The sequence below is a fragment of the Rutilus rutilus genome (genome assembly GCF_951802725.1).
Source record: "Rutilus rutilus genome assembly, chromosome: 4".
Taxonomy (NCBI): Eukaryota; Metazoa; Chordata; class Actinopteri; order Cypriniformes; family Leuciscidae; genus Rutilus; species Rutilus rutilus.
This window is the reverse complement of record NC_140212.1, coordinates 17430643-17674435: the sequence shown is the minus strand read 5'-3', so window position 1 is coordinate 17674435 and position 243793 is coordinate 17430643. Positions and strand designations below refer to the sequence as shown.

Below are 243793 nucleotides of genomic sequence, written 5' to 3'. Positions count from 1 at the left end.
GATATTCTTAGGACTCGGAAAACATCAAACTTCAGCAAACTGAATGACTGGCAGAAGGAAATGACTTTCATGCAAAATACGAGGAGAAAATGGATTGTGAATCGTCTTTCGCTACCAACGTACGCCTGCATGCAATTTCCAGCGTTGATTCCTTCAGTGTTTTTCAGCCAATCCTTTCTTCCTGGTCTGTGAGGGCCTGGTCGTTTCAAAAAGAACAGGGAAATGAAAGCTCTTTTTTTTTCCGGTTCTCAGAGTCCAGAGTAGGTTTTCAGGTTTTTTTTTATTTTTTTATTTCACTTATATCTCCCCACGTCACTGGCCATGAGTTTTCATGCTAATAAAGCACTCCATGCTTAATGTTGTGTTAACCGTCAGGAGCTTTTCGCAGCCATCGGTAAAACTGCTGCTGGAACAGGATGTGCCACTTTACATTAGCTTGAACGATCTCAACGGCTCGAGCGAACGCAGGTGCCGACTCTCCACCGCTGGTCAGGATGAACTCTTTCAGCTGAGGAGAAGATAAACAGTTTTCATTAACATGATAATCGTATTGTGTCTGATGGATCAGATATAGAGAGTTTTGTGAGTAAGTGGCACCTTCATCTCTGATAGTTAAACAGCGTCCGAATATACGACGCATTTACATGCAAATGCCTGACATGCAATTTAGCAGATAACAGTGATGTTTATGATAATGAGGAGTGGGAATGGATTTGAAGTAAACAGAATTATCTGTGTTGTTTTTGTGGAAGAGAAAGACACTTGGGTGTCTGTAAAAAAAAAAAAAGCCTCTAACATCAGTTACAAACATGAAAATCTCATTAAAAATCTCCATTTACCAAATAACACGTTACGAAAACGATTCCCAGGTCCTGAGGTCATGAGATCGACATGAACGAACATGCGCTGGGATTCAGTATTTAACCCGCTACTTTGGTCTTGAATAATTTCAAAATTGCTGTTCGTTGAAAAGAAACAAAACAATCAATTGAAACCTACAGCGTTCAAAGTATCACTGATCTAATGGTGAATCTGTGGATGAAGTGCTCTGACAGCAGCTGATTGTCAATGACAGTATGCTAATGCTCTGTTTAAGAAAACACTGAGGGGGTTCGTATTATCGCTGTGTGAATGATAAAATGTGGAAGGCGCAGTCAGCTGGATGAGAAAGTGCTGCGCTGCAGTGAGAAGCATCAGCAGTCTGTGTCCTCTGGGACTGAAGCTGAATGAATTTGAATAAGTGAATATACGTTCCATTTCCTGTAATATGGTTAAGCAGTTACATTGAGGAAATAACCCAACGAAACAGACCAGAGCACATTTCTGCAGGCTTCAAAGTTTACTTTTACTCATTTTCTCCATCTCAAGAATTTTGCTGACCAACGTTTCTTGTAAGTATTAATGTTCCACGAAGATTGGTCAATAGTTCATTAGTGCTTTAGATTGAATGGAGGTGTATAAGACTCAGGATGGTGTATAAATCCAGACTCACCTCATTCAACTCGGCCTCAGTGTTGAGAAACTCTGTCACGCCGCTGATTAATTTTGAGTTCATAAATAAAGCTTCTCCATACCTGCGAATGAGAGACATGGAGTTCAAGCTCTGTCATTAAAAACACTGGAGCACCATTTTAATGAGCTCAGTAGCAAACAAACACCAGCTGATATTTCCCATAATGCTCTCTGGTCCTCCAACCACAAACAAGAAATAACATTCACTAGTAAATATCTTATGAGCGTGCGAATGTAAAATTCATTTCAGGGACTGAGAGGAAGGTTAAAGTCACTGATAAACAGAGATGAATGAAGCTACATTCACCTGGAATTCAATATGTCCCACTTCTCACGGAAATATCTCCATGCTAAATGTCTTCCCAGCGGATTGCGGCCCACGTGTATGATGACATCGATCACGTCCTGATCCGGCACCAGGTCAGAGGTGAGGGACAGATTCAGGAGCCTGTGGACAACACAATAAACGAAAGACAATAAGTGAGGAATAATTGACAAGGCTGAATTATTTAAAATTAACATGTAATGTGGCCATGGTGTGGACTGTAAAACTTCATTAAGTGATTTTAAATCTTTATTAAACTAAATGTTTAGCACTTCATAAGCCCCATGGAGATTGCACTCTAATTAATTCCTGTGACACATACAAAACCCCGAAGTGGGCGGAGCTTAGCAGACGGTTACTTTGAAAAGAATGTGGTGAAGTGATATACAGTAACAGTGGATACAGAAAATAATTAACAATGAATGTGAATGTGTTTTGACCAAAATGATAATGCTCGGAAAAAATTGCGCTCTTATGCTAGGAAGGACTTGGCTCCAAAATATAATACTTGCCTTATTAATGGCTGCTATTTGACAAATACAGCTATTATCATGAACATTATCGTGTCTTTTCTAATTAAGTCATTCTAATCAATTTTGCTATCATTTCTATGCTAGTTTTAAGCTCGGGTAAATCTGAGATACAAAACACATTATTCTTCCCCGTTTTCATTAAAGACAGCCACTGACAGGCCTGGCGAAACACAATTATTCAAATATGTTCTCAATACTGTGAGTCAGCATCTTCAAAAAGTAATTAACCTGAGAAGCCCAAATCAAATGCAGATAGACCCATTCGATTGAAATTGGTGCAAAATGTCAAGTAGATGAAAAAGGAAGAAATAGGAAATGAGGTGTTACACATAAAGACGCTTCTACGGTGCACAAGTTTTCAATTTGCAATAACAAGTGGGGTAATTGCTTCATGTGGTTTGGTCTCTTATTTCAGTTCAACTGCTCTTTTGGGCTTTTGACTTTCTTTCTTTCGTCGAGTCATTTGTGGCACCTTTTCACAAACACCCTGGAGATTATCGCCACGGTGACAAACACATCTGTGTGCGGACGGCAGCTTCACAGCTCGCAAACGTGACATTCTGCTTCCTCTGTGGACAAGTGTGAACGCTTTCAGAAGAGTTTCTTTGCTGTGCTAATTCTACAATCACTTTTATAAGTTCAGATCAGCATGTTTATTTTAGCATACTACTGTCTTGAGTATACAGTATGTACACTGTGCACAGTATGAACATTTTCTATATGTGAAGGATACCTACATTTACCGAAATACAGTATACAACCAGAGCACACTATGTGTAATACTGTATCCCACAATGCAATGAGCTTGAACTGACCATCCATTCCTAGTGTTTATACGTCTTTGTTGATCCTGGAACAACATTCCAATCAACCAATCAGATTTGAGGGACAAGTTTACAGTTTGTCAAGTTCAGGCTTACAACCAGGGTGACATGTAGGTGCTTCTACATCAGTGTTATTCACCTGTCAGATCCCTTTCCCTCTGATTTTAGGGATAACTTATGCGTAGGCTTAGGTTTAGGGGTGAGGATATGGTTAGGATTTAATTTTCAAACAGGAATGTTGTTCCAGGATGAACTGAATATGTTGACCCAGGAACAAGCCTAACTCTGCAAAATTAGGACGTGCCATAATTTACAATATTTTACATAAAAAAAAAAAAAAAAAAGTATACTGTAGACAGTTCACAGTATTCAGTAGGGGTGGCACGGTACATGAAAAAACATCCGAACCGTTCGGTTCGCTTGTCTCGGTTCGGTGCGTGTGTGCGTCGCACGGTTCGACTTCGACGCATGTGCAATGTAGCCTCGTGCCCGTGCTAATACAATGCTAAATCATAAATCAGATGTATGTAGAATAACATTATGATGTCCAGCAATCGATTTAAATAGTACACTGGGTTTACTTAGACATTTAATGAGATCTACTCCACTATGTTGTTTTTTCACGTGAATAAATACATAGTTCGACTGTTTCACAAATGTAGCCTACTTCAATGGTCCAGTGGCAGAACTCTTGCCAAGCGTGTCATAGGTTCATCAAAACCGATTATGTTTATCAGTGGTTGTATATCAAGCAGGGACAGATTTGTGTGAATTTTGCTTTGTGATTTCACCGGAACGAATAGAGTCTCCTCAACGGATTGAAGCGCGCGTCCGAGTGAAGACTGTTATAAAAAATAACAACAAGAACCGTACAGAACCGAAAACCGTGACCCTAAAACCGCGATACGAACCGAACCGTGGGTTTTGTGAACCGTGCCACCCCTAGTATTCAATAAGCAGTACGCTACGTTATTTTCATTCAGTCTCTAAGGCTGCACAACATCTCTAGTTTAGCAGTCAGAGCAGAGGTGAGATCAGCAAACACACACACACACGCACACACACAAATTCCAGTAGCGGAGAGAAATTGTATTCAGCCCACTAGATCACAAAAAACTAATATTGGAGGAGGGGGATACAATTTACTTCATGCCATAGAAATCAATACTAAACACAGAGTCCATACACCCCATCCTTCAGACTCAGTGATTGAAGCACGTTTACTAGCTCACTCCAAACACAGACCAGTTTTCTCTGCGGTAGATTAAATATCAAAAACACACACACTCTCACACACAGCTCATCTGGGACGAGGGGCTTTGCTTGTGCATGCTGTGTGAAATTTAAGTGCGTCTAAAATCAGTGAACTGCTGCTAGAGGTCCTGTCGTTTAAGTCCAACACTAGAGCAAAGGTGGCCGTCTGAATGCTGCAGTAGTCATGAAATATTTTAAATATCTTACGTGACACTAAAACAAATATCAGAAATGAGAGATATTTGAAGCACATAAACAACTATGCAACGATGACTAATAGTGCGCTACATGCACAGAGATGGTAAAAACCTCCAAAAAAGTTCCAAAATTCTCAGAGGACAGTCAAGAGCTGCTGTTTTTTTCTGTGAGATGATATAAATTCAGCTACAGGTTCTTCACACATCATGCTAACACCATGCAGTGTAGCAATAGGTGCCAGTTTCTAATTAGCATGTGAGTGTTGCTAGCGCCTGCTTTTTTTCTAGCAATGATGTCTGGCACTTTCAACACCATCACATCACTATTGCTGCTCTCACCCCACATCATTTGCTAATATTCAGAATATTTTCTAGTTTTCTTGGCCTTTTCTTTGCAGTTTTCTCAAAAAAGCTTCTACCATTTGTGTTTTTGGAAAATGGGAAACCACCTTAAGCAGATGCAAACTACCAGCCAAGATGGTCTAGCAAAGGGATTCTACACTCTGACCGTCAGTGAAATTAAATGAAAATTATAATTCCAGTCCTAATCAAACACACTTGATCAAAGTGATCAAGGTCTTCAGGATTACTGGAAAGTTCCAGGCATGTGGGTTTGATCAAGGTTGGAGCTAAAGTCTGCAGGAAAGTGGACCTCGAAGGCCAGACTTGACAATCCCTGGTCTAGCAGCTCTAGTTATCTGTTATCTGTGTGTTTAGTTTAGTTTTTGGACTTTTGCCCTGCGTCTCAATGTCCATACTATCCATCCTAACGTATGTGAGATTAAAATAAGTGTGTCCCAAAGCATAGTATGGTCTACTATTTCCGGTGGATTTTCGAAGTGTGGATCCGTGCTCACTATAAAGGTTAATATTACCCACAACTCATTGGGCTTTGGAGGAGGAACTACAAACATGAGTAAAAAGTGTTCAAAACTACAAAACATGGCGGATATGCGCGACCGACGGTGAGAGGTTTAGATAAAGGTTTGAGTGACTAATCAAAGTTTAACCTCATAAAAAAATATTTCTTTAATGTTATCCGTGTTATATTTCCAGAGGTGTAAAGTTCAGGTTCAGAAAGTAAAAGTCCTCTACAGTATTTTGTTCCAGTCACCTGGATTTGCTAATTAGCACAATTTTTCAGCCAGGAGATAGAACTAATTAGTGAAATCTGGGTGAATTCATTGGTGCAATAAACATATGGCAGGACTTCTACTTTCTGACCCCTGGACTTTACACCTCAATATATTTCATCTGCAACAACAATGTGGACTTTTATAAACATCCGTTTGGCCATTTGCTTTTAAATGCATCATTATGCATTAATATGAGGAGAGTTCTCTGCATGAAAGACTGCGACTGCAGATCAACCAATGCATTCTCATCCTAGGGCGTCATATACTGACACTTTTGACATTTCGTCTACATCCAACGCACATGGCACCCTTTAGCGTCAATATGACACGCACAGAGCTTTGTTCGGTTATGGGTAGGTTTAGGTCTGGGGTAGGGTTAGGGTTAGACCGCTAGGAGGCGCCTTCTGGCCCATATCTATCTGCGTCTCATATTGACGCTAAAGGGTGCCATGTGCGTTGGATGTAGACGAAATGTCAAAAGTGTCAGTATATGACGCCTTGGGATGAGATCGGGCTGGATCAACGTGTGATTTTATGATGATTGAAGATCATGATTGACAGGCTAGTTTACTGTGACAGGATGCGACACAGAGCAACCGTTAAAGACGCAATCGTATGACGTGATAGTACGTTCCAAAGCTTGTCTACTCTCCTGCTATACACTCAAAAGTATATACTTTTTCTTCACAAAAAGAGTACATACTTTTAGGGTGTAGTATAAGTAAGCGAATTGAGACGCAGCAGTAGTTTCCATTCACTAGTTCCTGTTTTCCTTTGTTCAGTTTTCCCGCTTCTCCTTGGTTGTCATGGTAACTAATATGATTTGCCATCACATTCAGCTGTGTCGTCGTTGATCACCTCGTTTGCCTGTGTATTTAAGTTCCTGTGATTCAGTTAAATTTGTCTGGTCTTGTCTGTGTTATGCTGAAGCTACCCTATGTTTGAATTACCTGTGTATTGAATTTAAGCCTTTTGGAATCGTCATCTTTGTGCGTTTATACTGTATACTGTGACAGTAGGAGAGGAAGAATGGTCTAAACTTGCTAAATCATCCAAATTAGACCCTATACTGACTAAGCTATTGAAAGGAATGCTGCCAGAAGTTGTAGATCCTCTTCTTAATATTAATTATTTATTCATCTTGTCATTAGGATATGTCCCAAAAACGTTCAAGCTGGCTGTAATTAAGCATCTTATTAAAAGAATATAGCCGCAAGCAGTAATTAACAGGGTTCAAGCGTTTTAAGACCTTTATGCCATCTGTGCTGTTAGGGTTTATGTCGACCTGAAATATAGGGCTGACACCATCAAATATGCACAAAAAAGAATATGCTAAAATGCACATACAGAAAAGAAAGGCTTGAACAATAATACTTGATACACAAAGCATGCTTAAACACACACATACACGTGCACACATATTTTGTTGTAGATACAGATATTTGGAATAAATAATGGCTAAAAAATGTATACTGCAAGTCCTGTTTGTATAACACCATTTTCAGGTTTCACATTACTCAAAGTGTAGCACTATTGTCAAAACTGAGAGCTCAATACAAATGAAGTGATAAACTTTGACAAAATGTGATTGGGTTATAATAGTGATTTTATAATGTCTTAATATGAATACAAAATCAAAACCTGTGAAAAGAACTAAATTAGTGAGTACAATGGCAAAATTACGATTATAACCAGCAGATGGCAGCAGAGGACCACTCATTGGCTCACTTTAATTTTAAAAGGGGTTTGTTTCCAACAGTAATCTCCACTAAAACAAGGCAATTTTCCATGTTAACTCCATTAAGCATGCTTACACACACACACACACACACACACACACACACACACACACACAAAGACAAATATGTTTTCAATGTTATTGGGCAAATGGCCTATGAGGAGTATGAAAAAGTAGATTTTTTTGAAAATCCAAGATGGCAAATGTGCATACCGGAAATGAAATCGAAGATATATGTTTTGATCATCTTGAGCCAAAGATTCCAATGGCATAAGGCTCAGTATTAGTTTAGAGTTTAACCAATAGCAGTGCTATTGTCAAGCCTAGCTCATTAGAGTTTGATTAAAGGCCAAGACAAGAAGAGGGTCGACCATAGAAATTGCGGCCATAGTTGGCTTTGGGAAATGCAACCCTGGTCTCAACTACAACTCAACTACAAATCAGAAGGAAGGGTGCATTATATTTCAAGCTTCAACATCAACCCTTAGTCAATCTCTAACATCTAAACGGAACCCATCAATCACACTGGTTGAAAGGAATGTTGATCCAGAAACACATACAATACTACTTGATAAGTTACCATCAGAAGCACGTGGCCTTCAAGAGTTTGTATTGTAGGAGAATGCTGGAGGTTCCTGCAGAGGATTTTGTATTCATGGTTCAGCTGCCTGACTTTTAGATGTTGTATCTAGGTGTACTGTGTATGACACCCGAGTCATGGATCACTGAGAGCTTGTAATGCTCATTGATTTTAGCTTCAAGGAATGAAATTAGCACAATACAAAAAAAATAAAAAGGTTCCCTGCTGACCGTAATTTGATAAGAAGTATTTTAACAGGAAGATGCCTGGATGTAATGAATGGAAATGTGTGCTTGTTAAGTGTGGCACTATTTATATTCTTCCTCTAGCAAGGTCAACCACATCCCTTTAACAGACTCATGCTGAAGATTCCCACGGAAATTAACCTGTTGAGTGCTGAACACTCACTGCAGAGAGGGGTCAGGGTGGGTCTCTTTATATGGGCAAGTTTCTTTCTCTCATATCATCTATAAAACAATGACCAAATGCAACTGAATAAATGGAGATGTCAAACCCACAGTGAATCCGAAGAGAACTGCTTCAAAATATGTGTGGGCTGTGAGATCCTCGTCTGGGCTGGACAGGGTGTAATCCGTCACCGTCCTCATCCAACTATTGAGTCGGGAGAGGATTTAAGGCACCATGGAGACTTGTGGGAAAAGCCCCTATGGCAGCCATTGTTTTTACAGCCCTGTCAGAGGAGTGAGTGCAGCTCTGCTGGTGTGAGCGACATGATGTGGTGGAAGGGATTGAATCGGATTACTTCATGAGGTACAGCAGACTACAAACAGAGTTATAGTCAGAGGAGTGTCGTACATCCTCCAGAGACTTACAGATACTTCTTGCTATCAATAGAATGGCAATTTGGAAGATTTGTTTTAGATGCTAAACCTTCCCGCTAAGACTGATTGAACAATGTGTTATGCTCCGGTAACTTGTTATTTGAATTTCTTTGCTTCATCATGTTATTGTCAATGAGTTGGTAAGAGTGTCGATTGACCTGTTGAGCAAGAAGATGTTGTCACTGCAGGTCAAGGCCTCCAGAAGAACCTTCTTCTCAGAGATGGCTGTAGAAGAATGAAACTTCATCCAGATAAACTCCCACACGTCCTCATCCATCAGAGACACGCCTGTGCAGTACACAATGTCCCGCACATTAGGTGGAATCCTGTGGGACAGAAGATTGAAATATCTGATTGAAGTCACAAGCTGAATTCACATTCATGTTTGGATATTTTGAGGTAAACATTCACAGCTAGTAAATGATATCATTAGCATTTAAATACATGTAACATGTACAACTGTATTGATGGGGTCAAAAACTTTAAAGGGGGGTGAAACACTCAGTTTCAGTCAATCTCATGTTAATCTTGAATACCTATAGAGTAGTATTGCATCCTTCATATCTCCAAAAAGTCTTTAGTTTTATGATATTTATAAAAGAAAGATAGGCTGTACCGAGTCTTTCCGGAAAAAACCGAGCGGCTGGAGGCGTGCCGTGTGGGCTGGAGCTAAAGAATCCTGACGCGCCGTTAGCTAACAACACACTGACATTTGAAGCAGTTTTACTCACCGCCTGCGGTTCCAACGCACGACCGTGAACCTTTATCGTTGGGACTGCTCCATCCTTAAGCATTAGACGATCTGCAAATGCAGCCCAGCCAATGACTTCCCTAAAGCCGAGCACAGCGCTTTGATGGGCGTACTGCTTTCGCTCTCTCGCTCTGGTCTACAGGTGCGCGCGCGCCCTTCCGGGAGAAGTGCCCTTAGGACCCGTATAAGGAAATTCCGCCGCATCTGACGTCACACACGCCCATACTCGAAAAAAACTTTCCGAAACTTGTGACAAACCGGAAGGAGTATTTTTGGCACAGAAATACTCCATCAAACGTACAACTTAATTTTTTAAACTTTGTCCATGTTTAGCATGGGAATCCAACTCTTTAACAGTGTAAAAAACTCAGTATGCATGAAATAGCATTTCACCCCCCCCTTTAATAGAAAACAAAAATTTACTTTTAAAGTCCAGAGAAAATAGTGACAGATTGCGATACATTGATTGGAATATATGCACACTCAATGGTGCTTGCTTGTTCATTAAACATTCACTGATGTTTACATTAGATTCACATGGCAGATCACATTGTGCACACACCTAATTCTTGTTCTAATTCCTGATAAATACATTTTCCCGAAGAGAGATTTTTTCTAAAACAGCAACAATTTGTTTAGTCCTCATGGTTGTTCAAAGATAACAGGTCACAAGTCAATGTTTCACCTCAGAATCAATGAAAAACAGTGTGAGTGTATTTTTGCATGTTTTTATTTGTACGCTTATGTGAGAATTTGAGGTGTCTTTTGCGGTTTCTTCTTTCCGCTCAAATTGTCTGTTGTCTATAATTTTAAATAAAAGATTTAAGATTTCAAATGGACCACTTTGGCTCAAGTGGTCTTCTGCTATCTGCAATCACAGCAAGAAATGTTCATAATAACACACCAGCTGATCTAATTTGATGATATTTTCTAAAGTTAATCATTTAAGTGGGTAAGATTGGACCCAAATCATCCCAGCAGGCCTCCCAAAGTGAGTCACAATGCAATATATATATAGTCTAGAGATATACAGGTCATAAATAACCCCTGAATGGGCCCATAATATCATCTGGTTATATATCTCAGAAAAGAATAACAGTCTACAGTAGAAGAACTCAGAAAGAAAAGTCTCTCAGGCTGTGAGACGATGCATGTAATATTCGTACAGAAAGAAGAAATAATATTAAACCTCTGGAGGAGCTGTGGCGATACAGTGACTGAACTTTTGATTTGCTCAAACAAAGCGCAATAAAGACCTGCTGATTCTGGATGAGCCGTCGGAGCCTCTGGGAGTTTTCAATGTAGCAATACAGAGAACGGCACATTCAGTAAGATATAAAATCATGTCACATCCAATTGGAGCGTATAGACTGAAATTTCCGCACCTGTGAAGGTGATGTCTTGTTTATGACTGCCACTGACAGGAAGTCTAAGCGAATTCAGAAACGCAGTTAAACAATAATATTTGTGCCGTTCCGTTAGCTGCCTTTATATCTGGAAAATTCATGACTTATTCAATATTTTCAGAATGAAAATGGTAGAGAACACAATCCATCAATCTAGTTTTTACTTCTGATATTATAACATGAATATAATGGTTTTCTGTATAATGTGGCTGTTTGGAGGCAACACATTTATAATATAAGACCTTATTTGTCTGTGAGACACTTGTGTTCTTGAAACAATGTACAAAGTTTGTGTATTTTACAATGTTTGAGACTTTATTGTTTCAAATAGAGACTAAATAGCATCTATATGAAGTACTATAAAAAAAAATAAAAAAAAAACATAGCTGCTTCAGTTTCCCTCGACAGAAGCGTCTGACTTTATTTTCAGCCCCGTCTTCTTTTCTCAGTCTGTGGTATCTTGTTTTTAATCAATAAAGCACATGAGGAGGTTTTGTCAGAGTTTGTCTTTGGCTTCGCAGTGATCTGAAGCCTTTCTTTGCAGCTCATAAACTCTGCTGGGTCATTCCTGTGACATTATCATCACCTAAACCATAAAAAGACATAAAGGTCAACGCATTCCTCTTTTATGTGCTGCTTATCCCTGAATATCAAACTGAACAGATTCTTTGTATTATCCCAGCAGGACTAGAGGTCATTTTTGAAGAAAGGACAATGAAGGACACATCTGGCAGATCCAAACGTCTGCTGTCAGGTTAGATGAAAACGGCACAATTTGAAAGACAATTAAGAACAGTTAAGGCACATTAAATAAAATACTAAATTAGTCAAAATTATAATAGTATCAAAAGTATGCTAAAACTAATAACATAAAACAGTCGAGAAGAAAGGCAGCAACTCTAGCAGATGCATTTCAGAAATAATTTCTTTTCATCTGTTGACTTGACAGTCGTACATGAGAAACTAAAGCATTTTAGGTGCCTTTCATGAACTCTAACTCTCTGTCAGAGAATTAAACTAAGCTGTCCACATGATGATACGTCTATCAGGAGGGATTGTTCAGTACAGAGACTTCCTGTCAGTTCAGACACGATCAGAAACCTCACACTAGACTCCACGGGGTAATAATTACAGAGCCACTGCCAGAGCAATTGAGCCGTTTCAGGGCAAAAGAGTGGAAAATCTTTGACTGAGCAGGTCAAACACTGGCTGAATACAACTGTGTGTGTATTTCACATGTTGAAAGCAAGAATATAGACAAAAAAGCTCTTAAACAGAGCAATCTGCTGCTATCAGAGAAGCTCGTGTCATGTAAGAGACCTCAACAAGTCATTAAAAGCACATTATGTGAAGTCAAGGTCAATATGTGACACATTATATGTGTAATAAAGCATCCGTGTGTGTATTTAAGGTCTATCTGTCAATTTAAAGGCACAGTTGTGAAGTCAGCAAGCAAATATCCAATGTATTTGAGGTTGCTAATGTGTGATGAACTGTGTGTGTGGTCTTCTTTCATGTGTTTGTAGGCGTGCGGCCAACTCTTTGGCTCAAGAACAAAAAAAGTTTTCTTAAAAACTGGGCAAACACAATATCTTGTGCATGGTAAAACCATTTCTTCAGACACACAAACACAATCCTGTTTATTCTCCATTGTGGCCATTAGTGCCTGCCGGAGGGCTGGTGTGTTTGACAGTGTGATACTGCATACATGCATGTGAACATTGCTGTGGGCAGCAGGGAAAACAAATCAGACTGTGTGTTTCCATGGACACTTGGAATAAAGCTCCTACTGTATGAATGTTGGCAGGGTTGAGGAGCAGGACATATTGATCAGACCTCAAAGTGTCCACACACACCACACTCCTTCCAGCACTGTGCCTCAATATTATTGCAGAAATGTAATGTGCGTTTGACCAAATCGAAAAGGACAACTGTGGCTGTCACTGTTTCTCAATGATCTTTTTTTTTTTTGTTCATGTACTTTTTCTTAAGTTGAAAAGCAAATGCTAATTTGAGGCAACACCAGGTTTCCTGCAGGACTATGTTTATGCAGCGGTGCACCAAATCACAAAAAAAGGCCAAATAACATGCTAAATATACTATTTTTTTCTTATTATTTTTTACATTTAAATGGTATTTTTAAAACAAGTCAAGTTGTTAACTGTTAGTATGTTGGGCTAATTCAGTGAATCTGAGTTATCTGATTTAATCTATGGTTTACACCAGGGTTTCTCAAACTCGGTCCTGGAGGGCCACTGTCCTGCACAGTTTAGCTCCAACCCTGATCAAACACACCTGAGCAAGCTAATCAATGTCTTCAGGATCACTAGACACTCACAGCTAGGTGTGTTTGATCAGGGTTGGAGCTAAACTGTGCAGGACAGTGGCCCTCCAGGACCGAGTTTAAGAAACCCTGGTTTACACTAACTAATTTGAGAAAAAGTTTACAGAAGAGCTACCTCAAAACAGGAATTAATTGAAACCTTGAACTTCATTATCGCGTTTAGCTATACGTTTGGATTTGTGTCAAGAAGGGAATCACTGGACTTGAATAAAAGCTGTTATGGTACAGTATGTGTTTGTCACACTGTGAATTTGCTCACCTGTTCTTGTTGCTGGAAATCCAGTCTGAAATGAGAGTCACAGCCTGGCGGTGACAGTGTTTGCTTCCAAAACTGCAGGCCAGCATGATCACCTCTCTCTGCAACTCTCTGAGGAGGAAAGAGGGAAGGATACCAGCAGGGAAGAACAGCAGCAGGAAGTTAAAGATGGAGGAAAGGGAAAAATGAAAAATTAAATACATGTCATTCTCATCTCTGAGGTGGAAAATGTCTGACTTAAAATGTCGGTGTCCTTACTTAGACTACATATAAGTTTATAACTGTAATACATAATTCAAGAAAGATGAAACTCAAGACTCACTCGGCCTGATAAGCCGCCTGCATGAAGGAGCCGTCAGGGGAAGTGCTTGGCCAGCCCAGCTTGTGATACTTTGGTTCCACCTGTCTTAGAACATAGTCCTGATGAACAAAACAAAAAGTAAAGCACAGGGAGTTATTAAAGCAAAACAATACAACAAAAAATCAAACCAAGAAATATAATAAAACACAAGTTAAGCAAAATCCAAACAGTGGGTCAGTGGTTGCCATGTTGAGACCAGGATTTAAATTTCCCTTGAAATAACAGTATGTTGTACTCATATTTGTACTTTGTAAATGTATAAAACTCACTCCCGAATACATCCAGACCATTTATGAAAACTAAGCAGCAAAAAATGGGTCATTCAGAAATGTTTTATGAACTAGCTTTCAGCTTTAAAAAATATTAGAATATTTACATAATTAACTGTCTGGCCAAATAATTGTACAACATTTGACTAACAGAAGCTGCTGAGTCCTTGTTAAAAGAGAACGAGAGAGAATGTTGATTCAAACTGAATATATTGTGTTGTTTTGTAATGTTTATACAGTTCATACACGGTGTGTGTGTGTGTGTGTGTGTGTGCATGAGGGAAATGTAACAGCAGGTGATGTCATGGCTAATTTAGCATGACTTCTCTCCTTCATGCCCTCTTACTGAGATGAGTGAATGATCACAATTAGACCCTGCTATGCTGCAATTCAATTCTTAACACACACACACTTACACGGATAAAAGCACATACAGTAAAACACTGGGACAGCGGTAGAGGACATTGTTTTCCATAATGTGGTGAACCGTACAAATGATCAGGTGTGTTTGTCAAGCTGTAACTACAAACATTGAGTGATGTGTTATAGTTTTGCCAAAAGAGTAATCTCAGTTTGACAATTAGTGACGCAGCACGCACGCGCACACACACACACACACACACACACACACACACACACACACACACACACACACACACACACACACACACACACACACACACACACACACACACACACACACACACACTGGTTTGGACTGACGGATGAGACACCTGGTCACATGATTTGAAGGCACCCGACTAATTTGCTCCAGCTGTTTCCTGTCTTGCATTACATGCTAAACATCTGCTCTGTCTCACAGTAAACACAATAAATGAGAGTTACAGAGAGAAGACACTATTAAATTCATCACACACTCATTGCAGACACAAAAGGGTCGTCCATTACAGAGGAGGGGCAGAAATGACTCATGCGCACTGAGGGATTGTGGGTAGGCGTGTGAATGCTACTCTGAATAACAAAGTGATAAATGAATATGAAAGCAAGAGGACAAGTAAGACAGAAGAAACAGAGAGACTGTCTCACTCTGTCATCATGATGTTCAGAATGAAATACTAGCATACTGCACATTATACACTGCATATTATTTATAAAAACAGAATTTGTTTTATATATTGTGCTTATTCTGTAAAAATTTACATTTCTCATTCTGATCAAATAACGTATCTAGGAGAAGCAGATAAAAATGACAGTTGATATTGTGCAGGTTTCATTCGTCACACGGGAAATGGAAGATTGAGTCAAGTGCACTGCATTGTGGGAAACAGTATTCAGTACACAGTGCCCTCATTATATACTTGCAGAAGCTCATCTGGGAATTCCACACACATGCGCTCTATTGCACACTATTCACAACATGCATATGGTTTACTGAAGAATAGGATGATATGGTAGTACGTTATTCTCAACATATAGCCATTAAAACACAACCTATGGTGGAAATCTCCCTGTTTTTCACACCAGTTTCTAAAACAGGCATTGTGCCTGAAACATTGCGGCCTGTTGTGGAATAATGATCAGAGGAAGTCTTAAGTTCGATCTGTCGAGTCATCTGAGACGTGCTGCTAGATATCAGCTGTGTCTTTCCTATTGCACTAGTCAAGGTTAAAATCCAACACACACCAAAGATCAGACTCACGCTGAACAGGCTGTGGTCTTCAGTGCGGTCCAGGAGTTTGTCCAGCTGGTAAAGAGCTCGACTAGCAGCGTGCCAGGGCAGAAACTCGCTCTCCTGAGACAAATATGAGATCATCTGCAGGGGGACGTTTTGGGGCAAATACCCCGCTCTAGAGAGGAGAAAGAGAGTAGGAGGATAAGACACTAGCAACACATTTAAAGAATATTTCCCCTTTGGTAGGCACATCGTTAACATTTGATTACAAACAGTTCATTTTGTTCATCATCATTCGTTTAGAATACCTGCCAGGCATTGTGCTCTGCGTGGGGAGTCATAATGTGCTGTAACCCCCCCCCCAAAAAAAACCCCAGCTTCTCCTGTTCGGCTACAGTCGTGTTCAATTTGCATAAATCCATAAAACATAAGATCTCTTTTAAAATATTCAAATGTCTTCTTTTTTCCCTTCGGTCCTTTCAGAAATGCCTATAACCCTCCTATGAGAGCAGAAAAACAGAGAGGTGGCCAATATCCTCAGACCAAAAACACAAGAAAGACGAGACTTTCCATGAGTCTTTGAATCTAAAGAATGTTTGCTAGCAAGCATAGTGTCACTATTATATTAAGTTACTGCCTAGAACACACAAGCAACCACATAACAAGGTTTGGAACAGGCCGGCATTGTCGCTAGCATCTTTTTCAGGTTCATAATAATGCGTACTTTGTGTGTGCTATATAGTGTTATGTTTATTTGAGTGTTTTGCTGTTAGCTTAGCAACAGCAAAACAGCTAATGGTAAACTCAATTGTCAGTCGTATCTGAGTGCACTTCACATGAGTAGTGCTAATTTGCATGCCACATGAAAAGAGCATTTGAAATCAGTTGAGTATGAGGGACTATTTCCAACCCAGGTTCATTGGAAAAACGTGCCTGTGCAAAATGACATTACATTGTTTCTTGTGCATTTCACCACACTTTCAAAGTGAAATGTCAAGTGAGTGGCGCTAAAATCACATTTAGCTTGATCAAAAAACATACGAAAGCATTTTATTACGTATCTCGGCAGTTTGGAAATGAAGGGCCAGATTGACTAAACAGGGCAAATTAGCGTGAGAGCATAATTCCAAAAAAAGCGAGTTCAACGAATGATCTACTGACGACATGCAAATTAAAGAACACAGCCAGCCAGACCATTTCCATAATGACCAACGCAATCTACTAAGAGCAGCGCAAATTAGCGCCAAATACCAGTAAATTGACTAGCACAAACCTCAGTAAATCACCTTACATGATTCATTTAAATTCTCTCCTCCCATTAATTTTGTGTCTGAAAGGGAAACTCCAACAAATGCATATTCAATAAGTTCAGCCCTGTCCATGCCTTTTCCGCGCTAATTTTTCACTGCATGACTTTAGTAAATCCTGACAGTAGTTTTTTAACGGCAAATGAGGGTTTGCACTTATGATGCAGGTTCAAAATGTATTAGTTTACACATCATGCTGTATGGTAAAAGCGTTTTGAGGTCCTAATTATTGCGCATGTCTTTATTAATCGAAAATCTGCCACCGTAATAATTTGTGTGAAAAGGATTTTTTTTTTTACTGCCAATAGTCTTCCTTTCTACAGTGAATTGTATGTATATGTACTATTTTTAAGTTTTGCAAATGTCAAATTTGTTTTATAATAATAATAATAGGCAAAATCACCTTTTTTCCCAATGAGCCTGGGTTGTCTTTTTCAGTTTCTCATTATTTTATGCAGAGCATAAGCGCTGTGAATCAGAGGTCAGGCGAAAAAGGAAGTGATCAGACTTGTAAACTGACTCATTAAATTCCAGAGGACAGATTCACCCAACACACATTTAATTGGGACATTAATCACAGTTACTCAGACACCCACTGTTAACCAAGGAGGTCTTTAAGATTTGCAATAACATAAGCAGGAGACAATTGAGGATGTGAAAAATGTGAAACTATTTCAAAGCAGTAAATGTGTTTATAGTATCAAGCAAAGGTGAATTTATTTGTGTCTAAGATCAGGAACTGTTCTTGTTATTTCGAACAGCCTGTTAATATATTAGAGAAGGACGGAGAGTTTTTATCTGCCTTTAATATTTGAAGTTCAGGAATTAATGGTCCTTAAAGTTTCAATATGAAGTCAAACGTTCATATGATACATGGTTATGGAAAAGTACTGAAACATTGTTGCTCAATTTATTTAAAAATGACCAAAATATTCCAAAAATAAGAGCTCAGAAATGCTTTATTTGACTGACACTAACATTTCTGTTAGTCTTACAGATTGATTGCAGTCAGGCGCAATTGACTCTATACACTGTTGAATTATTTACAGTTAATGCAACTGGCTTAAGGATTGCAGTGGCTTTTACACCTCAGGCATGTATTAATTTCCAATAATTCAACAGTCTGGAGTCAATAATGCTATTTATCTGCAAACATTTTCTAAATGCTGTGTCTAAAGCATGAGTAAATGACTTCTGCACAGCATTGGTTGTGTATATTGCTTAGAAACCAGCTCAACAGACCTGGAACTACTTCACATCTGTGCAGTTTTAGAAAATGAATCAAAACCACTGTGTCAACCAAACAGAATAAAGCATTAAACTGTGGTCTAATGAGCAATAATTGTATTAAAATAAACGATTAATCAGTCTATAATGATGCCAATGCACTTGAAACTCTCATCGGCTGTCTGTTATTCTTTCACACTGATTACATGGAAATATTAAATTTATATTGTCAGGATAGATGTGCACACAAGACATGAAGGATGCAGTCAAGAGCTTAACAACATGTGCATTAATTATGTTTTGTTTCTCATTAAGCTTATGCGCTTAGAGACACTGTAGCACATAAATTATTGCAAAGTGTTCACCGGTCAAGTCATATTAAAGGTGAAGTGAATGATGGCCAGTGGACGGCACAAATCACATCTTGCTTGGTCACATTGACCTCTAGAGAGTTAAACACCGGTAATTAATAGACTAAATGAACATACAGTCTGTAATGGTTGATCATTATAAATATACAAACTATTTTTTATCTCATATACTCATATTTTAAAGGGATAGTTCACTTTGAAATTAATTTTTGATATGTTTTAGCTTACCTCAAGGGCATCCAAGATGTAGGTGTCTTTGTTTACGCAGTAGTTTCAATTTTGATATTTTTAGGTCAAACCGTTCTTGTCTGTCAGTCATATAATGCAGGTCGATGGTCACTGGCTCAAAACACAAGCACAGAGTCCAAATGAAAACAATTCCCCACGTCCAAATGAAACAATTCCCCATCATAAGTACACATTGATGGCCTAAGACACGAAACGAGCGGTTTGTGTGAGAAAACGAACAGTATTTATATCGTTGTTATCTCTTGAAAACAGCACACGTCCAAATGATCTGACGGCGCGGGCGGGTATAGATATATACATAGATGTCGTCTTGGCTACGGTTTCGTTCCAATGAACTGCAGTAGCGAAGGCGACTTCTAGTGTATACATCTATACCCGCCAGCGGACGGGTATAGATATATACACTAGATGTCGCTTGGCTACGGTTTCGTTCCAATGAACTGCAGTAGCCAAGGCGACATCTATGTATACATCTATACCCGCCCGCGCCGTCAGATCATTTGGACGTGTGCTGTTTTCAAGAGATAACAACGATATAAATACTGTTCGTTTTCTCACACAAACCGCTCGTTTCGTGTCTTAGGCCATCAATGTGTACTTATGATGGGGAATTGTTTCATTTGGACGATGGGGAATTGTTTTAATTTGGACTCTGTGCTTGTGTTTTGAGCCAGTGACCATAGACCTGCATTATATGACTGACAGACAAGAACGGTTTGACCTAAAAATATCAAAATTGAAACTACTGCGGAAACAAAGACACCTACATCTTGGATGCCCTTGAGGTAAGCTAAAACATATCAAAAATTAATTTCAAAGTGAACTATCCCTTTAATGCTCATTAGACTATTAAAGTTAAAGTGTTTCTTTATATTTTTTTCTTAAAATGGTAATTCTTTAGAGGGAAAATAACTACGTAATATAAAAATATTTTATAATGGCTATCATTTATATTTAGAGACGCTTCCATTATTGCCACATGCAAAACAGCAGCGACTGGAGGCCATTCAGTTTCTCCGTTTCATAAAACTTTGCTTTCTTCCTTGTATTTTTGAATTATTCAGCTTTCTGATCGAAGGTCGGAGGGAAAATGTTCATTAAATATGAACAGAACATTACCATAAAAGTGTCATGAGGCATTGAAGTTTCCCTGCTGTTTGTGAGCACAGTAATGAAAGAGCTGATCACTCTCATGCTTCAGGAATGTGCCAATACACACATACACACACAGCCTCAGAGAAACGTGCTACATTGCATGAAGGCCATTTATCATTGATAATAGCACTCCAGAAGAACAGCAAGGTAAAAATAAGAGTGTGCTGCTCTTTCAAATTGCCTGCCATCCTTCATTTTCAATGAGAGCTGGTGATGTCTGGCAACATGATCGTCAGCGACCATTGGAGAATTGAAAGAAAGTTTTTTTAATTAATGAGAATATAAAGAGTAAAATAACAGTCTCCTAAATAAGTAATTGACTTTTAAATTAGCCTGTAATTGTAGCTCATTTAGACGAAAATTAAGAAGCTCCATCACAAAATATAAAAAAATATTGTGCAAAGGAAAAGAATATGGAAAAGTAACCAAAATATTCTCCTGGCACTGCTGTTTAATTCTTTCTGGCAGTTTTATTAGATGGCAGAATTGTCGACAGGTGTTGTGATGTTTCACGAGCGTCGCAAACAAAACAACCCTCTTTATGTCTTTATGTCTTTATGGCAACAACCTGCTGATGCTAATGTCGGGTTAAGAACAGATCAGCGTTTTTATGGAGGTTCAAGTAGCTGGTGATCAGAATGACTGTTGACAGCAACTGTTAATTGCTTAAAAATCTAGATGAAAATTACTATGTTTGCAGTCTGACACTATTTTCATGATTCTTAAGCACATACTATTATAGTGTCATGCATTTCTTATTTGTGTTCCGTGTGCTTTTATTTTGTAGTCTTTTAGTTTTAGTTTGTAGTGGGTTGGTCACATGACAGTAACAACATGGTGGATGTAGTACATCTGAATTTCATTCATACCATATTCATAGAACATACTTGCATAATATAAGCATAGGCTGAAATATGACCCAAACATTTTTGACTGTTCAATCCAAAACCTCAGCATAGCTGTTGCTCCAGAGAATATTTAAATAACTCTGTGTTTTAAAGATACTTTTATGGAAGATGCTTGCTTGCTTATGAAATAAAAGCTATGCAATTAACCCAATTATTATGCACATGAAATGTGATATTCAGTCTCCAACTAGTCTTCACTAACACTAGCTTTCTTCTTCTCAATTGATCCAGTAATTCATAATCACAATAAAGTCTTTGTGAGTCAGTATTGATCTGAGTGAATGACTCCCATGAGCACCAGGGGCATTTAATTAGGTAACATCCCTCGAGGCATTCAGTTTCCTCAGTCATATGAACACTCTTTATCATCCCAGTAATTTACAGAGAAATTAGACATTTTACACACTGTGATTAACGATGATGCTGTTTTTAATATGCAGGTTGGCATTTTCGCTTCTCGAGAACGTAAGGGCCAATATAACCATCTCCACAGATCTGAGCCTGAGGATGAATGAGACATGCTGTTAACATCCGCTCGTTTTTATTAAGAGTAGCTGCAAACTAAAGCAGAGACAAAAAGACATGTACAAACCAGACTGAAATCAGGAACAAAAGGATTTGCCTTCAGTCCTGTTAACTTTCAATTATCAAGCTCTTCGGTAAACAAGGCCGAGCCGAATAAACAGGCTAAATGAACATGACGTACTACAACACAGGAACAGGTTTCCTTTCTGGGCTCAATATGACACAATAAACACAAGTTTCTCTGTGGGTTTGTCGTCAGTTGACTGAACCTTCGTGGTTAGGAAACATCTTTGGTCAAAAGCACAACTCTCCACATGCCTGTTAAAGCCCCGTCTATCTCAACATGAGCCGCACAGCGCCGGCACACGAGCCTGTCGTTTCAGTTTGAAGAACAGCGCAGCTAATGCTAGCAGAGAATCTGACAGCTTCCTCGTTTAGTTTGGTGGAAGAATAAAAATGACTGTCCAAAGTGAATAAATTTCACAATCTGTATAAAGCAGCACCTAAATTCAATGTCTAAGAAAGTCCACCAGTGAAACTCAAACAGTGATTTGGCTTGTTGTTTTGTAGCATCAAGAGCAGCCGCCAGTGACTGAATATTTCCTTCATTAAGCAGAATGAGCGAGTCCTTGTATCAAACAGAGAGGACCTTAGGGAGAGCAGTCGTTGCTGAAGGAACTAATGGCAGCTTGGCAGCCTGTGGCACAATAAACTCTGTTCTTTCTATCTACCTTTACCGTTCTGTCTTTCCTCCTCTCACATGTGAGTTTCCAGCTAATGATGAAGCTCTGAAGGATCGACACAATGAGACCGCAGTGGAAAAGAGGGGAAACAGAGGTTTTCCCTCGCTTTCTTATTATCCGCTATCGCAGTAACGGCTCAGTGGTCTCACCGCAGGTCTCATCCTGATGAGCTAAAGGCTTTTTCTTCACTAACACCTTCGAGCTAAAAGAGAAAAGAAGATCAAGAGTACAGTACAGAACGAGAGCTGTATCTGTCAGTAATGAAGGTCCAGCTGGAGTTCACTGGATCTGACTCTTCTTTCTATTGTGATGGACGGCTTTATCAAGATCCTTTCAGGCTGACCAGAAGAAAATGGGTGTTAACTTTGAAATGTAGGTCTTTCCAAATGCTTGGTGCCAAATGTCTGTCTTTCTCTAAAAGACAAAGAAATCAAGTATTTGCAAATGTCATATTTAATAATAATATGCTTCATTTTTGAATGGCAGCAAGTGGATGAATTGGTATTTTCAGAACATCAGTTACCCTCAAAGAGCTTTTTCATAATAATAGGAACATTTTCATAAATGTCTGGCTAATTGTTTCTGATTGAGTAGGTTGAACTGCAAAACGTAATACATGCCCCTAAAGATAAATATTTTGCGTTCTATGAATTTCTACAGCTTTTATCATGTAAAATGTGATTCTTCTGGAATCAGCAGATCATATAGAATATGTCTGGTGATGCTATTTTAATCAGCTTGGAGAATGTTATGGATGCGAAATTACAGTTTTAAACAGTTTTGCAACACTTTCACTTCCATACAGACCTGTTAATCATGATGTAACCTTCTGAAACTTTTGGTAAAAATGGGTATAATACGTTTTAAACAATAATTATTGTGTTTTCATGGAATTATAAAATAAATTGGTGCATTTAATTATGAATTTATTTTTTTATTTTACTTAATTTCACCATACCGAAGGTCAAATACATTTATTTTTTTTAATCTTGATGTTTTTGTGCTGAAAGCCTTTATACTCCAAGAATTTTTCCTCACCATTGTCACTTTACACTTTCTCACTGGTAGGTGCACGACCTCCTGAAATAATGTGACAGTTACTGTGAGAATAAAAAGCAGGACACAATAAGCCTGAATAGTCTAGGGGTTTCTGCAGGGGTGTGAAGGCTGTTAGATGGATCTCAGGTCTCAGACTCTCTGAATGATTCTGCATGTAACAAACTGAACCCACCTCGCCAGGTTGAAGACGTCATCGATCAGACCGGCCCTGTTGCCCACGGAGATGATCTGCCGCGAGAGAACAGCACAGACATTTACAATACAGTAGAAAGTGATGAGGAGAATAAGGAAGAATCATGACAGAAGGGGAGGAAGAAACACTTTGGATAAAACGGGAGGAGTCAGAAAGACTGACAGATGTGGAAGAAAGGAATACCTTTGGGTTGCTCATCAGCTGTTGAATGAGAAGTCTCCAGTTGTGGAGGTCGTAGTTCACTCGGAAGTATCCCGTTTGATTGATGTTGCCCAGCAACCACGTCTCGCCGTCCATGTGACCCACTCTGTGCGTCTCTATTAATACAGCAGTAAAAAAAGCAACATGAAACAAACGTTTAATGACACTTCTGACAGTCACTGTAGCTCAACTCACAAGCAGAAACATGTGGCGCTAAATGATGCCTAGACGCTCAATGACAGATAATATATTCCGATAACAGGAAGTTCATTACAAACAAAATGTATATAAAGCAATTAAACTGACTGCATTTCTAATGAAATATAAACCAGTCACTATATAGTTCATATGGACTGATGTATTCTACCTGACAGTGAACTTGCAAAGCTTTTTATGCATATCAAATTGTGAGCACATTTATCATCTTTGAATTGAACTCAGACCTGCACAGAAATATACATGAAAAGACGATGCATTCAGCATTTTGTATGTACAACATCTGTAATCTATTGTGTTTGCCACGTTCTCAACCTGTAATATTCCAGCCAGACCTTGTGCTTTTTCATGGCTAACAAATTCACTGGTTAAGTGCTTTCGAGCGCTCATGGACTCAATGGATTTGCTGTGTATCGTGATCCAGGAAGCATCCAACCGTCAGCGGCCAGATTTCAAGAGTCATGCGGTGAGTTAATGCATATAAATGGGGTCTCTATGTTACAGTGTGTGTTTCTTTCAAGACTCATTGTCTCCGGCTCGGTGTCATCTGCATTGTAGGCCTGGTGAGGGCAGTTGTTCATGGAAGGTGAGCAGAAAATGGAGGCTGTTAAATGGTCTCATAATCTGGGGAAATTTCAGCTCTGAGCCACATGGATCGCTCGCAGAGCAAATTCAATTCCGGCTCTTGGAATTTGACTCGCTGTGGCTTCGGCCAAAGAAAATCTGCCTCAATCTCCCAAAGGAGAGGAATGTAATGGAATAGGATTGAATGTAATGATGGTGGACGTGTGGGTGCTGCAACAGTGTGGGAATCACAGAAGAACAGCATTGAAGTGTTTAGTAAAAAGGAATATACGAACATAAATGTCTTGAGAGATGAATTCATCAAATTTTACGAGGAAATCAAATGTAAAAAAATGGTATCTGTCACTGGCTGATAGGGATTTCATGGGTCAAGGACATGACACAAAAATGTTTATCAGGTCTAAAAATGTATTTAAAAAAATCAATTAGCTCATACATACAATGACTTGAATACACCTTTTTTATGATGAGCACATTTTTAATTTCTTCTCATTAATACAAATTTTGACATTTTTGGGCAGTCAAAAATGTCAGGGTGATATTAAACTGTCCTGACATCATAATTAAGAAAAATCCTCATTAGAATAATGTGACTGTCTTGTGTCCATATGCTAATAAAAGCACTTCGTATAACTGTACCTGTTTTATTGGCGACCCACATGATGGTCTCTGTTGATATGTGACTGGAGTTTCCCACTGCGAACGTCAGCGGTATTTGCCACTGGAAGCTGAAATGAGACAAAGAGAGAAATAGCAGATGAAACGCTTCTGTTTGATCTCAGGAGTTTAAATGTCACCGTATGACTCGTATAATCTGACACAAATGGACGCCCACGATTTAATGGGATTGTGGGATACATTTGTGTATCCCTCTAGCAGGCAGAGTGACAAAATCAGGAGTATCAGATGATTGTGAAGCTCAGAGAAAACCCAGCAGTGTCAAAGCTCAAAGAAATCAGCTTTCATTCTTTCCCAGAGTGCTTTGCTTTCTATCTCTCTCTGTCACACACACACACACAGCTGTGTATCACTCATCACCCGATCGCTGTCATGTTCTGTGTCGCCACCTCATTTTGATGTCGATTCATCTGTGACTCTATAGCTTTCATGTGCTATTGTGTGTGTATGAACATCTCTAGGTATGAGAGCCTCTCCAGTCAAACTCTGTCTGACAGCTGTCACACTGGATGGCCGTCCCTCTTTCAGTCTGTCAAAATGTCTGACACACACGTGGACGAGTTCTGCTGTCTGCCAGCGTAAATTACCCCAGACAACAAGAGTGCAGCTGAGCTGATCCAAAGCAATAAATACTGTATGAGATCTAATGTAAGACTGAATCATTTGAACACGCTCCAAACAAATATTTCAACTTTATTTAACAATTTCCCCCCTTCCTCAGCTTTTTTTATAGGTTCACTGGGAAATTCGGATCATCACGGACAACAACAGTCAGTTCTGTGCAATAGGTTTAATGTTCTATTGCTATTTAATGTGTTTTCAAATGTTACAGAATTATGTGAAAAATGGCCATATGTACTTGAAGTTGAATGTCTAGTTAATGATCTTCAATTAAAAGTAGTTAAATCAACAGATTGTTAATAACTAAAGAATATGTAAGTATGGTATTTAGGGTAAAACGTCCCTTCTGTAGAGGCTAAAGGCACAATAATTGACATTAAATAGTAGGCTGGCTTTTTCATTTGTTGACAAGACATGGTTGATATGATTTTATATACTTTTTTAATATGGTACAATCTTTTGTTATATTCAAATGGTCAATATCATTATCAAGTTGGGTGTCTACCATATTTAAAAATGCACATTTTACTTAAAGCCCATGTTGCAGGTTAACCACCACTGTTGATTAATGGGTACATAAATCACTCAAGATATGTATATATTTTTTAAAATGTCTCAAAAATGGTCTTAAAGACCAGTTTTTTACGTTTTTGGTATTAACGTTTTTTTTCCCCGCAATTCGGTGATGACGTCACGTTGGGGAGAAGTGGAGGAAAGGTAGCCTCAGCCTAGTATTATGGTGCGTTCAAGCCATCTCGTATAGATCGTATTTACGAGTTGAACGCATTTGAACGCCACCACAATGTCGTAAATACTTAGTAATTAAATGCATGGTGAAATTAAATGCATTAAATGCATGGCAGTGGAGAGTTGGTGAAGTGTCCTGGTGAGTTGCAATCATTTAGCAACACAGCAATGAGCACTGGAGCTAGTCTACGAGCAGCAGTGCACAATAACGACACATATATTATTTTTTTTACTGTCTTTGAATAGCACCGAGTGAAAAATCAACGTTTTCTTTATATCTAAGCAGTGATCATGACGTAAGTTCAGATAAGTACCGGTAACCTTTGTCATAGTGTCGTAGTACTGGTAAACTTTGTCTTTGTCATCTAGAAATAGAAGGCAACGTAAACGAAGGAACGTATCCGCCGCGTGTCTGTCGCTGTGTTTGGCAGGTGCTTGTGTGGGCGCCGGCGGTGCCGTCCCATGGAAACTGCGTTAAATTCTCTCCCCAACGTGATGTAATGCAATGCATTGTGGGGGAAAGGAGAGTCGTTGCAAACCGCTGTAAGATAGTACCTACTTTTGCGTATTATATTCCGTTTTGTGATACCCAACAACATAAAATACAATGGATAACAGTTTAAATGTTTATTACCAACAAGTAAATTAAACAAATTCGTTGAAAAATTAACCCTGCAACACGGCCTTTAAGGTGTGCCTTTCGCAGCATTGTACTTTATTCAGTGCCTGATAACTTGATAAGAAATGACAGAACAATTTAATGCTTAATGGTGTTTTCATGCTTAATCATGAAAATGTCTTTTAAATTACACATCATTTTATCAAAGCTAGTGTTTAAAAACACCATCCCTTCCTTTGGTTAGCATGTTAGCATCTTAGCTATATTAGCATGCCCCTAACTTCCTAAGAAAAGCTCTTTTCATTGGCTAGAACAACATATCATGATAAGCCGTCTTTTATCTTGAGGCAACATGCTAAAAAACACTCTGACAAACACATAGCAACACCCAGGCAACCGTCACAGCAGCCTAGCACTGTGGCAGTGAACTTTACACAGGCACGCACCACATATTCCTCATAAATGTCAACATTTAGTGATTAAATATGAGAAGAGCCGTCTGGATTATTTCATGATATCAGTCTTGGCTGTGGGGAAAGGGTTGGATCATTAAGGATTTGTGTTAGTTGGAAAACTGACAGGAACGGACAAAAATCCTTTTCAGGCTGCATGGTGACTCACCTCCATTCATTCAGGAAAGACGATTTATGTTATTTAATGTGTCTTAATTATGTCTGAACACGCCTCAATTAGGGTTTTGTGGAAAGACAGACCGACATCTCTGTTATAAAACAATATGGGAACTCTTTACTTAAAGCCTTTATGTATAATGCATTATAAAGGAATTCATAATGTACGTTGTAATGCAGTGTCTGCAGTCTTTTCATAAATATTTTTAGATAGTTCACCTGTAATTGGTTGTTTGTCTTGTGTTTTAATGCATTATACTTTCTAAATGCGTAACATAATTATTACAATGTATTTGGTTACAATTATTCATAAGTCCATACAATGCATTGTAAGGAACATTACAAGGCATAATCAATGCATTAAAGATACTTTTATAATGCATTATTAAAAAAGGTTTAATTAAAGTGTCACCAACCAGATTTTTAAAGGCAGCAGAAACGGCTGTAAACAGCAGACACTGGAGATGCTGGGATGAAAGTTTATATCGCAGAGGATATAACTATAACACAGTTGAGAAGACATTATGCATAAGCTGAGGCTATATGAAGCCTGCTGGGAAACTGTATTTAAACGCATATGTTTATAAGGAGACTATAGAGAGAGATCCTGTGGTAGATGAGCGCTGATAACAATACTTATGAATTTCAGAGATAATAGAAGCATCTGTGTGTGTGTTCAAATGAAATCACACAGATACATTTACATAAAACTGTGTTCATCAGTGGGATTGAACAAGAGAAGAAAGCGAAAGAAAATTAAAGTTCTCCACAGGCTGGTAATTTGGTGGCTCATGTTTGTTCATTTATGGAAGCTTCTGTTATCATCATCGTTATTTACATCCCTCAGGAACTTTGTGTTATGGCCCAGAGCTTTAGCTAAAGCACGAATGAAGAGTTCAGTCTCTGCAGCAGACGGGTAAAGTGTGTGAGAGATGAGACATGTGGGCATCATTTAATGTTTATGGAACAAACCCGTGTTTGTTTTCTGCAGTTGTAGATATCATTCACTTGCTCTTAATGGACAATATTATATTAAATGAAAGCAACATGAGAGGCAGTGCATTACAGTGATTTTACCATGGTCAGGAAGAGTTGTTATGCACACACGTGAAACGGAGACCCTTATAAGATGGCAGAAACAGAATTTAAAAAGGGGCCCAAATAATAATAATAAAATAAATAATAATAATAATAATAATATTTCGGACTTTTTGACATTTTATGAAGAAAATATGTAATGCTAAACATTTAATGCCACCATGATTGGGTGCTATATGGTTGTTCCAAGGTTTTTGTTTTTGTTAAACATAAAAAAATAAAAAAATCAGGCAAATTATAATTAGCAATATATGACCGAGAAATGAGCCTTCAACACTATATCACCACTGTAAAAGAGTAACAGATGGTCTCTGGATGTGTCTACATTTAAAATTCACTGTGATCAACCACTATCCTCTCTCTGCTCATGGGTTTTGAGGTCTCAGTCTCACTGTCTCTCTGTGCGGGTGTGATAATATCTCAGGCTCTCTTCAGGGACAGCTGACTTTTTCAATCCATAATGAGTCACTTGGGGCTTTTTGTGGCTCAACATGTGTGATACTGTAAATCCTAAAAACACTTTTATCCAACATCAGCAGCACTGAAGAGAAGAGAAGAGAAGAGAAGAAAAAATACAAGTGTCTCCATTTGAAACCTTCTGTGGATGTCCACACAGGCTGGAGTTTGTGTTGAGCTTGAGCTGTTGTGTTCATTTATGTTTTGTAGACTTTCAATCAATCACCCAGCAGCGGTTTAAAACCACTGGGACCGTGAGGAACTGGAAAGAAGAAGATGAGATATGACATTGTTAATATGCATTGGCGGACTAGCTCTGCTACTCTGCTGTTGGTTATTGCTGCTTCTGCACAATAGAATACATGGATTACCAGTAGCAGATCTATACAGGTGGAGCTGGGGAAGGTGGAGGGTTTCTAAAGGCACGCTGGAAACTGCGATAGCAGACGCTAACCAAGTATTTCAATGTTGAGCAGCGAGCTCATTGGGTACTGAAACAGCAAGAAACAATCAGGTGTGTCCTAGAGAGAACAATGTAATTGAAAACAGATTAAGTGCAATGTCAGAAGGACATATCAGCCTGCCTGTGTCATGACAGAACATTTCATTTGCACAGAACACATTTTTTTTTCTTAAGTCATTAAATAGCACAGAATAATCTTTATTTATTTTTTTTTTTTTACTTTATTAATGTGCCCAGTAGCGTACTAGCTGTTAGTATTGAGTTATTTCAGCAATGCAAATTTCCCCCTCAAGGATCACTGAAGTATCTAACTTGAGCAATAAGTTTTACGAAATAAGTTTTACAAAGTTATACACCAACCTCACGTAGACCTACACATACCTGCACACTATAAGACTATATAAGGCTCAGATCCACCTTGGGACTGTAAATAATTCACATGATTAACTGCACGTATCCAACACAGTCAAGTCTGCAATGGGAAAATTAATTTGTGCCTTCAAGCACTAATAAGTTGTTTATATTCTCTATGACATCACCTCAGCACAAAATCTGTGCTGTGAAAATCTGAACAGAAGTCAGGTAAGATAGGAGTGTAAAGGTGTTAATAAAGCAACGTTTCAGCTCCAGACTTTTTACACTTGTGAAAATGACAACAGGACGTGTCAAACGGTCCTTTCATGATTTCAGATTTCAGGTGTGTTGAAGTACAGCGTCATCATTTAAGGTATGAAATCACTTCTCTCTAATGAATCAACTTTCTAAGGACTTATTCAATCTATACTAACTTAATACTGAGGTTATATAATTAAGAAGAAAACTGTGGCCTTTAAGCTAACTGCTATTATGCTAACAAGCTGAAGTAAACAATCAGATTAGCTGTAGCTGTGACAATTTCAAATAAATATTTAGCATTAAATACAAATTACAAGATCTTACAAAACCCTAACTTTGTAAAAACAAGCGAAATTTTTTAAAATGCTAGCATGCTAGGCTTCCACTGTAAATGCATTCATATGTAAATGCATTACTATAAACATGTTTTCATTCTTTTTACAAACTGAAGGACTAGTCAAAATTAATTACTGGGTAATAAATAACAGACCAAATATGATGTAAATACAGCTGCTGTTGTATTTAACCCAAAAATATTCCTTTAATGCACGTTTGAAAAAAGAGGTGGATTAGATGTGGATTAGCGAGCTCTTTGCTAGCTGGATTATGAAGCTGCTTCAAGAGAATATCAAAGTGTAGCATAAAAGCCAGCATGTGTTTCAAGTACAACGGTGTGGAAGAAATATATTTTTTCTGTTGAGTTTGGACATCTCCAGACAGACTCTGGACCCTCTATGAACTTTAATGAGATGGCAGTGGACATGAAACACACAGAAGGAGTGTGAAATACATTCACTGACCTTCTCTGTTTTCCTTTTGTTGCTGCCAATGTTTCTGTCAGCACATTTTGCTAGGCTGGCTTAAAGCCTCAAGTGAGGTGTTACACTGCATTTACAAAGGTGCCAAATCCCCCTGCATTCTAGCAGGTTGTCTGGTACTCAGCTGAAAACCCGCCTGAGGGGCAAAACAGGAAAGAGACGCCCCCTACTCGCAACACAGCGTTGCTATTGATTCCTGGAGCAGCTCTGCTTCTGAACGCCTCCGCAGAAGACCGCAGCGCTCAGAAAACAAGTTCATGTAGGAGGAGACGTTCAAAGGAAGGTGGCTTTGTCTGCTCTGAACAAATGAACTCAGGAAAGAGGCGGACAAACAAATTTCTACCTGTATGTTTCATATTTATGACATTAGATGGCTAGCTATAGAGAGCTAGCCTAGCCGTGCAGAATGAAGAAAAATGCTTTTATGATGCCAGAAATTATGCTTTTATCTCACTAGAGTTATTATTATCTCCTATTTCTAACTAATGGATTCAACTTCTAACCACCTTTAGTCAAAAAGCAACCACAATAATATATCCAATAGATTACAAGCTAAGACATGTTTTATCATGTCCTGAAATGGCAGGTGTTTGACATTGATATTGTTCTCACCTTGAGAAACGTTATTATCTAAATGGCAATACTGCTTAACATCCCTCACCACACACACTGAAACTGACAGTTCAGCAATAAAGTTCAATTCTTGAGTCAATTCTTGTGCTGCTAACAGTGTCTGATTCAAAATAAACGGAGAATTTCTAAAACGGATCAGAGGCGGTATTGAATTAATCATCTCACTTTTAACGAAGAATTCAACTAATTTATCTGCCAGTGACACATGCAGTTTTCTGTGACAACGCAGACGGGTGCCAAACATCATGTGGCGGTCATGGGTTAGCATAAATCGCTAATAATAAATGAAATGCTCAGTTAATAGCAGCTAGATATTTTGTGCGTGAGCATGATGTGAGATCTAATTCATACAGACAGTGTTGTGTTACTCTTTCTTGTCCTGCTGAAGAAAAAACAAAAACTGTCTAAAATATTTAACAGGTGTTGGTTGACTATAGCCAGTGAAAACTTTCAAACCATTGTAGGCTGGTTTAAGCTGTTTCTTTTAGTAGGAGTGATAAAAGGCAGACAAGATGTGCAAAGCTGTTCGCATCCTTTGGATAAGTGAGGAAATCCTCTGGGTTTTCATGCTCTTGTGGGGCGCTAGGCTAGTCTTTATCTGTCTAGCTCTGCTTATAATCTCCATATGGTCTATTCTTCTGTATTTCTTCCAAAATATCTTAAAGTTTAATCTCATTTGGAATCAAAATGGTTTCTTCTCTTTAGCTGCAGAACAACTCTAGGATCCTATTCTCTCTGAGCTTGATCTGATCACAGGAAACTATCAGAGCATCACTGTGTGGGATTTTTACATTATTCAGCATTGCAGTGTTCAGCAAACATACAGGACTCTGCGTATTATGGTGGATTTTCTGCACTGATTTATGAGCTCATGGAGAATCAGAGGTTAGTTGACTGATGGTGTTTCATTTTCATGCAACAACCTATCGCATTCGACAAATAGCCCATTTGAGATATAGCACACTACCTTTTGTTGAACAGCTCAGGATTCTGGATCTTGGCGTCTGTGTCATAGACAAAGTGCTCTTGGGAGATGGTGACACTGTTGTCAAGACTGTCGTTCTTGCTGATGGTGACGACAGGATAGCCCATCTGCAGGGTCCAGCGGTCCATGACCTGCGTGACGTTGATGTCCTTTCCCTCCCGCTGCATGGCCTGTGACACAAAATATCATACATCAAAACACATCATACACATACACGGATCACCGTGTGGGGCATCTAACAGCTCAGAGTAGAATACATTGTGTCTGACAGTATCAGTTAAGTGGAAGTGAGTTGTGTTGGTGGGCTTTATTGGTTTAGGGACCACCAAATGAAATTAGGTGGACCTAATGATTAATTCAGATTTGATGGCTTTAATGGGTTCTTATGCATATATTTGGACTGATTAAGGTTTTCTTTGTCTTGCAAAACTAAAACCCATCCAGGACTTTTAATTAAAAACTCTGTGAATAGAAAGGTGATTAAAATTCACTGTTCTTTTACACCGCACACAGAGGAACATTACGAGGAAATTTCTAGTTATCTAACCTCTCTATACAAGAGAGATGCTTGTAAAGGAGCAGAATTAGATTTATAGGTCTGATTTCTTCAGAGGAAGCTTCTCCTCCTATTTTATACAAGTAAAACATAAAATTGGATCTCATGGCTCATTAATGAGGAAAGCTTGTAATGTGACTGTTTTGTCCATGGGGGAAATATACTGGGTATAATTTGAAAAAAAAAAATGCTGCAATAAATGGCTCAGCATAGTGGACAACTGGCAGGTTTCTGTATGAATTGATATGGAAGTTTCCTGTATGAATCGGCAGTCATCGGTCCGGGCCCCGCTTGGAACAGGCCAAGTGGGACCAGTTACATTGGTGCCGTGACCCGGATGGGACCGAGGTTTAGAGGGGTGAGTCTATCCAGCTAGTAAGAGCTGTGCAAGTAAACTTCACTACCCTGGTCAAAAGAGTTTTGCTCAAAGCTGCTGTCTTTAATGTCCTTGTTATCATATTCCAGATGGTAACTACCTTTGTTGAATTTCTTGGAACAGTGCAAGTAGAACCATTCATATTGGTAGCGTGACCTAGATTCAAATGAGGTTCAGGGGAGTAATACGAGCGGATAATAAGGTGTAACGGATAATAACAGCTATGCAAGTAAACCTCACTCCCTTGACCTAGCGACTGATGCTAAGTCTGTGGGCTTTAGCATTGTTAACCTTGTTAACAAACCCACCTCCTGTACTGACAATTGCTGATTCGAGCCCCGCTCTGAGCGGGCCGAGCAGAACCGGATGCACTAAAGTTAAACTCTACTGGAATCAACCAAGTTGAGTTTCCCATGTGCTCTATATGAAGAGTACTTGTGTATCACTTCCAATGTAAAGTCAGTATTTTGAGGTTTTATTTCAGTCCTGATGCAGCTGTCTGTATCAATCAATCAATCAAACTTTTATTACAGACTCCAATGTAAAAAAAAAAAGACATTGAACAACATATACAACCCATACAATCCATCACAACCCATACAATTTTGTAATCATAGAGTTACAAAATACACCAGTACCAGTGTCTCCACAGCTTTGACTGATACCGTGTAGTACTAACCCTTATATTGGATAAACCCACAATAATTTCATTTTTAGAAGCATTAAGCCGGCAGATAAATCTATACATAAGATTACGTAACAGTGCTTTAAAAGTGATTACTCTTACACTCACAAACATTTCACTTGCACTATGCCATCTACATGTAGGTCTCCTTAGTAAGATTCTCATAGCATTGTTATAAGCTACTTGCAGCTTCTGTAAACTAGATGTTCTGTAGTTACACGACAAATGAGCAGTATAAAATGTTGTACAATATGCTTTAAAAAGTGACACCTTCACCTCATCTGAACATAAACTAAACTTACGCAACAGTATATTTGCCCGCATATACATCATGCGGCGTTGCCTTTCAATATCCTCATCATCTGTCATGTGCTCAGTGATAATATGTCCAAGGTAAATCCAAGGTATCCACAGTAGACAGTGAGGCACCTTGCTAGGTTTTGGATCAGAGCGAATGTCATTGGCTCTACATATATTTCTAATCATTTCCAATCACGACATCCTAAAGAGGTGCAGCATTTCATACTTACTGGAGCCAATCAGTAATTTTGTATGAAATTGGTTGTAACCGTTGGAGAGCTACAGTGTTTCTGCAGCAGTACTGAGTCAGTGTGTTGTGGAGACCCATGGGACTGGAAGAGAAATGTGGCGGCAGAAACAAAGTGCTCTGTCAGGCTCTCTTGCATTCTGCAAACTTCAGCTTGACTAGATCAGTCGAGCATGTGAACTTCCATTCTCCAGTGTAACTGGGACCCTCTTGCTTATAGCAATTGATTATGACCATTGTGAGTGTTAAAATATATCTTTATGTCAAGGATATAAAAAATGTTAAGTGAAACCGGACAACTTCTCACATCTGTCGATGACTCACAGTTTGTTAACCATGTGAAGAAGAGGCTCTGCAGAGGCTGATGACGGCAGCTGATGTTCCTACATTAAGAATAATTTCCTGTAGGACGCTTTCAGGAAGCTACTGTACCTTTGCCCTGGTGAAAATAATTAAAGGAAGTGTAGGCCGGTCCGGCATGGTTCCTGACTCCTGAGCTTGACAAAGGGCTTTGTGGGCGCTTAGGACTGCCAGATTATTGCAGCAAATTGGATTTCATGAATAGCTAATGAACACAACGCATATCAGTATTCATTAGATGATGGGCTGTCACGGACTGTTAATGTAGCTAAATTCGTCAGTGCCTCACAAACACGGTCACTGAGAGGAGACCAGGGTCCTGGTGACATGAATTCACCTTTAAATCCTTTCTGTTCTGAAAGAGAAAATGAAGAAGCGGGCGCCCATCAGCAGACGCTTAGGAGAGTGATGTGAATGACAAAACGCTTCATACGATGCTGATAGCTGCTAAATGTCCTGCTGTTCCATTACAAACTATAATAACTTTGAGATTATGCTTGAAAGTAATCTCATTAAAGTCATGACACTTTGTGAGATGAGCACTGAGAGGACTTGCTGAGAGTCGTATGACTTTAAAAGCACATCTCTGTGCTGATGACTTGAACCCAACTCTCACCTTCACTGTGATTATAGATGGCCAGCAGTTTCACTACCTCTTACTCAGTGTCTTAAGCTTTTTTATGTCCTCATCTTTTTCTTAAAATGGTTCAATCTTACATATAAGATAATTAAGGTTTTATATTAAGTTGGTATTATTTACAACTGCTCTGGGGTGCGTTTCCCGTACAACAACATAACTCGCTGGTTCACTACCATAGTACAATGCATCGTTGAAGAAACCAACTAGCTAGTCACGACTGTTTCCCAAAACCGTACAGTCGCAAATTGGTCGTTCAACCACGTTGGTTAATGATGTCACGCAGTAATAGCTAAATAGGAGTAATAACTCCTTTTAATGAATCTGTTTGAGATTGAATTCATGCTAGATGTTTTGCTATAAATTACGGATATGGCATCTGAGGACTATCTCTTATTTTTCTCCATTATTTAGCTTTATTTCCAGATTCAATCATAGGCTCGTTCTTACGTACTAGCGCACGTTCGCACATGCACACTCTTCAAAATCGGTGCTTAAAATCTCTTGACAAACTAAAAGACATAAATGAAATTTGTATGTACTCTAAATAAAAGATATAGATTGTACTGAATGTCAGATTGCTTATTTGGCTAAAAATAAGGGGGTATTAAGTCCACATGTCTTGCAAACAAGAAACTATGCTTCTAACCACACGAAACGATGGTTTCGGGAAACACCAACTTGTTGAACTATGCTGATAACGACGGAACTTGCGACCATAGGTGGCTAACAATGCTTTTGGGAAACGCACCCCTGCACAGGTGTGTTAGCATATTAGCATTATGTAGCGTCACACCTCCAGCCTTAATTCATTTAGTTATCTTAGCAATTACATCTGAAGCATCTATCTATAACCGTGTAGCCCAAGACTGGTTGCCCACTGAAGTTAAGCAGGGTTGAGTCTGGTCAGTATACCTGGATGGGACACCTCCTGGGAAAACCTGGTTGATGCTGGAGGAGGTGTTAGTGAGGCCAGCATGGGGTGCTCACCCTTTGGTCTGTGTGGCTCCTAATACCCCAGTATAGTGATGGGGACACTATAGTGTAAAAACAAGCGCCGTCCTTTGGATGAGATGCTAAACCGAGGTTCTGACTCTCTGTGGTCATAAAAAAATCCCAGGATGTCCTTCGGAAAAAAAAAAGAGTAGGGATGTTACCCGGGATCCTGGCCAAATTTGCCCACTGGCATCTTCATGGCCCTCTAATCACTAATCATCCCCATATAGACTGATTGGCTTCATCACTGTCTCCTCTCCACCAATAAGCTGGTGTGTGCTGGGCGTTCTGGCGCAATATGGATGCCGTCGCATCATCCAGGTGGATGCTGCACATTGATGGTGGTTGTAAAGCACTTTAAGTGTTTATTAGATGTTTATTAGATTATTAAATGTGGGATAGTCTCACTTGATACTTCCATCCATGAAGGCGTATGAGGCATATGGAAATGCCATATAAAGAAACAAAATGCCAATACTAGCACTTGCTTGTATGTGTGTGATAAAAACGTTAATGTTAACATTAAATGTCATTTAATGTAGAAGCTGTGCATTACCATTATTATTGCAGCATTAGTTGTCCCGGTAATTAAACTGAAGGAATTATTGTCAATGGAGTCCGACAGTAATGGTTGCTAAAAAAAAGTACTAAAAAATATGGAGAAATTAAAGCAGCGAATCTCAGAAAACATGCTTGTCAGTGTTTTTGTCAGGAGGGGGACAGTCATGCCAAACCCAATAAATACTGTATTTTTGAGTCCTGAGTGACGCACCTAAATAGGTCAACTTTCTTTCAACGATGGATCATTTTTAGATTTTCCTTGGGTTATTCTTGGCTACACCTGAGCTGAAGGGCAGATGCTCATGTTTAATCTGAGAGACTCATCAGGCTTGTCAGCAATTATGTGACACTTCACTAATCTGGTCTGATAAGATTCGAGTAATTTATAAGTTAATTAAAACCACCAGAATCAGCAGCAGCAAGACTTCATAATCAGTATCTGTGAACATTTGCATTTAGCAGGTTACAGCGATCAGATTTCTGGATCAGTATGTGACCCTCCCATGTGGACCTGTGGAAAACGTTTTCATATTAAGTGAAACCTCAAGTTTAAAAGCAAGACTATCAAACACAACCCAGCCTGCGCATCGAACTCCTTCCAGTGTGGCATTTCCATAAAACCCTTATTTGTTGATGTGAGTAGGTGGTGTATTGGCATGAATTGTGAGCCACTGATGATGTGCAGTTATATAATGGCCTCTGCCCTACATGTCTATGCAGCGCATGAATCTCTGAACACCTGCCTGCAGGAGACGTACTGGGTGAATTTAAGTAGGCTGAACACATACAATTTCACTCGTCAGCTCGCCGCTCACTGACCCCATCGATGATTCCCACTCGTGGATGGAGGTCTCACACCCAGAAGATGCTTAAGATCTTACCTCTGAGAATTTGTTCCACAAGTCATCTCGCGCCGCGTTCCCATACATGTGCGTCATCAAGTAATCCTGCAAACAGACAGAGACGGAGATCAATATTGGAAGATAAATAAATTGTACTTGGACAGGAACGGTGAACTTGGGAAATGAAAAAAGCCCAAACAATAACATTGCTAATCCGCCCAATTCAAACTGAACATATGCAAATTAGCAGCAGATGTTTGGGTGTGATTGGCTGTCAGATCAAGGAGGACCATAAGGAGGCCAATTAGAGGCTGATTATGTTGTTCAAGTCGATGCTGCATCAGCGTGTCACAGAATGAGTAACATACAAATCAGCAACACAATTTTACAGGAGTTTCTTTCAAGACAATGCTAAAGTTATCCATATTAAAATAAACACCCTGGGTTGTGAAAAAATAATGGGGGAAAATCATTAATTCATACTTTTACAAAGTAGTACTTTGACGATATCTGATAATCATATTCACATAACAAACTGTCAATGTATTTACATGATACATGATGTACAACGTGCTATGACCTAAATTTAGTAAACATGGTACTTTTTAAGTGAACATTTATAAATGTTTTACATTTATAAAAGTAAAAAGTGAGCTTCGTGAAGAAAATAAACACCTCACCATAAGTATGCTGACAAGTACTTCAACATCAATCACAGACAAATGTGCAAAGTGGATGTAATGTCTGTAATGTTGTATATTACTGAAGCTAAGACACTGGTGGGTGTTCATTTCTCTGCTAAAAGACTTTAATCTGTTAAACAGCTTGTGCCAAACGCTACATTATCAGTGTGTCTGTCATACAGGTGGTGGGCGACATGAAGGAGTCTGATCCTAGAGAGCACATTTACATTCATCTGATAAGAACATCTGGTGGGAAGCCTTTTCCCTGCTGTACGAGATTCATCGATAACTCTCGAGTGACCGTGAGCGATAAACCCGTCAACTGTAATCCTCTTCCTGTTGCGGAAGTCAAGAGCACATGCTGACATAAAATAGCATGTTCTCTGTTAATTCTGGGGTATGTGACATACAATGGACTGATTTCGAACTCCCTTTATACTGTTTTAAAGGGATAATTCTCTCATTGTGTTATGAAGTCATAAGAGCGCTTTGTGCGATGAAAAGAACAAAACAAGTCAGATTTCCACAGTTAAATGCCAGCACTCAACACCATTAAATGCTCTCACTATTGGCTTTGTGTATTGTGAAGCACCAGGTTTGAAAGATTCAATGAGATCTTATAGAAGAGACGGTTTAAAGTGGATAATGAAAGACTATAAATATGGATTTGGAATGACATGAGCGTAAGCAGATGATGGCAGGTTTTTTATTTTAGGGTGAACTTGTCCTTTAATAAGGTAATTATTTCATGAATCAGGGTTAGGCACTTGTTGAAATGTAGACAGGTGTCATGCTGAGAGGTTTGAGCAAATTGCATTGGGATCCTGAAAGCGTGACCCAGTCCAGCTGGCCTCCATCACTCTACATGCTCTGCTGAGCTCTCAGAGAGTCTGGGATTTGAGTCTGGAGCAGAACCAGATTCATGTTACCATCCTGACGAATCTGTTTTAAACCAGTGCAATTCCTCTTTCTCTCTCTCTCTCTCTGTCTCTTCCATCACTGACCTGAAGAGAAGTGACCATGTGGCCCAATCTCTCCTCTGATAGGGCCATCAATGTGACATCATTATTTTGACACTGATTTGTGTTCTGCTGACGGCCACAGCTAGAGGACAGACGAGTAAAAAATAAATCTAATTGCCACATCAGTTAGTCAGAGTAATTTGTGTGTGTGTGTGTGTGTGTGTGTGTGTGTGTATATATACTCTAAATATCTCTAATAAATTATACAGAAGCCAGCTTGAATTTATTGATTTGAAATAATAAAATGCATGGAAAACTGCACCACTTGTTAGTGATGGGGACGAGACCGCCTATGCCGAGTCCGAGTCAAGACCGAGTCTTTGAAGGGTCGAGTCCGAGTCGAGACCGAGTCCGTTGGTTTTCAAATTCAGTCGAGTCCGAGTCAAGACCGAGTCTTTGAAGGTTCGAGTCCGAGTCGAGACCGAGTCCGTTGGTTAACATGGGAGGATTTGAACTTGAAACACGGAGTGTACTGACGCCTTTCCGTGGTTAAAACAACATTGCTTCTTATGTTTGTTCATGTTTATTTGAGGCTATAAATTAACTAGAAGGAAGAGATGATCGGTTCACGAGCAGCTTTAACTGATGCTCTACAGCGATCTGTCACTACACATTTAAGAGCCACAAAATGGTATTTATTGTTTAAATTTCTTTTAAAAAATGACCAAGTTTGAAAGGCGAGACTTTGTTTAATATGTTTGATATCAAAAGTAACCGAAAAGTAACCTGGTCTGTCCTGTCTGTCAGCGTGTTGTCAGTCTCCTCTCTGCTCCGTGATGTATTTTTCACTGCGTGAGAACATGGTGTGGCGTGAGAACGGTGTAGCTTGTCGGACATAGCGACAGTAACTAAGGGGGGCGGGTCTTTGCGAACAGTCTATTAAAATTTTCTAGTGGTATGTATTCTAGTGGACTAGTGATGGGACGAGACCGCCTATGCCGAGTCCGAGTCAAGACCGAGTCTTTGAAGGGTCGAGTCCGAGTCAAGACCGAGTCTTTGTAAGAACAAGTCCGAGTCGAGTCCAAGAAAGCAGAAATCGGTCTCGAGACCGGACTCGAGTCCGAGACCGGACTCGAGTACTACATCACTACCACTTGTTGAAGAAACTTTTGTTTCATAACTTGAAACAAAATAACGCAACTACATAAATATGTATTACTACATAACTACATAAACATAAATCATATTTTTATTTTAAATATAACTTTTTGGCATTCAAAATTAACACAATTATAATGAAATATGTACATAATCTATATGGTTTTATAATATGAGAATTTTTTGTGCCTTAAATGTGTCTTTTTGTGATTGTATAAAGATGCTAAATTGTATATTTGACCGTTGTCCCTGCATCCGGCAGGAATAAATTGGCTGCTGAATGAAATTTTTGCAGTATGAAATACCCATTCTGCTCATTTGCATACATTTGCATAGCAGCGAGGGACCAACCAGAGCCATTTTATGTTTGCGATGACATCAGTCTGCTTGGCCTAAAAATTTGTATTTTAATGACTGTGTTGCTGTTTAGTGACACCACTGTTTAGTGACAGAAAAACACACATACAGTGTTCCTCATGCATGAGAGTTGACTAGCACTAACCATCTATCAACGACAGAGACTGGTGTTGCTATAAGCTAAGCTAATGTGACACTGTAATGAGAATAAACAAAACATATCACAGACAAATAATGGGGATTTTTAATTTGGAGACAGTATTTGATAAATATATATTTATAATTATTCCATTCTACATCTTTGTAGAATTTTATTCAATGTTTCAAAGCACTATGGGGCTGTTTTAGCAAAACTATGCTATTTTAGTAGCGGGCATAAAAAGCCTGTACTATACTTACATGTTGTACTTGTGATGCCGAAAAGTCCGTCTAGTTAGACAGCTAGGATCAGATCTAAAGACACACTTTATAACTCGACAGATTCCAGTGAGATGGTTGTGTGTATAATTAACTTAATGTAATTAGCAAAGGCTAGTTACTCTTCTGACAATCTTCAGGACAGAATAATATCCTGAACGTCCCTTCATCAGATATTATAACCACATTCAGTTATGGTTCCCCCATTTTGCAAAGCCAAATTACTTACCAAGGGAGACAAAAGATTGATCGCTTTCGATATGTAAATCCCCCGGAGCTAAAACACAAGTTTTCTGTGAGAGCCTTCATCACAACAGTCAAAGCAGATCATAAATAATTCATTATTCATCCTTCTAAATGAGTTCCCTCAAAAAGTAAAACAAGAAGAAATATGTCTACAATTTTCCTGCATATGAAAGTAATTTTGAGGCAATGGAGGTAGATTGTTTGGTGAGGTGTTCCTGTTTACCTGTTCTTCCCATCAATCACACAGAGACAGACAGAGATACTTTAAGTTCCCATAAGAGAGAGAGACAGAAAACAGCAATAATGAGGCGGAACAGCCAAGCCAGAAGGGGCTGCTGGGAAAAGAAGAGGAATATGGGAAAAACAGATCCTCTCTGTGTTTAAGAATGTTGGGAAATTGAATCGAGGAGTATCTGGCTATTTCATCTGTGTTCAGAAAGAATTATTAGCCCACAATATCCGCAGGGATCTGATGGACTGTCATTCTCCAAGTTAGGATCCCGTTGAGAGCGAAAAACAGGACTATGAAGCACTGAATCCAGGGAAGAAGCTTCCCGCTGTTCCAAATCACATCCAGAGGATGAAGATGGACTGTAACATGCTGAAGTTTATTTCTCCAGGGCAGTAGCGCACTTGTCCTCTGCTATTCATAGGTCAAGCATTTCACATTTCCAGCCGGAATGAATATTTCCTACATCCCATAACATGATCCATCTGAAAGTGGCTTTAAAAGTGATGGGCAGTGTGTGTAAATGAGACGGGAACGCTTCATCACTCCAGCAGCTGTATGAGCCTGAGAACCATTCAGACTTCATTTATGACTCCCACTTTTCCTTTATAAGAGACATTCATCCGCCCGCCTCACCAGCCCATCCACCATTACCAATAAAGACGCCCTCATCCTCACAGTTGGAGAGAGAGAGAGAGAGAGAGAGAGAGAGAGAGAGAGAGAGAGAGAGAGAGAGAGAGAGAGAGAGAGAGAGAGATGGTTAATGGTGGTCCGGGTGGGACTTCAGCCCGTCTGCTGCTTCTGAACTGTTCAGCATTCACGTTTGTCTGCTGCTTCAATTATGCAGAGACAGGAGGAGGAGAAGAAATGCCACACAGAAGACAGACACTGAAATAATGAAATGAGCTTCAGTGAACAGAGAAACACAGATAGCAGATGAGAGAGGAGAGATGGATCCTGGGAGAAGTGTAATGTTGTCTTTCTCCTCTTAAATACACAGACTTACAGCTCTAGAGGGGTTTAAGAGTTCATCAGGTAGAAACATTGCTTAATACAACAAAAAGTTTAGACAAATGAATGAATGAATGAATGAATGTTACAGTGTAATTATACATTTAAGAACTGAGTAATAATAATTAACTACATGTACTTACAATAGGGTTTGGATTAATGTGTGTTTTAGGGTTAGATGGATGTAATTATGGAATTTATAGTAATTAACTAGTGATCGACCGATATATCAGGCCGATATTTGTCGTGTATCGGCATCGGCATCGGCTGCTGCGTTCGCCGATAGTTTTTTCCCGGCATTATTTACAGACAGGCGTCCATGCACTACCCCTCCCACACTTGCAGAGTGCTGGAAGCCTCTTCAAGACAACGGCCAGTTTAAACCTTTCAAAGCATCTTTTAACTGTTTGACTTAGCTGAAATATTGCCATACACTTTGAAAGTGGAAACACGTTGCTCTATATGTGCGTGCAACTATAGCTAAGCAAGTTTGTGGGTCCAAATGGAAAACGCGAATGCCGAATGCCTCATCTATAAAAACTGCTTGTCATTGTATTTAGGGAGCTGCAAATAGCTAAGTTTGAGGCTATCCAAATGCATACGGAAGCTGTTACGAACACTGGTAGGATTAAATAATGCCGACGTTGTTCCGTGATTCCGTGATATTTGTGGGAGTTTTATTCAGCGACCACCTGGCTGAGGTTTGGACGTGTGCTCATAAAAGAAGCGACGCGGTTGCGACACGCATGCGATGCAGCACGCTCATTTGTCCAGGCGCTCCTATGCCGTGGTGAGATGAAAACATCTTAACTTTTCAGAATGCCGCAAGCGCACGCAGGTCATGTGACAAAAAACAACTGACCTTTCCATGACGACATCGAAAGCTCGGCCGAACAGCTGATCATAGCTGGACAGGGCGGGTTTTTATTTCTCATCTCCATAAATATGTGTAGTCGTAAAGGGCTAGAAATAAATGAATCCTTACTTCCTCGTCATCATGGAGAGCGCAATTCATGGTTGCATAGCAACGACAGAGCGCAAGCGCTTGTAGAAAGGAGAAAGCGGCGCGGCCGTGCTTTCCACACGTTTTTACACGCGATATGTGAACAGTCCCTAATTCATAATAAACTGAGAATCTATTTGGTTTAAAATGTGTTTAAAATGGAGGAAAAGCCATTTGCTCTACAAAAGTGCACTACAATTTAGGCCTAAGCATTAAATGACTAGGTTGTAAACAGTTGGTTACTTTTAGTATAAGTATAGTACAGTTTGCACTTTATTATGCTGCTTGCTTGTTGCTACTGTGTGCAATAGTGCAATTATTTTATTTATGCTTAAATATTTATTTTCAGAATTTATTTTCAGAATTTGAATTATGCTTAAATATTTATTTTCAGTATTTTCAGCACTGAACATTTTTTTTTTTGTTCTACCTCACGTTTTTAATATTTGTCAATTTTTTTTTTTTTTAAGTTCAATAAATGTTCCTTTTTTAAATTGAGACTTGTAACATTTGTTATCATATTTGTGTCATTTTTATGATGTAAATTGAGTGAGCAAAAGCAGTATCGGCTCCAAATATCGGCCCAAGAAAATCGGCAGTCCGACGTCATGACGACAGCAAAGGATTTTTTTTCTGAATGAGAGCGGCTGACGCTCATAATTCATATTAAAGGTATCGACTCAACACAAATTAAGGCATAACTGTCACTATAAGTTTCTCAGAATACAATAGTGGTCAAATACTGAAATTTGAGTCTTATATCTTTTTAATGATGTATAGTTTGTCAAGGTAATCACATTCATTCTGATAGTAACTTTGAACTATAAAAAAAAAAAAAAAAATGCTTCTGTGCGCCGGCGCACTGGCAAAGGTTAACAGGTTAATATCTACCAACACTTTTCAATGGTCCCCAACAGACATTCTAAGTAACTTTTCAATTACAAAATATTCTACAAACCCGAACCCCAACACTATCAGTCTAGTCTTCTAATACTCTAATGAGAGTTAGTTATATTTAAGTTATATTTTTAGTAGAATGTATAGTATGATGTATAGAATGCTATAGTAGATACTGGACAAAAGCAAACACAGTAATTACATTTATAGCCAGTCCAAGATATGTGAACACGTGTGCATTAGACACATCAGTCTACTGGTCAGACGTGTGTTTGTGCTGCGATATAAAGCTTGTATGTGCAGCTGTTACATCTGTAAATGAAGCATTAAATCTGCTCTGCAGAAAACATGACCTGATTGTGCTTCCAGCAACTAAGAGCAACAATAAACCACAACGTCAAAAATAACCCAGAAAGAAGCTCTGAAACTGACAGCATCTCAGTCATACACAAATGAAATGAGAAGTTACTGATGTTTTGAAAAGTGATTTCTTTGGATCTAGAAGGTGAGGAATCTAAATGTGAGTTACCTCTGGAAGTGTGTTAACTCACATGACAAAGGAAGAGGGTTTTACATTTAACACTCATTCATTCGTTTACAGATTTACTCTCACTGGATTCAAACCTGCAGCCTGTTTGTTCACGGCCAAATCCTTTAAACCACATTTCAGGATGTAGTTTCGTGTAGAAGCCATATGGTGTCCAAAACAACAATTAATACTGTCTAATAATACATCAAGAGATATGCTGTTCACTCCTGAGGGGCCTGAACTGGAAGACAGGACGCAGAAAGAGCTTTACAGAAGATGAACATGTGACTATAAACAAACAGCAGAACAAAAGCCTGGTGCTGATACTCTGTTCACCAACATCGACACAATACCAGACACTTGTGCTTTAACACAACTGATGTGTTTCATCAGATCTTGATGAAGCCATGACTGTAAACCGGTTTAACACAGAGAATGATTCTGAAACTTCTGATTGTGAAAATTTCAGAAATGAAATTAATTTCTGGCACGAACATGTTTAATCGTTTGCCTGATTATGTCACTTTCACCTCAAGCTTGATGGAAGCGCGTGACACAAAAACAAGCTGTTGTAGCTCTAAAGATAAGAAGCGCATGTAAACCGACACGGTTGAATAATCTCACAAACGCTTGTAGCAAAAATACGTAACACTCAGAAGACCCGAAGAGGCTTGAGAAATGAACATTTGTTGTGATAGTTTTAAATGGTGAGAATTTGAAAAATGAATTGAAAAGTTTTGGATTTATGCCACAATCCTTTTATGATTCTGTATGTACAAAGAGCCTCATAAACATATTCACAAGACACATTAGGAGTAAAAACACAAATGAGTGTGAAATTGTTTGTGACCACAAAGAGAGAAGATGAAAGAAAAACGACTGACTTACATTGAGGCCTCTCTGGAATAGCGTCTGTCCCATGACGTTCGCCAGCATCCGGATAAGAGCGGCTCCCTGCGGACACACAGTAAACACACGTTCAATAAAGACTGCTTATTTACACATGCATACAGTAAAAAACAACAACAAAATATACATCGTTTTGAGCGTTTTGAACAGCATATCTGACATGCCGTCGATTACTACAGAAAATGTACATGAATCCACTTATTATGGAAGTCAATGGGGCAAAATATTCTGTAGGGTTTAAATGCAGAAATGTGTTATTTGAACAGGAAAGTTGTCAAAATCATAATTCTAGTGGAGTGACTGTTCAAGGAGGATGAACTTCTGCTTATGTACATCGCAGAAAAAGTTTAATATTATTTAAAAACAGTTATTATGGCACTGTTCAATTTCTAGCAGGTCTGGTTCATCTAAACAAGGACTCCATGTGGTGGTGCTGCTGTTTTATGCTGTTTTATGAGTCTGTATCTTTTTCGATTTTGAGTGGCTTTGACATGCTCATTTGACAGCATCTAATTCCCATCCCTCCACAATCTGTGTGATGAGTGTCACTTCCTGTTAGCGCTGGGGACTCATGGGATGTTGTGGGATTTCAGAGTCCTTAGAGTGCGAGGAGGAAGTGATGAGGGACGGCCTTGTGTCAGTGTGACTGACAGAGTTCATAACCCAACAGAACCTGTGGGGAAACAGGGGGAGGGGCTTGAGGAAGCGCAAGAGCCAATCACAAACCGGCCTTGAGCTGATTGACAGCTGGAGGGAGAGTTGACACAGAAACTCAAATCTTCAGTGGACGGAAGATTCTGTCTGTGTCTGAACTCTGATAGAGGACACAGATATTTTTTTCCTTCTCTTTGTGTCTTTAATGGCTTTCAAATGAGAGGATGAGAGGATATATTTGGGCGCTGGAGTTTTTTTCAGTAAAGTGTGTTTCAGTGAGAAAGAGGTAATTAAATAGATGTTGTCTGGTCTGAGAAATGTTTAATGTGCCACTAAAGTCCCCAGAGCACACAAAAACTCTGTGTAACAGTTTCTGTCCTCGACTTACTAAAAAACACGCTTTTAATTAATTTCTTGTGTATGTGAAGAGGCTTATAACAGTGCGACTCCATTTACAATTCACAAAGATAAACTGAGATTTCTTTAGCTGGGAGAAAAATAACAAGCAAACTGAAGTGTTTACTGGACTCAATAAAAGATCAAGTCTATTGATGAAGTCCGCACATAAACAAATGACTGATTTAGACCGACGGTACTGTTGTTTTACAAAGTCATTGCTCCTCTTCTACTGTCTTGCCGAATAAAAAAAATTGTAAATTAATTTAATGTTGTATAGTATAAATCAGTTTTGAATTCAGTTCAGCTCAATATTAAAGGTTTCTAATCATTTCAATCATGCAAATGAAGTCTGTAGGATTTTATGAGAGATTCTCTTGCCTTCTTATATGCGATCCAGTCAAACACTCGGTCGATGTCTGTGGCTTCAAACACTTCCTGAGAGATCGGATGAGAGCTGGCCAAACCGTCCAATAACATCACCTCATGAAGAACATCAGTCAGAAACCTCTGCTTCTCCTGTGGATGAGAGACTTTACTCGTTTTTTACAGTATCAAACACATAAACATGTCTCATGAAAGCTTCTGTTTTATTTTCAAAAGTAAAAATAACTTTGAGCTGCTCTATAAATGCAATTAGAAAATGGTTGTGAGAAAATCCAGCTCTCTATCTCTCATGACTGAAGACTTTATTCCTGCAGAAGCTTCTATAATTCATTCTGATGAACCTTCACTGTTGCCACACGAGCGCCAACACGACACACTTGAGCTACAATACACTCAGTGTGTGTGTGTGTGTGTGTGTTGTACAGGGCTCTTGCTGTCTCTCTACTCTGATCAAATGTCTCCCTGTAGGATTCACTATAAAGACAGGTAGAAGTTTTGGGTCAGATGAAAAAGACCCTCATCATTCACTGTTGTCTGTGGATCTGTGGAGAGTCACGATCTCAAATGCAGTGAGTTGTTCAGCAGCAATTGAGGAAGATGTTTCTCTGATCACAGGTTATTTCCTTTTTAAGGAAGTCTAATTTTTAACTGCTTAAAAAGTAACAAAATGAGAAATTACATCACAATGAGGCAATTAAACTGAGGAAAAATGCCATTGTACTGCCATGCTTTTCTTTGAATTACCTTGACAAATCATGTAAATATACAAATACAACATATTATATTACAATAAGTACAGATGCCTAATGTTCATATTAAATGTTTGAATAAACTAATAATCACTTGCTCCAGTTTTGTAGATCATCTTCTACTTTCAAAAGATGTTCAGCTAAAATAAACACAGTATGAATGTAAAACCACAAACATTTCAGTAAAATGTGACTATTTTCCTGTTACTCATTTAAAAGTGGCGGTTTGCCAGTTACTGTACATTAAAATGAATTAAATATGAATCGCATGAAATATATATGTAAGCATTACACTGCAGGTTCATATTCTAAACATCTTCATAATGGGCCCTCTGGCAATGTACTAAGATATCCACTGGAGGCAAGTTGAGAGAACCCAAGTGCAGTTTTTTATAACAAAAGCAAACATGAAACAAAAGCATGGCAAGACATGAAAAATGTGAACCTACAAGCAGTGGTTACAGCTAACAACACTACACAAAGACACATGGCAAACATGAGGGCTTAAATACACACAAGACTAAATGACTACAAGGGACACCTATGAACAATGAAACAATGAACCAATGACAACATGACACAGACAAGGGAACACATGGCAGGATCACATGACTTACAAGGGATCACATGACAGACAAGGAAACATGACGTGAAAAAACCCAAAAACAAAACCGTGACAGGCAAAATCTCTTCACTGACTGTCTGACCAAATTCAAAACTAAGCTAAATTAAGATTTTATTATTTTATTATCTTCTCATATGTATTTTTTAAATGTGATTGACCAAGAGAAAGTCAGCAAACTATCAGCTGTTATAAACACATCTTGTTTTGATACTCTGAATGTTTTATTACACCTTTATTCATTGTCATTATGAATAACTCTTGGCCATTAAAGCTTTTGGCAGCTTGATTAAAAATCATGCTGAAGACATTAATCCAAGAAAGCAGGATATTTCAAACAAGGGATTTGAGATACAACAAACAACGTACGGAAATAAGTCCAGAAACAAATGTTCATCAAAACCCTTCATAGTTTTATGTCAAAATAATGAGGCATATTCTATTAACCCAGTGATTCCTGGTTTCATGTAATGTGTTCAAACCACAATCACAATCTCATATTCTGATGTTCTGCTAAAAGCAGATTAATGAAATGACACGAGACATACAGACAATCAATACAGAGAATATTTATCTGAGCGCCAAACTAAGATTAATGTGTGATTGTTGGGTGACTTTTTATAATATTTGTAGATTTTATAAGTCATGAGCAGCTAATGAAGGGAGAAATTTCCTACAATAGAATTACATCTGAGGTATAATTATCTTTAGATGTTCGTGCCATAAAAAAATGAAACATGCTTTGCTTAATGGACTGCTGTAATAATTTATCCTTCATTTTTAACTTCAGAGAGAAGATCTTAGAGGAAGTGCGACTTTTTAAAATCAGTGTCCTAATTTCTCAGGCTATTTATATCATCACTTAAGTGGTCTTGTAGAAGAGAACAGCGTGCCTTTACTTTCAGTATTTCCTGATGGATTGGACAGTCACTTTAAAGTCTAGATTAATATAAGCTTCACAGGGCAATATAAATACTGTATATAGACAGAATCAATATATGCAAATGGGCCCTTCATGTTAATTCACAACATACATTATGGTGAATGTGAATACACAGAAACAGAGAAAGAGAGAGAACAGCTGGTGATGTGGAGCTAATTTTATGTGAGTCACGTAGTGGGCAATATAAAATGAGTGCAATGAGAAGAGCTTCCATCTGGCCCATATGCGCTCCCAACAGGGTGTTTACGTCCAATGATACTTCATTTAGATGCTGCTTATTAACGTCTCAACATCATCACCTGAAGTTTCTCACTGATCAACCACTTAAGGCCAGAGATCAACAGTGATGCCAGACGTTAAGGTCAGCAGCTTTGGAGCAATGCATGATGGGTAACTAAATCTCGCTGAGAGCTTCTCTAGCATGACAGATGTGAGAAAAAGGAAGAAAGCCAACAGTCCAGTAGTTGTGAGCAGGTTAAGGGACCGATAGGCTGTTTTAATGACCTATTAAGGACTCTTGTCAAATCCATTCCCACATTTCTCAGTGCATTTGTGAGTTTTCAGTTCTGGTTTACACTCTTTCCTCTTGAAATGTGTAATATTATCCAAATTGTGGTAGGGAAATTCTTACAGTCATCCTATCAGGGCGCTGAAGTGTTTCCATCTAAACTTATCGGACGAGAAAGAACCAATTGCTCCCTGAAATGATGTTCCCAAATGATCTCTCTGCTTGGCTGATGCTCCATAACCAAGGTTGAGCAGAGAGGTATGAAATACTGGGACAGATGGGATGGGAAGGTCATTATGTGAACAAGAATGTGTGTATGAGCAGAAATCACACAAGTATTAAACAAGGGTGCTATACTGACATATATCTTACTCAAATTAGATAAATATATTAAAACATTTGATAAAAAAAACGAATGTAATAAACATTTGGTATTAAATGTCAACAGGAGCTAAATATATTGCTTTAGACTGCCTTCAGCACTTACTCTTAGCATTTACCACTCTTAGTGCACACTATGTCCAGTCCAGTCTAAGACATGTCAGGTCTTGTGACGAACACACAATAATCTTCACACTAGCTCATAATAAAACTGAACACAGTCAGTGAATCATAATGAGCAGAAGATCCAAACTTATTTAATCAGAACGACTGCTAATTCACAGTAACGAATTCCCCAACGTTCTGGCAATTTTCTTTCAAAGTTATGAACAAACATTCTTCCAGTAAGGTTAACTTTAATAATGTCCTCAAAACGTTATCACAAAACATTATCTATACATTGTTCATGCAGTTCAAGTGCATCACAATAGCAGCATTACAGACCACTGATCATAGATACACCTAAAATATACTAATATCTAGATCCCAATGAAGAAAAGGGCCTTCAGAAGAACTGCAGGATTGTATCATTCTTCAAAAAGAAGGGGTTTTTAGGGGAAGAAGGTGGAAGTCCTGTTCGTAACCCGAGAAATTCTCATAAAAGATTAATAATGTTCAGATATAGTGGCTGAAGAAGTCTTTGAAGGTGTTTGACTTCCTCCTGGTGTTCACAAACACTCCTGGATTTATTTATCATCCTATAATACAGGAATATCATGATATGATTGTGTGTTGGGACGCACCTGGTCTGGAAAAATAGCCTCATAATTCTTGGCTGTTATACAACAATTCAGAGCATCACTGAGCCTATTGACTCCTGTGAGACGGTGAGCATTGTCAACTGAAGCCATGCTTTGTCTTTCTCCGAACGTGAACCCATCTGGATGGGGGAAATGGATGTGGACGAATCATTAGACCATGAAACTTTTTTGACATTGCACTTATTTATAGGGTTTTGGATTTGCTCTAGTTTATGTATGCCGGCCTTAAAAGTTTTTTTTTTTTTTTTTTCTTCAATGGCAGCTTTGGCACAAATTCCAGCTCTGTGAAGCTCCACTGTGAATTAGCAGTTTTTATTCAGACTGACACAGAGGTGTGGCACTAATGTAGTTCCCTTTCGAGAGAACTCGCGCTGCGTCTGATGAAGCTTGGGGAACGCCCCTGCACGATTGCGTCTGAAGCACTTGTGTCAACTAGTCCAATGGCAAATGAGAGTGAGCGTCACGGGCGGGTGACGTCACGACCAGGAAATGATAAAAGCACATCCGGTCTGACCGGCGTTAGCTTCTGTGCCACAGCAAGTGCTCTGTGTTCATACTGTCTGACTATTTTATTGCTGTCTGTCACTATATCAGTCACAAGCAAAGATATTATGGCGAACAAACAAACCTAAGATCATGTGTTCCTCCCTGCCCTCTTTTATTTACAACACGATTTATGTGTGATTTATGCATTGCGAGTTACTATCGCTTTGCATGCTCCGTTCCCGCTTGTCACTCTTTAAGGAGGGTGTTCAGGCTTTCGTTCCTCGCAGTACTGGCCCTGTTGTTGCCGAGGCATGTTAACTTGTCTGGTTGATCTTTTGCTGTTTAATTCTGAGGAATTAAATAAGTGGGCTGCATTTAATTTTGAGGAATTAAATGATAAATGCTTATCTGACTTTCATTAGTTAGATTCATGTATAAGATTAGCCTTTCATCCAGACCATGTTAACTTTTCTGGTTGATCTTTTTCTGCGTATAATTTAGGGGAATTAAATGTATGCTTATCTGACTTTCATAGTTAGATTAATTTATAAGTTCAGCCTTTCATCCAGACTGTTTTTGACTCTGGTTGATCTTTAACTGCATTTATTTTGAGTACTTAAATAAGTTGGATACATTTAATTTTGACGTCAGCTGCAGCTGTCCACCTCCGAGGAGATGGATGTGGTGAGCATCGAGTTAAGGGAATTGAAGATGTGCCATCTCAATCCCCTGCGTACAAGGAGTTTTTAGAGTTTATAGAGTTTATACTTCCATTTTTGGCCTTCCAGTTTTTCCCGATTTCCACTAATAAAATTCGAGATCCCGGATCAAACCCTTTCAGCTCGGTTTTTCAGTTCTCAAAATATATGTTTAATAAAGGGAGCTGAAAGAGCTTGGGTATAGGCCGATGCCAAAGGAAGACCAGACGCTTGCGAGCTATCAGTCCTGTCACGGTTTAAGGCACCTCTTAAGGCTCGGCATTACCATCCAGGGCAGTTAGAACTACTATGGCGCTGGTGGGTAAGGCGTAAATGGGGGGCTGCTGGGCGGAGTAGACCCAGCCATTGATAAACTCCTTGTACAGGATAGAGTGTTGTTTTCTGTGCCCCCCCTCAGAAAGATTGGGGACCGGGATGGCATTCTCAACCGAAGCCTTTGAAGCAGAAGATGGATCTGAGGACCGTTGTTCCTGCGAAAAAGGCTTCAGCCAAAGAAAGGTCCTGACGCCACTGGTGTCAGACCTCCGAGGGCAGCCCCGACCGGGCTGGAGCGGTGTACACCTCAGTATATGGTGCCCAACCCACCTCGGTGCCCTCAGGGGGCCGTTCTGCCAACCCCGCCACCCTTGGTGCCTCGGGGCGCATTGGTCTCCAGCGAGCACACGGCTCAGTGTCACCACAGCGCTGCGTAAGAACTCGCACCCTCTGAAGGGGGTTCAAAAACAGTCAGGGCTGAGTTTCCCGATAACGATGTATCTTAGCTCTTAAGAGCGCTCTCTACGTGCAAGGTTACGAACGCTCGCCGCAATTCCACGCGCGTTTCCCAAAAATGCTCTTAACATGAACGCGCGAGAACGCGTTCTACGTGCTACTTAAGAGTCGCTGTCCATTTGTCAAGTGCTGAAATGTCACCTTGTAGAATGGCTCGTAATTGTAGCACACGCTTGTATTTTGCAATGTTTAAACTAATTGTTTTTAACTGATGTGCATTTTCTACGAGGCCAATAATCTACAAAAGCACAAACCTACAAGTGTTTACCAGCAAACCTACACCAGCAAAATGGCTGAACCAAAAAAATCAAAGAAATACTTTTTTTTTTTAAAGAGGAGATGTCATTTTAGAGCTATACAAACATTATTTTCAGCAGGTTTAGGGGAAGTCATACAAATAAACAAAAACTGAAAATCTGGGATTTTGCTGGAAAACTGACTGCAACTAGTGGCATTAGAAGATCAGGGAAGGAGGTCAGGAAGAAGTGGCAACACTTTGCCAGCCTTGCTAAAAGGAAAAGGGCACTGCAGAGGACAACATTTAATAAAACAGGTGGTGCCCAATGAGTCCTCCCTTCTCACAGCAGAGGAAGAAAAGGCCTTGTCAATGCTTGGCACAAGTGCTTCAGATGGCATTTGTGGTGGTATTGACATCCATGGAGGAGTAGGGGTAACACAGCTTGAGCCTGAGTCAGGTCCTTCACCAGTTTCATCTGCCATCTCCCAGCACCTACCATCTCCTAGTCCTCCAAACAACCCTCCCAGGCCTCAGCCTCCATTTTCTGTTGTCCAGACTGCAGCCACAACACCTCAGCAGTTTGAGAATGTTTGTAGTTGTTGTCAGGGCATATGAGAGTGTCCTTACTTAACAGGGAGGAATACGATGAAGAGGTGGTGGAGGACTAGGAGGACAAAGATGGCATGGGACCACATGATGGCCAACCAAGAAATGCCCAATACATGGCTGGTTTTCGTGCATATCAGCAAGTCATTGTCAGATTTTTTCCTGTTTTCCCCAGTCTTTGAAGCATATCACATCTTTTATTTATTTTTTGGTTCATTCGTTTAATTTTTATTAAAATTATTAGATTAAATTATTTCTATTTTTTGTTTTGTTTTCTGACCTTTTTAATTATTTTATTTATACATTCATTTAACAAAAAAATTATAATAATAAAGTAATAAAGTGTACAATAAAGTACAATCAAAACCTTATATTATAATCACATTGCATTTGAATAAAGTTAAAGGTGTAATCTGCCGGTTGTCCTGCAGGTGACCTCATAACTCTGTCTTCTTACGACGCACTTAGGGATTTACGATTACTCCAGAGCACTCATAGATCTACGATGGTTTTCAAGTGCTACTTAAGTTACGATGTTTTTGGGAAACAGACCGTAATATTAAGATCAGTCGCACTATCGTTTTTACGATCTACTTAGGCTTACGATGCTTTTGGGAAACGCAGCCCAGTTCGGTTGTTTCCTGCCAGTATGCTTCAGGCCACCGAAGTGGCTGTTCCAATTACACCAGAGGCCAGTCTCGAGAGGCTGGTGCCCTTAGTAGACTATCTGACAGAATGGAAGAATCTGCCAAATATATCTCATTGGCTCCTGCAGATCATAGAGAAAGGCTACAGAATCCAGTTTGGTTCTCGTCCGCCACACTACAATGGGGTGTTGCTCACGTTAGTGCATCCCGAGCAGACTCTGGTAATGGAGCAAGAAGTGGAAACTCTGTTAGCGAAGGAAGCTATAGAGCAGGTGTATTCACCCGACAGAAAATCGAGTTTTTACAGCCATTGTAAGGTGTCAGTCAAACTGGCTGACTGACTTTCAAAAAAGATGAAGTCAAACTCAAACTGCACTCATAATATCCATTTAAACAGCTGGAACAATATGTTCTTTACAAGCTCATAATGAACCAGTCCACGCATGCCTCCATTTGGCCTGCTAATTCACTATTGACTGTAAGATCGAATACACCCTGGCATCTATATGTCTGTATACATCTATTTCTATATCAATATTCTGACTCTCTTGGTCAAATTCAATGAGAACAAACAATACTAGCTTTTTTAGAGTGATGATGCTGGTCATGTGACACTGACCAGGCAGCAGTGATACAATTACATTCAAACAGTTGACTGACCCAACACTGAGAAATCACTGGACAGAGCAAACACAACCCACAGAGAGACCAAAAAGAAAAAGAGAATCTGTACCTGCTCAGAAATTGCATTCTGATCTTTTATTTTATATGAATCAGATTAAACAAGAAGTAAACGTCCATAAAATGTGAGATTTATTGGTCTTGAGAGGCTGTTATCAACATTTAACTGGCAAAATTGAGCAGTCAAAATATCTATAGCACTCAAATGCACTGCAAAAAGTTTTCTGCTGAATCTTGGCACAAGAAGAAATGCTTAAGATCATGTGTATGTGAAAAGCATTGAAAATTTGCACTTATTTTAGGACACTGAATAGCATGAAAACCATCAAAACTCCCTCTGTAAGTATGTATATACAGTATAATCTATTGTTTCATATTAACTGAATTTTACAGTTCTCACATCTGAGCAACAACTCACCATGTTCCACTTGGGAAAGAGGAAATCAGTCCCGATGTACTCGAAGTAATGAGCGAATCCCTCTTTTAGCCAAACGTCCTCCCACCAAACCGGTGTGACTAGATCGCCAAACCACTAGAAGAGAAGAAATGAACCATCAATCATCAACTGAGAAACACAGGGACCATTACAAAAATCCATTTCATGTTCACCGGCAAACAATTATGACAAACTTTTGTACAAGAAAAGTGTTCAAGGGTAAACTGAAACCAAACTTTATTTGGACAAAGCATCAGGAAAATATACACTCTCCTCTTCATCCAATATCAACAAAAGCATATTTCATCTAGTGGCAAACACGTTTTATTAGAAAACTCCAATACCGCAGAAAAACAACTCTCTTCCTTTAGAAATAGAAGTACAAACAAACACTTCTAATAAACATTTGCACTCTGGTTCAACAGAAAAGTTGTTCACAAACGGCTTCACAGAACATTGAGAACCCGGCAGAGCTTTTGAACTATGATTAATAGTGGCCTAAACAATCAATTACCTACAGTTACACAATTAAAAACGCATTTTTCTGTTTCACAGCATTCATACCTGGGCGCTCCGCCAAGGACACCTTAAATGAACAGAAGAGAGAAAAATAAGGATTCGATTATGAAACGTCCCATCTGGAAGGTAGAACCTATTCAAGTGATCCCTGCCATTGTGTGCAGTTGACAGTGTGCAAAACAGGGCTATTGACTGGAAAAGATGCAACATTGCAGTTGTGAATGAGCTGGATATTTTCCACAGGCTCTGAGACTCAAGCAGATGTGCTACTGAACGCCGGATCTCATTGTGCAGCAAACAAACCTCTAGAAGTCAGGCCTTTTTCATCTGAACATGACATGTTCTCAAAAGCCTCTCCAAGCGCCTGACGTTCATCTGTGACTCAGACACATGGACTGATAGAAGAGCCGCAGCGTGGAGAGGAACAGCTGTTATCCTGCTCTCAAGTAGCTTCCCAAAGGTCTAGTGACTTTTTCTGCCCTCTTCTGATGCTAATGTAGCCGATGGTAGTAATTTCATTTGCAGATTGATGGGGCGTGCCTTATTTCAAGTGTTTTATTTGGCCTATAAAGGCAGCTTTAGGTGTCTTAGGAATGTGCATCTCACAGTCATGGGTAACGTTATCTATTTCCGGCGTGGCGTGGGAGTGTTTGTATGGTAAGGGGCGGCAGGTTGTGGCTGTACTACTGAATGCTTGTATCGACTGGGGTTTTTATCTACTCATTTGGCTCATCTCTCTCTAGTGTGGACTGAGGAATCCTGTGGAACATTGTTGCAACGCGTGTTGTATTGGATTGTTTTAATGTCCTGGAGTTTAAATCCCCTGCAGCCAAACCATTAGGCTTCAAACTGGTAGGTTGTTTTAACTATTGCTTGTTGCACTTGTTGCACTAAGGGGCTGGATTGGTCATTCTAAGTCTCTTGTCCTTATCTTTTTTTTTAGTTAAAAGACATATAGAGGGAGATACGTTGCAGTGGGCTTCTCATCTGGGCTTTGCCGAATGTATTCTCGTATGCTGACGCTCACATTACTGATTCTCATTCAACATTGGGCTGCAGACTGTCTCGTTATGCGGCGCTGCGCTGCCCAGACTGCCAGATTGTATGTGTAGAATCCGTGAACTATATTAGCGTGCTACTGTGTTGTACTTGCTTAATACTATGTGCGTTTATTTCGGCGCTGGACACTTTGAATATCAGCTGAATGGTAGCCTGGTGTGCCGCAGATTCAGCACTGTGTGGCCTACTCTCTCTCCGAGGCCTCGAATGGTTTGAATGGCCACTCAACAGTCACCATCGTGATCAGTTTTTTTTTTGTGTCTTAACGCTTTATAAATTGAATTGGTTTATTTGCTTATTTAATTGTTTGTGTTTTTTTTTTTTGCTTTGCTCATGTGAACCTCTATTTTTCTACCACTAATAGGAAAGTCTATTTTTCTTTTGTTGTAGCTCATATTCTGTGAATTTATTATTATTATTATTATTATTATTATTATCATTATTTCTTGTTAACCAAGTTTTTGTGAATCTGTTGCTACTTAAAATCCTAATTTCTCTTTTGATCAGTTTTTGTGAATTCGTTATTTACTATTCCCCCCCTCCTCCCCCCCGATTGTTATTTACGATTGTATGGTATATATTTTTTTTTGTTTTCAATTTATTGATTATCAAATTTTATAAGGATACGTGTGTATGTTCCGCGTGCAGTGTTCCACATTTGGGGGTGAAGTGTGAGTTCACGTGTGTATGCTGTGTTTTTCAGAGAGTAGGCGAGCAGGCCCCAGCCCTGGAGTGGAGGCAGAACTGTGTGTGTATTATATCTTTAGATCTGGATTTTCGTACATGTGATTTAATGGTTTCCAATAAAACTGTTTTCTGTATTTCACCCCTGTTTCGAGTCCTGACTCAGCCGTAATCGAACCTGTGTGCTTTAGTGATTCTTATAAAAGGTGATTCCCTGGTAAATTAGCCTCCGGGGTGGCGTAGTCGGGTGTCTTAGAGGTGTACATTTTTAAGTCTGCCCTCTGGGGGTGGATTGCCGGTATATGCAATTCTTTCCCTGGTTTAAACTTTCAATTGTTCTTGTTAAACCCTGAGAGTAACCACCACGTTGCCACACTAATGACAATGAGCCAGGACTAGATAGATAGATAGATAGATAGATAGAAGATAGATAGATAGATAGATAGATAGATAGATAGATAGATAGATAGATAGATAGATAGATAGATAGATAGATAGATAGATAGATAGATAGATAGATAGATAGATAGATAGATAGATAGATAGATAGATAGATAGATAGATAGAAGAATCTACAGTATATTTTTACTGCTCACGTCGTTATGTTGCTATTATACTCTGACAGCACATGAACCATGATGGCGGCGTGTAAAAAAAAGTTATAATAGATCAGTCTGGATTTCTGACAGTTTTGTGTTTGTGCCTGATTAAGCAGTTCAACAACACAAGAATGTCAATGAACAGTACGAACCGTGAGACCCTCGCTCAATTACGCCTTCAACAATGTCTGTGAGAAGAAAGCTGAAACAGAGGGATTCTGCAGCCCTCCTGCTTCATTAACAGATACGCTGACGGGATTCATGCAGGGAAGAGTTCACTCTGTACCTCTACTGCAGCATATACTGTACATTTGAAGCAGGAGAAAACCTGCAACGGCATAATTAAAAAAAAAAAAAACCTTAAGACATGAAACACACCAAAGCAGCCGAGAATCACTCTGAAGATTCATACTGACATGAAGCCTTCAGCCAAACGAGCAGTCGTGTACTTGCAGTAAAAGCCTGAATATTTGAGTTTAAATGTCCTTCATTGACATTTAACAAGGAGGTTCAGACAAGGTGTCTCTGCTGGATCAGGTTTGCGACTGCAGGGCAAAGGTCATTGCTTTCTCAACTGAAAAACCACAAGAAGAAGTCCTGAAGCTGTTATACACGTTCAAATGTTATACGGACATGCATCTCCTGCACAAGCATCATTGTTTACAAAAAAAGGAAGTATGCTTCAAGTTCGTTTTAAGTAGCTTATATTTTGCAAGTATATATTAATGAAGTAATCACACTAATGTGATTACTAACTCCTCTCACCCAGCCCACAGACTGTTTTCTCTCCTGCCCTCCGGCAGGCGTTTCAGGTGCCTCCGGACCAGGACCAGCAGACTAAAGAACAGTTTTTTCCCCAGAGCTGTCTCTTTATTAAACTCTAACCCTCATTGATCCCACTCCCCTTATATACTGATTGACTCTCCTCTCCCTCCTCACACCTGCCTCCATTTTGTATTTGCAATACTATAATGTTCATTTGCACTACTGACTGTTATTACAGTAACAACTGTTTACATATGCATCTTGCACTACTACCTTGACTGGAATATGCTCAATTTGCACTGCCGACTGTTTATTTACAGTACCGACTGTTTATATATACATTGCAATATCGTACCTTAACTGTAATATGCAATTACTTTCCACTGCACTTTCACTCGGATAGCTTCTGTCCAACTTTATTTGCACTACTTTAAATCCATTGTTATACTGCTCATTAGCCTAACTTATACATATATCTATTTGTTAAATTCTGTTTATAGTAATAGCCATCTGTATATTATGCTCACATTCTGTTTATAGTAACAGCCATCTGTATATATATTCATAGTACATATCTATCTGTAAAATTCTGTTTATAGTAATAGCCATCTGTATATTATTATATTCAGTACATATCTAGCTGTAAACTCTGTTCACAGTAATAGTTATCTGTATATTATATTCATAGGACAATCTATCTGTAAATTTTTGTTTATAATAGTATTCAACTCTATATTTATTCAGTACATATCCATGTTCTGCACTTATGAACCACTGTATATCCTGCACTTGCTGCTAAGTTACACCTGTACTTGTGTAATGACAATAAAGTTGAATCTAATCTAATCTAATCTAATATTAATGTTCTATTAGTACAGTTGTAAGTGAACCATTTAAATATTTTCTGGAGAAAAATTGGCTTTTAAGTGTACTTAAACTGTTGATTATAAACATACCATTCAATACTGAAAAGTATATATAAAAATAAGTATTTTACCTACTATTTGAGTGAAGATATTTTTTGTACAGTGTTTTATTTTTTGCTTAATATGTATAAGGGCAATTCAATTAAAGTTCCAAGAGGCCCAGTCTTGGACCAGCCCGTATTACCTTCCCAGCAGATGTCCAGACAATACTTTTTTGGAACAGTTATACATTTCAATCAGGGCAGCAGTAATACTTTATAATAATAATAAAAAATAGTCATCAAAAATGAGAATCTTGGAGAATCTTGGTGCCAATCTAGCACTGATGTGGCACTTAACATCTGCAACACACACGGAGCGGAAAGAGCTTGAATGGAGTGTGTTTGGCTCTAAAAATATTAGAGGATGTAGAACCAAAAGATCATTACTGTAAATGACCCTGTGCACTTGTGGTGTGAACCATACTTTAATCTGTAGAAACAATAAAATTGCGCAATTATGTCCCCGCAGTCCTGATGGAACCAAGCTAGCCAGGGTCCAGAACCAGATCGCCATATGAATTCTCATGCTCTTTACCTTAAGGCGAGACACTACAGGTGAATAGGGTAAAATTTTTAACTAGCAGATATCACCATGAAACTTTCCCAGTTGATTACCTACATTAAGATGAGAAAAAAATGTATTACAAGTTTTCTGTAATTTAATGTTTAAATATGCAAATTAGGCAATATCTAATTAAATATGCGCTAATTTGCATATATTTAAAAAAAAATCTGAGTATTGGATAAAGCCAGGTTAAAAATTATTTTTTCATTCTGTTCACATATTAGATGGGAAAAAAAATACAGAGGGATTTATGGATATCTACTTTTGTTATCCTGTAAATCAGAAAATACTGTCAATAGCCTTAAAAAAATGATTTTCGCCATGTTTTTTGGAATAAAATGTTATATAAATCAGGCTAGGAATAATATATTTACAAATCCCTCGGTAAATGTCTTCATAATATAACTAGGTACAAGACTGGAAAGTTTGGTGTATATTGGTGCTACTGAAGTGGAGATTTCGGACTTGGAGTATGAGAGTAAAGTCATTTTGAGAAAACGGGCTTTAAATATTTATCATCAGCCAATGAGATCGCGCATTCAGCCCTTTTACTTTCACGATTGGTTGCCGATAAAAAGGAAATGACCATATTTGGATCCGACAGCATTGTGCAGGAGAGAGAGCTTCCTAACGGTGCATGTGATCATGATGAGAGGGTGACGGCAGAGATTGCGGAGAAGTATGTTGATTAAGAACGCAAACTTTTGTTGAATTTATGAGAAATCTACAAACGCAAACAGACTAAGTGTAGTAAAATAAAGACCTAAATGTGTATTTCGGACTTTTTTTCACCACAAGTCTGAAAGAAGACATTTTATTGAAGACAAATATCCAAAAATCTCAAAATTGACCAGTAAAAAAAAAACTATGTTTTTGCCTGCCGTGTCTCGCCTTAACTGAGTTAAAAGTGCAGTATGTTATTTCTCAAAGTCGTTGCTGAACATTGTTGATATTTGAAATCAACCCAAACACACCCCTCTCTTCATTGCTCTGCCTCCAAAGCTCACCCTCCAATCCTAACCGCCCTGCTGGTCCTGTCGGTCTCGAACCCCGATCGCTGGCATGCGAGGCTGGTGCACTAACAAGGACGCTAAACAGTAAACACTGCATTCTTTAGCAGTCATCAGCCTGCACAACTCTCACCAGCTGGCCTCCATTACACACGCAATGCAAGAGTGGATGTCTATTAATCGTAGCAGAAGCACAGCAAAATAATGCTTCACGAAAAATAAAGCGATGATGAACGAATGACAAGGAAGCAAAAAAATTAGCATACATACACAAGAGTAAATCCAAACAAGAGTTCGTTGTTAGTTGCCAACAGAACAGCAGCTCCAAATAAACAATGACACTCAAAAGAATCTGTAAATTTGAATCTCTGTAAACCTGAACTGGAACTGGAAATTGCTCCATTTCACAATAAGAGAATTTAAAACCATCTGTTTTAGTGACAAAATTCATTTATTAGTCAGAATTCAGAGTGAGAGGTCTGACAAATAAATTTTAAATTAGTGTGAAATTAGTTTACGGATGCTGTCTTTTATAAATGAGCACAGAATAAAACACCAGCCAACAGACATGAGTCATTTAGACAAGACTCACTTCCACTGACAGACTCAGCCATTTATCCTCATATTTAATATCTAAATGTGTTTTTATTTGAAAGCAACTGTGACGTATGAGAACTGAAGCCTCACTCTCCAAACATATTCATATCCAGAGGGCAGAATGTCACCTCTCCAATTTGTAGGAAAATAAGAAAACTCAACATCAGCTGCATCGGCCTCTATTAGGCTTGTTTATTGGCTGAATAACTGCATATGAAGGACTGTGGCAGCTTCATTTAATTCTGAGAGGCTGAAATGAGATAAGAAATTAACAGTGATTGAGCGTCTGTGACATATAAACCCCATCGCTGGCAGCCGCAAATCTATTAACAATCCGCTGCTACAGTATCTGACATTAAAATGAGGCCAGGAGAGTCCACAGGATAAACCTATACAATAGAAAACAGCGTCTATCATCTACTAATCAATTCTCTACTGGCAGTCCGCGAGAGCGACGAGATACAAATGTGATTTATCAGAAGCCGGCACTTTGTTCGTGTTATTAGTGCTTGCTCAGACAGACTTTTTAATGTATGACAGAATATGTGCTGGATGAGGACTGATCTAATACTTTCAAAATAAAGGAGCCAATCAATATGTCAGATAAGCAAAAGCCCCGCCCACTCCGACGCTCTGAGCTCAGTCAAGGTAATTTACAGTGGAAAATAATTAGCAGTGTGCTATTTAACTCTATATGAGAATGATGGGCATGAGACTGAAGCAGAGAAAAAGTTTGAATAGAAAAACGGCATCTTAATTAAAAACATAAAGATGAGCAGAAGCTCCAGAGAGCTGCGACACAACAGGGTGAAACAGCCTGAGGTGAATTCAATACGCGTGACGGCTAATCTGTTTTTTACTCTCTCTGTCTCTCCACCTTTCTCTTATTTATACGCACACTTACTCACACATGCACACTTGTGTTTAAAAATTATTTCAACAAACTACATGGTTTAAGTTAGCATCAACACGCTTTCATGGGAATTCGTAACTATTTTACTGAGGTGTCCCAATTTGCATACTTATGCACTATTAAGCCGTTTTGTAGTATAAATAGTACGAGTAGTGTGTTCATAAAAATTCCAAAAAAGAAAAAGTACACTTTAAATCCCCAGATTTAAACCAAACTTTGATGTTGAATGACAAAATAACCTTATAAAATTGTTACACTACACAATTTAGTACAAAGTGCATAAGTACATAAGTTGCATCCCAAATAATTCACTATACACTATGCACTTATGTACTCAACTGTGTAGTGTATGAATTTTATAAGGTTATTTTGTCATTCAACATTGGAGTCTGATAGCCCCTCCCCTTCCGCTACGTAATTAAAGTTGCGACAGTTGAGTGCACGAGGTGTCCAACATTCCACACTTCATTTTTTTCTGTTAATTTAATGTATCATCCAGGTATTTAAAGTGCACTTTTTCTTTTTGTAATTTTCAGTGTGATCACACTGCTCCCACTATACTACAAAACGTCATAGAACAGTTCATAAGTTCGCGAACTGTATACATGCATAGTGTATAGTGCATCATTTGAGAACCTTAACTACCCATTTTTTTGGTTAATTCACTATAAACTAGGACTGGACTATCTGTTTGAACAACCAATGTTGATACTCCATTGCTAATAAAATAAGATTTGTCCTTGACTTTGTACTGCATACTACATCAGTTTATATTGCATACTATTTTTATGAAATAGTGTACAATTCAGTAAACAACACATATACATAAATAAACTAGCTAACACTTTACTTTGATGGTGCACTTTAGACATTCTAGTAGCCTACTGACTATAAATAACTTTGCAAGTACATGTCAACTTTTTATACAAACCCGAACCCTAACCTAACAGTCTATACAGTCTACTTACACTCTAATGAGAGTTAGTTGACATGTAGTTACAAAGTTAGTAGTCTTAAGTAGACCATCAAAATAAAGTGTAACCATAAACTACAATAAAATGTAGTCAAATGACCTAAAATCTACTGGAATCTACAATAATGATTGGTATTTTTTTAAACGAATGGGAACTAACATTCTATTGTGGCAAATATTACTCAAACTGAGCTCTGACTGTAAATTCTAGTGTATTCAATTGACACTTCAGTACACATAATGCACATATGCACAGTATATACTGCATCCATCTTTTGAATATAGTGTCAATCATATAACAGTACACTATTTCAAACATATAGAGTTTGAATTCAAAGATAAAGATACTCTTTTCTATTGTTTCACAGCTTTTTTAATCCGTAGGGTGCAGAACAATGCTGTATGTTAAGATCTATAATATTTCTGAAGCACAAACACTTTTACAGCGTGTTGTACGCATAGATAAATGTGAATTCAATGGGAATGCCTACTGCAGGACATTGGACATACTTCAGTTTTCTATCTGTAAACATCATCACTGGACAAGATTATAGTTCCAGCCTCCACTGCTGCTTCTTTTCAATTATTCTTGATCATAAAACAGGGCTTTATGTGCAGAGAACAGCCTGATCTGGGTAACTCTCATGAATTCCAGCTCTAAAACTATCACATATGCACATCATTGCTGTTTCTGAAATAATATCATGATTTCATGCTCCCTGTGAGAGTGTTTTACTGTACAAGGTTCAGACTGAGTTCAGACAGAGCTGAATTATCTGTGCAGAAATGAGAGATGAGGGGATTGTTTTCTTTTATTTCCTTCTCCCTAAAAATAAAACAAAACAAAAAAACAAAAAAACAAAGAAGGAAAGAACTGCAGACATGCTGTATCATCTTTGAGCTAGACCACAATGCAGAGCTGCGATTCAGCAGTATATAAGGAAGACTATTCAAGAGATGAATCCAGAACAATACTGAGAACGCAGAACATCTCCAACACGCTCATCAATAATCCGCCATAACAAAAGGCACTAAAATCCAAGGTTCTCAGCAACATAAGAGCTGCAAACAAAGGATGGTGAAAAATGAGCACATGCAATGAATAATTCCAACGCTTCCTTTACAATTCATGCCGATGATGCATTTGTGGGCTTAAAGTCCCTTACTGAACATTATTTTAATGGCAAAAGAAAAAAAATAATCACTTTTAACCCAGACTGCTTGTTTCTGCAATGATGCAAAGACACAGAAAATAGGTTATTTAACACAAGAAAGGCTTGTGCATGCGCAAAACACTGTAGATAGAGAGAGAGAGAAACAGAAAGAAAGAGGGATGGAGAAAGGAAATCTTTACTTTCACGATCCCAATGGAGGTGATGCGTAAAGCTCTTTTTATAAGAGCTGTGCATCAAATTCTCCAGATGTCCAATTACATCTGTTGCTGTTCTGCCCTTTAACTCAACAACTGACCATCTTCACACTCTATGTTACTCTCTGACTCCCGGAGCTTTTCTCTTTCTGCCTTTCTTTCTCTGTCTTCTGCAATTAGATAATGAAAAGATGTCTGAGAGTTGATAAATTTGATATGCTGGGGCAATTCAGGCAGTCATGGCCTAATGGTTAGTGAGTTGGACATGTAACCCGAAGGTTGCTGGTTCGATTCTCAATACCATCAGGAAATGACTGAGGGTATTGAGAATACCCTTGAGCAGGGCACCTAACCCCCAATCGCTCCCTCGCTGCCATTGCAAATGACTGCCCCGGGGGGGTGTGTGTCCATGTTTTGCAGAGTGTGTGTTCACTACTCCTACTGTGAATGCACTAACTTGGATGGGTTAAATGCAGGGGACAAATTCCGAGAATGGATTACCATACGTGGACTTCAAAATGTTATATAACTATGAATCTTCACTCTTAGAAGAAAAGGTTATACCTAAAGAGTTCAGTTAGGCGCTTCATATAATGAACCTTTTAGGGGTTCCTATCATGGGATCATTTGATGGATTTAGTTTGAATTCGTTCCTTTTGTTTGAATTCATTTTATTTTAATTACATTTTATGAATTAAACAGCAAGTAAACATACTTTATTAGTAGTAACAAAAACGTTTCTGCAATACTTTAAGTCATTTCTCTTTATATAGAACCTTTTTGATATAAGGGGCCCTATTTTAACGATCTGAAACGCAAGTGTCAAAGCGCAAAGCGCAAGTAACTTTGTGGGCGGGTCTCGGCGCTGTTGCTATTTTCCCGGCGGGATAAATGACTCTTGCGCCCGGCGCAAATCTAAAAGGGGTTGGTCTGAAGTAGCTTCATTATTCATAGGTGTGGTTTGGGCGTAACGTGAAATAAACCAATCAGAGCGTCATCTCACATTCCCTTTAAGAGCAGGCGCTCTTGTTCTAAAGCGGATTCCTATTATAACGGCGGATTTGCCAGGCGCACGACAGGAGTGGTTCAAGGCCGAGGAGACCGACGTTCTCGTCAGGGACGTTGGGGATGGAGAAACACACCCAAATTAACTTCGGTTAAACAGGCGTATGATAATTTGGGTAAATGTGTAAAGATGTATGCTTTTATAATAAAATGTCTATCTATCTATCTATCTATCTATCTATCTATCGTAATAATGTATGATTTCTTAGTTAACCGACGTGCATCTGTGGAGGGAAAAGTCCGCTTTGCGCGGGTGCAAAATAGGAATGATACATGCGTCGGTGTACAAAGTCAATTGCGCTGGGTGCAAGATAGGGCCCAACGCGTTCTTTAAAATTGAGTTTCCTATTGTTCCACATAGAACCCCACTTTATTTTTAAGAGTAACAGATGCTTTATGTTTCTCAGAGCACACTAAACAGCATTGACGGGACATGCTGAATCAAGACAGGAAATATTTTAGTGTGTGATGGTTAAACAGGAGCTGTATCATGTTTTAAAAAATCTGAATCACTGCTGGAACAAGTGCAGATGAGACGACTCAAACAGAATGGGTAATTTTCAGGCCTGATTCAAGTTGGAGGTGCAGCACTTTGACAGTCATGAAATGAAAACACCAGATATCAGAAAAGTGACCCTGACTGATCTGCTGATATGACTGGACTAAATTAGTCCATTTTGATGTATTATTAACAGATCTAATATTGTTACCGCTGCTATACATATTATTATTATTATTATTATTATGATTATATAGTCTTGACTTGTTCAAACCAGCAAGTTTGACTGTGACTGTGAAACCACACAGCAGATCACATGTTCTTGTTACTCCAATAAGTGTGTTTTACCTGATGGCAGATCTCGTGCACCACCACCATGGTGAGCTCCATCTGATAGGAGAAGGAGGAGACGTCGGGATCCAACAAGATCTTCTGCTCCACAAACACACTCAGGCCCCAGTTCTCCATGGCTGCATACGGATGCTTCGGCACCGCCAGGAGATCTGCACACAGTGACGAAGATTCAAGCTCAATGATGGGAAAACAGGATTGTAAAACAATTTACAAGAAAAGGTGTAAATTTGTTAAGCATATGCACTACCGGTCAAAAGTTTGGAATAGCCTACTTAGAATTTTGTAATTGAAAGGAGCCTCTTGTGCTCACCAAGGCTACATTTATTTGATCAAAAACACAGTAAAAACAGAAAAATTGTAACATAATATTACAATTTAAAATAGCTGTTTTCTATTTTAAATATATTTTAAAATATAATGTATTCCTGTGACACAAAGCTGAATTTTCAGCATATATTACTCCAGTCTGAATGAACTAATGCGTTTAAAGGTGCATTCAGAAGTTCTTACAGTATGTAGCCTACATAAGCTCTAATCCAAGATGATGTGGATTAGCCTTCAATCAAAGTTTTTATCATCTAAAATGCTACAATCAAAGATCATTGAATTTTAAACTCAAATGCAGACAAAGCAAAGCAACAATATACTCTATAATCATATTTCTCCCCAAACACATTTAAAATAGCTCATTTACTCAAGTCAGTGTATCAGTGAAACAGCAGACAGAGAATCAGCTGTTTTAAACGCCTCCACCTCCATCAGCCCGTCTCAGGAACGATTCATATGCCAATGAGAAGCGGTTAAACCTCTGGCGCTGTTAAATCCACGTCGTATAATCAGCCACAGAGGAAGAGGAAATGTTGAAAGCTGTAACATGATTATCCGCCGGGCTGGTGTGTGTGTGTGTGTGTGTGTGTGTGTGTGTTTGCCTTATTCGCATCAGTCGCATGTTTCATGAATTCGACTGAATGAAAGCAGCTGCTGAGTTTTGTAGAGAAGCTGCAATCGTCATGACGACAGATACTACTGTGGCGGGAAAAGAAGACGTTAAAGGCGTTAAAAGTGAACAGCTTTCAAACGCTTCCCTGATAATGACGAGTGAGTCCAAATTAGGAATGTACGTTCACACACGATTAATACTTCACTTTTAGTTTTAAATAGAGACGATGGAGCGCGAGCTAATTGAAGAGGCAAAGAACAATGAAAACAGCAACGCAAAGGTGAGAGACTGAAAGAGCTGCTCTATTAAACGACTTCAGCAAGTAAATCAGAATAAGACCGTGCAGGTTTAACTGGGCATTGTTAATGTTCTTCATGGGTGAAAGACCTGATGCTATTTTAATTGGGCTTTTACACAGACTCATACAGCAATTGCACAACTGGGGCTCTTGAATAGAGAGAAAAAGTACCATAATCAGAGATGTAGTTCAACTCAACCTTCCGTCAGGACTTTCAAGATACAACGATACCAGAATACCACCGAGACACCTCAAGGCAGAACCAGTAAGTAATATTAATCCTTATCAAAGTAGGCTACATTACGTTAATGAAACAAAAGGATTTTGAGCTAAGGGACACATATTAATCACTACTTTAACTTGTAAGTAGTCATAACGACGAGGTATACATAGCCTATGGTATATATGACCTTTTGTACATATAATGGTAGGCTACATTTAAATACCACAGTATATTGTTTGTTTTCTGAATAACAATATTCGGGAAAAACATCACGGAAGCAAGTGTTATTGCAAAGTTCAGCAAACGTGATTGAGAAACTCACATTGTAGATGCAATATTGTTGTCTGTTTTTGCTACATTGAGGAAAAAAATTTCCCCCCAAAAAACAGCAGAACGTCGCCTCTCCTTTAGTAACATACTTTAGTGGCATTCCTGAATGAATCTGCATTTTAAACAAATCAGTGGACTGAATGATTCAATGACTCACTCATATTTAATTTGTCCTGAATGAATCCATTGCTGCGTCCCAATTCGCCTACTTATACTACGCCCTAAAAGTATGTACTCTTTTTGTGAAAAAAAAGTACTTTTGAGTGTGTAGCAAAAGAGTAGGCAAGCTTTGGGACATACTACTTAACGGACAGATCTGTTGCGTGCATCCTGTCACCGCAAACTGCCCTGTCAATCATCTTGTCACAGTTAAAATCCTCCATTCAATCTAATTAAATTTCCTACCGTTTCGGAGAGAAATGTATTTGCACGTTTATCTGCCAGTCGTGGGTCTTTCATGCGGAGACTCTCCTCATGTGCTTGCAATATGAATATAATGATGCATTTAAAAGTTAATGGCTAAACGTATCTTTACAAAAGTTCACAATGCATCTGCAGATGCAATATAATAAAGACAACATTGAATAAATACATTTTCGTCAGGTTAGATACTGATAATTAATCACTCAAACCCCTTTATATAAACCTCTCTACATAACCGCCAGACTCGCGCGTCCTCCTAGTTTTTTAACACTTTTCACTCGTGTTTGTAGTTCTAACCGAATCCTCGTCCAACGCGCGATGAGTTGTGGGCAATATTAGCCGTTAGAGTGTGCATCGATCTGCACTTCGGATTCTGACCGGAAATAGTAGACCATCCGGGTGTCTTTGGAACACTCATTTTAACATACTACGATTTGGGACATACTAATTCTATTTTCGAATGCTATTTAGGACGGATAGTATGCGAATTGGGACGCACCAAGTGTTTTCAAATCATTTGGGTGAATGAGTCATTGACTCATTCATCCTTGATTCGTTCCTAAATGAATCAGTGTTTTAAACAATTCAGTTGAGTGAATGATTCATTGACTATGATTCATAGACTATGATTCATAGGCTACTTGATTCGTTCCTGAATAAATCAGTGTTTTGGAACGAATCAGTTGGATAAATGAATCTCACTCATGAAGACAGACACTTACTGCCACCCATTGGCATAACGCATAACCATGTAACCTGCAGAAAATGTCCCAGTGCTGTTGGGATACTTTAACAGCACTTATGCAACGACTCTCTCCCAAATCGGATTTGAGCACCAAAACGATATGGTTATCATTTTGTACCACAATATTACCACCTGATAGCAGCATTGGACTGTGGTATCTCCACATTCTTTGTATTTTCTTAGCGGAGAGTTACTTACGTTCACTGAGCCTGTCATTATAAGCAGGTGTATGACCTGTAGTTGATATATAAAGCTCTACACTGTTCCTGTGTTGGATTGAACAGGTTATTTTTGGTAGAGTGCTGTAACATTACAGAAATCATGATGATGATGCAAAGTTGGAGAAATTCTATCTCTCCCTGTCATTCACTGTCTCACATTTGCTATTAAAAGAGGCTGGAGGAATCCGTGAGGGGAAGATGAAGAGACAAAACAGGTGGGTCTTTGTAGACCGGGGCACAGTGAATGGCGGGAGACAGAAATAAGAGCATCTGTAAAAACAGCAAGATCAAAATAAACAAACAGCTTGTGTTTTCAGAGAGCAGAACCTCCACTAGCTCCACTACAGCAATTATTCATCACGTTCCTCACACCTCAGTCTGTTTCACATGTTAACTGCATAAAGATCAGATAAGACACGTCTGTTTATAAAGATCTATCTATCTATCTATCTATCTATCTATCTATCTATCTATCTATCTATCTATCTATCTATCTATCTATCTATCTATCTATCTATCTATCTATCTATCTATCTATCTATCATTAATAATTTCCTATATCTCAGAGCATTTTTTTTTCTCTGATAGTTTAGAAAAGTAATAGCACACATCTCCTCAAGAAGACATAAAATGAGGCATTACTTATGTACAAATAGTTCAGGAAGAGATCCAATTCAATACACTGATTCTGTTCCGATCAATAAAAAGTAGGCTTTTGTTTCTTAACTGAAAATACTGCCATATAGGACACAATCTGTTCACACAACACCTTGTTAACAAATATCACCTTGAATCTAGAGCGCAGCTCTCCCCTCGGACGAAAACATTTCCATACTGTAGTTATTGTAAACGTCGCCTGATGTAATTATGACTCCATTAATAATTCCACAATTACACTGTATTTGTCTCTGAGGAACCTGAGCTCTAAGAGGAAGAAACGCTAAATCCCAAACCACTGAAAAGACTTAATAAAGTTTCTTCATTAGATTGCTACACTTAATGACCATCAAGGCGTCTGTGTTTGAAGTAGTTGTACATGAACATGAGCAGCGCTGATTCTTTTCTTGATGCTAGTTCTGTGAGTGAGGGGTTGTGAGGGCTTTTCATTATAGCAACCTGCTTATTCACCATCAATACACTGAGAAATGGAAACACACGAGCCTGTTTACTCTGTTTACCCTGATTTACTTCATCTGAACCAGCTGCTGTGGTACAGACACGTTCAGTGAGGATCATGGTAACAAGGCTCTTTTAGATTCACCGCACTATATAGCCATAATATCCTTATTAGGTCTTAAAAATCTTTGTATCTTTAGAAGCATCTGGCTTCACCATCTGAATTTTGTTTTGCCCAATAGTTTGATCGCAATCTATCAGTTGATCGTAAAGGCAATGCTGGTAGATTGCTCAAAATTTAAATATGCTTTCGTTAAATAAATAAATAAATAAATATAGCAATATTCTGCCTGCATTTGACCAGGCAAGAACTAGGTAGCCTACTTCACGCCTTCCAAGAGCTCCATCTAAGCTACAGTGCCACAAATTCGGGAACTTCCTAAACTTTGCATCTGAACTGCATAAGCCAGGAAAGGAGTTTGCATAACTTGACAGTGAACGCTACATTGAACAAATCGAAAAGGTTAGGACAGACTTTGACTTTGCTTTACTTGTGCCATTCGCTCCATCATGTGCTTTCCATTTAGAGATGAGTATGAGGTTGATTCCCTGGCCTCAGACATGTTTCAGATGAACCTAGCAGCATTAGAAGAGATTTTAGCACTGCAGACTGAAATTCAGGTGAAGGCGAGGACACAGTCTTCAAACCTTCTTGCAGAAGAAAAGTATCCAAATATCAGAAAATGTGCCACCTCTTTGACTGCAATGTTTGGCTCAACTTGCTTGTTTAAATCAGCCTTTTCTCACATGAAGATTGTTAAATCAAAACACCATTCCACCATGACTAATGGCAATTTGGAGGCCTGTTTGATACTATACCAGAAGCTTATTATGCAAAACTGTCAGTGCAAGTCACAAGAACAAGGAAACCTAAATGCCCTGGTTATGGTAGTGTTCTGGAGGTGTTTGAGCAGTGGTTAAATTGGGCCGGGGCTCTCCGGGGCTCAGCCCCGGCACATAAGCCTGCTCGTTTGCAGTCAGTTGCCTATAGGAAATTATGTCACATAAAATTTGATAAAAGTGATGCTTTTGAAAACATATTTCTGATTATAAATGAAAGATTTTGAAATGGCATGTCTATTTTGTCTCGGCGGAGCTGAGATGAGAACAATCGGAACACGGCCGTGCCCGTACTCTTGTTCAGCTGCTTAATCTCGTTGTCAGTCGACCATGATCGCGCACCGCTCGCGCATGCCATGCGCATCTAGGTAGGCTCAGAACTCCGACATGGATAAATGTACGCAGCAATAATGAATGTTCCTGGGAGATCCGTAGTTGCGCGGGATGTGGAAGCGCGCAAAAGTTCCAGAACCTTCTACTGCCTTGAAAAAAAAAAAAAAAAAAAAAAACCCGAGCTGCTGGCCGCCGCTGCAGCAACAGATCAGTTTTGTCAAGTTCAGCACAACGTTGGTTGTACAAAAAGTGCCCTGGCCTTGAATAACAAGGTAAGGAAAAAATGTTTGGCACATTGTATGGGTCACTATATCATAACAAGGTAATACAATGTGTAATCAAGCGTTTTATATTTAATATGAGGGAAATAGGCTACACATGCCGTGGACGTGACACAAAAAATCTTTAACTTTTAGGTGGCAAAATATTTTTTTGTAATTCTGTGAATTACACTGCAAACCAAAGTACTACCCACCGGATGAAGAAGGGTTGGCTCTCCACAGAACATAACATATTCATTTTATTTTATTTTTCATGTTCGCATTTATGAGGAAAAAAACATGTTACGGACGGGACCGCTCTGAATGTGGCACTAAAAGACTGTTTGAAACTTTCACTGAGACCTCAAACAGAAAGCACAAAGCCTTTCTTTAAAATTAATTTCGTTTTGTATTAATTGTATCTTAATTTTAATCAATGTTTCATTTCAAAAATAAGAAGTAAATATAGTATATAGACAATAGATAGGCTAATCACGACACGGACGCGCCGGCGAGTGAACTGGACTCTCGTCTCATAAATGAACCGAAACTCAGCGTATAAGGGAGCCTACTTGCCTGACAGACCTGATAAATATATCTATAGAAAGCTTGGAAGGTCTTCTTTTCAAAACGAAAGAAAACAGACCGCTGCTTGTGTAGCCTAATCCGTATGAAATGTGCATTTCTCTCTGGCGAGTTTACTACTGCGAAGATTGCATCGTCAACTTCATCTATGCAGGGCACTGACACAGAAAACACTTGTTTATTAATAAACAATTAAAATGTCTCCTTGCTATATTTTACATATTCATAATCATTACTTTTGATGGTTCTTTGTGACAGCTTTTAGGTGCTTTATTGGCAGCGCCACCCTTACATGAACGCGTCACCACCGCATCAGCACCGAAAACAGGACATTTTTTTCAATCCCTGTTTTGGCAGGGGGAAAACTGATCAGAAAATGTAACGAAACGTTGTAGAAATGTAGTGGAGTAGAAAGTATAATAATTGCTGCAAAATGTAACGAAGTAAAAGTCAAACGTATGCACTATTGATTCTACTTAAGTAAAGCCTACAGAAACGAAGTATTTGTACTTCGTTACATTCCACCACTGCTGATTAACAGTAATGTAAATGCTAAATGTCCTAATACCTGTTGATACTACAACAATGCAAATATGCTCTTAACCTTGCAGTTTTTCACATATCATGTAAGACTCAATTTCTCCATTTCTTTGCACAAAACTCTCCAGAAAATGCCATTTAATAGTTTATTTTTTTTTTAAAAATTCCGGGGGGGCATACCCCCGGACCCCCCTAGGGAGAGCCCCCCCACATAATAAATCCCAATTTAACCCCTGTGTTTGAGTTTAATGAATTCAGAATTGAGAAGATGAATTCAGAGATATATGCAGTAGTAACAAGCATTTGTAATGTATTTTTATTTTTAAATTAAACTCTTTCATTTTATTTTATTTTTTTAGTTGGTAGATCTAATTGAGTTGGTCAATTAATAGTAGATCATCACACAAAAAAAAAGTGTGGCCACCCCTGCTTTCTACCTATATGGCTGACAGAATAGCATCTCTCCTATTAAACCAGCTAAAAAGTGCTCAATAGCCCAGAAACAGCATTAGAAAACATTCAATCCAGCATTAGCGCGGTCAACGCTTTAGGCTGTAAACACATCTGCTGTTAATGCTATAAGCGCTGTCTTGTTTCTTCTGTTTTATATCTCAGATAAGAGTTAAACTGGCCTGACTGCAGTGCTGGGCTCTTTTAGTGTGAGTCTGTTTAGCATGTTGAACTGATGTGACGTGATGAAGGTCTGTAGGAACGACTGACAGAGCAGCTGTTCACTTTCACACACTCTATCGTCATATAAGTCTAGTTTCACCTTCAACAGCATAACAGGATTACAGTATTGACAGAACATTCATCAACGGATTAAACCGATTAGGAAATAGATCTACATGAAAGTACCCTAAACTGAGTATATTAAGTGTTTAAAGTGTGTTCTCTTGCTATGTGACATTTTGATGTTTCAATCCTGTCGTGTACAATTCCCACAGATCTTTCCTTTGATTTTCAAGATCTTTCTGCGTTTTTTTCAACATCCAGCTTTCAATTGTGGTTTTCAAATCTGTACTTAATTTAGAATTCCATTTCAGTGTTTCTGACTATAATTAAACATTTGTTATATTTTCTTTATGTTCTTAACTGGACATTTTGTCAGTTGCATGGTTTCTATTTCTGTAGCCCCTACTGTGAAGTCTTGTTGGACCAAAATCACAATCCACATAGCTTGTATGTGCTGATTGGCTTGGGAACAGATACTGTAAGATACTATTTAGGACTGCAAGATATTAAAGATAAATGCAATACGCAATTAAAGCTGCAAGCAGCATTTATCGGGGTTCAAGCAGTTAAGGCCTTTAAGCACAAAAGCATAAAAAGTTATTAAGTTTTATTTAGCAAGCATGTAACCACTGACATAATAGATGAAAAAGACCATTTCTCACAGGGATCTAAGAGTTATGAGCGATTTTGTACTTTTGGTTGCTGTAGCGCCACCTATGGGCTAATCGGGGTCATACTCTGATAGGTTGTCCTCAAATTGAGGCCTACCATCTGGCCAGGTTTCAAGTCTCTAGGCCTTACGGTTTGGCCTGCACGATCAGTTTTACAAATCCTTACAATTACAATAGGGTTTCAGCATTTCATGCTTGAACCCCTAATAAGAATGAAAGCTTTTTGCCAGTTATAGTGCCACCTATGGTCCGATCTCCATGAAACTCTGCATGCTTCCTCACCACATTATGACACATATGCTCATCGGTTTTTGTGAAGTTCTGAGTTTTCCTTTAGGATTTATAGGCTTTTGAGTGCATTTTGCCACGCCCCTTTTCTAAATGACCCTGTTACAGCCATCCAAATGCAAAAGTTCAACTTTTTTTCGATAACTTTTGATCTAGAGAGTCCAGAGAATTGTCCTAGACTGGTCTGGTTCCGATCGGGCCAAAAACTAGGGACTAGTTCGCAAAAGTAGGTTTTGGACAAAATGCGACATAGCAGAGCATTAGCATTTTGTCCGTCTTGAGCCAGGGATCACAGTGGTGTAAGACACTTGAGTCTGGGACAAACGGTCTAAGAGTTATGAGCGATTTTGTACTTTTTGTTTCTGTAGCGCCACCTATGGGCCAATCGGGGTCATACTCTGATAGGTTGTCCCCAAATTGAGGCCTACCATCTGGCCAGGTTTCAAGTCTCTAGGCCTTACGGTTTGGCCTGCACGATCAGTTTTACAAATCCTTACAATTACAATAGGGTTTCAGCATTTCATGCTTGAACCCCTAATAAGTAGGGTGACCACCTGCTTATGTCTCTGTTGTAGGATGTAGATGAGATTTTGCAGGACAAGTGTGAGAGAGATTTACCGGCTCTGTGACTGGTACTCAATTTGCCCAGGTTGACAATTTAATTTACTCTACAGGACCTATTTAGTCTGCTAAATATGTATAATGAACTGAGTAACATGCTATTTGGTAAAAATCACATTTTATACTAAAATAAATTTCCTTAAAGGGTTAAGGAACCCGTAAGACATTTGTTCATCAAATGAACACAAATTAAGATCTTTTTAATGAAATCTGAGAGCTTTCATTCTGCCCCTCCATTGACAGCCTACGCAACTACCACTTTCAAGCCTCAGGAAGGTATAGTGAAGACATCATAAAAGGGTTACACTTTATTTTAAGGTGTCATTGTTACAGTGTAATTACATATTTAAGTACTGAGTAATATTAATTAACAACATGCACTTACTACAGGGTTTGGTTGAGGTTTAGTTGCATGTAATTATGCATAAAGTACATGTAAAATATGTAACAAGGACACTGTAAAATAAAGTGTGACCCATAAAGAAATCCATGTGACTCCAGTGGTTTAACCTCAATTTTATAAAGCGGCGCGAGTACTTTGTTTGAGCAAAAACAAACAAACAAACAAACAAAAAAATTACATTTACAAAATATCAATCTCCAATGTGCGTTCACAGGAGTACACAAGAGCAGATGTTGTTCTGTGAAAGCGTGTTTGTAAATAAAGTGGTAAATCATGTTTTTTGCTCAAACAAAGCACTCGTGTCACATCACAAAATTGAGGTTAAACCACTGGAGTCACATTTATTATGACCGCCGCTGGCTTAGTTAGCGAAAGCGGTCATATAGGGATTGTCAAAGTTTTTTTTTTTTTTTTTTTTTGTCATCTACTGAATTTTTCGTCAATGATACCAGGGACACCGAAACACCGGGAACATGAAATTTGGTGGGCATGTAGCCCCACTAGACTTTTACGGAAAAATTTCGCCCCTTCCCATAAAAAATGAAAATGCAATATTATTCTGCTTTAATCGCCCCTATCTTCAGTTGAGATGTTCAGAACTGCACCATATTTCATGTGTATGATTAACTTGACATCCTCTGGAGGTATGCTAAGTTTCGTAGAATTTCATCCATGGGGGGGTATAAAATAAATTAATTTATGTGCACATTTAGTGACTGTACACTCATCGGCCTGTAGATGGTGCTGTTGAGCGAAGGGTTGCTGGTTTAGGATGATACTGTCACACACACACATGCAGGAATACAAACAAACGCAAGCATGCACACACACTGACATCCACACGCACAGACACACACACACAAACACACACGCGCACACACATGTACGCACACATACATACACACACGCACAGACACACACAGACACACACAGACACACACATACACAAACACACACACACACACACACAGACAGACATGCACATACTACTACTTTTTTTAGGTATCAGCCATATACCCGATTTACCAATACCCAATGTGTTATGCTTGGGCAGTATACTAATGAGGTGGGTGGGACATGTTTCATGCCATGTTAGATCACATCCTGAGAGTCTACGCTTTCAGAAAATATATAGTTTATATTATTATTTATTTGTTCTTCCCTTTTATTATACAACAGTTTCAACATTATGCATGTGACAGTTAGACTTATATTGGTAGATACAATGCCTTAAACATAGATAAAATTAGTATCAGTGAATTAATTTACATAACTTTTAATGTAACCTCTGTCCTCTGATTCTTGCAAAATCCTCACATTTCATATAATATTTTACATCCTATGAATACATTTTAGCAGCGTTATGGACATAACATGAAATACACACACTTTACAAGTGTCCTACAAACTCTGTAAATTATTAAACAAACTACCAATGTAGCATGAAAAAGACTTGCTTGAACACAATAAGTGTGTTTTTGAAACTCATTTTTATAATACATTATGTAGGGAAAACCACTGTTATGAATGTGACATTTTCACATTACGGATGTTAAGTGTCTAAACTAATGACTTTTGATATAAAACTTAAATAGTAATAGCAAATAATTACAAAACTCTAAATGATCCATGATCCACAGGAATACTCCAGACAGTCTTTTAAAATATACAACTTATATACATAAACACGCAATACAGCCAAATTGCTCCACGTCATTTATTTTTGTGGAAAGCCAGTGCAGGCCTGAGCGGCGGTCATATTTTGTACCGCCATGCGGTACTTTTTTGTCATTTATCACATTTATCACATTTATTTTAATGATGTCTTTACTCTCTTTCTGGGACTCGAAGGTGGTAGTTGTGTAGGCTGCCAATGGAGGGACAGAAAGTTCTCAGATTTCATTTGTGTTCCAAAGATGAACGAAAGTCTTACAGGTTTGAAACGACATAAGGGTGAGAAATTAATATTAATTTTCATTTTTGGTTGAACTAACCCTCTTAGTAGCAACTAGTAACTTTATTAGACTATGCAATATTAAATGCGTTTTACTTGTTTCAGTGCATCTTGAACATGAAGAACTTGAATGTTCTTATCCAGTATGTGTCTAGATTAAGTCCTGGCTGGTGTAGCTGTATTTAAAGGGCACCTATTATGGAATTTTGAAATTTACCTTTCATGTAGTGTGTAACATAGATCTAAGTGAACAAAAACATCCTGCAAAGTTTGAAATATGAAAGTGCACCGTATATAAAGTTATTGTCTTTCAAAAGTAAGAGTCGACTCTGAGTCATTTTTATGAATCGTTAGAAGACCGAAGCTTTTTCTCTGACTAGATGACGTCAACTTGTCAAGTTATTTGAATACGATACGCCCACTTATTGCGCTCCAAGGCCAGGGAAAACTTGAAAACAATGTTGAAAACAATGTTGAAAACATCACGGCGACGAGACGCTGTGTTCTGAAGCATTTGAAGACTATCAGTGGCTACAATTCATATATGCAACTATACCACAGTAGTATAGTCCGAGCCTTGTGCTTTGTTCGCGCCATTTTGAAGACGATTGCTTTACCAACTTAAATGCAATCAAACTTGGATTCGCGAGCCGGCTGATATTGAAGGAAGGTTCAGTTCTAAGTGTATTTGCATCAGCTTCCTCCTCCGTATCACAACCTGTAAGTGTTATTAATAAGTGTTGCTTTTATGTTTTATGTAGCATGCTTAATAATTATTTGGTTTGTTGTGTAAGCACCGTGTAGCTTCTAGGTCTTCAATGACAATTGTATTGAGATATGTGAAGTGTTTGTCGTTGTTTTCGGAGTTGTCTTAAAGAATAGAGTAATACCTCGTAACTGGAATTATTATTTTTTTTTTTTAAACGTTATGTTTATGCCTCGGACTAACGCAAACAAAGACTGATTGTGCTTTTACAATATGAACTCTGGGCTATGCTCGCTAACATAACATTAAATTCCTTATCTCATTTTAAATGTTTTACTACAAACTACAAAGCAGTGGACTATAATCATTATTATAACACAATTTAATTGATAAAAGCATCATTGTACTCCGTGTTAAACAATAAGTATTATCTCTGTAAACACTGCTAACATCATCGGACCAATCACCACAGATTAGCGTCACGTAAAGGCGGGGTTTTGAAAAGTGATTCACTAAACGAATCATTTGAGAATCGCGGTCAAAACAGGTAAAAATAAATGCATATTATAAGAAAACTAAAGTCTTTTTTGTCATTGCATGCATGCAAAACTGTTGTTGGGGACTTCTAAAACAATATTAGGAACATTTTAAATGCCATAATAGGTGCTCTTTAAAGACTTTCAATGAGGCCCACACTGATTCCTTTGCCCTGTCCAGTCCTCCTCAGCGGAGTCCTCTCTATGATTACATTGGTTATTTTCCCTGCTCTAGCTAGAACACATTGCAAATGGATTTTTAAACACCAGTCACAATTTTTTTAATAACATTTCTTGTGGTATTTTAATTTCAGGGACAAAAAAAAACCAGTACAGACATAATTTGAATGCGGGACATTCTGCTTATGTCTTGCACAATGCAGGACAAAGCTCCTATTTTGGGATGTGGTCACCCTAACAATAAGTTGTTAAAGGATTAGTTCACCCAAAAATGAAAATTCTGTCATTAATTACTCACCCACATGTCGTTCCAAAGCCGTAAGACATTCTAAGACAAATTAAGATATTTTTGATGAAATCCGAGAGGTTTCTGAACCACCCATTGGCAGCAACGTCATTGCAGCTGTCAAGGCCCGGAAAGGTAGTAAAGACATCGTTAAAATAGTCCATGTGACTTCAGTGGTTCAATCTTAATATTATGAAGCGATGAAATACTTTTTGTGTGCAACCCCCCCAAAATAACAACTTTATTCAACAATATGTTTCACGTCATTCACACAAAAAGTATTCTCGTCGCTTCTTAACATTAAGGTTGAACTACTGTAGTAACTACTTGTGCGTTGTCTTACTAACAATCACTTAGTAAGCCATTGCAATACATATCATGATATGTACATTTACAATATTTTTATTATTTTTATATATTTTGTACAGCCCAATTACTATCAAACCATGTTAGGACACAGAATTGTGCTTTATTCGTCAGTGGAGCTGGTGTGAATCTGGTCTGCATTTAGAACAGGATCAGAGAGTTTTATCAGCAGCTAATGAATAATTTTACAGCAACACAGTCTTGTTGAGGGGAGCAAATGTTCTCTCATGTTTAGATGTTCCTTTGGTTTCTACTGAGGTAAATATACGCCTATAGGCGTGATCTGAAATGTTTCCAGACCTTAAAGTCAATCACCTGGATATTACATTTCAGAATGATCTGCCCAATTTGCATTGATTTTTTTTTAGATGCTTCTGCATGTGGAGACTGAGTTTGCAGTTTGTATTAATTGGTGTGGTTTTGTTGGCTAATTGGGCCACAAATTTCAGTTCAATACGAAGCTGTTTGACTGAATCACGCTGTTAGATAAATTGCAACAGACCTAAAATTACTGTTTTTATTTCAGACCGATGAAAATATGTGCTCTTGTGGCTTTTTCTCCTATTAAAGACACGCTGTGTCTTCCTGATGAAATCTTGATGAGGTTTAGGTGGGTTTGTTGTGTTGATTTGGGCTCATTTTGTGCTTCCTACATTCACCTGGACTCAATATTCCTCACATATTCTTCTTTAATATCTTGCAGTCTCACTCTTCTTCCTGTTCTTACTTCCTGCACCTCCCAATGCAGCATAGAGAAGTCAATATGGGGTCACGACTCCTGATTGTCAGTTTCTTAGTCGTCAAAGACACACTCAAACTAGGTGTTTGGTGTTTTAAGCCCCCAACGGCGCCTTCCAGGCAGCGAGGGGATGGGTAGGTTTAAGGTTGAGGGTTGGGTTAGCTGCCTCTAAGGAGCCATTGGGGGCTTAAAACACCATCGAGCCTCAAACTACACAGAAACCAACAAAAATGATCTTTTAAAAATATCCTCAAAATAGTGAACAGCAGAATGTCGACCCTCATTCACCACGAGCTTCATTAAGCTCAGGAGCACATGAGGCTGAATATGAGGAGAGAGGGAAGCGTTTGGGTCTGTGTGTGTGTGTGTGTGTGTGTGGTCATGGTAAAGTGGAGAGACTCGTTCTCGGTCCACAGCACCCCTGACGCCCTGCGGTCTGCTCTCACATCTGAGCTCTTAACACAGGCAGCGGGGCAGAAGAGAGCGGCCCTTCATGGAGCTACAGTGGTGCCTGAGGAGAAAAGCCTCCAGAGAGGGTCAAACAGATGCTCTCAGCTCATCTCATTATCACACAGTTCACTCCACCTCTCATCTCACACATTCACCTCCGCTTTCTCAAACTATCTGAACTGCATCTGAGCATTTGCCACAATTTTATGGCTCAGAGTTGCTCGTTTATTGCTCAGTCGTCCTAATGAAGTACTAGATCTGTTCTATTTGGACTAGTCTCAATTGCTAGACCTAAAAATGAAAACAAATGAGACAATGAGACAAAGAGTATAGAACTATTAAAAGTATGTGGACAGCAGCTCCGATCCTTATCTTATTTAATGAGAAATGTTTCAGTTCATATTGAGATCTTTGACTTTTGAGTGCAGACTGGCACTATATATGGGCAAATCTAAGCACAGATTGAGACATTGCTGATTTCTTTTCTGAAACTTGAGAAGAGCAGGCAACTTAAGGAAACTGAAGAAAACCCACGTTATCTGTAAGGATGTCTTCTCTCAGTGACTGAGGTGTGTTATCATGTAACATAATGTCCTGTCCGTTTAATAACCCTTTTTTATTTAGTGCCCACGTCATTCACAGACTCACACCTGTAAGCGTTCCTCTCACTAACATTCCCGGTCTTTCTCCTCACAGTGCATCAAACCCACTGTGTTCCCGTTCTTAACCTGATAACACAATCAATCGCAATTTCAGCCAGTGTGAGCCACTATAAGCGCTATTACGGCTCCAGCTGGAGCGTCCCGCTAGTATCAGCTCTCTCTAATGATTTCTGCGGCCCATTCTGCTCTTCCACAAATCACAGCTGTTGAAATGGAGAGAAGTCTTTAGAGGCGAGAGGCAATAACTGTGAGAAGTGGTCAAATTCAGGTGCTCACTACAAATCAGAGCGGCACCCGAGCACAACGGAGGGACACAAACATTTTTTCTTCTCGACTCTCTTGAGAGAGTGTTCAGGACCCGTGCGACGGGTCGGGTGGAATTATTATAACACAGATCAGTGAGCTTCAGACATCGTCCTGAAACACTCCAGCAGTTTTCTGCTCTCCGTTTGCTATTCGTCTTTATCAGTAATTGGAAGAGGAGGAAAGGCGAAGCTGCTTGTTATTGGATTTTTTGTCTCTCTGCTGACGTCGGGATGGAAAGTGTACGAGCGACAGAAATAGAAAAATATTCAAAACCGTGAACTTGCACTTTAATATGTGTGACTGTGAAATTATCAGCAGAGACAGCTGGGAAGACACAGCATATGTAGCAAAGCGCCAAGGGGTTGTTGAACGGAAAGTAAAAGAGTTGAGTGACTCTGAGAAAATTCCCTCAGTTCCAGTAACTATAAAACTGCATCGTCAGGCGCTTCCACAGCAGCGTGTTCAGAAAACACACAACGGGCCTCAGGAAATGTATTGTAGGGATAATTAATAGTTGCTTTTCTTTTGGTACTTCCTGAAAAAGTCCATGAAAACAGTGTGCTGTTTTTGAAGCAACATATTGTTTGTTTGGCTGCTTCATTTTTCTCTTCCTCATGGCAGAATGTTCCTTTCTTCTTTTATTCCTGCCAAACTTGATCTTGAGATCTTGAATAAATTGTGTTTTTTGGCTCTTTAATGTGTCCTGACAGATTGCTGTAGCGCCTCAGTTCATGTGGCGTGTAAACCGATCATCTCTTCATACTAGTTATAGCACAAAGCAAGCATGAATGAACACCCGAAGGTATGTTATTTCAACCATGGAAAGATGTCAATACACACCGACGTTAATCTACTAACTATTCTGCCTGGTTTGTTTGTGGGACAAAATGGTGGTTTCGGTGTTATGTTTGGTCAGATAACGTGTCAATCAAACTCCCAGCGACTGGTGAATCAAGCCTAAAACATTCATAAACCCAAAACATTCCCACATCAAAATAAATGTAGCAAGTGTAGAGGACAATAGGTGGGCTTCCTGATTGCTATTTTGCTATGAACATTCATTAAAAAACTCAAACCAGAGCCAAATAAACATTTTGACCATCACAAGACACAATACATTTAGATTTTTACATTTTCAAGAAAAATTTGTGGTATTTGCCTTAGTTAAATTTGTTGCTAAGATGCTAATGATAGTTTCTAAATGTCTTGAATGGTTAGAATGCTGCAGTGTGGTTACTAAGGTGTTCTGAGTGTTTGCTATCATTTTGCTCTGCATTTGCTAAATAATTTGCTAGCATATTTCTATGTAGTGTAACACTCTTATGTTTGTTTTGAAGGTGAGAGGATGTTTCCAGGGATTTCAACACCCTAAATTTTGGCTGACAAATTTCGGCCACAACAACACATTCTGTACACCTCATTAGCACTCAGTGGGTAACTAGTGATTCCCTTTAAAGTTTCCACCCTAACCTCACTGTTGACCTTTGGCTAAATGTCAGTGTTGATAGTAGAGGAAACAACATACAGTAACAACTACAGAAGCATATAATATATCTTGTTTATTCTGGAGAAACCAGATCAGATTTGTTTCTGGAAATGATTGCTGATTCAACTTCACATTTAATCCTGCTTGAAAGTCAAGTGAAATGTTGGATGTAACCTGCAGAGTGTGAGTGTGTCAATGGCGATTCTCCACTTAAGAGCAGGTCTGAGATCAGATCCGTCATTATAGAGACTCTCAAACCCACAACACTTCAGTAAAGATGAGCACTCGACTATAAGAGCTGAACTAAAGAGGTGAAAGTGTCTTCATCTCGTAAGAGTGAACAATATGTTAAATATATTAAATCAAAAATACTTTAGATTCTAAACATTTTTAATGTGGTAAAACAAGATAATTGATAGTAAACTGCTCATGGATGAGATTTTCAAGATTTTGCTTACATACAGTATTAGCAGTTCTTTACGTAAGGGATATTTTCTGCACTTTTTTAGCATTTTGTTTTGTTGAAGTCTATGAAGTCCTAATGATGTCATTTTCCACTGTAGCCCTTATATATAAACAACATATTCTTGCTACTGTACCTTTCTGAATTATGATGTTAATGACATGGGTTATGATTGGCTAGACTCCACGTACCACCATAATTCACTTTTATTAGAGCAAATACAGTGTGGGTGTAGATATGTAAATGTGGACATTCATATACTAATGAGTTCATCTTATAGTGCCATAACGATGATCATAACGATTGATTTTGAGGTTCAATACTGAGGAAGGAGTATTATTGTCATTAACCCAACACTCATATTTCATATCAGCAAAAATGTGTCTTTTTTATATATTTTAATAGCATGATGTCTTTTTGTCAAATGTTCAGAATATCAGAATCTAGCAGTGGAGATTCTCACTGTATCTGAAGTGTCTCCGAGATGCTGAAATCTTCCCTCTGTTTTGATTTTGTACATGTGGAAGCAGATTCAATACATGTGGCTGTGTGTGTGTGTGTGTGTGTGTGTGTGTGTGTGTGTGTGTGTGTGTGTGTTTTGAGTTAACATCATGACTTCAGAGACCCTCCTCTCTTCTCAACAAAGTTTTCCTCCCTTTCCCGAGACTGTTTGATGATGAACTTAAACTGTCACTTTTTAACGTCAAAGAAAAAAAGAGTGAGAAAGATTTCTCTTGCTTTAACTCTTTTCTCTCTCTCAAATAGAAAATGTCGAAGTTTAGGGGAATTCTAAGTAGCTCTGTGTGTTTTATTCGTACATGAGTTGTTGATTTTTTTACGTTTCTTCATTAAATGCAGTCACTAGTCAGTGCTGATCTGTTTGTCTTCAGATCTACAATCTCAGGGGAAGTTTTGACGTGACCTCAGCCAGTCGAGAGCTGTCATTTTCCAGACCGGTTAGTCATTGGGCTCTGGTTTCCTTGTTTTGTCACGTCTTTCAGAAATGTCACATTTTTAAAAATAGAATGAAAAGAAAAATGCAGCACTGAGATGCTTTTCCTAACACATTCAGCACCGAGAGCAGAAAGTGAAAGCAAAGAGAAAACATCACTTCACTAAACTGTATCTGAATGTAAACTCTGCAGCATCCTGATTTAATCAACTAAAACTTCAGAGAAATGCCAGCTGGCAGAAATCCTAAAGGTTGATTCATGCTTCTAGTTTCCCACATGGACACTTCGATTAGATGAGGACAAAATACAGTGAACATACTGTTGTGTTGTTCAGTTATCTGTCTGTCCAAATACATTAAAGTTGTAGTCAAGTCATCAAAAATAAACAATGAACTATTTTTCTCAAACCCAAAATGTTAACAAGGGAGCAGTGAACTGGACATTTAACTTTGGGTTTAAAAAATAATAGATAAATAAATACATATTAAAAAATATGACTGAATCTGAAGTTGATGGCAGACTCAAAGATATTTGTTATGTATTTATTAATGGCAAATTTAGCAATATGCTTATAATAAGCAATATAATTCATTTAATGGTGACAGTTGTCCGGTCATCATCTAGAGATTTTAATGGCTTAAACTCAAGATCTCATTCACCCACTTTTTAATTTTATTATACATGTTATATTGTAAACTGCCTTTGATCATGTAATTTTAGAGAAGTTTCGTGAACCGTCTAATGAAACAAATTGGGCCTGATGTTCCTACTGAGAATCAACTGCATAATATTGTTGGAAAATGGTCCTTGATTCACATGAGAGGTTGAAGTTGTTAATAAACACAAAGTTATTGTGTTCGTCCTGTCTGAGCTGAAGTGGTTTTGTCTTTCAGATGGACAGGAATGTGAATATGAGAGCCTTCGTGTGTACGAGGTCCATTTAACACTCCAGTTTCAATTATTTATTACAGTTATATATAGTTATATAATACATATAAGTGACAGATGTAATCTTATATACCCATAAGTGTATACTCAGTGCTGAAATTCCATTTACACCACAATATATAAATATATAATGTACATACTATATTTTATGGCATAAGAAAAACAATATTCTAACAACAACCGTACAAGTAAAAGCCAGAATGACACAAAAAGAGGATGAATAAACCATCTTTTTACAAAGTCGGTGCACAAAAATGGCCATTACAGGCAAATTTTAAGCGAGATACAAAGAAAAGGGTCTTGAGCTGTTTTTGTGAAGCTTTTTTATGAATGTTTCTTGGCAAATTTCTAATGGCAAGTTTCAGGCTTTGGTGTCTTTGTTCTGTTTTGTTGGGCGAAATTCAAAAGCACATGAAAAGAAACTGCCAGCATTAGATAAAGACTGAAGCACAAACACACTCACATTATCAGGGTGTATAAAAGGCTTCGGCCAATCAGGGACTTTTCAGTTTCATTCAGTTTGAAGGCAAGTAAACAAAAAACGTTTAGAAAAAGAATTTAGAGGTGAACGCAAGTGCAGTAATGTGACAGACATTTTCTCTTTGAGCTGCTGTTTTTTTTAGGACTTTCAAAGGTTTCTCAAAAATATCTAATCTGGACACGTAAACACACACATTGAGTGACATCGGATCTTCACTCTCCGACTTCAGCAGAACAAATGCTTGATAAACAAACCATCCAATCAATATCCTCCATTTATGACACATCTTTTTTTCTCCTCGTATCCTCGTGCTCAGTAAAGCAATCTGTCTTTTGTTTACAGCCTTCATACGGCAGACGCTTCAGACGGTCGATGGTATTGGCAGACGCTCTAATTTGTTCACGCGGGTCGGGCGAGAGGCGTTTCAGACGTGAACAAACGCCTTATTGTTGAATTCTTAAACTTGATGAGTGTCAGTTGGATAAAGACACATTCAAACGCACTTAGTGAGTTTATATAATATTTCTGTTAAATGCTGTCGCTGTTGGATCTGTGTCTATGCGGGATCTTCTAATCTGTCACTGAATCTGAATGCACAGATCACAGAGGGTAATTCGCAGCAGGTCCGTCACGGCTCAGAGCCGAATGAGCTTCTCCGTGGCCTAAAACACAAGAACGTTCATTTGGACGGAGACGGCACAGTCAGCAGAGGATCTGCAGCACAATGAGAGTGAAGTGAATACTGATCAGCCGAAATCTTCATCAGTCACACACATGCTGCTTTCAGATCAGCTGCCGTGAGATTGAAGCTTTGGCTGGACGAGCTGGAGATGGAGATGGGAAACTGGGGTTTGTTTCACAGAGGTATTTTTCTCAGTGTTCACAGCTTGAATGATGTATCTGTGAATTGAATCTGATTCATATTGCTCTCTCATTGGCTGTTTCTCTCTGAGTGCCATGGAAATACTGATGACTCTCTGATCTGGACGGATCTCTGCTAATTGACTGGGATGTGAGCAGGATTTGGTGGCTACCTGCGGCTCTCCCACTGTGCATGTAGCATTTCTTAAAAAGCATCTCTTACATTGCCTTACAAATTCCCACAGGGTCTTAAAATTGCACTATTTATTGCACTATTTTTTCCTTTTTCCAGTGCGGCTACATTTTGTTAGAGGTCATGTGCCACCACCAAGTTGCCCAACTAATAAGAGCAGCCATTTCTGTTAAATATAAGAAACATCAAACGGCAAACTAAATGAAAGTGAAACGAAACTGCACTACTTGTTTGAGCTGTGCAGCACCACCCGTTTAATAGCTCGGACCAATAATAAACAGTGCACCACGAGCTGAAAAGTGCTTCACACTTTTTCCGGCACTTCAAAGCTTTAAAGGTGGGGTATGTGATTCTCTTTTTTGGCCATTTTTTCTAAATCACTTGAAATCCTATTCCTAACCCACTTACTGAGTTAGAAGCACTGAAATGAAAATTAAGCAATTTAATCATCTGTGGAACGGGCAGGACTCGAAAAACTCCAGCCAATCATTTCCAAGACCACCTAGAATCATTGGACAGTAAGTGCGTCAATCAAACGATCGTACCATACCCCCCTCCCCCCATCCCCCTCGCGCCATGAGTCGTGTGCGTCCATGTTCTTCGAATGGGTGGAGTCAAAGTCTGCCGGCCGTTTTGCAAATCACATACCCCACCTTTAAATATTATCTAATTTTAACGTTATTTTTAATGTATTGATTTGTAAAAAAAAAAAAGTTTAAAGATGTTAGCAGGGCTCCAGACTAACTTTTCCACTGGTTGCACTGGTGCTACCAACTTTCTCAGTTGGTTGCACCAGCACATGATTTGGTCGGACCAAATAGTTTTTTTTACAACATGGAATTAATCAATGCATGCTGATGAATAGTTGTCCTAATCTACGTACCCTAGTTTTGCACTGATGTAAAAAGACTGACAGTGACACAAGACCTCATGTTGGCAAAATGTTTTAATCTTTTAAATGAAAACCATTAAAAATAATTATCAAAAAAACACCACATGTTTTTTAATGTTTGATTGTATTTTATTTAGTACTGATTAAAACAATTAATAATATTATAATTTGTTTGTAAAACAAACAAAATCAAACGAAGATTACAACAGAAATGCAAATTAACACATATTTGCAAAAAGAAAAGTAATATGTTCTGCAATAATATTGGCATGTTATGCAATTCATCCTCATAACACATCTGTAGCTTGTCAGATGCAATCAAATGGATGGTAATAAAATGCCATGATGCCATCACAATGCGCTAGACGCTTTTTTGCATCGACTTTGATGTCCGACTAGCCTGGGTGCCAGCCCGAACCCCGCCCACAACATTTTTTGGTCGGGAAGTTCGGTCTGGACTCGCTCCGTTGAGGAGCTATTATGCCCGAACAAAAATTGTTCGGACCAATCAAATTGTCAGGGCGGGCTTTATACGATGATGGACAGATGAGCAACGGTAACGTAATCATCCACGTCACCAAAGAGCGCTTGATTTGAATTAGTTTACAACAAAGACGACTGCTGCTGGAGAATTGAGATTTCACGAGCTCACATTTACAAATAAGTCAGATAGAATAAATGCGTATATAAGAGTTCACACAAATAAGTCGATAGAATAAATGCGTATATGACGTGCTGTCCGAGGAGAGGGCTGTGGGCTCGGTAGCCATACTCCCCCGTATTCCTGGTTGTGAGAGAACAAGACAAGAGTGAGGATTCGGGGTGGTGGAGGGATGCTGAAAAACTGTCAAGGAGTGTTAGGTAAGTTGACAGAGTGAATATGCTTCCTCATGCTGATAGATAGGGTAACGTTAGACATGGTATTGTTTGATGACAAGTTGATATTGGATTGATTATTTGTACGTGCTCCTCCCGAACTTTGTTTATGAAACATCATGTGTAGATTCCGCCATCGCGTCTGTTATAGAAGATATCGAAGATATAAGATTACATTCTTATCAAGAACTGATAAGAATGTAAATGTGTTAGTCGCTTTGGATAAAAGCGTCTGCCAAATGCATAAATGTAAATGTAAATGTAAATATCGGCAGCGCATTCATTTTAAAAGAGGAACAGAGAGCCGCGACATTTTTTATTTTTTATTTTATTTTATTTTTTATTAAATGCTTGTAGAAGCCGCGACATTTTGTTGGTTGAAAATATGAATGAAGAACATGCGTCATTTACTCCGTTGCTCTGATTGGTTGTAGGTCTATCCAATTGAGTGCAGAGTTTTTTTTTTTCCTGGTTCAGTTGAGACACACCCCATAATCAAATCTCTATGGAGCAGTCTCAGACTCACATTCTGACTAGAATCTGAGTATGACGACGTCAGGCTAATGTCCGACCATTTCTTTTTAATTTCGGCCACGGTCCGAGGTTGTGAGGCTGCAGCATTAACGGCGTCTGCAACCTTTTGCCACTCAAGTGCCTTTTTGACATTAGTAATGCCCACACTGTGCCCCCCAAACAACATTTTACTCCTCTTTTCCACCTCGCCAACGATAATTTCTACTTCACATTGAGTGAAGTTACGTTTCTTGGTTTTCCTCTCTGTGTTTGCCATGATTTCACAATAGATGAATATTAACTTGTGGGCATTTCACGGACTATTTATGGCCAACTATGGGCGTGACATGAAGCCGCAAAATCTGCGCTACATTTAGAATTGATTGTGATTTATTAAGGGAAAACTGCGTAAGATGTGCGTGCGCACGGTTTTATAAATCCGAATATTTCTGTGCGTACGCACGTCCTATGTTTCATCCGTACGCCACTTCTGACGCAAATCCTATCCAAAGTTTTATAAATGAGGCCCCAGGGGAGGACCAGCGTCCCACGGGGGCGTGCTCTGGCAGGGGTCTGGCGACAGAGGGGGATGAGAGGGGCGTGGCCCGTGGGCGGTGCATACTGTCATCCGAGAACTCTGTGACAGAGGAGGACGATAGTGGCGGGACCCGTGGGCGGCGCGCACTATAGTCCGAGAACTCTGTGTGCTCAGGGTTGGGGGAACCAGTTCTTTCTTTAACCACATTAGGGTACTGCTCGTCGTTGGACGAGCAGCGGGGAGTGGAGAACAAAAGATTCTCCCCCGGCCCTCCACCGGGGGAAGGAGTGGCCCTGCTACCATCTCCTGTGAAAAACTGGTTGCCAACCCTGAGCAGCCCACCTCAGGGGTGCCGCTTAGCCTGGCGTTTAGCGGGGTGCGGGGCCGTCCTGCGGCTTCCTCCGCGACGCGGCCCGGGTGGAGGCTGCTGCTGGGGCCGTGCGGGAGCCGCAGGAGGGCATCCTTGGCGGCGAGCAGGCTGAGGACTCTGTGCCGACGGCTGGGTGGAGGCAGCAGCGGGCCATCGGGGCAGAATATGCTTTATAGCCTCAGTCTGCTCTGAGCGGTCGAGAACTGTTGGGCAAAGACCTTGACCGCACCGCCGAAGAGGCCGGCCTGGGATATGGGGGTGTCAAGCAGACGAGTCCGCTCGGCCTCCCGCATATCAGCCAGGTTCAGCCAGAGATGTCTCTCCTGGACCACAGCTGTGGACATCACCTGGCCCAGGGAGCGTGCGGTCACCTTAGTCGCTCGGAGAGCGAGGTCGGTGGCGGCACGCAACTCATCAAAGAGCCCTGGGTCAGTCCTGGGTCAGCCCTCGTGCATGTCCTTGAGCACCTGGGCCTGGTAGACCTGCAGGATGGCCATGGCATGCAAAGAGGCGGCTGCCTGTCCCGCCGCTGTGTAAAACTTCGCAACCAAGGTAGACGAAAATCTACAGGCTTTGGATGGGTGCTTAGGGTCACCACGAGAGGAAGCACTCGCCGGACACAGCTGCATCGCGACAGAGCGTTCCACCGGGGGAACCCCAGTGTACCCACGGGCAGCGGCCTCATGGAGGGGAGGAAAGGCGGAGGAAGTCGACGAACAATCACGGGAAGACAATGGTGTCTTCCAGGACCTCGTGACTTCCTCATGCACGTCTGGGAAGAATGGTATTGGGGTAGGACGCCGACGGGAGTCAGCGGCCGCGCCCAAAAACCAATCATCCAGCCGCGAGCGCACAGGGTTGGGTGGCGGAGACCACTCGAGCCCAATGGCCGCGGCTGCCCGGGAAAGCATGGCCGTCATCTCGGGATCTGACTGGCAATGCTGGAACACCCGAAGGTGGCAGCACAGCCGAGTCTTCACTTCCCGAGGACTCCTGCCCACCTTGTGATGCAGTGATCGACATTGCATCCTCTTCTGGAGCGCCGAAAGAGACACGCGGAGCCTCCGAAGAGGGTCCAGCGGTCTCAATCTGAACGCTTGCGGGTACCAACGCTGGAGAGTGGGGGGTGTGGACCAGCGCTACCAAATGAGGTGCTGACCCCACCATCTGTAGAACAAGCACCGGTGTTTTCATAGTAGAACTTTTGGTGTGGACATCAGAGTTCAGCTTGGCTGTCTGGTTTGAAAGCTGTTTCCAAAGTCTGCTTGAAAAAGTATTTTTTTTAATAATATATATAAATTATTTTAGATTATTTTCGTTTTTTTTCTAAAACTCAAACAATACCCAACCTTACTTATAATATATATATATATATATATATATATATACTTAAAAAAATAGAGAGCCTCAAACCGATAGTGAATGACGTTAAAGGGAAAAAATAAAATAAAAAAATCTTAAAATTGAATATATTAAAAATTTTGAGTAAATTTATAAATATAAGTAGTTTAAATACAAAATTTACATAACAAATTCACAATAAAACCTAAGCCACCTAACCCAAATACAATAATTTAACACTAAATAACACTACAGTAGCCTACTAATAACAGCAAAGTAGTCTGTATTCTTGGTATGCTACAAACCAGCTTTAAATTTCAGAAATTCTTTTCACATTTTTTTTGCCTTCTCTTGCCAAATACGATACCTCTCCTGACTTATTGCATGTCCTGCAAAAGGTGAGCGTTATTTATGGCGAAACCCATCGTGGAAAAAGAACGCTGTCAACTGACAATGAGCGCTCAGGATCAACTGAAGGCTGGATTTTCAAAAGTACGTGAGGTTCACGGCTCTATTGTTGCAGTAAACTTGCACAACGTTCTTGAATGAATCGTTTATTAGATGTACGCCGGTCTGTTATTGTATGGACATCGACTTTACATTTTCACACTAAACGTGACGAAACAAACAACGAACTGTGATTGGTTGCGTTATGTCAGTCAGTACTTGGCTGATATTTTTATTCTTAAATACATGTAAGTTAATGTGTTTTGTCATTTAAGTAACCTTTATAATGATCATGATTCATGTTAGTTAATCTATAAAGCACAATGGGCGCCATACGCACCACAGTTCAGAGAATTGTATCTGTCAGGCTACAACACGTCAATTCATCCACTTCTCCCGAAATAAATTAAAGTAAGTGGCTGGTGAAGTGTAGGAAGAATAGAGTCAATTTTATAGTTACCTACACAATGTGTATCTAAACACGTCATCAATTTATTGTTATTGCCGCTTCCATAGACATCAGTGTGTATTTTACAAACTATAGGCCTAAATGTTGTTTTGCTAGTACTTATGTGTATTTAAATGTCTGAAACCTAAAATAAACCTAAACCTAAACCTAAAATCCGCGAACGCAGATTTGAATTTAGAAGTTGATGATCACGCGATCTGAACATTAAGCACACCAGTGTGAACGATCGTACACACTCGTTTGTACACACATTGATCGTTCAAAGGGTTAACTAGCGATCACATGCGGTGATGATGTTTCTTATGTCCGTTTTGGAGAACCAGAGGGCAGATATTTCAACCGACAACTGAGGCATTTAAGTGCCACCGAAATCTGTGTTTTGATTCGGTCCGGTTACATACCGGTTACTTGAGTTCGGTTCCAGTACCCAACCCTAAGTCAGGTTTAGAATGACATGAGGGTGAGTAGATGTTTTATTTTTAGGTGAATTATCTCTTTAACACTTTTGCTTTGCAAACCCTGGTATTTCCTTCAGAAAATGCAAATGTAGTTGAACTCATTGCTGCTTGTCTCTGCAGAAATTGACTTTGGCCAGCAGCTCACATTCTTCACACCTCTTGAAACCTCCTCAGGAGACTGAAGCAATTGTCATTCTGTGCTTGTTACGTTTCAGTACTAAAACAAAAAGAACAAAATCATGAGTAAAAAGTGTAGTGCAACATTTTTGGCATCTTTTCTTTCTGAGTAGCTCCTGAGCTCCAGTGCTAAACAGCTAATGCTAGCCCTCACTGTGACATTCCGTTTGATGACACAAACATACTGCAGTTCAAACAAAGTAATACAATGTGAAAACAGATTGAAGAGAATGAAGAAATCGAAACAAGGGTAAAAAGGGCCTTATATTGATGCTACATGTATACTTACTGAGACTGAATGAACAAACTCCATCTCTGTCTGTCCCAAGCCGTGGGTTTGAAACTCTTTTCTTTGACTTGTTTGGATGTGTCATTCTGTCATCGGCAGAAATCTGTTTGCTTTTAGCGGCACACTGCAACAGCTCCTCTCCGACTTCACATTGACAAGAGGAGGATCAATCTTCTGCTCTGCGCTGCGACAAACCCACCGACACTGACAAAGACAGACTATCACCATGAAACTTCAGCTGTGCTTGTGCAGAATCTGATAAAAAGGGTCCTCGACTCACAACTAAAAACACATCAACAGTGTCATGAAAAGAGAAGTGCATGTTTCAAACTAAAACATAAAAAAAAGAGAATTTGCCCTTTGTGAAACATTGACAAGTTCAAACACTTCAGCAACGTTAACAGATTGACGCCATCTGGTTAAAATATATAACAGAAGTGAAAGAAACTGATTTATAGAAAAAAATACATTTTTGTTCAAATTGCTTACACGCTAAAAGTGGAACTTGAGGCCCACTCTCAAAACTACAAACACATTGAAAAACAAACTTTTTGAAAAACAAACTTTTTGCAAAACTCTAAACACAGTTCTCTACATTACACACATCATTCAAAACTAACAGCTCTTTTGTTTCATTTGGGAAACACTGCCATTTAAATGCCACACTCATATACTGATGGCCTACACCCAATGATCATGTGTGAATTTTTTTTTACATAAAGTGATCACTTAGAAATCAAAACTCAGTTCCCTTTCGAGGGAACTCGTGATGCGTCAATGACGCTTTGAATCGTTCAGTCAAGAAGTTGAAATTCAAAATGCTGACGTTGAAGCAGATCGTGACTCAAATCAGATCCGAGGACTGGTTTGTTACGATAGATCTGAAAGATGCATACTTCCATGTCTCCATCCTTCCACAACACAGGAAGTTCCTAAGGTCCGCTTTTGGGGGCAAAGCCTACCAGTATCGAGTTCTTCCGTTTGGTCTAGCTCTATCACCCCGCACGTTAACAAAATGCGTAGATGCAGCTCTAGCTCCGCTATTCTGAACTATATAGACGACTGGCTTATCCTAGCGGGATCGGAACTTCTGCCGGTTCGGCATCGAGATTTCGTTCTCGTGCATATGAAGAAATTGGGGTTGAGATTGAATGCCAAGAAAAGTGTACTTTCTCCAGCACAGAGGACCACCTTTCTTGGTGTCGTGTGGGATTCAGTGACAATGAGGGCCATGCTCTCGCCTGCTTGTGTCGCTTCGATCCTCACAGTTGTAAAAGAGATAAAGCTAGGCTAGTCACTTCAAAGGCTGTTGGGTTTGATGGCAGCCGTGTCCAACATTATACCGTTCGGCCTGCTGTACATCAGGCCCCTACAGTGGTGGCTCAAGACCAAGGTGTTTTCCCCGAGGGGGAACCCACTCCGTATGATCAAGATAACACGGCAGTGTCTCCGTGTTTTGGTTTTATGGAGGAAACCTTTTTTCCTATCCCAGGGTCCAGTGTTAGCAGTAGGGCTGAAACGATTCACTCGATTACAAAAATTCCTCGAGGCAAAAACTCTGCCTCGAAGCCTCGTTAAATTCCTATGACGCACACTATACGCGCAGGGATCAGATTCACACGGACCGTTGTTCAATGTTCAGGAAGCACACCATAGCGCGTGATACATTTTGAATTTAGTTGGCGCGATGGCGGAGAGTAAAGATGTCCATAAACGGCAGAGAATGTCTAAAGTTTGGGATCATTACATTCTTAAAAAGGAAGAGAACAAGGTGCAATGTGTCTACTGCAAAGTAGACCTGGGATTCCACAGCAGTACGACTTCAATGATTCAGCATCTGAACCGAAAACATCCACTCCATGCTGTTTCACCAAGCGTCGCTGAAACAAGGTAACGTAGCCTAAGCCTATACATTGATGTTCGCTGATTTTAATCCCATACTGTATTTGTAGTGATGTCGTGATGCGGTTTGGCTAGATATGATGTTTAGCTTTGATGTTTTTAAGTAGTAAACGTATTCACGTTCAATTGCAAGAGAGTATTGCCCCTTCATACACACACACATGCACCCTCGTCTCTCTCACGCACCAGTCAGACCAATCGCGGCAATGCATCACATATGCTTAAACTTTTATGAAGCCACGCAACAATAATTTCAGCATGCATTCACTGTATACACCGGGACGATTTTTCGAACGGATGCTTCACCTAAAATGCACTGCAATGCAAGTGATGCAAGCCAAATGCAGTGTTCTATTGAAAATGAATGTATGTATTTCTGCCGTACCAAACTGCAATGAAGCAACTGGTCTGACTGGGTCTGACCGTCACTCTTCCTCACGCTCGGCACGCGTGCACACACAAACACACACACACACACACACACACACACAGGTTGCTAGGTTACCATAGCTAATAGGCTCACCCCAGAAATTATATATTATTTGTTAGTAGCCTAATGGTAAATGCTGCAGGTGTAGAAATCTACATAAAACAGATATTTACTTTGATGGCAGGGCTAGATTACAGCATGAAACCTATTGTGCATATTAATAAATTAAATTGCTTTTTCTCCATCAGCACTTCACAACGGAGTATGGACAGCTTTGTTCGCCCAGCTCAGTCATGCACTGTTCAAGAGGCTGCAATTTTTTACAGAGAGCATTTTGAACATGCTCGTGACCGATACGAGGCCACTGTCCATGGTGGAGGACAAGGGATTTACAGACATGATCTCAACTTTCAATCCTAAATACAACCTGCCATCAAGAACATATTTCACACAACTGATGGAGAAGAAACACAGAGACATCACAGAGAAATTGAAAGCTGTCCTAAAGCAAACAGAGTGTGTTGCCCTGACAACAGACATTTGGACCAGTGTGGCAACAGAGGCCTACCTGGGGGTGACATGCCACTTCTTGGGGGAAGATTGGGAGATGAAGTCCCTCTCCCTAACCACAATGCCCCTAGAAGAGAGACACACTGCAGCCAACATTGCAGACTGGCTAGATGAGACGACTGCCAAATTTGAGATTCCACTTGAAAAGGTAAAGGCAGTTGTCCATGACACTAATTCTTAGAGAGAGGCATGGGTGGGCTTCTGTGAGATGTGCAGGGCATACTTTAAATTTAGTTGTGCAGAGCACACTCAAAAACAAAAGAATTGCTAGTTGTGTGGGTTCTGCTAGGTGCCTAGTGGAACACTTCAAAAAGAGTGAACTGGCCTGCACTAAGCTCAAAGAAAAACAACAGCAGATGGGAAAGCCACCACTCATGTTGATACAGGATGTCAGTACCCGGTGGAACAGTACGTATTACATGTTATCAAGACTCCTGGAGCAGCGATGGCCTGTGACTGCAGCTCTCTCCGATCCAGCAGTCAATCCGAAAGGTAAACACCACTACCTGGATCTAAAGCCAGAGCAGTGGCAGATCAGTGAGGAGTTGACACAGGTCCTTGGACCATTTTAAGGAGCTACAGAGTTTCTTAGTGGAGAACAGTATGTCTCTGCCCTTCCACAGCTGGTCCAAAACCTTAAAAAGTCCACACTGACTGCAGTACCTGAAACTGCACCAGTGAAGGCATTTCAGGCTTCTGCTGCAGAGCAGATCACAGAGAGGTGGCAAGGGCTGTATGAATTTCTACCTGATGCTCCCAACCCTGTCCTTCTGGCTGCTGCTTTGGACCCCAGGTTTAGAAAACTGAAGTTCTTGCCTGCTGAAGAGGTGTTGAAGGTCCAAACTAGTATTCAATCAATGGCACTAGCTGCCAGAAAGGACTCAAAACAGACACATGTAAGGGTAGAGGAAGCCACTGCCACCACATCAGCTACACACACTACAGGTAGATCACATCAGAAAAGTATTCTGGGATCATCATCAGAGGATGAGGATGAAGGAGAGGATGAGGATGAGCAGATGAGCAGAGCGGTGCAGAGGGAGGTCTTGGAGTATTTTGGTGAACAGCCTATTTCCACTGCCATGGTGGAGAATAAATCAAGCAAGATATCCAACCTTGGCACAGCTGGCAAAGTCTTTCTTGGGGATCCCAGCAACATCAACACCCTCAGAGCGCTTGTTCTCTGCTGCTGGGAACATTGCCTCAAACGTAGGGCAAGCCTAAGTGCTGAGCATGTGGATATGTTGACGTTCCTCCATTGCAACTATAAGCTGTTGTAGAATCTGAAATCTCTCTCTCTCTCTCTCACATACACACACACACTCACTCACTCTCACACACACACACACACACACACACACACACATTACACACACACACACACACACACACTCTCACTCACTCACTCACTCTCTACCTCATCTAGGTACATTTTGATGTTTGTTTTGAGATTACAGCTGAAAAAGTCTGATTCTTATTTATAATTGTTTTATTTACATTTATTTTTTTAAATAAATTGTATCCATTGTGTACCTGTTTGGCTTGATATTTTATATTCATTTATTTTTGTTCTCAGGTGGGTAATTTTCAGAAGGTGCAATCCTTTTTTTGTAATGTTGTATTAAGAAGACAAAACTAAGGCCAAATGGCCTTTACTATTTAAGTTTGTATTCATAGTTTTACATGTTATACATGTTTTACAGTAAGTTGACTTAACTGTATTGTTATATAATTGTTGGCACTGGCACTTATAAACACTAAATGGGTAAAAATTGCAATAAATAGGCTTAGTTTTGGAGCCAAATGTTGGAGTTGGAATAAATACCTCTGTTTTTTTTGAGAAATAAAAGCCAAATGCTTGATCATTTTACAGCTACATCATTTTCGTTATGCATTATTTGTTTTGGTTGTTTAAAAACACACGACAATTTTTTTATCCGATTAATCGATCGATTAAGTGCTAGATTAATCGATTACAAAAAGAATCGATAGCTGTAGCCCTAGTTAGCAGCTCTTTGCCATCGAGTTTCTCGCCATCGACAGACGCTTCTTTCATGGGCTGGGGAGTGGTAATGGAAGGCCGCTCAGCTCTAGGTCTGTGGAGGAGTCATCATCTTTCTTGGCACATAAACTGCCTGGAGATAATGGCGGCCTTCAATGTGTTGAGATATTTCCTTCCAGACCTGAGAGGCCATCACGTGCTTGTTCGCACAGACAACACGTCGGTGGTCTCCTATATAAATCATCAAGGGGGTCTGTGTTCATGTCCACTATGCAAACTGGCGCACCAGATTCTCTTGTGGTGCCAAGGGAAGTTACTCTCCCTGAGACCAGTTTGTATTCCGGGACATCAGAATATAGGAGCAGACATCCTGTCGAGACAGGGGCTGAGGCCCGGGGAATGGAGGCTCCACACCAAGGTGGTGGAGCACATTTGGGGAGTTTATGGCCAGGCACTGGTGGATCTGTTCGCGTCTCTTGGGTTTTCTTTGGTTTTCTCTCACGCATCCAGCCCCACTGGGTCTGGACGCCATGGTGCAGACGTGGCCGAGGCTGCCATGGTGCTTTTTCCCCCAATCGCTCTGCTCCCAGGAGTTCTGGAGAAGGTCTGCCAGGACGGAGTGAGTGTACTGTTAGTAGCTCCATACTGGCCAAGCCGAGTGTGGTTCTCGAACCTAATATCCCTTCTCGACGGCTCTCCCCTGGAGCTGCTGGTCAGGAGGGACCTTTTATCTCAGGCGGGGAGAGCAATCCTCCATCCTCGCCCAGAAACATTCAACCTGTGGGTCTGGCCTCTCATACTAAACTCCAGAGCTCCGTCCACGAGGAAGCTTTACGCCCTAAAATGGAGAGTTTTTACCTCTTGGTGTAATTCACGACAATGGGATCCAGTTAATTGCACTGTGGGTTCAATACTTGTTTCAGGGTTATCTCCTTCCACACTGAAGGTCTATGTTGCGGCTATTGCTGCTTACCATGCCCCCTTGGGGGGTTTATCTATTGGAAGAGATCCTCTAATTATACATTTCCTTCGTGGCACCCTGAGGCTGAGGCCTGCCGTTCGTACCAGAATTCCAGTTCTAGAAGGTCTATCTGTCATTCCCTTTGAGCCTCTCGAGTAGAAAAAGAAACATTTCTGACCCTCAAAATTGTGTTCCTTCTAGCTGTTTCTTCAGTAAAAAGAGAAGGAGATCTCCAGGCCCTGTCGGTATCTCCTTCATGCCTTGAGTTTGCACCCGGGATGGTCAAAGCGTTCCTCTATCCTAAACCCGGTTATGTACCTAAGGTTCCAACCAATATACCACGGCCTATCGTACTGCAGGTGTTCTGTCCTCCTCTCTTCAAGGACTTAGACCAGGAGAACCTGAACCTCATCTGTCCAGTCAGAGCACCGGATACCTACGTCCACAGATCTGCCCAGTGAAGAAAGTCTGATCAATTATTGGTATGCTTTGGGCCCCCTAAAAAAAGGCCTTCCTGCATCCAAGCAGACGGTTAGTAAGTGGATAGTCGAGGCTATCTCTCTTGCATATGAGGTTCTGGGCCATCCTTCACCTTTGGCCATTAGAGCCCATTCTACAAGGGGTATGGCGGCCTCCAAGGCCCTAATTTCTGGGGTGTCCATTCATATTTATCCATATTGATATGAGCATATATATATATATATATATATATATATATATATATATACACTCACCTAAAGGATTATTAGGAACACCATACTAATACTGTGTTTGACCCCCTTTCGCCTTCAGAACTGCCTTAATTCTACGTGGCATTGATTCAACAAGGTGCTGAAAGCATTCTTTAGAAATGTTGGCCCATATTGATAGGATAGCATCTTGCAGTTGATGGAGATTTGTGGGATGCACATCCAGGGCATGAAGCTCCCGTTCCACCACATCCCAAAGATGCTCTATTGGGTTGAGATCTGGTGACTGTGGAGGCCATTTTAGTACAGTGAACTCATTGTCATGTTCAAGAAACCAATTTGAAATGATTCGAGCTTTGTGACATGGTGCATTATCCTGCTGGAAGTAGCCATCAGAGGATGGGTACATGGTGGTCATAAAGGGATGGACATGGTCAGAAACAATGCTCAGGTAGGCCGTGGCATTTAAACGATGCCCAATTGGCACTAAGGGGCCTAAAGTGTGCCAAGAAAACATCCCCCACACCATTACACCACCACCACCAGCCTGCACAGTGGTAACAAGGCATGATGGATCCATGTTCTCATTCTGTTTACGCCAAATTCTGACTCTACCATCTGAATGTCTCAACAGAAATCGAGACTCATCAGACCAGGCAACATTTTTCCATTCTTCAACTGTCCAATTTTGGTGAGCTTGTGCAAATTGTAGCCTCTTTTTCCTATTTGTAGTGGAGATGATTGGTACCCGGTGGGGTCTTCTGCTGTTGTAGCCCATCCGCCTCAAGGTTGTGCGTGTTGTGGCTTCACAAATGCTTTGCTGCATACCTCGGTTGTAACGAGTGGTTATTTCAGTCAAAGTTGCTCTTCTATCAGCTTGAATCAGTCGGCCCATTCTCCTCTGACCTCTAGCATTAACAAGGCATTTTCGCCCACAGGACTGCCGCATACTGGATGTTTTTCCCTTTTCACACCATTCTTTGTAAACCCTAGACATGGTTGTGCGTGAAAATCCCAGTAACTGAGCAGATTGTGAAATACTCAGACCGGCCCGTCTGGCACCAACAACCATGCCACGCTCAAAATGGCTTAAATCACCTTTCTTTCCCATTCTGACATTCAGTTTGTTCAGGAGATTGTCTTGACCAGGACCACACCCCTAAATGCATTGAAGCAACTGCCATGTGATTGGTTGATTAGATAATTGCATTAATGAGAAATTGAACAGGTGTTCCTAATAATCCTTTAGGTGAGTGTATATATATATACATACACACACGCACACACACACACACACACATAGCGCTTTAGAAATAAAGTTGACTTTCTGACTTGGCTTGTATGCATATTCAGTGTGTGTATGTATGTGTATATATATATATACTGAATATACATACAAGCTACAATATAGAAATTGCCTGAGAAGCAGCTCCAACAAGCCAATCGTGTCAATACAGTATTCAGCTCAAGTCACTTCAGTGTTGATTCAGTTCAGTTCAATAACTGTAACATTCATTAATTGTGCATACATACTGTATACAGTGTATTTGTTCACATACATATACGTGTGCACTCCACTGCACACTGAACAAGTAAAAGACACAAGATAGTAGTGTTTTACATTTTTCACATCTGTGTGTAGTTTGGTGTGTATGTGGCTAAACATTGTATGTTTGTGTGTAGAATTACTACGCAAAAACACCATTTTTGGAAGAGTTAAAATAGTTTTAAATTATGTGTTTGCTTTTGCAAGAGATGTATGGCGTTTTGCATGTTGTGTGCATGTTTTGTGGTTTTGTGTGTAGAGTTTCAAGAAATTGAGCCATAGTTTCAGAAATTGTGTGTAAGCAGTTTGAAAAAAACTGTAATGAAAAAAGGATAGAGAGAGAGAGAGAGAAAGAGAATATGTGGATGGATGGATGGATGGATGGATGGATGGAAACATCACTGAGCACCTGTGCACCCATCATGCTTGAGCACTTTCAGGCCGTGAGGGATTGTGGGTCCAGAAGGCTGCTGACAGAGTGAGTGAGGAAACTAGCGTGAAATGGAGCAAGAGTCTGGAAGAAAAGGTAAAAAAATGAAAAGGACAAAAACCGGCCGGTTCAGTGTATGTCAAGCTGGTGAAATTCAGGCTCCTTGTTAAATATGTATGAGAGTTTTGAGGGAAAGAAGCTATTTTAGCTGTTTGACTTCTAGAGCAGGGGTTCTTAACCTTTTTGATGTCGGGGCCCAAATTTTACAGTACAAAGTGGCCCAGGGCCCATTCAGATATTAGCACTGTATTGGTTTATTGATCTCACCCTTGGTTTGATTTGTATTCAATAACTAAATGAAATCCACTTGCAGTTTAACAGTTTATTATTCATGTGTATGTAAACCTGCACATACAATTATTCATGGAACAAATCAATCTGCATCAAGAACAAATTTAAAGGCTCAAGTCAGGCATATTAAAGGGGTGGTAAAATGCCCTTTTCACAAGATGTAAAATATATCTATGATGTCCCCAGAGTGTGTGTGTTAAGTTTTAATGCAAAACACCCCACAGATATTTTTATATGGCAAGTTAAAGTTGTCACTTTTTGAGGCTTTGCAAAAACGCACCGTTTTGTGCCTGGCCCTTTAAATGCAAATGAGCTGCTGCAGAGGGCGGGGTTTCAAGAGCTCCTGTTTGTTAGCAGCTCACGCAGACACACTAAAATGTCAGAAACTGTTCTGCCTTTAATGTTAAAACGGAGTCAGACAAAGATGGAGAGACTCAAGATGAAGTGACAACATGTAGAATGCAACAGGACGTCTCTGAATGGTTAGTTGATGAATTTATGTTGCTGATGTGGAGTTAACTATCTTCAATTAAGATATTCTGTCATGATAAATCTATAAATCGCTCATATAGGAACTGTTGTGAGATGCACACAGAGTGACTTTCTATTGCATGTGAAAAGATGGATGCTAAAGTTTGAGCTGACTCACATACAACAACTTTTCCTCTTCTCAACATGGACTGCATGTTCCTGGGGGCGGGGTTTATGTAAATTCTAGGGTTAGTGATGTCACTAACCCGGGAGGAATGTCGTGTAGTCCCAACCAGCCGTTTGTTGTAGTCCTTTTCTTTAAAAGCAAATATCTTCCTTTGCTTTGAACTTTGAGTATTGTAACTTTGCAGATGTTGTTTATGCTCAAACAGCAACATTACACACTAACTAAAGTTAGAAAAGTGAAATCATAATCAACCACCCCTTTAAGACAAAAATCAGTTAGATTTTACAAATTTTACTTACAAAAAAAATTGAAAATGTATATAAATAAAATAAAAACAATAAAATGTGTTGCTAAAATAAATAAATTCAAAATAATATTTTTCAAATTAAATAAATAAGTTGTAAATGAAAATTGAATTAAAGTGCAAAAAAAAAAAATAGCTTTATAATCTACAAAATAATTTGATAATTGTTTCAGCAGTTAAAATTTTTTCATGGCAGAACCTGAAGTTGCTCTTCATATCTGTTATAAATGAACAATAACAGTCACAACAGTACAATTTGAACAAGCTACAACTCCCTATTTATGTTCCCCTCCGCACATATTCGCAGCGGCAGGTAAAACCAACTCCTCCGCTATTGTGAATGCTTAGGCCCCGATCACACCTGACGCGTTTTTTGCAGTGAGAGGCGCCTATTTTCAATTGGTTTCCTATGGCAGCGAGCGTTCTGCGCGCTGTTTATGCGCCTCGCGTTTTTGCAGTTGAAAAAAAAGCAACTCCGAGCGGAAAAAGCGTCTGACGTCATCGCGTTTTCTTCCACTGTCCAATCGCATGAATGGAGAGGCGGGCCTTCCGTTTTAGTGATGAAAGCTACAGTTGCTTGAATGCCCGGAGAGTGCGATGATGGAGGATAAACTTGTGGTGCTCTCGCGGGTTACCAGGAGCTTAACGACTTCACGAACCGTAACTACCACAATGTTAACAGAAAGTAAATAAAGTTAATAAAAGGCTGATTTGACGTTTACTTGACTGACAGGACAGCTGTTACAGTGGTCGCCTAGCAACATAAAAAACGCAGCGCACTGCTCGTTCTGTGTAATGGTAGTGCTGTGCACCTCGCGTTTTCGAACCTGAAAAACGCGTTAGGTGTGATCGGCCCCTAACTGAGACATTAACTTACTGCCACTAGTGGTGGGATGGTGTACTGTAACTGTCTCATGGATAACAGTGGTCATTCTGGTGTCTTCAATTGATAACTTGTTTGGTCCCGCGGCCCACGGGTGAAAAACGTAAAGTTTTTTGCTTGGGCTGCGGCCCTATGGTTAAGAATAGGTGTTCTAGAGCGACTCCAATGCCACGATTCACACTGAATGACTTTGACATGGACCTGCTGTTAGTCTGAAACACTGAATCCAGCACATCAAATTCAACTTACAATTTCATCTTTATATAAGTGGTGTGTGTGTGTGAGCGTGCGTGCGTGCGTGCGTGCGTGCGTGCGCGCGTGTGTGTTTGTGTGTGTGTTGTATTTCCATGTGTTTGTGCGTGATGAACTGAGCTTTGAAACTGCTAACAATCTACAAACTACTCCTGATTTACATTTTACTACAGTCATGCTGTTCAGTTATAGTTGTTCTCTTACTAACAAAAATAAGCAACTTGAAGCTATTTATAGGAATCAATATCTATTTAGTACAATTGTCAGAGTTTAAAATGTATTTAATGCACAAAAGCATTAGCCTGTTTACCCAGCACAAAAACAATCTCAGTGTGGATGATAGCATCAAACGTAAACGCATGAAAAATGTGAAATATAAAAATGACTTTCTGCAGAACACAAAATATTACATTTTGAAGAATGCTGGTTACCAAGCAGTTTAGGTTACTATTGACTTCCACTGAATGGACATAAATTATGTAAATGTGAGTAAATGATAAAAGAATTGTACATTTTGGGTAAATTATCCCTGAATCATGAATAATAATAATAATTTACCAATAAATAATAACCATTACTAATATGAACTTTTACTCAATGATGTTATTTATCACAAAAGATGAGGTTTATGCATATTATGATAAGGCTTGCTATTGCTGCGTAACTGCGTTCCCAGTCATTTTAGGGAATTTACAGCAGCAATCGCTTACAAGTGTGAATCCTGAAATGTTTTGTTCATTCAGGAGATTAAAGTAGCTGCTTGAATATGTTCAGTCAGATGATCAAACAGCTGAAGTCACAACCGCATTCTAACTAACCATAATGACAATATCAAACATGGTCTTACAACGATAAAGTGCATTATTAAATAAATGAGTCCAATTGAGTGGTGAGTTCATTCGTTAGATATTTTAAATAACCAACAACAGCATTAAATGCTTAGTAACTGGTTGCATGAGAGTATGTTTGAGCCATGCATCTCGCACGCACGGCAGCTCATAAAAAATTCACTGTAATAGTCCAAATACTTATGCTGCCGTCTCGTCGTTTTGAAGCAGGAGATCCCCAGAATGCTTTCTTTCAGAAGCTCTTGCATAGAAGTTGTGCTGTTGCCATTTCAGTTTTACAGAGCGTGCTCCAGACATTAGATCGGACTAGATTTGTATGTAGTAGTGGCTGGTTTTCAGCATGCCATCATTGTGGAACATAAACAGCGTGACGAAGCAATGCATTCCACGTAAATCGATTAATTTACGTAATCTATTACTTCGACGAATCGTTCCAGCCCTAGGCTGTGATCTACCAGCTCCATCTAGCTAGGCCAAGATGGTCTGCCAGGTCAAAACCAGGTCCAATAGCTATTAACCAAGCTGATCAACCAAACCAATCAAAAAAAAAAAAAAAAAAAGAACACAGTTATAAAACCAGTTACCACCTTAAGCTGGTTTTAACTGGACCTTCCAGCTGAGAAAAAAAAAAAAAGAAATGGTGGCATCAGGTCTAGTTGGTAATGACTTGTGATTTGAGTCATTGCAAGCAACATAAACCAGAGCAGATTTCCCCATCAGGACATTTGACATATCAACTAATAACGAAAACCTAGACCTAGTTTAATCTGACAAACCTGCGATATCATGTCTTAATTTAATGATGACAGAAAATCTCAGATGCCTCAACGTGAACTCACAAAGACAGAAATGAAACTTGGAGTCGGAGGATAAATATTTGGAGTGGCTCTTGAGACAAACGCTGAGTGAGGAGGGCGACGAGACTCATCGCCAGGGTGAGACAGAACCCTGTTTTCAGAGCACGTATTTGACAATCCCCCGGAGTGAAGAGCGATCTGGAGAGGTCTATTATTCTTGTAGAGGAGTGGGAAAACACGAACAACACTCGTTCACATCCATGAAAAAGATTAGACGACACACACACACATATGCAGGAACGAGAGTTTCCTTTGAATCAGTGTCTTTGTCTTCAAGTGAGGACGAGACACAAGCCTAAACATGCAGAACCAAAGCGTTTATGTGCGCTGACCGCAGTAGAGCTGTCAAAAGCCACGGGAGCGAGACGGAGGTGTGACCCTGTCGACCTCCAGAGACCCTCAGTGACCCTGAGCCTGGAAACGGACAGGCGGAGAAATCCACAGTGAAGTCCACAAAACTTTCTGCTCTGTAACTCAACAGCCGCTCTCCTCAGAGAACAGAGGCCAGGTCACATCGCTCGCAAAGACAAGAGGACTTGACAAGCGAGATGGAGATGAAAACAGACAAAAAACTGATTCAGGAAAAGAGGAGAGGGAAGAGATGAGGAGCACTCGAGAGTGAGAAGGACAAGAGCTCTTGAGAGGGACATGCTAATGAGAGACGGGGACACGGAGAGGGAAGAGGGGCAAAAGTGAGAGAGAGAAACATATGGACGAGAGTCTCACAGATGGTGGAGACATGAGACACAGAGAAGCCAGATTGATCTGCTCACGTGTGTGTGTTTCAGTAATAATCAGGCCACACACTACAATAAAATACTAATGAAACACCTCTTGAAGATGGTTAAGAGGTGTTACTTCAACTTCTGCCAGTTTTATGTTTGTGTTTCTCTTTTACCTTAAAAAATGGTATCATGTCTTCATTATTTATGTTTGCCAGTTTTCATTTGAGTGTTATTCTTAGATATTATTGTTTTACTGTTATCCCAGTCAAGGACTTTCAGGCTTAAACTATGAAACATCTAGCCTAGAAATCTAATGGTGTGTTCCCAGACCCAACATCTTGATGTGGCTATGAAACATCATTATACAAATAAAAATATGAATTACTGCATGTTGTAAAACTGTGATTACATTTTAATATGTGTTTAGACATAGCCTGGATAACGTCAGACCTCATCTCATTGAGTCGTGGTCTGGGAACCACATGTTCATTTTCTCGTATTTGAGGCGTGGTTTACGAATGCCCAGAGCCGTTTATTGGGCGCTACGAATGTCTATCAAATGTGCCTGTACGTAGCTCATAGCCAATCGTTTCAATTATACCAGATGACGTATGTAGAGCGACAGAAATTCGACGAGGAAGAAGACGAAATAAACTTGCGTTCTAAACTACTTAGAACACTATCTAAGGCTGCATTGAAAGGTAACTTCGCGTCTGCTGCCATGTTGGATCCATAGATATAAACAAACTGCTTCGGTGTGTCGCATAGACGTCGTCATCGTCTTGCTGCTCCCTCCCCGTTCTGTGATTGGTTCCCTTTTTCAGGGGAAAATCTGGTCCATGGTGTCCAGGCTGCCTAGCAGCGGGAATAAAATTCCCCATGCTGCCTTGGCTAATTTAGACAGTTATATGTCATTATTATTTAGACAATTTATATTTATTCTATTTTTAAGGGATTGTCCTTCAGTTGTGACATCATTTCCATAATAAAGTGTTTTTTAGTTTTTTTTTTTAGTTAAGGTACCTCTTTAGCAAGGAGACAATAGTGTTAGTAAAGAACTTGAGATAAAATATGCGATGTGTGAAGGAAGACGGAATTTGAAATTTGCAAATCTGACGTCTTCTAAATGACACGTCGAGATTTGATTTTAAGGGAAAAGGTCAGTGAGGACACAGACGGAGATCAGAGAAACTGAGTCAGAATTAACACAAAACTAGCAATTAACTCCCAGAATAATGTCACAGCGCTCTGAGTGTCAGTTTATGAGACAGACAGAGAGAAAAGAGGGTGAGACTGATATATAGCCCTGTAAGCGAGAATTTTGAAGAACTACAGACACTTAATATGATCTCAGAGAAGATGATAATAGGAATATTGTAGCCCAAGGCAACAGTCAAGCTAAGCAAGTATGAAATAGTTCATTAGAGTCAAAACAAAAGACCCTCGAGGAGAACGACCACAACGCCACGTGTGAATTCATCGTTTGAGACAAGAACTGCAGAGGTCAAGTGTTATTTGGGCTAATCTGAGAGAAGACTATCTCTGTTCATATCTTAATGATGATCTTTATATAAAATGATGCAGTCTATGAGTGTTTAATATTGGATCTGAGATTTAAACCCCAGACAGAACTGAATTGGCAATGATAAAAGACACTTATTTAGTCAAAACCTATTTGTGAAACCAGTTCAGAGTCAATTAATGTTCACTTCAGACTGCTTTTGTCTTTGTAAAATTGTCTGTGATCAACTGAAGCCAAATATTGATTTATACTCAATTTCTAATTCATTAGACTGAATAATTATTCTTGTTCAAGGACACATTTAGAAGAAAAAGGGAAAGCATAACAAGCCACTAATAAGACAACTTTATTTGAAACCGTGTTCAGCATCTCAAACCTTTCTCAGAGTATATTAGGAAAAACTCCCCTTCAGTGTTTTAGTAACACATCTTTAAATGTTATTTTCCTTGTACTCAGTTCAGTTTGTGCTTTGATCTGCAGAAGTGTTCAATTATGTCTATATTTATCACAGTTTCTGAGGTATTTTGGAGCTGTTTCGAAAAGCACGACGACTCATGAAATTGTTTCGGTACAGAAGCACACCAGTTTATTTTGACTTCCAGGACGCTTGTTCTAATAACACACGGCACATGAAATGATTAATATATACTCTCGAATCTAACTAGCCTGATTATTTAACTTCCTGAGTGATTCAATTATTTTCTGCAGCGCTTTCAACATATATGTGCTGACACTTCGGCCCTTAAGGTCTTTCGTTTGACTTCGTTTGGTTTCAAACTCTCACAGATCTCTGCTAGTAGTGTCAGTGATATTGTGACGGACTGTACAGTACAGGCCAAAAGTTTGGAAACATTACTATTTTTAATGTTTTTGAAAGAAGGTTCTTCTGCTCATCAAGCCTGCATTTATTTGATCACATTTTTTTTTTCATATTGTGATATATTATTAGAATTTAAAATAATTGGTTTTCAATTTATTATACTTTAAATTAACATTTATTTCTGTGATGCAAAGCTGAATTTTCAGGATCATTTGATTTTGTGTACTATATAGTAATTGACTTCATGTTAAGGGAGTTTTGGATTGAGTTTCTATCCATTATTAACCTCAGATTCTTCATTTTATGCTCAGATTGGCCATGATTGTTTCTTGATGAGTGAAATCAATGAGCTGTTTGGTGTATAAATCACAAAACACAAGCTAAAGAGCTAATTATTCATAGCCTGTTAAGAGTTTAATGTGCTGTGCTGGAGTCGTGGTGATATTTTCATGAACCACATGCTTTTGATCCATCTTTTAAGTGATCTTCACTGTTATCAACTATGAATTTCCGACTTTCTATATGAAAAAGTTTTTTTTTTTTGGTAAAACCAAAATGATGCCATGGATCCCCAAATATCACATAAGCTCTTTTGCTTGAGGTTTATTTTATCAAACATTTTTAAATATTATTGCAATTTATACTAACCATTTTCTATTTTAATATATTTTTAAGTGGAATTTATTCTTGTGATGGCAAAGCTAAATTTTCAGCAGCTACACTTGTAGATGAATATCAAGTTCAAACCAACATCCTTTATTTGAAATAGAAATCTTTTGTAACAACTTGTAAATGTTACTTTTGATCAATTTAATGCGTTCTTAATGAAAAATACTAATTCTTTAAAAAAAATAAAAATTCTTTACCCTAAACTTTTGAATGGTATCTAGACCCATTCCTGAGCGATTCAACAAATAACTGTTGACACTTCGGCCCAAGTGTCTTCCTTTTTGCTTTTCAGCAGAATAAATCAATGAGCTGTTTGGTGAATAAATCACAAAACACAAGCTAAAGGGCTAATTATTCATAGCCTGTTAAGAGTTTAATGTGCTGGAGTCATTGTGATGATTTTCATAAATCACATGCTATTGATCTGTCTTCACTGTTATCAGCTCTGAATTTGCATGTCAGGGATCCCCAGATATCACACAAGCTCAAGGCTGCATTTATTTCATAAAAAATATTAAATATTATTAAAATTTAAAATAATTGATTTATGTTTTAATAATATTCTTATCATGGCAAAGCAGAATTTTCAGCAGTTGAACTGAATAGTTGCTGATGAAAAGATAACTTTTACAAACCCAAAACTGCAGCATTCAATTTAAAGCAGCCGAGAGCAAATTTCATTATATATAACACTACACAGAGTGCAAAAAATTAATTAAAAAATCACCTGTACTGCTTGCTCATTGGCTAATTAAGTCCAACCACACAGCCAATTAGACACAGGTGCTCGTTCACACATTAACAAAGCATTCATTTTAGCAGAAACAGTTTTTGAGTTGATGACGGTGCGGTCAGCATTGCTCTCTCATTGTTTCATCAGGGTTTGGTGTGTGTGATGTGCTTTTTATAGCAGTGTGTTATAGATTTAGCTGCTGTAGCTTCAGGCCGCAGCCACTGGCTGACAGAACGCTGTGATTGGTCAGAGCCGGCCGTTTGCCCTCTCAGGGTCGAGACAATTAAAACCATCCTTGCTCACCAGACCAGAGCTCATTCACTCCATCCACACCAGCTTTCACCTTCAGTCCATCCAAACATTCCCGCTCTTTTCCCCTCCATCTTTCATCATCCTGCACGATTGTCTCTCTCTCCATCTTTCTCCCGATGGCGCTGTGACATCACCACCAGCACCACCATCAACTGACTGACACTGCTGTGGGAATAAACCTCAGTGACTCTGTTTACATGCACAACTTTAGTTTCAATTGGCCTGAATTCATTCCAAATGATGAATCCGAACGTAGTGTTTACATGAACGCTAAACAAAGTGATAAGGTTGATGTGCGCGTTTATGTCACAAGCTTCAAATCGGAATAAATTTTTTGACATGTGCACACTGCACTAATATACAGTTTCCCACTGTTTGCGCATAATAACCATTCTCTTACGTTGGTTCTTTTTTTGTTTTAAACAGCAGACTTAATATCTGTTTCTGGTCATTTGGAGACAATGAGTATATTAACTGTTTTTCCGTGCCCAAAACCAGTCATCTGTGGATGAAAATCTGAAACAAGGACTGGTGGGACGTTGCTCCACTTCACAGACCCTGAGTGAAAGGAGAATCCGTTGGTCATTACGCGATTTCAATGTCATTGCACATGCGCAGTCCTTTCAGTTTCGGTTTAAAGTGTTTACATGTCCTCTCGATCGGATTAGAAAAGGAATAAACTATCCCTTTCAATCTGATCGAAATTTCATTCGGATCGATTTCAGTCGGATCGATTAAGGTGTTTAATCCTAAAGTCCCAACCCTAACCCAGAGCCGTCAATCCGATTACTAATGGATTATTTGGTTGCATGTAAACGTAGCCAATGATTCTGCTCACAAGCACACACACACACTGCACAAACACATGCACACACACAAAATAAATGCTTGTAATTACACAGGCATGCGGCGTTCTGTGTCCACAAAACACACACATGCACAGGGGTGATGGGAAGGACACGACTTCAGGCCAGATCTATTTTTGTTTGTGTTTTTATTTCTGTCTCTTTCATTAAATGTAGCCACAATATTAACAGTGAATTGTAGCAGCAGCACTGTGGATGAATTTGTTTGATATTTAATGGCCATAATGTACCTAAAGTACTGTATGTATACTCAGCAAAACAAAAACAAACTTTAAACCTCTTTTTTCCACAGCAAATTTCTTATTATGTGTAAATATTTGTATGAACATAAAAAGATTCAATAACTGAGACATAAACAGATTTCACAGACATTTGACGAACAGAAATGGAATAATGAGTCCCTGCAGAGTCAGGGTTCAATATCAAAAGTAGCAGTCAGTATGTAGTAGACTTGTAGTCAAGACCGCCTAAACCGAGACCAAGACACTACCAAGACCAGAGGGTATCGAGACCAAGACAAGACCAAGACCAAGACCAAGACAGACCAAGTCAAGACCAAGACCAAGTCGAGACCAAGACCGAGACCAAGTCGAGACCGGAGGGGAAAAAAAACAGACTAGTGTTGAAACTAAGCAATAACTTGAATGAATTCAAGAACAGCAGCATACTAGGGTTCAGCCGCAGTTTACATTCAATACATATTAGACGGTATTACTTCAACTACACAGGCAGAACAATACAGAGACAGACCATGTCATGTGTGTGACTGTGAGCTCACTGTATATGTTTTTGCAGACTGGGTGAGATCAACTATGTGTAGCAATTGCATGACGGCTGTTACTGCACTATTAGAGGATTGAAACTCCCTTAACTTTTGTGTACTGTTGAGGACTGACATGACTGGTACTGACTGGTTCATCTGACAAAACATCAAACACCTCCAACACCATCTTGCTCCTCCAACAACTGTCTAAAGAATGAGAAATATGTAACCAATTGAAATTATACTTAATGTGTAGATGAAATCGTAACATCAAATTAAAGATACACAATTATAAACTTTAATGTTTAGTCAACACAACGGAGATATGCAGATGATATTTAAAAGACCATTTATTTAGTCTAACACCATCTTAAATACAATACTGTAATCAAACAACACACACACACACACACACACACACACAGATATCAAAGACACAAATTCATCTAAGCAAATGCCTGCCTATCTCTGCCGATTTCGGAGTCTCCAAATGAATCCATTCTGCAACTTTTAAATACATAATTACATTTTTAAAAACGAAATTATAGGCTTAAGTGCAGGATCCGAAAGTTGGTCGTTTTGTCGCTATGGTTACACACACACACACACCATTGGCGGTCCGCTCAAAGTCATCTGTCAGTTGTGCAGTTACCCAAAATCTCCTGAATGAAGTTAAAACCCATCATGTCACTGATATGTGTTTTTTAAATCAAGTGATCAGAGTGCTCGTTGCCGCTGCGATCAGTGGCGCGGATAAAGTGTTTTCTCGTGTGGCTTGCGCACACGCCGCACTGTCTTCACTCGGACGCGCGCTTCAATCCGTTCCGTTGCGGATAATAATGTTGCATTATCGAACGTTGTGTCGTCGTGGATATTGTGGTATTGTAATGCTAAATCCCCTGACCACTATGTCGGTCTGAGACAGCGAGACCTAGACAAGACCGAGAGGTCAGAGACCAAGACAAGACCAAGACCAAAGACCGTCAAGGCCGTGACAAGACCTTCTCGAGACCAAGATCGGTCTCGAGACATACATCACTAGTATGTAGTGTGTCCACCAGCTGCTTTAAGTCCTACAGTTCATCTGATCTGGATGGACTGCAGTTGATCTGGCAGCTTTTGCTCTGAGATGTTACTCCACTCTTCCACCAAGACACTTGCAAGCTCTCAAACACATTTTGGGTGACACATGGTTACATGTGGTTTGGCACTGCAAGGATGATCAGCTGTCCTTCCTGTCTCCCTGTAACACTGTCTGTTCACATCTGCAGGCCTCATGCCTCCTGCAGCAGGACTATGGCATCATGTTCACTCAGATGATCAGGAACCTTGGACATCTTTCTCCTGGTGTTCTTCAGAGTCAGTAGGAAGGTCTCTTTAATGTTCTAAGTTTACATTTACATTTACATTTACATTTATTCATTTAGCTGACGCTTTTATCCAAAGCGACTTACAATTGCTATATATGTCAGAGGTCGCACTCCTCTGGAGCAATTAGGGGTTAAGTGTCTTGCTCAGGGACACATTGGTGTCTCACAGTGGATTCGAACCCGGGTCTCTCACACCAAAGGCATTTGTCTTATCCATTGCGCCACACCACCCCCTAAGTTAAGTTATTGGAACTGTGACATTAATTGTCTTTCGCCTGTAAACTGTTAGTGTCATAAGGATTTTTCAAAATGTGCAAAAATGGTTCATTTTATGCGCATGAAAAAGCTTATTTGGATTTTACAAAATTATCTTTAAAATACTGCATCTTAAAAAAGGGGTGTTTCTTTGTATATAAATAAGTTTAAATTGCCAGGGTCACAATGTTTCCCTGTGTTTTTGTTCATGTTCCTGTGTTTCCTTTCAGTTTAGTTCTTGTCTCCTTAGTTACTAATTCCTCGTTTGTTACCTAGGTTACTGATTAATCCCACCTGTGTCTAGTTGTACTCTGTGTGAGTACTCCTTGTTTTGTTCAGTTCACTGTTGGTTATCATCTGTGTTGTATGTGTGTATTGTTAGTTATTCAAATATCCTGAGTGTCCCGAATATCTTCTCTATTCATGTAAACCAGCACAAAAGCATCAATCATGACGCCCTATACAGACTGAATAAAACAACATGTTCAGCATAAACCAGCATCTAATCAAGCGATCCATCAAAAATAAACCAGACTCAACGGTCAGTTGAGAGTTCAGTCTAAAAATACTGGATATTCAACTAATGCACAACACTCATAAACCAGCCCGATCTCATCCCAAGGCGTCATATACGGACGCTTTTGACATTTCGTCTACATCGAACGCACATGGCACTCTTTAGCGTCAATATGAGACGCAGATAGATATGGGCCAGAAGGCGCCTCCTAGCGGTCTAACCCTAACCCTACCCCAGACCTAAACCTACCCATAACCGAACAAAGCTCTGTTGCGTGTCATATTGACGCTAAAGGGTGCCATGTGCGTTGGATGTAGACGAAATGTCAAAAGTGTCAGTATATGACGCCCTAGGATGAGAATGCGTTGCATAAACCCTATTAGGGCAGAAAGTGTTCGATCAATAACACTGGAGGTGACTTGCACATACAGTGAGCGACTGTAGTAAGAGACCCTGCTATTTTTTAATCATTTTATAAAAGAATCGACCAATACACCCCGAGGAAAAAGCCCAAGGAACAAACTCTGCGGGGAGGAACTTTGTTTAAACAGAAAAGTGCTTTGTACAGAAAAAACATCACTAAACGCTCTCTCAGTTGAAAATGTTCACCTAAAACTGCTTGTTTGAAGAATGTGAGCTTTCATGAAGTTTTAATCAGCGGGCAAATAAAACCAGCCAAGACGAGACAGAAGAGCTGATTGTGTTGTTGCTCAAACTCTCATTTCATGGCATATTTGCAGTAAATGAGACGTGATTGAAATCAGTAACTTCACTGCAGATCCAATGAGACTCCAACCCACCTCAGATCTGAGGGGAACACTACAGAATATGAACAGAGAAGAGTGTGAAAATTACTCTCAAAGCCAGACTAATTAAGAGCAGTTGCTGATGTAGTTCATCTCTAAAGCACTGAACATTAAACTCACATCAGCACGTCTGAAACTCTGGAGTATTTCAGTACATGTTCCACCTGTCAATCAGTTTCAGATGATATTAAGCTGATGTGTGTTGTGTGAAGAGGAGAACAATCTTAGACAACAGAGTGAATCATTGCTTTAAAAATGGGTGGACACCTTCAGTCAAACATCTTACTGGTGCGTTACTTGAAACTGTTGCTGGGTAAATGACATTTAAATAAAACATTGCAATTTATACATAAGCATGTTTTTAATTTCTGAATTATAATTAATTTTAATATTTAAAAAAATAATAATTTGAAAAGAAAATGGAAAATATATTATTTGGCTACACCACATGGCATTTTTATAATGATTAAATGTAATCTTTTCAAAACTAACATTTCTAAAGTAGATTTTTAAAAGACTTAACTCTCTTATTTGTCATTGGCCCATCAACATGAACAATGATGAATTCACTTTTGCATCTGTTTGGTGAATGTTGGTGGTCAGATTCAACAAATTGAAGTATTAGGTTAATATAAAATAGTCATTTAGTTTAGTGACATTGTGAGAACAGCAATATGTGCGTGTGTGTGTTGTGTTTGCGTGCTCCTACAGTGTGACGGCCGGCGTGTCATTTGGCCTCTCTGTCATAATCAATCCAATTACAGGATTACATCACACTTTATTGAACAGTCCTCTGAGAGCCAGTTTGTCCAGATCTAATGCGCATTATAAAATCAGACGCCTTCTGCTATTTGTGAGTGGATGGATTCTTGAGTTTTTCACTTTGCTCAGCTCACTGAGCCCCAAAATCCCCTCTTCAGCAGCATCCCGTCCGTCTGAGGGGCTTTATCCGAAAAACCATTTAAAGAGACCATAAATACTTAAATACCATCATCTTCCATCATTTCCATAGAGCTTCATATATCAGCACAAACAGACAGATGGCCATTAAACTACAGATTTTTATGATGGGTAGATGTGTGGATAAATGAAGGATTTAAAAAGGCACAGCTCTGTATTTTATATATTTTTCTCTCTTTCTCTTAATAGTTGATCCTGAATGTCCAATCAGCACGAGGTGCTCGCTGTCCTACAGGTGATGAATGAGTCTCCAGTGCAACTCTGACTGAACCAGTGACAGCGTTTCTTTCTCAGACAAATGACTCTGATCTACGGCACAAACTGAGGCTGAATTAAACCTGTAATAGGAATGAAGACGAGATTCTGCAATCAAACGCAAAAGTGAGTGAAACTCCAAACACATTGACCACCACATACACAATATAAAACTGATTACAGTGGCAGAAGTCTGGAGTGACGGCAGAACCGTGAGCCTTGACAGCGTTGTTTTTAACAGAGAGGTCAAAATCATTTACACTCACTCAGTAGGGTGTTTGCTCTTTAGTGTGCAGTTAACACAGCTCATTTTCTTCACTCCTTCTTTCCCTGAAGTTTCTGTGTCAGTACAATGTACAGATAAAAATAATACCACCATCGAACTACAATAAGTCATATTTATATGGTGCTGAATGATTACCATATACCAGGGGTTTTCAAACTAAATTTTAAAGAAATTATTATTTAATAATTTAAATATAAAATTATTTACTTTTGTAAAGAAAATGTTGTCTTTATAATATTACGCTTACACAATATTAATGTGTTTTTATACATGAAAATGCCTTTGAATTGTAGGAAGAAGATCCCTCACAACAGGTAATCCCCAATCATATTTGGGGATCCTTAGCATTAAAAAGATTACAAATATATACCAAATATCATGATATTTGCATGGTCCTTCAAAAAAAATTCATTTTTTTTTTTTTTTTACTGCTACTTTTCAGTTAGTGTGAAAAGACCAGCAATAGATCACCAGCATTTGTTGTATTTGTACGGGGGCAGTCGTGCCCTGATGGTTAGAGAGTCCGACTGGTAACCCAGTAATGTGTCAGACATTTATAGACAGTCACTTATTTTGGATGCTGGTGTTCACCCAGCAAGAATTTATTGACTGGACGGACCAGACCAGCACTAACCAGCATAAACCAGTCTGAACTAGCTGGTCTATGGCCTGTTCAGGAGGGTAAGAACTTGATCTTGATCTCGACTTGAAGGTGAGTCAAACAGCAAGTGATGAGCAGCTACAGCACACCTGCAGCACAGACAGAATATATCAGTCATAATCATAGATGAGGATTATGGGAAAGACGCTCACACTGGAGAAAAGATTACACAAACTCAACTGACATCACAAGCTGCCAGAAACATCACAGTCGTGTTCTCCTGCTGTATGTTTTCAGTATGATCTGATGTCTGGATCTCTCAACCATCAGCAAACTTCCTTTTTAATCTTTTTAAAGGAAACAGCCGAGTTCCTCCTTGCTGTTCTGAATCTCCTTCTCGGCTTCAGCTTCAGCTTTCAGTCTCAGCAGGAGGCGAACAAAAACGATGTGCAGAATCGATAGAGACCAGAAGGCTGTAGATTTCAGAAAGCAGCTGATAGATGAAGAGACACGAGGCCCGTGACATCGCCCTCAGCCTTCAAACAAAGCAAGGACCAAACTCAGCAGAAAGAGCAAGAAACACGGCTCTAGCTTTCATCACGCCGAACACACACACACACACACACAGCTGTGATTAAACACACTAAAGGTCACTGTGTTTCTCTGAATACAGTCACACTGCTGCTCCTAGAGTTCTGAAAGCAGAAAATGAAAAACTCAATGCAAGAAATGACAAGTGAGAAAAATTACAACATTCCAAGGTTGTGGAAACGTTGGATCACTTCATACGGCGCTGTTTTCACGACAACCAAAGTAAATTCATTCTTGAAGATTTTGACATTAGTATATTGCTAAGAACATCATGCACTAACAAGCTTTAACAATACGCAAATATTGACAAAAATAGTCCATTTTAATTAGTAAGTATATATTCACAGTCTTGAGCAGGGTCATTATAGTAACTACTGTAACTAAAACCATAAAAAAAAAACATTTTTGTTACTTGAAATAAAATAAAATACAACTAGAAAATTATTCCAGCTAGTTACCAAGGCAGCATTTAATTTAGTTTAACCGCATATACTGAAATAACTATAACTAAGACTGAAATAAAAATACTGCGCTGTTTTCACGACAACCAAACAAGAGAAACGAGAGTCAATTAATCAATTAAATAATAATTCAATACACTATAGCAACATTAGCATGTTGCAAAGGATATGCACTTAAGCTTTACACAAATATTGACAAAATAGTCTATTTTAATAAATAAGTATATTCACAGTCAACATTTCTCTTGATATGGTAGTTATTATAGAAACTATAACTAAAACAAACAAACAAAAGCTTATTTTATTCCAGCTAGAAACCAAAGCACCATTTAATTTAGTAAATGTACTGAAATGACTAAAACTAAAAAAGTATATAAAATCATAATAAAAAAAAGTATAAAATGACCAAAAAAACCCATTAAATTAATGAAACTTTTAACTGACATTAAAATGAAAACTGAAATAAACAAAAAATATTCAAATTAATTTCAAATATTTATAAAACACTTCAAAATATTAATTATGAAAACTGTAACGGAGGCTGTTGCAATGCGTTTTAGGATTCTTTTTTTTTTTTTTGTAAAGGGTAAATAAAAAATTCTAAAAATAATATAAGTTGCCAAACTTTCCTTTAATGACATATTTTCACACTTGTGTTTTTGGATAACAACTGCTCTCTCTGTTATATGTAGATGATGAAGGCTTCTAGCTCTTACTGAAATGCAAAGCAAAGCTCATGTAATATTAATAGAGAAGCTGCAGACACCTGTAGGTCTATTAGCACCATCCAAAAAATGAATGTGACAGCTCATGTGTCAAGACGTCTCCTTTGATCATGTGACCTTGTGTGATCTAATAACTTTCTATGATAAACAGCAACATAAAACAGACCTCGTCTCACACACACTTATCGTATTAGTGCATTGTGAATGAGCTCTCGCTTTGAGAGGCTGGTAATGGAAAAAACATAAAGCTCTCAGTCAGTGCTGGGAAATTATTCATTCAAATGTGAGGAAAAGAAAGCTAATAATGGTTGGATTTTTTATTTCATACCAGACGAATCGAGAAATGGAGATTTCTGTTTCTTGTGATGAGGATTATGATTTTGTGCTCTAATAAGGAACGATCTATGATCAAAATGAGCTCATAAAACATAATGGCACATTTTAAAATAACGGAAATGCTGTTAAAATAAATGAATTTGAACCTCCTTCTCTTGAAAAGCACAATAGTAAGCATATAGAAGTCAAAGGTCAGGTTTGAGAAACACTTGGCAAATACGTTGTTTCTCAGTAAAAGAAGAGGGATGGAGAGCATCACTCTGTTAACATTCATCAGACATACGGCTGCTTTGTGATTTTTTAATAATGTGCCTCATTTTTCATCTCTAGTGAAATACCCTTCAGTTTTATGACCGTCACTTTCACATTGATGGTGCGGGCGCTTTCAAAACGCCCCTCGTCCGACCTTGATGATTAGCTTTAATGAATTCTAGAAGAGATTACTATTATCCTTGGGATTTTTTGTATTAAGGGCCCGAGCCAGAACAATCACACAGAGATAGCGATCGAGACAAAAAAATAGGTATTTAAGTGTAGCTTATGCTTCAGTTTTTTTGTGTTCCAGGATTGAGGGAGGAAAGACACTGAAAGAGCGAGCAAGAAAGAAATGAAAGAGCGAGATGAAGCAAACTAAAAGAGAAATGGCAGTGTCACAGTTGTATTGATAATAAATAATGCTGGTTAGAATAGAGCAGTGAAAGATGTCCTTGCAGAGGACATGAACTGCAAAAATGAGCGAAGAAATGAACTCATTCAAAACAAGGAAATAAAAAACAGTCTCATCCTCCTCAAAGTCACTCACTCACCTCAGAAAACACTGTATCTGAAAGATGCTCAGACGTCTTGCTGTCAGTCTTTAATGTCTCATTCTCTCAGATTAATTCATATAGTTTGATCTCTCCAGCTCTGGCACAGTTACCGATCTCCCATGACATGAAATTACCCAGAATGCTCTCTTTTCACTGTAATCTCATAAAGTGGAGGGGTGAGTGGGATGGGGGGCAAAGGTGATTGTGATAAATGTCATCTTTCCCATCATGCAGTAGGTTTAAATAAATCTGAAGGTCACATGTGTGATTCTGAGCTGGATCTGATCTCTAGGCTTTACGAGATTCAGCCAAGAGGAACTTGTTCCTGGATCAACATGCAGGAAGTTCAAAAGGAATAACAGCCAATGAATGATACTGGGATTTGATTGGTCTGATTAGTTGCGATGGACTGGATCTCTTCCAACACACACACACACACACACACGCACTGCTGATCCTTCTGTGGTTTTAACAGCAAAGGAAAATGAACCCGTCCACATTTGTCACGCATTGGATTTCCTTTTGCATTCATCCGTATCTGTCACTCAGATTCTGCTGTCAGACTTAAGAAGAGTCTGGAGCGACTCGGCCTCTTCTTGATAGATCATTGATCTCTCTCTGAGAAGCACTTACTGTATATCAATGTCTAAGAAAGATCGCGTCCCTCTCAAAGGACGTGCTAAATGCTACTTCAACCGCTCACAATGTCTCTTTATTCTGACAAACAGATGATGTGCTCCATTAGTCTTCAACTTTTCATATCGACTGTAGACTCAAACAGCTGTCAAGTCAGAGTTTAAATAATAAATAAATTTGACAGTGAAGCATGTTTTTATTAAATAAAGTGTAACGTTCTAAATAGCGTACTGAATACTGAAACTATGGAATACATTGTTGTTCCCCACAATGCAATGTACTTTACCTTCTATTTCCAGTATCTTGAATGAACTTCACTCATTTGATCTGTATTGACTGATTTGCAGTTGCTTGATTAGTAATACTAGAATAAATATTAAAATTATTTTTAAAATAGTAACTGAATGTGACTAATTTATGTGTACTGTGCAGTATGCAATAATCAATAGACAAATGTTCTGTTAAAAATGTTATTTTGCTCACTCAAATGGCTATTTTGACCCCCATTTGAGACCATTTTATCATCTCTGAGCAGCATTTCATTTGATATACAAACTGACTCGCTGAAATCTGATGCAAATGCTCACTTATGACAGATTTGATTATTTCTCTGTTCACTGGGACCTAAAGAGCGTCCTCACAACAACTCCCAGAAGCATCCGACAGTTTGATTCTTGCAGCTGAAGACACTTGTTGATGTAATGAAAGCTAAATGGATGCGGACACACTCCGCTCTGATTCTTCATCTTATTATCATTCTGCATGTGACTCCTCACTGATGAGGAAGCTTCTGGAAGCTTTTTTGTCAAAGGCATGAAACCGGTTTCTGATCATCATATGAAAGTATTAACTGCTACCCGACAACAAAGTCCATTTTCTCCCCTGGTTTGCATCATTCTTTGAATCCTTTTACTGTCATTCAGTTTTTCGCCCTCTTTAAAAGAGAGAGTGAATGAAAGAGAGGAACAGAGAAAGAGAGAAAGTGTCTCTTTGTCTCTTATTTGCCAGTCACAGTAAATGGCAGCTCTGATTAAGTTGCTCTAATTGGACTCTGCTTCAGATTCGGCGGGCGAACAATGGGCCACTTTGATGAATGGGTCGTGTTGCGGTTTGTGTCGTTGTTTCTTCTGAAAGAAATCGTTATGCCATTAGCGACGAATCACATGCCAGGAGCCGCGGATACAAAGAACTTTAGTCTTTAAGTCAAAGAAGGAACAAAACAAATGGCCTAAAATCTCTCAGACTACATAAACCTTAAAAACCGAAGTGTTAGGAAGCTTTAAACAGATGTAACAAGCTTTTAAAACACATCTGTGTGAGGTGCTTCAAGGACTTGAATGTGATCTGCTCCTAGCGTGCCGTCTTTAACCTGTACGCTCTGATTTCATTTCTCTGTATTTTTCTCGTTTGCATGAGCAGAAAGACAGAATGTCCCTGTTTGGAGACCAGAGGGGCTGCAACTGCTCCAACACTCAACACACAGATGGTGTCTTTACGTAACGGACGCATTCATTACGTCCACATCATTTCTCAGATGAAGCCGCACTTCACGCTGAAACCATCTCACCCCCCAGTTTAGTAGTGACAAGCAACATTAATGCGAACATGTCAAAAGTATCTTAAGGTCGCCAACTGAGTTGAAAACAAACTGTTTCTTTGCAAAAGCAGCGTCTTTGATGTGACATTTTAACAGCCAGACGTGACCATCTTTTTAGCAGGTGACAAAATCTCCAGCCTCATTAAAGGGTTCAGCATGTTTAAAAAGATTCAGAGAAATTATCCTGCAGGACGTAAATCAATAGAGCAACAGTAATTAAACTGCACAAAACTTACAGCTGAGGCCAGAGGCTATTGAGCCACTGTCATATTCTGTTAACTATTGTGAAAGACCTACTATCTCGCATACTTTAAAATAATATACTTTAAAATAATTTACAGTACTTAAGTGCAAACTGAATGTAATGTTTTTAACACTTGATTGCATATTATTTACAATTAAAAGAAAATATATCATAGCTTAAATTTATATTAAAGGGATAGTTAACCCAAAAACGAAATCTCTGTCATCATTTACTCACCCTCAAGTTGCTCGAAACCTGGATTATTTTTTTTCTTTTTCTGCTGAACACAAAAGAAGATATTTTGAAGAATATGGGTAACCAAACAGTTGATGGGCGCCAGTGACTTCTATAGTGACTTCTATTTTTCCATACTATGGAAGGCAATTTGGTTTCCCATATTCTTCAAAATATCTTCTTTTGCATTCAGCAGAAGCAATAGCAAACCGTAACAATCCAAAGATTCAGTCAATTCCTGAAGGACAAAATCAAGCCCCCTTCTTTTTTTCTTGTTTGAGAAGCCGTTTTGAAAAAAAAGAAAGAAAATCACAACTTCCATTTCATGATGATTTTAAGTACACTTCTTTTTCACAAGGTAATACATGCTAACATTAGCAAGAGTGCTACATTTTCCTTATCACCGCTAAATATTTAGGATTTAATTGCAGATTTAGTTACAGATTTAAAGTCCTAGAAACCTCTGCTGGAAAAGCTTAAGCTGGTCGCTGTGTTTTAGAAACATATTAGCTGGTCTAGGATGACTGGATGGCTGCTGCAAACTAGCAGACCGACTGCCATGTTCCCGAACACAGCTAATAGCTTACGCTGGATTTACTAGAAGGTGAAAATGAGAATGAAAGAAATTCAAAGAGAAAATCATTGAGATGTAGTCTGTGTGTGAATACTGAGAGGGTCTTAACCCTATTAGCAAGCAGAGCAAATGCTTCCCAGAGAGCGTTTAAGAGAGGAACATGATTAATATTACATGTGCACTGAAATACACAGCCTACATGAAACACACACATTTAGAGAGGAAGAGAGCAGGCGGGGGAAGAGAGTGACGGACAGACGCCTAGAGAGATTGATGGCTATATTCAAATGAAGTCAGAGAACTGACAGGAACCCAATGGAGCGAGACACAGTCTGATGTGAGCCAGTCCACCACAACCACACTCACACTTAAAACTACACACACTTTAACACCACACGCATGGTGTGTGTGCTCTAATTCCCAACACCAAACACAACCGCAAACAGCCTAGAATGCTTTTGGGATCAATAAATGCAAGAACTGAGTTGCTATTGAGACTCCTTCACCTCTTCACACGAACACAAAACAGGAAGTCACACAGAACCGACTGGCAGTACAAATGAAGCAATGAAAAATCCCTCGCTTTCCCATGAGAAGAACATTTATTGCCGTTTCACTGAAGCCAGACAAAGCTGAAGACATTTCACCGCCGGTCTTACCTAATTTCGGGAGGGAATATTTGACTTTGAAGTAATCCTGGTAAAACTGCAGGAGTCTCTTGGTGATGTGCAGAGCGTAGTCTCCCGATCCGCTCTGGATGGCGTCAGGCCTGGCGTACAGCCGGATCTACACCAACACAACATGGGAAGAGAGGGAGAACAAAAGTCAAATTGTGTCAGGTGCTGAATGTACTCTTCTACGGCTCTGGGTTTAGTCCTAACCTGAATTCCCTCAAGGATAACTTGAAAGAGTAATCCTTGGTGAAAATATCCGCCAAATGCTTCATCTGGCTTGTGAATTTTGCATTTGTCTTTCAAGTGCACTTTTTGCCACCCCTCAAAAGTGTGTGAGGCATTAAAAAGTATTACTGTCACATAATCCACATGTAAAAAAAACCTTTTATTTTCTGTAGATAGCAGGCAGATGAGCTTATATTCAGTATTTTTAATTACACAACTTTTGCATATTGAAGAGTCCACACATTTAACTTTAAACATATTTTTTAGTTTTTATATTTATAATGAATATTTTGTACCATTTTTGTTTTCTGATTCGATTTAGTAATTTGCAGTGCTTCATGGGATGAGTAGTTCATTCACTCATAAAATAAGTAGTCTTGTTCTTTCCAGTTTTCATAAACTTGTTTTGTTTAAATCAAAGTTTGTAATTTTTGTGATTTACCTTAGAACTTTGATACATGGCTTAATCTTTTATCTTTTAATTTGTCTGTTCTATTTGAGTTATGGCGAACAAATGAATTGTTTAGGCTACATTTTCATAAGCCATAATGTTATTAGACTAGCTGATGAAAAACTCCTCCATGTATTTAAAAATGTAAACATCTTTGCTCATTTCCATCAATTTTAAAGCTGTAGTTTATTAAAATAGCATTTTAGACATTTATCTTTGGAAACAAATTAGATTTCCAGGAAAAAGCAAAGACAAAGCATTTGCATTATTGCAAGATCCTTTATTCTGTATTTACGATTATATGTGTGAGAGGGAAGGGAACAAGTGTAAAAGATAATGTGTGAGGTGTGGCTCTGTGGGAAATGTATTCTCACAGTAAAAATGATCTTGGTCTCTTTTAGCCGAAGGCTGATGCACAGCACAGCTTTCTGAACGGGCATCCATCCAGTCAGAATGAATGTCCTCCTACACTAACAGAGTTACCGTGCAAAACAAGCCTTTGTTTCAGAGCCTGGCAGCAATGCACATTGAATTATGTGTTGTTTACATCACATGTTGCTACCGTATCGATCAGCTCTATGTCTGATATAAAGATGAATGGACGGCTGTGGAAATGATTCAAAGCTCAATCAAATCTATGTGATTTTAAATCAACCTGTAATTAGACAAAGTGCTCAAGTTGACAATCAAGAGAAGCTTCATTAATCAGCCATTGTGGAGATTGTTCAATCTGACTCTAGTGCTGACTGCTTCATTTGTTTGGTTTTGTTGAAGGCAGCTTGACAGACTTAAATGGGGTTAATTGAACTTTAAAGGCCCACTGAAGTGCATTGAAACACGCAGCATACAATGTGTTGACATAATTTCCACTGAAGCAAGAAGACAGGGCGGGACATATTGAACAGCTCCTCCCCTTTTTTAAAATAGCGAATAGCTTTTAGTTTATATCACAGCTCAGCCAGAGCCGTTGACCTCGGTAAAGCCGAAGTTTCCTCCTAATCTCTAACCATTTCTCCTCCTCATCTCCTCCATATCGCTTTAAAATACAGCATTCTGTGCAGAATTCAAATGGGTCCGATACGTTTTGTGTCGACTCGCGAACTTGATCCGATCTGTGCTATCGTGTCTCTGGACTGGAGCAGACTGTGGCGGTTCACATGACACTAATGTGAAACCAAACTTCATTCGCCCCAATGGAAAGCATATTTACACTCTTTGAATCGTTCTCTATCCCCTATAGTGCACTATGTGCCATTCTCCATATAGAAAATAGTAATTGTGTGAACGAATGACCGATTTATTTAAATAGACTGCATCTATTTATAGTGTAGGGGGTGGGAAGCTTTAGACCATTTGATTGGACAGAAAATCTGATGAGAAACTGAAGTGCAGAGTGATGTCATCAAAATCATTGATCCATATTGGTGGAAGTGAGAGACTGTAAGTTTTAGATTTGCTTATATCGTCTAAATGCAAATTTTTTCAAATGTTTTGATTGGATGGGGACTTTAATAGAGAGTCTCTCAATGAGTGGCTGCTCAACATTGATCCACAAACAAAATCTTCCTGATAAAAAGATGAAGCTTTAGTTAACACACTCAAAAATGACAAGGAGCACTTGACCTGTTGAGTTATTACACTATACATGTCTATATGTGAGAGATACTTCAGGCAAATGCATTGCTATTAAGGTCCAAACTGTGCCATAAAAACTGTGCAATGTGTGAAATGTATCTTCTTATTTTACAAAATATGATTCCCTGTTAGAAAGTCTATCTAGTCACCAGCTTTGTGTTGTTTAGACCAGTTTGACTGTTTTAACAGCCTGACAGCACGAAACCAGAATAAATCAAGATGGACATTCATGCTGCTAAACCCACATAGACATTTGAAGGCATTTGTATTCTACTGCTAAAACCATAATTGTGTCCACTAAATGCAGTAAACATGCTTTTCTGATCAGGCTGAGTAATTTCATGAATATGTAATGAGAATATTTTGTATAGTGGTGTTGAATATTGATTAGATATTACAAGAACATTTGTAATTTTAAAGATAAAATAAATAAAAACTGACTTACACTAAACCAGTGGATTTAATAACGGCTGCTGCTGTGTTATGAATGAAATGTGCTGCTTTAAGACAATCAGTTTGTCTTATTTTAGCACTTTAACTAATAAAATACAATAAGTAAAAAATTATGCATGGTCTGAAAGGGAAACCCTGTTGAGTGTTAGTAGCCTATTTGTTTGTTTGAGAAATCAAGAGTCTGAAGACTCTGAGGGTCAAATTGCAATATGTGATGCACTACTGGACAATAACTTTTTCTAGAGCTGCTGCAAAACCAAAACAATCTCTGTTACATTCATTTCCTATTATCACTATAAAGCTGCTTTGAAACAATCTGTATTGTTAAAAGTGCTATATAAATGAAGGTGACTTGACTTGACTAGAGAGAGTCCAGTGGTCAATACAGGCTAAACAAAGGTCACTTTCACTAAAACAGAGGCGTGTGAAGAAGACAGCATTATTCACACACAGCAGCAGGTTGACTAAACAATGTAGGCTGGTGAAGATAGATGAAACAAACATCCAAGCTTAGACTTCAAATCATTTTGGAGAGCGGGCCACAGACAGCATGATCATTTATTTTCTGGTTTGGAAAATATATTTTTCTCCAGATATTGTTAGACATTACTCCCAGAGGTTGCAGAACATACAGGGTTGTATCTGAAACGGCTTGGTCATGACATAACATAATGCAAGATATGGAACATTAAAGTTAAATTGTATTAATTCAAAATTGCTAGTTATACTAGTCTTTAGAGAGCATTCAAGTTGCAATCTGATTTTATAGCAGAACAACCAATACAAATCAACAATTAGCAGTTATGTTCATGTTAATGGAGCAGGTTTTCTGTGGAATTGCTTAAGACTGTAAACAAATTAAGCACCTCTTAACCAGTGAGCTGAATCACTTAAATTTCCATTAAATTGAATGAGCTGCCCAACATTCAAACTGAACCAATAAAAAACATAGCAAACATCCAAGCACAGAGAATACAAATTAACTTACCAAACACCCTATCAGAACAAACAAACAAAAACTTTCAATTAAGAGAACACAATCCAAACAAAACCATTTAACAAACATTACCAATACACAAATGTACCAAATATACAAGCAGAGAAAAAAAAAATAAAAAAAAATAAACAGAGCCGAGGTCAAAAAACAAACAGAACCTACATCCAAACAGAACATATAAATAACAAACATAATGAACATACAAATAACAAACATACCAAGCACAGACAAACAAACAAACAGATCCATCAAACTAAAAGAGAAAATATCCAAACAAAATGATTTATCTAACTGAACCAATAAACAAACATACCAAATACCAAAGCAGACAAAAAAGAAACAGAACCAATACACACACAGAACCTACATCCAAACAAAACCAAACAAACCTGCCAAAGACTCAAGCGGAGCCAAAATACAAACCAACAGAACACTTAAACTAACAGAACAAAGATCCAAACAAAACCATTAAGCAAACAGAAACAATATCTAAACAGAAACAATAAACAAACAGAACACAATAACAAACATGCCAGACTCAAGCAGAAGTTGACAAGGCAAACAAACAAAAGCTTTAAACAAAGAGAACAAAGATCCAAACAAAACCATTAAACAAACAGAACAAATCCCAAATGCAACCATTAAACAAACAAAAAACAAACTGAAATAAGTTTATAAACTGAAGAAAAAAATAATATATATATAGAATCAATAAGCAAACAGAAACAATAAACAAGCAGAATGAACAATAAACAAGTTTGATTTTATCTGGGATTTGATTGAAAACATGGATGGAAACATGTTAGGCCATCATATTATTGGATATTATTTTTCTCCACGCATGCAACCTTGTTTACATTACAAGAAAAGCAATTTCAAAAGGCAGAGAGAATTATAAAATTTCTTTAGAAAAAACACACTAATGAATCCTGCACAATTATGTGCAAGTCAAGTGAAGAGTATTTCATTTTGTCATTAATATAAAGTTACAAAGGCACTTCTAATGTTATTAGTTCATCCTTAAACCCATCTCACTAATAATTTAGCACTTTTTGCATTTTTGTTTGGCCTTCACGGTTTATAATATAATTATTTGACTGTAAAGGATTGTTAAACAGTAGCCTACTATATAATTTGTTCATCATGGCTCATTAAATCCTTAAGTACAAATATAAGCGCACAGCTGCAGGTTAGATGACAACAACAAACAAGCCTGCAATTTGCAAGAAATACAATCTCATGCATCATTACTAAACTGGGTATGAGGGAAAGATTAGTCAAATGTATCAATAACTGTATGACAATAAATGTATATAATTAAAATTCATTGTGTAAAAACCCAAAGTAAAACTGTTCAACTGGCCAAAGGGGAACATCACCTGGCTCAGGTCATTTGAGTTTGAGATCCTTCCACTAGGCCTTAAAACCCATAATACATAATGCCCAACCAATTGCTGCCGGGTGTGCCGTGATCTTTACACGTGTGTGTGGTAGATCAGTGTTTCCCCATAAACCCAGAGTAATAACTCCACTCTCCTCTCCAACGTTCCTCTCCCACGATCTTTCCTCTCGCTCCACACAGCCGAATGTGTGTGATGAATGGAGCGAGGGGGCGACCCTGCCGCTTTAATGTGATTGATGGGGACGCTAGCGTACGGCTAACCGCTACAAGCCACAGTGTGGGTATAAACGCCCCAGATAGAAGCACACACTGCAGTCAGAGATGATTTGATATAAAGGAGAGCGCGGTCATGCTGAAGGAGATCGATTAATTACACTAATATGAGGAGGAGGCCGGCCAAGGGCAACAGCAGGAGCCACTGAGGAAGCCGTCAGGAAGTGTCTAATATGACTGAACGTGATATCAGTAACGCAGCTCATAAACAGAGTCTCTCTAATGGCAGACAGATGAAGCTGCTTAGAATCTGAGGATTCAGTGTGAAAAAAAGAACATTTAAGTGCATGTGATGAAAGTGATTCAACGTCACATCAACCATTTTATATAAAACCTGGAAGAGTTTGTCATGAACACAATCCTGGACATGAGCATGAGTGGACACCAGTTGCACACATGACTGTTACCCTTTTAATAAACACGTACTGTATATGACTTTGTGGACACTGGACTTATGGTAGTGGAGACAAACATTTCCATTATCCACTGTGTAACCATTATATATTGATTATAGAAACGTACTGTAAAATACGGTTTAAAACTTGCTTTCTTGGCAGCTTCCTTCTGGGAGAATCCCGAGTGAGATGAAACCTCACAGGTCACAGATTTGGAAAACTCAGCATAAATAGCAGAGCATTAAATACATAATAACGCTGTACACATGAGACTCGAATAACAATTAATATTAATCGACTTTGACGTTAGTCTGTTGCTAAGCTAATGATTTAATACGCTAATGAATTTAAAGCTACATAGCAGCAGCACACATAAATATTTTTTATTAGATTAAACTATGTTAGCAATAATTTTTGCTACTTAATATTTTTGTGGAAAAAATATTCCAGGATTTTTTGATGAATAGAAAGTTTAAAACAACAGCATTTATTTGAAATAGAAATCTTTTGTAACATTATAAATGTCTTTACTGTCACTCTTGATCTACTTTTGATCAATCAAGTGTATATTTTCTAAGTATACATTGATTTCAGTGCAATGCATTCTGGGATTGCCTTTACTTTGAAGCGTACATGAGGTGCTGCCTTAGAATTTGGCAAATGAAGCAGAAAACCTTCTGAACAGCCTTCATGTCAGAAGCACATCTGTGATGCTTTAAAATGCTGCTCTCTAGGTTTTAGAAAACAAGTTATAAAATAATAAAATCTCAGTATACTGTTTGTAACTATAAGTTTTAGGGTCTGAAAACGCGACTCACCACGACTCCGTTGTCTGTAACTGCTTCTCTGTAGGTGAAGTTGCACACGGCCCAGGCCAGGTAGTACGTGGACATGCGGGGCGTCCTGGAGAAATGGTTGGTCACCCACCCGTCCTCCTCAGACGTTGAAGACTCCACTGGCATGTTGGACAGAGACTGATACGAGCTCTCGTGTTTCAGACTCACTCTGAAAGTGGCTTTATAGATGGGCTCGTCGAAACACGGGAAGGCCTTTCTAGCGTGAGTCGGTGAGAACTGCGTCACCGCAAGAAACCTGCAGAATAATAACGTGAGAGAGGAAAGTCATAATTGGTTGTCACAAGACTTTCCTGAATGTAAATTAGCTGTCTGCCATCCCTGTTCACATCGCTGTGCATTTATATCACACTAATGAGCTTTCTGGAGTGAAGACTGTTAGAGATTTTTAACCACAGTAACTATATCACATCAAATGTCAACATAAGAGATATATCTGATCACAGAAATAATGATATATCTGACATCTGCATGTCACAGCTGTAAACATTAAACACATCTGTGACGGCACAATGTCAACGAATTGACAGCGTGAATCTATTTAGAGGGCAAGAAAATAATAAAAAGCCGTCAAATTGTTCTTACATGTAGTTGGAACAGAAGCGTTAATAATCTACATACAGACACATTTAGGACATCAGAATCAGTCTCTGAGTATAAAAGTAAAGTTAGAGAGCTGGAAAAGCGGTTCTTAAGAAGAAAGAGTGTGAGCTGCATTTCAGAAAGCTGCATTAACGGATATTAAAGCTTCAAACCTCACAGGGAGGAATTTTCCTTCACCACCCACAGCGTGACCATCAGACGGGGGAGGAGGGGTGTTCTGCTCGCTCCTGCATTTCTGTCACAACTTTTTACTCTCATTAGCAGCCATTCATGCAGGAGCAATCTATAATGAGTCTATGATGTCCCATCTGTCTACCTCCTCTTCATTTCATTCACACTTTATAGATGCTAGTACCATATAAACATCTTTACACTATTTAAAGATCAGGACCAGACAGGAGGTGATGAGAAATCAGACTACTAACAGACACACAGGAGGAGATTCTACAGGGATGTTAGAGTGAAATTCCCTGCAGTGAAACACATGGAGGTGTTTGAGTTTGTTGGAGATGTTTTATACATGTGCATTATGACATCACTGATGTGCAATGCGAGGTTGAAGTCAAATGTGTGAAGAGGAAGAAGGAAAAACTGTTGAATCTCTGAAGAGACCAGAGGATCAGTTCAGATCACATCTAACTACATCAACACAAGTATTTCCTCAATCCAGCGAGATCCCGCTGTTCAGTGTTCATGAATATACGAGCAGCCAGCAGGCGCTGATTACACTAAACTGAAGGATCTTCACAGCCTGTGGAGCTGAACAACATCAACATATACTGAATGTATCTCGAAGGTGCTCTTCAATGGATATTACGATATCAAGACCTCACAATAAAGTTTAAGTAAAAGAAAGAATCGCCCTGAGCCTTTAACATGCTGTGTTTACAGCTGAAAGGAAGCAGAAGGTTCAGCCGTTATTGAAAAGACAAGGAGGAAACTGGTGGACAGACAGAAGGGTTATGAAGTGTGTCCATGAAAGCGAACCCTTCAGGGTAAAACAAGGCTTAAACATGTCTCAAATACAGGACAACCTGCGGCAAAGATTCAGACATGAGCCATTTTTGCCCTCAGAGGACAAAGAGTCAGAAGCCAGAAAACATGAGCAAGAAGTTGATATTTTGTGAATATGAGGCTGTAAAACTACAGTCAACACACATATATGAGCTTCTGTTAATCAACTGTGCATCTTAAACAGTTTTTAACTACTGATATGACGATTTTCAAACATAAAAATGGGTTGTCGTTTAAACAGAAGCACATATGAACTGAACACCTGAATTGTCTAATATGTTTATATTATATTGATGTATTATCTGTTTATATATTGATTTATATCAATATACTGTTTATAAATTAATGCATAATGGTAGTAACTGCATAAATAGTTTATTTCTTATGGTTATTTTTGATGTAAATCTAACTGTGTGACTCTAAACTCATACAGGTTTGGAGCAACTTGAGGGTGATGCTCATCTTAACTGCGCATAAGTAAATGATGACAAGATTTTCATTTTTGGGTGAACTATCCCTTTAAAGCTGTTAATTTTATGGATGAAGATTCAGAGATTATGTTTTGTTTTTCTTGGGACATGCATCTATCTTGATGTTTGTGATTGTTAAACATGTCACCTCATGTCACCACATTTTTACTGGCACTCATCTATGACAATGCATGACAAGCATTAGAATAAATAATCATCACAAAATAAATAAACTGCTAATAAATGAACATACATATAAAATAAAATACAGCCTAAATAAAATAGCAACTATGGTTAATGTTACTATAGTAAAACATATTATATACGTATACTAAATTACTTTTAAAGAATTAAACAAGTTGTTTAAACTCTCTTTACCTCCTACAAAACCAATCATGGTAAGCATAGTTTTTTGGTAAAATAACAATACAGTTATCATTGTTACTGCTGTAAAACTTGGGTAACTTGGAATTAAAACATGATAGTGAGATTCTTATTTGAATGAGATCCCATATTAATTTATTGTGATTTAGCCTAACATTAACTGCAATATTATCTTTGTATTTTGAAGCAGTTAATTCAGCCAAAACACGGCTTGGTTTAAGTTGCGCATAAGTATCAGTATCAGTATCAGTAGTTCCCATGGCAACAGCAGGACATTATATCAGCACCTGATTATCATAATGAGATACTTTTTTGAGACGGACACTGAACCTCTTTTACCTTCTTTCTCCATTCAGCGCGTACGAGCTGCGGAAGAAGCCCAAGAGCTCGTGCTCGATGTGCGCGTGAAAGGTGATGTTGATCTTGTATGTTCTGAGGGGCTTCATCTCTCTGTGCAGCGCGATCACAAACACCTGCTTGGGCTGATAGTGGAAGCGGCGCTGGATCCTCATGACGCCCGCTTTCTTACTGTCCGAAAACACCAGCACTTTCTCCACCTCCAGCCGGTCCGTGTGCAGCACGATCAACTTCGTGGAGTTGACGCATTCAAACTCGATGTTCACCTCGCCGGAGAAGCTGAAGTTCTCCATGTTCACGGACAATCGGAGGTCGTAGTGTCGCGGGCGCAGGGTGGCCGGTAAGCGCAGATTTCTCCATGGCTGCTGGCCCTCCTCTGTGTCTCTGTGACTGATGTTCCCGTCCCGGGACTGTTTCCACTTACTGTTGCTGGAGCCGTTCGCGGCCAGAGCCCCGCTGCTCTCCGCGGCGCATCTCTCGAAGCTGACGCTCAGCGTGATGGCGATGGCCGTGACGATGATGAGGGTGAGGATGGAGATGGCGAACCCCAACACCAGCCTCTTGTGAACAGTGATGTGCTGTTCGGTCGTCCGGGGCCGGACCACCACGCTGTCGGCCCACTGATCGGACAGAGCCCGTCCGTTCCTCATGCTCGCGTCCTCGATCCCCATTATATGAGGAACCTGATGTGTTTTATATTCATCATCAGCCTCAGTTCATGCGGTGCAGCTTCAGATTTAAAGGCGCGAAATGAGGAGAATATCCCGCGAAACACGCAGAACGCAGAATAACTGCGGATCGATGATCTCGAGACTAGATTTCTGGGAATCAGAAGTTCGTCCGGTCAGATGCTGGAGCTCATCGAGTCCTTTCGCACATCCATTTCTCCTCTGACTTCAGTCTGATGTGGATGAAGGTCCAGCACCTGCTTTCTGATCAGTGTTGTGAAACTCTCTTCTCTCTGTTCATTTCTCCTGCCTCCATCATCATCATCGTCCCCGTTTCTCTCGCTCTCTGGTGCATCACCCTCTCTTTCAGCCAGTGGGCTGTGCTCTCTCTCTCTCTCTCTCTCTCTCTCTCTCTCTCTCTCTCTCTCTCCATCTAATGTTCAGTTAAACCACATTTAATTAAACATTGAAATATTCAGACAGGCTGATGTTACTCTCTCCTCTTTCACACATTTAAAATTGCTGAGTTGCATGAATATTAAACAGACATTGACACTGAACATAAATTAAATGAAAATTTGAGACACGCATTTGAGACATGTACATGTCAAACTTTTACAGCAGCGCTATGGCAGTATTTTCAACAGTGTTTATTACACATCGCACAAATACATTAGAGCATGTCTGTTGTGTACTTTCACAACAAAAGCGTGAAATGGAGGTGTGATTATTCATTCAATGAACTGTATTGAGGTTGTGTGGGCAGTCAAATGAGAGTCTTCCTTCTGAGTATACTCTATGTGTAATCAGTAAAATGAAGCAGTTTAGTTTTGTGCAGTAGTGTGATATTTCAGTGTCTGTGTAGCTGGGTAAGGTTTCAGTTTTATAAACCCAAATAATGAAACATATTCACAATGGGCGCGGCAACTGTAAACTGAAAGCTGCTGTCCATGGTGCTGAATCAAGCAAGACCATCAAATCAGTTTCCTGCGGGGTGTAATTTCTGCACCACTAGTGCAGTAAAAATAATAAATAATTATTGTTTTCCAGCAGGGTTTTCTTAAATTCTATGTCCCAAATGGTTGAACACATTGGAAGTAAAACAGCATTTATTTGGTTTTCTACCTGTGCATGCAGTATCCTCAAAAGATTTCATTAATGACCTTAACTCCACCTTCACATCTCCCCTCCATCTTTTCCGCCACTCATTCCTCTCAGTACATCTGTCATTGTTTCATAAAGGAAGACCAGCGGCGGCTCTTTGAACGCAGTGACGGCTCCAAACACCAAATAACACCCTCAATTTGAAGCCGTTGGCATGGCTGGTTAAACAGCACAGCGAGAAGACAGCGGTGAGCGTGTGAAGACACCCTTGAAGGAGCCAGGAGAGAAGACCAGGTGGAAAGATGATAAAGTGAAAAATAGAACTGGACCTTCTAGTTCAAATTATTTTATTCACATTTGAAATTCTCCAAACTTGACTGGGCAGGAAATGCTTTTGATCCTCTTCGCCCCTACGGAATTTAAAACCAATTCTCATGAAATAATGATGGAACGTCCTAGAATGATTGTGAAATCTTTGGATCAAATGAAAATGGAGGTGCATTTAAAGAGAACAATAAGCAATTTCAATGTGCCATCTGAACACAAAAGCCTGTGTCATGATGTGAAACTGAACTGTGAGCCTCATGTTGAATGAAAACATCAGTCTAGAGGGACTGTGATGAGTGGCTAATTGAATAAAAAATGTAAGTAAAACGTCCTTGAGGGCAGCTGTGACTGCCGGCACATAGAGGGTCATTTCAGAGGAGAAAGATGAAGAGGAACGACTCATACAAAGATAAAAAAAGAAAAGAAAAAAGGAGATTTGTGTGGAAATAACTATATAAGCAGAGCAGAGACACATCGCCCCCTACAGTCCACAAGTAACATTAGTATTTTCCAATCAAAACCAATGGTAGAGGATAACCTGAATGACTCAATAACTCTCCAGGACCTGATATTACCAATAATGTCATGATAAAGTTATGGAATATTTCTCTATTTTTCTCTCAGCTGTAAATATCACTGTGTCAAATTCAGTTTAGATTAAAATTCTGTAACGACTGTGTGTCTGCCTATATGGTTTTCTTGATTTTAAAACACATTAGATAAACATTCTCTATCTTACCAACAAATGAGCTGTTATATGAGCTTTATATGAGCAATTATATGAGCTGTACGTGAGGTTTTAAAGGATTAGTTCACCTCAAAATGAAAATTTCCTCATAATTTCCTCACCCCAATGCCATCCAGGATGTTGATGTCTTTCTTTCTTCAGTGGAAAATAAATTACTTTTTTTGAGGAAAACATTTCAGGATTTTTCTCCACACAATGGACTTCAACTGTAACCAAATTGTTGAAGTCCAAGTTTCAAAGGGCTTTGAAGTGCTTCAAAGGGCTCTGTACGATCCCAGCTGAGGAATAGGGTCTTATCTAGCGAAATGATAGGTCATTTTTTAAATAAAATAAACATGTATATACTTTTTAACCACAATTGTTCGTCTTGTGCTGGTCTGCGACGCGCCAGGCATTACGTAATCACGTTGGGAAGGTCACGCTGGACGTAGACGGAAGTACCGCCCCATTGTTTACAAAGCGAACATGCGAAGACTAATACAAAAGCCCTTTAACAAAAAAGGTAAAACAATGTCGGACGATTTTGAAGTTGGAGGAGAAAATGAGATGGAGTTTTTCGCCCTTCTGAACCGGAGTACACAAATGAAGACCTTAGGCAGATGGAGGAGACCACTACGTCCAGCGTGACCTTTGCAACGTGATTGTCCTCCAAGTCCTCCAGTGGACTTCAGTTACAGAGATACAACTTGTACCACCTGACCGCATGAAGAAATACTCAAAATGGCAGTGACTTCAGCAGTAAAATGTTGTTGCATATTGCAGAACAATTATCTATACTGTATATAGTATCATGTAATATATCTATACAGTACTTTATATATAGAGATCAAGTTATTTTATTTTACATGCTGTATTTAATCATTTTAAAGATGTGATCTCCAGAACTGCTAATGTCAAGTGTAAAGATAATCACTCAACTTATGTATTGACTGTTATGTATCTTGAATGCGTGAAATGTCACGAATGCCTGACTCCGAAGTACGAATTTCCCAGGTGCACTTGAAGGCAGCATAATTATGTTAATAACGACATGCTGTGAACACACACTTAGATCCAGTCACTGCACTCTACAATATTTGACTCGCGTATAAAAGCTGCTGTAGGTTGAGCCTCTGCAAGCAGCATATGGAGGTAGGAAGGCAACGTCACGCCCGAATCCAAATGATCGTGTCATGTCTCGTCAGCTGATATATTCTCATCTGATCATTTTTTGAAGGAAGCATAGATTTTTCATTCGCCACTATGCTGTGTGTGCAGGTCTGTGACAGTTGAGCTGAAGAACAAAAATAGGGCCTGAAAGTTGCGTTTGTGTACATCAGTCCCCCCCATTTTACCATTTTACCATTTTACCATTTTACCATTTTTTGACTATATTTCTAGCAAGAAATTAGTATTGTGATTCCTTGTTTGTGGGACCTTCATCTTGGACAGGAGCATCAGCAGCATTTCATTCTACAACACCCTGTCAGTCTTTGGAAAGATGTTCTATCATGCAAAGTAATAGCTGCACATTAGGCTGCATAAATTAATCAGCCGGAACTGGGAACACTTCCTATAATGGAGAATGGCATCTACGCTAATGTTAGTCTTTCTGGTTATTCTGAGGTTTAATGTAATCAGCTGGATCCAGGCCGTATCCAGATCAGATGGTGGACCTGTGCCTAGACACGACCACAATGTAATCAGCCGGATCCGGGCCATATCCAGACCAGATGGAGGACCTGCACCTAGACACAACCACAACGCATCCCTGAAGTGTCAGCAGAGATTGTGTCAACTAGACTCTCCCCTGTAAGGCCTCAATGACATGACAGCCATCGGCACTGATCCTTAAAGGACAAGTTCGGTATTTTACACTTAAAGCCCTGTTTACAGATAATTTCTGATGAAATAGAACGGTTAAGATTCAAATTTGGACACATGCTGCTGGCCCGAGAATTTTCGGTTTCTTTCGCTTTCCCCCCCACCTCCACAATGGCTGCATAGGTGCACTGGAACAATCCTTCCTAAAACGCATTAAACTTTCGTTTACAAAGACGTGAAACTCACCGAGTGGTCAGGGGTGTTCACTGATATGCTCGCACAAAAATCGCTGCAAAAGATGCTTTCCAACAGGAGTTCTACCATTCGTTGTAAAACTGTGGACCTATTTTTCCAAACGCCTCACACCCGTACATTCTTCCGTTGAGAGCTTGAATAATAGACACTCCAGTCCAGTTTCCGGCGGCGGAGTAATACCGTACCTCACAGCACATCCAATACAAGTCAATGGAGTTGGACAAAAACTACGATAAAACCTATTGGAAAGCATCTTTTGCAGCGATTTTTGTGTGAGCAAAACACCCCTGACCGCTCGGTGAGTTTCACGTCTTTGTAAACGAAAGTTTAATGCGTTTTAGGAAGGATTGTTCCAGTGCACCTATGCAGCCATTGTGGAGGTGGGGGGGGGGAAAGCGAAAGAAACCGAAAATTCTCGGCCCAGCAGCATGTGTCCAAATTTTAATCTTAACCGTTCTATTTCATCAGAAACGATCTGTAAACAGGGCTTTAACTGTAAAATACCGAACTTGTCCTTTAAACCCGTCTCCATACCGGCGTGACTCCGATCTTCAACCAGATGGAACTGGATAATATTCTGATTGTTCCAAACCGATCTAACTTCTGACCTGTAATGCTGCCTGAATTATAATCATACACTGTTCGTTCATTGGCCAGAGGAGAACTGAATATATATATAAATGAACTAAATTACTAACTTTTTTTTTAAACAAAAATGAAAAATCACTGAGCTTACTTAAGCTGGACAGTGATGATATTTTCTTCTGGAAACAAACTTTTTTGCATTATTTTTAGTGTAGTGTAGTGTAAGTGAATCCCTGTTGTACTTCCTGTACTTTGTCTTGTCTATAAATGTATTTATAGTGTGAACACTTCTGCCTTTATAAACCTCCATCTTTTCCGCCACTCATTCCTCTCAGTACATCTGTCATTGTTTCATAAAGGAAGACCAGCGGCGGCTCTTTGAACGCAGTGACGGCTCCAAACACCAAATAACACCCTCAATTTGCAGCCGTTGGCATGGCTGGTTAAACAGCACAGCGAGAAGACAGCGGTAAGCGTGTGAAGACACCCTTGAAGGAGCCAGGAGAGAGAAGACCAGGTGGAAAGATGATGAGGATAAAATGAAAAATAAAACCGGGGCTTCTAGTTCAAATGATTTTATTCACAATTGAAATTCTCTAAACTAGACTGGGCAGGAAATGCATTTAGATTCCATCCGATCAAGATTCTCTTCGCCCCTTTACCCCTATGGAATTTAAAACCAATTCTCATGAAATAATGATGGAACGTCCTAGAATGATTGTGAAATCTTTGGATCAAATGAAAATGGAGGTGCATTTAAAGAGAAAAATAAGCAATTTCAATGTGCCATCTGAACACAAAAGCCTGTGTCATGATGTGAAAATGTGTGTGAACCGTGAGCCTCATGTTGAATGACAACATACAACACAAGATGAGGAGGGATGAGGAGCGAATTGAATAAAGAATGTCAGTAAAACGTCCTTGAGGGAAGGTGTGACTCGGCACATAGATCTCACAATCAACAATGGACAGATGCACAACACAGTTTTAGACGACGAAATATGCTTGACAACTTGATGTTAAAATACTTATTGGAAACCATTATTTTTGCAATTCTGTTGTGTGATTCTAATGCTGCAAAAATGACTCCATGCAGAGGAAGAGGATAAAAAATATTACACCATGAAGCATTTGGCAATGAAAGCCAATGAAAGTGGATAACCTGACTGATTTCATCACAAGTGTCAGTTTGCAGGACCTGATATTACCAATTAATGTGTTGGGACATCCTTTATTGTTCTCTCACAATATCAGTGTGTCAAATTCAGTATAGCTGAGCCCTCTGGATATAGAGCTTCAAAAACTTTTGAAATAAGTCTCAAGATCTGGTCTGTTGAAGTGCAGTGTCCCTTATCCAAGCAATCTGGTGAAGAGAAACCTGTGAAAATGTGCAGTTATTCATCATCTCAGTGCTCAGGCAGATGTCCTTGTCCAGTGAAATTTCTACAAGCTTAAACAGCTGTTCTGTTTCAGGCAATGGATGAGCCCACCTGCAGAGTCCTTGAGAATCCTACCTCACACACACCTGCTTGACTACAGCACTGGAGACAAACTGTAGCTGTTTAAAGGTGCAAGAGTAAAACTGTCGGTAAGTACACATTGCCATATCATCCTTGCCACAAGAGGTGCTGTAGCGGGTATTTGTTCAATGGTTTCTTTTCTTTTTCAGGAACTTGCTGTCATGGTGGAGCAACAGTTTGATTTGAATCTTGCTGAAGTTAGTTAAAGGTAAGTAATTGTTGTCATGTTTATAGCATGCGGTCACATTGGCAAAATCTCAGTAACATTTCACAGGCAAAAAAGGTTAATTGTCAGTATTGTGTATTGATGTGTGAAGCACAGCGCACACAGAAGTCACTTTCAAGCAGCTTTCAAATCCAATGTGAACTTGGACACGTTGTTAAACCTGCATGGGGATAACTTTTACTCTCACATGAAATTCCTATGTGTGGATTCCTTTTGAAATTTAACAAACAACTGTGAATGTGAAGATGTCTGAAGGGAACTCTACCGCGCTCTTGAGTATGGAGGTTTGTTACCAACACAATAACTTGTGTAGTGCTTATTTCTGGCCTTAAAGGAATAGTTTACTTAAAAATAGTTTACTCAAGTTGTTTCAAAAGAATATTTTAAAGTATGCCGGTAACCAAACAGTTGATGGACCCCATTGACTTCCTTAGTTTTTGTTTTTCCTACTATGGAAGTCAAATGGGTCCCATTACTGTCTGGTTACCGACATTCTTCAAAATATCTTCTTTTGTGTTCAGCAGAAGAAAGAAATTCATACAGGTTTGAAACAACTTGAGGGTGAGTAAATGATGACAGAATTTTCATTTGACAAGTGAACTATTCCTTTAAAGTCGCCGTTTCAAGTTGCGATAGTCTTATCTTTCCTATTGTGGCGAATGTCGACGTTGAAGCGGCTTCCCTAAAGAAAAAAATTAGGGCGGGATTTGATTTTGTCCTGCAAGAAGGAAGGAAACTTATTTTGATTAAAGATTAGGCACATGAATTAAAAAACAAATAATGATGTGCACGAATAAATTAGAAATTTATATTTAAATTATATATTTATAATAAATACTGCATTATAAAAATAAGAATTGTCAATTTTGATGGACAGAATAACACACATCCTGAAAACTGTAATGTAACTGTGAGTGTTTTGCTAGAGGGAAGTTGATTCTGTACAGGGAGGTGATGATTTTTCTCATCAGTCTAGAATTCATCCGTCAGCACTTTCAGTCACACACACATCTGACACTCATTCATAATTCATACGTCAGTTGGATATGATATCGTATAAGCAGTAAGTATGGCACAGTAAGACAGCAGGGAATTGGTATTTTTACCCTCCACTATGATACAACCTGACTGTGAGGCTGATGCAAATGCTTTTGTTCATCAGTAGATTGAGGTGCATCTGATTTAGAGATGTTTCCAGAGATATGAATGTGCTGAAATGTTCTTACATAATAACGGTGTCCAATGTTTTACCCTTGCAATGTAAATACATTTGATAAAGTTGCTTTAAATGAAAAGCTTTTAGCAGTGATAGAACGGTGGAGAGAAATATGCCTGAGGATGGAGAAGCTGTTTCTGTATCCGAATGTTAATGGCAGCTAACGTTACCCAGAAGCCCTCGGGTCTCCCATTGGTTATAAGGCAACACTAAAGAGCCTCGTCCAAACAAATGCATTTGCCGCGTCTGTGTCCAGGGCAATAAGTTCATCTATTAACTCAGAATTCATCGATCTGCAGCCTGTTATCAAGTGAACTGCTCAAACTGCTGAGAACTGACACACGAGTCCCTGTAGTGAACACTCACACAACTCCAGCAACCGTGAGAAATACAGCGATATTATGAGGAAACAAATAATGCAGCATTTTAATTCAGAGTTGAAAAGTTTAAACAACATCTAGCTGTGAATGATGGATCATTGTAAATGGAAAAGTTTTATATTTTTACAGTTATAGGTGATTTATTCTGAGCTCTACCATTATTCATCATAATGCCAAGACATTTAAATAATGGATCTTGGTTTAGTTTGACCTTAAAATAAAGTTTCATTTCTGTAAATGATAGGTTTGCAAGAAAACTTTGTGAACAAAAAAAAACTACTCTTGTCCATATAAAAGCATTTAACTACAAAGCATTATATTACCCTTGTAAACTTTACTCCCATTATAAAAATAAAAAAAAGCCCGACGCAGTTATCATTTTCACGTCCTGCGCCACATTGTAAATGCATTTGCACCCATTTGTGCACCCATGGGTGTGCTGGTCTGAAAACGCAAATGTGTTCAGGTGCATTGTTGGCATGTTGCTATTTTGAGGCAACTGAAATAGACTGCGCCATTGACCAACAAAAACCTGGTCTAAAGTCAATGGTGCAGTATTTGTTAGTTATTTAAAGAGCGCATTAGTAATGTGCGCCTATAGGCGGGTCCACAATGCGCGTACGCTCTGCTTATTACACACACAGGGTGTACAGCAGCAGCATGCAAACATGCCAAATATTAAAAATAAAAGGATTACAATGTAAAAGATTATTATTGTGAACATAAAGATATGGTAGAATCCGTCTTGTCCCGTTGATGGTGCGCTTTAACCTCGCGCAAGAGCAGATCCGTTTCCTCTCTGGAGAAGCGTTCAGTCTTTCCGCTTGCAAATTCTGCCATGTAAATAGCGAATCCGCCATGGCGCGAGCGCAGCTGGATATTAAAGGGAATGGTAGATGAGACTCTGATTGGTTTATTGCACGTTACGGCCATTACTCATTAAGAGAATAGGGACAACCCTTTTAGACCATGCGCTGGGCGCGCCGACCATTGTGCACTTCACCCTAAGTGCACTTACGCGTATGCGTTAGACCATGCGCTTAGATCGTTAAAATAAGACCCATAGAGTCACATTGAGCTGAAGATTCAATAAACACTTGATACTTGATCCATGGTCTCAGCTCATTATAATAGAGGATGATAGACATTTCTATTATCAGCAAACTTGATCGTAAATATCTTAATCCTGTTTTAAAAAGAGGAAATGATGAATCATTGTGACTTTAGTGGTGTTAAGTGCTTTGCGACACTTTAAATTCAGGCCTGAGTCGCTCCAGAGACGCTCGACTCTTCTTTTACAGTGCAAGCGCGGTTCCTCGTGACAGTCTGATGATTTATTGTCCATTCATCAGCTTTTATCTCGTCATCTTGACAAACTCTCATGATTTCCCTGGATCAAACTACGCTTAGAAATAAAGCAGCCAGACAGGCTGAAAATGAACAATCGTTTGGTCTCCAAAGGCTTTGAGTCCTACTGTTTTTCAGACTGACATCCAGATGTGATTCGCACAGGTTTGATGGGATGATGATTTACATGGTCCCGCTGAGCGTCACATGAGGGAAATGATGAGAAAAGGGTCTTTCACACTGTTCACACTGACTCAACACTGTTAATGGAGAAACTTTGAAAAGAGCACATTGTCCCAGGTGTTGGATTATTATGTGGACCAGAATCTTGCACAATCTCTTGTCTCCAGCCCCTCACAAAGTCATTTCAGCTCATTCTCATTAAATGAGCCATAAAACTTTATAGGTTCAAATGTCCTTTACACTTAACGAGCAAAATTAATATTGATTATCCAACAACGTCCAAAATGCTTCCATCCATTTCTGTGCAAGAACCCAAGTGATATATGCAAAACAAAAGTTTTGTTTTACCAAACTCCCATAGAGTCGCATCAAACAGGGATGATCCGTAAATTGTTTGGGCTGAGTATTTTCCCGTCATTCTCTCCGCTGATTAATTACCTTGATTTTCTCCACTGGTTGTCAAGGCAACAGCAGCGTTCTGCACTCTCAGCTCTGTTCGGGCCGATGACAGTATGTAATTAAATATAAGCAGTTGCTATTAGGACTGGAGGATACACTGTAATTATAAGCCTTTGCTTGTTCCCTATGGTTTACCAGGCTGCTGGGGAGGCGCTGTCACTCAGAGGGCCGCCCAGACGCCCCCAAACACTGATACAGAGGTCCATCTGTTCCTGAGAGTTTGGATGGTGATAGGAAACATTTTGGTGAAATTATAATGTTACAAGAAGCAGAGATTATCACAGACAGATACAGAGATAGAAAGCTGCAACAGTGTGCATGTGAGTCACAAAATTATACTGTGGCATTGGAATCTAGTTTTCCAAACCTTAACTTTCATTATCTTTAAACCTTAGACTGCTTTATGTGGACCAGAAGGTGAAAGGAATGAAAAAGAATCCATTTCTCTTTGCATTCACACTGACATTGGGTCTGAATTTGGATTCAGGTCTCTTTTTAGTGATAGGGACTAAAGCAAAAGTAGTATATCACATCTTAAAAGCTTGTAAGACATCAGCAGTTTAATATAAATCCAATCAATGATCCAATCAATTTCCGATGGACAAATGTCCCGCCCTACAGTTTTTCTAGCTTGGAAAGAAAAGACTATCGCAACTTCCGTTTCATGCCGACTTTAATATGAGTTGACAACAAAAAGACTCAACCTATCTTTTCTCAAACACGAGAGATGTTTCAGTCTCAGATAATAATTCCTTCCACAAATCTTTCTTCAGTTTCACATCATATCATTTAACAGGCAGATCCAGCTCAGAAAACTGCAAGATATATTAATGTAACACAACCATTGATAAAAATGAGCAAAAAACTCTCGAAATAGCCATTTCAGAGACATGACATGCATGTGTACAGAAATGAGAATTGTTAAATTATGCATGAATTTTTCCATGAATTTCAAAAGCAGTTCTGCCTCTGACAATAAGATGCCCATAGAGCTTCATACACTGTGTGCCATCTTAATGTGCCACATCAAGTCAAAGCACAAAGCCTCCGCCACCGGTCCTACGCAAATGTGTTTCTTTCAAATCCCTCCCCGCTCGCTCCTGAGCTTCATTATTCTCCAAACATCATGAAAATACAGCGAGACACTGTCAACAGATTCAAATGGCTTCCTTCCCACCATGTCTACATGAAACCTCATGCCATTATATCCTTCCAAGATTGACTTACAAACGCCAGTACGATGCCCAAGACACCCACAGGCCCATTTCCACAGTGTTTGGTGGAAGAGGTTTATAACGTGGTGGAATGGAGTGTTACATGTGCTCTTCTGCTTTTAGAGCTGTATGATTAAATAATAGAGAAGAAACCTTTGAATCCAGATGGAAAGATCATTTTAGATAAGTACACTGAGCTAAAAGAAGCGTCCTGTTAATGTTTTATCTGCTGAAAAATGACATTGACTTTAAATAGAGAAGCAGTTAACACTGCAGAGATTCATATTTTTATATACTGACAAACTGATGCAGATTTCCATGTCACATGCTGATATGTAGAGAGCAGAGTCTTTGATGGCCAATATAACGCTGCTATAAATAATACAACTTCTATTTATAATACAATATATTGTAAATAAGAATGCAAAACTGCTGATTTAATATATCATTTTTAATTGCAATTAATTTTGATATATTTACTCAAAAATTCACTTAAACAAATGCAGATACTCAATCATTATTTTTTAAATGTAAATTTTTAAATATGTACACAGAAAATATTCTAAAGCATTTACTCAGTACACTAAAATATTTGCCAACATGGACTGGGCACTTTGAAAATGTTACTGCAATGCATAAACAGGATGATTAATGACTTGGCTAATGTAAGATTTTTATACACTATTGAATGTTTATTTTTTATCATCAGAGTTCGGGGTTCCATTAAAGCTTACGTCATATCACATAATGATTACATGTAATAACACAAATTGTGCATTTTGAAGAAAAAAATAAATTTTGATACACACAACAGCATCTAGATGCTTTTATTGCAATAATCAAGGCTGATTTTTGATTCTCAGATTGGCGTATGGAAAAATGTGCTGAGCAATTTAAATTCTGACAGTCTGGTCAGGAAGAGACGAGGCCAGAAACATTTTGAGCAGCTGAAACATGGGAAACTGAAGCGCCTGGGGCTTCTATCACTGGCCAGGATTGTGATGAGTTATTGAGTTTGGGGAAGAGATTTGAGTTTGTGCTGATGTAAGCTTGGACTGACCGATACAAATAAAAAACATGGAAGCAATCCAATGCTTGATAACCTCCACCAAGACTCCTTCGGTGGCTTAGTCTGTTAACAAGACACCAAGATCCAACAGAAAAATGTCTAGATGAAAGGAACCAGTTCAATATACAGACAATAAAGCCCAACAACTGAGGGTGAACTTTATGTTATGATTGATTGACAGATCTAATTCTCTTTATCATCAGATCTTCAATAAATGACGCTTATTAATATCAAATGCAAATAAAAAGGAAACTTTTTCATTTTGTTCCGGCTGTAAAATACCTTAAAGCTCATTTGAAGCTTTTAATGTCTTTGTTTAGCCTCAGTAAACAACGTGAGGTTGTGAATGTGCTGAAAACATCTAAAACTTAAACCTGTTCATGCTAATCGTCTCCCTTTGGGTCTGATGCAGGAAACTCAAGGTCAACAGTCAAACTGAAGGAGCAAAACAATGTGTCTGCAGTGCCTGAGCAAACCTGTTATCGTCTCTGTGACACAAACTAAACACTTTCGTGATATTCGTCCCCGTTGACCTCGGACACCAAAACACAGAATCCCCTGCAGTTCATCTCAGAGAAAATAGGCTTGCACCTTTGTCACGTTTAACTTCTCCAAGCTTATTTTATGTGCCTGTGGCCTCCATCTATTCCTCTTCTTTCTCCTTGCTGTTTTTTTTTCTCTTTCTTTCTTCATGTTTGTTTTATTGGGAGCTGGTTCTCATTAAATCTCTTGAACTCATTTTATATGTGTGTTTTCAAATTGAATCTGCATATCTCCAGGCGCTGTGTGGGACTCGCTCGCATAAATTCTCCCCGGCCGACTGGAGGATTTCCCAGACATATAATCATTTTAATAGTCAAATCGATCCACTGATGTCACGCCGTCGGTTGCTTTACATTTCCAAGTATATGAAACTATATGCAGCTTTTCCATGTCATCTGGGTCACGGCCTGATTCAGAGACTCCCCACACAAACCTGTGGAACCTCGAAGGCAAAAACTCTCGAGCGGTTCACCGAAGCTTTTCTCCGTGTGTGTTCGAGTCACTCTGGATTTTCCCCAGTGAGCAGCGAAGTGCAGGGGTCCAAAGGAAACAGATAATAGATAAACCCTCCAGCGCTCAGTGAACACAGCTGCTAATCTCCACATTTGTATGTATGTGCTCTTCTCTATCACTGCAGGATGAAGATCTGGAGTGTCTCAGAGTGTCTCGCCCTTGAGCCGGAGCAGATATACTGTAGTAGACCAGCAAGTGACACAACATTAGCTTTGACCTGATAAGAGAGATCAGCCTCTACGTGTTTGAAGCCACATTTGGGATTACAAATATCCGTTCTGGTTACTTTGTACTTCACACCCAGGATGACAGCTGAGGGAAATGTTTAATATGTAAGTGTATTTATATTCAGTACTGATAAGTATTGTTAGAAAAAAGTTGCATGTAACTAAAGTTTTACCCATTATTAGTGTTTGCTACCTGTTTTTGTGCATAAAAGTATTGTATCATTATAATTCTATATTATCTCACAAAGTTTTAAGAGACAGACCATATGTAGACTTGACAATGAATAGACTACAATGTATTTCAGTATATATATTTATTTTGGCTGTCAAGTGGTTAAAATATTTAATCTAATCAATTACATGATTTGCAGATTAATTAATCTAATTAATCGTACATCAAATTTGGATGGGAAATTACCCCCAAAAGATCATTTAAAGTCATTATTGTGTTAAATGAGAAAAACATCAAAAAGAAAGTTATTTAATTCAACATACACTCACCTAAAGGATTATTAGGAACACCATACTAATACTGTGTTTGACCCCCTTTCGCCTTCAGAACTGCCTTAATTCTACGTGGCATTGATTCAACAAGGTGCTGAAAGCATTCTTTAGAAATGTTGGCCCATATTGATAGGATAGCATCTTGCAGTTGATGGAGATTTGTGGGATGCACATCCAGGGCACGAAGCTCCCGTTCCACCACATCCCAAAGATGCTCTATTGGGTTGAGATCTGGTGACTGTGGGGGCCATTTTAGTACAGTGAACTCATTGTCATGTTCAAGAAACCAATTTGAAATGATTCGAGCTTTGTGACATGGTGCATTATCCTGCTGGAAGTAGCCATCAGAGGATGGGTACATGGTGGTCATAAAGGGATGGACATGGTCAGAAACAATGCTCAGGTAGGCCGTGGCATTTAAACGATGCCCAATTGGCACTAAGGGGCCTAAAGTGTGCCAAGAAAACATCCCCCACACCATTACACCACCACCACCAGCCTGCACAGTGGTAACAAGGCATGATGGATCCATGTTCTCATTCTGTTTACGCCAAATTCTGACTCTACCATCTGAATGTCTCAACAGAAAACGAGACTCATCAGACCAGGCAACATTTTTCCAGTCTTCAACTGTCCAATTTTGGTGAGCTTGTGCAAATTGTAGCCTCTTTTTCCTATTTGTAGTGGAGATGAGTGGTACCCGGTGGGGTCTTCTGCTGTTGTAGCCCATCCGCCTCAAGGTTGTGCGTGTTGTGGCTTCACAAATGCTTTGCTGCATACCTCGGTTGTAACGAGTGGTTATTTCAGTCAAAGTTGCTCTTCTATCAGCTTGAATCAGTCGGCCCATTCTCCTCTGACCTCTAGCATCAACAAGGCATTTTCGCCCACAGGACTGCCGCATACTGGATGTTTTTCCCTTTTCACACCATTCTTTGTAAACCCTAGAAATGGTTGTGCGTGAAAATCCCAGTAACTGAGCAGATTGTGAAATACTCAGACCGGCCCGTCTGGCACCAACAACCATGCCACGCTCAAAATTGCTTAAATCACCTTTCTTTCCCATTCTGACATTCAGTTTGGAGTTCAGGAGATTGTCTTGACCAGGACCACACCCCTAAATGGATTGAAGCAACTGCCATGTGATTGGTTGATTAGATAATTGCATTAATGAGAAATTGAACAGGTGTTCCTAATAATCCTTTAGGTGAGTGTAGAATGTATTACACACAAACCTGTAGGCTACAATGGCCATTATTGGATCCTACTGACTTCCATTGTATGGAGAATATAAAAAGACTGAGACAATTTTCTAAAATATTTTCTTTTATGTTCCACAGAAGAAAGAAAGAGTCATACAAGATTGGACATTTGGAATGAGGGTGAGTAAATGATGACAGGATTTTCAATTTGGGGCTATTTGTACTTTCTAAAAGCACACTGACAGGCAACACAACCCCCCAAAAAACGAGAGCTTTTAAGCAGTCATACCTTTTTTTTTACAAAAATCAATCACAAAAAGCACAAAAACAATCAACATCAATCAATGTAGCATCAATAAACTTAAAGAGACATACAAATTGAATCATTTACATCAACAAATCAAATCGAATATGGCATATTTTAACAAATGCAGGGAAAGTATTACATTACCAATCTTAAATCTTTTACCTGCCTCACCACAGCCACCAGATTGAGTGCAACGACTCTGCCTGCAAAGAGGAACTTTTTAAAGCTGCCTTCAGGATAAATATTTGAAGTTCAAATTCATGAACTCCAGTGATTTCTGGAGGCTAGTTATTATGTGACTGAACTGGCACCCCATCGTACAAGTTTTCATCATTGCTTCATCTCCTTTGCGCACCAGCACTTCACAAACAGTGTGTATTTATTGAAAGAGCTTTACTGAGCTCATCTGAGAGTAACACCACTGTTTTTACACTGACCATCTGATGCATATTATGCACAAAAAAATGGCCAGCACTTTCTCATTCAGACAAGCTCTAGTCTGATTCGCTGTCTTTACGCCATTTACTGGAGACTGAACGCTCGCGGATGAAAACGTAAAAATATTTTATCAGATGTGCCTTTCGTTTAAACGGCGACAGCGTTTTTGGGGCTTAAAAACGCAAAAAAGTGAAACCACCCTCCAGAGTGGAAATCTTAAAAACGCTCCACCGTCGCGTTTCCGTCTAAGCGGTAAAAACGCAAAAGTCTGCTAGACGATGAAGGCACCGATCAGTGCTTCACATTGCCACCTAGCCGCCTGGAGTGCATACTACATTGAATTTCACACACTTTTGCATCATCATATGCACGCAGGTTTCCCCCCATAACGCTCGTCTAAACGCAGAATCTCTTCAGATCGTTTCCGTGTAAACGTAGCCTTAAAAACAAAACAAACTGTGAGTCAAACAATCTTTTCTTAATTTGACAGCTCTTGGCCAGAATAAGATCGGATATGAATCGGCCTTTATGCTGATATTCAAAAGTGCTTGTAAACTATAGAAGTCTTGAAGGGCAAGATTGTTTTCTTTTAAAATGGAACAATTTAATACCTTTTGCTTTCTCTTACAACATTTTGATGCCTTGTTATCTGATGTTAGTGATTTTCAAATTTATAAAACAGCCCCAAATTGATTAATTTATTGTACAGGTTGAAGAAAATGTCTGAAGAAGTTCAGAAACCCCACTCCGCAGCCAATTTTATTGATCAAATCAATCACGCAGTCACCGAGTATAGGTCAATTATGAAGGCAATCTGCACTGATTGACCAGTGACATCTTTAGAATCGGCTGCAGGGCAGGGTTTCCAACTTAAAAACACAGATTTTATTATTTCAGTTTTGAGCAATCTCAAGTGTGTTTCAGATGTGAGGTTGTACCGTGTCTTTCACCCTCCTCTCCAGTGTTGACATACTTTGATGAAACTCGTCCCATCTCTCGTCTCCCCCGCAGCGATAGATTAAATGTCACAGGGCTTCTTGTAGGACAAAATTCTGGTGTTTTTCTCCTCATCGGAGTATATCAGCACCTCTTCACCTTCACATGAGCGTTTCTGATATATTTCTAATCTTGCTACGAGTGATAGAATAACAATGAAGTTTGTCAAATAGTCAGACTCCAGTGAAGACGTCTTTGTGTCCTTGACTCGTGTCTGATCTGCTCATAGACCGTCACGCAGAAAGTACAAAACTCTGACTGTCAGCCATTGGACGTTTGATCAGAAACAAAGTTAAATATGCCATTGAATTGCAGATGAAAATTAAATTGTGGTGAGTGAAATAGAAGCTTATTTTTTCCCTATTGTGACGTATATTCAATTGAAACAGCTTCTAAATGAGAAATGTGGGGCGGGACTTGATATTGTCCATCAGGAGTTGATTGGATCGTTGGATCGTTGTGGTTTGCTATTTCTGTGATCTCAATTGATTGACAGTTTAGCCCGCCCTCACGCCAATAAACAAGTAATCAGAGAAGAGAAGAGATGTCACTGCAAGTTATTTTGATTAAAGATTACAAGGGCACATGAATAAAAAAACTGATGTGCACGGATAAATCATTTATTTTAAACACTGCAATTTTCAATTAAAAATAAGAATGGTGTATTTTGATTTCATGGTGACTAACTGAATGCAGTAGCTCTGACTTAATTAGCATAAAGGCTGCATTAGCTACAGTATTTTACATTTATGCATTTAGCAATGGTTAATAATGGATGACCATTACATAACATTAAAACGGTACTTAGATTTATAGACTGTTAAATAAATCATTAGAAATCAGTGATCCTGTGAGAAACAGGCTCATTTGATCTCAGTCAGATGCATGTACAGTATGTGACACTCATTAACTGAACACAGCAGCTCTGACATGCAATTAGCACAATTTGACTTTTAATATAATAACACATGAGACCAGGTTTTATTCCAGCACAGACATTGTTATGAAACAAAAATAACCATAAGAGGAAATAATTATAGAGAATATATATGGAAACATGTCTGTCACCAAATACAGAAGCAAGAACATAAAAATGAATGAAGCATTTATAAATATAATAATGATAAAAAATATGAAGAAGAACTTAAGGTAAAAGAAAAATCTACATTTTCTCTATTCTGTATGAATGCATCAGTTTTCACACAGACACCAAGGACAGCAGCCAAACACACGAGCCTCATTTAGATGTGACAATATTAACCAAGCACATGTGACAACCAAACAGCAAAATGTAAACCGATTATGCAAATATTAAATAAGCTGCCAGAATGATGATAAAGGTTTACATTTAAGGTAAAAATATAGTGTCGACTGCGTTTAGATCTGTTCCCTATTCCCTGTCACACCTCTGGTCTACATCTGTGAGTTACTGGTTGGATAAGAGGCTTCACTCGTCGTTCTGCAGTAGGTTGTTTTATCATCTCTTCTGACACGGGTCATGTGCAGCATCAGAGAAAGAGCATCAGGAAACATGGGGGTCTTACCTGACATAAACCTCACAGAGACCTGAAATCCTCTGATGGGCGTCACATTTATGTGGAATCCCCACAGGCCTGATGTCTACAGCATCTGTAAACATCCATGTGCCTGTGGTCTGTGACTAAAAGGGGTTTTATTTCTTGACACTCTTGAAGAATCATGAATTATTTAGGGAAGTCAGCTGTAAAGATCTCTCCCTTGAGTATGCAGCTGTCTACTTGAGACGTCCCTGTGAAAATACACCTCTGGTGCTTCTCATTAGGTGGATGTGCAGACTGTGAAGGAGGAGGTCTAATGGTCAGACACTTTCTAGCATTTCCCACATGGCATATTTCCTGCCTGCCATCCTCACACAGAAAGAAACCTTCATTTTTGAGATATACACATTTGCAGCTAACCTTTGAAAAGGATTGTTTATTCAAAATTTTGGAATTCTGATTTATTCACTTTCATGTAGTTTCAAACCTACAAGACTTTCTTTGTTCTGTTCAACATAAAATAAGCATGTAGTGCAATACATGACTATTCACTTTATATGTACCTTAATCAAAAGATCAGCAGAATTCCAACATCTTTTTCCTCACAAGAATTATTCATATCCAGTCAGGTGAAAGTTACGAGTGACAGAGCCATTACACCCGCTCATAATCGCTGATAAGCACATCTGTATCAGCTGGACAAAGTGTTCGGGGTAAATTTCTGAATTGCTTGTGAAAAATGTTTCATTAAGCACATGTAGCCATCAGGTGTTGTCAGGTTTATAGTGAACGTGACTTCTTTCTTTTAGTGTGACCTTAAACTTGCATAGTGAGGCACAAACATTTTATATTGATTAAAGTTTCTTCTGGCAGCGTCCCGTAAGTCCTTTATGCAGAGGCAGGACACACCGTTCTGGTCTTAAATACCTTTTTCCTCAATCACAGCGCAGTCTCTCATGCAAACAGGACTTTTCTCTTTGCTAAGTCAAGCAGCAAATGTTCAGCTTTGATACATTTTCAATTTTACACTTCCTATCTTCTATTTATGGCATGCATAAATCATAAGTGAGCCGTGCTTCTTTCCAGAAACGTCAGATATGAAATGGCAAAAGCACAGAGGGAATTCAAACCCAGTAAAATACAGTAATGATATCTGCTTTTACACACTGCAGCAGCAGGGCGGCCGCTAGTTACCAACTTAACTGCTTTTAAACTGTTCAACATTTAATTGCTCATAAATGTAGTAAGTTTCCCTTCGATGTCAAACTGTTGCTGCAGATTCAAATGAGATTTTTGTAAATAATATTCATTTATCATGACTGTGATGTCATACTTAAGTAAACAATGAGAGAACTTAAGGAATGGTAAACACACTATCACACCTCACACTATGGGCCAGATTTACTAAACAGGGCAAATTAAGGCCTGTTCACACCAAGAACGATAACTATAAAGATAAATATATTAGCATCCGCACCAGAGGACGATATCGTTGTTTGTTCTAAGCGTGTACTTGTCCGTCGCTTTAAGTGCTCACTGTAAAAAAAGAAAAGTTGACTTAACTTAGAATTATAAGGCAACTTGCTGCACAGATTTTTTGAGTTGACTCAACTAAAACATCTCTATAGTTGAGTTGACTCAACTATAACATCTCTAGTTGAGTAAACTCTATTAGTTGAGTCAACTCAAAAAATCTGTGCAGAAAGTTGCCTTATAATTTTAAGTTAAGTCAACTTTTCTTTTTTTACACTGCTCGAGCTCATTACAGCAGGATGGATTCTGATTGGCTGTCAATGTTTTTATTGTTCATCAGCTGGATAAAATCGTTCTGAAAGTGATTCCAACGATATCGTTTCTCTGTGACGTTTTTGTTATTGCTGTGAACTCTGCTATTCTTTAATATTGAGGACGATTTTTAGAACTATGTCTGTATCGTTATCTTTATAGTTATCCTTAGTGTGAACGGGCCTTCAACGTGAGAGCTCAAAACCAAAACAACGCCGTTGGGGCTGGAAAGTTCTGTGCGTGATCTACTGACGACTCACAAATTAAAGAACACAGATGCAGCCGGATCATTTCCATAATGACCAAGTAGCAGCGAATCTACAGAGAGCAGTGCAAATTAGTTTAACCCTTGTGCACTGTTCGATTTCTGTGTACACCCTTTATGGAGCGGGTCAAATTGACCCTAATTGGATTCAATACAATTCCTCAAAAATATGAAAAACAACAAAGATTCAGGTACAAACTGTAAACTTTTAATATCAACATTTGTCAAATATTCCCAAATATATATATCTGAAGATATGATTTAATGAAAATGTTTTTTGACAATTTTTTAAAACAGTTTTGTTTTGACAAAATTTGAAAATAAACAGTATACTGACTTGTTTTGCATAATATACTTTTTTTATACTTGTTTTGTAAACTCATTTCATAAAGTCAAGAAGTTACTTCTGACATGATGAGCACACAGCAAGTGTGTGCTTTCTGCATATGAATTTCTTGCACTTCATACACATGGTGCTGGTTTTTTTACTCTGTGAAGCTGCCTTTGAAAATCCTACATAAAAGGTTTGGTTAAAAGCTAGGTATTTCAGATATCTTGAATATATAAATGAGAGCTTATTTTACTATCTGTGTCTGTCAAAGATTTTCATTTGTAATTTGCAATTAATTCTGAACACCATGATTTAGCTTTTTCAAGTGTGTTTGGTTAGGGTTAGAGTACTTTTAGATACACATTACACTTTAGAACTGGAGTTGATGCCCTGACATACATAAAATAAATGTTTTTATTTTGTGTCTGTACAGTTGCTTTTGAATAGCTGCCTATGAGGGTCAAATTGACCCGCGAACATCACAAACGTAATAGTAATTTTGTTTGTATATGTCAAAAAACACCAGCATGTTGAAACTTTGCATGCATGTTCATGATGATAAATGAGAAAGTCACAAAATCTAGAAAAAAAACAAAGGTTTAATATTATATCAGGTAGCTTGAAAAAATAAATGATAGGTAATTTTTACCATCTGTGGCTGACAAAATATTTTTCTGTATTGAAATAAGTGTGGAAAACCTCATTTTTTTGCTTCATAAGGTAGTAAAAAAATAAAATAACAAAATATAACCAATAAATGTTATTATTTTGGGTCGGTACAGTTGCCTTAGACTAGAGCGTTAAAATATGCGGGTCAAATTGACCCGCGAACATCACAAACGTAATAGTAATTTTGTTTGTATATGTCAAAAAACACCAGCATGTTGAAAGTTTGCATGCATGTTCATGATGATAAATGAGAAAAAGTCACAAAATATCAAGATAAAAAACATAGGTTAACCAGTATTTCCAACAACTAGAAAATCTAAACGGGTCAAATTGACCCGCAACATAACACAAGGGTTAAGACATGCTTTTTTGGCCATTAAATAATGGCACAGATACCAGTAAATTGATTAGCACAAACCTTAGTAAATCACCTTACATGATTCATTTAAATACTGTCCACCCATAAAATTTGCGTCTGAAAAGGAAACTCCTACAAATGAGTATTCAATTAGGTCAGCCACAAAAATAACCCTGTCCACGCAGGATATATGAGAGCAGTGAGATGTGGCCGGACTGCAGTAATGAGAACACAGACGTTCCCTCAGAGGACACTGAGGTCTGAGACATCTGCCACCAGATGCTGAAATGAGCTGCACAAATGAGACCTTACATATGCATACTGAGTTTTTACATGCCTGTCAGGATATATCAATCAGATCCGAAAGTGCTTTTTGTTGCTCTTTGGGGACGAATGAAGCAGGCTGAAAGTTTGAGAGAAACCTTTGGATCTGAATGTTTCATGTGTGATTGAAGTTTTACAGTCATTTGTTTTCTTGAAAGTGGAGTTCACAGTGAAATGCTAAATTTTAAGCATTAGGAAAATATTCAGGGGAATAATCTTGGGCTACTATAGCATCTACCTAAAGCCAGTCATCATCCTCAATCAGAAGGCCACTAGGTCACTTTTTACTATTTAATTTAAAATACACTCACCTAAAGGATTATTAGGAACACCATACTAATACTGTGTTTGACCCCCTTTCGTCTTCAGAACTGCCTTAATTCTACGTGGCATTGATTCAACAAGGTGCTGAAAGCATTCTTTAGAAATGTTGGCCCATATTGATAGGATAGCATCTTGCAGTTGATGGAGATTTGTGGGATGCACATCCAGGGCACGAAGCTCCCGTTCCACCACATCCCAAAGATGCTCTATTGGGTTGAGATCTGGTGACTGTGGGGGCCATTTTAGTACAGTGAACTCATTGTCATGTTCAAGAAACCAATTTGAAATGATTCAAGCTTTGTGACATGGTGCATTATCCTGCTGGAAGTAGCCATCAGAGGATGGGTACATGGTGGTCATAAAGGGATGGACATGGTCAGAAACAATGCTCAGGTAGGCCGTGGCATTTAAACGATGCCCAATTGGCACTAAGGGGCCTAAAGTGTGCCAAGAAAACATCCCCCACACCATTACACCACCAGCCTGCACAGTGGTAACAAGGCATGATGGATCCATGTTCTTATTCTGTTTACGCCAAATTCTGACTCTACCATCTGAATGTCTCAACAGAAATCGAGACTCATCAGACCAGGCAACATTTTTCCAGTCTTCAACTGTCCAATTTTGGTGAGCTCGTGCAAATTGTAGCCTCTTTTTCCTATTTGTAGTGGCGATGAGTGGTACCCGGTGGGGTCTTCTGCTGTTGTAGCCCATCCGCCTCAAGGTTGTGCGTGTTGTGGCTTCACAAATGCTTTGCTGCATACCTCGGTTGTAACGAGTGGTTATTTCAGTCAAAGTTGCTCTTCTATCAGCTTGAATCAGTCGGCCCATTCTCCTCTGACCTCTAGCATCAACAAGGCATTTTCGCCCACAGGACTGCCGCATACTGGATGTTTGTCCCTTTTCACACCATTCTTTGTAAACCCTAGAAATGGTTGTGCGTGAAAATCCCAGTAACTGAGCAGATTGTGAAATACTCAGACCGGCCCGTCTGGCACCAACAACCATGCCACGCTCAAAATTGCTTAAATCACCTTTCTTTCCCATTCTGACATTCAGTTTGGAGTTCAGGAGATTGTCTTGACCAGGACCACACCCCTAAATGCATTGAAACACGCCAAATACGCCATGTGATTGGTTGATTAGATAATTGCATTAATGAGAAATTGAACAGGTGTTCCTAATAATCCTTTAGGTGAGTGTACATTTAATTAAAAGCTACAGTCTGTAGTTTTTCCTCTTTGTTGCCATCTCTGTTCGAAATCTGCAATTGCAGTTATTTGCGGAATTATCAACTTTACGTGGGTTGTGCCTCGGCACGGCACAGCGCGGATGAATCCAATGTTTTTAGGAGAATGTGCGGCTGTCAGTCGCCACGCCGGTGTGGATATACTGTCATTCGGAATCACAGATTCTACTATTTGGAAGTATGACCAACATAAGACTTTTCACCGGAAAATGTCATCTGAACAAGTAAGAAACATCCACTTTTGTTCTGACCAACTAAGAAAAAAAAAAAAACATTGCAGTAAATCGCGCTGATTAAATCTAACTATCGCTTATCATATCGCGTCAAACCGTGCAAATAATACTTTGTTCTCAAATTGTTAATGTTAACAACATCAGCGTTGCGTGACATTTACATTTAATATGTATTAGGGCTACCTGTAGTTCAGTTTCTATTTCTGTGCAGTCTAATTTCTAATCGTCATACCAACAAATTAATGTTCCTAAGAACTGGTTCTCTTTGAAATACAAACACACGTATCTGTAATCAGATTTCAAACTGGAATGTAATCAAATTTTAGTCACATACATGTGTCATTACCATCATGCACCGTTCAAGACTCTATTCACCGTTCAAGACTCTCATTTTACAACGGGTGAATCTCGAGTTGTCACTGGTGATTGACGTTTGAACCTTTCTGGATCCGCCATCAAATTGATGAGTTTAATTATATCAAGTGCTGTGAGAAAAGGCTATAAATCTCCACCTCCAACATCCTCACACGCAATATAGCCTACTAGCCGAGCCACCTTCTTTATGTGTACAGATGTGACGTAATGACACGCTCGAATTTCCCGCGGAAAACCACCAGTGCCACTGGAATTAAATACATTATTACAAGTTTACTGTTTTGAATCAAGCTAAGGCAAGCATATAGTTTTGAACACTGGCTGGTTATGTACTTGCTCAAAAATGTATTTTGGATCATTTGAACCCAAAAAAGTGACGGACTGCAGCTTTAACAGCAAAAGTCAAAATCCTTTAAACCTGCAGATCTGATTAGTGTTTGATTTGACTCCCTACTGACATTCAAACAGCTTCAGGTTAAAAGAGAGTCAATGCTGTGTTTGTAAGTAAAATTTAGCATAAAAAAAAAAAAAGTGGAGATACGATGAACACACATTCACAGGATCATTACATGCAGTATTGGTTTAGTGAAATAATGTCACACCTGTTACACCAGTAGAGATGGACTTAGGATATAAATCTTACAGTCCAGTATGTAATTTTCTGCTAACATTGCACCAGTCTGAGCAAGCATTGCTGTCCGCGCTGGTCATGCTGTTCTGTTCACATGAGATAATGAAAAACAATGTATTTAATTAGAAACACAAAGAGCACATTGTCCGTGTGGTGTGGATGAGTCGGTTATTTAATCCTAATTGGTGTTTTATTCTTCAGATATTATGTAGCCAACAGCTAATATATAAAAATGAGTTGTAGCAAAGAGCTTATGAAATATAAAGCTTTTCTTGCAGTTCTGCCTCCCAGACAAAGTCTGACTCTACAAAAACTGCTTTCAAGTTGGTTTTCGGGTTTAGGTTCCTGATATTTCTCTTATGTCATCCAGTCCTTCTAGTTTTCCCTTTCATACTAATTTCGACCATTGCCATGCACTCTTTTATATCTTTCCATCTGAAATTATTTATTTTCACGAGATTTTTACACATTAGTCTGATTGTGTCAAAGCCTTGAGGCTAGATACATTGAAAATGCTTCATATAAACGAAAATACGTGAATAATAATAATAAAAAAGCCCAGGAAAGAATCGACTGATTCAGTGCTTCTGCTTTGGACTTTTGCGTCATCCGTTTTGGCTTTAACAAGGTTTCCTGCTTGATCAACTGTGACGACGTGTCAGCATTATTTTGAGCTCTGCGTGTTTGTCTGAACACCAGTGGCATATGATGGAGTCGACCTAAAGTCGAGCAGGGCAAATAATTGAAATAGCGAGTGGGTGGAACAAGATAATGAGGACTTCCACCAGGAGGGCGGATGATCCGTCGCATAAAAACAGAGAGGAGCCAATATAGCTGCAAAACTATCACAATGATTTTCACTTCAAACTGACACAAGATCTGTTGCTTTGCCTGTTTGGTGAACAATAAGTTACCAGGCGCTTATTATCACATTTTACGTCTGAAGTACTTCTATCGTAAAAGATAGATCTGATTTAGATTGCAGAATTGATCCATGTGGAATTAAGTAGATATTTTTTTTGCTGCAGTGTGTGTGTGTGTGTGTGTGTGTGTGTGTGTGTGTGTGTGTGTGTGTGTGTCATACTGTATGATGTAATACAGTGTCATTATACACTATGAAATCAGTTTTCAATTTCAAAGACCATAAATGTTACAATATTTTACAGTAATATTACATATAATGTGATGCTAAACCATTTACAGTTTTTCAGCATATATATAGTAGGCTAATTTACAGTTAACCAATTAATAGGTTTTTACTGTACTTAAAAAAAAAAAAAAAAAAAAAAAAAAAAACATTTTACAGGGTTCACAAAACCCTTGTTGTTGTATTTTTTTTAAAATCTGATAGTGTATAGGTTGAAAAGCAGTGCTTTTAACAAGGGTTACTTTTTTTTAGGGAAAAAATTAACCCTTTTTTCCCTAATAAAAAATATAATTTAAAAACATTTTGTAAAGCTAAAATGCATTTTTAAAGCCTTTTAAAGTTATTATAAAATACAAATAATAATAGTAAAAAATAAAGTATTTAAGAAGAATATAATAATAATAATAATAATGTTATTTCTCTGTACAACTATAAAATTGCAACACTAATATCTTAATTTCTTCATTTTCAAATGTTAACCATCAAGCTTTTAATTGGGAAGAAAACGTACTCGGTTACTAACGTAACCTCGGTTCTCTCTAGAAGAGGGAACGAGTACTGCGTTTTTGTAAAAACGCTACGGGAAAAGTCTCTTTTCACGAAATACTGAAGCAAAAAATTATCCTTAATTTTCATAAATGTAAAACGCGTTGCGGCAGTGCTTAGCTATGGCAAGACGGCTTGCTCGCTCATTGGCTGCTCTGCAGCAACTGCATAAGCCTATCGAGCGAGGCCTGAGGTGACGTCAGGCCAATGAGGACGCTTCGCGCCCTCCTAGCCATTTCCCGCCGAGACGGGTGTGGCTAACCTCTATATAAGGAGCTCGAGAAGGCTGATTCACTTGATTTTCATCGCCGAAGCGAACCAGAGTGAACCGTACGCACGGCAGAGAACGCAGTACTCGTTCCCTCTTCTAGAGAGAACCGAGGTTACGTTAGTAACCGAGTACGTTCTCTTACGAGAGTCCTCTCGTACTGCGTTTTTGTAAAAACGCTACGGGAACCCCTTGTAAAACGCCGTGCGTGCTGGGATAAAGACACCGATCACTGGAAGCTAACCAGGTGTACAGTGCATAATCACCAGATAGACTCAAAGAGCCTGGGATTAAGGGAGGGGAACCTTAATTCCCTATATTGTAACGTCCGCAGACGTAAAACATGACCTCACAGAGAGAGTCTAGAGACAAGAGGGGATTCCTCTGTCCTTATATGGTTGCGTCAGCAGACGCGAATATGACATCACATAGACAGGGTGGGGGAACCTGAACTAAATGTGGGAAATGTGGGTCTTACACAGTTCTGCCCATAAGACAGTCGGCAGCGCGTTGCGCATGCGATTTCAGTGTTCTAGTTAGACAGCTGAATCGGCTATACCGATAGTAGCTTAGCCTGTAAGGCGGGAACCTCTAGGTTGTAAAACCTGATAAATGTAGACGGCGAGGCCCAGCCCGCCGCCGTACATATATCCTGTAAGGAAATCCCGCTGGACCAAGCCCACGAGGAGGCAACGCCCCTCGTGGAGTGCGCTCTAACTCCCAACGGGCACTGGAGGCCCTTGGCAGTATAAGCCAGCGCTATGGCGTCAACTATCCATCTGGATAAGCTCTGTTTCGACACAGCCATTCCCTTGGAACGTCCACTGAACGAGACAAAGAGCTGCTCAGTCTGTCTGAAGACAGCCGAGCGGGACACGTAAGCTCTTAGAGCCCGAATGGGGCAAAGAAAACTTGAGTCCCCTTCCTCACTTGATCCCGGCAGGGCAGACAGGGAGATAACCTGAGCCCGAAATGGTGTGTTGAGGGACTTTGGCACATAGCCATGCTTAGGTTTGAGTATGACTTTAGAGTCGTTAGGTCCAAACTCCAAGCACGCTGGGCTCACAGAGAGCGCGTGCAGGTCGCCTATGCGCTTCACCGAAGCGAGAGCCATCAAGAACACTGTTTTGAAAGACAAATGTTTGAGGCTAATAGATTGGATAGGCTCGAAAGGGGCACCTTTCATGGCCGCCAAAACCGTAGAAAGGTCCCACATAGGGACTGAAGGAGGCCTGGGAGGATTTAGCCTCCTAGCTCCCCTGAGGAAGCGGATGACTAAATCGTTCCTTCCTAGAGACTGCCCCAGCGTTGTTCCAGAAAACGCTGTAATAGCCGCCACATAAACTTTGAGCGTGGAAGGGGATCTGCCCTTATCCAACAGCTCCTGTAGGAAGGAGAGAACCTCCGTCACCTCACAATCGAGAGGTGATAGGCTCCGAGCTGTACACCAGCCGGAGAAAACCGACCACTTCGAGGCATAAAGCCGCCGAGTCGACGGCGCCCTGGCCTGAGTGATGGTATTTATCACTCCCTCTGCGAGGTCAACGGATAACCGTTGAGCGCCCACACGTGAAGGGACCACAGCTCCGGGTGTGGGTGCCAAATTGAGCCCCTGGCCTGCGAGAGGAGATCTCTCCTCAATGGCACTGGCCATGGAGCGATGTCTGCTAGTTGCATCAGGACTGGGAACCATGCTTGGTTCTTCCAGAGCGGTGCTACAAGCAGCACTGAGCATTTCGTTTCCTTGACCCGCTCTAACACCTGTGGCAGGAGGGAGACGGGGGGAAAGGCATAAAGCGGGCAGCGCGGCCACACGTGGGACAGCGCGCTGAGCGTTTTCGCGGGACGCGAATAGGTCCACTTCCGCTCTGCCGAATCTTTCCCACAACAGCAGGACTGTTTGCGGGTGTAGAGACCATTCGCCCAGGGGAATGTTGTTCCTGGACAGCCTGTCTGGGCCCACATTCTGGAGCCCAGGCACATGCACTGCTCTCAGCGAGCGCAAATTGTGCTGAGCCCATATTAGGAGGCTTTTCGCCAGCCTGTATAGGGCTGTGGATCTCAGACCGCCCTGGCGATTTATATAGGACACCACGGCCGTGTTGTCCGAACGGACTACGACGTGTTGGTCCTTGATTTGGGGACAAAAACGCGTCAGCGCATTGTGCACTGCCAGCATCTCCAGGCAGTTGATGTGTTGGAGCTTTTCTCGTTTCGACCACAGGCCGAAGAACGGTCTGCCCTCGAGCAGCGCTCCCCATCCCGAGGTGGATGCGTCTGTCGACACCATCCTCACTCCCGAGGAAGTCCCCTGGCTTACACCTGATCGGTACCAGTCGCCCGCCAACCAAGGTATTAGGGCTGCCACACAGCTCTGATTGACCTTGAGACGTAACCGGCCGGACACCCACGCTCCGCGCGGAACTCGCGCTTTCAACCAGAACTGCAGAGGGCGCATGCGGAGCAAGCCCAGCTGAAGAACCGGTGATGCTGAGGCCATGAGACCTAGCATCCTCTGAAACGTCCTGAGCGGGGTAGTCGCGCCGCAGCGGAAAGATCTCGCTGCGCGCTGAATGTGCAGCACGCGCTGTGGCGACAGCCGCGCTTTCATAGACTGTGAGTCCAGAATGGTACCCAGAAACGAAATCGTTTGACTGGGGTTCAGTGAACTCTTCGTCCAATTGACTGTGATACCAAGATTCTCGAGGTGATCGAGTAAAATGGTTCTGTGCTCCACGAGCTGTGATCGTGATTGAGCTAGGATCAGCCAGTCGTCCAAATAGTTCAGCACTCGCATGCCTCTGAGTCTGAGAGGAGCGAGCGCTGCGTCCATGCACTTCGTAAATGTACGAGGTGCCAGGGACAAGCCGAACGGCAGGACTGTATACTGGTATGTCTGACCCTCGAAGGCGAATCTCAAGTATTGCCTGTAATGTGACGCTATTTGTATTTGAAAATACGCGTCCTTCAGATCTATCGACATGAACCAGTCTCCTCGGCGAACATGCGCGAGGATTTTCCTGGTCGTGAGCATTTTGAAACTGCGTTTCACTAATGCTTTGTTCAGCCGTCTTAGATCCAGTATGGGTCTGATACCACCGTCCTTTTTGGGGACTAGAAAGTATCTGCTGTATAGCCCCCCTTTGCTTTGAGCTAGGGGTACATGCTCTATCGCCCCTTTGCTTATCAGTTTTGATATTTCGGCGCGAAGTAGGTGTGCTACTTCTAAATTCACCGAAGTTTCGACGCGCGCTGTGAAGCGGGGGGGGCGTCGACAAAACTGTAGCGAGAAGCCTCTCTTTATAATGCCTAGCACCCAGTCCGAAACCCCTGGGAGCGCTGCCCATGCTACTGCATGGCTGGCTAAGGGCTGGATGCGAAGCACGCTCTGTTCGTGTGACAGAGGTGCTTCGGGGTGCGATAACATAGGCGTTATGCCTGTGGCATTCGAGGCGGGGGGCGCGCTTATTACAGCGGGCAGAGCGCTCGTCCTCGACCTTACTACAGTGCTTAACTGAGTGAGGGAGGGCTGAGCGAGTTTCGCGGGACTCATGTCTGCGGGTAAATGTGGGCGGGACGCGGGCACATTCACTGCTTTGGACGCGCTGTCTGCCTGAGCAGAGCGAGCGCACACAGGTCTCGTTTTTACAGAGAGCCTGTGGTCTGTGAGACATAGTGTATGTGGGCACTGGGAAGTGGGCACTTTCACTACATTTGAAGCGCAATCGATCTGAGTCGATTTTATGTGCGCGAGCCCTAAGTGTAGGGCTGTGCTTATGTGTAGGGATGGGCACTGAGGAGTGGGCATCGACACTACATTTATAGCACCATCGGCCGTGGCCGGGACACCAGAAAATACACTCTTTTCGGGATATATCTGGGTAGCCGTGAAAACGGCTTTTGTGTGCAGGCAAGCGGGCAACTGTGCGGGCTTGCGTCTTGCAGAAAACGCTGGAGCAGTCGCAAGTCTTGGGACTGAAACAGCGGCGCGCTTGGGTGAGAGACCGGCCGCAGCGGGACTCACACACCTGCGCTTTCCTAGGAGTGCTAGGACTTCTTCGGGGCTTCCGGCTTTACCACAATCCTCGGCCGCGGCCCGCGCTGAGCGGGGCGTCGGCTGGTAGAGCGAGAGCGGGACCTAGAGCTGTGCTGCTGTCGCTGCTGTCGCTGCTGTGAAGATGTGGCCGAAGGCGGGGGCTGAGGCTGAGAACTCCGCGGAGTCTGTTTCTCACGACTCGCTGCAGAACCGGAGCGCTTCGGGAGGAAGTGCTTGAAGGCTTGAGACGCTTTCTGGGCTTCGGTAAATCTCTCCACGAACTCGGAGAGAGAAGAACCGAAAAGGCCAGCGGAAGACAGCGGGGCGTCGAGGAACGCGTTGCGCTCGGAATCAGCCATCTCCGTGAGCGTAAGCCATAGGTGTCTCTCAGCAACAGTGGCGGAAGCCATACATCTTCCCATGGCTTGTGCAGCAGACTTGGTAGCGCGGAGTGTTAGGTCCGAAGCGCTCCTCAAATCCGCGATGCAGATAGCTTCAGGTCCTATCTCATCCAACTTACGGAGGAGATCACCCTGGAATATCTGCAGCGTAGCCATGGTGTGTAGCGCTGACGCAGCCTGCCCAGCGGCGGAGAAAATTCGCGCGAGCAGCGTCGACGTCATGCGGCAGGCTTTGGAAGGCAACACCGGTTTAGTCCGCCGTCCAGCAGAGGGCGGGCAAAGGTGGGTTGCTATCGCCTGTTCCACCGGCGGAAGTGAAAGGTAGCCTCGGTCTTTTGCATTATCCAAGGAGGAAAATGCAGGCGACACAGACGAGCGCGTTCGCGCAGAGTAGGGCGCATTCCAAGCCTTCGCCACTTCTTCATGAAGCTCAGGAAGAAAGGGGGCGGGCTTAGATTCCGGAGAAGTGCGCTCACCAGGGAGGAAGCTACCATCTAGCCGGGTACGAGAGGGGAGTTCCGGTGCAGACCACTCGAGGCCGAGGCTCGCCGCGGCCAGCGCGAGTACTCGCATGAGCTCCTTCTCGATGTTGGCTCTCGTAGTGGGCTTGCGGGCAGGAGGCGCGAGGTCCTCAGAGCTCGCCCAGTCCTCGCTGCCTGAAGCTAACAGAGAGCAGGAATCCTTCTCCCCCGACGCGGCCTCGGAAACGACTTCCTCTGATGAAGCGGCGGCAGACTGCGGGCGCTGAGCATCAGGAAGAAGTACAGGAGAAGCCGGTGAAGCAGGCGGGCGAACCGGCGAGCTTGGTCGGGTTGGAGCGGGTTCCGGGACCCGCTGCGAGCGGCGCTTCTTGCGGCGCGGCAGCGCGGCGGGGCATGCAGACTCTGAGAAGGATGCCAGGCGAGTCCGCAGAGTCACCATCGGCAAAAGCTCGCAGTGAGGGCAGCCGCCGTCAGCGAGCGCGAGCGCTGCATGGTCCTCTCCCAAACAGGAAACACAGATGACGTGGCGGTCTCCCTGGGAGAGTGGGGCTCGGCACGAGCCACACGAAGGCATCTTTAAAAAGACGCAGCTCTTTTAGGGGGTGAGTGTCGCGGGGCGAACACACACACACACACACAAGAACAGTAGTAATGGAAAGGATATAGCGCCGGAAAGCGCAGCAGGTACGGCTGTAGAAGGCGGCGTTGCCAGCAGCTTCGAGTGGCTCGTCCCGCTGAAGTGCTTGCCTCAAACGACGCTTGCTTCCTCGTGATCCAGCGATGTGAGAGCTTCGCTGAAGAGATGAAAAATCAAGTGAATCAGCCTTCTCGAGCTCCTTATATAGAGGTTAGCCACACCCGTCTCGGCGGGAAATGGCTAGGAGGGCGCGAAGCGTCCTCATTGGCCTGACGTCACCTCAGGCCTCGCTCGATAGGCTTATGCAGTTGCTGCAGAGCAGCCAATGAGCGAGCAAGCCGTCTCGCCATAGCTAAGCACTGCCGCAACGCGTTTTACATTTATGAAAATTAAGGATAATTTTTTGCTTCAGTATTTCGTGAAAAGAGACTTTTCCCGTAGCGTTTTTACAAAAACGCAGTACGAGAGGACTCTCGTAAGAGAACCACAGGGAGCCCTTAATGGTTCTCTTTTGTTTTTAAGTGCTTTTTATTACAACATTGGTTTTGTTGCTAAATGGACATTATAAATGACTCTAAGACGCTTTGAGACACTGGATCACAAGCGGGATACACTCACCAGCACACATCGATCCGACTGAGCTTGATCCGAATTAAATTTCGATCCGATTGAAAGGGGTGGTTTATTCCTTTTCTAATCCGATCAATCAAAATCAATTCCGATTTAAAGCTTGTGACATATAAACGCGCACACACACGCAATCACTTTATTTAGTTTTCATGTAAAGACTCAATCAAGACTCATCAATCGGAATGAATCCAGTCCGATTAAAACAAAAGGTGTGTAAACATTGCCGTTGTTTTTATAATTTCTAAACCTCGCCTTCTGCTTGCAAATTCCTCTATCTCTACCTCTAAACTCTGTCTCTTCTGCCTTTATCTGGCAGTGTCGTCGTCGAACTGCTCGCACATGTGGAGTACAATAGGAAAGTTCCACTATTCATGATGGGGGGGCCCCGCACTCGAGCAGAGTGTACACAGAATATAGTAGAATATAAATATGGTAGTTCACGGCAGCATGTGACCTTGAGCTTGCTTGTAAACAGTTGCTTTAAGGACAGCAAGCATCAGTACAACAGAGAAGCCAAAGTCACCAAAAGTCATTTGTCTTCTTGTGTCTCAGTCACTCGCAGTAATGAATGCATTTGCTTGTCGTCATTTGTTCATCATAAAACTAATTTGTTTTTCTTTCCACCCTTCATTTTGTCGGCCAGATGTCTGATTTGTCCCACATGCGATGAGATTTCAGGGACTGTTAGCCATGCCGGGACTGTTAGCCATGCCAGGACTGTTAACATAAGACTGACGGCGTCTCGCTTCCAATTAGACTAATAATGTGTCCGATAGCAGCAGTCAATGAGAATCTCACCTCGTCTCCTCCATATTTGTTCAGTCATCATTAACAAACCATTATGTTCACAGACCACAAATAGAGGCACATATCGACGTCCCCCATCTTATTGTTTTTGCTTCGTCGTCTTCAGAGGCATGGCTCTGCAAGCATCAGTAATGTTTCATTACCTTTTGAATGAATCGTGAGACTCTTATTGTTTCATTTGATCAGGTCTGTACTGCAATGAAAGTGCAACATATGATAATGAATGAGATGTCATGAGGAATATTCTCCTTATTGGTGGAAATGATGGTGCAGTTGATTTAAAACAACATTGGTATGAGTAAGTAAATTCACTGAAAAATGGCATTGTGGTGCCTATTTTACAACTAACAGTATATTTCATTAAGTTCTAAGGCTCAGAAGCTTACGCTGCTATTTTGAACCAATAATCAGAACAAAAAGCAGTTGAAGGATAATGTGCATAATTCAATTGTTTATCTGACTCCAATATAATTAATCTGACACTATTAAAGTTGTTGAGGATTGTGTGCAGAGCACGGGAGGAGTCAAATAGGAACTTTTCCTTTTTGGGCTCCTCTTGTTGGCACAAATATTGCTACTGTTCAATAGCTGTTCAGTATTGTTTCTAGTTCTGAGGAATTAGAAGCAGAAAGAGTGTAGTAGTCATTATTATACCAATTTAGGAGTTGTGGGAAGTTATTGCCTGTTATTGAGATCTGGTTTGGTGGTGCGAGTGATGTGAGATTGGACTGTCTCTGGCGTAGAATGTAGTTAGGCCTCCTCTCGTTTTAGAGATTTGTTTTGTAGAGGCCTCCACTCTGTACTCAGGCCTCCACTCTCAGAGCTCTGTACAGACAGTAGTACTGGAATTGTAGGCCCTTTGGGAGCCTCCTCCTCGGAGTGTATTTAGGCCTCCTCTCGTTCTAGAGAGTCATTCTGCTGAGGCCTCTGCTTGCCTCCTTACAGACAGTATTATCAATTGACTCTTTCAAGCCTCTTTGATAGAACTGTCTTTGGCGTAGGGTGTAGTTAGGCCTCTTCTCGTTTTTTGATAGTCATTTTGCTGAGGCCTCCACTCTCAGAGCTTCATACAGACAGTAGTACTGGAGTTGTAGGCTCTTGAGGAGCCTGTTCTGTTAACTGTCTTTAGGGTTGAGTTTTGTTAGGCCTCCTCTCGTTAATAGAGAGTCGTTTTGCTGAGGCGTCTGCTCTCATGAGCTCCATACAAACAGTGTTATCAGTATGTTGGCTCTTTGGGAGCCTCTTGGATGAGACTGTCTCTAGTGTAGGGTGTTGTTAAGCATCCCTTTTGTTTTAAAGAGTGGTTTTGCTGAGGCCTCTGCTCCTGGAGCTCCATACAGACAGTAGCAATAAAGGTCAATAAAGAGATTCTGCTTAGGCAGATATTTCTACCAAGATAGTGGAAGAAGCCTCCCTGGTTGTTTTAGAGGTGACGCTGTTGTCCCCCTGAGGTGACAGGCGGGTTAATGTAATTTGGGCCCTGGCCATATTCCCTTTAAAGAATCTCTTTTTTTAAGTATGATTCCATGCCTTTGAGCTTTACCCTTGGGCCAAGCCTATTTAGCCCTGCGAGGGAGGGAGCAAGGAACTGTATCTTCCTAGTTTAGGGTATGTAGCTTGGGCAGAGGCCGTAAGGAATAGTGTCAGCATGGTGGAGTGGGTATGTGTTCCCCATAGTGTCCTAGAGGATGCAGTGCGAGTTCCCAATTGAAAGGGAACGTTTAAGGTTGTGCATCTAACCATGATTCCCTGAGAAGGGGAATGAGAACACATCTCATTGCCATGCTTCAGACAAAGAAGTGGATGATGTTTTCCTCAGATACTCACGGTTGCACCGTTAATGACGTCATAGGCTTTCGCAGGCTAAAGCAATTGTTGCATTTGAATACATGCTTCAGACTCCGGTTATGCCAGAGGCATTCCCCCATAGTGTCCTCTAGAGGATGTAGTGTCTCGTTCCCCTTCTCAGGGAACCATACATACATGCGTAACCTGAGACGATTCTCAAAGTTCTCTTTATTTATTTATTTGTTTTTTATTTCACCTTTATTTAACCAGGTAAATCAGCTGAGAACAAGTTCTCATTTACAACTGCGACCTGGCCAAGACAAAGCAAAACAGTGCGACAAAAACAACAACACAGAGTTACACATAGGAAATAAATAAACATACAATCATTAAACCAATCCATATACAGAGTGCAATGGTGAAGTGTCCCTCTTTAAAGGGACACTTCACCCATTTGCATTAAGCTTTGTATCGTTAGAAACCCAGTCATATTTTTGAATGGCCGTGCATTATTCCCTCATTTTCCCCTGAGACAGGAGAAATACGGATTTCAGTGTTGCAGTTCCTGCTTATAATGATGTAAAAATCTTAATTTTGCATCATTCTAAGCATGAAGTCCCATATCTTTGTAGAGAGGTTGAGACTACAAACACTCGTTCCTCATTTTTCCAGGGGGTGGGACCCACTCACGCTACAGACCTATTACAGATCAGTGGGTGGGACTTCACTTGCAGAAACTAAAAGCAGTATCTGCCATCTTGTTTGGAAGCTAAGCTAACAGGCGCTGTGGAGCCAGATGTGAAGTTACGACAATGGCGGAAGGTACTCAATATGATATGGAAGAAGAGGATTTTGAAAGTCTGATGCTCCAATCAGATGTTCGTGGCTATCTTTACAAGCCGAAATATAGCGAAGAGCAGCTGAGGCTGATGGAGGAACAGAAGGCGGCTGCTGCGGCTTCTTGCAGCCGAGGCAGAAGACCTACCTGTCGCGGACAAGGAGCCCAGACTGGCTCGAGCTGGGGCGGACTGGTGGTGCCTGTGCTCTCACTGTGCGCCTACGGACACAGAGATAGAGTCCGTCTGATGCAAAGAATTTCAACGATGCCAATTTCTCCTGGACAAAATATCTGAATCAGACGAGGACACGGAAGTTTGTTTTGTGAAAATTAGTGGGAGTGGCTTGCGGAGCTGTGCAATGTGGTGCATTGTGGGAGTTGTTGTCTTCCATACAAATGCGCTCTAAAGTTACTTTCTGTCTTTCCTCGGTCAAGAAGGCACCAAATTCAAAATTTATGTTACATTTCGACTACATATATGACCCACTTTCAATAAAGATTAATGTTCCCATGGGTGAAATTCTCCTTTAAAGGAACCGTATGTAAGAAATGTATTTCAATTAATCATAAAATGGCCCTGATATGTCACTAGACATTAAGAAATCATGTTCATTTCAAATACTTATATCACTGACAACAGTAGTCCGGCCAGGATATTGTCATTTAAAAGTGAAGTTGCAGCCCTCAACTGATGTTGATGTTGTCATGTTGTGTTTTGGCCTGATGCGCCACCCTCCACCTATATACTAATCACGAAGTCAGTAGTGTTTCGGCATCCGGGTTGCCAGCTCTGCTCTAGTTACCACAGCTGCAGCTACAAACGTGTCGGATAAATAATTTCTAACATTACGAAACGATAAAAGACCTCGATATGAATCCGAAATACGTCGTGACAAAGTCCGAAATAAAACAAGGATTTGTATTGGAGATGCCTTTGAAAGATGGAGACGGCTGAAAACGGAGAAGAATTTGAAGACAGACGAATACAGCTGGTCGCTTTCACTTATAGCGTCAGCTAAATGAATAGCTGTATCTTTGATATCTGTTACACATAGTGACTTAGGCTTGTGCTTGTACTTACGTTAATGACAGATACCTACCGTTACAAGTTAGACTAACAGCTACTGTTCTAACAATGTACTGTCACATACGAGCGTACATCTTTACGATTATATTTGGCTAATCGCCATTTGTACATTTTTGCGATACATAATTACTTCGCAAAACATCTCTCATGAAGCATAAACATAATTAACAGAAAAAAAAAACGTACTGTGTAGGACTCGTAGCTTGCCATTGGAAGCTCCTTGTAGCAGCCTATGTTCCTGCTGGATCCTGCAGCCTAGCTGGCAACCTCGAGTCAGGGGGGAGGGGATACACCGCTCTACAGTAATTTGAAAGCGATTGCAGTACCAGTTTTGGCCACAATCTTACATACGGTTCCTTCAAAACAGGCAGAGTTATTAAAGGTGAACTAAGTAACTTTTTTACCTTAACTGAACAGCTTCGGAGTCATTGGAATGGTTATATTACTTATTTCGGGTTGAATGGTGGTCATTTCGCACCCCCCTGGTGCCTGTGAGCGGAAAATACGCACTTACGGGCCACCGGCCGCCGCGTCAGGAAGTCTCGAGTGATATCAGGTCTCGCGATGTAAACAATTGCTTTACGGCCAAAAGAAATCTGCTAAAATGCCGTCATTATTGCGCTCCCTCACGCTGTTCGAACCCGAATGAAGAAGACGTTTTAAAGAATGTCCCATCTGATTTGATGTCGTTGATCTGCTAGCCTCTGGTGTCTGAGAATAGCCAACGAGTTTTTACAACAGTGTTGTCAAATATCTATTCCGAAGCTGTGGGGGGAGCTCTAGAGAGAAACCTGCGAGCAAAAAGCGAGAATACAGCGAAGAAATCCCGAAGTTACTGAATGCAGCTTTAAGTTACATGTTTTAATACACAGACTGAATGGAACAACATACTGGATAGAAAAACTTAGCTGTAACATAACATTTTTACAGTAAAATTATATATAATGTGATGTTAAACCATGTACGATTTTTCTCCGTCTATGGTAAGGTAGCATACAGTTAATCAATTAACAGGTTTCTTTCAGTATTTTTCTGTGTAGCATCTAAAGAAAGACTTAATGGGCCCTATTTTAACGATCTGAAACGCAAGTATCAAGCGCGAAACGCAAGTAACTTTGTGGGCGGGTCTTGGCGCTGTTGCTATTATACTGGCGGGATAAATGACTCTTGCGCCCGACGCAAATCTAAAATGGGTTGGTCTGAAGTAGCTTCATTATTCATAGGTGTAGTTTGGGCGTAACGTGAAATAAACCAATCAGAGCGTCATCTCACAATCCCTTTAAGAGCAGGCGCGCTTGTTCTAAAGCAGATTCCTATTATAACGGCGGATTTGCCATGCACGCGCCAGGAGCGGTTCACAGCCGAGGAGACCGACGTTCTCGTCAGGGCCGTAAAACACAGAGAAGTGACGTTGGGGATGGAGAAACCCACCCAAATTAACTTCGGTTAAACAGGCGTATGATAATTTGGGTTAATGTGTAAGCTAGATGTATGCTTTTATAATAAACTGTCTATCTATCTATCATCTATCTATCTATCTATCTATCTATCTATCTATCTATCTATCTATCTATCGTAATAATGTATGATTTGCAAAAATGAAAACTGCTGCTTCTGTGTAGATGAGAGAATCAAAGTGCATGCGGGTTGTGCACACGCTACATTGATTATGGCCAAGCATGCGCCCTTAATATAGCATATGAATAACATGCGCAACGCGCCACTGACTTTAAACTGTTTTTTTTTCGGTCAGTGGCGGAATTGTTTTCTAAACCTGAAAAATAGCATCAGGGAACGTTTGCGCCGGAACACGCCTCCTCTTTGCGCTGAACCGCCCCGGGGAGCGCAAGTGTATTTCCTAGTTTACCGATGTGCGTCTGTGGAGGGAAAAGTCCGCCTTGCGCTGGTGCAAAATAGGAATGATACATGCGTCGGTGTACCAAGTCAATTGCGCTGGGTGCAAGATAGAGCCCAATATCTGTATGCCGAGTCTCAGCGAGGGATTCAGACTGAGTTCACCTGACTTGAATGCTGAGCTCTTTCACTCTGATTGGAAGCCCATCTTATCACCCACCACACAAGTCAGGCACCTGAGAGGCATGTCAATAGTGAAAAGTAGCCATCTAGTTCCTGTTCAATTCAACAAACACACAAACGTACAGTCTGCCTCGCTTTCCGAACAAAAAAAAAAAGCCTGGGGTTGATGGGTACTTTCAGCAATCAGCTTTGCAGAAACAAATGACACTGCAATTACAGTGTGTTTTTAGCGGCTGGTTCATAATTTCTTATTATTTTTACACAGAACAGGTAATTAAAATGTGTAAAGCCAGATTATGTTCAGTGTTTCATGTCTGTGTTAGCTAAAGGCGTGTGGTGAGAAACAGAGGTCTGGCTTAGCAAGCGGCGTGTTTTCTCAGCTAGCTGCCGGTTATGTACTTTTGTGCTCTTGTAAGTCGTTATGATAAGAAAAGCATCTGCTACGAACATGACCTTAAATGTAAACACACAGTTTGAAAGACGTTTTGTCAGCTCATACAGTAGAAAGTTTATAATTAAAACCAACATGATAGCATAAATCGCAGGCTGACAGTTAGCACCGCTTGTAGCAGTTAAATCATTTGAAGCTTTTCAGTCTGTTGTCTCTCTGACCATGAACAAACCAGCCCATGTCTTTCTGGGGTTTCTGAATATTACAGGTGTGTGTTCGAGCGTCCAGCTCTTCTGTCTGATTGCTGCACAGTCGATTGCCAGACGTCCACCAGCCAATGTTCCCTGCCAAAACAAATTGACTAGATATACTGCAATTCATATGCATTATGCATTGATCTGTACCACACAGTAATGGGATCTGACTGTATTTCACCATCACTGCTTTTCATTTGGAACAAAATAATGCATTTAAAGATATTCCATTAAAATAACAATCTCTTCAATCGCTATGTTTATTATGCACAGAACCGGATCCATTAAAACATAGTGGCCATCTGTTTGGTTTTGAGTTACTGCCATTTGAGTTGATTTGTATTTTTACGAAAGTATGATTCTATGGTATGCTATGTTATACAGTCACACTGAAAACTCAGTAAAAAAAAAAAAAAAACTTGCAACGATTCTTATGTGGCTCAATAAGAAGCTTGTCATGCTATTATTAAATATAAAATATACACATATTTGTATCCTCATAATTGTATTCAAGTAAAAATAATTATGAATTATACATTTGCAAATGGTGAATCCAAATCTAAATTTCAAGAGAAGCATGCCACACAACAGATACTTAATTTCCACTGGCAGATCTAAAAATAAGAATAATAAATAAAATAAAAATTAGTATAAAAATAAATTGGGTACATTTTTGGCTTAAGAATTGGGAAAGTTGTGAAATGTTAAGTGCGATAGATTTGTTTATGTGGCAGACCTCTCCCACCTTTCTCTCACAAATATAGCATTCATAAGTCAAATAATACAATCTGTTTACCATTTACATTTAGTATCCCCTAAATTGGTTGCCTGTGGGATCATCAGTTGTTTATATATAAATTGAAATTGAACTTGTACTTTTAATGCGTAGGTATATTTGTTTCTCATGAGCTACGTTATACGAGAATCAGGACACACACATATATTTTCCACTTTTGCTTTTTCTCCATGTTCAATAACTTGGTGACCTCTCATCTTTGTTCCCTGCAGACATTAATTGGAATAAATCAAAGTCATTCAATTTATGTCTAAGAATATTTCACAGTGACTCTTAACAACTGAACGTTGGCCTCAGGCTTTAATGTAGCACTTCCTTGACTCTGAATAAAGAAGCACAAATTAATGCTTCCAACTAAAAAGGAACTTCACCTATCACACTTCACTGTCCCAAAATACTTTTCTGACCTACACTTTAGATTTTGTTAGATGTAAAAAGACTGCAGACATGAAAACAGACTTGTTCATGGAGATATGCCACTACACTATCACTTCGATAGTGTGAAAATTAAGGCTTTTTCTCTATACCATTAAGCAGTGCTTTTTTTTTTTTAAAATGTCAGAGCGAGCACCACTGTGAAATCTTTCTGTCACAAAAGGCTTGTTAATGATGTTAGGGGCTCGCTGTTTGTCATTGGGCTTTTCACAAACAAGACATCCACATCCACCTTTCTTATTGCAAATCTAATCTCTATTGATGTCTATGAAGCTGATTCGCTCAATGTGAAAAATACATGGTCTTAAAACTGAGACTTTAGTTGTATTAAATCTAGATACACTTTGACTTGTGGAGTTGAAATCAGCAGCATATACTAAATGCATTTAAATGAGCACTGGGATGGAGGTGGTCCATATTGTAGCTTTAAGAACCCACAACTGCTCAGAGCCACAGAGAGGAGCAAATGGTTTCTCTGTTTTTATGTTCTGCGCTACATTAAGAATGTTTGTACAACAGCTGTGAGAACAGTGATATTTCTTTTGAACTGTGAAAGAAAAAGAGCCAAATTTAGAGGGAACAAACAAAGGGCATCTGTCTTTTTGCACAGAAGCAATGCCATTAAAACATTTCTGTCATGACAGCTCTTGGAGAGTTTAGCATGCTTTTGCAGTTCTGTGAGAGAGGACCTAGATGCAGAGTGAGTGGGTGGGTGAGTGGGTGACTGGGTGAGTGGGTGGGTGGGGGGTTGGGTGGTATTTATTAATGACACAAAAAGGAGGGTGAGGCATGAGGCATGAACACAGTCCAAACAGTAGGGCAGGGCTCACAACAGGAGGACAGGCTAATGCAAAGTCAGATGCAATGACAACGATGGAGACAAGGCAATGGCTCAAGGAGTCCTGACACTTGGAGATGTGACTGAAGTAGCACCAGACCAGCTGCCAGGCCAGGAAGGATGTGTAGTGTGCCTACCATAAACTGATGACATCTGGTACAGCCACTGCAGACCCTAAGCCCACCACACAGCCAAGCCCAGAGACCAGCTAACCACTCTACACGCCAAACACAGAATACAAGCCAGAGCCCACCGCAGACGAGGAGCTTACGCCCGCCATGGAGCCTGAGCCAGAGCTACTGCCCATTAAGGAGCCTGAGCCTGAGCCTGCAGCCACGTCTGCCCCAGAGCCTGAGCCCCAAGAGAAGACTGACCAGTTGTGTGAGCTGGCAACTACCATACTAGTGGGACTTTAGCTGGAAACTGAAGAGAGCTTGATCGACAGGGAGATGGAGGTAGTGTGTCCCACACTCTCCGTCTTCGCCTAGGGCTATACCTCTGTTCGGCTCCGTCAGTGTCACTCGTCCCCATGTCGGTGTTGAGGCCATCATCACCTTGGCTCCTCCCTCCATCGACTCCTCTGTGGGCATTTATCCTGGCTTTACTCAACACCTGGTCATTCATCACATCCTCGCCTCCCTGGCTCCTACCACCTTCAGCGCCACATTGGTTTCTTCCACTGGGGCTTTCTTCTTGGCCAGTACAGGCAAGCAAACACGCACACAAGCAAAACAAGTCTGTGCTGCTCTGTGTGTGTGCGCGAGTTCCGAATTGAGTTCTCTTCCAGATCTTCTTGCACTCAAATGGTTTAAAGTCACTTAAATGTTTAAACTAACAGGATCTAAAACACGTGGAAATTATAAACTTTTGCTCTATGATGGTTAAACTTTGCAATTAATCTGAGAATCACGTGTTTTGTGGTACCTGGTTCATTCGGACCAACAACGATCCCTATTCTTGACATCGTACACCCAGCGATGTGACTATTGCGAATGCGCACATCACAATATTGATGATAAAACTATATTGTGCTGCATGTTTTTTTTTAAACGTTGTGTATTGTTGCTCATTTAGGAATTAAAGGAAGGGTTGGCAATTTCGGAAAGATCCCACCCTCCTTTCAGAGCATTTCCAAAGCCACACCTCTTCCAAAACACATGAACGTGTGCAGCCAGAGCAAAGTCTTCATCCTATTATTTGATTTGGATGAATGCAAGATTAATGAAAATTTTTTTAATTCTGAGACTTCCACAGAAGATATGTGTATTTAGACCACTTCTGTTATTGATTACTATCAGAAGTGAAGAGAGAAAAGAGTTTCAACTAGTATAACAAAATGTTTATGAAAACCATTGCCCGCCCTACCTTTAATAAAGCAGACCATGCAATAATGCATAGTGATATGAAGTAAAAGAATGTTCACTTCTCTTAGATGTTGAATTTTAGAGAAATTCTTGAAGTGTGCTAAAAACTCTTTCTAAAAGTGTGCTGCAAACACTGACCAAGTATTTGAATGTTGAGAAGCAAGCTCATTGGCTGCTGATGTAACAGAACCAATCAGCTGTGCCATGTAGAGAACGATGTGATTTCTGGCAAAATGAGTTAAGGACCTATCAGCTTGTGCCATCTAGAATTTCATGACAGAACTTTTACCAAAATAGACTTCAGACTTCTATCTGTAAGTCAAGCATGGTGTTTTGGAAACATATTTCTATGACTAATAGTATAGAATTAAAATTAGGTAATTCTCAAAATGTTTAATTAATCTAATCTGAAATAATTTACATCTTTAAAAATGCATTAATAAATGTCTCTGTATACGCTATACATACTTAATAAGGCATGAAATATTGTGATATAAATTGTCTTTCTTGCAGCAGGGATTTACAGACTGTCTTCTCTCATTTGTAGAGAAAACACTTCAACTATTTATTTTTCAATTAACTATCTTCTTTCCCCTCACAGAACAACCGGCTAAACAACAATCAGTCAGACTCAAAAGTGGATATTCAACAAAGACTACCTTGCTGTCCATCACCAAAGCCCTGTGGCTTGTGAGAACAGCATCCATCATCTATCTTCATTCTGTTGGATCTGTCTGCAGCACAGTAAGTCACCAGATCCTCCACTATATGATAGGTCCTAGTGATCACAGTATATATTGAGAAAAGGAGGGGGCACAGCACCGAAACCTGAGGTACCCCTGTGGATAGATGATGTGATTTAGACACCACTCCCTTCTAAGATAAAAAACACATTATAAAACAACATTGTAGAATAAAGTAGATGTTATAATTGTTTAATTCAACCACAATGAGTAGCAAATTCCTTTTTGATAAAACCAAGCTTGATTGCTGCCAAATGTCTTTTTAAAATACAAGTTTACAAAACGACTTATTTATAACAGCAGCAGTTACATTCTATCTTTGAAATCATTCTATCAATGAAATCTTTCATTGTTGGCTCACAATGAAGGCCATAATGAACAGTGATTGAATGATTTTGAATTATTTTTGCCAATAGCAACAGTGTAAGAGAGAGAAAAAAAGCAGAAAAAGAAAGACTTTGGAGGCTAGCTAACACTGAACCTTAAATGAGCATGCCCTTGCTTCTTTTCAGCCAGCTTTATAAGCTCACCACAGTCTAGTTGAATGCTCCCCAGAAAGGCTCAGAAAGACTAATGAAGCTCTGCATTTGTGGTTTCCTTGGAGTGAATCTTTTGATGTTTTCAAACTGGAATGTCTACTAGGGCCTTGCAAAGAGAGAATTTGTCAGAGGCAAATTTACGAGTAAAAAGGTCTTTCTTTGCAAAACCCTTGGCCCAAACCCACACCGCTGCATGATTGCTACACTTTATTATTTCCTGTACAAACACAGAATGCTGAGTCCCGTGGCCAAGAGCCAATTAAATCAAACTGGGCGTTTCTTTGCTTCAAGGCTATGTACTTCTAAAAGTTGACTAAGCAAACTTTCTGAAGAAAAAACGTGTTTATACAGAACAATGTAGCTAAACAGATTAAAATGTTGATGACTCATCCTGTATGCCAGGCACAAAGTTTTGTCCAATTAAATACCCTTTAGAATGAGAATATTCTCTCTAATATAACATGCCACCAGGTAGCTAATCACTGGCACAAATATGCTTCAAACTGATGTAAACAAGCTTCTCTGAAAACAACATTTGTTCCAAATAAATAGTTTTTGAAAAGAGCTTTCAGCCCTTCAAACCAGTGGTTGAGACAAGACCACACCAGAGGAGGATTTTATTGCCTTTTTATTTATTACAGATAATTAAATTTTGATGAGGATTTAATAAGAAATATTTGAGTTAATATATAATAGTCTCTCGAAATTTGTCTGCGGTGTTTATAACATTTTGAGACATTGAGCGCATTTACATGCACGTTCTTAACCCTATTGTAATAAACTGACAATGCACGTGATCATGTAAACGCATTAACCCGTTTTCCTTCATCGGAGTATGGTCATCAAACGACTTTAGTAAAAACCTGATTTATTAATAAAGTCTTTTAAATGTGGCGTACCGGGTTATTGGTTTGCATGTAAACCGGGACAACGGATGATTTTAATAAGCTGATTTTTGTGAGTTATCAGCGTACTGGTGTGCATGTAAACATTCTCATTGAGAAACTCTAAAAATGAGACTGTGAGAATGTGAGATTGCTTGAGTGTTTTTCTCATGAGAGAAAAAAAAAAAAAAAAAAAATCAGGAGACATGAACAGAGCTTTTCATTTTTTAGTCTTATTGTGTAGAGATTTTAAAGAGATCTCCATTTTTTTCTATGTTTGGGGGGCCAGAGAAGTAGACTTGTTTTCTCTGATGCACTGTTGCACATAAAAGTTGGAAAATGTAAGACATTTGCCTCATTATTTACATCAGTGTCAGCTGATGAAAATTTAGCGATGGGGCTAAAATTTTCTCTTAGTAGGCTAATATGGAAAACAACAGAACGCTTGATGTTAACATTGACTAACAGAGAGTTTGCATTTACAGAATGTCTCTTTTAAATGCATTCATCAACTATGCGGTTGATTCAGAGTAAATGTTTTCAGGACTCATGTGCAATTCCTCAGAGTGCTATGGGGGAAGGTGTCTGCAATCAATTCAATCTGTGCAATATTCGGAGAAAAAGAAAAGTTATTGATGAGGAGCTGCATGCCGAATTAAAGATTCCCTGCACAGAGGCCTTGGGGCTGGTGAGGTGATTTGTGGAAAATGAAATGTTTAAAGGAAATTGCTTGTGTTTCCTGAAGTTTAGGGCATGTTTTTCACAAATGTGACAAGACGAAGCTGAGGAGCTGGGGCAATTATTGTAGCTGTCTGCATAGATGGATGAGCAGTCGCGGTATCTCTCCCAGTGGCGCTCACTCTCTCTCTCTCTTTGCTTTCAATTGCCTTCACATTTTTCATTAATCCTCTGGATTGACTGAAAGACTAAGCATACACAAGCTGATTCCAGGAAGCCTTCTTAGACCAAGACCCTCAGACTAATTATAAATACAAAGATCAAAGTTTTAATGCTGAAAGGATTTATTGACATGTTTATTTATTTTTCTGTGCGTTAAAATAAGTGCTTTTTGGATTTGCTTCTGTTTAATGCACAAACAGAAGAAGAAACCACAACGGAAGAAAGAGTAAGGATTGCCAAGTTAGTGATTAGTTAGTATTTAATCTTTGTAGTTCGTATAGTTTTTAATGCAGTGACATCATTTCTTTAATTAGTGTGAATCTTTATCTCACATGCATAATGTATAATACAAATATAACAATCGACAACAATTGAGACTCAACAATCAACCTTCATTTCTGTCTCTCAAAAAAAATAAAAAAAAAATAAAGATTGGATTGCAGCACTTACAATGGAAGTAAATGGGACCAATTGCTGGTGGATTTAAAATCAGAAATGTGAACCGTATCATTTCATAAAAGCACCTACATTTATTATTTTATTTAATAATTTTATTAAAACTTGTGTATTATTTGAGCTGTAAAGTTGTTCTCACCATGATTACAGTCTGACGTCATTCCTGGCCTTCATAAATGATACTTTGACTCACCATTCTATCTGCTGGAAAGGAATATACTTATACCTGCAAGTATACTTACCTGTTTTTCTTAGTGTGTCTGCCGTTGTTACATTATCAGGTCTTCTTTAAGGAAATATCACACACCCAGAGCGTACTCTCCTGTGATCTACTATCTGAAAGTTAAGTGCTCTCTCTATGTACAGAATTATTCTATGTTCCTGAGTTTGAACTATTCTAAGTGGAAGTCTAAAGTGTAAAGGATGTATTATCTCGAGTTTACCATGGATGTACCTACAATTATTACAAGTTGTGATCAGAATGACTGCAATATATAGAAAAAATGGCAGTTGTGCATGTTGATTCAGAATTGGCGTTATCTGAAGTCTTCACAGGGGTTGGGTCATCTGAAGTCTTCATAAGAGGCTGGATCCAATCTGGAGCTGGTGTAGTCTATAGCTAGTCTATAGGGACTGAACTGTTAATGGAAAATAATTAGCGTAGCTGTTGTTCATTACATTTCAAGCAAAAGAAAGTCATGTGCATCTCATATGATATATCTGGAGTTCAAAGTTGAGGTGCATTATGTGAATGCTTGTCTAACGGGATGTGTCTCTAATCTAGATTTGAGCAGGGAGAGTGTCTCAGAGCCCAGAACATCATCAGGAAGACTATTCCAGAGTTTAGGAGCCAAATTCGAAAATACTCAAATTTTAATGGACTTTGATATCCTAGGTACCAAAAGTCGAAAGTTTTGTGACCTTAAAGAGGGTGATGGATAGTAGGGCGATAGAAGATTGGTTAAATACAGGAGCTAAACCATTAAGGGCCTTATAGGTCAGTAGCAATACTTTGTAATTGATACTGAACTTCACAGGTAACTAGTGTAGAGATGATCAAATTTGGGTCGGATAATCATATTTTCTTAATCTGGTAAGAAGTCTAGCTGCATTTTGGACTAACTGTAGTTTGTTTTGAGGATGCAGGGTCATCCACGGGTTATCCAATATTTTATCTCTTTAACCCTCTGTAAACTTGGATAATTTAGAGATTTCATCTGGTCGTGATGAAATATATAACTGAGTATCATCGGCATAACAGTGGAAACTAATTCCATGTTTTCTAATAATAGGCAGCATGTATATTGAAAAATAGCAGAGGGCCTAAAACAGACCCTTGCGTCATTCCATAATTTACTAACATTAACTTGGATATTTCCCCGTTTAAATAAACAAAATGGTAACAGTCAGATAGGTACTATCTAAACCACCCTAATGCCTGTCCCTGAATACCAATGCAATTTATGTTCATGGATGATCGATGTTTAAAAGGTCAATAACATTATCTCTGAGTTTACTTGGATTTACTTATCTGATTTTAACATTGCATTCAGAGACTATGGAGTTCCATTGCGATTGTACATCACCTGGTGTGTTGGTGTGTCATTACAGTCATATTCCTATGCAGATAGTTGTTTTGGCACTTACACTATACTGTTCAAAACTGTATTCAGTATTCAGCATTCTGTTTCATTAGAATACTGTTTGCTGTTTTTGTTTTGTTTTTTACTTTTTATTCATCGAAGAATCCTGGGGGGGGAATTCAACTAACAAATGTTTCTTAAGCAAGAAATCAGCATATTAGAATGATTTCTGAAGGATCATGTGACAATGAAGACTGGAGTAATGATGCTAAAACTTTTTGCTTTGCCATCACAGGAAGAAATTACATATAATAAAATAGAGAACAGTTATTTAAAATGTTATTTTATTTGTTAAAAATATTGCTGTTTTTACTGTATTTTTATTACATAAATGCATCCTTGTTGAGCAATTTAAGTTGTTTAATTCAAGGGCTTTTATTTTTGTTACCATAAATACTCTTACAATATCTGCAGCTCTGCTTCTTAGCTTTAAGGAATAATTCATTTATTATGCACATGTAAATGCATGAAGATTTTGTTAATGGTGTATGTGAGGGAGTCTATTTATGGGCGAGTATCTTTCACTGTTAAGTTCTTCCTTGATGTTTCAGGTATTGCTGTACTGATTTCCATATACGCTTCTTAGGGCATGCGTTACTTGCTGCTCCACCTCTACATTTGTCTCGTCTTCCTCTCTTCCCCTCGGGTTTCACCGTTTCATTTTCAAGTATAATAGACTCAGATAATGACACGTGAAAAAAAGCAACCGAGCAGCTAATTGAGATCTATTCTAGAATAGCCTTGTAGTGCCGTGGGGACCCATCCACCAAATGTTCAACATGTCGTAGTTCATTTCGCTTTGAAATCCTGAGCAGTTTCTATGACAGGGCTGTCTTTAGAGCAACTACTAGTCCGGAGGTTAATATGATGTTGTTTTATTTGAATATCCCTTTCAGGATCTTTCTTTGCCTGTGTGCTTAGGCATGTGTGTAAAAGGGTGCAGAGTCCAAAATATGTCCACATGCAAGGACATGTCAGCTTTAGAGATACTCACCACTTTGCTGGTATCTTTATTAGGAACATAATACATCTTTTTAATTTATATTGTAAGAATGTTCATTTAAAGGGATACTCCATTTTTTTGGGAAATGGGCTCATTTTACAACTCCCCCAGAGTTAAACAGTTGAGTTTTACCGTTTTCGAATCCATTCAGCCTAACTCCGGGTCTGGCGGTACCACTTTTAGCATAGCTTAGCATAGATCATTGAATCGGACAGGACCATTAGCATCTCTCTCAAAAAAATGACCAAAGAGTTTTGATATTTTTCCTATTTAAAACTTGACTCTTCTGTAGTTACATTGTGTAATAAGACCGACGGAAAATGTAAAGTTGCGATTTTCTAGGCTGATATGGCTAGGAACTACTCTCATTCCTGCATAATAATCAAGAAACTTTGCTGCCGTACCATGAGTGCAGCAGGCGTAATGATATGACGCAGCGCCTGAAAATAGGTCTAATAGGTTAGACAAACTTAGTCCCGGTCACGTTGGAAGTTACTGAGCTGGGGACTATTTTCAGGCGCTGCGTCATATCATTACATCTGCTGCACTCATGGTATGGCAGCAACGTTTTTTGATTATTACGCAGGAGTGAGAGTATAGTTCCTAGCCATATCAGCCTAGAAAATCGCAACTTTTAATTTTCCGTCGGTTTTAGTACACGATGTAACTACAGAAGAGTCAAGTTTTAAATAGGAAAAATATCAAAACTCTTTGGTCATTTTTTTGAGAGAGATGCTAATGATCCTGTCCGATTCAATGATCTATGCTAAGCTATGCTAAAAGTGGTACTGCCAGACCCGGAGATCATCTGAATGGATTCGAAAACGGTAAAACTCAACTGTTTAACTCTGGGGGAGTTGTAAAATGAGCCTATTTCCCAAAAAAGTGGAGTATCCCTTTAACACTCACTGGCATATGTGATATGCATGATTACAGTACAAGACATGCAATCTAAACTTTACAGCTGCTAAGTTTGTACAAATGTAATTATTGTAGTTGTTGCAAAAAACTTTGATACCATTTTCAACAAAAGTTTAAATTTAATGATTCTAAAAATGTCATATAGTGTAACATTTTTCATGCAAGTAAAAAAAAATGTTTACACATTTTTCAAAAAAAAAATTATTCATAAATATTACCAGTAGTACCACATGACATTTTACAATTTGAACTAACCTTGCCATGTCATAAAAAGGTCCAATTATCTGATAATTCAAGAGAATTATTGACCTTGTCACAGTCATAAGGTTTTTTTAGGGGTCATTTCTATGATTATAATTTCCTGTTTTGTATTGTTTTCTCCATGTTGGTTGCATCTCACAATATAAACTATAAACTTTTGTCCCAGGACTTCTGTAATAATTTGTATATTTGTAACATGATAATAACGATACCGGTTGAAAAGATTCTTTGTGAAGTTGTTTTATGCCTAAATAGCCTAACTGCTTTCTTTGGGTCTGCGGCAGCGCAAACGCAGATCTGAATGTTCCGGTGTGATTTTGTCAAAGGTTTAATAGACATGGCCAAATCGTTGTCATTTAGGAATGAGATTATGTGGGTGTTTGAATCGAGATCGCGATCTCTAATAATAAATTAAAAACATGTTCAGCATAGGGGTGTATATTGCATTTAAAAATATTTTTGAAAAAAAATAAATAGTTCTTGACAAAAAAAAATTGCATCATGCCATTTACCTACTTTTTATTTGACACTATATAAATGCATTTCATATAAAAAGATAATGTAAAATATAATTTCAGTAGAAATATTTTTAGCTGGTTGTGGTTGTAGGGATTGAAGTTGAACAGCAACATGATTTACTTATGTTGTGTTCTGCATTCTACTGTATATCTCCTTGGACATCAATGTTTAAAGTTGATGCTTTTTAGATACTAGTTTGAAAACCAGGAGGTGTAACGTGGCAACCCAAATTCACCCATATCTTCAAAACATAACTCATTGAGCTGCGATTCAGCATCTCATCCCTCAAAATCTAATAAGTCTGCCCGGTGTCCAGTTTCACTCCAGAACAAACAGACCGAGAAATGTTCTCCTCCTCGTGGGTCATTAACCTCAACATAATTCATAACCAACATCTGCTGTTTACAAAAGCAAAAACATCCCAGCCATCCCTACTGACAACCACATACATTATCACAGTCAAAAACAAACGACCCTGTTGGCTGAGTGGAAATTGTTCTGTTTGTCTGATCTAAGGTTGAAACCCTATCAGTGAAGCAGGTGAGCGAATATATGATGTATAGCCTGTATCAAGGAATGGGTAGTGCAGAGACAGAAACAATATCCTGTTCTTATGTCCTTTTGACACATCCTCAAACCAGGATTTGACCCTTTATAGTTCCCTCAGATATACTGTAAAAGTCGTATCATAGTCCTCCAATAAGAAAGCACACCAGTGGAGCTCCACACCACCTTTCTTTCCCTATCTTACTGAACCAAACCATTAGAGGATATGATACTACTGGAAAATCTGTCTTAAAGTGGTAGCTGTGTTTTAGAACAGCTACAGCTGGTCCAAAAGCCATCCAGATAGCCTTAAGATAGTATGAACTGCTGTTAGATGGGTCGTTGGTGGTCCAAGATGGTGTACTTTTTGGGTGAACTATCCTTTTAAACTAGACTTTCCAGCAGGAGCTGATTGGGACATTTTAGGCGAATGAACCACAAAATATCTCTATTTGTGGAGCACACAATTGATTCCAAAAGAGTCTGCTGTTAGCATGTTGCTAAGCTAATGATGTGATTCTCTAAGCATAAACAAAAATAACAAAAATATCGGGTAAAATTGTCCATTTTCATTAGATTGAGCGATTCTTATTGATAGCTTTCCACGTTCAATAAAATATGAGTAAAGTTCTTTCAACTTTTCGGCCATCTTAGAATTCCACTGAGCTTGTAGCCAGTGGTGTAAACAGTAATGAAACCATGAAGTTATTTTAAAGTATGAGTACTGTCAAACTTGAATAAAAATGGAAGTCAGAGCCATAGCCTTGTGGGCAGTGCGCCGCATACAACACAACAATATCGACGGCCCGAGTTTAAGTTTCTATCACGGTACTATCAATAATAATAATAATACAATGGCAAAAATCTGCATTTGATTGTGTTTGATTTGTGTTGATTTGATTTGACAACTATGTTCACACATGTCCATTTTCAGCAATGATTTATAAATAAGAAGGAATTGCTTTAGATCAAAGAACGTGTTGTGGTGAATGAAGAGGTTGCATCACAAGGACACTTGGCTCAATCCCAATTCACCCCTTGCCCCTACCCCTTGGACCTACCCCTCCGTTTTGCGCGTTCCCGTGAAAGGGTAGGGTTGCCTCGATTCTCTTTTGGTTGTAGGGGTAGGGGTAGGTGTAGGGGTAGGTGTAGGGGGAAGGGCCAGATAGCTCTTGAAACGAAGATTTTTCGGGACCACACTTCAAACGAAGGGGTATAAGAAATGTACCTGCATACACCGGCTGCAGAGGCAACAGGACTGCCAATAATCATTTTCTTTATGTCACATTCAATCTTGTGTTCATATTTACGGTCATGTTCTTCAAAGAAACGGTTGCAAAAAAATCGCTAAAGTTCGTTAACAATATGACGCGTGTAAAAAGCAAAAGTTTGAAGCGAAGTGGACGGATAAACGCCTCATTCGCGCCGCAAGACCTCCAGACGCACGTAAACGCGTCTTTACATTGAAATCAATCGCGCAAGACGCTCTATTCGCGTTTGGTGTGAACGCAGCATTAGGCGTCGAAGATATCGTCATCTCCGTTGTTTTCTGCGAACCTCAGAAGAAAAATGCAAAAACAAAATAGCTGTAACTCACGCAGTTGTGACGTGACTGTGACTACAGCTGACGACGGTATCTTGGAAGTTTGTGATAAACATTGGCGCATCTCCTGTGACGTAGGCGCTAGCGACGACGTGTAACGGTGTAGTAGTGGTGTACCATTTCTTAGGGGAATATTTTCACCCCTACGCCTTGCCACTCTGTTTCAAGGGGCAAGGGTACGGGGTAGGCTAAGGGGTATAATATAGAATTGGGATTGAGCCTTAACCACAGCTATGGCCAACTGACTTTTTCAAATAAAAGCATTTGAAATGCATTCTGGGATTGCAGCTCAATGGGTTTGAGAACAGAGTTAGAAACTTATTTGAATTCCATCACTATATTAACAAATATAATTAATGTTGACCTCTTTGGTTGGATGTATGACTCTAGATTCAGATTTCATGGAATCTCCTCAACATCGCAGAGCTCTAATGAGCCCAATGCATTTTCTAATTAGAAGAATAACTAATTTACTCTTGGCCTGTAATAAATGCTTAATGACTATGCATACTTCATCAGTTATGTGCTTTGTGGGAGAAAATAGTCATAATTTGGGCAGTTTTATTAATGGTACCTCTAATTAGGCGTGAGTAATTATCGTTGAAGCATTTTGAAGAAAATGCTTTAACTATGTTGCAAGTTTGTTGTTAAAAATGAACGCCAGTGATTCTCGTCAGGTTCCTGGTTAATGATTAATATGGCTCCTTAGAGAGGAAAGCAGAGAATCACTATCAAAGCTGGTGCGACATAAATCAAATTCAACTGAAGTCGACACATTCTCCCTCTAACATTGTTCGAGTTTCTCTTTGAATTAACACTGCATTTTTATGTTAATTTGCATTTATTCAAAATGATTCCTACCTCAAAATTAGAGTTGATACCTAAACACTATGCAACCAGCATTACTTTATCCTGACACTGCATCATTTTGAATCCCATTAGATTATGAGAGCAAAAAGACATCCTAATATAGACAAATCTCGGCATGTAAAAGAAACACTCCACGCTTCATAAGGTCGCCCTGGTAAAATCTGCTTTCCGGATGAATGCACGGCTGAAAAGACAGAGCAAATGTCATGGACAGCTGATCCCCTTTCCGAGTTTCCTGAGCATCTTCTTTATGCCAGTATGGGGCTATAAGCTTGTTTGTTCCACTCTTTTAATATTCTCTCAGTTATCTGCCTTCCTACCAGATGCATCACACTAGTGTCTAGCCTGTGGCATCTTGATTCTCATTAGAATGCAGCTTCAGTGTACCTGACAGACATCAGCATGCATCTTAAGAGCTGTGAAAGACAACACGTGTTTTAGTTTGATGCAAAAAATTTAAATGATCTAGAGAAATGGCAGTGATTGACATTTAACATAATTTAAAGGCATAAGAGAAATGACTGCCTCATTTGAGGAGATTATTTATTTCGTTTTGATTTAAAGTCAATGTGATATTGGAGTTGACCCTATTTACTTCTTAATATGAATACCTGGCATTGTGGATCATTATATTTTTAACATTTCTTTACCAGAATTTTTTGAGGACTCTTGAAACTTTCTGTTAAATTTTTCTCCGGCAAAGATGATAGCATGCAGTCGCATGTGTTCCTGCTGAGCAAATGTCATTGAGATGAATGGGAATGTTAATAGTGACTTTAATAGTGAAGTCTGTCAGTGACTGGTTTCTTTCCAGTTCAAAGAAAATGATTTAAGCTTCTTGTACCCAAAGCGGGAGAGCTTTGAAAAGGATTTTCATTTGGTTGACTTGCGTTTGGGAATCGGTGGCCTGTTTTCAGAGAACAGAAGCCTCTCCGCCGCTGGTCATTAATCTTTTATGTCTTGTAGCGTCTTAATTCTATAAAGAGAAGCACAACATGGCCTGATGGATTTCTTGTTTACCTTTTGTCTTTTGTGGTTTCTGCTACCTCACGTGTTGAAAAAAAGATTCTCTGTAACTTCAGAGGTAATTATTACCTGATTTATAACTGAAGGACATTCTGCTTGAGTTGAGCTCAATAAGTCTCTCGAAATACAATAGAGAAATTTCCCAGTATGACAAGTAATTAAACCAAAAGGTATTCACGGAATACATTTTTTTTTTTTCAGTGTCGTGTGTGTGTGGAAACGTGTTTGTATTTAAAGAAATAGTTTGGTCAGGAATTACTGTCACGTTTTGAGTTTGTTTTTGATCTGTTTCTCTGTTCTGTTCATATTTGAATGTCCTTGTTTATCTTCTAATCGGTTCATTGGTTCAGTTCTCTTCTGTCCCCTGTCAGTTTGTTTATGGTTTCAGATTTGATTAGAGTCCTCAGTTCCGTTGTTCTGTTCTTTGTTATAGAATTCTGAGTATTTCTGTTAGTTTGAGTTTGTGATTTAATAAAGAGCACTGCATATAGATTCTGTTTTCTTGTTTTGGTTTGACATTAAAATGGCATTGTGAAAAAGAAGTGTGCTTAATATTGAATGTGAACTTAATGTATGTGCAGAGAATACAAATATTAATGATATAAAAGACCACTTAAGTGTACTCAAAGACAGTACACATTCATAATAATCTTAACACTTTTACTGCAAGGTCACTTTTTAAAAATGCTCTGTCTAGTAATGTCAAATTAAATGTTGTACATGAAGTACATTTTAAATCATTGTTTTAAAAATTTTGTCATGCCTTAATGAAACACTTATTTTGTGTTGACTAACAAAGCACATGTGAAGTTCTTGATTATAATTTTAACTGCAGTATGTTATTTGATATTACGTATATCAATACACTAACTTTATAAACTTTAGTTTACCATAAATACTCCTGCTGAATTCATTTCATATGCATAGAAACTAATACATTTTAATTCATTTGAAACACTGTAAAGTACAATTAACTTGGATGTTTAAGTCATTTCATCTTCATTTACATTAAACTGACTTAAAAAAAGTTGAATCTTGTATAACTTATAAAAAAGTTGAATATTTGATGAGTTAAAGCAATGTAAAAACATGTCATCTTATTGATCATATCATTTTTTATAGTGAATTCAGTGTCTGAAACATTACATTTCATTCGTATTTAAGCATGAATAGCATTTCTGTAATAAGTACTATTTTTATAAGTGTGCTAAAGTATACTTCTTTATCACAAGTGTCTTGTATAAGGTCTTAGTAGGGTCTACGTTTTTTAAAGTTACAGAGAGACGATATTCAGGAAATAACACGTACATTTTTGAGAAAAGGGAAAAAATCTGTCCCCTTTCACAAAGCTATAGTAAATGTTCAGAGAGCTTGGAATGTGCCTCACTAGCCAAATAAAGGCTTTTCACACTTAAAATAGGGTCATTGTAAACTCCAGCTAAACAGAATCCACTAAAGTTTCACACTGCTCATACATAATATTCATAAGCTGACATTTCACACTGTACATTCTTAAACCCTAAACCTAACATCATTATTTGCATATTTGCCTCAACAGTGTCACTGATTGGACGAATTGAGCACACGATAACAATATGTTTGCTTAAAGACTCTAGGATTGCACATCCTCATATTATATATTGCTGACTGTACTATCAAGTTTATCATGAACGGACCTTTCGGACACTAAAGGTAAGAATGAAATGGTCTCTTCTCCACTTCTTCGTTTTCTGACGTTTTCTATGTTACCTTTTTCCCCTCAAACGCTGAAAGTACTGTTTCAATTTAACGCACAATGCTTCCATGTCTGTCCAAAGCACGTAAATATGAGGGACTCAGTTGGTTCTAGTCGTACAAGTTTAGCACCGAAACGCGAAGGGAGCGTAAAAACGTTCCTTTAGCAAGGGTTAAAATCAGAGTTTAGAACGGCTATAACTGTGAAAAGCCTTATAGACTACATTTATGGCATTCACATTTCAATGGCATTCACATTCAATTTACAGAAAAGAGCAGCGTGAACATTCTTCAGAACTTCTACTTTTGTGTTCCATGGAAGACAGATCGGGTGAACGTTTCCATTAAAATCTATTATAAAATCTTGGCTTCACATGTACTAAATGGCTGCTCAGACATGAAACAGTAAAAAGGTTTTTTAATCAGAGCTTGCACAGCTGAAAAGAGCTTTGAATTTATGCTTTACAAAAGGTCCACAGGGGTTACAATAACACAGAGAAGGTTATTTTAATAACACCCTGGAGCTATACAGGACAGATTAAATTTCATATTCGATTTGCTTGTTGAAAATACATTGTATATACATGAGTGGTCTCATTTGGGTCTGGCTTTAAATTAGATGTCCTGTTTGAATTCATAATACTGGGTAATCAATATAATGTAGCTGAAACCGTGAATAAGGATGGGGAAAAAACGCGTTCATTATCTATGGTGTGTAGCATATGTTTTATCACTGTTGCGTTAATGTATCCACATTTTCCGTTGCGTGATGGGAACAATCTTTAAGCAGGGGTAAAATGAACCGTAAACACTTTAGGCTGCATTTGTTTGCATGATTCATTGTGATCTTAGGCGGTTCGTTCAACCTGTTTAGTTTTTAATATCCTCTCCACCTGGAGAAGGAAAAAGAAATTCCACTCTGGCCATTTCAGGAACAACCCTAATGTGACAGATTTAGGCCTATTTAATGGTGACAGATTGGTGACATTATAGACCCCGACTAACCTTTAAAGATGGATGATGAATATGTGGAGCGCTGAACGGATCATCTTTCATCTTTGGCCAAATGAGGGCTCAATGTCCAATAACTTCTGTGTTATGAAGATTAAATCAATGTGCATGATGGTGGTAATGTTTTCTGGGTTTAATAATGTCACATCATTTGTATGAAGATGCATAAAAATGAAGATTGATTGTGTGTGGAATTATAGTCTCATTTCATTTTTCTAGCCTTACAGCAAAAACATCTGCTAGCCAAATATGAGCAACCCATATAATGTAACACGCCATTAACTGGAAGTCAGCATGAGTTAGAGGGGAAATGTTTTCTTAGCAGTAATGACTTTTTATATTCCAAGACCATTACAATGTCCATTTTAATGTACAGGCCTATGTAATGAAGCCTGATTAACTTACTTTTTTTTTTAACAGATTTTCCTTTAGCACTTTTTGAATCATTTCCTAATAAATTCCTCATAAATAAGGTCATATAGCTTATGTATGCATTTGTGCTTACTTTACAAAAGCAGAAATATCAAATGTGCCTATGGCGACCAAAATGATATTAATTTGCTTCTTTTGCAACACAAGTGAAATATCCAGTGAGTGGCGCTAAAAGTCCATTCAGTTTTATGTGAAACAGATGAACGTGAATTCGTCCACAAAACAATTTTAGGTTGTTATATATTGCAGCAGTTTGGAAAATAAATTTCAGGTGAGTGGCGCTAAAAGGTTAATGCTCTATCTCGTTTGAAAGTAATATACAGTAAATCCAGTAAAGTCCATACAGTAAATATACAGTACACCCAAGCCTAAACCTAACTGATAGTGTTAACAAAAGCAAATGTGGGGTATGCTGAAGCAACCATGCCATTTTAGCTTACTTCTACAAGCATTTGAGCAGTTTTCTTGTGACTCGTGTTTCCCGAGACTTGTACCCGAGCGCTCTACTTTGCAGGTGCAATGCACCTGCGAGCTACCAAGCAAAAATACATATGGAGCTGCTTATGTGATACAAACATCAAATGTATTAGTTTACACTATGGTAAAAGTGATTCGAGGTCAAAACATAGGATTGTGCAAGGAACCACATTAAAATATGTCTTTATTATTTATAATTGATAATCTGCCCCTGTAATCATATTTTGTGTACAAAATATATATATATATGTTAGTGTTTTACCGCAACTATAGCTTGGAAGCTGCAGTCAATATGATAGAGGCATGCTTTTCCAATGAGCCTGGGTTGAGAAATCTAGTGATCAAAAAATGTGGCGCTTAAGTTAAAAAAAATATGATTATTATTTTTTATTTTTTTATGCATCTTTAATTTTAAAGTTCCAAATTGTTAGGCATGTGTTCTGTTGGGTTCCTAGAATTTTTCTTTTTTTTACTAGTCCAAGTGTGTGATTTTTCCAGTGCCTAGGAACGACTCGGGTCCTTTCACCAATCTTAATGTTAGTATACATTATTTATATACTATTATAGCATTTATTCATATTGTGAATTACCTTTTATATCTATATATTTTTATTTTCCATTTTTATTTTTAAGTGTCAGTTAATTGTTGTGGGCTTTTGTCATTTTAATTAATAAAAAAAAAAAAATTTATATTATTATTATGGTTTAGATTTAGTAATTTCTGTACTTATAGTCACTTAAAGTATTGTAGTCAATAATTGTATCCCTTAAAACTCATCTTTGATCACCAAAATAAAATAAAATAAATTCCTTGAAAAAATGTCTTCAACTCTACACCCTTGCCTCATTTAGTATATGCGGTTCTATGAATATGCACAAATTAGCCCCGCCTCCACTCACTCACACCAGCTCAGAGACCCACTACTTGACGATCATATGTTGACGTGATTGGTCACAAGGTAGTTTGTGACGTCAGAAACACCAGCGATTTCAAACCACATTTTTGAGGCTTTCTTTGGTTCACTGCCGTTTTAAGGAGAAAATACCCAGTAATGGTGTTGGTTAGTGAATTTGTACATGGTTTGTCTTAAAGCATATTAAAAACGTCACATAGACATTTAAACAACATTAAAAGATTGACTTTTACCACAGGGGGATTTTAGGTTTCTTACATCACATCATATTTCATATTTTTTTAATAGGTTTAGTGTTAGTTTCAATAACAGCACTGTACACATTGATTTTACCCAGATTTTTGAGCCAATTTGCTGTTTAGACGAGTCAATGCTGTTCGCCGAATGTTTGATTTTAGGCAGTTGGAGAAATCTGGGCAGAAAATCATGTAGTGTATAATGGACTAGACTTTTGGTTCCATCCAGTTGGAGGATATCGATCCTGTTAAATATTGAGCTGATTTTAGAACAGATATTATGTATGACACTTTATTTAACTGACTCACGTACAACTTCTGTTGCTATCTTTACAGGCCATAATGACTGCTTCTACTCGTCCAAGACATCATTCAAATTTTCTAATTCATTTTTTTAATCACAACATCAACTCTGCGCTCTTCTTCATGTTCCTCTTCTATCAAAGAGGCGCATTTTTATGTATAATATGTTGTGTTCAGAACGACTTGAAAGTCTGGTGTGTGATCCTCAGTCGTTTCACCCATTTCATAACCCACCATGTCAGAATCAGAATCAGAAAGAGCTTTATTGCCAAGTGTGCTTGCACACACAAGGACATTTTCTTAGTACTGAAGCTTCCAGTGCACATATACAAATACAAATACGGCAAGAAACATAGTGATAACAATTCTAGGAATAAAAATATAAAAATATGAAAAAAGTATAAGGTTACAGTTGGGTTTAGTCAGAATAAACATTTACAGATTATGAACATAATTACAGTATTTTGAATAGTATGAATAAATATAAATATCACCTGAGTTTAGAAGATACTGCACTAAACAATGGGAGTGTTGCACTTACAGGCATAAGCTTGGGAGGTATGTTAACTGTTCAGAAGGGAAATGGCCTGTGGGAAGAAACTGTTCCTGTGCCAAGATGTTCTAGTGGCCAGTGATCTGAGTCGCCATCTTGACGGTAACAGTTCAAACAGGTGGTGTCCAGGGTGAGTGGAGTCTGTGATGATTTTACCTGCTCTCTTCCTCACTCTGGAAGAGTATAGGTCCTGGAGGGTTGGCAGGGGGGGGCACCAATAATCCTCTCCGCAGTCCGGACTGTCCGCTGTAGTCTCCTGATGTCTGATTTGGTAGCTGAACCAATCACACAGTGATGGAAGTGCATAAAACAGACTCAGTGACGGCTGAGTAGATCTGAATCAGCAGCTAATGTGGCCAGTCTGTAAGCCGACTCGACACCGTTTTTTGGATAAGACCGATGACAGCGGTGTCGTCAGCAAATTTCAGGAGCTTGACAGAGGGGTCTTTAGAAGTGCAGTTATTAGTGTACAGGGAGAAGAGCAGTGGGGAGAGAACACACCCTTGGGGGGCGCCAGTGCTGATTTCATTCGTGTGAAAATCATATGTCTAATATCCTAGCGCAAAAGTAATATCACACCTCTTCACAACAATCCACATGATTTAAGGACTCATTTGCATCTAATTTACGAGTAATGGTCCAAAGTGTTTGTTTAACGTCCTGCTTTAGCAGGTAACTCTAATAATTACACATTAACACTTCGAGAACTTCATCTTACAATTTAAAGGAGGGCGCACGGTGAAATCGGGGACAAAGCAATGCGACATCTTGATAATTGCTGCAATTAGGCAGATGCTATTCCTGAACAGAGCTTCTGAAACTGTTTGAGAGAGTCTTCAACAAACTTTTCCTGCATTCGGCAACTTCTGTTTCACATACTGAATGCTTTTTGTGTCCTGAGACCTGAGAGTAATTGTGGATATCAGCTTGACAGACAACCCAATTTAGCTATCAGGTATCAGTCAGTCTGAGGTAGAGGCGGTCTGGGATTTCGCACCGGGTGCCACAGGAGCTAATTTGAGTGATCCTTGGGTCCACGGCAGTTCTAGCAACAAGGCCACAATGGGCTACACAAGAAACTTTATATGACAAACCGTCAATTTCTAGTCAAACACAAATTGGCTCGCACCAAACACGCTGTCCGTCAAAAAAATGCAGGGAAAATACGGTAGGCCGAACCCAGAGGATTTGAACTGAGGTTAGAATTGCAAACAACAGAAAACTCCATTGATATTCCGCCTGCAAGTTGTTCCTCGAAAGTGTTTTGGATGCTAACTTTGCAAGAGTGAAAGATCTGCCCTTGTATTTGATCTGTCAAGGCTGTCTGAAGAAGAATGGAGTGTAGACACATATTCAGTGTTATTTCCCCAGAGGGGCGTTTATTGTGCGCGACAGCGACTAAGGTTGAATAGGTAAATATCTCATCGTGGATTGTTGTGCTTTGGAATCTAGGTGAATTATTGGGGTGCTCTTTGGTGAAGTGCTCCGGTCAAGGTAATTGAGATGTTTTCCTCTTCAGACAAGGGGGGTAGACTCATAGACCAATCCCACTTGCTTCCTGCAATGAAATGCATTGACTTCAGGTGATGGCATGATTGTTAAACATTGCCTAGATGCCCTTCCAGGGCTGACAACTACTTTCACAACTCGTCTAGTTCTTCTGAGGCTCTCTTGTTTGGAGCTTGTACCAAGAGCTGTTCTAGCTGCGAGGTAATTGGAACGAGGAAAGAGCTGCCTCTTAGCTAAGTGTCGTTCTTCTGATTATCTGTAAACAATTGTCTCGCTGGATTCGCCATGACTAATGATTATGGAGTCCTGCCGTGACTAAGTGGCTCACAAGGATGCTTTTGAGCCTGTGCTTCTGTTCCTAGATCAGCTCTCTTTAACTCACGGTGAGATTTAGATCGCTAACATAAGGTGAAATGCTTTCTAAAGAGCACTGTGAAATAGCAGTGGGAATGTACACAGATAAACAGTGCACTTTGCTCAGTCACTGAGAATCTACTCTGCTCTGAGGCACTAAGCTCTGTGTGTGTGCTAACACCATGTTTCCTGTCAGTTGAAGTGGCAAGATGAATTCATTTTCACGTTTACTAATTAGCGTGTGTTAATTAGTGGTTCCTGCTAACAGATGCATTGCCGTTGGGTCAGTGAAAAATAAGGTTCTAGATGTTAGATCCGATAGCCTTGTGGGCAGCACTCTGAAAAATATTCCGAGTTTGAATCCCGACTGGTGGTCCTTTCCGATTCTACCCCCTTCTTTCTACCACTTCGCTATCTAAAAGCAAAAACACTCACTAGAGATAAAGAAAATCTTTCAAATGTTTAAATCACAGTTCTTAGATGTTATCTTTGTATTCATGTTTTTTTTTTTTACTTTTGCATTTTTAAGATAAGTTAACATTGTTAACATTTTTATATATATATAAAAAAAAAATATATATATATATATATATATATATATATATATACACTGTAAAAAATTTGTAACACTCCCAAATCAAAAATTTCAATTGACCGATAACATCTAAATTTTTCAATTGGCCCAATTTACATTTAATTTAATTTAATTTAATTTAATTAATTTAATTATTAATTTAATTAATTTAATAAACATTTAATTTTAGAATTTACAGAATTTCACTTGGGCCAATTGAAAAATGTAGATCTTATCGGTCAATTGAAATTTTTGATTTGGGAGGGTTACAAATTTTTTACAGTGTATATATATATATATATATATATATATATATATATATATATATATATATATATATATATATATATATATATATATATATATATATTATATCTGGTCAGTTGTAACTGTAACATCAGTTGTCAGTTGTTTTAGTTTATGCCCCAGCCAACCCAAAAATAAAAAGAGATATGATCCTTTCTAATGTTCATTATTATCATTAATGCACCCAAAAACAACCAAAAAATATTTTAATTCAGAAATTAAAACTCATCATAGAAAGTGTGTATTGTATGCATGAATTTCATTTTAATGTACTTTTGAATACATTAATAGATCTGATAATTAGATAATTTCATTGACTAATATAATTTAATTCATTTCAAAATAGATAATTTTATTGACACTGGTACTGTTGCTGATACTCAGGTTTGAGATTTGAACCCAAGTACTAAAAAATGCATCCCAAACCACCCTGCAGTGTTGTAGGACTCAAGGCTGTGAAAAGGTCTGAATGATTCAGAAAGTGTAACTATGCTTTGAATCTTTAATGGAGCTTTGGTTTCACACCAGTGTCACGCAAACCTTCACAGCACACACACACACTGAGTGGATCATACAGTATGTGCAAATCAGCACTGCTCCATTAGAAAACCAAGACCAGAAAAAGAACAGATTCGACCACAAGTCCAAAACCATGTTTTTATAGTCTTTGTTTTGTCATGGACTAAGTCTGGTCTTGAGTACTACAACACTTCAGATCAAGTCAAAAAAAAAAAATAGGCTAACCCTAACCAAGACCGGCAAGTTTGGTCCTAGAGAGTCTGCACAGTTTAGCTCCAACTCTAATCAAACACACCTGAACAAGCTAATCAATGTCTTCAGGATTACTAAGGCTACAGGCATGTGAGGGTTTTATTCAGGGTTGGAGCCAAACTCTGCAGGACAGCGGCTCTCTAGGACCAAACTTGCCTACCCCTGCCCTAACAAGACTGCAGCAAAATGGGACATGAGGTTTGATAGCTTGAAAATCAGTGTTGTGATGAAGCTGCAAATGAGATGGGATGCAGACAGGAGCCTGACCTTCACATCACAGCCGGACTGGCATGCATCACGCTAACAAAGTGCCTCGGCTCCACAAACATCCATAGAGTCTGATTGCCAAGACTACAGACACATAAAACTCGACAAATGGCTTCACATGCCATCTGCTCAGACTGGGGCTTAAAACGCCTATTGGATACAAAAAGAGCTACAAAAAAATGTCTAAAAGGAAAGAGAGCATGAGACGAATTTTAGCTGAAGCAAACCGAGCCAGCGCATTGTTTTGAGCCCGCACTTTCTTTAAAGTCATTGATGAAAGAGAATGCGTGCAAGTGAAAAACAGTTTTGGGAATCAAAGGAGTGCCTCCATCACTTCGGTCTTCCCCTCAGGATGTCATAGCTACTGCAAGGACATTTTTCAGTCTCGTAACTCCAGGGTGTTGTTTATACACTTCAAAGTGAAGCATACAGAGCCGCCCAAGGTAAATTAATGGCTGTCCAATCTCCTAACTTTGATTTGACAGGCGTTTCCACTCTGCCCTTCCCATGCACTTGAGGGCGATATCGCGTTGACAAACTCTTCATCTAATGAGAGGCAAGAAAAGACAGGAAATTAGAGACAGGGAAAGTCTGTCCATTTGAGGACTGCTTATCTGGTTTTCCTCCCATGCGTTTCTGTATATTCCCAACCTTTTAAAGTCCCACATTGATGGTTTTCCGGTCCATTGTAGTTCCGTCCTTACCGAGAACAAATGAAAGAGAGCGCCACTTTCCAAGTTTTTCAACAGTTCACAAGAGGGACTCACAACCACATGACAGAGTGCTCCAGTTACTGTCAATTACCATTATCTCTCCAACCAGGCACACGCTGAGCCTACAACTAAAACATGATAAGAACGGACATAAAAATGCATTCCACATTTCTGAATGACCCTATTACATGTGGGACTATAAAAAGGAAAAGAATTTTAATTCCACTCCAACAGAATATTGGCATAAAAGAACAAGTCAAAGAACCATAAATGGGAGTGGACATCAAGTTCAAATCCAAATATTGCAAAACTGGACCGTGCATGACAATTGGCATGACGTTAGCTTGGCTCTCTGGAATACTTGATTCTGATTGGCCATTTAAAGCATCCTGAAGTCAAATATTTTTTAATAATGATCAATAAACATTAAGGGTCCTATCATACACCCGGCGCAATACAGCAGCAGGCGAGACACGAGTGTTTTTTGCTAGTTTCAGCCCGACGCAGTTATCATTTTCACGTCCTGCGCCACGTTGTTTAAATAGCAAATGCATTTGCGCCCATTTGTGCGTCCATGGGCGTGCTGGTCTGAAAACGAGGTGTGTTCTGGCGCATTGCTGGAGTGTTACTATTCTGAGGCAACTGAAATAGACTGCCATTGACCAACAAAAACCTGGTCTAAAGTCAATGGCACAGTGTTTTTTGTAGTTATTGAAAGATCGCGTTAGTAATGTGCACCTATAGACAGGTCAACGCGCGAACACTTTGTCCCGTAGATGGTCTGCTTGCACGCTTTAACCTCGCACAAGAGCAGATCAGTTTCCTCTCTGGAGAAGCGTTCAGTTTTTCCGCTTGCAAATTCCGCCATGTAAATAGCGAATCCGCCATGTCACGAGCACAACTGGCATTTGAAGGGAATGGGAGATGAGACTCTGATTGGTTTAAACGCACGTAAATCCCAAAACACACCCATTACTCATTAAGAGAATAGGGACAACCCTTTTATACCTTGCGCCGGGCGTGGCAACCATTTTTCCCATTGTTAAACTATAAAAGTGGATTTAAACACACCCTAAGAGCACTTTAGACCATGCGCTTAGATCGTTAAAATGGAGCCCTCAGTCTCAATCCCTTACCATGTGAAATTTATAAATGTTAATATGAGGTCTATTATAAAGGACACTTATCATTGCTTGAGGATTTCAGACTGCAGCTTGTCTTGAGAGAGGCTTGTTTGCTGAGAGGAAGGTGGATTGGGCATTTTTTATCCAACATTGGCCATGTAGTCGCTCATTTAGAATACAAATGTATTCATTTTATAACAAGATTAAGAACAAATTCATGTGAATTAGGCAGATTTTTTGGTGAGAAGTTCTCCTGTGCATATAAATACAAATAACCGATGCAATTATTAGGGAATGAGACAAATTGTTTTTGCACTAAGAATGTGGAAGATTTGATTGAGAGCTTGAGAGCTTTATTTGTGATTTGATTGTAAAGTTATTTGTTCTGCCCACTACTCCTGTTTGTTTCTTTTTATGCTTTAGCAACCTTTGATTGTCTAAGTCCTTACAAGCCTTTTTTATCCCTCATACAGTATATGTCAGCAGGTTGCTGAAGCATCTGTTGTGCTGAGCGTCATAGTCAAATGAGAATTAAAGCAGGTGAGTCCAACGGGCTGCACGCAGGAAATTGATTTTCTCTTCAGAAGAAATAAAGCCTCCACTAACTCGAATGTGATATTTCAGAAGGGAGGCGATGATAGTGGAGCGAGCAGATTTTAACTGGTTGCTTAATCTGTATTGGACAGGCTATGTTATCCACACATCTGCAGTTCTTCAGAACACTGAGCAAGCATATGTAAAGCAGCCTTGGTTTAATGATTTATCGTCCCTCTTATTCAATAAATCATGGGCTCTAAGTGCAAAACCATGAGGGAGTTGTGAATCAGAACATGATCCAGCAGATGTTCTCTAATGGAGGGTCACAGGTCTGGACTGATCTGCTGCAGTAGGGGAACTGTAGGGGGGAAAACAAGCATAAATAAAAATATCACTAACCATCTTTACATTGTTCTGTCTAACTGTCTTTCTGTTGTGCTGTCCATTCATCCATCTATACATAATTTTGTATATGTATCTATCTATCTATCTATCTATCTATCTATCTATCTATCTATCTATCTATCTATCTATCTATCTATCTATCTATCTATCTATCTGTGTCCATCCATCCACCCATATTTCTGTTATACCATCCATCCATCTGTTATTTTGTTCCATCCATCCATCATTTCTGTTATTCAATCCATCCATCCATCCATCCATCTATCTGTGTCTGTCCGTCCGTCCGTCCTACCATCCATCCACCCGTATTTCTGTTATTCCATCCATCCATCCATCCGTATTTCTGTTATTCCATCCATCCATCCATCCATCCATCCATATTTCTGTTGCTCCATCCATCCATCAATCTATCTGTGTCTGTCTGTCCGTCCGTCCGTCCATCCATCCATCCACCCGTATTTCTGTTATTCCATCCATCCATCTGTTGTTCTTTCGTTCCATCTATCCGTCCATCCATTCACCTGTATTTCTGTTATTCCATCCATCCATCTGTTGTTCTTTCGTTCCATCAATCCATCATTCTGTATTTCTGTTATTCTATCTATCTATCTATCTATCTATCTATCTATCTATCTATCTATCTATCTATCTGTCTATCTGTCTATCTGTGTCTGTCCGTCCGTCCGTCCATCCATCCGTATTTCTGTTATTCCATCCATCCGTATTTGTTATTCCATCCATCCATCCATCCATCCATATTTCTGTTATTCCATCCATCCATCTGTTGTTCTTTTGCTCCATCCATCCATCCATCTATCTGTCTGTCTGTCCGTCCGTCCGTCCGTCCGTCCATCCATCCATCCATCTGTTGTTCTTTCGTTCCATCTATCCGTCCGTCCATCCATCCATCCATCCATCCATCCATCCGTATTTCTGTTATTCCATCCATCCATCCATCCATATTTCTGTTATTCCATCCATCCATCTGTTGTTCTTTTGCTCCATCCATCCATCCATCCATCTATCTGTCTGTCTGTCCGTCCGTCCATCCATCCATCTGTTGTTCTTTCGTTCCATCTATCCGTCCATCCATCCATCCATATTTCTGTTATTCCATCCATCCATCTGTTGTTCTTTCGTTCTATCTATCTATCTATCTATCTATCTATCTATCGATCTATCTATCTATCTATCTATCTATCTATCTATCTATCTATCTATCTATCTATCTATCTATCTATCTATCTATCTATCTATCTATCTATCTATCTATCTATCTATCTATCTATCTATCTATCTATCTATCTATCTATCTATAAAGAGTGAATATATTTGGCTTTTGCTATTCTGCACTAATCAGAAGACGATGAAGTTTGGACGTGCCCTTTAATTGCCTTGTTGCAATATCAATATGTTTATGCAAACAGCTTCTGCTCTGGAAAATTAACTGTCAGCTTGCTGATGTACGTAAATAAACAAGAAATGGATGCGGAGACAATTTGTTTTCAGTCCTTTCATCCTGTTACGGGGTAACTGTCAAAACAGATAAAAGAAAAAGCGGAAAGTTTGCCAAGTGAGGGAACAAAGATGAAATGAGAATGACACAGAATCATGAGAGACCCCATTTTGCTGCCTTGATAGCAGTAACACATTGAATGTTGGGATGAAAGATGCCTCTCAACTTTAACACGCCGAGCTCTACTTACATTGTACTAGTTCTGTAAAACAGTCCAGCCATGAAATTGTGAGGCTGTTTTCATGCAGAGCTCTGCTAACTAAGGCTAATTGTGTTTAAGACGAGCATCACTATTATCATTGCTATTACTTTGAAATCCATAACTGTTCCTGCATTTTTTTTTTTCTGTAATGTTTCTTAAACATTTATGCATTTATGTCATGCTTTAGGAGCTCAACAAGAACAAAATGGGAAACCAAAGAGATGGTGCAACCTTCTGAAACTTTAAACACTGGTGTCGCTTTTAGATAGTGTGATTTATACACTAAATTTTTAAAGACTTTATTTCCATTTTTGTCTTTGCATTGCACAATGTGACTGTGTATCTCACAAATGCAGCTTTGTTTCTCATAATTGCTACTTTATATCTCGCAATTAAAATATTATTTCCCATATTTGCGATTATTTCTTATTTTAAATATGCCATGAAATCATCTATTTTCTAAGTGCATGTTGTTGATCTTATTGTGAATGATTCACCTGCACGCATGTTTCATATTTATGTTTATTTCACCACACAATTTTGAATTGAAAGGTCATAATCATTTCGCCACCATCCAATCAACAACCAATGGATAGAACCAAGTTCCTGCCTTATTTTTTTCCCCACTTTTAATTATTCCATTTCAGTACGTCACAAAAATGAAAGAAAATATCTGTTGCTACTTCATTATTGTGACTTTAAACTTTTCTTTTAATTAAGTTTTATTTTTTATACATTAAATACTTTTTTCTTTTCTTTTTTACTGTTTTCTACACTGTAAAAAAGTTGGTTTAACTAAGTATTTTGAGTTTTGAAATTAAAAAATTGAGTTAATACAACAAATGAGATTGGTTTTGTAAATAGAAACTCAAAATATTGTGTTATATGAACACTGAAAAAAGTTGATTTGACAAAAGACAAAAAGTTGAGATAACAAATCGTGAAATTATTTTTGAGGATGCCTCATCTCACCTGACACAACTCTTCCATATAAACTTACCTAATATGGTTATGGAATATACATAACTGTAAATATAGTCATAAAGACAGCATACAAAAAAGGGTATCAACGAGTAACCATTACACATAATTTATACTGAGAGAGAAGAAATATTTTCTGAAATGAAAATAAGATAGTGATCGCTAGTGTACAACAAAATCAGTTGAGCTGAAAAGGCCTTACACTCACCTAAAGGATTATTAGGAACACCTGTTCAATTTCTCATTAATGCAATTATCTAATCAACCAATCACATGGCAGTTGCTTCAATGCATTTAGGGGTGTGGTCCTGGTCAAGACAATCTCCTGAACTCCAAACTGAATGTCAGAATGGGAAAGAAAGGTGATTTAAGCAATTTTGAGCGTGGCATGGTTGTTGGTGCCAGACGGGCCGGTCTGAGTATTTCACAATCTGCTCAGTTACTGGGATTTTCACGCACAACCATTTCTAGGGTTTACAAAGAATGGTGTGAAAAGGGAAAAACATCCAGTATGCGGCAGTCCTGTGGGCGAAAATGCCTTGTTGATGCTAGAGGTCAGAGGAGAATGGGCCGACTGATTCAAGCTGATAGAAGAGCAACTTTGACTGAAATAACCACTCGTTACAACCGAGGTATGCAGCAAAGCATTTGTGAAGCCACAAAACGCACAACCTTGAGGTGGATGGGCTACAACAGCAGAAGACCCCACCGGGTACCACTCATCTCCACTACAAATAGGAAAAAGAGGCTACAATTTGCACAAGCTCACCAAAATTGGACAGTTGAAGACTGGAAAAATGTTGCCTGGTCTGATGAGTCTCGATTTCTGTTGAGACATTCAGATGGTAGAGTCAGAATTTGGCGTAAACAGAATGAGAACATTGATCCATCATGCCTTGTTACCACTGTGCAGGCTGGTGGTGGTGGTGTAATGGTGTGGGGGATGTTTTCTTGGCACAATTTAGGCCCCTTAGTGCCAATTGGGCATCGTTTAAATGCCACGGCCTACCTGAGCATTGTTTCTGACCATGTCCATCCCTTTATGATCACCATGTACCCATCCTCTGATGGCTACTTCCAGCAGGATAATGCACCATGTCACAAAGCTCGAATCATTTCAAATTGGTTTCTTGAACATGACAATGAGTTCACTGTACTAAAATGGCCCCCACAGTCACCAGATCTCAACCCAATAGAGCATCTTTGGGATGTGGTGGAACGGGAGCTTCGTGCCCTGGATGTGCATCCCACAAATCTCCATCAACTGCAAGATGCTATCCTATCAATATGGGCCAACATTTCTAAAGAATGCTTTCAGCACCTTGTTGAATCAATGCCATGTAGAATTAAGGCAGATCTGAAGGCGAAAGGGGGTCAAACACAGTATTAGTATGGTGTTCCTAATAATCCTTGTGTATATAAAAAGTAAACTGCAGAAGAAAAAAAAAAAAACATAACGGGCACAGTAAACTGAGAAGCAAATGATGTGAGCTGTTGGCATGCTGCAGGCTGGCACGTCACATGTCAGTGTTTCCAGACACCAGCATATAAACAGCTTCACTGTGCCCTGACTGTAACAAACGCTTTAGCTGACAAACAGGACAAATAGCTGTCCAGGATCCGCTTGTACTCGTGTGACCGTAACAGAACCCTCGGCCTGCTCGTGGCCAGGACGTTCATCCCAACCTTCTGCAAGAATGCGATAGACAAATGCGGATTTAGACGCTCAGTGGCACGTGTAGCGCAGCTGTCAAGCAAGAGACTGTTCAGCATACAGTAATTTTTCTGGTGATTTTTTGGTTTTCCCATTTTTTTCCTATGACAAATGCCATGAATTTTCCTCCAGGGATAAATAAAGAATGTCTGTCTGTTTTTCTTTATAGTTATTTCAGCAACAAATGCTTTTATTTCAGTCCGATGACTGCTGCATTTTATTTTTCGGCTGTGTATAATATATAACCATGCCAATATTTTATTATTATCCTTGCGGCAGAATATAATGGATTGTACACTAGTTTAAATTATGCAAACATGAGTTATAAATGTGAAATTAGGTTTTGAATATACAGACATAAGAAAAGAAACTTCCCTATTTTCTACTACTGTTGGTTTTATTTATGAGGATTATGGATTTGGGTTTCCAATATGTGTCGAGGAACAGAGAGATTAGACATTTCGTTTCATTTCGCACACACACACAAACAAACAAACACTTTCTTTCTTTCTTTCTCTCTCTCTCTCTCTCTCTCTCTCTAACACACACACACACACACACACGTGTGGAAAAGGGGGGAAAACATCACAGATCTCATTATAAATTAATAGTAGTTTCATTATACTTCCATGTACACACTCACATGCCATCAATACATAATTTGTTACTTTTTCCTTTGAACTGCTTTACTTACATACAAAGGTTCAGCCTTTTTAATGAAATAGTCTAAACGGAGCTATATGCCTTTAATGATGAGATAACTATCAATGTTACTGGTTGATAAATAATACTCATGATAATAATAATAATAATAATAATAATAAAAACTCTTCAATTGCCATGTGAAAATTTGTTTAAATTACTTATTTATTATACTAATGCATTCAAATAGAAGGCACAAATTATTGTGGCAGGGTGGACTACTAATGAGAATATAGTATCTTCTGTATGAGAATGCAGTGTCACAGTGCCCTCTAGCGGTAGAGCTCTAGAACCCGCCACATCTCAGAGCGATAGTTCGCTTCATCTCTGTCAAGTCAATGCGCCTCATACAGTATAAAACTAACACGTCATATGCTGCAGTTTAATTTACATCGTTCGCGTACACCCTGAATAATAAAGGTTATTTAATGGTATTACCAGTTCCATGAAGAACCTGTAACATCAACAGAACCTTCCCACTGCCCAAATGTTCGTCAGATTAGGAATGTTCTTCACACCCATTGGGGTTTCTTTTAAGAAATGGTCATTTAAAAGTTCTTTTGGAAACCAAAAATGGTTTCTTCTATGGCATTGCTGTGTACTACCCTTTATTTATGTTTAAAACCTTTACTTTAAGAGCATATTTCTGCAACCTCACGACTGTTACAAATGAGCGGAAACGACGCTGGTGTGTGACACGTAGCGTTGTTAACGTTACCTCAGCGACTGCGGTGAAGAATAGGATAGGCTACTAAAGATTCTGAAACCTGGAGGATTTAAAGTTGTTGTTGTTGGATTTTCACTTTGTATCTTCAGAACTGGGAAATGGAGTTATTTAAAATGTAGCGTCTCTGTGATGTGAATGACAAATTTGTTGAGAAGAAAAATCTGGCAGACTGACAGCATCTGTGTGTCACAAGATATGAGCACACATCACATGAAAGATTCATTTGCATTGCTTCGAGAGAAATGCTTTGTCGTGCTATGGACCTACAAGCGTGGTGAAAAATATGAGTGGCATATGACCGCCAATGTTTTTATTATTTTACTAAGAATTCCCAGTAAGCTAAAAGTGTTCTAAAAATTCATTGAGGCAGATTTTTAATAGATGAAGTGGCACTGAATCTTCCCAGAGGTTACATGATGATGACACACACACACACACTTGTGTTTTATGAGGACTTTCCATATACATAAGACGTTTTTACATAAAAAAAAAATAAAAAAAAAACCTTCATTAGGCCTACTATTATTTATAGCCTGTTTCTCGACATTTGCAATATGTGGAAAATGTCACATTTTAACTGCATTATAAAATGTGGAGAAAACATGAAGGGGTTTGAATACTTTCTGGATGCACTCTATATATCCGTAGTTGTGTTGCATATATCAGATAACAGGTTCATGTTGCCAATTGTGTAGCCTTATTCAAGTTTAAAAGCATTTCAGATGAGAGCACGGTTGCCCTCGGCTGTTGATCAGTCAGAACGGTCAGATGAAAGGCTTGGCAACAAGATACAAAGGCAAAAACAGTTTATGTAAAATTTGATGGTTGTTGTCAGATTGCACACGTCAAATAATGTATGCTCCTGCAAAGATACTTATTTATAGCTTGTATGACCCCAGACTCCCACCTTTTCAAGTCAATGCAAAACAAAAGTATGGTCCGTAAGTCAGTGTCTACTTTATTCTGGCACTGTAACATTTTCTTTGAAGTGCATAGTTGGACACAGTGAGGCATATTTCAAAACCTAGAAAGAAAATGAGAAAAACCTAATTTCTCTTAAAGATTTTAATTACATGCTTTAAAGTGCAATGAAATGTGAAATAAATTGTTTATTCAGGGAATAGAACTCAGGGTACAACATTATCAGGCATGAGATGAGATTCTGGGCACATATGTAACTTTTCGGTCCATAAACTTCATTACCTTTTATTAGAGGATTTGCACATCCATCAGGTCACATGGGTACAGGAAGTGTATGGCAAGACTTTGGTGAATTAAAAGGTATAGAATTCAATAAGTAGCTATCATAAAACAGGGATCAAACATGGGTCAGCTGTCAAAGAACAAAATGCATATAATACTGTTTATTTTATGATTATTAAACTTATTTCATCCATTGCTCTTTAACAGACGCCAGTGATTTTGGTTGTTTTTACCAAGTCTTAGTGTGATTGTAATTGTTCATGTTTGTGCGAGTGTAGAAGAGAGAGCAGCGAGTGAAATGACATACCTCGAGTCTGAAAACTTCTGAGAACTTCATTTGTAGAACATCTGGCTGTTAGAAAAGAGAATAACTATTAGTGTAAACCTTTCAGGTTCATTTGGCAAGTTGCTTCTATTTTGCACGTTTCAACTGAAACATCTTCACATTAGGTGGCATTTATACTCTAATAACTTGCAGGAACAGAACTGGAAAAGTATTTTTGAACAAAAAAAAAAAACGGTCCTTTTGAAATAAGCATCTTACCATGTCAATGAACTTGTGTTGTGCAACTTCAAAACACTGATTTTTTTTTTTTCAAGCAAATTTTAAACAGAACATTGTTAAATAGGTGGTGGAAGGAATATTCAACAAAGTAAAACACACAACCATAGAGAATACAAACGATTCACTTGTTCATGCTTGCAACACAATAGATTTCCCATTGTAAAGCCTTTTGTAAATGTAAGGAGGCGGAAGTTTGTGCCAAGTTGCTATGAGAGAGAAACAAGTCAGAACTTGTTTGCTGATATTGAGTGAAAAGTGGGTCCCTAGAAACCAAAGCTCTCTCTGGGTGACCGCTGTGTACGACCCAACAAACAACAGCACAGGCGACTGTCTCCAGCCACCTGAACCACCTTCCTACAGCCCACTGGCTGAAAACCATTACACACCGTTCAAAAGAGCAATCACCTGTACTGTAAATGTGTAAGAGCCTCAAAATAATCATTTATTATGCCTCACTCAGAGAAAATAAGACAGTCTTTGCAGCAGAAAACAATGCTGGGGAGCATTTCCTTCAAGAGGAGGAACAATTTAAAGGGGGTGTGTCTCAAGAGCTCAGGAACTCAGGAACACCTTTCAGTGCAGCAAAGAACTCAAATTAACATCAATCAGAGAAACTTATACATCAGCATGTACATAAATTAAATTATTACAAACATTCTAGTAGATGATATAATGTATACAGCATCACTGCAAGTCCACAAGTAGTTGTTTTAATTCTAAGCCCTTAAACTCGACCCTTAAAACATAAATGTATTTTCTAACCAGCATGTAAAGGGAGAACCTCGCTTGTTGAGTCATAAATAAAATTCATTAATCATTAAGAAATTTGAACAAGAACTATAATACAAGGCAAGGCAACATATGAGCCTCCCAGACTTCATGTGAGGAAAGTAGAGGAGAGGAGGTATATATCTGCAGTGCCTCAGCTCACGTAGGTCAACACCACTGACTGAATGGGCTCTCGGCACACCGGACACAACTTGTTCCGGTTCTTTAATTTCTTGGCGCAAGTGTAACACGCCATAAGGTGTCCAGTCCTTCCGTGGACGATGCAGCCATTCTTGGGGCGACTCTGACAGATGACGCAGGGTTCGAGACATGTGGCGGGCAGGCAGGCCTCCAGGCTGTTGAAGCGCTCTAGCTCAGGGGTCTCTTCCTGGCTGCTGCCCACCCCAGAGGAGGTGGAGGGCTGCGATGACGAGGTCTGAGAGTCAGTCAGGGAGCCGGGGGTGGCAGAAGAGGGAGCTACTTCTTTGGCTGCGGAGGCGGCGGCGGAGACGGGAGATTGCAAGCACTTGCCGTCGGGTACGTCCACTCCTTCGTCCGTCTCTGGAAGAGGGCTTGAGGGTTTGGAAGGAAGCATTTTGTCATCCGAGGCCAAGATGGTTGTTGTTGTTGTGGTGATGCTGGTGACTTCAGTGCTGGTTTGAGTGTTAGTGGAGGGGTTTTCATTGTTGGAGTCTGATTCTGGAAGCCAACCGGGTCGGACATTCCAGCAGCTTTTGCAATGCCGAGGAAGAGGAGGGTTGAGCACGTTACATTCAGCACACTTCCAGTAGTCCTGAGTGAACACATAGTTGCATTAAGTACAGATTTTTCATATCTATGCACATTTTTCTTGCTTTTTTGAAATACAAAAGCCTGTTAAATCCAAGGGTCAGAGAAAGGGTGGAAATGGACATGAAACACTGGTTTTGGTGCAAAAAACTTTAAAATTAAATGCTATAAAAGTTTAAAATATGGTCAACATGAAATTGATACACATTCCTGGTCGTATTAGTGCGCAAAGTTCATAAGGGGGGAAAAATGTCTGTCTTCATAATCATAAACAAAATGTCATAACTAGCTGCTTCTCTGAAACAACTTTCTTTTTTGGCAGACTCACAAAAGCCTCTTATTCTTAACCCCCAACCTTTGATCCAAATGGCACCACAATAGTATGCAACACCCACTTTTCATGATCCAATCTAATCATAATAGATAAATCCAGTTTATCAGTTTATCTGGATAAAGTCCAGTTCTACTTTCATTATTGAAGTGAATTGCTACATACTGCCTCAGTTATCTCAGTATCCTCATCAAACGAGTCTTCATCCTCAGCGATGATTGTGACTTCATACACCTGAATGAGCAAAAGAAAATTACAGTGAGTTAAGGACTGTTAAACAGATTAGGCTACGTACATCCAAAAACTCAGTCCTGGAGGGCCACTGTCCTGCAGAGTTTAGCTCCAGCTTGCCTCAACACACCAGCTAGGAAGTATGCATAGAATGACCTTGATTAGTTACTTCAGGCGGGTTTAATTGGGGTTGGAGCTGAAATCTGCAGGACAGTGGTCCTCTAGGGGAAGGAATGGACACCCTACTTTTACACTAATCCAGATACATGAAAAAAAAATTCTCTCTACATTTTGGCTTTCCATCCACAATCAGGCGACTTTTTTTATCCTGTGAAAACCAAGTTTATACCAAGTGGATAAATTTGAAAATGCTTTTTTCACTAATAAAATGAATGTGCAAGAATAATTACGAGTCATCTCAGTGAGCTTTTATTACATTTAACGTGCAGTAAGAAGATTTTAACATTTTCTGATGTTTCAGCGTGGACAAGAAACTTTGTGGAAAATGCTTGAAGAGGCTAGTGCGGACGGAGAGCTTTTTGAAAGTGCGGTTTTCAAATGTATCCGGATGTTTGTTAATATCTCTCTCAATAGAGCAGGAGTTGAGTTGAAACCTCGTTGTCTCCCGGCACCGAATCCTCATCGTTCTCACTGTAGGCATCGGAGTTGATGGACTCCACCTCGAACTCCACACTGAAATTATCAGAGTCTGAGTCCTCGCTTTCATCACTGCCTTCACTGTGAGAGATACCTACTTCCTGTTGAACAAACAAAAACACTGGTTAGAGAGGGCCACATGACAGCACAAAGAAGTTAATGTCACCGCTGGTAAAACAAAACTACGTGAAGGACCGTTTAAAGGTGCTACTCACAGAGTTGCTGTGTGCCTCCGAAGACTCGCTGTTCCTCCTCTCCCGGTGCAGGCCGCCGATCACACACCAAGACAGGCTGTCATCAAATGTCAGGGAGAAGCTGTCTGACTTGTGCCTTTTCCTGCGTTCTCTAAGCTCGTCTTCGGCCGAAGAACTCTCTATTGAAACCACAAAAACCAAGTTTAGCACACTAAGCTGTTTTTGAACACGTGCCCTTATGATGGTTTTCACATATAATTGCTCTGTAGGTAAACAAGAACACGCTGCTTCTTAGGCTTTCCAAACATTTCCAGTCTGTTTTTTTTTTGGGGGGAAGTTTGAATGTATACTGCTTATTGCATTAGTGTAAATCAGTTAATTTGCTGATGGTCCTTTTCTATGCACTCAACTTATGGGCCATGCAGGAGCAATGCTCAGAGCAATAATCCTGTTTTAATGGTGCATCTGGTGCTGCTTGCTCAACAAACTGCCTTTGTGTGCATAGTTGGGGTTTTTAAATGGGCCATTGAAGAGCAGCAGTCATCTGAGCACATTCTGCACAGCCTCCAGATCTCAGTGTCCTTTTGAGAGGTTCACAGTCAGAGAGAGAGCAGTCACTATGGTACCACATGTTTACCCACATGCCACATACAGCCCTCTGTCAGGACTGAAGGAACAGCACAAAATGATCCATTATGAGGGCTTCCCTGGTCAGCGGCTGAGGTTGTTATAATGTAAATTGATATACTTATATAGGGCAAGAAAGCAAACAGTCCTTAAAGAAAGGAGTTGCCTCAACCTTTCACAAAACTCCCATGAAAAAAATAAACAAGCTGGCAATCATGAAATCTAAAAACAGCTATTTAATTTAACAGCCATTCAATGCAAAATTTCATCCAAGGCAACTGGCTAGCAAAAATAAAAGAAAGGGACAAGCCCTTCCTGTTCAAACAGGAAATATGCCAATACTGGAAAGAAAACTGACCATTAAGCTCTACTCAAAACATTTGTTAAGTGACAGCTGAATGTGAAGATACAAATCCCATCAGACCCAGTTGATCAAGCATGTGCTTTCATACACACCCAACAGGACACAGCTGGTGTGTGTGTGTTTTTCTCTGTGGTGTGTGTGCGCTCACCAGGATCACTGCTCCTCCTCCTCCTGCGCTGCTGTTGTGAGGTAGATGAGCGAGAGTCTGAATCCGTATCCTGGAATAGACAGTTGGGTTTCAGTCATGCTTCAATCTCAAACACAGCAGGAGCTCTATAAAACCCATCCAAGCACAAAAGCAGCACTACCAGGGCAACTCTGTGGAATGGGTCAATACTCTGAGGTTCTAAGTGTGTTGAGCATTAAAAAAAAATGTTTACCCCAGGCCCTCGATCTGGTTCACTTTGACTCCTGGGTTCAGAGAAGGTAGACTGAGTTTCTGTAAAAGGAAACAAGGACAGTTTGAACAACAACAAAAAAAGATAAGAACATTTGTTCGAGCAAAACAATAATATTAAAGATGGAACAGAGGAGATAAAACAAAAGGTTTAACAGTCATAGTACCTGGATTTTTCACTGTCACAAGGTTTCTATTGATCATTGCAAAGAGGGCTCTGAAAAAAAAAAAAAAAAGGTAAAATTAACAAGTAAAACTTTCATATAGCAAATTTCACTTTCAGTTCTTAAAAAAAATACGAGGAACACATTATATATGCGATTAAAAAAAAATATATATATATATATATTTATATACACACACATATATCTCTCTCTTTGGTCATCTACTGTGACAAATCAAATATATTTTGCAGCTATTTAAAATCTTAAACAGGTGATCACAGATTCATTCAGAGCTAGTAGGTTAAATATCCCAGACCCCTGCCACCTGTTGCTTTAAAGCCCCACCCTGATATTCTCAGGGGTCATTCATTATTGCTGCAGCTGTTTCTGTCTACGTGAAGTTAGGGTCAATACGCACCGTGGCTCTTTGACTGAGAAACTTTTCACTCCGAGAACAGCACCGAGAGCATCCTCTCCGCAGTGAACGATGTGTTGCTGCTGCTTGTCATATAACTCCTTGCTCATGATATACTTCCCCAAATAAAACATAACCTAAACAAACACATAAACAAAAGAGTACCGTTTAGAGATCCACAAGGAAACAAGTGTGTTGAGAGGAAGGATGGTATTTAAATACAGATGAGTAACACATTCCTGTTAGTCAGACATAGTTCCACCCATTAAAAAAAAAAGATGACTCATGACTTCACGCTAAAAAGTTGACAACAAATGAAAATATATCAAACAACTTAACATTTAATAAGTAAGCATATTATCCAGTTATCTATGTTACTGCACAGTGCACACTACCAATGAAAGACAGAAATTAAATGTTGTACTTTTAATCATTCATACAAAACCTATTGCAATTTTATATATATTTGCTAAGGTGTTCAGAATGGTTTCTTACCAGATTGACTCAAAAAAGCCCTCCCTAAAGTCTCTAGGCATTACTCGGGTCTTTCCTTTAATGCAAAAGGGATTTTTTAAACTTTCTATCATCCTATAAATCAAAACCCTAAGACTTTTTTTTAGTCTGATAGAATGTGCAAAAAATCCCTTTTGTGAATTATTATTCATCTGTAACACAACTTGAAGCTTAATACTTTGGGTCTGGGGTTTGTTCAAATCCCTAAACCAAAGAATGAGCAATGTGAGAGAGAAAAAAAACATGTTTGCTTTTCTTGCAAACATCAAGAATGAATATCTCACTGAATAAAGGCAGTAACTAAATATAATTCACCACCCACTGCCCTAGAATATTTACACAACGATATGCAGGTTTAACCATACACACAAATGAGCAGCAGCAACGTGAAACTGGAGAAGGATTATTTTTTAGCTAGCAATTTCAAACACCACTGCCATATGACCACAAACTCATTTCAGAAACTCTCAAATAAGTGCTTATATGAAAGACTATTCACACAAAACATACGGCAAGGTTCAGCTACTAAAATAACTAGCATAATTCCAATTAGATATAACAACACCATAAAGCATGGTGTGTATACTAATGTTTAAAAAGTTCGAATGGACTAAAAACTGCTGTCAACAGACACGTCTCCTCACCTCCTTCATAGTGAAAACATCTTTATCTGCACCTGCATCCTCTAACAGCCTTTTTAATGGCACCTTTGGTCTTACCTAAGGAAGTTACAATAAATAAGACTCAGTCATTTCAAGGCATAAAAACACATGTGAATACTCAAAAGAACACTGCATTTACCAGCTTTTCATTGTCAACCTTGTTGATCTGAGAACTGCTTAAACAACTCTCTGTTGCCATATTTGTAGTGATCTGTAAAACACATAAACAGTTGTTACATGAAGCAAATCAGCACACATAAAAACTTCAGAAAGAACATTAACGTTACCTGTGCAAATGGAGGTAAATTGGATATTCTACCTAAGAATCTTCTATATATACTCTGCTAGCTGTACATAAAGTGCTTGAGCTCTGGGTTAGTGAGGAGTGGGAGCCGGCTGAGAGCCCGTCTATGGTTTAAATAAACGCAGAGAGACATGTCAGGGCTAGAATCCACCGCGCCGATCATCATGTCCTGGGCGGGTTCGGGCATGACAAGTCAAAGCGTGACTGGCTTCCCACTCCTAGCGGTGGAAGACGATCTTTGCTGAGCTTGGTGTCTGTCTCTGCGATCATGTCCGGGCATGTCCCTCTCGACTCACTACTACACTACAACCCGCCCAAGCTTATCAGTGACAGGTGAAAAAACGAAGTGTTTGGACCAAAGCGATGAGACCAGCCCGGATTATTAGAGCCTCAGTCAAATAAACCAAAATAAACTAACCAAAAAGACCAAAAGTTCTACGGATGGATGGATTGTCATGCGAGTAAAGCTCCAAATGTCTTTGGAATACGACAGTGCTTTGTTTATTTATCTGAAATGCTCTGCAAACAGTAGTAACGTTACACACTAAAACACAACAACAACAACCTCAAGTGTGTTGTCTTCTGGATTTAAATCTGACATCTGCGTGCATGGGAATGTCCTCCGTTCAAATTAGCTGCACATGATTCATGTAAAACCTGAAGCATCAATTGCGATCGACGTGTAAATGTTGTTTTAGATTTAGATCAGATTAAACGATGAGCATTGCGCGCTTTTAGATCGTTATTTTCCTGTTTATCACCGTGAAACTGCTTTGAAACAATCTGTATAGTATAAAGCGCTATGTAAATAAAGGCGACTTGACTTATCCAGAATAAACGTCATGCACGCCGTTGTTTACGTTACTTTTACACATTTCGTAATTTCTTTACAAGCAGATTAGTGATAATAGTATTAAATAATCAACATAAAATGCTTCTCGCCGAATGTGGAGTGTTGCATATTTGAGCGACAAGAAAGAACTAACGTTACGCTGTCGTTATTGTTACAGCGCCACAAATGCACGCTCTCTCGGATGTCTGTTTCCCGCTGTGGACACTCAGGAAAACCCGAGGCTGCAGTAGGCCGCGCTTACAGAGCTAGCGCTTGGCTAACTGAGGCAAAGGATTTCAGGCGAATAAACGGATATTAAAGCTTCATGCCGTGTTAAAATAATAAGCTGGAGCGTTTAGCAGTATTTGCGGATATATGCAGCCTGGTAGGTGTAATACATATATGAGAAAGTGCGAAAATTGTTACACTGAAAGTGTTAAATAATCTGTCTTACCTGCTGGTGACCGTTGAGAGGCACGAACTCTAACTCCCTCTACCGGCGACCGTTTGAATTCGAAATGTCCCTGCACGTGCACTGAACGCGGGGTGTAAACATCACACAATACACTCGAGTAGCCTATGTAAATTATTGTCTACTCATGCATTTTTACTGTTTATGGGTTTAAAGTAGCTCAGTTAAATTGTAAAATCGCTTTTATATTTGCAGGTTAACATAGGATTGAGGATTAAAGTTAGACTTTTTTGTCTCCTTGTTTTAATATAATATAGTTTTAGCAGCTGAGTTCTGCATATTCCAGGTAATATGTGTGAAGCTAACAAGAGAATATGACAACAAAGTAAAAGTATTAACCAACATTTTTATTTTTTTAATTACATTTAGTTGTAGAATGTTATTCTCTGCTTGCCCATGTTTGCTATGTAAAAAGTGTTAGCCTATTTAAAACATGTATTGAAATTTATTCAGGTTTGTTTAAAGATTTTTGTTTAGAGATTTTGTACAAACATTGAGATACTTAATTTTATATAAGTTAGGTGACAAAAAATCAGTTAGGTACATTAGCTAATCTGCATTTTTAAATGGTTTAGTTCATCTGCTCTACATGTTTTATAAGCTCTATCCTGCCTTTTTAAATGCTTCAAAGTATATTTTCACATACTTGTATTATTCTGAATTAAATATACAATTGAATTTACCCAATGCTCTTCAATTTAGTCCATGTTTTAATTGTTATATGATACATTATCACTTATTTTCATATTATTAGGTAGTTATTTAGTGATAGTGTTTATTTATGATCACTTGATAATATTAGGCTAAACGCATCTCTAATCAAACCACTAGATAATGATTTTCTCCTTTAAATAATGAACTATTTTGCATGGTTCTATTGTGTTTAACTGAAACCCCTTTCATCAGTTGTTTCGATTTTGTGTTGAGTAATGATGACTGTTGTTGTAACATGACCCTTGTACACATTATTGTGAATGGTAGTCCATTTGTTAGCCAACTACTCAGAAACTTGCTAGTTAGGGGAGCTATTGTTTGCTAAGTGAAATCAGTGCTGTATAAAGGGGACAAATGCTTTGGAAACATGTCTTGTACAGTCCCTGTGATAGGATCTGATCTTTAGGGCCCAAGCAGAATGACTCAAGAGGTTATTTTAGTACAACATGTCCCTTTACGCTCAACATGTTTGGGCTTGTACGTCTGTAATAATGAGGAAATTCCATGGACCACTGAAGTCATCAAAAAAGCAAATAATTTAATTAATGGTAGTAAGGATAAAGACAAATCCTAAAGATTAAAGTGTAAGGCATTTACAGTGTCAAACATATGATCCAGGTTTTAGTTCTCATAAAACATTGATCCTTTACTAAGGCACAAACTTCCACTTAAAGGGATAGTTAAACAAAAAGTGAACTTTCTGTCATCATTTACTCCCCCTTATGTTGTTACAAATGTATTTCTTCTGTGGAACACAAAAAGATATTTTGAAGAACACTGAGATCTAAATATTGAAGAAACACTCTTGATAAATCTCTCAAAATCTCTTCTTTGTTTGAAAGTAGGTCATTTTTGGGTGAACTATCCCTATATTTTCAGCATTTTGGTTTACCATATCCCTTTCGAAACTGGGACGAGTCTAATATTCGCAGCAAAACATCTAGATTGGAGACTTTGGAATGTGATTAATGTTTAAGTTGCAAAAGAGAAAAGCATGTAGAAAAACCCTCAACATGAACTGAACGAATGATTGACATTCCATTTCATAGACAGCAAAAGACTCACGTCTTTTTGCCAAGTAGGCAGTGACCCTTGTCCTCGAAGTTGTGACTCAATACAAGATAACATTCCATCTTTGAAAAATGTGACAAAAAAAAAAAAAAAAAGTTCTCTGTAACTTTCTATAAAAAGTTTTATTGTTGTACAGACCATTTGAAAATACATCATTAAGTAAAACATACAAAATAAAAAAGGAAATGCTTCAACATTCAGAGTTTTTCTCTCAAACGTTCTGCATGTTTATTTGCAAATATAGAATTTTGGCACAATCAGGCCTATGGTCTCTGTGTGAGCTTGCTTTTGCCCTCCTCCTGCTCTGCCAGTTTGAAATGGGTGTATGCCAGGATGCCAGTGAGGGTGCAGAGGATGCCCAGACCTTGGTTTAGGGACAAGGGGTCCTGGAACAGAACATACCCACCCAGTAATGTGATGCAGAACTTGAAGTGTCCAAACATGTTGTAGCTTTGAAGACAAATGTTAAGGGATCTTGTTTGACAATGACTTTTGAGATCTCTTGAGGCTTATGACTTGCACTTGAGTCACAGACTTAAGTCACTTGAGTCACAGACTTGAGTCATGCACTCATAGAAAGAGCTTCTAAATGATTCTTTATGAACATTAACATTCTTTGGACCATTTATAGTTAGGGTTTTTGTGTTGTATAGTTAGGCTTGTGAATATGATATTTAAAAAAGCTAATAAATCTGTTTATAACAAACAAATAAATAAAATATGCTTCATTTCACAGTACATGTACTTACAGTGTACTTACCCAAGAAAGTACTGGTAATATAAAGTAACTAGATGGGTTAAGGTTAGGTTTGGGGGAAGGTTCAGGTAGATATAACCCAGTTATTGTAGTTGCTATAATAAGTACATACCGGTAGTATGTTATTTTGGTAACACTTTACAATAAAGTTTCATTAGTTAACATTAATTTCATTAGTTAAAATGTTAAGAATGAACAATACTTCAACATTTGTTACGTTATTCTTGGCATTTACTAATAGCTTTTTTTAAGATCAAAAGTTGTATCTGTTAACATTAGTTAGCACTGAGCAAACGTGAACTTGAACATTTTGAATGAACTAATATTAAAAGTTAATAAATGCTGTACGAATATTTCTCATTGTTAGTTCTAATGTTAACAAATGAGACCTTATTGTGAAGTGTAACTGTTATTTATTTAAGTTTTGTGAATATACGTTTAAAAAAAAAAGTATGTTCAAAATTAGTAAAATCTGTTAATATTGATTTATGGATATGACATGTCTTGTGAATGTAAACGTTAATAAATCGGTTCAAAATAAGAAAAAACAGTTAATAAAAACATGCTATTTTTAATATTGATGTATGGCTATATCAGTCTTGTGAACATGTAAAAATATTAATAAATCTGTTCAAAATAAGTTAAATGTGTTTATAAAATAACAGATGTTATTTTTAATATTGATTTATGGCTTCATCAGTCTTGTGAATATGTAAACGTTAATAAATCTGTTCAAAATAAGAAGAAAAAAAATGGTTAATAAAAACAGATGCTATTTTTAATATTGATTTATGGTTTTATCAGTCTTGTGAATATATGTAAAAAAAGTTAATAAATCTGTTAAAAATAAGTATAATCTGTTAATAAAATAACAGATGTTATTTGTAATATTTATTCATGGCTATATCAGTCTTTTGAATGTAAAAATGTATAACATAAGTATAATCAATTATTAAAATAACAGGTTTTTGAAAAAAAAAATACATACATTTTGGACATAAATATCAGTGTTAAATATACCTATACATAAATGGTAACACTTTAGTTTAGGGCCCAATTCTCACTATTAACTAGCTGCTTATTAGCATGCATATCACTAGGATATGGGCTGTTTATTAGTACTTATAAAGCATGCCTTATTCTGCATGATCATATTCTACATCCCATATTCCTACCAAAACTACCTTACTAACTATTAATAAGCAGTTTATTGAGGCAAAAGTCATAGTTAATAGTTAGTCAATAGTATACTTTTATAAATTATATTTGTACAATTATTTATAAATTAACATTTTATATAAATTCTATACAATAGAAATGTATATAAATTATAATTCCAGATCCTTGGCTTTAAAAAGAAAAGCAGCAGCTTGAAATCCCCTTGTTGACAGAACACTTACCTAAATAAGTGGCCCAAAAGTGCAGTTTAAAACACGAGTGCTCCCTCTGCTGCTTTCTTTGAGAGGTCTCACTCATAAACTCACTTTCAATGGGTGCATTCAAAACTATGAAATGTTTCTAGTATGGCTCAAGGCTACAAAAAAAAGTGCCTCGATTTACAGCTTCCTCTTTCATTATTAAACAAGCGTGTAACTATGCTTTAACTATTTGCCCAGGCTCTGTAAGCAAACAAGTGCTTGCATTATAGGCCTAACCTGACAATTAACAGACAAGTAATGTTATAGAGCACTGTTTACAGATATTTGTCTATAGGGTGTGTTTTGCACTATGAATAGAAGAGAAGGAAATAGCCACAGCTGTTGGTATTTTAGAGAAGTAGCAGAAAGGATACGTAACAGGAGACGTGTTCCCAATGATCCAGTAAATGGACAGATTAACCAGAAAGGCTATAACACCAGACAGCAGTACCATAACCTTGATGAAGAGGAGAAAAAAAAATCAAGAATCAACAGAATCAACAATTTGAAATTGCAATTGATCTTAATACTTATCTTAAATTGAGCTTTGTGAACTTTTTACCCAATAGAGGGGAGTAAAACATTAAGAATTTGTACTTTTTTTCCCAGGAAATCTGGGCACAAGGCTTTCTCTGTGACTGTGTGTTTGTGTAAGAAGGAAATTCCTTTGGATAGTTGCAGAGGGAGTGTGTGAGCCAGTGAGAGAACTCATTCTCTTACCAGGGCCTGAAATGACCAGGGGCCAAAGATGCCGCCCTCTCCGCTCAGGGGTTCGAAGAACGGCACTAGGACCAGGAGAAATGCAGACGAAATGGGTGCCTGATAATACAGTAACTGCATAGAGTTCACCTGCAGCTCATGCTGTTTGGCACCGACCCACTATATTAAGAGAAACAAGTCATTAGTCAATTAAATACAGCATAATCAAAATGTCTGAATAATAAATGAGGGAAATAATGTTTTTGTGGTCAGGAATTTTACTGGGGATCCATGAAAGTACTTTCTTTAATATATATATATATATATATATATATATATATATATATATATTTAGTATAATTGGGGTAGATTTGTTCTATAGCTACTTTTTTTATGTTTATTTATTTATTAAAAAATACCATAAAAACAGCAATAGTGTTACATTATTACAATTTCATAACTATGTTATTAAAATGTAATTTATTCATGTGGTGCAAAGCTGAATATTCAGCATCATTACTCAATTCTTCAGTGTCACATGATCCTTCAGAAAACATTCTGATATGCTGATTTGCTGCTCAAGAAACACTTCTTATTATTATCAATGTTGAAAACAGTTGTGCTGCTTAATATTCTTTTGTGGAAACTGTGATGAGTAAAAGTTCAAAAGAACAATTATCTGAAATAGAAATCTTTTGTAATATCATACATATCTAGTGTCACTATTGACTAATTTAATGTATCCTCAATATCAAAAATAATAATAACCATTAATACTATTAATAATAATGTAGTGTAATAATAATAATAATATTAAAACAATCAATTCAAGTTATTATAAATACCAGAATTTCTATATTGGAGGTCTCTGGGTTGGCCAATAGTCTGACTCCTGATTCATGGGAATGAAGGGATATGACTTTTCCATAAGGATACCAAGTGAGATTGCCATAATACTTACCACTTGATACAGTGAGGTTACAAAGACCCCCAGTGTGGCAAAGATCATCCCCAGAAGATTGAACCTCACATCATAGTAAGAGTTCAGTATGACCCCTAAAGTGATTGGCACCTTTAACACACACACACACACACACACACACACACACACACACACACACACACACACACACACACAATCAATAAATTAGTTGTGTGAAAGGTGGTGTAAAAGCAGATCACAAATCTGCATGTAATCATGACTTGATTTTATCGGCATTTAGCCTGAGCATAGTTCAAACTGATATATGTGAATGCTAAACAATTGATGAAATAGATGACAGTTATAATAATGCTCATTATTACAAACAACATATATATGCATATTTTTGCATTTACAGTGTGGCCTGATAGTGATTTTTGTTTTATTTATTTCCAGATTTTTAACACATCAGATTTGATGAACACATGAACTACTGATATGTTAAGTAAAACGTTTGAATGACTTCTTAGACTATACCAGTCGCATAATTGAAAACCCACTTACTAGAGTCAGTTTAATCTTTGTGGAAAATGTCTTTCTGTAGTACATGGTCTGGATGGCTATAATCACGGGTGTTGTCATGGTCTTGGCCAGCTGATATGTTCCTATAGTGTTGCTTTGGAGAGACAGATTCGTGAAAACAACAAAACCACAGAAACTCAGAGCTAGCAGGATGATTTTAGAAGGTCTGAGACTCTTGGGGGAGAATATATCCATCTTCTGGCAAATATACAGCCCCAGCCATGTCACTACGAAATGAATGAGAGTCATGGTCATGTTGGGAAAACCATAGTGCACATAGATCCATTTGTTGATGAACACTATGCAGATTGAAGACAATAAGTTAGCCAGCAGTCCTACTATTATCCGGCTGTTTCCAAACAAGTCAGAGAGTCGCGTCGCCATAGTTGAACTCATTTAGACGCAAATAATTCTGGAGAAACCGTTTAGGTGTCTGCATCAGCAGAAATATAACTCCACTGCTTTCTGTGGCTGAATGTGTGAAAGCGGTTCAGAAGAGCTTTCATTCTAGGACTCGAGCCCCGCATTCACTCACTCAAAGCACTGCCACGGCCGTGACGTGGTTAGACGCGACGCGACGCACGCAAATGAGGGATGTTCTTGGAAGGTAACGGTCCAACGTGAAACTCTCGCGAGATTCACACACGCAGAAAAATAATAGCAACGATGCGCATGCGCGAGAATTTCACAGCAGGACGGTTACCTTCCTGAGGGACACGCCACGTCACTGCTCTTACGTGCTGTCTAGTCTAGTGGACAAAATAAGAGAATAGCCTAATTTTATAAAAGATTTGCACCCTTTTATTAATTCGATAGTGTTGGGGGTTTCTTCCTTCTACTTTAACGCAAAGTTTTAACTGTTTAAAAACTATTTTAGAGGACATAATAAATTAAACACAATCAAGCTTTTTATTTTTTATTAAACAGACACATTTCAAACAATATTTGGTTGGTTCTGATCTGTTACCTATTCAGAGTTAGGGATGATATTTAGGCTATATGCTTTTTCTGGACCTTTACAAAGCCTTTGATTCTAGTGAACATGGTTTTATATTCAACAACACTTTGGAAAAATTACAGTTAAAACAGCTCAAACACGCATTTTAGTCGCAGGCTTAAGCCTTGTCTGTGAAACCTCAATCAAATTAATTATAAACAATATAATAAGATAAAAAAAAAAAAATAAAAAAAAAAGATGCCTAGCTGTTTTCCCATTCAGTTTTGTAAAATAGGGTCGCTACCGAGCCGAGGTGTGTAACAGTGTAAGTATTTTTCTGCACAACAATAATTGAATCTTTGATGATTGAATAAGTGCAATTCCCCTTTATCCTATAAGGTGGCAATGCCTGATACACATTGATGAAGTGACGTTTCACTCATAGTTACCGCAGGCAGAAAACAAAAGAATAGGAAGTATCATCAGCAAACCTTGAAATGGCTCAGCGATTTACTGCAGAGCAAGTACTGAACGCAATCAAATATTAGTGTCACTTGATGGTGGATCTGGTGAATAAGCTGTCAGCGATCACAAATATTGATTTTGAATATTTTGAAAATGATAGTTTTGATAATATGTTTGAGATGGCGAATATAAGCCATGGCTTCTTGAATGGGAAATGAGCTCTGACGAGGACAGTGATGATGGTATAAAACATCTGCTCAAACTGAACCCTTCCAAGCTCCAAAAGGTAACAAAATATGCTTTATTTTATTCTTCTGTAATTGTTACTCTAATATCAGGAGAGTTTTATATCATCGCGACTGGTAGAGATCCATCCGTGTTAGATATAGATCCGGGTCGCTAAAGAAAGACCCGAATATGATTGGTGAAACATTCATGCATTTAAGGGTTAATGATAATAACAAAGACTTAGACTCATTATTTAAGCCTGGTGTTGGGAAAAAAACTGGTTAGTTACCTAATATAATACTAGAAAGAAAAAAAAATCATGAAAATCATTTTCAATATTTAGTTATTTTAATATGTTAGCAAGGAGAGACACACTTCCCTGAAATAGATAAATGGCAGTTAGCCTAAATTGGTCCAATTGGTCATGCATGACAAATAACATGATATATTTTAATCCTTCACCTTGTTTTTAGTTTAGAGCAATGTAACACTCTGATTAAATATTATAGATAAAGCATTAAAAAAACATATAAAACAATATATTATTGTTTTTAAGATTTAATCATTCCCAAGATTTTTCCAGGACTGAGATCACTATTTTATATTCCAGATTCTGATATACCCAACTGTTCGATAACCATGGAACCAGACTGACCTTTGTTTAGAATACCAAATGTCACCAAAAGGTGGCAGCACAGTCCTGCCAACTCACTAAGCCCGCCTCCTATGATGTAATTATTCAGACAGCACATTTCCCCTCAGTACAGAAATGCCGTTTATTGTGAAAATTGGATCTGTTCCCAAAATCCTGCTGACGTGCAACATCAATATGTTGATTTCTCCTCTGAAACTGAAAAACATTTTCTCTTCCCCTGGTCTGATGACTGTAATAGTTCATGAGTAAAGATATATTAGTTGCCTCTAACTGTGTCTGCACACAGAATTTATCCTGCAGACAGTGTGTTAGTAGTGTAATGAATCTGCTATCAGTTCATCTCAAATGAATGTGTGTGTTTTCAGTGAGCTATGAATGCCGCAAGCAATCGTTCATCTGCAGGCATCTGCATGAAATTGTTTCCCTCTTGAATCATTAAGGGGGCTTAATTGACTTTTTAAATGAGGATGAGCTGCTTATACTTGCTGTATTGATTAGAATTTCAAGGAAGTTCAGATCTGTGCTGTTACTAATGTCCTTGATAGATGTTTATTCGTTGTTCTTTCCCGCAACCAAATAGGAATAATCTCCCAGCCAGTAAAGACACCAGACACACCCCTTACAATCCATGTGAGGAAATTATAGCCCCATTGAGCCATAAGAAACATGTTTCTTCATTGTTTCTTTTCTGCTTTCTGTAGCTCAACTGGTAGCCCTTATACTTAGTACTTATTACCGAAATAATACTGTCAAGGTTTTGTCTTTTTTGTGTGTTTAAGTTTTACTGTGAGGTGGTTTTGCTCTGAGTTGTGAGTTTGGTTTTCCATTACCTTTGTTCCTATTTCCCACTTCTGGCTAGTATTCTTGGTTACTCATTGTTTGATTAGTGTTTGCACCTGTGATTCATTTCGTTAATTGGTTTGGTTCTATGTATTTAAGCCTAATGCTGCGTTCACACCGACCGCGAATTGAGCGTCAAATTCGCTTCTATCGCGTCTAGTTGGACGCTTGAACATTTTGAAGCGAAATAGATGCGCGTTCGAGGCAAAATTCGCTTCTTGTGGGAAGGGAAAGTGCTTGTCCACCACAACATGCACATTTATTAAGTTTAGACCTTGAGTCACTAACTTTTTCAAATGGCAGGTTTTCCACGTTAGTAAGGTAAAATGATAAAATCATACATTATTACTTTTATTAATATAACATAGTAAACAATCCCAAATTTGGAGTTTTTCTTCATCTCAATCAGAAATGTATGACTGCAAGTGTTCAATGTCACATTTCATAGTTAACATAGCTGAACAATATCATTCCTTCTTTGATGTTTCATAATTCTATTGGTCTGTGCCATTTATTTGTTCAGGTTATTACTGTAAAATAATCTGTCATTTCTTTTTGTGATTTTTTTTTTTCTCTCTCACACAACACTGTCCAGACACGAACTATCTTATACACTAAAGTATGTTGGTTGTCTTTACATTAGAATAATAATGTTTCATATAATCTAGATTTAGATATGGAATAAATAGCATTCAATACAAAATGAGTATGTCTCATGTATTGAAATCGAGTTTTTAGGCGATAAAAGATTTGCTTTGTTTTTACTTCACCACATGACAGCAGCAAGCAGGCTCCTGATTGGTTAACGCAGCGCGAACACCCGCCAAAGTTCAGATTTCTCAACTCGGGCGTCAGACACGAATTTGCTTCAAACGCGTGAATGCACAAAAAGCACCAAATAAAATCACTCGCGCCAGACCCTCAATTCGCCTCTTTCGCGCGAACTGGACGCGTGAATGTGCCGAAATCGCGTCCATCGCGGCGCACTAAACGTGTCTATGTCTTTACATTGACTTAACATGGAAATCACTCGCTCCAGACGCTCAATTCGCGTTCGGTGTGAACGCAGCATAAGGGGCTGTATACACGACACCGTTTTCAACTAAAAACTTAAAACTTTTTATGCGTTTTGGCCATTCATTTACACGACAACGTGATTTGGTAGCCTGAAAACACAAACTTTTGTTTTTGAAAATGGTCTCTGTGTAAACAACAAAAACGCGAATCATGCATATTACATGTTCAGTCTATAGTGTTTCATCGCCATCTACTGGCCTGGCAGCAGAATACAGAATACAGAACAGGGGTTTTAGTCGTTTTCACGGATCCGTGTGAATGGGGATCGTTTTGACAAAGGTGTCATCTGTACGTGGAAAATTCAAAGGAAAAACGTATCCGTTTTAAGCATATCGTTGTCGTGTAAACATACCCTGAGTTTTGTTTTGTTCATTGTCTGTTCTCATGGCTTACAGTAACGGCCATGCAGGTCAGGTAAGGTAGGCAAGCTTAGACACCTCTCGTGGTTCAGACAAATAGGGCTGAGGAACAAACTCAAGCTGCTCCGACATTTCTCTTTAAATATTCTAATTTTAGACTTCTAACTCAATCCTCTGCGCTTCTGCGTTCATCAATACGTCATGTGTCCGGTCAAAGGTCACTCTTCTGCCGGAACAAGACTCACGTACGGAAGCCAGTGATTCTAGTTTATAAAGTTATAAATATGGATATTTTTCTTACAAAAACGCATCGCTTCACTTCAAAAGGGCTTTATTAACCCCATGGAGCCGTATGGATTACTTTTATGATGGATAAATGCGCTTTTTTGGGCTTCAAAATCTAAGGGACCATTCACTCCCATTATAAAGCTTGGAAGAGCCAGGATATATTTTAGTATAACTCCGATTGTGTTAGGCTGAAAGAAGTCATATCGTCACACCTGCCAGCCGGAGTTCCTATAGCCACCAGAAGGCACTCCTTCCGTCTTTGTTATATCATCATGGACTGCATTTCCCATAACCCATTGCCCGGACTAATTATTGTTTGATAACTTCCACCTGTGTGTCATACCCTTGTTAACTCTGCCTATATAAGCCCTGTTTTATTCAGTCACTCATTGCAAAGTCTTGTATGTTGTCACACTGCATTTCTGAGCGCTCTTTTGGTTTTCTGTTTCATGAATTTACCCTTTTACCTTTTTTTTTTGATTACCCTGTTTGCCCAAGTTATCCACCCTGCATGGTCTCTGTTTTGGATAGTTTTACCTGTGTTTATGACCTCTTGTCTGTTGTATGGATTACGATTCTGGATTACCCTAAACTACTGCACTTGGATCCTCAACCTTTTTGTCTCTGAGTGGTTGATGGCTTGAGGGTGAGTAAATTATGGGATAATTTTCATTTTTGGGTGAACTAACCCTTTAAGTACATATTTATATGTAATTTAATAATTCTATTATCTTTGAAATATTTTTTAAAGTGTACTGACAAGCATTTCTGGTGAACTAAAATATACTTTAATGCCATTTCTTTTGAAACTTGTAATATATTTGTAATTACACATGTGTAATTATGAAGTTGGAATTTAGTAAATTTAAAATATATTAACTAAAAATATTGAATAACATTAGTTAAAATTATAATCTTTACTTTATGTAATGATTCAGGTCTGTGTTCCTCTGTCATGTCCCGTGTTCATCTGTTCCCCATTTTGTTGATTAGTCTCCCCAGGTGTTTCAGATTGACCACGCCCCCTTGTTATCTTGTTTAGCTTGTTTGTCCCTGTGTTTGAGTTCAGTCTTTGTGTGTTCTTGTTTGAGTTGAGTGCTGTTGTCTTGCTTTCCTGTCCTGAGTCATGTTCCTGGAATCTATGTTTGTGAACTCTAGAGTCTATTTAATAAACTACACTGCATTTGGATCCCGCTTTCTCCTTGTCTCCGCCGCAGCATCACACTTTATGTGCTTTATGTGCTTTAGTGTTAGTCCACACATCAAAAGTGTTCTTCTGGAAAGCATGAAAATGTTATAAAAACATGATTTGAAATGTACTTTAAAGTAACTTTATTATTACAAAGTGCACTTTTTAGTGAATTGTGTTAATTAACAGTTGTTAAAGTGTAGACTAAATTGGCCTTTTATTCTATTAATATAATATTATTTGCACGAACAATTTTTTTAAATATACTTTTAAGTACACAGGACTTGTTACAGGACTTGTAAGATTTGAAGTACACTTCAAGTGTACAATCAATACAATTGATCCCACTCCTTCACAAAGGAGAAAATGGTACTATGAATCATAGCAGTTAATCATAGCAATTTAGTTGCTACTCCAAGCTCTCACCAGCTGCTTTATACATACATTTGAAAATTCACAAATGCCTCTTATTTTCAGTCAATATTCGCAATCTTCTTGATCATTTGTTGAATGGGAAAAAGCAGTGTGAACATTCTGCTAAACTTTGCTCAACAGTGTTTGGTATTTGATATTTGCTTGCTGTCTATGTCCGTTATGGCACTTTGGGTCTGAGATGGGAAAATATGATTTCTTGTTAAGTTCAGCATTAACCTTTTCAAATAAAAAGATATCCAGACGCTTTCATGGACTCTTATACAAAATTAACTTTTGCCCTGTGACACTATTTGCCTGTTATCATTAAGTGTTCAGGTTCAAACTTTGACTGTTCATCCTCACAACTGTATTTTGGGAGACAAGACTGTGCCAGCCAGGTCAGCAGTTTAACAGAGACAACATGGGTTTATAATCCCTTGCATTAGAATGAAAACAGCTTGGATGCTTAGAGCAGGACGGGCTTAATGAAATGCAAACAAGTAAATGAAAAACTAAACAAGTAGCCCAGAACTCCCTCTAACTCTACCACACACTCAAGCTCTGTCCCCAATGCAATGTAATTTGTTAAATTCACTTAAATTGACTGATTTTAGCTTAGCATTTTATTTATTTAGACAAACTGCTATAGAATCACCCATTTATCTGATAACAACCACATTATTGCAACCGGTGAGAAATGCTGATTATAAATCTATAATGTATCACATTACGTTTACAATAATAATAAAAAAAGAAAACCGTAATAAACGGCATTGTCAGAAACTCATCATACAAAATACCAGAGTTCCAGTGTTATGCTATGCTTATTAATACTGTATATCTCTTTTAGGAATGTAATGTTGCCCAACGACTTGAACGATCAATACTATCAATGATCAATATTTCTATAAAAACGATAGACAAAGTCATGCACACAAAGGCAAAGCACCATCAGGGTAACACACAATATTAAAATAATGCAATAAACATTTACTAAATAACACAAAGTAACACAAAACACCTTAATGTACATTACTAATAACATAAAAGGGAGAAACAAAACTATTTAAATATAATCGTGTGATGTGTCACATTGGGAAATTTGTCTTTTTACTGTTGTTTTAAAGTAAATTATACTGCAATGCATAGTTTATCTCCAAAAACCATGAATTTGATAGTATTTTGTTTAATGGTAAACCATGTAACCTACAGTTTTCTACTGTATAATATGGGAAGGTAACTTACAGTTAATATACTTATTTTTCATTCAGTAATGAAAAGTATCAGCAAATATTGTTTTCTTTAATTAGAATGCACAATTTCACCTCAGATTTGTGTCTGCTGAGCATTGAGTTGTTAGCTTAGCAACATGCTAATGTCAGACTCTATATTCGAATCAAGTGTGAGCGTTAAACTCCAGAAGAGTGCAACTTTTTTATGTGACTCATGCGAATGATGTCGCCAGAGTTGCTTTCCACATAGATCTTTTTTATGTTTTGTGAGGTTTCATTTTGGTTAGGACGCTGCCTTCGGGCTATATAGACTGTTGACAGCAAAACGACTCGCTGGGTTTTAGAACAGAGCTACTTTTTGCCTTCATTAACCACATTATTCCACTTCTCCCTCCTCCCAAGACTGTTTACTAGTCATTTAACACGAGAAACAAGACAAATGTTACATCCAGCTCCCTTATTACTCTCAAAACATCTTGAAAAGGTCTATCAACCCCCCCTCCAGTCTGTTTCTCGTACTCTCTTCAAACATGCTAAGACGCTGAGATTCATTTTTAAAAAGGCTGTGAATATTCCAAACATGACAAATGAGATTTTCACCATTGTCTAAGAATGAACAGTTATATCAGAGTGAAACGGCAACCTCCGGCGTAGATAATATGAGTTTTCGTATTAATTCAGACATCATTCTGAAAAGAATGAGAGGGGGGGTGAGCATGATGACTACAGTGACAGAGAGCAGGGCGGATGGCTTCCAATCACGGAAGCCATCAGATGAGTTCACTTTGAAAAGACAGCCTTGGTAAATATGAGGCGCAGTAGTGAAGATAAATGCCTTCTTTGAAGCCATACTGTAACGCTGAAATTCAACAAAGACGAATCCAAGGTTTATTAAACAAGTACTAACAAAAGAGCCCATGCGAGACAGTGCTAAACACAGATACTACAAGACCAAGAAGTGAAGACAAGGAGGAACTTAAATACACAGTGATGACGTGCAGGTGATCAGGTGATGGCTGATTGAGTGCAGGTGGGAATCATTAGGAATGCTGGGAAATGTAATGCCGTTGAGGCAGGGGCGTAGAATTTAGTAGGGACGCTAGGGACGTGTCCCTACCAATATCCAGTGACACTGATATGTCCCTAGCAATAATTTCGATCAAAACTTAAAATATATTTATATATAACCACTGTTTTCCTGTTTTTTTAATGTATTAGGCTTATTTTATTTAATCAGAAAACATTTTATTTAGATTAAAATCTCTTACAAAAGCGTTCTGAGAAAAATTCATGGTACACAAACGGTTAATATAAAGAGTCCCGCCTGCTTAACACACATCGCTAAACTGATTGGCTTTGTTTTTTCTTTCTAACTTGTGAGAGGCTCTTGTGTGAAACGGCAATGCTCCTCCGAAGGAAACAGATGCTGGTAAGCTAGGGAGAAATCGACAAAATGTCCCCACAAAGATGGCAATATCAGAAAAATGTTTTTTTTTTTTTTTTTTTTTTTTTGTGGATTTTTTTTTTTTTTTTAACAGTATTGCTGTGATGGCACACAGCAATACTGTAAAAAAAAAAAAGTCCAGTTTGTCCAACAGTACAAACTGAACATTATTGATGTGAAACAAATATGCCAACAGTTCATTTCCGTTAAAGGGATAGTTCATTTAAAAATGAAAATTCTGTCATCATTTCACCCTCAAGTTGTTTCAAACCTGTATGCAGCATTTCTTTCTTCTGCTGCTGAACCGACATTCTTCAAAATATCTTCTTTTGTCTTCAGAAGAAGAAAGAAATTCATACAGGTTCGAAACAACTTGAGGGTGAGAAAATTATGACAGAATTTATATTTTTGGGTAAACTATCCCTTTAATGACAGATGCAGCTCAGCTTCTGGGGATGTCCCCATCCCCACCAATTTCAAACCTACACCCAGCTCGCAAATGCTGCCGTGACATGAACAAATGTCATCAGATTTCAAAGCATAAAGAATTCAGATTTCAAAGCATAAAGAATCTGTTGTCCTTGAGCCGCATCATTATTGTAAGTGTCATATTAAAGGAATAGTCATAAATTCTGTCATTTAATCTCCTTCAAACTTGTAAGATATTCTTTCTTTTGAACACAAACAGAGATTAGATTTTTCACAAAATGTGCATGCTGCTCTTCTCCGTATAATGAAAGTGAATGGGGACTGGGGCTGGCAAGCCAAAGATCAAAAACACAATAAAATGATTCACTGAAAATCTTGCCCTGTTCTGTAGCTCGAAAATGGGTCAATGATGATCAAGATGAACAAAAGAGCTTCACTGCTTATCAATATTTAATATTAATATCAAATCAAATGTGCAACCAACATGCCAAAAAACAAAAAAAGATTTCACAGTGAGGAATCCTGCAGACTCTTCACTAAGTTCAATAAGTCTTGTAAAATGGCAATTAATTGACCAATGAAATAATCATATTTTCAAATAATTCATGCAATAAGCAATATTATATGTGACCCTGGACCACAAAAGCGTCACAAGGGTCAAACGAGATACAACTATTTGAAAATCTGGAATCTGAGGGTGCAAAGAAATCTAAACAATGAGAAAAACGCCTTTAAAGTTGTCCATTTATGTTCGCAATTTTGCTGCATCCACTAAAAAAAAAATGTAAATGTATATTTACGGTAGGAAATTTATAAAATATCTTCATGGAACATAATCTTAATATCCTAATGAATTTTGGCATAAAAGAAAAATCGATAATTTTGACCCATAATGTATTGTTGGCTATTGCCACAAATATACCCCTGCTACTTGTGCCTGGTTTTGTGGTCCATTATTAATTTTAATTATTGACATCACACCTAGTACATCACGTCTTCACGGGCCAGTTTTGACTAATGAGATTTTTAGTGTTGGGTTCGAGTCGTAGAGTCTTGAGTACGAGTCTTTAATCAATCAAGTCAGAGTCCAAACGGGGCCGAGTCCAAAAAGTCTGTGTCTGAGTCCAACTAAACAATACTGTATTTCATTAAAGGTGCAGTCTGTAAGAATGACAGCTAGTGGTCGAAATATGTACTGCAGTTAAAATTCAAAATATCTGAGATTGTTGTTTCCCCCGCCCCCTCCTCCTCAGACTCGACGCTCACTCGGGTTGCTACTTTGAGGACACTCAACAGGAACGGGCGCAATTGACAATGAAAGCCGTGGAGACTTACAGACTGTAAGTTAATGAGTTGATTAATCCGCGTTTTAATATGCTCTTGTTCATAGAGATTTTTAGATGGTTATCGAGGCTTTTTAGGTTGGGTAGAATCTGCAATCTCTGACCCAGTTTGTTTGCAAGCCTGCCAACTGGCATCCCAGGGTGTCGAAATACTATTGGGTGAACTGGCAGTGGGCGAGATCACACAGACCAAAACACAAACAGACATTCCAACACGGAACGCACATTTCAAAGTTAAATAACTGGCTGTAGCATTGTTTTTCAGAGAAACGAGAATGTGAACTCTAAATATCTGCAAACATATTTTTATGCTTTAGTAGAGTGAAAAAGTTACATACAGCAACTTCAAGTCTATTTTTGTTTAACTTTAACAACAACTTAAGTCAATTCTGAATGTAACAAAAGCAAACCTCTATTGCATCTTGCCATTTTTATTTTTGATTTCACGCCATCTCATAATAAGTATCCTGCTAACCATAACCCTTCATTACAACAGCAAAAAAATAATAGTAGCCTAACTGATATAAACATCTTCACTGTATGCAATAAATATAAATGAATATTATTAAAGTTACTCAGTCAAATCAGTGAATAATTCTCTCTTTTTATTTAGTTTTTTTGATTATCATTAAGGACACAGACAGCAGCAGGTATACCTGATATTAGGCTGCTGTCACTTTAAGATCTAATGCACGGATCCAATATACTGACACGTCCGATTTTCTCCCAACTGTTTACGTTCACTTTAGACATAAATGACTGTGTTTATTGAGACGACATTTTGACATAACTTTGTGTGTATTAAGTGTGTAGAAGCACAATAAGAGTACATTCGCATACTGGCCAGTGACAATTCTATCAAATGTCCCGAGCATTTTTTTACCTAATCCCTGGACTCGGAACTTTTTTTTTTGAGTCAAGTCAGAGTAAAAATGCATCTGCTCACAGAAGCACTCATGCTCACAGAAAGCACCTATCAGTCAGCACACGAATTAAGTTTTCTTTTTCAGTTCACTTTACTTGGCTTGATCTATGGTTCTATGGTAAGAGGAGCGAGAACATTAATCAAAACATCCCTTTGTTTTCCACTGAAGAAACTAAGAAAGTCATACAGATTTTGAGTGATTTGAGGGTGAGTAAATAATGACCATATAGGTCTGTTTGGGTGAACTTTGTATCTTTGCCGCATTTTTTAAAAGATTGATGGTGTACATCTTCCTACCCGGTTCACCCTGCAACTTTTTTTTTTCTCACACTTCCTCTAAGTACTCTCTCAGTTAGGAATTAGTTGTCTTTGAGTTATCACCACACTCAGGGCCTTGACTCTCAAGGGAAGACAAATCTGTCTTCATGACCATGTGAGCGGTTCGTGTGTGTGCAGGAAATAAATTCATACTCTTCTCTCTTTCAAATTGAATGCTTTTTAGCCTGTGTGAGTGTGATCATTATTATCATTATAGTGGTTTATTCTGTTTGACTGACTCTCACATAAGAAGCCTCTTTACAACAATTCTTTACAAAAACTGCCTAAAACAGTTTTAAATTAAATTGAGCTAATTTACACAAGTATTAGAATTATATATTAATTGTATATTAATAACTTTTCTGTAGACTGTCGATTTTTGCAATGCATTCTGGGACATTCACTGAAATAAATTCGAAATAAAATTTATGCAAAACGTTTACTTGAAAACCTTGAAGAAAATTTGAAATGTTTTCTTGGCAACTAACTTAAGTTTAAGGACAGAAAAAAATACTATAATAAAAACCTAAATAAATATAAATTAAAGCTAAATAGAAGTAAAACAAAATAATAAATATGATAAAAGCACATAAAATTACTGAAACTTAAACTACAATTTAAATGAAAACTGATGATATAAAAATAAATGCTCATTCAAAATATTAATAAATACTATACAAATAATACTAAAATAACAGTTTTTAAATAATTGTGAAGTTTACAAAAAAAAAAATGCTAGATAAGATGGAAATGGCAATATGCCAAAATGTGCATAGACTTATGCGCTCACATTTTTTTTTTTCGATAAGAAAACATGCTCATAAACTATGATGGAGACACATTTACAGAATAAATCCCTTGATGTGCAACAGAAAAATGTCATTAGGTGCGTTCACGGCAATACCGTAACAATTCGGAATTGTAGAAAGCCTTCAAGTGCTTGTAATTACAACGTGTAAACACATAATTTTCTTAAAGCAACTATTTGTACCATCTGACCACTGCAGATTTAAGATGTATTCGACTTGAAGCGACACTGTGCAGACCAATCAGTGTATGATATCGCAAGAGCGATTCGAAAGCATACAGAGCTTTATTTACGGTAGCCTAATTACGACGTGGCGTGAACACAGCATTTGGATAACCAATGTCATTGCACTGCAATGCATCTTAAATGTTGTTTTAGTTATTCTGAAATGCCTTTGCCAAAGTCTGTCAGAATGATTTGGTATAATGACCTCCCAGAAGCGTCTCGCATGATTGCGTTCACAAACACCAGGCATCCAAATGCAAGATAACATGACAGTGTTTGTTTATTGCGTTTCATCTGAGAGCTCTGAGATACAAGTCATTTATGATGGAGGATAAATGAGCATTGCAGCAACTTCAACTTTATTAGATATTTAGATATTATTATTATTATTAGATATTTTGCGCCAGTTTCCCAGGAAGTGATGATTTTGTTCTCTTAAACACATGGGATGGAAACAGTGCTTTTTTTGCAAATGTTTTATGTGATTTTTTCCAAGTTAAATTCACAAATTTGGATGGAAACATAGCTAGTGAAACAGAATGAGCAAGTGACACTCATGCTTTGTTGCATTATAAAAGTAGAAGTGAAAAAAGCCCTTTCTCTCTTTCTCACATGCGTCTTACTACTTGAGATTTCTGTTTGTGTAGCTGAATTGGTCAGTGTGCCCTTCAGCTTTGCGGCAGACCCTCAGGAGGACACAGTAAGAAACCTTCCTCCTGCTCTTCAACGTAAACAAGTTGCTGTCCCTTTTCTCTCTCTCATACATCCATCAAGCAATGATAAATATCTCAACGTCCTCCATTCACAGAGGCAGCAGATACCTCGCCGTGAGGATTCAATGCAACACTGAAGCGCTCGCGTTGTGATGACAGCGCATGATATCTTGAATACCTCTTTTTTGCACAGTATAACGCTTTTTTGCCAGCAGTAACCTCAAATACTTTTTGCTTTAAACAGTTAATCCACAAATTCTGTCATCATTTACCTGTTATTTTAGTATCATTGAGATAGCCTAATAATGTTTTGAATTAGTTTTTATTTTTATATTATTTTAGTTAAAGCAACACCATGGAGTTTTTCAACCTTCATAATATATTTCCAAGACCCTTGTGATGGTACATCGACTTACAATAGGTTGAAGGACACGTCTGCCATAGCCTGACGGGGTCTGTATCGCTTTTACTCGCACTACGGAACTTCGGGGTTCGGGTAGTAACCCGAGCACAAAAAGAACTACAAAATTCGACTGCTTTACGGCATACCTCACGTGAGAACTCCTTCTGCAGAGTTTGTCAACAAATGCACGTGTATCCCCTGGTGAAACCATGACAGATTTTACGACAGTAGTAGAAGACAATACTGTTTCCTAACTGTAGGGGGACCCCGAGAGCAAAACTTACATGGTCTTGCTTTAACAATAATAGTCCTGTCATTGACTCATCATTAAAGTTCCAAACTTAAAGGGATAAAACAATAGTTTATTCAAAAATGAAAATTCTGTCAGTATATACTGTTCAGAGAAGAAAGGACCTTATTCTTGTTCAAAATATGCCTAATACATCAAACACTCTTTACTTTCAAGCTGTATTGCACTCAATCATGTACCATCCTCTTGATCTCATGAGTATTCATGTTTTTTTATGTAAAGTGTGGTTCTACCACAATCATTTACTGACAAAATTTCAAAGACACCAAAACGTAAATTAATAATTACGTATGAACAACAATACAGATGTACAAATGTGTACGAATCCTTATTTATGAATATTAAAATCATGGCATCAGTATTTTGATTCTATTCTATTAAATTGTCATATCAATGACATAATTTTTTCAGTTTGCATTTATTAAATGCAGTTCATCTACTTTTTATTCTATTTACTCACATTCAGGTCATTTCAAACCTGTATGACGTCCTTTTTGTCTGCAGAAACAAAAGATATTTTGATAGTCGCTGGGGTCCAAAACAACATCAGACCCTACTGACTTTCTTATATGGACAAAAAAAATATATATATTCATAAAGGTTTCGGTTACACTTTATTTTAAGATGTCATTGTTACAGTGTAATTATATATTTAAGTACTGAGTAATATTAAGCAGCTACATGCACTTACTGTAGGGTTAGGGTAGGATTATGATTTGGTTGAGGGTTATTTGCATGTAAGTAGGTTAGGCATGCAGCCTATCCTTTATTGATGAAGCAATCCCAGAATGCTTTGAAATCAGTTAAGAAGATGGTGGACAGAGTCTTTGTCTGTAATCGACAGATGCTGCTGATAGCGATTAACTTGTATAGAACCCAGAATAGCCCTTAAACTTTCAAGAAATAAAGTGAACTTTGTTGAAAAGGGCACTTTAAGCTCCTCTGTGGTCTGCCCTTTTTTAAAAGAGAGATCTTAGAAAAATTATTCAGCTGATATTTTAAATAGATTTGGCATTCTGAGAAATCTCTGTGGATATGATTCAGAGCTAATGAGGAAAAATATGCATGCTCAGGAGAAGCCATATCTGATCTCTAATAATGGGAATTATGCTATAAGTGATTTGTCATTTGGTCATATTTCTAGTTCTTAAAGGAATGAAATCCATCCAGAAATAGCAATTTGTGTAATTTTACTAGCAACGTTCCATCTCCAAGTAGGTTGCTTCAAATAAGTCATCAAATATGCTTAATTAACTCATGTTCTGACTGATTAACATGAATGGGAATATTGGAATTTTAGTAATGTCTGTCCACACTCAATAAAATGAAAGCACTCTCAGATATATGTACAAAAGTAATGAGACCTATAGGGAATTTCTGTCCATACTTTCATTTAACTTGAACACCACTGATGTCCATATTCATCGTAACAAACTTACAGGAATCTACGGAGACCACGAAGGGTCATGGTGATGGAAAAGAATATGAAATGTGAGGAAAAAGTATATTCCAATGCTTTTTCAAAAGTGCGCCCTTCACTTCCCTTCATCTTGATAAACTTTACATTTCAAAATGCATTTTGTTTCATGAAAAAGTCAGAACGATTGGCACTGTGAGTGGTGACGTTATTCAGGAAAAAGGTGACCATGTGAGCGATTGGATTCATTACTCTCTTTATCTTATCCGTGCAATCCACTTTCTTTTCCTCGCAGTATGTGTCCATGAGCTGGCATTTTCTATTAATTCTCTATGGGAGCTTTTGGGCAGGATTGTTCAGGGGATTGTGGGATTGACAGCAGGGCAGAGAGTGATGAGAGCATCAGAAAGTTGGGAAA

At 39.0% G+C, this 243793-nt stretch overlaps 3 protein-coding genes across 4 annotated transcripts; all 3 read right to left on the bottom strand.

Annotated features, from left to right (window-relative positions):
- Positions 1 to 270: 270 nt before the first annotated feature.
- LOC311288700 (thyrotropin-releasing hormone-degrading ectoenzyme-like) lies at positions 271 to 138064 on the bottom strand. Its single transcript, XM_084406227.1, has 19 exons — positions 137038 to 138064; positions 134192 to 134465; positions 127528 to 127654; positions 68941 to 69095; positions 56991 to 57104; positions 48455 to 48592; positions 47003 to 47068; positions 38662 to 38727; positions 33045 to 33232; positions 25340 to 25428; positions 23882 to 24015; positions 23678 to 23733; positions 15989 to 16136; positions 14021 to 14118; positions 13702 to 13809; positions 9100 to 9267; positions 1820 to 1960; positions 1493 to 1574; positions 271 to 508 (listed from the first exon to the last, which is right to left on the bottom strand). Exons 1-19 carry the CDS (start codon positions 137724 to 137726, stop codon positions 365 to 367), a joined length of 2985 nt encoding a protein of 994 aa, XP_084262353.1. The 5' UTR covers positions 137727 to 138064; the 3' UTR covers positions 271 to 364.
- Positions 138065 to 213894: 75830 nt separating this feature from the next.
- On the bottom strand, positions 213895 to 221243 carry mdm2 (MDM2 proto-oncogene). 2 transcript variants are annotated; one of them, XM_084408190.1, is made up of 11 exons: positions 221176 to 221243; positions 219725 to 219796; positions 219568 to 219642; positions 218414 to 218547; positions 217999 to 218048; positions 217815 to 217873; positions 217583 to 217652; positions 216465 to 216622; positions 216207 to 216350; positions 215527 to 215595; positions 213895 to 215034 (listed from the first exon to the last, which is right to left on the bottom strand). In XM_084408190.1, exons 2-11 carry the CDS (start codon positions 219782 to 219784, stop codon positions 214396 to 214398), a joined length of 1458 nt encoding a protein of 485 aa, XP_084264316.1. In that variant the 5' UTR covers positions 219785 to 219796; positions 221176 to 221243; the 3' UTR covers positions 213895 to 214395. The 2 variants fall into 2 exon arrangements, with proteins under 2 accessions (XP_084264316.1, XP_084264317.1); XM_084408191.1 differs by lacking the exon at positions 221176 to 221243 and adding an exon at positions 219873 to 220114.
- Positions 221244 to 223085: 1842 nt separating this feature from the next.
- On the bottom strand, positions 223086 to 227937 carry slc35e3 (solute carrier family 35 member E3). Its single transcript, XM_084406979.1, has 5 exons — positions 227339 to 227937; positions 226814 to 226924; positions 225874 to 226032; positions 225528 to 225610; positions 223086 to 223428 (listed from the first exon to the last, which is right to left on the bottom strand). Exons 1-5 carry the CDS (start codon positions 227750 to 227752, stop codon positions 223242 to 223244), a joined length of 954 nt encoding a protein of 317 aa, XP_084263105.1. The 5' UTR covers positions 227753 to 227937; the 3' UTR covers positions 223086 to 223241.
- Between the last annotated feature and the right edge of the window lie 15856 nt (positions 227938 to 243793).

Excerpts from the sequence above, each read along its gene's own strand:
- slc35e3 (XM_084406979.1), bottom strand. The coding sequence starts at position 227,752 with ATGAGTTCAACTATGGCGACGCGACTCTCTGACTTGTTTGGAAACAGC. Across the intron at positions 226,033-226,813 it reads TAACCTCACTGTATCAAGTG|TGGGTCGGTGCCAAACAGCA; the intron begins GTAAGTATTATG and ends CTCTTAATATAG. Across the intron at positions 223,429-225,527 it reads GGGAACACGTCTCCTGTTAC|CTACAACATGTTTGGACACT; the intron begins GTATCCTTTCTG and ends TTGTCTTCAAAG.
- mdm2 (XM_084408190.1), bottom strand. The coding sequence starts at position 219,784 with ATGGCAACAGAGAGTTGTTTAAGCAGTTCTCAGATCAACAAGGTTGAC. Across the intron at positions 216,351-216,464 it reads CGGAGGCACACAGCAACTCT|GAAGTAGGTATCTCTCACAG; the intron begins GTGAGTAGCACC and ends TTTGTTCAACAG. Across the intron at positions 215,035-215,526 it reads ATACTGAGATAACTGAGGCA|GACTACTGGAAGTGTGCTGA; the intron begins GTATGTAGCAAT and ends GTGTTCACTCAG.
- LOC311288700 (XM_084406227.1), bottom strand. The coding sequence starts at position 137,726 with ATGGGGATCGAGGACGCGAGCATGAGGAACGGACGGGCTCTGTCCGAT. Across the intron at positions 48,593-56,990 it reads TCTTTCCCAAGTGGAACATG|GAGAAGCAGAGGTTTCTGAC; the intron begins GTGAGTTGTTGC and ends TCTCATCCACAG. Across the intron at positions 9,268-13,701 it reads ATTTCCAGCAACAAGAACAG|GATTCCACCTAATGTGCGGG; the intron begins GTGAGCAAATTC and ends TCTGTCCCACAG.